A 203,161-nucleotide genomic window follows, 5' to 3' on the forward strand; every position below is an offset into this window, starting at 1 on the left:
GTCTCCAAGGCCTTGCTGGCTGTGCACCAGGGATTGCTCTCAACTCCAAAGGCAGCTCTCCATCCTCACACATGGCCCTCTCCACCTCCAACACCAGTAACAGTGCACTGAATCCTTCTCATGCTTCCAGTCTCTCCGATGCTTCCTTCTACCAGCTGCTGAAGACAATTCTGTGCTTTTAAAGGGCTCCTATGTTAGATTAGGCCCATCCAGGTGATCTGCCTTTTGTCATGATCACTGGAGTAACACCAGAGGGTGAAGATCATGGGAGCCATCTCAAAATTCTGCCTAGCTTGGTCATCATTGAAAAAGCAAAAATCCATATTTATTCTTGGGATTTGGGGTAGGTTCACCCTTCCCTGAATCATGATAAAGGCAAAAGGACTCCCAATCAAAACTGGGGCTCTACAGGCAAAAAAAACATAAAGAAAATAGGGACTTCGCTGGTGGTCCAGTGGCTAAGACTCAGCGCTCCCAATGCAGTTCAATGGTGTACAGGTTCAATCCCTGGTCAGGGAACTAGATCTCACATGGTACAACTAAGAGTTCACATGCCACAACTAAAGATCTGAGCTGTCATAACTAAGACCCGTGCAGCCAAATAAATAAATAAATAAATATTTCTTACAAAATGAAAGAAGAGAATGGCTGCTGGGTTTACAACCAAGTGTCTGATTTGATTAACTTTTTCTCTGTGAAACTGAGATATCCTGATTTAGTTACATAGTGGAATACTATCTAGCTGATGGACATTATTTTTTCTTTTTATGAGAACATGGTGTGTAAGAACCACTGACCAGGACAAGGATTCCTGTTTTAACTTCCCCCACCTCTCCAACACTCACAACCCCTCACCACCTGCTCCTCAGCCAACACTGTGCCCCCAACACAGACTCATGAAGAATGCTGACCAACAGGGAGTGTGATAGTTTCTTATGATAAAAAGAGTGTGGCTAGATGTCTCTAATGTCTCTTTTGAACTGGTTTGTTTCTATTAGGAAAAAGAGAAAGACAAGAGTTGATGGAACAAAGAGGCCCATCTCTCAGAATTCACATAGAGCAGGTTCCAACACTGCCTGTGGTGTTTGTAATGAGCCTTTGAAGACCTTTCCATGTCCTTCTAAAGAGAAATTGCTTGCCCTCTCTCCTACAGAAATGCTTCATTACAAGCTTTTTCAATGCATTGTTTTCTGTTTCACTGCCTTAAATCCAACTCAGGCTGCCTATGTTTTTTATTTCAATTAGTTTTCTCTGTTTTATGACATCTATTTGGATTTAATTTTTTTCCTCCACCGAAAAGCATAAAACCCCAAGTCAGATGTCTCCACAGAGAGGTTATATACACAAACACAAGGATATCATTAAGAACTGCCAATTATCAACTAGGAACAGCTCAATGACTTACAGAATGCTTTACTTTCATAGAGGCTTGTGTTTACCTTTTATTTTAAGTGCTTTCAAGCCCATTCTCTTGAAGTACCTTGCCTTACTAAGGGCCCTGCTCGTTTGTTCTCATCGCCTCCTTCATTCGGAAGAACCATCAATCAGTTTCTGAAACAAGGCAGCTTCTTTGTAGAATCAAAAGCCACCACATCACAGCTGGTGGCAAGAGAATGCAATGGGCATTGTTGTTTGTACACAGGCCTTCATCTCTTTGAGAAGCACCTCTGTTTGAAATGAATAAGGCAGACAAGAGTAGTGGCTTCAAAAGCAACTATCCTCTTCTGGGTTTTTCTTGTTGAAGGTTCTCTACAGCTCTATTACTAGGAAGAAATAGGACTAAAAGGCAAATCTAAGAAAGCTACAGGTTTCCTACAAAAGAGACAGTCACCTGGCCTCAGTCAGGCTGTGCATCTGGACACTTGCCTTTACTTTGTAGATTTCGGTTTGAAGGGTTAACATGAAAGAGGCTGTTTATTTTTCCTAGTGATTTGGCGTAAAAATAACATGAATTTCTCTTACCAGGAGCCTAGCCCCCAAATAGAACAGGCTCCTCTCTTTACTGGTGCCTCTTAAGGGTGTCATTGCTGATAGGAGTAGAGCAGCCATCACTAGCATTGCCATGGTGATGACTTTTGGACGAGGGGACTGGCTGATCCTTGGCCCAACTCTTTCATTTAGCTAACATCAATTCTACAGCAGGAGATTTCCTTATCCCCTGATTCATTTTATATTTGGCTGGGATATTGGAAAGCACTAGTTTTCTGTAATACTTCATGACTCTTATGTAGGTTCTTAATGATCCTGATATTAATTAGGACATAAAGTCTTAAGCTAGTGGAAAACTTAAAACAGTGTTCAAAGCTTATATAGACGATCATCCTAATAACTGGCTTGAGGATCATCCCTTCCATTTTCTGTCTGTAGAGGGTTTGCAATGACTGCTTAAGAGTTTAGCACAAATACCTGGCCCATGACCAGGAAGGGAAAAGAACAGTACAACATGTATTTGATGTGTAATTTCAATCATGAGCTCACCTTATTTTTCCCACCTTGTGTCTTAATTCTTTTGAAGAAAACTAAATATAAAGGAAATATAAATGTATTCTCCAGAAATCCATTGGATTTCTTGCTATTAGGATGGGAGAAAAAAGTACAAAGGTTTTTCTGGCCAGGAAGAGGAAATTGCCAATGTGAAGCACCTAGAACATATTCTGTGCAAAAATCAAATGGAATAATTTAAATGTATATTTTCTGTTGAAGGAAAAATATATGTACATATGCACATATACTAAAATTGGAATGATACAGAGAAGATTAGCATGGCCCTTGCTCAAGAATGCAGATTTGTGAAGCATTCATATTTTTAGATGTTGGTCAAAGGGTGCAAAAATCCTGGCTAAAGGATAAATAAGGTCTGGGGATCTAATGTACAGCATGGTGACTATATTGAAAGTTTTTAAGAAAGTAGATCTTAATGTTATCACCACACAAGGAAAAAATATATATCATAGTTATGTCAAGAGACAAAGATGTTGGGGCTTCCCAGGTGGCATAGTGGTAAAGACTCTGCCTGCCAATGAAAGAGATGTGGGTTCAATCCCTGGATCGGGAAAATCAGATCCCCCGGAGAAGGAAATGGCAACCCACTCTAGTTTTCTTGCCTGGAAAATCTAGCCTGGTGGGCTACAGTCCATTGGGTGGAAAGAGTTGGACACAACTAAAGAACTGAGCATGCACGCATGGAGACTAAACTTATTGTTGTCATTGTTTTGCAATGTGTGTGTGTTAGTTGCTCAGTCATATCCAACTCTTTGCCAACCCATGGACTATAACCCGCCAGGCTCCTCTGTCCATGGAATTCTCCCAGGAAGAATACTGGAGTGGGTTGCCATTCCCTATTCCAGGGGATCTTCCTGACCCAGGAATTGAACCTGGGTACCCTTTATTGCAGGCAGATTCTTTACCCTCTGAGTCACCAGGGTTTACAATGTATATATGTCTTTAATCATGACACTGTACACATTAGACATACTTATATCAATAATATTTCAGTAAAGCTGGGGCAAATTGCCTCAACTACAGAAAGAAATATATATGTATACACACATACACATGTGTGTATACATACACATACATGTATATATATATACACACATATATGATTGGATTCAAGAAAACTGGAATTTCTGGTACAATGGAGGGATAAGATCATGACACTCCTAAACACAGGGGACCCCTGAATAATTAGGAGCCTGCCACAGAAAAGTCACACACACACAAGAAATTTGGCAGTCCCTTCAAAAGCTGGGGGTGGGCTATGTTGACACATCATACTATCAAGAAGGTATTTAGTGGGTACTCGGAACCCCAGTTTCTTGAGCACAATAAAAGTTTTACACAGAGTTCCCTGGTGGTCCAGTGGTTAGAATTCAAGGCTTTCACTGATGTGACCCAGGTTCAATCCCTGGTCAGGGAACTGAGATCCTGCAAGCCGTGCAGTTCAGCCAATATATAAACAAAAGCTTTACAAGTATCTGATGAACAAATTGAAAAGATAAGTAAAATATGTATATATATACACAGTATATATAAATATATGTACATACACTATATATATGTACACACATACACACACACACACACATATATGCATATATATCAAACCACTGTGCTTTTTCACAATCTGCAAACTAACCCAAGAAGAAATGATTAAGCAGAATGTAGAAAAGTGGATACTATAAAGGGCTTAAGTTTCTTTAATCCTCTCAACAACTCTTCAAGGTGATGCTTTTATTTCCACTTTTTTTTTCAGATGAGATTAAGGAAGGTTAAGTAATTTGTGCAAGGCCACGTAACTAGGAAGTGAAAGATCTAGGATTTCAGCTCAGAGTTGTCTAAGAACAGACTATTCCCACTACTCTGATTTTTCCCAAGCTTTTCTCAAATAAAGAACACAAATCTGATGCACCATCCCAGAGGGACTGAATCAGAATCTCCCGGGAGGGACTTGGAAACTGTGTTTAAAAGAGATGAGATGATTATTATTATCAGAGGAGGTTAAGAAAATTGCTCTATTGTATCAGGTAGGAAGTGGATCCATATCTCCCTCTGACTGATCAAACAGAAGCCAGCAGAGACTTGAAGCTACTGAAACTAAAAATAGATTGAGGTTTTCTGGAGTTTATCAGTTTATAATATTATAGGATATTTATTTCTCAGTTTGGTAATACTGCATTGTCTGATTTAAGGTTATCTGGATCTGAAAATACCAAGACCATTTTGGAAAGTTAAAAATGGGCCATAGTTTAAACCTCAGACTTCCTTCACTTTTGTCCCTGTCCTTCTTTTATTCTTAGGAGCAGAAGTAAATAAGAATTCAGTTTCAGTCTCTAACAACTGTAACTGATGCAGAGGTTTCAGTTGCGCAGGGGTTGGAGCACAGCTAGAAGGAGAACCACAGGCTGAGAATCAGTCCTCATGCCTGGGTGCCCACCAGATGGCTTTCATTGGGCGTAGTACAAGTTACACGATCCAGGAAGTAGAAAACCCAGCCTGACTTGGTTCGTTTCTTTTCCTTAGTTTCAGTTTTCCCATGCCTGATGAAAACAGCCAGGCCAGTAAGCCTGCAGCTTCAATACCCATTATGGGAGCAAATAATGTATTTGTACAACCTAAACATTTGCTTAATTAAACGCAAAGCAAGGCAGTGGTTCCTGACAGGGCTGAACTTAAGTCAAGTTGTGAAACTCCACAGTGCAGCCAGAAGCAGAGACGGACAATTGAACTGAAAACTGGGAACCCGTCAGGGGCGCTGGACCACTGCTGCTCAGCCACTTCATTGTAAGTTACTCCTGTTATCTCAGAGAGAAGTTTGAGACATAGTTAGGGAAAAGGATGGAGCTGATTACTCCCATTCTGAACATAGATCTTTGTTTTAAGAACTTGCTTTATATGCTATTGCCAAGAAACTTGCTTTGAATGATATTTCCAGGCATGATGTCTATAATAGCAGATAATGACAACTACATTCTGCATATAATAATTTAATATGCTTTAATACATTTCTATTCCTGAATTTTCTTGATCTTATTTACTCTTTACAACAACTCCATGAGGTTAGCACTCTTAATTAACATAGTTTTACAGATAAGGAAACAGGTAGCTCCTCCCAGAATCATTAAGTAACTTGCAAAAGTCCACAGCTCATAGCTGCAAGCCCATCTCATATCAGTTACCTGCATCCCAGAGGACTCCATATAACTAGGCCATTCACTTCTCACTTCTCAAAAAAAAAAATTCCTATGGATTAAAACAAGACCCAACAATATGCTCGCTGTTTAAAGATGATATATAACAAAAAGATGCAGAATGCTAAAAATAAAAAAGTATTATCAAGGAAACTATATAACTAAAAGAAAACAATTGGTAAAGTTGATATCATACAAAAGAGATTTTGAAGCCAAAAAGGTAGAGGGAGGATGCTTGGAGGCTTCTGATTATAATAAAAAATATAAAACCCACAGTGAAGACATGGATTACCAAAGCTAGAAATGCAAAGAGAAGGGATAAATACTACACAATGAACATGTCAGAACAAATAGATTTATATTAAACTCAATAACAACATAGACTATATATTTTTTTCAATGTATTGGGCATTAGTAGATATATACTAACTCTCAAATAAGGCCCCAAAACTAAATCAAGAGAAAATTTATATAGAACATTTTTGTTATTGTTGTTTAGTCACTAAGTCACATCTGAATCTTTTACAACCTCATGGACTGTAGCCCACTGGGCTCCTCTGTCCATGGGATTTCTCCAGGCAAGAATACTAGGGTGGGTTGCATTTCCTCCTCCAGGGGATCGTCCTAAACCAGGGATTGAACCTACATCTCCTGCATTGGCAGGCAGATTCTTTACCCCTGAGCCACCAGGGAAGCCACAAGGAAAATTACATCAGTATATTTTCTCCCCACAATGCAATAAAACTCAGTGTTAATGATATAAGTAAAATCAAGAAAGGAGCTTTGGGCAAAATAGTGATCTACTCTATAGCCTTGGAGGCAAACAGTGCAGGATTTAGATTATAACTCCATCCCTTACTGCTGTGTGACCTAAGCAATTTATTGAACCTCTCTGAACCTTGGACTCTTCATCTGAAAATGTGGCTCTACTTTGCAAAGTTGTTATGAACATTAGCTATAAAGTATGTAAAATGATAAAATACAAAGGTTTATATGAAGACTAAAACTATACATCACACAATATGATACCATATTTTAATGTACTTATATTTTATTTAACAAGAAAAAAATCCAGAAATTTTGCTGATTGAAAGCACACGTCTAGAATATATACATCTAAATACTAATGATGGTTATCTCTAGGCTCTGAAATTTGAGTGATTGTTGTTATTTTGCATTATTTTTCTACTCTGAATAAATACTAACTTCATAATAAGACAGTAGTAATAAATATGAACTTCTTTAGATCATATTACAAGAAGAAAATAAATACTCATATATTAAGTGGCCTATCTGGAGCAGTTTCTGTAAGTATACAGCTACTTCAGTTGTTGCCACTATCACCTTCATTATTATCTCTCAATTTCTCTCTCTCTCTCTTTCTATATATATATATAAAATATATATTATATATAGCAAATAAAATAAATTATAAATTTAAATATAGATGATATACATTTGTTTCTATTTATTATTCATATTTTATATTATATGTAGTATTTCTATTTATTATAACTATAGTATATATAAAATACAACATTGTGATAACTGACAATTATGGACTACAGAATTAGAAAATCAAATTGTATCAATATGAAATTTTCCAATTTTCTTAACCATTAAATTTCCTTGGTTTTATAAGAGAAAATGTCTGCCCCAGGAAATAGACATTGAAGTATTTAGGTATATATATTACATCTGCAACTTATTCTCAAGTGGTTCAGAAAAAGAATTCATTTATAGAGAATGAATTATAAAGTGATCAGAACAAAATAGAAACAAGCAAAATATAAACAAATGGTCAGTTCAGTTCAGTCGCTCAGTAGTGTCAACTCTTTATGACCCCAGGAATCGCAGCACACCAGGCCTCCCTGTCCATCACAAACTCCCGGAGTTTACTCAGACTCATGTCCATCGAGTCGGTGATGCCATCTAGCCATCTCATCCTCTGTCGTCCCCTTCTCCTCCTGCTCCCAATCCCTCCCAGCATCAGGGTCTTTTCCAATGAGTCAACTCTTCACATGAGGTGGCCAAAGTATTGGAGTTTCAGCTTCAGCATCAGTCCTTCCAATGAATATTCAGGACTGATTTCCTTTAGGATAGACTGGTCGGATCTCCTTGCAGTCCAAGGGACTCTCAAGAGTCTTCTCCAACACCACAGTTCAAAAGCATCAATTCTCTCCGTCCAAACAAATGGTGAATCTAGCTAAAAGTTAATCTGGTTTTCAAAATTTCTGTAAGTTTAAAATTATATGCAAGCAAAAACTTATAATAACAATAAACAAATACATGGCTGACAACTTCTAGCAACAACAAAAAAAATTCTCCCAAGCAACAGGGTCAAGTTGAAAATTAAAAACATGATCATAATTTCTGAAGTACTATAAAAAGTGAAAACACCACCTATTAAAAGTGAGAGTGTGGATAAACCAAGGCTCAGAGGGAAAGGTATAGATCTATGTGATTTTTATTTTAGAAATCAGAAATAAGTGAACTAAGCACTTAATTTAAAATCTTATGAAGAATGTCAACGTAAGAGGAAATATAAAAAAATGACAGATATAAACTAAAAAATAGAAAATTTAAATGTTCATTCTCTGAAAAGAGTATAAGACATTAAAACCCTTGTAAATATAATAAATAAAATTTATTAGTCAATAAAATTAAAAGACTGGTGATTTTAAAACTGATATAATGTATTTTAAAATATAAATCATTGCAGTCACAACTTAGGATAATCAATTTGAATTGTTTAGCCAAACAGACAATATAAAATACAAAATAAAAAGTTGGCAAAACAAAATACAAGAAACATGAAAACACTGATGGAGAAGGAAATTGAGAAAGTTATTAAGAAATACCTCATTCACCAAAAGAAGTATGGCCTAAACAAATACTCTGAATAATATTTCTATGAGTCAACAAACATATTTTCCAAATCACAGAGAAACAAGACCTGATACTTAGTTCATTCTAAGAGATAAGTATCATCCTCATCCACGGATTTGTGAAAAATATCACACAAGCCCACTCACACATAAATACACAGGCTTAGGAAGGTAAACGTGCACAAGTACCAATTCCAATACAACTGGTTTGAAAAAATTAGGAGAGACTCAGGAAGATAGCAGGCACATAGCAGATTTTTCAACAATAGTTGTTGAATAAGTGAGTAAATGAATGCATGGGAACACACACGAATAAAGAAATTAATGTCATTTAGCATTACCTCAGTAATATCAATAACCTCAGATATGCAGATGATACCACCCTTAAGGCAGAAAGCAAAGAGGAACTAAAGAACCTCTTGATGAAAATGAAACAGGAAAGTGAAAAAGCAGGCTTAAAACTCAACATTCAAAAAACTAAGATCATGGCATTCAGTCCCATCACTTCATGGCAAATAGATGGAGAAACAATGGAAACAGTGACAGACTTTATTTTCTTGGGCTCCAAAATCACTGCAGATGGTGACTGCAGCCATGAAATTAAAAGATGCTTTCTCCTTGGAAGAAAAGCTGCAATGAACCTAAACAGCATATGAAAAAGCAAAGACATTACTTTGTCAACAAAGGTCTGTCTAGTCAAAGCTATGGTTTTTCGAGTAGTCATGTATGGATGTGAGAGTTGAACCATAAAGAAAGCTGAGCAGCAAAGAATCGATGCTTTAGAACTGTGGTGTTGGAGAAGACTTCTGAGAGTCCCTGGGCTCTCAAACCAGTCCATCCTAAAGGAAATCAATCCTGAATATTCATTGGAAGGACTGATGCTGAAGCTGAAGTTCCAATACTTTGGCTACTTGATGCGAAGAACTGACTCATTGGAAAAGACCCTGATGCTGCGAAAGATTGATGGCAGGAGGAGAAGGGGATGACAGAGGATGAGATGGTTGGATGGCATCACTGACTTTACGGACATGAGTTTGAGTAAGCTCTGGGAGTTGGTGATGGACAGAGAAGCCTGGTGTGCTGCAGTCCATGGGGTCGCAAAGAGTCAGACTCGACTGAGCAACTGAACTGAACTGATTTAGCATTACAAATTATGTCTACTAAGGGCATGCAAGGCAGGAATGTCTTGTGCATATCACTTGTCTGCTTTTACTGAACATCACGCCAGGGCCAATGAGCATAGGCAGAAAAATCATTTTTAGATGAACTTAGAGAATGCAGCTGTAGCAAGAACCCTTAGTGACCAATAAAATCAAATTCTAAGAATGTAAAAGATTGTGACAAATCACAGAATACCTTTGTATTGTTTTAAGCTACAGGCACTTGAAAAGCATCCTGTGAGAAGGACATTCTTATCACTCCCTTTCCTCCTAAAACAGGAGATAAAAATCCCCATGTGGAAGATGGCTTCCCAGTAACAGGAGAAAAAAAACACTTTTCAATGGGGAATCAAAACCAAGAGAATCCTGTAATAACAGACCCTGTCAAAATAATTTTTATCTTCCTTCAGCCTCTCTACATGACTTACTTTTCCACAATTGCCTCTCTTTGTTCAAGCCAGTATAAAAGCTTGTAAGTTTCATAATTTCTTTGGGTCTTATAAGGGCTCCCATTATCACATAATACTTGGATAAATTTGTATACTTTTCTCTTATTAGTCTGTCTTATATCAGTTTAACTCTCAGGCCCTGCCAAAATACCCTAAGAGTATAAAGGTAAAAATTTACCTCTTCTGCAGAATGTTCCTGAAGGACAACCCTGATGAATCTGACTACGTGAAAATTTTAAATTCTATTCAACAACAAGGTGCTATCACATAAGCAATATGAAAAGCCAATGCAAATGGGGAGAAGGTATTTTTCTTACTGAAAAACACTAATGAACTAATAGAAAGATGGATAAAAGATATGAACAAGCAATGTATAGCAGAGGAAATTTGAATGACCAACGGCACATATAAAAATACGTTCAACTTTAGCAGTAATCAGAAAGATAAAAATTAAAACAATGAGATACCATTTTATATCCATCAAACTGGTAGAGATTAAATAATCCATTATTATCAAGTACTGGTGATGATGTGGAAAAATCGGAGAAATATTCAATTTTGTTGATGATGTATTCATTGGAATAACCATTTTGGAGAATAAATTGTCAACATCTACCAACACTAAAGACACACATATCTCACAAGCCCTCAATTTCACTTCTAAGAGTAAACCGTGGAAGTTCACTTGTAGAAAATGAAAGTCCATTGCAACATTGTTTCTAACAGCAAAAAACAAGCACAAATTAAACCACACAAATATCTGTCAACAGAATGAACAAATTGTGATATACAATGTGACTATTTATAGCAATTTTATCAGCAGAGGTAAATCCCAAAAAGAAAAAGAAAAAACAAATTATAGATAGCATAATAATTTCTCAACATACAAAATAATGCTATATATTTATAACCATATACCTATGCTGCAAACATATACAAATAAAGATGAGAATTATAGGTACCAATTCAGGATGGAATTGCCTTTCAGAAGAAAATGAAATTAGGTTAGGGTAGAGAAGTATACAGGTATTCTATTTTTTAATAAAAATAAGAAGCATACACGGCAAAATATTAGGATTTGATGAATCTGGGTGCAAGGTGCTATTCACAAACATTCACTATTTGTCTAAAGTGGCTATCTCTGGATGGTGAAATTATGGATCCTTTTCACCATGTTTTTATTTTTGCTCTTAATGTCCTTATTTTTCAATAATCAACTTTTATTGATTTTTATAATAGAAAAAGTAATTAAAAATAAAACATTCACCAAAATAAGCTTTGGTTGATTGAAGATTTAAATATAAAACCTAATTACAGAACTTGCAGAAAATTGAAAAAAAAGTGTTTATCACCTCTCTTTGGAGAAGGAAATGGTAACTCACTTCAGTATTCTTGCCTGGGAAATCCCATGGACAGAGGAGCCTGGTGGGCTAAGGCCCATGGGGTCGCAAAGAGTCGGACACAACTAAGCAGCTAACACACACACCACCTCTCTGATGGAATTTTAACTTTCTCAGTTTTGAGGCTATTTAAATAATTGCACTATAAGAATTAGCATTACTGAAGATTTTTTTTAAACAGGGAAAATATTTTTATCAAACATTACAAAGAATTAAGATCTATCAAAGCCAGCTAATTCAAATTTGTAAGATAAATGTCAAGATTCCAAAAGACAAATAGGTAAAAGACAGGACCATTCTCATAAGGGAAATACAATTAGTAGACAAACAGTGGGAAAATGTTAGAGCTCACTAGAAATCAAAGAAATGTAAATGAAAGCATTCTGAAGATTACAATTTACATATTCTAAAAGAACCAAAAAAAAAAAGTTGAATGCTAATATTCAATGATGGTGAAGTTGCCCAGAAATCAATTCATACATTCATTTACAGACTATTGTTCCCACTCTTTAGCCAGAAATATTACCACTAAGAACTTGTTCTTAAGAAAGAATTCTGCAAAAGCAGAAAGGTCCCTCCCCACTCTCCTGACTTCTAAATTCTGAAACTCCCAGAGATTATCCCCTTGACATCTCTTTTCCATCCACATGCATTGCTCAGAGGATCTCACCTGTATACCCAGATCTCTCTCCTCATGGGTCTCCAGGGAGAAAGCAGAACCAAGCAGTAATTTTCCTGGGGAATGGGTTGAGGTGGGGAGGGTGGGTAGATGAAGGCAGCTTAGAACTCAGTTAAGAAGAGGGCAATGAAGATAGGAAGGGCCAGCAAAGAGAGTCCAGAGAGACAACTAAAGCAAGCTTCATTGCAATATTAATTCCTTACCATGTTAATAACTGGAGGAGGGCATGGTAACCCACTCCAGTATTCTTGTCTGGGAAATCTCATGGACAGAGGAGCCTGGTGGGCTACAGTCCATAGGGCCACAAAGAGTCAGGCACAACTGAAGCGATTTAGCATGCAGGCACCTGGTTAATAACTAAGTGTATCAGGCTTTATTCACTAAGGAGTAAGGGTGAGGTCCCCAGTACTTCCCTCATTGCAATAGCCCTCAGTTCTCCTGCAGTCCACTAGATCTCAGCTGCCCTTGACCCCCACCTCCTAAGTCTGCAGGAATTATTTTTGCAAGGTAGCCCATTCATATTTTGCCTTCCTCTCTGAAGCCCATGTAGGGGAGCAAAATTTGTCATTCCAAAACATCTCTTTGCCAGGCAGATTATTTTGAGCTCAAAACAATCAAAGCCCAAAAGACTCAGGAAGAAATTGTGACCTTATCCCTAACTACCTAAAAGAATTTAGATAGGTGCCCTGTTTCCAGAATAGAGCTATCACCAGAGATCTCTGCAAAGAATATGGGTTAGCACTGGTGGGAAAACTCAGCAGGAACTAGAGATCAGCGTCCACTCTGTGTCCATTGTCTCTATGGTCCAGCAAATAACTGTTTAACAAATGTTGCTTTTTTAATCTTCATGTGAATTGCATTCCTCTGCTTTGAAGCCCCAAACTACTATCCCAACATCCTCATGTGTCTTTAGCTGAAGATGGTATTTAAGGTAAGGGCTTTGGCCATTTTGGCAACTTACTCAGTTTTCCTGGATCTCTCCAGTGTTATTAAACTTGTGTTTCATTTTTCTCCTATTAATCTGCTTCATGTCATTTCAATTCTTAGACAAGCCCGAAGAACCTAGAAGGGTAGAGGAAAATTTCTTCCTCCTCAACACTCATAAACCACTTAGAGTGGGCATTTCAGCATTCCCTCTTTGCCTTCTAAGAGAGTTTTAACCTGCTAGGAACCAGACCTTTCCCTCTGCAGGTGGCTGCTGGCTGCCCTGGGTCCGTGTGGTAACGATAAGTATCCTGCTCTGAGGTCAGGAAGCAGAAACGCTTGGGCCCCTAAGTCTGCTAAAATCTCTATGTTCCACAAACACACTCACCTATTCAACATCCCAGCCTGGGGTCTCTACATGTGGGTTCTTTTATTGCTTAAGGATGTTTAGATATTTACCATCCTTCATTTCATGACCTTGTGAGGTTGGAATCACAGCTTTCATTATTCTCATTGTAGTAATGTCATAACTTAACCAAGGCAGAACTGGACTCAAACCCAGATCTTCTACCCTCAAATCCATGTCCCTCTCTGTGGCATATGACCAAAAGTGGGTATTGCTACACATAATGACAGGCTTTCCACTTTCTTCCTTGTTTATACATCGTGAAAAAAATGGACAAGGGAAGTTACTTTTCTATCAAGAGCTAAAACAAGCAGTTTTGCTCTATCAGAGATGATATGATAGGAAAAAAAAAAAAATAAAAGAATCCCTAGAGACAAGAAGCCCTGTGTAAATCTGACTGTGTTCTCCTAGCCCCGAGATTCCAATTACACACCGGCTGACCTCTGAGATCTAATCTTCACAGTTTCCTAAGGCATCGATATGATGGTTCTTTCTCCCAAAATCCCCACCCTCCACTCAGCCTGACAGTCAGATTAAATGATAGGAGTGGAATTGTAGAGTGAAAACTGGCTCTCTTGGGGATATCACTCCAGTAGCCTTGCATTCAAAGGAAGCTTAGACACAGCAGTATTTTCCTTCTTTCCTTGAAATTAACCTAGAGGTAAAATCCTAACCCAACCTGCTTCACTCATATCAAGCGCTTACTGGAGAGTCTTGTTTCCTGCAAATCTCAGGCTGCTAAGGAAAGGGGAGGATGCCTGTGGGCCTCACCTGAATAAACTGGCAGTTTCTCAGGGCATGCGAACTGAAATCGGGGCTGATGGCATTGGGACTTTCTTGTTGGGCCCATAATTGTTCTCCTGCCAGGTGTCATTCAAGCCAGTAGAAGGAGAGTGACTTTGGTTCAGAAGCAAAGAAAGGCGGAGGAGTAAGAGCTTCTGATGCAGAATCTGTGCTCTCCCCGACAAGCCTGAGCGGGGGCTGCTTTCTAGCCATCTCCTCAGCAAGGGGTGGGGCAAGGAGCTCGTGAGAGCGAGGATCTCGCGAGGCTGGCCCAGGGTGTGCAGCTCATCTCCCCAGGCGCAGATCTCTGCACACGGCCTACCACTGCCGCCATCTTGAATTGCCGTGCGGTGTGCAGCACCTCTGCACACACCCCCGAGCTGAGGTGTCAGGCACTGTAGTCATTTCACACTAAGGATTCTGGTCTGAAGGGCTGGGTTCTAGGCCTCTGTACATGACCCCCTTTGAGCAAGTAAAACTATACTAAGCACAGAGGAAAAGAAAAAAAAAAAAAAGTAGACTTTGTTACCCAGATTCTATTTTTATTAATCGGGACTTGTTAATGGGCTTTGCTGGTGACAATGGGGTCAAATCCACACAGGTATTCTGACCCAGAGACATCCAGGGGTTTGGAAAAAAGTCCCTTCTCTACCCAACCCAAGGGAAAAAATAAACTTCCAAAGGCAGGTTTGCACCACCTGTTCTGGGCAGAGCTGTGTGGTCGATTTTCTCCTTTGCTTGCAAGACGCTGTACCTCCCCCAAGGAAGACCCTCTGGCCCTCAGATGTGACCCCTGGGATCTGAAGAGTCAGGGAGAGACTCAACCACAGAGCTCCTAGTCCTGACTCCCATGAGTCAACCTCCAGGTGGTGGGTCCTGTCCTCGGTGCCCCTGGAAGGACCCCTCTGAAGGCCTTTCCCACTCTAGAACCTGCTTTCTCTGGCCATTAACCTGAGAAAAGGAGCCAACTGAAAAGGAGTTTTTCAATTTAAATTCAGGGTTAGCTGTTCTAAGACTGACGGTGGAAATCACTCAGAAAACAAATATTTTTTTGGAGAATGCCTTTTGTTTTTTTAAAAATACAAAGGAATACATAACAACTTATGTAGTTAATTATCAAAATCAAGACCAAGAAGCATAAACCCTATCTATACATTTTTCAAAACCACTGTAAATAGCTTTCCTATTCTTTATCATAGTTAAATGGGCAGAAAAAGAGAAAAGGAAAGAACATATAAGTGTAGGAGAAATAAAAAGCATGATGAAGGACTGTAATAATAAGGATGGTGGGCACTGTGCTAAACACTGTTCACAGACTATTCTCATTTGTTCATCCCCAATACTGTCCCTATTTTAGAGTAGAGAAGCTGAGGCACAAAGATTTTAAATAATTTGCTTGCTACTGAGGCTAAAAAAGTGGAGATGCCAGCAAGAAAATCCAGTTCTCTATTATAACAAAAGTGAAAATGATAGCTGCTCAGTCATGTCTGACTCTTTGCAACTCCATGGACTGTAGCCTGCCAGGCTTCTCTGTGCATGGGATTCTCCAGGCAAGGATATTGGAGTTGGTCGCCATTTCCTTCTCCAAGGGATCTTCCCCACCCAGGGATCAAACCTAGGTCTCCTTCATCGCAGGCAGATTCTTTACTGTCTGAGCCACCAGGGAAGCCTCTACTCAAAAAATAAATATCAAAAGAGGTAGACTTTCCTCCAGAAGGAGCACTAACCTATTATCTTAAAATTCTACAGCTAAATACTTCCTTTATCATTTCTTAACTTAGAAATTGTAAGAGAAAATTGTGCTTCAGTAGAAACCTATGCATTGTCCACACCCAGCGCAACCTTCCTAAGTTATCTGATTCTAGCATCCATTACCCTTGAGGCATTCTGCAACTGTGTACATCATAGGAAAGTAACAGAAGTACAAAACGCTGTCCTGTAGAAGTTCAATTAACTTTGGAAACTAGCTGCATTTCTATTCGCCCACATAAATTTTAGGAGATTTTAGCTTTTCCTTTGAACTAGTTATAACACCCTTACCAGCTTCCTCATTAATAAGTTGAATAAAATACTTACCATATGTTCAATTTTATATCTGAAAGTCATGATTTTACCTTTTAAAAAAATTTGTTGTAACAGAGTTATCAAAGCATGTCAGAGCACCTTGTTGTTCCATACTGGAGGACCCTTAGGCATGACCTGGCCCAGATGGTTTCAAAAATAACTGGATGACCATTGATGATGTGTAAATAGGTCTTTTGTAGCATAGTCTCACCCTAACAATTGCCTATCAAACACTTTGTTCTGTACTTGCCAAAGTTTATGAGCAAAGGTTCCAGTCCCCTCATCTTGGCTGGTCTTTTTTTACTGCCAATTGGGGAAAATTAATCTTTGTGTAAATTATATAAGTCTATCATAATGTCTCCATTACTTCTATCTTCTACTATGTTTCATGGACTGTTTCAGGCTACCTCCACTTAGAAAGAGCTTGAAAACATTTGTTTTTAAAATAATAATAATAAACACACAATCTATGTCTTTATCTGCAGTGCAACAGCACAACACAATCCCATTTTTTAAGTCTTAGATTCATACAGAGCTCATAGACAATTCCTACTACTTTTGGCAAAACTACTTTTTGTTGTGTATACTTTGAAGTTAAACACAATTCAGTTTTCATTCCACCACTTTACTAGAGTGTGGATATAGGCGACTGAGTAACCTCCCTAAGTCTCAGTTTTCCTCTCTGTACAAAGGGCATAATCATACACGCATCATCATAGGGTTATTTTTGAGGTTTCAACGAGATCACATAGAGAGTCTGGCATGTGGAAGCAGGCCCCTGAACTATTAACCCCTGACTTCTAGACCTGCCTAGGAATTGATTACTAACCTTGACAGTAAGACATCATGTGAAAAAATGATGAGTCATTGGCAGCCTTTGAATCAGATCACTGTTCCTGATTTCTTGCAGCCAAGAACTTTATTTGCTAAGCTCAGAAAACTTCTGTGAAATGATTGTTTGACATGCAGCAAGCACCAGCTGCTGTAGAGAGGCTTGGGCCATTTGGATCTAAGTGATACCCCAGAACTGCCTGCTACTCAGAATAAGGACAGTGCCCCTGGCAATCCCATTGTCAGAAGCACTGGTGTAACAGGAGAGAAAGGAGCAGGGCACAACTTTTGAAAGAATGACATAGCCTAAGGACACAACATTAACTGATTAGAATCAAATGGGACCCAAGATGGCAGACAAGACTATCCCTTGATCCTCAATCAGCAAGTGAAATGACACACCTAGAGGTATCATGACAGTTCCAAGTTCAGTCAGTTCAGTCGCTCAGTCGTGTCCGACTCTTGGCGACCCCATGAATCGCAGCATGCCAGGCCTCCCTGTCCATTACCAACTCCTGGAGTTTACTCAAACCCATGTCCATTGAGTCGGTGATGCCATCCAGCCATCTCACCCTCTGTCATTCCATTCTTCTCCTGCCCCCAATCCCTCTCAGCATCAGGGTCTTTTCCAATGAGTCAACTCTTCGCGTGAGGTGGCCAAAATATTGGAGTTTTCAGCTTCAGCATCAGTCCTTCCAATGAACACCCAGGACTGATCTCCTTTAGGATGGACTGGTTGGATCTCCTTGCAGTCCAAGGGACTCTCAAGAGTCTTCTCCAACACCACAGTTCAAAAGCATCAATTCTTCGGCGCTCAGCTTTCTTCACAGTCCAACTCTCACATCCACACATGACCACTGGAAAAACCATAGCCTTGACTAGATGGACCTTTGCTGGCAAAGTAATGTCTCTGCTTTTTAATATGCTATCTAGATTGGTCATAACTTTCCTTCCAAGGAGTAAGCATCTTTTAATTTCATGGCTGCAATCACCATCTGCAGTGATTTTGGAGCCCAAAAAAATGAAGTCTGACACTGTTTCCATAAGACCAAGGAGTGGGCGGTGGCCCAAATCCTGGAAATCTCCACCCCTTCCCAAAAATAGTTGGAATAATCCTCCCACTCATTAACATATGAAATTACCCAGCTTATAAAAACTAACCACGCCACATTTCACGGCTGCATTCACCCTCTGTGATGGCCCACACTCTTGTCTGTGGAGTGTTTCTCTCTGAATCTGAATAAATCCTTTCTTACTTATCACTTTGTCTCTCACTGAATTCTTTCTGTGATGAGGCAACAAGAACCTGAGCTTCATTAAGTCCTGAAACCAGATACCATAGGTTTTGGCTGGGTTTGAGTCCAAGCCACGTGGGTTCAAGTCCCAAGCAGGGTTTTGACTGGGTTTGAGTCCCAACCACATGGGTTCGAATCCCAAGCAGGGTTTTGACTGGTGTGAGTCCCAGCCATGTGGGTTCAAGTCGCTATCTGAGGTAAACAGTTTCACTGAGACCCAGAGAAAGGGAGCTGCCATGCTGATGGCCCAACTTCCCAACTTGTGCCCTTAGTTTACTGCAATCAGCCAATTCAGTTCATAGCTCGGTTGATCTCCCTTACGAGATCAGTGTGACAACCCTTCACCAAGCCCAATCAACACCCAAAGCAGCTGCAGGATGCAGGCAGAGTTTATTCTATGCTCACCCTCTTTCCCACGGGGAGAAAACCCTTGTCAAACTTGAAGGAGCCAGCAATGGTCTATGTCTACCTAGTTGCTCAAAACCAACTTAAATCTTTACTTCCTTTTGCTTCCAAGCACAATGCAAACAGAGGAAAGGGGGTTTTCCACTCCCTGGAACACTAAAATCATAAAGTGCTCTATTGGTTCCAGAGAATCCAGTCACAAAAAGACAGCTTCGGTTTCGTTCGCTATTGTTATTCTTTAATTGTTCCACAGACCAGCATCTGTAATTCTGATAGAATAAGTGGGTCAGCCCAGAGCAGGAAACATAAAAATAAGTGTAAAAGGAGATCTCAGTTCTTTGTTCCCTAGCTCTTCGGTTCAGGTTCTGGGATGAGAAAAGATCAGAGTTTACAGGGACCCAGAAGTCCTCAGATCCAATCTACACAGATTAGACGTGTGACCTCAGACAAGAACTCTCAGCTTCCTCACTTGTAAAATGGAGGAAGTAATTTCTGTCTCATTTGTTACAAATGAGCGCTGATTGTGCCAAGCACATTCCATGTGATAACATCTGACCCTCACACTTCCATTTTACAGATGAGAAAACTGAAGTGAAGAGAGGTTGCATTATTTGCATAAGGTCACACAACTAGCCAGAGGCGGACCTCATTCAGAGGTTAATCTTCAAATGTTAATGCAAACATGATGATCTTGAATGCATAAACACCTGCTTGAAATGCTTCAAACACTTCATTCTTTCAAACAGTCTAAAACAGCATCTGCAATCTTATGTTCATCTTTCATTTGTTTACATATCTTAAAAAGAAACAGATAAGGAAAAGGTTAGATTCCAGTTCAACCCCTTTTCAAATAAGGACATGTTCCAGGCCAACTCAAAGAAGTGCCCCTAAATTTGCTTAGGTCATGTTTCTGATGCCAAAAACTCGGCCTCTGTGTCGCTGAATTGAATCTCAGAGACAGAGTTTTGGGTGAAGTAGAAGAGAATAGCTTTATTGCTTTGCCTGACAAATGTGGACACAGAGGGCTCCTGCACTCAAAAACTATGTGTCCCCAACCCTGGAGGTTTTGGTGAGAAGTTTTATAGTTCAAGGATGATGCTGTTGATAAGATTAGAATGTGCACTCCTTTAAACTGCTCTCAGATGATCTCTTGATGAGCTTCTCTGGTTCCTTTAATCTGACTTCTCTGATGATCTTCTCTGAAGAAGAATGCTAAATCTTCCATTGGAGGTTTTAGTTCTATAAAGAGCTTAAAGATCCTGTTATATGTATCCACTGAGGTGCAACCAGGACCCTACTCCAAGGCTGCACTATTGTTTCTTGGTTGCTCCCTCTTTTTTTTTTTTCATTTATTTTTATTAGTTGGAGGCTAATTACTTTACAACATTGTAGTGGTTTTTGCCATACATTGACATGAATCAGCCATGGATTTACATGTGTTTCCCCATCCTGAACCCCCCTCCCACCTCCCTCCCCATCCCAGCCCTCTGGGTCATCCCAGTGCATCCAACCTGGACTGGCGATCTGTTTCACACTTGATAATATACATGTTTCGATGCTGTTCTCTCAGATCATCCCACCCTCGCCTTCTCCTATAGAGTCCAAAAGTCTGTTCTATACATCTGTGTCTCTTTTTCTGTCTTGCATATAGGGTTATCGTTACCATCTTTCTAAATTTCATATATATGTGTTAGTATACTGTATTGGTGTTTATCTTTCTGGCTTACTTCATTCTGTATAACAGGCTCCAGTTTTACCCATCTCATTAGAACTGATTCATATGTATTCTTTTTGGCTGCTCCCTCTTTTGTCTTTGCATCCCCTCCCTTCTTTTATTACTGTTCAAATCTGCCTTTTGCAACTCAGGGAAGGTCATGGAGGCTGAAGTCTGTTCCCTACAAATAAGGAATGGGGGACACAGAAAGTCTTCCATGCCCAGAAGCCCCACGGGGTCCTGCTCAGTTTCATTCTCTAATGGTACAAAAACGTCCATACAGATGAAGCTGTATCAATAAAAGCTTGAGCATTTTCCTGGTGGTAGTCTGGCTCTAAGCAGGTGTAAGAGAGATGGTCATTTTCCAATGACGTGATCCTACAGATTTCATAAATTTAATCTTGGAAGTGGAATAATGCTGAAGAAAGCTCAGTGCGGGGCTGAGAAAAGGCAGGGATTAAGGGCTTGTGGTTGAGAAAAGTGATCCTGGATTCAGGTGGCCTTGATTTCCCTGCTGTCAGCCTTTTACTGATAAAGTATGGTTTCATCCTAGTTCTTAATCTCTTAAATCTCAACTATGAAGTGACGAAAATAATAGCACCAATCCAAAACTTACTGTTTTGAATATTTTTCCCTATAATTCTACCAAAAGACTACCATTCTCAGGTATCCCAGTGTCTGATGATAAAAGCAAGAAAATCTGATTCAGCATAGAAAACCCTGCTTCTCTCATCAGAGATTTTTACCTGATACTGTGGTTTCTCTCTCCCCTTGCTCTCTTTATCTATGTAAAATATTTTTCCTTCTGAATAACTTTCTTATCACCATTACACTGAAAGGAAGGTTACATTCAGGTCATTAATACCCATCCTCTTGAAATCTCCATTTCTTCAAGAAGCTCTTCAAATTAAAAGAAAGCAAATACTGAGCAATTTTTAGGGATCTAACTATAAGATCATTATTATTTTAGACTGAGGCTTGCAAAACAAAGTAAGCACTGGGCTCTACCACTATGTACAATGCTGATAATTCTCTGGAGGCTTCAGGCTCCATGGGATCTAGCCTGCTCCCCTTTTCAGTTCATGGGAAGTGAAGGGTCCCCCATGGAGTGCTGGGCTTTCTGGGGTGCTCCCCAAAGCAGATAATATTTATCTGCTTATAAATTATATAGCACTAATAAATTACATGAGCTTCCCTGTGGCTCAGTGATAAAGAATCTACCTGCCAATGCAGGAAACCCAGGTTCGATCCCTGGGTCAAGAAGATACCCCTGGAGAAGGAGATGGCAACCCACTCCAGTATTCTTGTCTGGGAAATCCCATGGACAGAGAAGTCTGGGGGGCTACAGTCCATGGGGTCACAAAAAGTCGGACACAACTTAGCAACTAAACAATAACAATATATTATATAGTACTATATACAAATGATATAGTGTAAATATATAATAAGCATTATATTTACACAAACAAAATGTTCAAAGGTGATATGTTGGTCTGTTTGACTGCTATAATAGAATACCAGAGACTGGGTGGCTAATAAAAAACAGAAATGTATTTCTCGCAGCTTTGGAGGCTGGGAAGTCCAAGATCAAGGCACTAGCAGATGTGATGTCTGATGAGGGCCTCATAGATAGCCATATGCTCACACTGTAACTTCACGTGGAGGAAGGCTCATGGGATCTGTCTGGCATTCCTTTCATGTGAGCACTGATCCCATTCATGAGGGCTCTGCCATCAAGACCTAGTCACCTACCAAAGGCCCTATACATCTACCATCACCCTGGGGCTAGGTTTCATGTACTAATTTGTAGGGGACACAAGCATTCAGCCTATAGCAAGTGATATGAGAAAAATTAGAAAGATCTAGTATTTTCTTCTTCCTCCCCAACAGATCTCTCAAGCACACTCTGAGGCAATGGTTCTCAAACTTTGGGTGAGCAAGAACAATCTGAAGAACTTGTTTAAGATGGTTCAGGCCCCAGTCCTGGAAGTTCTTGTTTACTTTTTCATGGGAGGGGCCTGAAGTTTTTCCTTTTCCTGAGCTCTCAGGCTGACTCTGATTCTAAACCTCAATCATATTTTGGAATCACTGATCCAGACCCTTCTGTTTTCTTCCCCTTTTAATTTTCTGCTAAAATTTTAATCCTGTGATCTTACTGGTACCTACCTCCTGGACACCTTCATGACTCCCAACACAAATTAAAACAATAAAAATAACAATAGCTGCTATGTGTTATTTCCTGCTTGTCAAGACTGCCTAGGGTTTACCTCTCCTTTAATCTGATCAAGTAAATATGCTTAGTCCCACTACACAGATGGAAAAATCAAAATCTCGAAATGCTAATGTCTTGCCCTAGGTCACCCAGTTAGTGAGCAATAGGCCAGGGACCTTAACCTAGATCAGTCTGATTCCAATGCCTTGATTGCTTCCAAAACAAGCCACTGTAATTTATTGAACCTGTACTACGAACTGAGGCTTCCCAGGTGGCTCAGTAGTAAAACTCTGCCCACCAATGCAGGAGACGGAGGTTCAATCCCTGGGTTAAGAAGGTTCCCTGGAAAAGGAAATGGAAACCCACTCCAGTATTCTTGCCTGGGAAATCCCATGGAGAGAGGAGCCTAGCAGGTTACAGTCCCTGGGGACACAACAGTCAGACACAGTTGAGTGACTGAGCACACATACGCTACTATAAACTCGACACTTGGCTGGGCACTTCACATATAAATCTCTAATACTCATGACATACCTGTGCTTGCAGAGGTGTGAATCTCAGTCCACAGATTCTGATGTAGAAGAAATAGCTTTGCTTTCTGTAACCCACCCGAATTATAATTTCAAACTTCTATTTTTCAGGCCCTCCTGTATTCTTTCTCACCCCAATCCCATCTACCACCAGTTCTAGGTCAGACACAATACCAAGGCCTGGAGTTGGGGTGAGCACCTGGTCCTATCCCGTCAGTGCACATAGATGACCCCCCGTCCTCCCCATCTTCATGACCTGTTGTTACTAGTAGCTCACTGCTACTCCCAACCTATACCAAGAACAGGGGTATATTTTGCCCCGCCACTGACAAACTCACAGCCATTTCCTCTTTGAGTTTTACCACCTTCTGGAAGCAACGTACTGTCCCCTCTGCCCTCTAGACAAATCTCCCTTTCCCCAATCTACTTACAAAGTCCAAGACACTATCTAGTGATAGGAAGGTAGCAATATTCTTTCTCCCTTCACATCCCTTTAAAACATTCTTAGACTTTTGCTTGCCTTTGTTGCTTAGAATTCACTTATGTTAGGTCCTAAGCTTTAGGACTGGACATGGAACAACACACTGGTTCCAAATAGGAAAAGGAATATGTCAAGGCTGTATATCATCATCCTGCTTATTTAACTTATATGCAGAGTACATCATGAGAAATGCTGGGCTGGAGGAAGCACAAGCTGGAATCCAGATTGCCAGGAGAAACATCAATAACCTCAGATATGCAGATGACACCACCCTTATGGAAGAAAGTGAAGAAAAACTAAACAGCCTCCTGATGAAAGTGAAAGAGGAGAATGAAAAAGTTGACTTAAAGCTCAAATTCAGAAAACTAAGATCATGGCATCCGGTCCCATCACTTCATGGCAAATAGATGGGGAAACAGTGGCTGACTTTATTTTAGGGGGCTCAAAAATCACTGCAGATGGTGACTGCAGCTATGAAATTAAAAGACGCTTACTCCTTGGAAGAAAAGTTATGATCAATCTAGACAGCCTATTAAAAAACAGAGACATTACTTTGTCAACAAAGGTCCATCTAGTCAAAACTATGGTTTTTCTAGTAGTCATGAATGTATGTGAGTGTTGGACTATAAAGAAAGCTGAGCACTGAAGAACTGATGCTTTTGAACTGTGGTGTTGGAGAAGACTCTTGAGAGTCCCTTGGACTGCAAGGAGATCCAACTAGTCCATCCTAAAGGAGATCAGTCCTGAGTGTTCATTGGAAGGACTGATGTTGAAACTGAAACTCCAATACTTTGGCCACCTGATGCGAAGAGCTGACTCATTGGAAAAGACCCTGATGCTGGGAAGCATTGAGGGTGGGAGGAGAAGGGGACGACAGAGGGTGAGATGGTTGGATGGCATCACCGACTCAATGGACATGAGTTTGGGTAAACTCCAGGAGTTGGTGATGGACAGGGAGGCCTGGCGTGCTGCGGTTTATGGGGTCGCCAAGAGTCAAACACGACTGAACGACTGAACTGAAGCTTTAGGAAGACAAAAGATTTATAGACTTCTGTCTACTTTACTCTTCTTAGATGAGAGGGAGGGTGTGAGGGAGAGTTTGCGAGAAATATATTATTGATATCTCAAAATATTATCTCAGGCTCATGTTCTCTTATTTTACAGATGAAGAGACAGAACTCATGAAAGTTAAGTAACATTGTGCACAGCTAGTTGGTAGAAAACCCAGGATCTTGGAGGCAGATGGATTCACCAGTGTCTTGGTAAGTTATTCTGCAGGGTGAGGTTGGGAGGGGAGTTGGTTCCTGGCAGTACCGAGAAGACAAGAGATAAGGTAGGCCCTGGGGAGAGGAGCCAAGTAAATAGTCAGCTGTTTTAGGTTCCAGCTTTCTGGGATATTGGTAAAGTGGAACCTTCAGATCTTGCTTAATAGTGCAGGTAGGATGGAGCCAGCCAAGAAGCCAGCACAGAAGCCTCTGCTCAGGAATCATGCATCCAACTAGATGGTCTCCATGCCATAGACCTCCAGAAGGAAGTTCAGCCACCAGACAGCACAGTCTTAAGCTTTGCCCTGGAGTCAGTCTGTCTGAACTAATAGGACCAAATGAAGGTCCTGCCCAGTTCATTTCATCTAGGTAGTGATCATCAAGTTAGCTAAATGCCTGCCTAATATTTTAATTGGATGTCTAAGAAGCATCTTGGCCTCCACCTAGCCAAAACTGAATTTTTGATCCTCTACCACCAACTCTGCTCCACTCACAGCATTTCCTGTCTCAGCTAATATCAACACCACTGTCCCACTTGCTCAAACCAAAATCCTTGAAGTCATCTTCAACTCTTCTTTCTCTTCACCCAAGTAGTCAGGAAATCCTCTCGCATTTACCTTCAAAATACATCCACCGCCCATCCATCACTCCCCAGTTCCACTATGACCATGCTGAACTAAGGCACCATCACCTCTCGCTGGATCACTGCAATAGCCTCCTAGCAGATCTCACCACTTGCATCCTGGTTTGCTAGTAATCTGTTCCTAGTCTTGTAAACTAGAATGATCTTTTACAAATATTATATAAATTATATCACTCTTCTGCTCAGAGTGGGTCCCCACGTCTCACAGTATAAAAGCCAAAGTCCTTTTAATGATGTTTCCCTAGTCACCGGCCTCCATGCTGCTCCTGGAACATTCCAGGCATGCTCCTACTTCAGGGCCTTTGCACTGGCTGCACTGGCTATTCTAACTACCTGATGCTCTCCTCCTCAACATGTCCACAGGGGCAACTCCCTCAAACCCTTGCTCAGAATTCAACTTCCCAACAAGGCTCACCTAACCATTCTATTTAAAATGGTTAAAATCACTACCTTCCCCAACCCCCTTAACGCAGCTATACTTTTCCTTTTCCTGTCATTCAGATCGCATTCTACCCATCTACATAAATCTCTTATGTATTATACCTATTGTCTCTTATCTGATTCTTCCCATCTCCAATGGTACATAAATACCACAAGGACTGGAATCTTGGTCTGTTTTGTTCACTTGTTTATCCCAAGTACTAGAATAGTGCCTGGTATGTAATAGGTATTTTTTTAAAAGTTGAAAAAAATGAATAAAGTTTACCAAGGAATATTAATACGAGAAACGCATGGTAGCATTTCCCCTGTCTGGTCTCACCAAGTGACCTTACTTCTCAGTCCTCTACACAGAGCATCCATTAATACAAAGGAGGAAAGAGTGTGCTTACTCATTTTTCAAAGGGGCCCCCAGCAAAAGCATCCAGGTCTTCATCTTGGCTCCTTTACCAACTCCTTTTTACACTGACATTAGAGGTTTTCTGCCCCTTTCAGTTATAGAAATTTTGCCCATCACTCTTTGACGACAGAACCAGTAGTTTTGCTAAACTCAACAGAAAACAGACCCCATGGGGGCTCTCCTCATAGCAGAGCCCTTTCCTTTCTCTTTGAGTTTAGTCTGCATTTGAAATACCACTGCTTGTATTCCCTTTGCAGTGCTGGCAGAGAGAGACTTTGGCAATTCTGTGGAAGCTACCTACCCCTGACCTTTGACAGAATTTCCAAACATATTAACTTCAAACTGATGCATTTAGAACTGTGACCTCGGCCCTAGAAGGCAAGAATACATGACAAAATATTTTATTTTCAAAATGTATCAGGATAAAAAATACTTCTGTAAATCAACTTTCTTCTCTTTTTTTTGTATGAGGTAGATTTAGATTTGGGGGTAGGGTGTAGGAAGGAAAGAGTCTGAACACTAGAAAACTTGTTTAAAAGGTTAATTATTAATGGACAGTCTTCCCTAACAAAGTATCAATAGGCAATCTGGTCTCTTTAGCTTCAGAAATTAGCAAGAGGACCTCGGACCCCAGGTGAAACAGGAGAAATGGAAAATCCCCTGTGTGTCTCTATCTTCTTGTTTTTGTGCATCTTGATCCAATCAAGTGCCCATGGACAAAGCCTGGGAACAGGTAAGAGCCTGCCTTTTCTCCGGAGATGGGCATGGACTTTCTTCTTTCAATGTACATCGCAGTGAATCCAAGCGTTTTGACTATGTCAGACAGAGTTTGCTTCACAGCGTATTAGGTGATTCTATGATCGGCATCACAGGTCATAGGGACGTGTAGCTGTTTGTAGGCATTTCCTAAATTCTGAAATTTTAGGAAATTGCTCTAGGAGTAGATGTCTTCTCAAAGCAATGAAGTCTCTCTCATATCTGATTCAGAAATAGTCAGGCTAAGACTTCTTTGGTGGCAAATAATCTGAAAGAGTCTCAGATCTTCCTGAGAGTTAATTTGGCGTCTAATTTGCAGTTGAAGAGAACAGCTTGTAATGAAACCCTCCATCTTGCTGAGGTTGTCTAATTGCTGGCTCTCTCAGAAGAGAGGAATTTGTAGAATCTTCTTTCCAGTCAGGTTGAACAAGGAGCTATCATTGCACATTTTCTAAACCTCACTTTTTCTGTCAAAGTTTTACTCTGAGACTAAGCAGTCATACCTGTTTGTTCTGGAAATTCATAGGTTGATGGTCAAAGTGATCTAAATGTTTGATTAGGCAGGTGGATCACAGGTTCCTGGCTAAAGAGTGCATTGGATCAATAAATGATGGATCTGAAGTGAACTGAACACTTTGGCCAAATGAGACCAAGCTTTGAGACTTTGTTATTGTGTTGGTTACTGGTTTTTCTTTCCTCTAAGACTATGCTTGACGGGAGCGCCAAAAAGAATTAGAAGCTTACTACCCAAAGACATACCTGAAAACTCCAGAACATTTTTTTTGTCCTTTAGGAAAAAAAGGCTATTCTTTGTATTTAATTATTATTTTGTATATTAGGTCAGTTAATAACTTATTAGCAGTATTAATTATTATCATTCATTGAGCATTTTGTATGTCAATTACCAGGTTAGTTATTTTGCATACATCATCTCACTTACAAAACTGAGTCCAAAAATATTAATAATAACTTAGAGCCATGCAGGCAGAATTGTTCATGATTTTTCTTCCCTGTGTTCACAAGGATATTGGTGAAGGGCTTTTCCTGCCCTTTGGCCCAGAATGTTTTTAATTTCTTACTGAAGCATAACATATATCTCAAAAAATGCCTATATCATAAAGTGCTCAATGAATTTTCACAACCTAAGCCAGCATCCCAGGAGCCTCCCTTGCACACATATCCCTAGAGCCTTAACATAGATTATTTTGATTTTTTGGAGCTTTTCAGTAATGGTCGTATATAATATGTGCTCTTTTTGTTCCGGGCTTCTTTCACTCAACATTATGTTGGTAAGTCATCCATGCAGTTGCATGTAGTATGACACATTCACTCAGGTCACTGTAGCATCCTGCTGTATGAATATACCACCCTTGGTTTACTTGTTCTGCTTCTGATTGGACCAGATGTTTCAGTAGAGACTTGGGGGTTGGACGCCATTAGAGTCAAGGTGAAGGATGAAAGGCAGGACAGCCTCCCCCGGGGTTGCTTGGAATTAGCCACATTTCCCTCAGCAAAGCCTGTGCTGGTCAGCTACTGCTTCCCCAGGGTCCCGACTTGTCCAAACGCTGAGGGAAGTTTCCATTAGCAGGAAGGTTCTTCAGAGAAAAGGATCAGAGACAGGAAGCCTTTTGTTTCCTTGAGAGCAGAACATCTTGGTGGAATTTTTTCTGCAGGCAGTGAGTCAGATCTGCGTGCACTAGGCTGGTGTGACGTCTTCCTCTTCCTGGGGCAATGCAAGCAAGCAGGCACCCCACAACGGAGCCCTAGAAGGTTGAGTATCTATGCCTTGTAGGATAGTTTCCCAAACTGGCCCCCAGGGGATGTTTTTGGCTGTCAGAACCAGGGAAACAGTGCTATTGCCAAGTAGAGCTTAGAAGCCAGGGATGTTGCTAAACATGCTACAGTGGACAGGACAGCCCCCATGGCAATGAATTATTCAGGACCAAGTGTCGATATACCAGGAAGAACTCCCATGGGATCCTTCCTCCTTAACCCGAGACCTCCCAGCTTACTTCTTTTTATTATTATTGATGACATTGCTAATGGACCCACTAATGTGTTGTGTACCCAGTATATGCCAGACATTGCACAAACATTTTACCGCATCCTCACCTTGTGGTAGAGTCAGACAGCAGAAAAACGACTTGCCAGAGATTCCACAAGAGGAGCAAGAGGTCCCTAGACTGGATCTGTCTGCTCAACACTATAGGCTTCTGGCCATTGTGCTCTCACCTCATGGTTGAACTGCCATAGATCCCTAGAAATCCATTCTGCTTGGTTCCTCTCACAGGAAAGGAATATTGGGTAATTCCTGTCCACCAACACCAAGGGAAAGAAGATATGGTGAGCATCCCAAAGACCCTAGGACACAGAGCCTCCATTACCCTCATCCCCAGACCCCACTCCTGAGGCCAACACTGCTTAAATGGTAGCCAGTTCTCCTAGACCCTGGCAGCCCCCACTGCCCAGTGATATCCACCAGCACTGCCTCAGGAGCCTGGCCCCTCCTTGCAATTCCCGCAACAGCCTCCACATCCCAGAAGCAACTGAAGCCCATCCATCAGTCCCTCACTCATTTAACAAGTGTACATAGGCAGCTGTCATATCGAAGGCAGTGCTTTAGTACAGCAATTCTCAACTTCCCAAAAGGTCCCATTACACTCTCAAAAATTAGTCACAACTCCAAAGAGATCTTTTTTATGTGGAACACAGCTATCAGTATTTACTGTATTAGAGACTAAAATGGAGAACACTCTTTAATGTTTTGAATAATAACAACAAACTCATCACATGTTAGCATAGGAAACGATATTGTGAGGAATAATTGGTATTTGCCAAAGAACAATGAAAAATGAATCAGAAAAGTGACACCGGGTCACAAAGAAATTTTGCTACTTTTTTCACGTCTGGCTTAATAGAAAGGGCTGGGCTTTTTTTCATCTGTTTCTGTATTGAATCTGTTGTGAAATGTTCCGTGTCTGGACTACATAAAGAAAACCGGCCTCAGGTTTAGGGAAAGGGAGTTCAACCTTAGTGGTCCCGCCAAGGCCCTCACTCAGAACTGCTTTGTTTGTGAAGCAGACACTGTACAACGTGGACTGCACAGCCGCCCCTGCTCCCCACAAGCTTACTGACGAATCAGGCGGACCAGGGGCAGGAAGACAGGAGCTGCTTGCACTGCCAGAGGGCGATAAGGGGGCCATCATCCGTAGAGAACGTGACAGTAATAAAAACTTCTTCTCATCACCACGATTCCAAATAGTGCCAGTGATAAAAATTAACACCCCCTCCAAAATAGTTCTTTTGGTCAGAGTTGTAAACAACTGCTATGGTTACTATTGAGTTTTATTAATGTACACAAAAACTTCAAATGATCACAGTTCTATATTACTTCTCCTTGAATATATATTCTCTGTTAGTGTCAATTTAGAGACCTCCCAGTTACATAGTTGGTCCCTGATGTTCACTGACCATGACGTATGCTCATTGCAACTGTCTAATTGTTCAGTATCCTCCCAACTTACTTTGTCATCTCATGTCCCAAATTCCATAGTATTTATTGCTTGTTTTTGCCTTTAAATAGAAATAGTAGATTTAAAATTAAAAATGATATCATACTGATTAAAAAAACAAAGAAATAGAATCTGACTTCGATTCTGTTATCCTGTGTGACCACTTAGACTTTTGGGTTTAAAACATAAAGCAGTAAAACAGGTTTTACAGTGAACTGTAAGGTGTAATATTTTGTTTGGTAAGTAAAAATTTGGGTTCTTCCAGGAAATATCTTTAATGCGTTTGTGTATCTTTAAAGTGGAAATGTATTCTTTTTTAAATTGTTGTTCTAAAACTAAATAACAAATCAAGAAAATAGTAATTATTATTGATTTTTGCATGCATATAACTGAAAATAGCTCTTATAGAACAAATGGTATTAAAATGATCCGTTCTGGGTTTCAAATATATAAGGTATAACACAGTCTAATAAAGGAGATAAGATGTATATATAAGTTTTTTTCAACTGGATCATAAAATGTGATGAGTACCACTGGAGAGGAGTACAAAGGGGTGAGTCTTTGTGTCCCCCACAAAATTCGTATGTTAAGATCCTAACCCCCAATAGGATGGCATCTTAAGAGGTAGGGACTTTGGGAGGTGATTCAGTCGTGAGAGTGGAGTCCTTGTAAATGGGCTCCTTCTAAAAGAGACCTCAGAGAACCCACTGGCTCTCTCTCTACCATATGAGGAAAACTGGAAAAGAGTTTTTAACCAGAACCCCAACATGCTGGAACCTTGATCTCAGACTTTCAGCCTCCAGAATTGTGAGAAATAATTTTCTACTGGCTACAAGCCACCCACTCTATGGTAATTTGTTACAACAGCCTGAATTAACTAAAAATTCACAGGTAGAGATGAAGAAGTGTTCGCTTCTAAGTACAGGTAGAGGAAAGGCTCCTGGGAGGAATCAGCATTTGAGCAGAGTCTTGCAGGATAGAATCTGGACAAACAAGAAGGAGGCTTTCCTTGTGCATAAGCAAAGGCACAGAGACAATAAAGTACACATGTTTTCAAAGCCCAAACATCTTCCAAAAACAGACCTGCTGGGAAGGAGAAAAAAACTACAGGAAGGAGTTGACAGCAGCACTGCATCACAACTGTCAAAAACTAGAAACAATTTGAATGCCCAACAATAAACCATCAAGGAGGAAGCGGCCAGCTATTACTAAGTCCTCCTTTAAACAAGCATTGTGTTGAATACCTACTACTAGAAGTGCCAGGCAATTTGTGGAGCAATAATGATGGGAATCCGAAATAAAAGCCTTACTGCTAACACTTAGGCACTTATAGTGGCAAATTATCAAAGAGATCTGTGACCTCCAAAAGGTTACATAACAACTGGTCTTGTAGCTTTTAAAAACAAGTATGAGGAAATTTTATATGCAATACAGTGGGGGAGAAAACAGGACTAAATAAATTATATATTGAATCACAACTACGATAAAAATTCTTTATACTTGTATATCACTAGGGATTGAAAGTATATGTGAAGATCAATAAAGAGCTTTAAGGCCATGGAATCTGTATGTGTGTGTGTGTGTGTGTTTTAAGTATTTACATGTAACAGAAAAAAATTAAAAAACAACCTGATTAGCGGCAATTAGATCTGTCCTGGATTTGCTGTCCCTAGGGAAACCACCTCCACCCATCCCCACAGGCTTGGGAGGCCCAGAATTACAGCCCCAGTGTGGCCTGCAAATTCCTAACAGGCCTCCACAACTGCAGGAAAGGTCATTCAAGAGTAACATCCGAGGTGGGATCCAGAGATGGAACTCACCTAGGTGAGTGTGTGAAAAGTAGAATCAGCAGAAAGTCAGTCCATAGAACTCTTGTGAAATCCTGCCTGCCCTCTGCTAGAGCCCCTCCCACCACACTGCCAGACTTCCTGCCCTGTGGCTGAGCCAGGCTGGAGCCCTCCTGAGGGCATGGTGCCCAGAGAGGAGAAGTCTGGGGTGAGAGGACCGCAGGCCTTCTCCCACCCTGCTCATCTTTCACAAGGGGCTCAGGACTTGAAGCCATATTTAATTCTGGGCCCCCCAGAATTAAATCCCCCCACCACCTTCCCACTGCTGTGTTTTCCATACCAGCTGCCACACTGCTCTGAGGCATGCTGTGTCCCTGCCGGTGAGTCAGCAGGGGGAGGGGAAGGAGAGGCAGGGCTGGGCCAGAGGCTTGCCCGATTTTAGGCCTGGTGCACAAGACACGGCGGAGCAGTTCCAGTTACATTCTCCAAGGGCCCGTGACCACCTTGACCTCAGCCTGGGGTGTCTCTGACATCCCTGAGGTCCACGGAGGACATGAGGCACAGCATTTCTCATAGCTGTATGCTGGTTCTTAGAAGAGTGTTCGTTTTAGAGTGGGGCCCTATCAGCCAGGGACTGTGGTCCAGCCCACTGGGGCAGGGGGCTGGCCAGGAGCAGGTAAAACATCTGAACCCCTGCCAAATATGCTGAGCATCCTGGCCAGACTCTAGCCCCAGGGTTAAAACTAGAACGATAGGTCAGAGCCCAGCTAGTCCTGCCGAGAGTGGGGTGTCTCTGTTAAGGTAGACAGCAGGTGCACCCAGCTGGTGACACTCAGGCACCCAGCTCAGGGCCAGGAGACAACCTGGATTCAGGTCGGGGGGCAGCCGTACTTCTCAAGAGAAGGATGTCGCCAAAAGGTAGCGTGGCGACGTCTTGGCAGCTTCAGGGTTTCAGGAAAGGATTTAGGTAAGGGAAAACCTGTGTTTCTGGATACCTCTGGAAAACTCAGGGTTACTGACTGACATCACTTTCCTCTCTGCTTATGACTATTTCCAGAAACACTCATAGTTTCAATGTTTGTGTGGGATCTGGGGGGAGGGGCAGGAAGATGTACAGAGAAGGGGAGGCCTCCTCGTCTGTCCCAGCACTTTCTCCTCCATGTGTGCAAGTTCACCTTCAGGGTCCTGGCAAGGTATGCTTTGGCACAGCTTTTAGATAATGTATTGTGGAACTACTAAAAATAGTTCTTATGACCGGCGGTCCCCAACCTTTTATGTCACCAGGGACCAGTTTGGTGGAAGACAGCTTTTCACACAGACTGGGGTGGGAGGAGATGGTTTCAGGATGATTCGAGCATATTACATTTATTGTGCACTAATCTAATCTAATGTCGCCGCTGATCAGACAGGAGGTACCACTCTGCGGCCCAGAGGTTGAGGACCACTGCTTACGATGATATAAAAGTGGCAGCATTGAATAATATTTTCATTCCAAGGCTAAGTGGGACAAAAGTAGCATACCTAATTGTGTGTGTTTTCTGATTACAATTTCATGAAAACACATGTATTTGAGGAAAAAAAATTACTAGAAGAAAAGGAACAAACATGTTCATACTTCAGTTGAGTTTACACCTAAATTTCTGTCTTCCAAATTTTATGTGATGTTGTAGTTTGTATATACTATTTTGCTTGAATGATTTGAATAATTAAAACATTTATATCAAAATGATAAAGCAAAGGGATTTGACTAGTCAGACTCAAACTTTAGTGTGCACTAGAAGTCTATTAAAATATGATTTTATTAAATCTCATTTATTTATAAAATAAACGAATTCTATTAAATTTGTTAGCAAGTTCCTGACTCAGCGAGCCTGGGGTGGATCCATGAATTTGCATTTCTAAAGGACCCAGGTGTTGCTTCAGGTCTGGGGACTACACACTGAGAACCACTGAAAGGCAAGAATAGACAGTTAATGGCAAAACATTAATCTGACTTGAACCCAGGTCTCCTGACTTCCTGACTTAAAGTTCTTCCCTCAGAAACAATGCAAACCTGGGGCAAAACTGGTTTTCATTTCTCGGTATCCTGTAGCGGGTAAACGGAGGGATACCAGTGTTCATGATCCTGAATATTGACCTCCCTCAAGGGAGCGTAGGAGTGTCATTTGCTCAGTTGTGTCTGACTCTTTGTGAACTCATGGACTGTGGCCTGCCAGGCTCCTCTCTCCATGGAATTCTCCCGGCAAGAATATTGGAGTGGGTACCCATTCCCTTCTCCAGGGAATCTTCCCAATCCTGGGATTGAACCCGGGTCTCCCACTTTGTAGGCAGATTCTTTACCATCTGAGCCACCAGGGAAGCCCAAGAGTAGCCATATTCCAGATAATATAAAACCTCTAAATATTCATGACAAGTTAGCCCTCCAGAATAAAATATCTTCATGCCAAAAAGACAGCGGTTCTTTAATTGAAAAAAGAAATTCCCAAGTTGAGATTCAGTTGTAATTGGTAGAAAAATACTAGTTGCAATAATGAATTAACCATACACAGTAAAGCATGCCTTGGCAGGCCTGAAAATAGGATCAAGCAAATTCTTTTCCTATGAGTTGGGCATTACCATGAGCTGGGCAGAGTCTGTGATAATCCTAGCTGACTAGGACTGGCCTTTCCGTGACTGCGAAAAACTTTCCAGTGACAAATGTTCCAGCCTCCTTGTCCCAAGAGAGACCAAAAGAGTGAAAACAACATACTTCTTCTGAAATATAACAAGATCAACAACAACAAATTACAGCCTTTATTAACCCCCTACTGTGTACCAGGCCCCATGGTTTGTACAAAAAGGTGTTCCTGAGGATACAACAATGAAAAAGGAGCTTCCCAGTTGATGAAATCTGAAGTCCCCTACAACCATGTGTGTGTGTGTCTGTGTGTGTGTGTGTTAGAGATTGGAAGAGGTATAATTTCAACATGGTGTGCTAAGTGTACAATTAGATACAAAACATCACAAGGCAGGAAAGGTTAGCAGAGAAGGCTTTATAGAGGAAGTGATATTTGAGTTGAGCCTTGAAGGAGAAGTAGAAGGATGTAGCAAGCAGAAGGAAAAGCATGAGCCAGTCTTGGAGACTTGAAAACATGCAATGAAATTGGGAATCTCCGAGATGTTTGCTGGGCTTCCCTGGTAGCTCAGAGGTAAAGAATCTGCCTGTAATGCAGAGATGCAGCTTCAATCCTTGGGTCGGGAAGATCCCCTGGAGGAGGGCATGGCAACCCACTCCAGTATTCTTGCCTGGAGAACCCCATGGACAGAGGAGCCTGCAGGCTACAGTCTGTAGGGTCATAAAGAGTCCAACATGACTGAAGTGACTAAAGTGACTGAGCATACACACATTCTTAAATATAAATTAAGTACATGCACACAGACAGTTGCCATAGCTCAGGGTAGGGCACAAAAGAAGTGGTCAGAGGTGAAGGCCTCAGAGGCCACGCTAATGAGTTTGGCCCTCGCTCTGGAGGCAGTGGGGCTGCCACTGAAGCTGGTATTTGGAAAGGGGAGGGACTTGGTCATGGCTGCCTTTCCTGCTGGGTGGATGTCTCAGAGCCTGGCTGAAATTCTAGCCACTCCCTGATGGAAAGCCATGTTATCAGCAGGAAAAGACAGGGGTGGGGCTCAGAAGTTACAGGCTCCACAACCTCACCTGACTGAGGCCGACCAACACTCAGACTTACCCTCGGGCAAGTCTGTTTGAAGTTTACATGTTAATTGCTGTTCCTAAACACTAATGGTAGGAGAGATTTACACCAGTGAAACTGAGGCAGGTACATATAATAGAACCTTGAATAGGAACCTACAATTTAAGAAGTATAATATCTCCTTCTGAGTCTCAAAAGAGAACCATCTGCAAATTCCACATCACACTAGTTTATAGACCTATAGCAATTTCAACGTTAAAAGCTCACTCCTGGGACTTCCCTTTTGACCCAATGGCTAAGACTCCACATTCCCAACTCAGGAGACCCAGGTTCAATCCCTGATCAGCAAACTAGATCCCACAAGCCATAACTAAGACCCAGTGCAGCCAAATAAATAAGAAAATACTCATTTAAAAAAAAAAAATCTTGTTCCTACCTGCATGATATCACTTGATTCACACAATATCCTGGGCAGGTATCATTATGCCCATTTTACAGATGTAAAGATTCACCAGCCAAAGGCTACAGGGAACACACTTGGAATCAGATGAAAGTTAGGATTATTTGGCTTACTGCAGCTAGGGAAGATGCACTCCAGAGAAACTCGAGAGCATCCCTACATGAGGAGTTGAGAGGGGCTTCTTAGAAAATCTGGGCTGTGCTGGGTGAGACTACAGAAAGGTTGGGAAAGCTAGGGAATTCTAGAAGGCAGCTGTGCTCACCACTGTACCACCAACGCTGCATGGTAGTAGCCGTTCTCAATGGGATTCTGTCAAAATGGGAGGGGAGCATTCAGCTATCCGGTATCTTAATCTAATTAATTGTTGTGAAATCATTAGTGCTTAATTTAAGTAAAAACATTCCAGCAGGAGAGGCTAAAACTGGCATTGCTACAAGAGCAGCAGTCACTCCTTGTTAGCTGGAAGCAGGCAATGTCTGGTCACGTTTTTGGAGTCAGAGTGGCCTCCTTTCTGTCCTGTTGCAAACATAGATGCAGACGTTTTTTTAGCATGTTGCTTCTGTGTGGTGGGCATTGTCTATGTTCAGTTGGGAACATCGTGGTCTGGCTGCCAGCAAGGCTGATTTTTGTTGCTGTTGTGTTTTTTTCATTTTCTCACTTACCCAGTAACCCAGGTAATGTCATTGACATCTCTTGATACCTCCGCCCTAGCCAAACAGCCTTGGGTGGCTGCCTTCACCTCCTGAGTCTACAGTCCCTCACCAGTACTGGCCCTTCCAGCACTGACAGCCTGAGTGTCACCAGGGCTCATCAAGAGGCATCGTGGTGCCCTGAGACCTTCAACACCTACCTCATCAGCTGTCAGCTATTTAACCATTAACGGCAAAGAGAAATATAAACACGAAGTTCTATCCACTTTAAACATGAAACATTGACCCTGCCTTAACCCTAGTGCAACGCAGTTGCCTTGAGCCATTCAAAGATTCCCAAACACCAGGGGGACAAAGGTGCAGTTCTGTAAGAGCAAGCCAAGCAGTAAATAACCATTAGACCTTTCCATTCCCAAGGCTGTTTTATACTGGTCCAGACACGCATTCATTTTTGGTTTGAGTAATAACAATGAAAAATATACATTTGATGCTTACATTGTTTTGAGTAGAAACAAGGTCTATGAAATAATGTGTTTAGTTGCTCAGTCATGTCTGACTCTTTGCAACCCTATGGACCATAACCTTCCAGGATCCTCTGTCCATGGGATTCTCCAGGCAAAAATACTGGACTGGGTTGCCATTCCCTTCTCCAGGGGATCTTCCCGACCCAGGGATCAAACCCTGGTCTCCTACACTGCAGGCAGATTCTTTATCTCTGAGCCACCAGGTAAAGCCTATATGAAATAAGAGTAACTACTAATTTTGAGAACTTTTAAATGTGCCAAATACTTTGTCTATTTGTTTTCCTTTATCCATGCAACCTTCCTGGAGATAAGTATCATCGTCACTACTTTTCAGGGAAAACTGTGGTTCAGAGGCATGAAGCAGCAAGCACAGCTCCAGGATCCCTGGGATTCTCACTGGTGCTTATTTCTGGTGATGCTGGCTCCCTTCAGAGCCCACATGGGTACATTTACTTTCAGAGGTTTGCCACTTTGAATGTTACTCAATGTCAGGGGAGCCTCAGACATACTCTGAGCTTCTCTGGGCCTGGCCCCTTCTAACTAGAAGTTTGCACTCATCTTACCCATTGTGACTGATGTCTACCTCTCAATGGCCCAGGAGAAAACCCACCCCTGGACAAAGTCCTGTTCCCCTTGTATCTCAGCTTCCATCACAGCCACTGGTTCCCCAAAGTCAAGCTCAGAAACAAGGTGTAAGGACAAATCCAAGCAGACAAAAAAAAAGAAGAGGCCTCATGACATCAAACCTGAAAATTCTGGGCCAATTTAAGGCAACCAAGGATGCTGTGAAAAGGTTAAAATATTTTTTTTCTTCACCCAAGAATGCTCGAGGAACAGAGTTATTTTCACAAGCTGAGCGGGACCCTCCACAGAGAGCTTGGTGACATCAGCAAAACAGCACCTGAGAAGTCTCCTTCTGTGAGGTTTTGCCACTGTTCCATGACTACGTCCTCTTGGTGTGTGGTTGTCGTGGCCTGGCCACCTCCTTCAGCCACATAGAGGGGCTCCTGTCCCTGAGATTTATGATCAGAATAAGTGATGTCAAAGTGAAACCGTGTAACTCACATTTTGACTTGAACTCAGTCTCACACCTGGTCTCAGGAATTAATGAAACTCAGGTTCTTGATGTCTCATCACAGAAAGAATTCAGTGAGAGGCAAACTGATAGATAAGAAGTTGATTTATTTAAAGAGAAACACACTCCACAGAGTTTTGACTGTCTCAGAAAATGAGAGCAGCCTTGGAATAGGGTGTGTTTAGTTTTTATGGGCTGAGTTTCATAGGCTAATGAGTAGGAGGAGTATTCCAACTATTAATATTTCAGGGAAGGGGCAAGGATTCAAGGAACTGGGTGACCACCCACTTTTTGACCTTTGATGATTGGCCTCAGAACTGTCATGGCAATGATAAGTGTGCCACTTAGCTTGCTGATGTGTTTCAATGATCATATTTTTGTTGTTTACTTGCTAAGTCGTGTCTAACACTTTGCCACCCCATGGACTGCAGCACTCCAGGCTTCCCTGTTCTTCACTGTCTCCTGGAGTTTGCTCAAACTCATGTCCATTGAGTCAGTGATGTCATCCAACCATCTCATCCTCTGTCACCCTCTTCTCCTCCTGCCTTCAATCTTTCCCAGCATCAGCATCTTTTCCAGTGAGTCGGCTCTTCACATTAAGTGGCCAAAGTACTGGAGCTTCAGCATCAGTCCTTTCGATGAATATTCAGAGTTGATTTCCTTTAGGACTGACAGGTTGGATCTCCTTGCTGTCCAAGGGACTCTCAAGAGTCTTCTCCAGCACCACAGTTCAAAAGCATCAATTCTTTGGCGCTCAGCCTTCTTTATGGTTCAACTCTCACATCTGTACAAGACTACTGAGAAAACCATAGCTTTGACTTTACAGACCTTTGTTGGCAAAGTGATGTCTCTGTTTTATCATATGCTGTCTAGGTTTGTCATAGCTTTTCTTCCAAGGAGCAAGCATCTTTTAATTTCACTGGTGCCCTCACCATCCACAGTGATTTTGGAGCCCAAGAAAACACTGAGACTGAAACTCTAGTGAAAGTTGACTTGTCCACCATCTTGGACCTATTTTGTTCTAAGCAGTTTATGTCATGTCCTGGGGCGTCATTCTTTCAAAGTTTGTACCCTGCCTCCTTCCCTCCTGTTTCAAAAGCAGGAAGAGTTGGAGAGAAGACCCAGAAGGGAGGGTGCGGATCCACCTATCCACTCACACCTGGAGACATCCAGATGATCAATTCAAGCAGTGATGTCCACCCTCGGTGCCTGGGCCTGTATCTACTCACAGATGTAGCCACACACGAGCTCTGTGCGGATCTCGTGTTAGGACTCGACCACATCCAAAATTCTTCAGTATGTTCCTTTGCTGGGGCTGCCATAACACAAGACCACAGACTGGTGGTTCAAACAACAGAAATTTATTTTCTTGCAGTCCTGGATGTTAGAAGTCAGAGGTCAAGGTATCAGCAAGGCTAGTTTCTCCTGGGGTGTCTCTGCTTGGCTTGCAGATGGCGGTCTATTGTCACGTGATCTTCCCTCAGAACGTGTCTTGTTCTAATCTTTTAAGAACACGAGTCACACTGGAGTAGGGCCCTCTCTAAAGACCTCATTTTAACTTAATTACTTCTTTGAAGACCCTAGCTTCCTACCCCCATTCTGACATAGAGACGGTTAGGACATCCAGCAAGCACTTAGAACATCCTGCTCTGACCTAGGCCCTAGGCGAGGCATGGGGAACCCTGGGGCCATCATTGTTCTGTCTGAGCTTCAGCAATCCCCCGGGGGTGGTGGCACTTTAGGGTTAGAAAAAGAAGCTTATAAATACACCTGAGACTGGAAAGTAAGTGTAAGTCTATACCCTCCAAACCAGGCCCAAACAGGGGGCTTCTGCTACTGGTGGTGCAGAAAGCTACGGCTAGCTGAGGTGCACAGGAGCCAGCTGGCAGCTTGTGGGGGGAGGGGACTCCGCCCTTTCCAATGGCGTGATTAAGAGTTTCTGGCAGCAGGAGCAATAACTGGCTGGAGACCAAGAAGGAGCCGTTTATCTGGCTCCTGGTGGGAGTGAGTGATAAAATTCACCCTCTGGCTCGGCACCATCCTCAAGGGAGATGCTCGCTGTGAGTCCCCCTGGCCTCTCTCTGGCTTGGGGAGGCGATTTTCCCCACACAGGCAAACTGTCCCCAGTCAGGCCACTGCCTAGACTCACCCTGGCCTCAGTCAGGGATGGCTGCCATCCTCTCCCAGGTGTCTGCTTTCTCCCTTCAGGCCCCACAGACTCCGAAGGAGGAGAGGATGATCCCCAGCCAGAGGACAGAGCAGGATTGGGAAGATAAACACCACAGCTTCTCTTTGGGGAAATGAACCACAGATCGTGAGAGAGACTGGGTAAAAGAGACCTGGATCTGGAGTCTAAAAACCTCATCTCCGTCCTGGCTACATCACTTACTGCAGGTGGCCTCGAGCAAATCGCCATAGTCTCTAGGCCTCTGCTTTTCAATAGTGAGTGGGGTTGGTATTAGAGACCCAACAGGGTTCTGAGGATGAAATGGGTCATTTATGTATGTGAAACTATGTAATGCAACTCTGCATGGCTGGCCATAAAACAACATTTGTAAGAACATAACTCTTTACAAGTCGTCCTCCATTATAATGCTCATCTGATTCACTGAATACTCCCATTGCTTCCCCCACTTTTTATTACCAAAGTATCCCAGTATAGAAAAAATTGAAAGAAGAGCACAAAGAATGACTGTACTCCCTCCAGATAGATTCAATAACACATTAGCATATTTATTCTCTCTCTATGCATATTTATATGTGTGTGTGACACAGAACCATTTGATTTCTGTCTCTATCTCTCGCTATATGTATATATATGAAAATGAATATCTATAAGTCTCTGTTCTCTTTCTTTCCCACATATATATTTGAGCCCAGTCTCTCAGACCTCCAGTGACCCTCTCTTGTTCTTACATTACCTGCCTCATCTCTCTCTCCCTACTGGACTAGGAACACCTCAAAAGTGGGGACAAGGTATCCCCAGGACCCCATTGTATCCCCAGGACTCACAGAAGCTGGCATGGCGTAGGCATGTGACAAGTGACCTTTGAGTAAATCCCTCTTCAACAAAGAACTAACCAACATACACTTTTTTTTTTTTTTAAGTAAATGAGTTTTAAGTCATTTCATCTGGCAAATTCCAGATCCCTGCTGGTAATAACGGAAAAAACACCCAGAGGAGCAGGATGTCCAGGCCTTGCTCTACTTCCCCCTCTAAAAGCATGGGGACTCTGAAGTCACTTGGGACTCATGGGGAGAGGCTGTACTACGATGCAGCTATCCATTTGCTGTATGGAAATACTCTCCAGACCACAGTCTACTCTGGAAAACACACATGCACAGAGAAGCTGACTCTGTCCCCACAATGGATCTCACAGAAGTGATGTAAGTCCTTTAGGTTTTCAGGGAACCCACTTTCAGACCAGTAAGGGTGGGAAAAGGGTGTGTTGTTGTCTGGCCTATAAATTCCCTACAATGCTCACGAACTTCATAGGGGTTTTAAGCTTCCCTCAGCCTCAGATGTGGCTTCCGAAGTGGCACTAGTGGTAAAGAATCTGCCTGCCAATGCAGGATATGTAAGAGACATGGGTTTGATTCCTGGGTTGGGAAGACCCCCTGGAAGAGGAAATGGCAACCCATGCCAGTCTTCTTACCTCCAGAATCCCATGGACAGAGGAGCCTGGCAAGCTACAGTGTATTGGGTTGCAAAAAGTAAGACAGGAATGAAGTGACTTTGCATGCAGGCAACTTCAGATGGCACTTTTTAAAACAGAGTTTCTCAAACTTTAATGCGCACATGAATCACCTGAGGAGCCTGATAAAATGAATGCTTTGTTTCAGTACATCTGGGATGGGCTCCAAGATCTTGTGTTTCTAACAAGTGTTTGGGTCGTTCCAATGTGGCTGGTCCCCAAAACACACTTTGAGAAGCAAAGTTCTGAAGAACACAAAATAGCTCCTCTGTTACTTGATGAACTAGTAATTAGCACCTACTTCTACATGTAAGAGCTTCCCTGGTGGTTCAGAGGTAAAGAATCTGCCTGCCAAGCTTGAGACATGGATTCGATCCCTGGGTTGGGAAGATCCCCTGGAGAAGGAAATGGCAACCCACTCCAGTATTCTTGCCTGGAAAATCCCATGGACAGAGGAGTCTGGTGGACTACAGTCCATGGGATCACAAAAAGTCAGACACAACTTAGCGACTAAACAACAACTAGATATAAGGCAATGTGCCAGCACTGGTTGTACCAGAAAATGTGAAGAAATCAAAGATGGACAAAGGTGGACAAACTGAGGCAGTTCTTTGCCTCAAATCCAGCTGGATCTGCCTCATTACTACGTTTAGGCCTTAATTCTTACAACCTCTACTCTATACAGTGTATATTGTTGTTCTCATTTTGGTTGTGAAGAGACTGGGGTTCGTTCAGTCTGTCTTATCCAAGCCAGTGAAAGGATACTGTGAGATCTGAGCTGAGGTCTCCCTGACTCCAAGACCTGTGTTACACCTGGTCTTCACGCACTTCTCACTAAGTGCTCAGATAGAAGGGCAGGGAGTGCCCTTAAAGCATTGCTCGGTAGCCCCTGGGGAAAGAAAGTGTGGTGGCAGCAGGCAAGAGACACTAAGTGACCACCAGAGACGGGAGTTAGGACCCAGCGGGTGCCTCGAGGGTGCCTTGCCTTGGGTCTCTGTCTGTTTCAGGTAATATATTTCCTCATGCAGTGGATCAAATGCAGCCTACACTAGTAAACTTCAGCCATGAATTATAGCCTGAACTTTGGATAAATCACTGCCCTCACCTGGACTCAAAATTGGAAGCTCTTTAATTTCTTTTCTCTCTGACAAAAGGTCTTCTGGTCTTCCCTTCACCCTCAAGTCAGGGTGAATGTCTCTTTGGTATATCCCCACTTGGGGCCCCCCAACCGCAACTTCTTAGCTCAGGACTGGGAGTTTCTGGGGTTCACTCTGCAGTCTTCCTGCTTTCCTTCCTAATTTCACTGTGTTTATGAGCACAACTGCGCCAGATGCTGTGCTGAGGGCTGGGGATGCCAAGGTGATGAGATGACCACCCTCCACACAGCAGTGTGGTCCAGGGATGTGGAGGATAGCAACTAGTCAGCATGGGTGGGGACAGGCAGGCCTGAGTGGGCAGCTTCCCCACCTGCCAGGGCTTCATTCCCCAGCAGCCCTATGAGGTGAGAGCACATTTAAAATCATCCCCATTTTAAAGATGAAGAAACTGAGGCTTACAAAAAGTCATCACAGAATTATTAAGGCTCAAATGAAATAATATATGCAAAACCACTTAGCAGAGTGTCCAACAAGTAGGAAATAAATGGTAACTACAATGCCTTCTTTAGGGGGAAGAATTAGGGGAGGAGACATTTAGGGAGTTTGAAATCGACATGTACACACTGCTGTATTTGAAATGGATAACCAACCAGGGCCTACTGTACTGCCCAGGAAACTCTGCTCAATGTTATGCGGCAGGCTGGATAGGACAGGAGTTTGAGGGAGAATAGAAACATGTATATGTATGGCTCAGTCCCTTCCTTGTGCACCTGAAACTACTACAACCTTGTTGACCGGCTATACTCCAATGTAAAAAAATATTTTTAAATAATAATAAAAAATAAAATGCCTTCTTTAAACGGCAGAACAGAGAGTAGGAGCCAGTTAGCCTTGCTCTCAGTCACAAGAAACTGGAGAGTTGAGAAAAGGCCTCTTGACTCCCCCAGAGGACAGACGCCAGGCTTGGGACTGGCCACACATAATGAGAAAACCGCTGAGGAGCAAAGTAAAAGAAACATCGAGAAAGGGCCTTGCAGGGTCCAAAGTGCCCCAACGCACCGGTGAGGGCAGTGTGAGCTCTGATGGAGGGGTGGCAGTGATAAGTCACTCTGCGGGCGGCTCAGACAGCAGCGGCAGCCCCACGGCCCTTTGTCCTTCTTAGACGGCCGCTCACCCCAGGCTCAGCTGGTCCACATTTCAGCTGTCACACTCCCCATCTGGGTAATGGAGTGTTATGAAGCATGTTGGAGGCCATCAATTAGCGCTTAACTCCGTGTCTGTTGGGTAGTATTTCCAAGGATGCTCCACTCAGATTCACGGCAGAGGTAAATCTTGCTCCTTTTCATTCAATGACTTGGAGTTAAAATGCCGCCCAACAGTTTCTCCCAAAGAAATTGAGATTTATGGGTCACTGTCAATATCAACACATGTTGACCATTATTTGAAAGCCTCCTAGGTCCTCGGGACTGATTGCTATTTACTTTGAAAGATGACTATGGCTTTATAATCCACTCAGGTTGCTGCATTTGTTTCTTCCCTTGGAGACATTTTTATTCCGCTTCATGCTGTTTTGCCTGGTGGCATAAGCCCCATTCCCCCCACCCTCAACCCCATGGATACTCTCATGTATTTGAGACTCTGAGACAGACACAAGAGGGTGTCTCAGTCCAGATGCCAGTGTGACAATAGGGAGAAAGTACCTTAGTAACGAAGTGCCCCTACTTTATGGACCGAAGCCACTAGACACAATCTGAGGTTACCAAGGAGCTTGCTTGAGGGGCAATAGGAGGAGTCCCCTCGTTGACACGTCTGGCCTTTGGTGTGGCTGGGCAGGGTGTGGATACTGATACAGGAGCTGAGTCACTTAGATCAGTGATATTGACATTGGTTCTCAAACATGAGCCAGCATCAGAAAGGCCAGAAAGGTTTGTTAACAGAGATTTCTGGGCTCCACTCCAGAATTCTTGGTTCAGTAGGCCAAGGGTAGGGCCCAGAACTTTGCATTTCTAATGAGATTCCAGTTCAATTAAGTTGCTCAGTCGTATCCTATTCTTTGCGACCCCATGGACTGCAACACGCCAGGCTTCCCTGTCCATCACCAACTCCCAGACTTTACTCGAACTTATGTCCATTGAGTCGGTGATGCCATCCAACCATCTCATCCTCTGTCATCACCTTCTCCTCCTGCCTTCAATCTTTCGCAGCATCAGGGTCTTTTCCAATGAGTCAGCTCTTCGCATCAGGTGGCCAAAGTGTTGGAGTTTCAGCTTCAACATCAGTCCTTCCAACGAATATTCAGGACTGATTTCCTTTAGGACTGACTGGTTGGATCTCCTTGCAGTCCAAGGGAATCTCAAGAGTCTTCTCCAACACCACAGTTCAAAAGCATCGATTCCTCTGTGCTCAGCTTTCTTTATAGTTCAACTCTCACATATATACATGACTACTGGAAAAACCATAGCTTTGACTAGACGGACTTTTGTTGGCAAAGTAATATCTCTGCTTTGTAATGTGCTGTCTAGGCTGGTCATAACTTTTTTCCAAGGAGCAAGTGTCTTTTAATTTCATGGCTTTTAATTTCACCATCTGCAGTGATTTTGGAGCCCAAAAAAATAAAGTCAGCCACTGTTTCCACTGTTTTCCCATCTACTTGTTATGAAGTGATGGGACCGGATGCCATGATTTTTGTTTTCTGAATGTTGAGCTTTAAGCCAACTTTTTCTCTCTCCTCTTTCACTTTCATCAAGAGGCTCTTTAGTTCTTCACTGTCTGCCATAAGGGTGGTGTCATCTACATATCTGAGGTTATTGATGTTTCTCCCAGCAATCTTGATTCCAGCTTGTGCTTCATCCAGCCCAGCATTTCTCATGATGTACTCTGCATATAAGTTAAATAAGCAGGGTGACAATATACAGCCTTGATGTACTCCTTACCCAATGTGGAACCAGTCTGTTGTTCTATGTCCAATTCTAACTGTTACTTCTTGACCTGCATACAAATTTCTCAGGAGGCAGGTAAGGTGGTCTGATATTACCATCTCTTTAAGAAATGTCCACAGTTTGTTGTGATCCACACAGTCAAAGGCTTTGGCATAGTCAATAAAGCAGAAGTAGATGTTTTTCTTGAACTCTCTTGCTTTTTCGATGATCCCACGGATGCTGCAATTTGATCTCTGGTTCCTCTGCCTTTTCTAAGTCCAGCTTGAACATCTGGAAGTTCACGGTTCATGTACTGTTGAAGCCTGACTGAGAGAATTTTGAGCCTTACTTTGCTAGCGTGTGAGATGAATGCAATTGTGCAGTAGTTTTGAGCATTCTTTGGCATTGCCTTTCTTTGGGACTGGAATGAAAACTGGCCTTTTCCAGTCCTGTGGCCACTGCTGAGTTTTCCAAATTTGCTGACATATTGAGTGAAGTACTTTCTTCACAGCATCATCTTTTAGGATTTGAAATAGCTCAACTGGAATTTCATCACCTCCACTAGCTTTGTTCATAGTGATGCTTTCCAAGGCCCACTTGACTTCGAGTTCCAGGATGTCTGGCTCTAGGTGAGTGATTACACCATCGTGGTTATCTGGGTTGTGAAGATCTCTTTTGTAAAATAGTTCTCCCGTGTATTCTTGCCACCTCTTCTTAGTATCTTCTGCTTCTGCTAGGTCCATACCATTTCTGTCCTTTATTGAGCCCATCTTTGCATGAAATGTTCCCTTGGGATCTCTAATTGTCTTGAAGAGATCTCTAGTCTTTCCCATTCTATTGTTTTCTTCTATTTCTTTGCACTGATCACTGAGGAAGGTTTTCTTAGCACTCCTTACTATTCTTTGGAATTCTACATTCAAATGGATATATCTATTCTCCTTTGCCTTCAGCTTCTCTTCTTTTCTCAGCTATTTGTAAGGCCTCCTCAGACAACCATTTTGCCTTTTTGCATTTCTTTTTCTTGGGAATGGTTTTTATCACCACCTCCTGTACAATGTCGTGAACCTCCATCCATAGTTCTTCAGGCACTCTGTCTATCAGATCTAATAACTTGAATCTATTTATCACTTCTACTGTATAATGGTAAGGGATTTGATATAGGTCATACCTGAATGGTCTAGTGGTTTTCCCTCCTTTCTTCAATTTAAGTCTGAATTTGGCAATAAGGGGTTCATGATCTGAGCCACAGGCAGCTCCCAGCCTTGATTTTGCTGATTGTATAGAGCTTCTCCATCTTTGGCTGCAAAAGATATAATCAATCTGATTTCAGTGTTGGCCATCTGTTGATGTCCATATATAGAGTCTTCTCTTGTGTTGTTGGAAGAGGGTGTTTGCTATGACCAGTGCACTCTCCTGGCAGAACTCTATTAGCCTTTTCCCTGCTTCATTCTGTACTCCAAGGCCAAATGTGCCTGTTACTCCAGGTGTTTCTTGACTTCCTACTTTTGCATTCCAGTCCCCTATAATGAAAAAGACATCTTTTTTGGCTGTTAGTTCTAGAAGGTCTTGTAGGTCTTCATAGAACCATTCAACTTCAGCTTCTTCAGTGTTACTGATTGGGGCATAGACCTGGATTACTGTGATAATGGGTGGTTTGCCTTGGAAACAAACAGAGATCATTCTGTCATTTTTAAGACTGCATCCAAGTACTGCATTTCGGACTCTCTTGTTGACTATGATTGCTACTCCATTTCTTCTAAGGGATTCTTGCCCAGGGTAGTAGTTATAATGGTCATCTGAGTTAAATTCACCCATTCCAGTCCATTTTAGTTCACTGATTCCTAAAATGTCAGTGGTCACTCTTGCCATGTCCTGTTTGACCACTTCCAATTTGCCTTGATTCATGGACCTAACATTCTAGGTTCCTATGCAATATTGCTCTTCACAGAATTGGACCTTGCTTCTATCACCAGTCACATCCACAACTGGGTGTTGCTTTTGCTTTGGCTCCACCTCTTCATTCTTTCTGGAGTTATTTCTCCACTGATCTCCAGTAGCATAATGGGCACCTACTGACCTGGGGAGTTCATCTTTCAGTGTCCTATCCTTTTGCCTTTTCATACTGTTCATGGGGTTTTCAAAGCAAGAATACTGAAGTGGTTTGCCATTCCCTTCTCCAGTGGACCACATTCTGTCAGACCTCTCCACCATGACCCATCCGTTTTGTGTGGCCATACATGGCATGGCTCATAGTTTCATTGAGTTAGACAAGGCTTTGGTCCATATGATCAGATTGGTTAGTTTTCTGTGATTGTGGTTTTCATTCTGTATGCCCTCTGATGGAGAAGGATAAGAAGCCTATGGAAAGGCAAAACACTCTCTGACATAAATCACAGCAAGATCCTCTATGACCCACCTCCCAGAATATTGGAAATAAAAGCAAAACTAAACAAATGGGACCTAATGAAACTTAAAAGCTTTTGCACTACAAAGGAAACTATAAGTAAGGTGAAAAGACAGCCCTCAGATTGGGAGAAAATAATAGCAAATGAAGAAACAGACAAAGGATTAATCTCAAAAATATACAAGCAACTCCTGAAGCTCAATTCCAGAAAAATAAATGACCCAATTCAAAAATGGGCCAAAGAACTAAACAGACATTTCTCCAAAGAAGACATACAGATGGCTAACAAACACATGAAAAGATGCTCAACATCACTCATTATTAGAGAAATGCAAATCAAAACCACAATGAGGTACCATTACACACTAGTCAGGATGGCTGCTATCCAAAAGTCTACAAGCAATAAATGCTGGAGAGGGTGTGGAGAAAAGGGAACCCTCTTACACTGTTGGTGGGAATGCAAACTAGTACAGCCACTATGGAAAACAGTGTGGAGATTTCTTAAAAAACTGGAAATAGAACTGCCATATGACCCAGCAATCCCACTCCTGGGCATACACACTGAGGAAACCAGATCTGAAAGAGACACATGCACCCCAATGTTCATTGCAGCACTGTTTATAATAGCCAGGACATGGAAGCAACCTAGATGCCCATCAGCAGATGAATGGATAAGGAAGCTGTGGTACATATACACCATGGAATATTACTCAGCCATTAAAAAGAATTCATTTGAACCAGTCCTAATGAGATGGATGAAACTGGAGCCCCTTATACAGAGTGAAGTAAGCCAGAAAGATAAAGAACATTACAGCATACTAACGCATATATATGGAATTTAGAAAGATGGTAACGATAACCCTATATGCAAAACAGAAAAAGAGACACAGAAATACAGAACAGACTATTGAACTATGTGGGAGAATGTGAGGGTGGGATATTTCAAAAGAACAGCATGTATACTATCTATGGTGAAACAGATCCCCAGCCCAGGTGGGATGCATGAGACAAGTGCTCGGGCCTGGTGCACTGGGAAGACCCAGAGGAATCGGGTGGAGAGGGAGGTGGGAGGGGGAATCGGGATGGGGAATACGTGTAAATCTATGGCTGATTCATATCAATGTATGACAAAACCCACTGAAATGTTGTGAAGTAATCAGCCTCCAACTAATAAAAAATTTAAAAAAAAAAAAAAAAAAAGAAGCCTATGGAAGCTTCCTGATGGGAGAGACTGACTGAGGGGGAAACTGGGTCTTGTTCTGATGGGCGGGGCCCTGCTCAGTCAATCTTTAATCCAATTTTCTGTTGATGGGCGGGGCTGTGTTCCCTTCCTGTTGTTTGACCTGAGGCCAAACTATGGTGGAAGTAATGAAGATAATGGCGACCTCCTTCAAAAGGTTCCATGCACACACTGCTACACTCAGTGCCTACAGCCTGCAGCAGGCCACTGCTGACCCACACCTCTGCAAGAGACTCCTGGACACTCCTGTCAAGTCTGAGTCAGTCTCCTGTGGGGTCACTGCACCTTTCTTTTGGAGCAAGGTGATGCTGATGTTGACCCTGGAGCCAACCTAAAGAACTTCCTTAGAACAGAATGAGAAGCACTGCAGGACATGGGTGGGGCAGATGCACTGGCAATGTTGATCACTCTGTGGAAAGAATAACAACATCTGGAGAAGAAGTTTTATTAAGTTTTGCTGGGCAATGTAGAATTTAAATCCCTTTCTATGAAATCTTCAGTTGAAGGTCAATTTCCATTAATAAGCTATTGAAAAGGCAAAAAGATAGAACACTGAAAGAGGAATCAGTGAACTAAAATGGACTGGAATGACCATTATATCTACCACTGTGGGCAAGAATCCCTTGGAAGAAATGGAGTAGCCATCATGGTCAACAAAAGAGTCCAAAATGCAGTACTTGGATGCAATCTCTGCAATGAGAGAATGATCTCTGTTCGTTTCCAAGGCAAACCATTCAATATCATGGTAATCCAAGTCTGTGCCCTGACCAGTAATGCTGAAGAAGCTGAAGTTGAATGGTTCTATGAAGACCTATAAGACCTTTTAGAACTAACACCCAAAAAGATGTCCTTTTTATTATAGGGGACTGGTATGCAAAAGTAGGAAGTCAAGAAACACCTGGAGTAACAGGCAAATTTGGCCTTGGATTACAGAATGAAGCAGGGTAAAGGCTAATAGAGTTCTGCCAAGAGAGTGCACTGGTCATAGCAAACACTCTCTTCCAACAACACAAGAGAAGACTCTATATATGGACATCAACAGATGGCCAAATTGATTGAAATCAGATTGATTACATCTTTTGCAGCCAAAGATGGAGAAGCTCTTGACTATATTAGTTTGGACTTTTGGTCATAAGAACACAATCCAACTCAAATTAAGCAAAAAAGGGAATTTATTTACTCACATAAAAGGAATGGCCAAAATACAAGCTTCAAGCACAGTTGGATCTATGCCTATAATAAAAATACAGTGTCTATCAATTCTGTCTCTTTCTCCCTCTCTTTTTCTCACTTTCCCCCACTCCCTGATGGCACTTAAGAGTCCCATCACTCCTTAGTAGTATAGTGTTAGTCACTCACTTGTGTCTGATTCTATGTGATCCCATGGACTGTAGCCCGCTCCCCCCCCCTCCCCCCCGGATCCTCTGCCCATGAGATTCTCCAAGCAAGAATAGTGGAGTGGGTTGCCATTCCTTCTCCATGGGATCTTCCGACCCAGTGATCAAACCCAGGTCTCCTGCCTTGCAGGCAGATTCTTTATGTCTCAGCCACCAGAGAAACCCCCATCACGCCTTAGAGCTTAAAATTCCAGAGAGATTATACTATTTATCACATGCCTCTGGCAGACATTCCAGGAAGGAGTCTGCTTGTCTAGGGACTCACCTCTGAATAAACAACCATGGCCAGGAGGATGGGCTTGCCAATTGGTGTGGTTTAGGAAGCATGCCCACCCTTTGGGTGGGATCAGCTCTACCCATAACTTGGTCTTCCTAGGTGGCACTAGTGGTAAAGAACCCACCTGCCAATGCAGGGGACACAAGAGACATGGGGTCTATCGCTGAGTCAGAAACATTCCCCTGGAGGAGGACATGGCAACCCACTCCAGTCTTCTTGCCTGGAGGATCCCATGGACAGAGGAGCCTGGAGGGCTACAGTCCATGGGGTTGCAAAGAGTCGGACAGGACTGGAGCACTTAGCATGCACATCCCAGCTCTACCCAAACCTGACTGAGCGGCATTCACATGAGAGGGCGCGTCTTCTGATGGGGAGATGTCGGCCTGACCACAGAGGACTGGCTGTGAATCATGAGGATGTTGGGGGAGGCAAGGATGACTCCTGCTTCCTCAGGGGCAAGCAGAACGACTTCTCTGTTCCTCACTCACCCCTGACCATGCACATTGCGCCCCTGCTCAAAGTTGTGTTGTAGCAGCTCATCTCCATGGCAGAGCTGGTGCGTGAACATGGGCAAGATCCTGGATGACCTCACAGACTCAGCTGTTTGTGGAGCGATGGATTTTCAATTCATTCTTTCATACAATGGAGCCCTAATGCAACTGTCAAGCCTTGCTTCCTCCAGGGAAAGTAAATGGGTGAAATAAATAAAATCAACATTTTTATTGGCTTCTTCGGAAGTTCAGGAGCCTATTTTCAAAGCTGTGTTAAATACACACTTCAGTGATGCTCTAATCCATACCATAGTGATTCTCAGATTATAGTCCCAGACTAGTAACATTAACATCACCCAGGACCTTGCTAGAAATGCAAATTCTCAATCCCACCCCAGACCTACTAAATCAGAAACTGGGTGTGGAGTCAACTATTTTATCAAGCCCTCAGGCAATTCTGATGTGTGCTAAAGTTTAAGAATCAAAGCTCTATACATGTGTTTGATTCAATTCACCAAGTTCAAAGGGACCACCTACTATAAAAACTAAGGCTTTATGTTATAGATTTATTGTTCAGTCTGAATTTAGAGGAATACAAATGTGAAATGGTTTTATATTGCTCCCATACCTGCCTTTGACCATGTAAAGTCATACTTTTTCATTTCTTAGTAGCATCTTGAGTAGATTTCCTAACATTTGGTCAGTTCTATTATTAAGTCTGTTTTTTTGTCTCACTTTATTCTAAAGCCTCAATCTCATCATCTGATTTTTTTGACATTCTTCCTTTCTTCCTTTAGGAGTTAGATTCAGCAAGGAAGTGGGCTTTGCAGTGGGGAGGGGATAGTTGTATTCTTTCTATCATTTTCTCACTGGGGCAACATGGGGTGGGGTGGGGGAGCAGGCCTGGTACTGAAGTTGCTCCCCCCTCCCTTTGCAGGGCCTACCTTCTCTGGGGAAGCTTAATGAGGTACCAGTGGGGGACACAGAGATTCTAAGTGCTCATTGGCTGTCTGGCCTCACTCAGGTCCAGTCTGGGCCCATCTGCCGCTGGTGGCCTTGGCTTTGAGGATGTGTGTGTGGCTTTGAGGGTCCTGGCAGTGTGAGCCCAGCTGGTCTGTCACCAAGAAGGACAGCTACGGCCCCCTTTGGCTTCTCCAGTGGTCCATGCCCCTCCCACTCTATCCTCCCATACAGAGCCTCAGAAACTGCCAGCATCTTCTTACTTACCCTCTAAGTGCCAAAGGGAACCGAGCTTAGGATCCCCCTCAGACACACCACATTCCAGGTGCTTCCGTCCCTTGGCTGAACTGCCTGTCTTCAGATAGCTGAAGCAGGCATGATCTCTGTGTTGACACAGAGACCCCAAAACTCTCTCCATCCAATAGGGCCAAGGGTCTCAACACCCCAGCAAGCATCCGGCCTGAGCAGTGTGACTACTGCTGCCTCCTAAAGGCCCTGCACCCTGTCACCTCCAGACATGATTCTGATAGATGCCCCCAACTTGATCTTAAGGTGAAAGTCACAGTGCAAGGGGAAGAAGTAAATTATCCTCCCACAAACTCCTACCTCCCTTCTCCTGCCTATCTCCCTACATGGAGCCAGGGGAGGGCAGTAATGATAGGTGGGCCACTTCTTGGGAGCCCCCGAGTTAGGGAAAATCTGGCCTTAATTGCTGACTCTCTTTAGAGAATATGGGTTACTTAGCACCTGGTGTTTCCAGCAAGGTTCCATTGCTGGTCCTGTTCACTGTCCTCTTTGCTATTTGCTACGTGTTTGCACAAGTACTGGGCTTGCATGGTGGCTCAAATGGTAAAGAATTCGCCTGCAATGCTGGGGACTTGGGTTCCATCCCCGGGTTGGGAAGATCTCCTAGAGAAGGAAATGGCTGCCCATTCCAGTATTCTTGCCTGGAGAATTCCGGGGACAGAGGAGCCTAGCAGGCTACAGATCACAGGTATTATCTGAGTTGACCACACAGTGAGACTGTGAGGTATTTAACCTAAAAGAAGCTGGCTGGAGGGGTTAAGTCACAAGCCCAGCGTCACATGCCTGGTCACAACAGTGGAAGAAGAGCAGCCCTGCAGCTCCTAGACACCTGTCCCCTCCCTACTGTTTCATGCATATACCTCAGCAACACTTGTTTTGCAGCTCTAAACAAACTCAAAGCAACTAAGCAGAAAAATGCTTGCTTTCAAAGCCACTGAGCAGCTGACAGTAGAGAGTTTAGGGCATGCTGTTTCCTTAGAAAAAATACAAATGTTTCACATCAGTGAGTCCTAAGGGTTGTCTTCCCAGCCCAAGGCCACATAACCCCAGGGAACCTGTAGTTGGCTTTAGTCAGCCAGCCCCTCCTGCTTTTCTGGGGTTAGGAAGGGGGCAGGGAAGGGGATGTAAGTTGGGACTTCTAAAGTAAAAAGCTAGGCAGCAGCTGACAGCACTGACTGGCCAGACCCTATGCTCTGGCCTCATTGAACACCCAGCCCAGGTCATACAGGGTCAGGGTACCATCTGTCCTTCTGGATGGCCCTGTCCAAAATGACTCATCTCCTCACATGGTGGTTGGAGGTTCATGGCTAAACTCCTTGCAATGGCAGAGTGCATGGCAATTTTCTAATCAACAGATGGTGTTGGAGCCCCTACTACACACACAAGAGGCTCCTTTCATTCAAGTTTAAGTAAGTAATGACTTATGGTGAACATGAGACCCTCACATGCCCTCGTCTTGGGCACAACTTCCCCCAAGGCTGAGGTTCAGTGACGAGCCACCCAGATGGGCTGGGATCATATTTCCCCACCAAAGATCAAAGCCCTTACCCTCGATAGAAGCAGCTATTTTATTTTCAAGAATTCTGTGAGATTATTGCTAAGCACAGCCATTATTTTAATATTAAGTCATAAAACCTTAAATTATGTTAAGAACAACAGTAGTACTGAATCACTTTGATGTACAGTAAAGATAAATACAACATTATATATCAACTATGCTGCAAGAAAAATTTTTTTAAAAAAGAACAATAGTATATACTCACATTCCTCCGCTCTTAATTATTTTACTGCATTTTAATATTATCTCTGTTCTTAAGGTTATTGAGATTTATGATGGAAATATTATATAATGATGTGCTAAACTGTATGTCTTCTCAACTCATTAGTAACATCGCACTGGTAACTAAATAGAAACCGTGATGGCTGTATTCACACATGGGAACTGGCAAACACTACATATGTATTTTACGTAAATAAATACATAAACATAAGATGAATATAATTAATCAGGGTTTGGTTAATTGTTTTGCTGACTATGTACAGCAAAGGCCAGCAGACCTTTTCTGTTAGGGCCAGGTAGTAAATATTTTCCCCTTTGTAGGTAATGCAATCTCTATTGCAACTACACAATTCTGCTATTATAGCTTGAACACAGCTACAGACAATAAATCAATGAACATGGTTGTGTTCTAATAAAACTTTATTTACAAAAAATGTGGTGGGCTGGATTTGACAGGCCATAACTGCAGGTCCCTGGTCTAGACTTAAGAAAGGCACGGAGAAAATGTTTTTAACTATGTAGATTAAACTTAAAAGTATATTGTATCTGTCGTTGTTCAAATTGTAAATAGCACTAAAAATTGAGGAAATGTTCTTTCAGGATTCTAAAACAACTATCTGATACAGTATCTGATACAGCAAAGAAGTAGCCTATGTCATTGTTGAATACCTGAAGTTCTGAAACAGGTCTTCATTGTTTAATTTTTGTCCTACTCCATGTATGTGACAATATCAACTAACACTCATATCTGAATTATCCATGTTCATCATTTTCAACCATGGGTTTGCTAGCAATATAAAAGCTCAGTGAATATTGACAAGAACGTTCTGTAAGAATCAATTAATTATGCGAAGTTTACAATAAAGAGTATTGGATGTTTTACATTATATTATTTTCAAATTGTATAATGAGTATCTTTGATGATAAAAAATTATATAACAAATTATATATGTATATATACACATAAATTTTTTCCAGTGACTCAGTTGTTAGATATTTCCCATCACAATACTGGCTAAGGGGCATTCACATAAAAAGAGGTGTTACTGTTCAGAGTAGCACATGTGAAGGACCAGAGGCACAGTCCAAAGCCCAGGGAAGGGGAGGGGTATCAGGGATGGAGGAACATTCAGGGCCCTCCAGGGTGTCCTGGAAGGCTTCATGGAGAATATAGCACCCTAAAGAACTACAGGACTGAAAATGAATGGAGGGTGGCTACCTTTCATTCTATTGCATGAGCGAAAGAACGGAGATTGGAATGCCCTGACCTGGTCAGGACTACCAAGAGAAGAGGGTCAGCACTGGGGAGCAGTGGGAGATGAAGTAGGCCCAGATATACTTAATGACATGGAAACATGCCATGAGGTTGAGCAGAAAAAAAGCAGGCTACAAAATCTGTGCACTTGTGTTAAGGAAAAAAAAAAACATTTGAAGAAAAGGCACTTAATGCAAATAGCTCTGGGTGGCAGGATTATAGCTGATTTTGTTCTCATGCTTCTTAACACTTTTCTGTACCTTCCTACTCTTCTGAAGTGGTGTGTATTGCTTTGATAATCATGGGGAAAAAATGAGGTTTCCAGGCAGACGTGCAAGAAGCAGGCAGCCCTCCAGCACTGAGATAAACCTGAAGCCATAGCATGGACAGGGCACATTTGCCCTGAGGCAGCCCAGAGGTTCCCTGGAGGGAGGGGCTGGGGAGGGGTGCAGTAGAGCCTTGGAGCAATCCCCCTGTCCTGGGAAGACTGCAGGAGCACAAGCATCACAACCACGGATTCCCCCTACCCCCTGCCCCCACCCCACCCCACACACCCCCACCCCGCATACGCCCACACCCGCCTCACACCCCGGCTCCGTGGGCCTGAAGAACTGCTGTCCATGCAGGGGATCTGCCCCCACCTCTTAGCCTCAGAGGAGTGTCTTCTTTCTCTTTTCTCCCCCAAGCACTAGTTTGCAAAGTTTTCCCCTCCATGTTCACAAAAGCAGAACAAATTGAAAAAAACAAGAGATCCTCTGTTTTTTTAGGGCTTCACCATTGCAGTTTTCCCAACTGAAGGATACATTTTTTTTCAAGTACACCAGATTCATAAAATTGGAAAATTAGAAGGGATCCTGGAGAATATCTAGTTCAACTCACTCACTTTACTAATAAGGAAACAGAAACCAAGGAGGTCAAGTGGCACACCCAAGGGCACAGAGCTAGGTGGAAACGAGTCTCCAGCAGAGGTGACACCCAGGCGTGACACCTCTTTTCTCAGCATCTGAATCCTATCAAAGGACCCCAGAGGCTCATCACCAGATGCGCTGAGCAGCCTCGGGCTTCAGAGCGTGGCCAATTCTAATCCTTTTTCAGGCTTATCCATGGATAGCGGGAATGCCTACAAGGCAACCAGAGTTTTTTGTTTTGTTTTGTTTTAATTTTTATTGGAATATAGTTGCTTCACAACGCTGTGTTAGCCTCGGCTGTACTCAAAGTAAATCAGTTATGCATATACATATATCCCCTCTTTTTTGGATCTCCTTCCCATTTAGGTCTCCGGAGAGCACCAAGTAGATTTCCCTGTGTTACACAATAGGACCTCAGGTTCTCAGTTATTTTATGCATAGTATCAATAGTGTATATATGTCAATCCCAATCTCCCAATTTATCCCACCCCTTTTCCCCCCCTTGGTATCCAAAAATCTGTTCTCTATGTCTGGGTCTCTATCTCTGCTTTGCAAATAAGCTCGTATGTATCATTTTTCTAGATTCCACATACAAGCAATATTACAGGATATTTGAACACAACACAACCTAGAGGTGCACTGGACTATCCCCTTCCCACACGTGGTAGATGAGACCATCAAAGCTGTCTTCTCTTACCTTTCTTTGACTAAGGCCTTGTTATTTTGTGATCAGTCACCTTATTGTTATTATCTTTACTTACCAAACTAGCCAGATAATTTTGTTTGGTAATCAAAAGGTCTTAACACACTGGCTTGGTCATTTTCTCCACATAAATTTGACCAAACTGCGCATAAGATGGGGATTTTATCTTGCACCTAAACACCTATCTGCCTCCATAACTCACACAATTCCTTTTCCTCTCCTTCCTGGACCAAAGCCCATGTCTCCATCCTGCCACTGATGCTGGTTCTTTGGGTATTGTCTCCACATCTCTCTGTGTACATGCCATGTTGTTGCTCTTAAATTATACGCTACTAGAGCACAGGGAACTTATAAACTTATGCTTTTTCTGATCAGGAGCATCTGTAACTGGAGGACTAAGAAATACATTTTCATGAGCTAGTAACAAAAATTATCATGATAGTAACCAAAATTAAATGGCAAAAGTCCTTGCTGTTCCCAGTAGCTGGAGAGCTTTAAAAAATAATAATAATAATCACCTATTTCAGATTTTTAATACTACAGAGACAGGGAAAATTCTGGAGAAAAACTTGCACCTGTGTATCTCATGCCATGCCTCTTAAAAGAAGAATAAAATTTTAAATGGGGTTGTCAGGAAGAACTAAGTCAATGTAAAGTTCAAACACCGACCTTTGAAGTTTGGAAATGGACTTCTCTGGGCAAGACAGACATTTGCTATCTTTAAAACAACAGCTGAAGCTCTCTACCACATCCTCCACTTGGTGTGATTAAAGCATAACCTAGGCTAATGAAGGAAAACAATGAGAACCACTCCAACTGTCCTTTGTATTTTATATACACTAATCCATGTGTATGTCGTTGTTATCATATAGCAGAGATTGTCCTCATCCCGGGCTCTTTCCTCCAAGTTGTAACATCTGGGATGACATCTTTCAAAGAATAAGTCAAATGTGAGGTTTTTCCACCTAGTCTAAACCCTCTGTCTTAGATGCTTTCAGCTTTTAGACCAGCTTTCCATCAGAGCAAAAACTCAGAAACCAAAGATTCCCCATTTCCAAGCTCTTCCCAGTACAATCTGGGTCACACTTATGTCCCAGGAATTACACACAGAGAACCATCCTGTCCCTGTCCTTCACTCCAGTGCCTCAATAGAATGAGGAATAAAGGAGGTTCCAGCACCTTCTGAAAGGGGCCCCATGTCAACCCTCTCCCTGGTCTTTAGGAGATGGATTAAGTTATACATTAGCTCAACCCCAACGCCTGCTATCAGTAACATCACTCAGATCCTTACGTCCACGCTATATTATTTTTAAGAGGAAAGGTAATAGATTATAGAATGTTGAAAAGGCTATAAATCTCCCTTTGGCTATGAATGCAAAATGTTCTAAAAGGAGGGATGGGGGATTGCTTCATATTTTTCAGGTGAGATATGTATTTTCTTGTTTTGTTGGCAAAAAAAAAATAGCTTTTGATCACTAAAAGCTAATGGCCTAGTAGACATGAGGTGGGACAGGTCCCTCTTAGCACAAGAAGACTACTGGCAAGCTTTGTCACACTCTAGAGGCTGACCTTTGACCTATCCTAGTGAGCAGGAAGTGACAGAAAGTGTCTTCCTGGACCCAGATTTGGATGATACCCACTGAGGAGGCGAGTATTTCCTGGTGAGGTTGTATTTTAGTCCTTCACTAAGTTTCAGTAAAGCCACCTTCTCAAAGCTTTTAGAGAACTGGCTTCATTGTTTTTTTCCCTTTGAGGGCCTCTTTTAGAGATTTAACAATAAATACATGCACACATTAAACCAAATAAAAGATAAAAAGACATAACAAGTCCCAGGCATGGTCCACGTTTTCAGGAAAAAAAAGCAGTTTCTGCAGGAAGTCCCACCCATTCCTAAAAAATGGAAAAAATAAACATGGAGAGTCCATCAGCAAACAGGTGTTTCGTATCCCCTCAAGTCAGATAAATAGATTTTTTATTTATGAGAAAACAAATAAACATTCCCCCAAATTGGGCTTGGCCCATTTTGAGGTAGGAAACCAGCCTGTGTTCTGCACACAGAGTTCTGGCCGCGTCTACAGACGTCACAGGAAGGAATTGGAAAACCCACCCCTTTCCCAAGGATGCCTGAACTGGCCCAATTTCTTCTCCGTTTACTCACTGGGGAGGGACAGTTATTGTGGGGCCTTGCGGGTCCCCGTGCAAGCAGCATGCTTTCTCCTTTCCTTATAGGTCCCCGCAGCCCTGGACAAGCTCCTCTAAGATCAGAACAACAGTGAGGCATAGCCTCTCCCTTTTTCCTAAGAAGAGTTTCATCCTAAGGCCTCCCCTGCAGGGCCGTGGAGGTCCTGCCTCTCTGCTTCCAAGCTCACCAATAGGTATCTGAGTGCAGCCCCTTGAGGCCTGCTCCAAGAAGTCCTTCCAACTCCTAATGAGCACCACTTAAAGTAAAGTGTTAGTCGCTCAGTCATATCTGGTTCTTTGCAACCCCATGTTCTGTAGCCCCCCAGGCTCCTCTCTCCATGGAATTCTCCAGGCAAGAATACTGGAATGGGTTGCCATTCCCTTCTCCACGGGATCTTCCTGACCCAGTGATTAAACTTGCGTCTCCTGCACGGCAGGCAGTTTCTTAACCATCTTATCTACCAGGGAAGCCCAGAAGTCTGCTCTGGAAGTCTTCCCAACTCCTAATGAGCACCACTTAACTGGCTCTACAATAGCTGAAGACACTCAGCTCCCAGGACCTTGGCCCACAAACACTTAACTTCTGTCTCTAAGGACACGAAAACTACAAACTCAAAGTGACTGACAGCTGAGTACATCAGATTTATTTTCTGCCTTATCTCTGTGTCTCCCAGGGAGGGTCTGGAGAAGCTGTGGAGCTGAGAAATAATAGGGTCCCAGACTAGAGAGCTGGGGGAAACAGGACCATCATCTGAGAGAGGGAAGGAGTCAGACAAAGAATAGGAGGACCAAGCACCAAAAGGCTTGGAGAACAGCGGTCTCATCTAGCCTCTTGGGCCTTGCTTTTCTCATCTGTAAAAGGGCAATGGGCCAGATGGGTGCTTCTCTGAAACAGGGAGCATCAAAGCTCTTAAACAAAGGAGTGACTGCAGCATAATGCTTAAGGGAGCTGTGTTTGGGGCTGGTGCACAGGCTGGTTACAGTGGAAGCAAGCAAGCCAGCAAGACTTGCTTCACAGATGTGCAGACACCAGATGTGAGTGAAGGGGCAACACTCGGGTGCAGAGAATGAGGTGGTCCCTGCTGCCAAAGAGAGGTTACTTCCCGCTCCCTGTGCGCTGAAGTGAAGAGCTCCCCTCTCAGCTGAGCCTCCGCACTTCACTCACACTAACCGACCTTCTTAGGATGCCTCCTCCTCTCCCTGGTCCAAATTCCCTTTAAATTCCAGATTCTGCCTCTCCTTAAAACTTTCACACCCTGCTCCGTCCACCCATCCACACCTACCTGCCACTGTTTCCCCCTTAGTACCCAGGCCTGCTCCTGGGAGTCCCAGAAAGTACTATGCTGGCCTTGCATCCCCTCTCGTACCCAACTGACACCCACACCTCACCCAAGCTGCATGCCAAATCTCATCCTTCTGCCCCCAGAGATGGATTCCTCCGCCTCTTTGCTTCTATCATCTCTTTACCTATTTCTGGCATGTATCACACTGTATTTTATTACATATTTTTTGCCTACTTGCTAATGTTTCCACCTTCCCTATAAGAGTGTGAGCACTTCGAAGACAGGAAGAGGCTGGATCTTAGTCCAATCTGTGCATGTGTGCTGTGCTAAGTCGCTCAGTCATGTCTAACTCTTTGTGACCCCATGGACTGTGGCCCGCCAGGCTCCTCTGTCCCCGGGATTTTCCAGGCAAGAACTGTGGAGTGGGTTGCTATGCCCTCCTCCAGGGGATCTTCCCAATCCAGAGATTGAAACTGCATCTCGAATGTCTCCTGCATTGGCAGACAGGTTCTATACCACAAGCGCCACCTGGGAAGCCCTGATCTGTGCATGTGTGCTCAGGTGCTCAGTCGTGTCTGACTCTTTGCGACCCCATGAACTGTGGCCTGCCAGGCTCCTCTGTCCCTGGGATTTTTCAGGCAAAAATTGTGGAGTGGGTTGCCATTTCCTCCTCCATCTGTGCATAGTGCATGGTATATAGTTGGTGCTAGATAAATGCTGATGAGTGTTTTAACACGATTAAATAAGTGGATAAACATCTAGGTCCAAGAGAGGGGTCCTTCTGGCTCCAACCCATCCCACAAAACAAGATCACATTTCGTGTTTATCGTAAAGGCTTTTTGAGTTAGGATAAGAGTTTATCCTAAACTCTTTATGAGTTGTTATCACTGGTCCACTTTCTACATCATCTATAATCCATTCCATTGGTTCATACACACATGTGCACATACACATGCATTCACAATCACACACACACACACACATATGCACACATTTCTTCCCTGAGTGGATCCCAGACCAACACCAAAGAAAGAAATATCCCTCCCTGTTCTGTCCCCACTCAGACAAATCAATTCTAAGCACAAGAGGAGAGAGCCCAGGCCGTGCAGGAATTCACGGAATTCACGGCTTCAGATGAACCCAAGCCCGTGCCTTAGAAGTAAGGCTCTATGGAGCAGGGTAATCGCCAATTTGGTTTTCTCACCTGCCTGGCAGCTCTTGGCTTCCCCTCCTTTGTGAGAGGGGTGCAACCTGGCTCAGAGGCCTCCCACATTATCCTCCCCTCCCAGGCAATCTGAAGGAAGCCCACTGGCTAAGCTCTGGCCTCTGCAGGCCCAGGCAGAGGGACTGGGCCTACAGAACCACTTCAAGGACCAAGCTCTGCTCCTCTGCCGGGTCCTGCCTGCCAAGAGAGGTCCATGAAGTCATTCATGGTACTCAGCACTTGCACAGCTCTTCAATTATTCCCTTAGGCTCCTCCGTCCATGGGACTCTCCAGGCAAGAATATTGGAGTGGGTTGCCATTTCCTCCTCCAGGGGATCCTCCTGACCCAGGGATCGAACCCAGGTCTCCTGCATTGCAGGCAGATGCTTTAACCTCTGAGCCACCAGGGAAACCCCCAGAACACTGCAGGAGAATCCAAAAAGTTGATTCCAAGCCCTCCTTCCCAGCAGGGACTCCACTGGAGTAGCCCCAGGTTATGGAGGATGGAAACCAGGGACCATTTGTCCCCCAGGGATAGATGAGACCCACTGTGATAAAGGGCCTCCCTGTCTGCCTGCTTTGTTCTCATCTTCTGTGGATGACAGAGACGGGAGGGAAATCCCTTATCATTTACTCCAGGTCCTACAGCCGCTAGCTGAGTACAAAGAAGGCTGGCGGAGCCCGAGTCTGAGTGCCAGCGTCAGTGGGCTCCATGACTGGGGAAAGGGCTTAGTCCCTGCGAACACTGGTCTCTAGTCCCTGTCCTGCCTCCTGAGTGGTGAGGACTAATCACAGACATGAGTGGACTCTGAAGTATTAAGGGGCGTGTCAGTGTGACTCAGCGGGTCACAGAAAGCTGTCTGTGCTCTCCCTACAACCAGACAGTTCGGGGAGAGGGACAGAAGCCAGACCCTGGCTCCAAAGAGCTGGTTCCTCTCTACTGCTTGCCAACAAGGTAACCAGGGAAGACAGAGAGCAAAGGGCAGACTTCCAGACTGAGGTTCCCTGGGGGCCTGAGCAGGTGTCACCACTGGGTCAAGAGAGAAAGCGTTGAGTATGTTGGGTCAACACCTCTTCACAAGCCAAACAAGCAAAGCCAGAAGATCAAGGGCACACAACCCCCGAGACGCCTGGTTTTTAAATATATGTCTGAGCAGGCCCTGTGCTAGTCTGTTTTGTGTGTGTGAGAGAAGACAGAAAAGTAAGGAAAGTTGATAATTACAGTTTCTAACCCACCAAGAGCATGGCAGAACTCGTCTAGAAACATCACCCCTCACCCACACCATGCTCCTTCACATCTTTGATTATTATACACATGGACACACCTCCCAGCGTCCTTTACCCTTTCTCTCAGGATGCACAGAGACTTGTGGCAGGCTTGCAATGCCACCCTGGTCTTCCCAGGGAGGCAGGCAGACCGCTCCCCACTCCCCACCATCCTTGTTACACTATTTGACCTGAAAGTTTAAAGCAGGCAATCAACCAACCAACCAACCAACCTGCAAACACTAGCCTTTTTCCTACCTTACTGTTTCCTCCTCATCCGTTCTCCCCTTACTCCTTCATGACACACTCATGGCGGGCTCACCCCACTTTCCTCCTCTGAGCTTATTTCTGTCACGCCTCATCCCTTTGCTCAGGTCTGATTCAAGCCTCCCCTCCCCCATGGAGGCTTCTTGACACTCTCTCTTCTCTGAATACTGGGCTACTTGCAGCTAACCTGTTGTCGTTTTTTTAAATTTTTTTTGGAGTATAGTTGCTTTACAATGCTGTGTTAGTTTCTACTATATAGCAAAGTGAATCAGCTATATGCATACATATATCCCCTCTTTTTTGGATTTCCTTCCCATTTAGGTCACCACAGAGCACTGTGTAGAGTCCCCTGTGCTTTATATAGGTTCTTATAGTTATCTATTTTATACACAGAATCAATAGTCAGCTATGTGTTTTGAACACTTACCATGCCAGGCATTCATTGTGCTAAGCCCTATGAATGAATTTTTATTTCATCTTCCCTATAATCCTGACATCTTTATTCATCAGATGACGCAGCTAAGGCTCCAAAGATTACATAACTCACTCAGGTTCACACAGCTAGTAACTGGCAGAGCCGAGATTCAAGACCAAGGGTCCTAACTCTAAGCCAGTGTGGCCATGTGCAAAGAGAGTGGCTCTCCAGTCCACAGACCAGAGTTTGAACTCAAGCTCCAATACTGACAACCTTGGGGAAGTCTCAAAACTCTCTGAGAATGGGTCTCTTCATATAACTGCACCAGCCATGGTTAGCATGAAAGGAGCTCTCCCAATAAAGGCCACGCCCCTTTCCTGGTCTGTCCCATTGCTGTAACACTCCTTCTAATGCCTTGTTCACTCTGACCAATCATCTCACCAGGCAGACTGGGTGATCAGTCCTGTCTACGGCCATAACACCCTGAACGTGCCCAATCTGATATGATCTCAGAAACTAAGCAGGGTCAGGTCTGGTTAACACTTGGATGGCAGGGAGATCAGTCCCTTCGGTGGGACACCAAGGTTTATGCTCTGGGTTCCTACAACCTACATCGCTACTCCAAGGGAAAGTTCCATTAATGTTTAAATTGGTTAATCAAAGTCTTTAGAAGGATGCTTCATCAAAAACATTTTTGCCTCTGTAGGAGTCTATAACCCAGACCAAGTCAAGCTTTCAGAATCTGCTCAGCTCTCTCCCGTGTGCTCTCTCCCTCCCCTACAGCCCCTTCTTGCTGTGATGTATCCACACGAGACAGCCCAGGCTGACTCCGGCTTCCTGCCCACTGCTCACCTTCCAGCTATAGCACCCACCCTTTTGTCCCAACTTGTCTCCTCCATCTGAGCCCCTGCAACCAGCCAGGGCCAGCCATGCTCCTCCTCTCACCAGGAAAGAGAGAAAAATGCTCCAGGTCTCCTCTCTATGAGCTTGAGCACATATTTGTCTTATTCAGTCCTATCTCTCCAGCCTGTCTCCTGCTCTCTTCCTCAGCAGCCCAGCCTTGGGTACTTACCACCTTTTCCAGTTTCCCACACAATCCCTTAGGATTCTCGACTGTTGTGCTCATCTGGGGGAAGAAAACATCAAATAGAGGTACTCATTATTTTTGAACATTTGACTTCACAGTACATCTTGCATGACTCTCAAATATTGAGGTCAATACACAAAAAATCATTTAAATTGCCTGATATTAAACACTCTGACCCAGAGCGGAAAAAGCTTCTTGAATGATAGTTACATTGATACAAGAGATACAATGACAGGTTTCCAAGATGAAAGTAATGGATCAGAAAATAGAACAGTAGAGAAAACAGATGAAAGGCAAATAACCCCATTTGAAATCCAAAGCTTTCATTTTTGGGGAAAATATTGCCAAAAGCACTATTTTGTGTTAAATAGATCATGATGAAAGGAACACGCACTTGCCACCTTCTCAAGCTTTTATCCCCCAATATACATGTCCCTTTCTGCCTTTAAGTACCGTGGCCTTTGTTGTGACTATTTCCTGGACTGTGATGCTGGCAATGGAAGTGCTGTGGGCACCTGTGGTTGGGCAGTGCCACCTGAGTGACAGAGGCAGGCTCATCAGACCCCAGCTTCCCATCCACAGGGTTAGCTGAGCCGAATACCAGCCTGCTCTCCCCTACACCAAGAGTTCAACACTGCTTTTCAGTAAAAGAGTATAGTGACAAATACTTAACCAGTACAAAGAAAGCATTTTATTTAGCCTAAGATTTAAAGACATATGAGCATAAAGCCTCTGAACCACTGTTCCTTCATTGCTATTTATCACAGCCTAAGCCAAGAAAGGCAATCCCAAAGAATGCTCAAACTACCGCACAATTGCACTCATCTCACACGCTAGTAAAGTAATGCTCAAAATTCTCCAAGCCAGGATTCAGCAATATGTGAACCGAGAACTTCCAGATATTCAAGCTGGATTTAGAAAAGCCAGAGGAACCAGAGATCAAATTGCCAATATCCGCTGGATCATTGAAAAAGCAAGAGAGTTCCAGAAAAACATCTATTTCTGCTTTGTTGACTATGCCAAAGCCTTTGACTGTGTGGATCACAATAAACTGTGGAAAATTCTGAAGGAGATGGGAATACCAATACCAGACCACCTGACCTGCCTCTTGAGAAACCTGTATGCAGGTCAGCAAGCAACAGTTAGAACTGGACATGGAACAACAGACTGGTTCCAAATAGGAAAAGGAGTACGTCAAGGCTGTATATTGTCACCCTGCTTATTTAACTTATATGCATAGTACATCATGAGAAACGCTGGTCTGGAAGAAGCACAAGCTAGAATTAAGATTGCTGGGAGAAATATCAATAACCTCAGATATGCAGATGACACCACCCTCATGGCAGAAAGTGAAGAGGAACTAAAAAGCCTCTTGATGAAAGTGAAAGAGGAGAGTGAAAAAGTTGGCTTAAAGCTCAACATTCAGAAAACTAAGATCATGGCATCTGGTCCCATCACCTCATGGGAAATAGATGGGGAGACAGTGGAAACAGTGTCAGACTTTATTTTTTTGGGCTCCAAAATCACTGCAGATGGTGACTGCAGCCATGAAATTAAAAGACGCTTACTCCTTGGAAGGAAAGTTATGACCAACCTAGATAGCATTTTAAAAAGCAGAGACATTACTTTGCCAACAAAGGTCCGTCTGGTCAAGGCTATGGTTTTTCCAGTGGTCATGTATGGCTGTGAGAGTTGGACTGTGAAGAAAGCTGAGCGCTGAAAAATTGATGCTTTTGAACTGTGGCGTTGGAGAAGACTCTTGAGAGCCCCTTGGACTGCAAGGAGATCCAACCAGTCCATCCTGAAGGAGATAAGTCCTGGATGTTCATTGGAAGGACTGATGCTGAAGCTGAAACTTCAATACTTTGGCCACCTCATGTGAAGAGTTGACTCATTGGAAAAGACCCTGATGCTGGGAGGGATTGAGGGCAGAAGGAGAAGGGGACGACAGAGGATGAGATGGCTGAATGGCATCACCAACTCGATGGGCATGAGTTTGAGTAAACTCCAGGAGTTTGTGATGGTCAGGGAGGCCTGGCGTGCTGCGATTCATGGGGTCGCCAAGAGTCAGACACGACTGAGCGACTGAACTGAACTGAAGCCAGTCTTTGAGCTTCTCAGGTTTGAGCAGTAAAGCAATTTTCTTTCTTTCCTTTTTTTAATATTTATTCATTTATCTATTTATTTATTTGGCTGTATTAGGTCTTAGTTGCAGTATGTGGGATCTTCATTGCAGCTCATGGGCTTTTCTCTAGTTGCAGCTCAAGGGCTCTAGAGCTCAGGCTCAGTAGTTGAGGTGCACGGGCTTAGCTGCCCCATGGCATGTGGGATCTTAGTTCCTCAACCAGGCATCAAACCACTTCGTTTGCATTGGAAGGCGGATTCTTAACCACTGGTTGTTGCTCAAGTTCTAAGTCATATTTGACTTTTTGTGACCCCATGGATTGTAGCAGGCCAGGCTTCCTTGGCCTTCCTTCCTTCCCACTTTCTCCTGAGATTTTGCTCAAACTCATGTCCATTGAGTTGGTGATGCTACAGGCTCTTATGGGAGGGCTAATAATGACCTCCTCCAAGAGGACTTATGCCAATATGCCACACCTCCCAGGACTGCTGCTGCCAATGCCCCTGTCCTCACAGCAGACCACTACTAACCCATGTGTCTGCAGGAGACCCTTGCAGGAGACCCTCAGACACTCACAGGCAGGTCTGGCTCAGTCTCTTGTGGGGTCATTGCTCTTTTGCCTTGGGTCCTGGTGCACACAAGGTTGTGTTTGTGCCCTCCCAGAGTCTCTGGCGGGTATGGGATTTGATTTTAATGTGACTGCACCCCTCCTACTATCGCATTGCCGTCTCTCCTTTGTCCTTGGACATGGGGAATCTTTTTTTGGTAGGTTCCAACATCCTCCTGTCAATGGATGTTCAGCAGCCAGTTGCAATTTTGGTGTTACAGCAGCAGATTAGTGCATGTCCTTCTTCTCCACCATCTTGAAAATACATGTAACCAGTGGACCACCAAGGAAATCCCAGAATGCAATTTTCTAACTCACCTTCAATCTTCTTGGAGTTGGTCCTAGAACTTTCAGTGACATCACCAGGTATCAAAATAGTAGGGTCTTTCTTGTACTTTACCTTTAAAGTGCAATTAAAAGAATAGTACTGTTACTGCTTTGCTCTAGAGTAAATAAAAGCCCTATTATTTCAGCCCTATCACATCTCTGGGCCTTTGGAGTTTCTATATCTCATCACTTCAGAGACCAGAAGAGTCTTGGTCACACATGGCCCCCATGTGCCCATGTCACTCCTGTCCTTCCCGTCAGAAGAGGTCAACTTGCCTCACTTCACTGCCTTCCTAACCTCGACTCTTTGCCCTGTGGGGAGTGATGTGCTTACTGATTGACTAGGTGGCACCAGTGGTAAAGAACTCACCTCCAGTGCAAAAGGTGTAAGAGACATAGGTTCGATCCCTGGGTCAGGAGGATCTCCAGGAGGAGGACATGGCTCCTCCACTCTAGTATTCTTGCCTGTTGAATCCCATGGACAGAGGAGTTTGGCAGACTACAGTCTATAGGGTTGTAAAGAATTGGACATGACTGAAACAACTTAGCATGCACGCACAATTGCTACTTATTTGTTCCAAAGGTTTTCACACTGGCTTCTGACATAGCCTGCTCTTACACAGTCCTAATGAAGAGTTAAGGTTTTAAAAACCACATTTGGAAAGAATTCTGTGAAATTCCACAGGAAAATGCAGAAAGTTTTAAATGTGAAATTAAAGTAATTGAATAAATAAAGATAATAGGAAATTACCGAATGCAGGGCTGGGTTTGACAGAAGAGATAAAGACCAAATGTCCAACTGAGAGCAGAGCTGAGGTATGAGTCCAGATCTCTAGTGGTGGAGTTCAAAGATGATACAGTGAGCTGGAGAGAGCCAATGAAGAGCTTGATTCAGACATTCATGTGCCTGGGAAATCAGCTACAGCAGGAAGATTCAGACAAGTGTTGAGAGTCAAAAGCTGGAAGTTAAGTCACAGAGGGCAATCATCACCAATAACACATGCTAGAGTGCCAAGCTCTCTGTCCTCTGTCATCTACTTTGTGTGTGTGTGGTCAAACCAGGTACATGTAAGTACACATGAAACTAGAGACAGACCATAGCCCTGATGTCAGTTGCTTCTAATTAACACAGGGGCCAAGGAGTTAGATGTTCTGTTGTTTATCTAGAAATCCTCTGAAGTTCTATCAAGCCCCATCTCCTGATGGTTAAATGCCAGTTCCAAAATTGGGAGATTTACTCTCAAAACTAACAGATGTTTGGGCTGTCATCATTATGCTTGTTTTAAAGTCATTTGTGATTTCACTGTGAAGTCCTGTCTGTATGATTTATTAGAAATCACTTATATAAGATTATTTGGAAAATCATACTAGTCATGAGGTATCTATCTGTCCCAATGATTTGTCTTTTTACAGCAATGCAATCTGGCATTCTGTAGGAGCATTTGATCAACTTTCCATCTCATCAAACTAAAAATGTTCTAGAAATCTCCCACACTTTTTAAGGTGGCCTTAATCAGATACCTTAGTTTCATGAAAGGTAAGACTAATGTTTTCCATCTTAAATACAATGCATTCTCTAATTAGTTATGGGGTTAGCCACTTAGCTCTCTGGACCTCAGTTTCTCACATATAAAATTAATCAATAAACTACATTATTGCCATGGCTCCTAAGTTCTAAGGATCTAGTTATTTTAAGTACTTTGTTGTCTATCTTGACCAAACTCTCATCACAGGAGACAAACAGGCTGCAAAGACCAAAATTCTTCTCTGGTTTATACTGTCAGGGAGAAAGAAATTTTCCTATCCTTTTAGGTTCTTCTGGCTAGTCTAAGAATTAAATTGACAGGAGATACATTAACAGAAGAAAATCAAATGAAAGTTTAATAATGTGTACATGGTAGAGACCCAAGAAAACAGAGTAACTCACCAAAATAGCTAAAGTCCTCATTTTAAAAACTGTCTTTAATCAAAGACAAAAATGTATATTGGGTTTAGTGGTTTGGGACTTCAAAGGACAAGAAGGCCATTCACTTGAAAATGGAAAAGCAAATGTCGTAAATAAATGTTTGCTGGGCCACCACAGAGACAATGGATGGAGTGGACTCTGGTCTGTAAGCCCTGCTGTTTCCCCCACCACACCTAGCCAGGTCTCTGGTGTTAGCTCTATTTCAGGAATAGGTCCTCTATCTAAATCTTTTAGGCAGTTAGGGAGAAAGTTCAAGTTTCTTCCTGAGTCTTTGGGCATTGATTGTTTTCAGCTCAAAATAATCTGCCTGCCAGACTTTCGGGGGTGGGAAACTTTGCTCCCCTACAGTACCCATTAGGTCAGAGCCAACCAGTTCGTCTGTTGTTTGGGTTACTTGCTGCTAAACACCTCATGATCTTGTCCACCTCAAAGGTCATCTTCTATTTTTCTGCGTATTCACATGGCCCCATTTCATCATTACCAGAGGCTAAGCATCTTAACTCCTAAGATACATATGGATTCTTGCTTCTCTTACCAGATCAAATAAAACTCTTATAATTGTTGCAATTACTGAGTAAGGTCATTTTTCATAACTCTTCATTCAGAAAATGATCTGAATTTTTGTGATGCCTTTATTCCAATGAATAACAGTTACAGATTTCAAAGCACTTTTTAGGCATCCGTTGCCTTATCAGACCCCTCACACAATCCCATTTCCTTTTTATCATAAAGTAGTTTAGGTTTCCCTCGTGGTTCCAAGGTAAAGAATCTGCCTGCAATGAAGGAGACGTAGATCAGATCCCTGGGTCAGGAAGACACCCTGGAGAAGGACACGGCAACCCATTCCAGTATTCTTGCCTGGGAAATCCCATGGACAGAGGAGCCTGGCGGGCTACACTCCAGGGGTTCACAAAGAGTTGGACACGACTTAGCAGCTAAACAACAAGTTTGTTACACAATATTCCTGTGAAAAGTCAGAGTGTTAGTCACTCAGTCGTGCCCTTCTCTGCTACCCCATGGATTGCAGCCCACCAGGCTCCTCTGTCCATGGAAATCTCCATATGTAAATGACACAACATTCCTACCCATGTGTAAAAGTTATAACAAATTTTCTTCTAATAAAATTCAGCATGAAACGTTATCAAATTCTTTCTGATAATCAATTTTTTTTTCATTCATTGTACCCCTACCCAAACAACTGCTTGCCTGGGGAAAGAAATCTAGTAGACCTTTAAAGCATGGATCCAGCTTCAAGGTCACGCCTGGATCTAAGAGCTGCAATGATCAGGGATCACCTGTCCCACTCACTCAGCCATGAACATGGGGTCTTGTTCCCAGTGACCCAAAGACACTCATCTCTCCAGGGCTTCCTGGTTCGAGGTGCAGAACCTTTGATTATAGGCTCCTTAACTCTGCAAGTTCCCCTGAGTAGCACCTCAGCTCATGGTTTCTGATTTGCACATATTGGGTCCCACTGGATGACTTTTCCTGATGTCTCTCATAAGCATTTTTTTCTTGCTTCAAAGAGCCCTTTCCCCAAGATGGCTGCTTTGACTTTATGAATTGTTGCCAGCTTTTGTGATCTGCTGCCAGGTTCCCAGGAGGCAGCTTTCCTGGGCTTCAGTCAGCCTGTTACAGAGGCCTCTGGTCTTCCTGCCGGCTGTTTGTTCTGCTCCTTTTTCCCCCTAATTAATGCCTACGTCTTAACTGAGTGGCCCGTTCTCAAACAGAGTTACTGAGTGATTGATGTGTTTGGTTGTGTTTTCTCTTGGAACCCCTCCCGATCTGCCCAGACTTGAATTAATTGGGGTTTGCTCACTGTTGCAGAGTGATTCGCCCACCAGGTATCCCTTACATCAAGCCCTGCTCACCACTCAGAAAAACCACAGCTAGATACTGCTTGGCAGGTCTTAGTGCTTACAGGGTTTCCAACTGAGGGTTAAGGATAGCTCAGTGGTTGACAGCTTGAACTCTGAGGTTGGCCAGAACAGCCTCTGACTCAACACTCCTAACAAGGTACTGAAGCTGCCTAAACTTCATTCTCTGAGCCTATAAGAATAAGAGGACCTACTTCACAGAAATGTTGAGAAAAATAATCAAAAGTATGCATGGAGAACGTTCAGTTCAGTTCAGTCACTCAGTCGTGTCTGACTCTTTGCGACCCCATGAATTGCAGCACGCCAGGCCTCCCTGACCATCACAAACTCCTGGAGTTTATTCAAACTCATGCCCATCGAGTTGGTGATGCCATTCAGCCATCTCATCCTCTATCGTCCTCTTCTCCTCCTGACCCCAATCCCTCCCAGCATCAGGGTCTTTTCCAATGAGTCAACTCTTCACATGAGGTGGCCAAAGTATTGGAGTTTCAGCTTCAGCATCAGTCCTTCCAATGAATACCCAGGACTGATCTCCTTCGGGGTGGACTGGTTGGATCTCCTTGCAGTCCAAGGGGCTCTCAAGAGTCTTCTCCAACGCCACAGTTCAAAAGCATCAGTTTTTTAGCGCTCAGCTTTCTTCACAGTCCAACTCTCACAGCCATACATGACCACTGGAAAAACCATAGCCTTGACCAGACGGACCTTTGTTGGCAAAGTAATGTCTCTGCTTTTTAAAATGCTATCTAGGTTGGTCATAACTTTCCTTCCAAGGAGTAAGCGTCTTTTAATTTCATGGCTGCAGTCACCATCTGCAGTGATTTTGGAGCCCAAAAAAATAAAGTCTGACACTGTTTCCACTGTCTCCCCATCTATTTCCCATGAGGTGATGGGACCAGATGCCATGATCTTAGTTTTCTGAATGTTAAGCTTTAAGCCAACTTTTTCACTCTCCTCTTTCACTTTCATCAAGAGGCTTTTTAGTTCCTCTTCACTTTCTGCCATGAGGGTGGTGTCATCTACATATCTGAGGTTATTGATATTTCTCCCGGCAATCTTGATTCCAGCTTGTGCTTCTTCCAGACCAGCGTTTCTCATGATGTACTATGCATATAAGTTAAATAAGCAGGGTGACAATATACAGCCTTGACGTACTCCTTTTCCTATTTGGAACCAGTCTGTTGTTCCATGTCCAGTTCTAACTGTTGCTTGCTGACCTGCATACAGGTTTCTCAAGAGGCAGGTCAGGTGGTCTGGTATTGGTATTCCCATCTCCTTCAGAATTTTCCACAGTTTACTGTGATCCTTGGAGAACGTTCAGTACCTGGCAAATTCCAAATGAAATGTATTACTGATTATCCCACTCAAACCTTGAAGATAGGTAAATAGTCCATCTTACCCCCAGATAATGGACAAAAACACTGAGCTCAGAGAGGGCACATGCTCACCCGAGGCCACGGTCTGTGCATGAGTCATGGCAAAGCCAGGACCGGAATCCAGGTCCTCCACTTCCTGGACTCACACTCTTTCCACTTCACCAGCAATACCTCTCAGGGCCAAGACCTGTGTCCTCTACAACAGTGGTTCCCAAAGTGTGGCCCCCAGACCCATTGCATCAGCATCACCTGGGAACATGTAAGATGTGTCAGTTTGGGGGTCCCAGACCTAACGAATAAGAAACTCTCAGGATGAGGCTCAGTAATAGAGGCTTTAGCAAGGCCTCCAGGGGACCCATGCACACTCAAATTTGAGAACCCCTGCTTTGGAATAATAATGTCTCTCTTGATCTAACCCCTGAGATGGGGTGGTCCATAAACCCCAATATGATTCCCAACCTGAGTTATCCTTTCCAGCTCTGTGATATTATCCTCGCCAAGAGTTTGTGGTTAATACCTACTGACAATGTTCAACAGTGTTGTGGTTCTCAGGTCTGGACAAACATTAAAATCACTTAGGGAACTTTTAAAATAACACAAAGGCCCACTGCAGAGCAGTTAGAGTTTAGCTTAGATTGAGAACTCCAGCAAAAGAGCTGCCCTGTACAGACTCCATGGAACTGTGCTGGGCTTGAGACATTAAAGCCACGTTAAGGCTTGTGTGCTTTACAATCCACTTTCATTATATTGGTTTCTTTCCTTCCTGTGAACCTTGGCTCCTCTGCCTGCTCAAGCCCTCCACCTGGCACCTACTTATTTGCACAGCTGCTAGAATTCACACAGAGGTGTTGACTTAGTATATCTCAGCTGTGCTGCCCCTGTCCACACCCAGGGCTGTCCTGCTTGATCTAAAAGGTCATGACAAGGTATGATAAACATTAAGCATTGACTCACTATTGTTCCTATTTTTCTTCTAATAACTTAGAAAGGATCAGAGAAAACTGTTTTATGATCATGTTGGAGTATTAAGGATTCTAAGCTCATTTCCAGGCCAACCAGCGTCACAAGCATACACATAGTTACGGTTACAAAGAGCACAGTATAAGTCTTTTTGACCCTCTCATTGGATGGGAGCATCTGGCTTGGGCCCAAGGCCTTCTCTTCCAAAACTCTATGGATTGAAAATCAGTTGCTTTCTAAAAGGGCCAGCCCCATTGCCCACCTGGCTCAGATAAGGAGGCTGGGTAGCTTGGGGTTGCATCACTCACTGCAGGAGGCCTGGCCACCATCTTTACAGCCTAGAGCAGAGAAAGATGCTAGTCTTTACAGGAGCCTCTCCATAGAAGTGACCCACCCACTAGTAAAATTCTAGTTATTATCATAGAAGTGGATTCTAGTTATTAATGAATACGGCTTCTGGAGAAGAAACAAACCAAAAAAAAAAAAGAACAGGGAAAAAGGCAGATACTCCGTTCCCAGCACATCCCAAGGAGAATCAAGGAGTTGGTGACATTGAAGACTGTACAGACCAACGAGAAGAGCTTCTGTCTACCCATAGCAGAGCCAGGCTGTATGAGGCCAAAGCCCCAGATTGTTGGAGGCAGGGAGAAAAGGTTCACTTTAAGAAAAAATAAAACAAAATTACAAATATAAAATTAGACATGAAAGTACAAAAGACAGCTTGTAAGTGAGGGCCTAAGCTTAAACTTCATTTGCTGGGACTTCCCTGGTGGGGAGTGGCTTCCCAGTGGCTAAGACTCCAAGTCTCCAATGCAGGGGGCCCAGGTTCAATGCCTGGTCAGGGAACGAGATCCCACATGCCGCAATTTAGAATTCACCTGCTGCAACTAGAGATCCCGCATGTCGCAACGAAAAAAAGATCCCACCTGCCACAACTAAGACTGAGCACAGCCAAATAATATTTTTTTAAGTTTCATTTGCTGCAGAATAAATTCACCTCTACCTAGGCTTTATCTTTTAAATTGATCTGGACTTTTTTAAATCACAAAAGTGATTGAGAGTGCTCAAATAATGGAGTTTACACCATTTACATGCAAGGATCCTGCATATATCAAATACCCAGTATCATATCTTGATCACCTCTCAGTAAACATCTTTCCCAAATGCTAGATGACTTTCCACCTCCTCAGTATGTTCAAGGAATATGTTCTTTGACTTTTAAGAATAAAGGGTATTCAAAGGTACAAACACAAAGACAAGCTTTTAATTTATTGACTTTATTTTTATTAGGCAACATAGTCACACGGTTCACTGTTCAAAAGGTACAAAAGGGTATACAGTGATCAAGTCTGAGTAAGTAGAATGCATTTTTATGGACTTCCCTAGTGCTCCAATGGCTAAGAATCCACCTGCCAAGGCAGGAGACACAGGTTCAATCCTTGGTCTGGGACGAAACTAAATGCTGTAGGGTCACTAAGCCCACGCACCAAACTACTGAGTCCATGTGCCCTAGAGCCCGAATGCTGCAACAAAATACGCCACTGCAGTGAGAAGCCCATTCACTGCAGCTAGAGAAAGACAGCACGCAGCAATAAAGACCCAGTAGAGCTAAATAAAAGAAAAAAATGTACTTTTTCTATAAAAAAGTAAAATTAAAAAAAACAAAAATACAGAAAGAATCACATTTAACCCCATGATCCAAAGTCAAAACTTAAGATCTATCTAACACATTCCAACTACAAGTAGATAAAGGTGGAGGTTTATTCTTTTGTCTGCTTGCCTTTCAATTTCCTAACACCTAACACCTCTCTAGTCTTCTAAGCAAGGGGGGGAGAAATGGGCTTCCATAAAGAAAGGCAGAAATAATTGAAGCATGGCAGGATTTTGTGGGGAAAATCATAAACTTTTGAAATGCACAGAGGCCTCAGCACATATCCAGTGATCTAGGAGTCTAGGCCAAAGATATAAATGGCTTTCAGTTCAAGTACCAATTCCATTCCATCAGAGATGACTGCTGTATGGAGGATTGTAAGATGATACTAGGCGTGGTATAGAAGAATGACTAACAATCCATTAGCCATATCAGTTATGGATATGTGACTGATATATGTGACTGATTATGTGACCAGTCATGGTCACAGAAGGGCAAAGAAATGATCTGAATGCCGCACATATGTCATAGTGATGTAGTGGGTTAAACAGTGACTAAAGAAGTATTTAGAGTCAGTCCTCCAAAAGTTCAACTAAACGAATGAATTAAACCAAACAGAATGAAAGACTACCCAATCCTCAATGTGTAGAGAGGCTTAGGAAAGGCAGGCTGCCTAAGGGTGGGCCTCCAGCCTCCGCATCCCCTCACCCAATCCTATCTGTCCTTCTTGGTAACTCTCTCCCTGTAGCCCTTTCCCTCCTCAGTCTCCTTGGGCTCCCCTCCTTCTGCCTCTTGCCCATCTCCCCACTGAAGCTCCCTGGTGGCAGAGGCCCAGTTGTGTACATCTCATTAGCTTCCTTTATGCCTTGCACAGCATCCCTTGCAGACTATGAACTTTCCATATTTGCCCAATGCACTTAAGTTCTTTTTCATGGAGAAAGCAAGAGAATTCCAGAAAACATCTACTTCTGCTTCACTGACTATACTAAAGCCTTTGACTGTGTGAATCACAACAACTGGTGGGAAATTCTTAAAGAGATGGGAATACCAGACCAAGTTACCTGCCTCCCAAGAAACCTGTACACAGGTAAAGAAGCAACAGTTAGAACCTTACATTGAACAGTGGATCAATTCAAAATTGGGAAAGGAGTACAACAAGGCTGTATATTGTCACCCTGCTTATTTAACTTATATGCAAAGTATATCATGTGAAACGCCAGGCTGGATGAATTACAAGCTGGAATCAAGATTGCCAGGAGAAAGAGCAACAACCTCAGATATGCAGATTATACCACTCTAATGACAGAAAGTGAAGAGGAACTAAAGAGCATCTTGATGGAAATGAAAAAGCTGGCTTGAAGGTCAGCATTCAAAAAACTAAGATCATGGTATCCAGTCCCATTACTGCATGGAAAAAGTGGAAGCAGTGACAGATTTTATTTTCTTAGGCTCCAAAATCACTGTGGATGGTGACCACAGCCATGAAATTAAAAGACACTTGCTCCTTGGAAGGAAAGCTAGGGCAAACCTAGACAGCATATTAAAAAGCAGACACATCACTTTGCTGATAAAGGTCGGTATAGTCAAAGCTATGGTTTTTCCAGTAGTCATGTACAGATGTGAGAGTTGGACCATAAGGAAGGCTGAGCACCAAGAATTGATGCTTTTGAACTGTGGTGCTGGAGAAGACTCTGGAGAGTCCCTTGGACTGCAGAGAAATCAAACCAATCAATCCTAAAGAAAATTAACCCTGAATATTCATTGGAAGGTCTGATGCTGAAGCTCCAATATTTTGGCCATCTGATTCAAAGAGCCAACTCACCGGAAAAGACCCTGATGCTGGGAAAGATTGAGAGCAGGAAGAGAAGGGGGCAGCAGAGGATGAGATGGTTAGATAGCATCACTGACTCAATGGACATGAATCTGAGCAAACTCCAGGAGATAGTGGAGGACAGAGGAGCCTGGCATACTGCAGTCCATGAGGTCCCAAAGAGTCGGACCTGACTTAGTAACTGAACAACAACAGCAACACTTAAGCTCTCTGGGCTCCTAAAGCTGTTGGGCTACCCTCCTCAGCCCCTCAGACATTTGCTCGATACTTATTTTGCATTCAGAGTTGAAGAATATCTAGCTTCTTCCTTCAAGGGGCTCATAGTCTAAGAGGGGAATAAAGCACATATATAAATCATTACAAGTTAATATTAAATTATAAAACTATAAATGTTTGAAGTTTACAATGTAATTATAATTAAATCATTATACTCACTTAGACATAATAAGAGCAACTAAGTGCCAGGTATAGCTGCTAAGTATTTTCCCTACACACTGTGTTGCATATAATCTCTACAATGGCCCTGTGAGATTTGCTAATATTATCCTCATTTTCTAAATAAAGAAACTAAAGCTTAGAGTATTTAAGTCACTCACCAAGCTAGTCAATGAAGAAGCCAGGATTCAAACCCATGTATGTCTGTGTTGTTAATAAAAGGGGAAGGGGGTCATTTCAATTTGAGTTTGACTAAGAAAAAGCAGAAACATCATTTTTCCAACAAAGGTTTATATAGTAAAAGCTATGGTTTTTTCAGTAGTCATGTACAGATGTGAGAGTTGGACCATAAAGAAGGCTGAGTTCCAATAACTGATGCTTTTAAACTGTGGTGCTAGAGAAGACTCTTGAGAGTCCCTTGGATGGCAAGGATATCAAACCAGTCAATCCTAAAGGAAATCAACTCTGAATATTCATCAGAAGGACTGATGCTGACACTTTGGCTACCTGATTCAAAGAGCTGACTCATTGGAAAAGGCCTTGATGCTGGGAAAGATTGAGGGAAGGAGGAGAAGGCAGCAACAGAGGGTGATATGGTTGCATGGCATCATCAACTCAACGGACATGAGTTTGAGCAAGCTCCAGAAGATGGTGAAGGACAGGGAAGCCTGGCGTGCTGCTGTCCATGGGGTCACAAAGAGTTGGACACAACTAAGTGATTGAACAACAAACAACAACAAAGAAGGGTGAGTGTTTCTGGTAATTTTGAAACAACCACCACCCTCCAACTCTCCAACACTGGCACAGGGGAGCTGGACAACCAGCTGGAGGGACAGGGCAGCAGCTAAAAAAGTACCCACCGAAGTCCCAAGTACTCAGACCCAAGGCCTCAACCAAGGACAACCCAGCCCTGGCCTAGGGCCCCAGCCCCTGAGCACTGGGTATCAGCTCAGAGCAGAGAAGGCTGCTGGGAGCGTGCGGTTCCTGCATTTCCTGCACACACGCTCCTGAAGTGGGTTTTATGTGACCAGAGAGAGACAGAGAAAACTGACGAGAAATCAGAGATCTGCCAGCGAGTCAGAGATGAACCACAGGAAATGCTTTTGTCTAAAAATATGCCATTTCTGAAGGGAAAACAGTCATTAGAGGGTGTGAGAAGCCCCCGTGGTGAGGAAAGCAAAACAGTACGACTCACTGGGAGGCCAGTGGAACAACAGAGAAGCACATTACCCACCCACTTCCTGTGCGATTAGCAAGACTTCAGGAGGATGAAAGGCAAGCAGACAAAATGACAAGCCACAGACAAAACTCCAGGGGAAATGTCTGGGGACAGCCTGTGACGATGCAGCCGGGAGGTGGGAGGAGAAGAAACTGTTCCAGTTAATATTTTTCTCACATTAGCTGGTTCAGCTATGGATGTGGTGATAGTTTCCTGTGTCCTTACTGTACGCCAGGTGCAGTGAGGGGCTTTGCCTACATCATCTCTTGCCCTCCTTGAAACAACACAGAGGAGGAGGAATGTGAGTCTTAGAGGTTAGGTGACTTGTCCAAGGCCACAGAGCTCACAAGGGACAAAGACGGGCTTTCATGCCAGGTTCCCTGACCCCAAATCTCTTGCTCATTCCAGTGTACCATGCTGCCTCCCAGAGGATCAAGGGTCCTGATTATCTCCAACCTAGACAAGTCAGGTTGGCCTGACTATGGCCATTTACAGTCTCTACCTTATCTCACCGGCTTCCCCACTGGCTCAGCAGTAAGGAATCTGCCTGCAATGCAGGAGATGCAGGAGACATGGGTTCAATCCCGGGGTCAGAAAGATCCCCTGGAGGAAGGCATGGCAACCCACTCTAGTATTCTTGCCTGGAGAATCCCATGGACAGAGGAGCCTGGAGGACTACATAGTCCATGGGGTCACAAGGAGTTGGACAGGACTGAAGTGACTGAACACACATGCACGTATATTGTTTCACATTGAAGCAAATCTGGGTAAAAGGAAAGCTGTCCCCTTTTTGACTCACTGTCAGCTAAAACCGTGTTGCAGCCACACCAGATCCATCTACTCACCCAAAAGTGGTGTAGTCTTGTAGTGGGAGGGTAACCCTTGATCTGAAGCCCTTCTACATCCAGTATGAGGCAACCATCCCTCCTCCACTGAGAGCTCCAGGGACCGGGGCAGGGAGCATGGGAACTTCAGGAGGGAGAGGTGAGGACAGTTCTTCCAGGCACCTCCTGACCACCAGGGAGCACATCCTCTGTGCTGGGAGCAGGAAAGAGCACTTTACACATATTTCTCTTGACGTAGGCAATTGGTCACCATCTTGTAGAGAAAGAAACAAGTCTCATTTATGCTGAGCCCAGATTGAGCATCTCTGGGCTCTCTCTCACATATCGGAGCTTGGTGTTCAGGAGCACAAAGAGCTGTGTCTTCTCCACGAAGACACGAAGGGTCAGGGTGAGGGTAACGGCTTCTTCAGTCCCTCAACCCAAGCTAAACATCCTCAGGCCCCTCCACTCCCCTCTGTGTCACAGTCCTCATCCTGTCAAGGACACGAACCACTCCCAGGCTGGGGCAGCTGGAGCTGGCTGCTGGGTGTCCAGGTCCCCAAGGACTCAGGACCTCCGCCCAGGGGCCAAAGCAGAGAGGCTCCCATCTGTGCACCAAACTGCCCGTGCTGAGGGAACAAATGGTTTCTCAGATGCCCCCTCACACGGCCCCTTCTCATCCCTCCCTTGTCAGACCTTCCCAAGTCAGAGCACTGAAGTCACCTTGGGCAGCTCTCTCTCCCTCCCCGCACATCGGGCCAGTCATGAAGTCCACTGACCCTCATTCCACCACAGGTCTCACAGGCCTGCCTGCCCTGCACTCCCTGACTTCTGTGCTCTCCACACCCTGAACCCCCCGCCCTGCACTCCTGCTCTAGGCCCCCAGCAGCTCCCACTCTCCCATCCAACCATTCTCTGCAATCCCAGTGATGTTTCAAAGAGGCAGATTTAATCACATTTTCTTCCCAGCTTAAAATAACAGCTCCTCACAGCCTCCAGAGAAAATACAACTGAGCCTGGTCACCACGGCCCTCCACCCGCTCCCTCTGCCTGCTCACTGACCCTCTCCAGTGACCCAAAGCTTCCTGAATACGTCCTCTTTCCTCTCCTCTGCCCAACATACTCTTGCTCTTCCTTCAAGACCAATTCCAATGTCTTTTGTCCATCACCTCTTCCCTGTCCTTTCTGCCCTCACATCAGAGGTGACTGTCCCCTTCCTGTTTCCTACGACCACAGCTTCACACTCACCCCAGCTGAGGCACTCTGGAACTCCATTGCAACTGCTGATTTACTTGTCTGTCTCCACCAGGAAACCGCAAAACTGTGAGGAGGTGGCCTCTGTGCTCGGCCTTGAGCGATAAATGGATTTACAACAAAGGGAGACATTGAAGGACACATGAGCGAGGTCATGACATTCCGTCCCCATGAAACAGACAGCCCAGGACGAGGCCCAGACCTGGGCAGGTTTAACTATGCAAAACCTTAGGTTAACAACAGGTACCACCCGTAAGCACTCTCCTTATGCCAGGAACTAGGTGAAGCTCTTTACCTGTTTAATAGGATTGAGTGACTTAATTTACAGAAAGTGGTTAGCACAGTGCCTGACACACAGTGAGCACTGACCAAATGTTAGCAATAAACGTGACGTATCATTTAGTGGACACTTCTTTTAATTTTTAAAAATTATTTATGTGTTTTTTGTTTGCTGTTTGCTGCCTGGGTCTTTGTCACTATGCACAGGCTTTCTCTAGTTGCAGTGAGTGGGGGGCTACTCTTTGTTGTGGTTCCCAGGCTTCTCATTACGGTGGCTTCTCTTGTTGAGGAGCACAGGCTCTAGGGCATATGGGCTCAGAAGTTGCGGCTCGTGGGCTCTAGACTGTTGGCTCAGTAGTTGTGGCATACGGGCTTAGTTGCCCCTTGGCAGGTGAAATCTTCCCAGACCAGGGATTGAGCTCATGTGCCCTGCATTGGCAGGCAGATTCTTAACCACTGGACCACCAGGGAAGTCCAGGGGACACTCCTTACGCCAGAAAGAGTGCCAAGCATGGTCCATGCGTTGTCTCACCTCTCACAACAACCCTAGCCGGATGCTATTCTTATATGTCCCCATTTCACAGATGACGACTCTGAGTCTCAGCTGGGCTCAGTGATCAGTACAGAAATGATGAACTTGGGCTTCCAGCCCAGGTCCATCTGCTCTGGCACCCAAGCTCTCCGAGTCTCTGGTACATCTGAGAGGCAGGCAGCCCCTAGGGCTCATTTGGGAAGATAGCAGGACAGGTTCCCTCGGAGCACAGCCTATGCACTGTCCAGGGGAGACACAGGGTACTGGGAGGCTTCCTTTTTCATCCTATTTATTCTAATCTCGCATTTTGCATATCATCCTCCAAGAGAGACAGCCCCAGGAAGCGATGTAGACTGGTTCCTCTTGATTTCTTCTTTGTGTGCCAAGTAGTTATGCCTTCCTTCTGGGCTGGCAATAAGTTGGAGTCAGTCTCCTCCTTGATGCAGCTGGGTAAACTGAGGCCCCTACCATTACAGTGATTCACACTAAGAATAGAACACTTAGGGGGTCAGTCCATCGGCTGGCCTAGGCCCCATTCTGCTGGCTGCATAACAAATGAGTGGCATGGTGCCAGGAAAGGAGCATGGGGTTAGCCATTAGACCCTCTGAAGCACCAGTTCTGCCAGATGCTAGCTCTGTGGCATTTTGGACAAGCCTCTCTGAGCCTCACTTCCTCACCTATGAAACAAGGCAAAGACCTCCTTCCTCACAGGGCTGGGTCAGAATCAAATGGATGGCACGTGTCCCCAGTTTGGGAGGCTGTCAAATGGTCTGTAATTGCTGCCTGGTAACAGTTGACTCAAAGTTCATTTGGCCTTGAACTACATAGCCTCTGTTTCTGTTGGCTTGCATCGCGCCCAGGGTTCTGCCTGCAGTCCACCAATCCTCCAGCTCATTCTGACTCGTGTCAATCAAGAGCAGCGATGTCTCAGTATAGTCAGTCCTGCACCAAGGTGGCTGGGCTCCCCATCAGCCAGTGTTTGCCGAGCTGACTGAGAGCATCCCCATCAAGTTCCTTTAGGTTTTCGTTTTTAATTATTATTATTATCAATTTATTTAGTTAGTTATATTCTGGTTGCACTGGGTCTTCATTGCTGCACACGGGCTTTCTCTAATTGGAGCCAGTGGGGGCTACTCTTCATTGCGGGGCACGTGCTTCTCACTGTGGTGGCTTCTCTTGTTGCAGAGCACGAGATCTAGGTACACAAGCTTCAGTAGTTGCAGTGTGTGAGCTCAGTAGTTGTGGCACATGGGCTTTAGTTGCTCCTTGGCATGTGGAATCTTTCCAGACTGGGGATCGAACCCATATCCCCTGTATTGGCAGACAGACTCCCATCCACTGTACCTCCAAGGAGGTCCCATTTTCCCTTTAAAGATATTTTCCCTTCAGCTGAAGTCACAGGCACTGGATAAGGAAGCCAGAAGGTTGTCTGTACAGTTTCTTCCAGGGAAGAAAAGGAAATCTGCCATCTCTGATCTTCTAAAACAAAACCTGCCTTGGATTTCCTCTGCCAAGATGTATCTTAGGATGGGGTAAAGTGCTTCTGAGGCCCCATGAGCCCCATGATAGCTGAAGAAAGAAGTGAAAGAATGAAGCAGGGCTGAGACAACCACCTTAATTCAGAGGCTAGGCCCCAAGTTTCCAGAAATCCCACTTAGCAGCTCATCCACATGGACCAGCCCTTGGGGACAGAGCTGGAAAAGGCTGGGAGAGAGGAGATGAGAGTGGGGCCCACAGACATTTTACAGGCTTTTGAAATCTATTAATTTGGGGGAAATATTCTCTATGTCATCATAAAGGGCACAAAACTCCACAATGAGGAAAATAAAAGGTTTGACAATCATTGGTAATGTGTCCCCTTTAAGCTTGTAGAAGACTTATGTCTACCCTGACCGCCCCTGTTGGAAGTTCCCACAGAGTCTCAGAGATGGATGATGTAGAAGTTAAAAAACGCCTGTGTTTTCTGCCTTGCCTTAATTTATGGATTTTCCCAGGGAAGCAGTGATTGAATTTCATTTTGGGAATAAAATACTAGATCTCCAGGGAAGCCAGGCCTCAAGCAATAGATTTTCACTTCCCCTTCGCTTATGAGGACTGGCCTGATTCTCGGGGAAAATTTGAACAACTGCCAGTGTGCAGGGATCCACGAATCCCTCCATGACGAGCCTACTTCTCCAATCTCCTCTCACTTCTCCCACTCATGTCAGAGGGACCCACACCCTGTACCCAAACCCTATCCACCTGCCCAGGCTCTGGTTTTCAGCTCCTGCCTGCAAAAGGCCCATCTCCTCCACACAACTCAGCTTACCCAAGGCTCACCCATCAAAGTCCTCCCTGATAACCCCCACCACTACCTGCCTTGCTGTCAAGTTTGGGTGACTGATGCCTAAAATCTAAGAATAAACAGTAATTATAAAAGCTTGCATTTCCTGAGCTGAGTATCAGGTAGTTTTCTCCTCTAACAACCCCATCATGGCTGTGGTTTATCTCTATTTCATAGATGAGAAAACTAGGACCTAGAGAGGTTATGCAAATTGCCCAAGATCATATAGTTGGTTAAGAACTGACCTCAGAGTATGGTTCTAAACCTATCACCTGCCATCTCTCCCAAGAACAAAGCTTTCAGACCATAGACCACTTCTACCCTGCACTACCAGAATTAGTATGCATTTGTTTGGTAGCCTTTATAGGGTTATTGCTCAGTGGGCAAAGACAATGCATGATTCTTCAGACCCCCAACAGTAGAGCTCTCAGAAATGAATGAATGAATAAGAAAATGTGCATCAAACTGGAAAGCTAAAGCAACTTTTATAAACATTGAAAGGATGTCATGTCAATGAAGATCTTTTAAGCACCAAAATAACCTACATTCTGATGGGCTCTATGTCCCAGAGATGAAGCCGGAGTTTACTGGACTCTCAGATGTTCAGTGAATTTCCACCTTCCAATCTATAAGACCCAGTTATCTGTTGAGCACTGATTTCCAGTCTCCTAGCAGCTTCTCTGTTCATTATTGCTTGGCAAACAATGTGATTTATGCATGAGACACATACATTAAGATGCAATGTAGTTATTCCAACTGTCATAACGACTAAATTGGATTGAATGGCAATGCACTGATAGTTCAAGTTCTGCAGGAAAAAAGTCAGCCTGAAAATAATCAATTCAATGGTATTTTACAGCATTGCTAGAAACAACTGTACAAAGAGTGCAAAAGGCGATGTCTTGTCTGTCATTTATTAACACGTGGAGTTTGGGTATTCTGCACTGAGATGAAGCCCACTGAAATGTGAAGCTAACTTATCCCAACAAATTCTAATAAATACCTTTGATTGTTCCTTTGTCTCTATCCTTTACTAAAGACAGGCAATTAGCAGCGTTTGCAATATTGCAAGCAAATGAAATTGGGTCTCTGCCCAGCCCGCCTACAAAAGACTTCTACAGCAATAAAAATAATCAATTGGATTCTTCATTTTCTGCTGGGTCCATGTGATTTCCTTAATAATGTCAATGCAGATTGTAATTTGCAGGAAAAAATAAACACCACTTGCATGAGCTGTGAAATTTCAAACCACAAAAATGTCCTCTTTTCTTACAGATTGTTTTGTTATAAGGGTATGCAGCTTGGGCAACTGGAATAGACCTCAGGTCTGGTGCCTAAATTATCCTTCATAAACTGACCTATATTTTATCTCCCAAATGGGTTTTGTGCATTCTTCCTTCTGTACCTTTGCTTTCTAGCAGTTAGCAAGGGATAATAAGGACCAGACAATAAGGATCAGAAAACCAACATTAGGCTTCCAGCTTGGCCACTCACTAGCTGGGTGAACTTGGGCAAGTTATTTAACCTCCCTGGGCCTCAGTTTGCCTCTCTGTAAAATGAGACATACAAGTGTGAAAACGCCTAGAATCTAAGTTCCCCAGGCTCCCAGTAGGCATGCAGGACTTGCTACTTGAGCAAATTAATTAATGTCTTGCACAGGATCTGGCATGTATGTGTGTGTGTGTGTTCATTCAATTGCTCAGTCGTGTCCAATTCTTTGTGACCCCGTGGATTGTAGCCCGCCAGGCTTCTCTGTCCATGGGAATTTTCCAGGCAAGAATACTGGAGTGGGTTGCCATTTGCTACTCCTGGGGATCTTCCTGATCCAGGGATTGAACCCACATTTCTTTTGTCTCATGCATTGTGATCAGCACCAATTAACTGTTGTATAATAACTAAGAATCTGTTTCCCACTTCTAACACTCACCTTCTCCCTTTGGCCTAGCAAAATCTTACCCATTCTTCAAGGTTAGCATAGATTTTGCTTCCTCTAAGAAGGCTTCCCAAGGCCAAAAGTGATCCACTGCCCCCAGCCTCCAGAGACACTTATTGCTGGTAAACCTCACTTAGAACCCAGGCTTTCAGTCTTTTGTACTGTTGCTTCTCTTCTCATAAGGGATTTCTTAGCTGCCCAATTAGATCACAGGTTTCTTGGGGGCAAGTCCAGAGTCTGACTCCTGGTGATCCCTCCAGGTCCTAGTAAAGTACATGGCACACAGTGGATATTCCATAAATATCCATAGAATGACTAAGGAGGGAAACCCAGTCCCTGTGGAGATGGGCAAAGGCCCTGTGGGTATGGTTCTGCCCCTGCCGTGGAGAGGCCACGGAACCAGCCCTTACAGCCTTTGTACTGTGTCTTAAAGACTTCTCTTCCATAGAAAATTTGCTCCTCTTTGCAAAAACCTTCCCTGTGTGTGAAGAACCAACATCCTCATGCCTTGTGGTGGAAGGGTAATTGTACAACCTCTTCAGGAGACAATATGACAATATCTCTCAAATTTTAAGCTGCAAATATCATTTTTAAAAACAAAGACATGGGACTTCCCTGGTGGTCCAGTGGTTAAGACTTAACCTTCCAATGCAGCAGGTGCAGGTTTAATTCCTGGTCAGAGAGTTAGGATCAGGAAAAACCAGGGCATGGAACAGAGCACTATTGTAATGAATTCAATAAGGACTTAAAAATGGTCCACATCAAAAAAAATCTTAAAAAAAAATCAAAGACACACAAATATCCTTTGATCTTTTGATGTGCACCACTAAATGTTTATCTTACAGACTGACCTGCACAAGTGTGGAAAGACATAATAAGAATATTCACTGTTAGGTTTCTTATAGGAGCAAAGACTGGAGACAATTTAAATATCTATCAATAGAGAACTGGATAAATACATTTTAGTACATCCACATAGAGGAAACATCAGGCAGCCATTGAAATGAATGAAGTAAACCTGTGATGTGGAATAGTCAGTGAAAAAAACAAGCTACCACCCAATATGTACAATCTAATCTAACTTATGCTAAAGAGGACATGTGTACATGTGTGCACCAAGGGTCTTCAAAACGACAGCAATGGCTGATGGGGGCCATGGTGGTGGGGAGGAGGGGTAGCCAGAAGGACTGGGATCAACAGCAGAAGGACATTCACGGCTGTGTCCCACATTCTACTTGTACAGGCTAAATTCTGTAGCAAATGCATGCATTATCTTTCTCTTCTTTCCTCTTTTAAATTTAAATTTTATTTACCCTTAATAAGGTAACACATTCACATGTACAAAATTTTAAAAGGTACAAAATAAGTATATGGTAAAAAAAAAAAAAAAAAAAGTCCCTCCTATCCTAGCCCTAGCCTCCTGGTTTCTACTCCAGAGGCACCTAGTGGGAGGCTTTTCATTTGTCTGCTTTTAGAGGTAGTCCATGCACTTCAGGTGTTCTCTTTAAAAATAATCATAATAAAATGAACGGACGGAAAGCTTCCATCAACCTCATCTTCTCTCTCCAGCTAAGGCTCTGTGCCTCTCTTCTCTACACAGCTGACTCAACTTCTGGACAGTGTTGTCCATTAGTATGGTGTCTATTTAAATGGGAAGAGCTTCCTCAGGCTTCAGAGTCAGGCAGACCCGAGTCTTCAGTAGTTACCTAACCTCACCTCTCTAGAGGGCTTCCCAGATGGCTCAGTGGTAAAGAATCTGCCTGCCAAGCAGGAGACCTGGATTCAGTCCTTGGGTTGGGAAGATCCCCTGGAGAAAGAAATGGCAACTCACTTCCGTATTCTTGCCTGGAGAATCCCATGGACAGAGGAGCCTGGTGGGCTACAGTCCATGGAGCTCACAAAAGAGTTGGACACGACTCTGCAACTAAACAACAGCAAACCTCTCTGGGCCACATTGCTTCATCGATAAAATGGACAAGGAATACCTACCTACCTCTTAGTTTGTAAGAGTAAGAAACAGTTCAAGAAAAGCAGGTGGGTGGAGCTACTGTGGTCACTAGAGCTCTGGGCACCAACCCCTCCTCTGCTTGGGCCCACACACCCTGAGCAGCGTCCCTGGGGACAGCAGGAGAGCACAACACGATGGCCGTCCCCACCAAACCCCACGTTCTGGGTTGGCCAAAAAGTTTGTTCAGATTTTACTATAGACGGTACTGAAAACCTGAATGAACTTTTTGGCCAACCCAATACATTCTGTCTCTGGGATAACATTCTGTGGCAAACATCTGCAGTGAATTAGAAGCTTTGTGATGTGACGTTACACAAATGATCAACACCAGTTTTTCACCTTGGGTTTGGGGACCTCTGAAAGGGTTTTAGGGAAGTCAGGAAACTTATTTCTGAGACCTGACTCTACCACAAACTGGTCCTCCTTCAACAATTAACTTCTCACCCCAAGCCTTGCACAGAGTGGGTGGGTGTTTTCTCAGACTCTGGACAGCCTTGGACTCTCAAGTATGGAATGTATTAAGGGAGCCCTTCACTCAGAGAGAGGGTGGCTGGGGTGGAGTCTCCCAGAAGCAAGCATGATTTCCAACCTCAACTATGATGTCCCTACTTACAAATCAAATGATGTGGGTATAGAAGAAGCATTTATTAAATGCTTCAAAGCTAACTAACTAAATACATTCTTCAAAAAGGGGTTAAGTATGTGTAAACATTTTAAATTAACTTTAATTCATTTTTATCATTACTGAAATGCATTGCAAAGAATATGAACTGCTTAGAGCATCTCGCACTCCTTTGTTCAAATGTTAGGTTACTAAAGATTAAGAAGGGACCATGTGTAACAGACATTTTACAGCCCAGCAGCCGCATGGTACAGAATCTACCCGCCAATGCAAGAGATGTGCTGGGATCCCTGGATTCAATCCCTGGGTCAGGAAGAACCCCTGGAGTAGGAAATGGCAACCCACTCCAGTATTCTTGCCTGGAAAATTCCATAGCCAGGGGAGCCTGGTGGGCTACAATCCATGGGATTGCAAAGAGTTGGACAGGACTGAGGGGCTGAGCACACTGGCTCAAAATAGCAGTTAGAAAGAGCTAATCTAAAATTCCAACTCTAGGGGCCTCTGATTTGATACCTGACAAATAGGCAGTTGACACACTAGTACTGTGATTTAGTGACTCTGATGATATTGAAGGTAAAAGGAGATATTGCACCTGGCAGAATTTTCCCAGATACACAAACACACACGTGCACGCGCACACACACATGCACACACTACTAGAGACATAGTGGGGGTAGGAGGGGGGCCCGTGTACCCCAGCCATGCCTCTCTCACTGCTGTACCACCATTCAGCATACAGACTTCATTCCCCAAAATAAATCACACATATAAAGTAGAAAGATGGTTTTCCATCTATTCTTTAAGTAAATTTGGGGAGTTAAAGAGCACAGCTGTCTCCAATAATACCATGCTCATTGGGTAAAAATATCTCTTAGCAAGTTGTCCTAAATCAATTTTTTTAATGAGTCTTCTTTTTTTCCCCACTTAGTATTGGTAATTTAAAGCTCAGCAAAAGAGGCTATTGAAGCAAAAAAACTGACTAATTTTCTAATTTATTCTCTGGGACATTTATCTGTTAATCTAATATCTTAATTCCCTCCATACTTAAAAAGGGCATTTTAAAGTGACATTCCCAGCCATTCCAGATCACTCCTTGAGTTTTATTGTCTGTCTTTCAAAATGTATGCCCAGTGTGGGCTTTGTCCTTTAATACTGAGCTGTGTGAGAAAGTCTCTATGGAAATTTTGGGTGGATCTACCAGTGGTGTTGAATCTACCCTAGAGGGCAGGACACCAAAATAGGAGGATCTCCCCTTGGACCCTGTCTTTTGGCTTGTCATGCTAGTGGGCATGGGCAGAGTTAGGCATGCAGGCCTGCCTCTAGAATATGATTCTATTCTTAGCATTTCACCTCCTTCATCACATGTTATTCCTTTCCTGCACCATTTCTTGCTAACCTACTGTGCACTAAGCACTTTTCTGGGAATCAGCATACAGAGAATGCCTAAGCCATAGTCCCTGCCTTCAAAAGGACCTTAAGCTGAGGGAAGCAGGTCTGACTAAACACAGCATGATAGATGCCGTATGAACAAAATGCTTGGGAGCAAGTCATTTGATTTATGTAACGAATACTTATACAGTGACCTAATATGGGTGAGGCATAGCACTAGTAAGGGCTTTTCTAATATTAACTTGTTTAATCCTCACAACCCACTGAGATGGGTACTATTATTATCCCTTTGTGCTGATGGGGAAACGAAGGTGGGTAAATAATTTGCCCAAGGTCACAGCCAATGAGCATCAGTACTAGGTTCTGAGCCCATACTCCCTGGCTTCCCAAGCCCATAAGTCTACCACTTGGTTACACTGCCTCTCGAAACACCTCCTCCAAATGCAAAGATACTTAACTAAAATCAGATGCAAATGGAACATGCCGGCTGAGAATGCTACAGAGTACTGTGAGGAAGTAACATATATGCAAAAACTTGAATGATGAGCAGGAGTGAACTAGGCTAACGGGGAGGAAATGGGTTGAAAGTCAAGGTTCTGGGTGGGGAAGGAGTAAGACATGTTCTAGGAACTGAGCAGAGGCCCCCACGTGGCAGGAGAGCGTAGAGGAGGGAGCAGAGGAGCTCAAGCAGCAGCTAGAAAGTGGGCAGGGGCCACACCATTTGGCACTTTTGCTACACGTCAAGGGTTGTCTATGGGGGTTCCCCAAGAATTCTAGGAGCCTATCAAAGAGTGTTAGTTGGGTTTCCCAGATATCTCAGTTGGTAAAGAATCCACCTACAATGCAGGAGACCCTGGTTCAATTCCCTGGGTTGGGAAGATCCGCTGGAGAAGGGATAGGCCATCCACTCCAGTATTCTTGGGCTTCCCTGGTGACTCAGTTGGTAAAAATCCACCTGCAATACAGAAGACCTGGGTTCGAAAGATCCCCTGGGGAATGGAAAGGCTACCCACTCCAGTATTCTGGACTGGAGAATTCCATGGACTGTATAGGCCATGATATCGCAAAGAGTCGGACATGACTGAGCAACTAAGCCCACACAGGGAAATACCAGCATCAGTTTTCATGACCTGCTGGTGTGTAGACTGGACTGGAAGGAAGCAAAAGTGGAAGCAAGGACCTCCATGGAGAGTCAGTGATGAGGAGAGAGATGATATCTGTTGGATGGGGGTGAGTGAAAGTGGATTCAAGGGAGACTCAGGAGGTGACATCAACAGGAAATGGTGACTGATTATCAGGGATGAACACAGGAAAGTGTCCATGGTGGCTTTAAAGAGTCTAGGTATTCACAGGGTCGGGGAGCACTAGGGATGGGCAGGCTTAGGGTAGAGTTTGGGGAGAAGGTCCCACACAACAACCACATGCACTGTTCACCGCGCCCCTAGGTCACAGGCTGCTTCAGGGCTCCATGCCTTCATACATGTGGAACCAAGTTTTCTGAGTGTCCTCTCCCTCCTTCACCTGGAGAACTCCCCCTCTGAGTCAGCTTGCACGTCACTTCCTCCTCACACCTACACGTGCTGAGCGCTGGACCAGGTGCTGATGCAGTCATTCTCCTTCTTGAACCTCGCAGCATCCCTGCAAGGAAGCACTGCCATTCTCGTTTTACAGATTCCTGAGGATCACAGAAGGTCCCAGGTCAGCTGGTTAATCAGGTAGTAGGTGGGATATCCCACAGACACCCAGTGCTGCCTTCCCAGTGACACTGAGGGAAAGGTAAGCTGGGCCTGGGACCTCTTCTTCCCAAAGGCACTGAGGTTTCTCACCACACAGATTAGAGATGTGAACCTGGGGAACAATGAGAAGTTCTGAACCCCATGTTGAGGGCTGTGAGGGGAGGCAACAGCAAGGAACACATATGAGAACCACTGGACCCAAAGCAGGTATGCACCATACATCATGCTTCTCTCCATCCCCGGAATTCTAGCAAAGTGTCTCCCAAGCATAGGATACCCAGGGTTCTCTGTTCTTCCTAGAAATAAATTCCAATAAACAGACAACCCACAGCATAACAAAGCACAGATGTTGTGTCTTCTCTCCTACTCCCTCAACATTGACCCTTTGCTCCATCCATGTTGCTTTCTCTTGCCACTGTGGCTTTGCTCGCATCCATCCCTCTGCCTGGCCTCTCCTCTCTCTCCCTTTTGTGTGCCTGAGTGAAAGTGAAAGTGTTAATCCTAAGTTGTGTCTGACTCTTTGCGACTCCATGGACTGTAGCCCCTAGGCTCCTCTGTCCATGGAATTCTCTAGGCAAGAATACTGGAGCAGGTAGCCATTCCCTTCTCTAGGGGATCTTCCTGACCCAGGGATTGAACCCGGTTCTCCCACACTGAAGGCACATTCTTTACCATCTGAGGCACCAGGGAAGCCTGGCTCGGTCCTATTCTGGCTACGTCTCACAGAGCATCCTTTCTACTTTTCTGCTGAGTGTAGGGTAACCGGCTGTCCTGGTTCTCCAGGACTAAGGGATTTCCTAGGTCGTTGGACATCTGGTACTAAATCAGGGCAGTCCTATGGAAACCAGTGGGGTTAGGTGCTTAGATGCTTGGATTGTGTCAGTTTATTGCAAGCCTAACAAATGTCCAAGCTGTCTTGTATCCATTGGTTATATCTCCTCCTTTAAAGTAGACGTGATTTCTCAAGATAAGGTTCTGTGCCTTGCTCATGCTTTTTTTAAAATTACTGACTGATTGATTTTATTTTTTTGGCTGTGCTGAGTCTTTGTTGCTACAGGGCTTTTCTCTAGTTGCAGTGAATAGAGGCTACTCTCTAGTTGCACAGGCTTCTCATTGCAGTGGCTTTTCTTGTTGCAGATCATGGGTGTGTGGGCTACAGTAGTTGTGGCATGCGGGCTCAGTAGTTGCAGCTGCCAGGCTCTAAAGCACAGGCTCAACAGTTGTGGCACATGGGCTTTGCTGCTCTGCAGCATGTAGGATCTTCCTGGACCAGGGATCAAACCCATGTGTCCTGAATTGGCAAGCAGATTCTTTACCACTGATGAACAAGGGAAGTTCATCCTTGACGTGTGTAGTCAGTGCTTGTGGAATGAGTGTACAATGTGAGACCAACTCAGAGTGAGTGTTGTGAATGACTTAACCTTGCAGAATTCTGATCCCCTTCTTGTGAAAATGGGGCTAAAGGTAATCCCTTACCCCAGAGGCTTGCTGTGAGGATTAAATGAAAAGAAGGCATTTGCAATGCTCAGCAGAGTGCCTAGGGCATAATAATACTCAGTAGACAGTAAATAGTAAACAACAGCTATGATTTTTAGTAAGGGTAATATCGATAGCATTGCTTTTACTGGGCATTTACAACTTTTAAAAATTAAAAAACTGGTTAGTCAATCTGAGCATTCCACCATGTTGCTGAAGCAAAAGACAGTCCCTTAATAAATAACTTCTGGAAGATCTGTTATTTAAAACTGTGGCTCAGTGGTAAAGAATCTGCCTGCCAATGCAGGAGACTTGGGTTTGATCCCTGGATCAGGAAGCCCCCTGGAGAAGGAAATAGCAACCCACTCCAGTACTCTTGCCTAGGAAATCCCATGGACAGAAAAGCCTGGTGGGCTACAGTCCATGAAGTCGCAAAGAGGTGGACACAACTCAGCAACTAAACAACAAAATTGTCATTTAAAACAAAACAATTTTGTTTTTCAACTATCAGTCGAATTATTTCCCACCTGACGGTTCTTGCTTCAGAACAGTGTGGCCCAAGCTGGCTGACTAATTACAGCATTTCTAGAGCACATATGATCATTCAGAAGAAACTTTCTCAAGAGCTGGGACTGAAATAAATGGGCAATTAGCAGGTTTAACAGGATTTTCTTCCCCCACCCTACCCCCAGAACCCTTAACACATTAAGTTGATCCCAACAGTTATTTAAAGGAAATTCAGCTGAAGTATTCATGGGGTTTGAGGCAATCTTGTATCTAGCCTGGATTCATCATGAATCCTGTTGTCCAGAGCATCGTGAGGGTGTTGCAGGGAGGCTGGAGGTCAGGAAAGCCACACTCCATCCTCAAATAGCCTGGGGCCTGGGACAGGTTGCTCTGCAACCCAGAGTCTCTTTCCTCATCAGTAAAGTAAGAAAATAGTCTTACTTACTTTAGTCTTACTTAATTTCTAAGGCTCCCCCCAACTCAGGAATCACTCAGCTCTGACCTACCTACTCATCCTATGAAGAAAATTTATATGAATTGGGATCTCACCATGTCCCAGGCCCTTTGTGATACTTAATTTTTTTTTTCACCCCACACCAATAGGTGAGACAGGGCTTATTACTTAATACACTTTAAAATTTGGGAAATTGATCCTCAGAGAGTTTAGGAGACTTGCTTAAGGCCTACGTGAGTGATGGTCAGGACTTAAGTCTGGGTGGGGTTGGGAGGGTGGCAGGCCCAGGGTAACACACAGGGCAGCTGCCTGGGGAGGGAGATGTGCAGGAGAGGCACACACCAGCACCAGTGATGCTCAGCCAGTGTACAACTTCATCCAGCTCAGTGCCCCCAAATGACCAGGTCACATCCACAAAGACAATCCAGCATTTCTGCCAAAAAAGAAATAAAGGATGTTGATGCCGTTCATTTTCTGAAACAGCATATCCCCTCTGGCTAATCTGGAAATATTATTTACAGGGCTCTCGAACGCCCCTTTGTCACTGAGTGGGTGGATAGGCATCACGAATATTTGGCACCGCTGCTCCTCTAAGAGCCAGCACCATTCATTGGATAATTACCCTGTTGTCTTCTCACCTCAGGAGAAAATGCAAGACGCCCTCTTTCCAAATCTGGTCCATCATGCCAGCGGCACTTGTATTTTTAGAAGCTGTTTTTCCCCGATAGTTTCACAGCCTCTAATCTGCCACTCTCTAGATGAATATAAATGAAAACACAACAATGAAATATGGAGAAATACTTTTCCGATCATAATCTCCAGCTCTCTGAACCCCAGGGCCGGGAGTGGGTGGAGCCCTGACTTGTCTCCAAAGCTATGGGGAGAGGAAAGCAGTGAGGACAGGCATCACCCAGGGGCTTCTTGCTCTGATAAATGGCTGCCAACCAGCTATTAGGGAGGGCAGAAGCCCTTGCTAAAACTTCATGTCTCCAGGAGCCAGGAGCTGGGAAGCATAGAGGATTATAATTATACCCGGTGGAAGCCTGACCGCAGCTCACCTGCCAAGCAAAGAGTGACCCCGTTAAATAGCCAGGAAGGAATGGTGTTCACAGGGGATTGGATTTCTACACAGCAGCCTCGAAGTCATTTCTCAAACTTATCCTAGAATCTGGAGGTAAAGGAAAAAAATGTCCTTTAAGAACAGGTAAAGGGATCCCTGTCGAAAGAGAGAGCTGCCCAATCCTTAGCTCCTGACAGCCGAGGCCTCAGGGGGACAGACATCTTGTCTACCCAACCCCAAAGGAGGAAGCTCAGAAGCTAGCATTTCAAGAGATGCCAGTGCCCACCCCGACACAAGAGAAATAACAGTGGCTTAATGCAGCAAGGCAATGCCATAGAGTGGTTGTCGCCTAGGGGTTTAGCCAGACAGCCTCAGGTTCTAATCCTGAATCTACTTCTTACTTTAGGAAGGAAATGGCAACCCACTCTAGTATTCTTGCCTGGGAAATCTCATGGACAGAGGAGCCTGGCAGGCCACAGTCCATAGGGTTGCAAAGAGTCAGACATGACCAGGGGAGTAAACAGTAACAATGTCTTACTAGCTATCTCACTTTAGGCAAGTCTCTCGACTATTTTGAACCTCCATTTCCCAGACTGTAAAATGGGAATAATTATACTATTACCTTGGTTGTGAAGTTTAAGAGACAAAATGAACATGAAGTGCCCAGCAGACTATCTGGAATATATGAAATGCCAGGATATGTTTAATGTCCCTCTCAACCCCATCCCCATACACCAGAAAGCAAATTCCTGACGAATTACTAAGGGATATCTCTGCTAAATACTGATCACAGTTTTGCACCCAGCCGTCAGGCAGCAGTGACTCCACAGTCCTGCCCACTCTGCTCCATCTTTCAGCACCTGGCACAACTTCAGGGACCAGAAGCAGAGAACCGGGCTCGAGTGGGAACTGACCCTTGCCTGACCAGGGACATTGAGCACTGTCCCTCCCCTCATCCTGGGACTGACCACAGACTGTCCTAATAAGATGGTTGGAGCACCCGGACTGTTTATCCCTGTGAGAGCTGATGGTGCCCACAGGCCTGAAAACTGGGGCCCTCTCTGCCCACACTGTCACCCATGGCCTGGGGCCTGGAGCCCACGCTCCGTAGCTGCTTCTCTGACCAAGTTGGATACCTTGACACGGTCCCAGCAAGCAACAGAGCACCCATTGTTCAGCCCTCCCAGCCCCAGAGAAGCACTCTGCCTGCCAAGTCCAGAGGACCCACCCAGATTCTAGCAGCAGAGAGAGACTCCCCAACTTTCCACCCAGAAGCACAGCTACCCTCACCCACATGGCCAGTGGCCCACTTGGCCCTCAGTGCCCACAAGATCCTCAAGTCCGTCTGCTCTGCTATTTGTGAAGGGTAGGGAGGCAGGGTTGGGCAAGCAGATGAAACTTAAACTTACTCTCTGCTCATGGCCATGGAGACGTTATAGGCATTATCATTATTAATTAGCTGTAATATGGTAATATTACTATAACTAACTAATACTGGCTCCCCATTTGGCTCAGACAGTAAAGAATCCACCTGCAATGCAGGAAACCTGGGTTTGATGCCTGGGTTGGGAAGAATCCCTGGAGAAGGGAATAACCATCCACTCCAGTATTCTTGCCTGGGAAATCCCATGGACAGAGGAGCCTGGTGGGCTACAGTCCATGGGGTCACGAAGAATTGGACACAACTGAAACTTAAACTTACTCTCTGCTCATGGCCATGGGGATGTTATAGGCATTATTATTAAATAGCTACAATATAATAATATTCCTCTAATTAACTAATACAACTAGAATTAGTGTCACTATAATATATTCAATTATAATATAAACATATAATGTAGCTAAAATAGCTAACATTTACTCTTACAAATAAGAGTAAGAGTGGCAAGTTTGTGCCAAACATTATTTTAGCCTAAACTCCCTACATACAAGGTAGAAACTATTGTTCCATCCCATTTTAGAGATAAGGACAACCCAGAGAGGCTATACTATTTGCCCCAGACCACACAGTCCATAAGAGTCCGATTCTCACTCAGACAGACGAAACTCCATAAATGTGGGCACCCAAACCTACAGGCTGGTCCTGCTGGTGGCCGACTTCTCCAGACCAATCCAAGCACCTGGGAAATTAGGTCAGCCACACAAATGTCACTTGCTCCACCTTCACCTAGTGCCTGAAATTGCCCTATTTGTGTTCCTTTGTTTTAAAGCTTCATCTTCTTCTTAAACCCAAATACTCCTTTTGGGTTTAAAAAATATATATATTTATTTATTTATTTGGCTGTGTTGGGTCTTAGTTGTGGCACACAGCATCTTTCTCATTGCAGCATGTGAACTCCTAGTCATGGCATGAGAGATCTATTTCCCTGACTAGGGATCAAACCCAGAACCCCTGCACTGGGAGCACAGTGTCTTGGTCACTCGACCACCAGGGAAATCCCCAAAGATTCCTTTTAGACAGGATCAAAATCCACCATCAGATGTCTAAGTCAAACTAATGAATAAGGCCTTTTCTCCAAGCAGCTCACTAAGAGCAGGAGAGAGGCCCTGAGCAGACCTGAAACATCACATCAAAGCTTATTTTTCCCCCATATGCCTTTCATTTCTCATGTATTTCCATTCTCCCCATCATTTAGAAACTTCATTTTGTCAAAAACTGATTTCATAAATGAACTCATGCTGAGAAGTTCTACCCATCTCTACCTACCTCAATGACACCCCACATCCTCATCAGACCCAAAGCATACCCCAGACTCATCAGAGATTTTTTAGGAAAATTAATCCCATGTGATTAGGAAGTTCAGGTAAACAGCAAGTCATCAGAGCCAGGATCAGCACTCTAGCTTCTTGACACCTACCCAGTGCTCGAACCAGCACTTGGGAGTTCTAGAAAGAGGCATTTCCTAGTGAGAAAGTTCTCAGTGCCCTAAATGCCTGGAGTTAAACCATTTTGAAGCTCAACTTTATTTCCATTAGAACCATGTCACAAAATTGGAGGCATCATGGGGAACTAAGGAAAGCAGAGAAGCAATAAAGTCTCCAAGTACACTGGACCCATATTTGAGTCTTGCCCAATACACATATATTAGGCCCTATACTTCTCAATTAAAAAAAGGGGGGGGGGGCTACACTCCCTATAAAAATAAAACATTTTTAAAAAGGATGCTCCTTAAGTGGAAACTTCATCTCCCAGGGGTATTTTCCTTATAAGAGGCCTGTGAAGATGGCCATGGTTAACTGAAAGGGAGGTTTGCCACCTATGGTGGAGTTCTGTTCCCTGGAACAACCCAGGGTAGAAGAGGTTTTGAGAGATGAGGGTAGGGGCTCTGGCAGAGGTCATCTTACCTTCTAGCATAGAGGGTGTAAAAGTTGTCCACTGCCATGTAACAAATGATTTCCAAGCCTAGCAGCTTAAAACAAAACAAATGGGGAGGGAGGTTCAAGAGGGAGGGAACATATATATACCTATGGCTGATTCATGTTGATGTTTGGCAGAAACCAACACAATTCTGTAAAGTACTTATGCTTCAATTTAAAATAAATAAATCTATAAAAACAAAATCTATAATCTCACAGTTATCACAAATCAAACACCTGGGAACAGCTTAGTTGAGTGGTTCAGGCTCAGGGTCTTTGATGAGGTTGCAAGTCAGCAAGATTTGCAGACACCTCAAAGTTCCACTGGAGTTTGAAAACCACCACCAAGCCCTTTCAGGGAATTGTTGGCAGGCCTCAGTTCCCCACTGGTTGTCGAGCAGAGATTTCAGCTCCTTGCCATGGGGAACGTCCATACTCCTGACTGGATGGAGGCTTTCTCCAGAGTCAGAGATCACAGAGAGGAAGAGAGACTCCAAGACAGAAGGCTTGGTCCTCTACAATCTAATCCCAGAGACTGACACACCATCACACCTGCTCTATGTTCTTGGTCACACAGAGGAACCCTGGCAGCATGTGGGAAGAGGCCACACGAAGGTGTGGGGACAGGGGGTAGGGGCCTCTGGGGCCATCTCAGAGGCTGGCTGCCCCACGAGGGCACCGAGTATGGTCAAGTCCACAGCTGGAAGAATCTACACAGCAGGCCCTTGGGCAGGTGTGCCCGCTCAGCATCAGCTTGCACTTCTGTAAGATGCAGGTAACAGAGCTGTCAGGGATCAACACGTCTAGAAAAGGGCGTTGAGTAAAGTGTTGCATGAACAGAAGGCAAACAGTATTGTGATTGTTACCAGCAGTAGCAAGGGCGCACAGTTCTGGGGGTCCCTTCTCTGTTGTGCTCTCTGGCCTGACCTACCGGTATGAAACAGTGCATTTCAAATTGCCAATACCCCACGCCAGACAATGAAGTGTTACAAAACACAGCTTGGGCATGACCCCTTTAATGATCTGTTAGAGCTGATTTATAATTAGCCTTTCACCTGAATTCAAATAAGGCGCCCAAGTTCTTGCTGATTCCTGCTTGGAAATGATCTGTTCTCTTCATTTAAATGTCCTCCTTTCATCCCATTTACTTAGCAACCCTGGCTTTCCTATTTAATAAGCAGTTTGAAAGAAAGCATCAGCCCAGCCGTCTCTGAGTATTACAGGCTCCAACTCAGCCAGGTCTGATGTCAATGGTTCCAACTGAAACCCACCTGACTGTCCTTCCCTCCCAAATCCCTTGCCCTGTTACAGGGGCTCTCAAGACAAGATCTGGTTTAACTCTGGGCATTTAGGATTCTGAGAACTTCCTCACTAGGAAATGCCTCTTTCTAGAACTCCCACAGTGCTGGTCAGAGCACTGGATAGGTGTCAAGAAGCTAGAGTGCTGATCCTGGCTCTGATCCTTGTCCAAGTGTGGCCTTGAGCAGGTCACTTCACTACTCTGAGCGATTCAGATCTGCTTATCAAAGACACCAATACCACCGCTTAGAGTATTCACTGAGCACTTCTGAGCCTTTTCCAACAGCCCCATCAGCTGCCCTACAGCACCTCACTGAAAACAAAGTATATGCAACCTTCTAAGGTATTCCCCCTAGTTCTATTTCTCTCCCCGGGGGGTTTTCTTTCAACACTGGCAGGACTCACCTGTGAGTGTCAAGCACTGGGCACGGAACCTTTATAGCACTGACCTGGTAATTCAGCCTCATTTTCACAAGCATAGCAGACCCTTACTGAACACTCACTATGTGCCAGGCACTGTTTTACAACATTGAGCTTCACAACAGCCCTGAGGTTGTAACTACCAACATCTCCATTTTACGGATGAGGAACTGAAGTTCAGAGAAGACAAGCAACCAATTTGAAGTCACTCAGCCTGTTTGAGGGGAGAAGGCAATGGCAACCCACTCCAGTATTCTTGCCTGGAAAATCCCATGGATGGAGAAGCCTGGTAGGCTGCAGTCTATGGGATCGCTAAGAGCGATCTGAGCGACTTCACTTTGGAGGAGGAAATGGCAACCCACTCCAGTGTTCTTGCCTGGAGAATCCCAGGGATGGAGGAGCCTAGTGGGCTGCCGTCTATGGGGTTGCACAGAGTCAGACACGACTGAAACAACTTAGCAGCAGCAGCAGCCTATTTGAGGCAGAACCAGGATACAAACACAGGCTGTGGGGGACAAGGGTGGGCTCTCTTAAGGTAGACCTCTTCCTCCACAAAGAATCTGAACTTCTTGATCACAGGCCCTATTTCTTCTACACACAGTCAGAATTCATAACTATTTGTTGATTTATCACAAGCTTCCAGACCAGATACTTGCATCATAGTGCGTGCATGCTAAGTCACTTCAGTCATGTGCGACTCTTCGCAACCCGCAAGGCTCCTCTGCCCATGGTATTCTCCAAGCAAGAATACTGCAGTGGGTTGTCATGCCCTCCTCCAGGGGATCTTCCTACCCCAGGGATTGAAAGCACATCTCTCTCACATCTCCTGCATTAGCAAGTGGGTTCTTTACCACTAGCACCCTTTGAGGCATGGGGTGAAGCATAAACTCTGTTCCTTTCCAAAACATATGATCTAATATGTGATAACAGCCAAACCCAAGCTTTTCATAGACTCAGAGGATTTAGAAGAAGTGTTTTCCAAGCCCTCATATTACAAATAGAGAAAGGGAGTCTGAAGAGGTTAGGTGAGTGTCTTCCGACCACACAGCTCCCTGCGGCAGAGCCAGGGCATGAGCTCTGTCCCGCCAGGAGCTCAGGCTAGGGTGGCGGTTCTTAGCTGGTGTGACTTTGCACCCCAGGACATCTGGCACTGTCTGGGGACACTCCTGGTTGTCACAGCTGGGGAAGAAGATGCTACTGGCATCTACTGTGCCCGGGGTTGCTGCTCAACATCCTACAGGGCACAGCACAGTCCCCCCAACAAAGAACTATCTGGTCCAAACGTCTGAAGTTCTGACACTGAGAAACCCACTCTCTGGGACTCACCAGGTGCACATAAGGCTCTTTACTTCTGTCTATTACACATAGTCACCTACAGTTGACATCTTGTCTTAGTCATCTTTGGTTCCAGCCCAACAAAGTACTTGGTGTGGAATAAAAACTCACTGAATAAGAGAAGGGGGAAAAGGATAAGGGAAGAAGAGAGAGAAAAAGGAAGAATGAGAAAGAACATCATAAAAAGATATCAGGCTTTCCTGGTGGCAAGAAAGTCAAACTCTGTAAATCAAGACCTCTGTTCATAAAACAGAAGATTATTGATTGTTTGAAATCAATTCTTGCATATCTTTCAAGAGAGGGGACTAATTTGAACACCTTCTTAATTATGCTTCAGCATCATTTAGGCTAATACTAACAAAGTAAATTAAAGGGAGAAGCAACTCCTGCTCCAGAAATAGTCCCACTATGGAAGAAAGCCCTGACTGATGGGTATGATGGAGACAGTGAGGTGCAAATGCGATGCCCTTTTGAAAAATAACTCGTTCCTTAGAGGTGTCCACTGGGAAAATTGCAGTAGTCACAGACAATGCTGAGGAAGACAAAATAGACAGCTTTCATTCCAAGGCAGCCGAGCCTCCAAGGAGGGGAGGTCAGTGGGCTGTAAATCCACATATCCAAGTGCAGTTAATGCTTCAGCCCCTGACCAAGTGACAAACAGCTCCCCTGTCAGGCCTGGCAAGTGACACACCACTCCCCCCAGCCGACCCACTACGGTAGGACAACTAGTCAGCAGCCACTAATTCTCAGGATGGGTGGGGAAGAGATGGGACGTCAGCCTGTGGCTATTGGGCAAGGGGAAGGAGTCTCTGACACCTTGCAAAATTCAGCTCCTGCCCTATGCAGCCAGTAAACCTCCATGGTGAACCAGAGGAGAACAGTGTTTCTCTGTGTTCTCATCAAGGTGAGGTGAGCAACCCAGAGAAAACTTTGAAACCATCAGATCAGAAGTCCCTGTGTGGTCCTCTCTCCCTCTTTGATTCTCCCCTTACTCTCCATAGATGCACCTCTTCCAGAACCCCTATGACACCACCACAGGAGGCTTTGCCCAGGTTCCACATCAGGAAGAGCTCTCCTCACTCCATATCCCAACTGCACATACCCCAACTCCATCAGAGGTGCTTAGCACACTCCACCCCATACACACCCCAGCCGGCAGTAGCTCAGACCTGCCCAGCTGCCAGAGACTCTATTACCACCTGCTGGGTCCTCTGCTCCTGGCGTCCATGGAGCTTGGGTTTCAAGATCCCTCACTTGCCCAAGACCCTTTCAAAGATTCTGTGCTCTTTTCTTAAAGAGGCTCCCCCAGATGGTATCCACGATTCGGGGCCCATAGAATCTCTTCCCCACCCACAGTGATCTCCAGAACTCTGCATGCCTTACACATAATCAGTGTTTAAAAAGCACTGATGGTGGTTTAGTTGCTAAGTCATGTCTGACTCTTGTAACCCCATGGACTGTAGCCCGCCAGGCTCCTCTGTCCATGGGATTCTCCAGGCAAGAATACTGGAGTGGTTCGCCATTTCCTTCTCCAGGGGATCTTCCCAACCCAGGGATCGAACCTGGGTCTCCTGCACTATAGGCAAATTCTTTACCAACTGAGCTACCAGGGGAGCCCTAGGGGACTGAAAAGAATGGATCCTGGCTAGGATCACAACTGATTAGAAATCGGTATGTAACAAAAGAAGGAAGATGTGTGTGTCCCTCAAGTAGCCTTTAATCATTCTGTCATCAAGCCAAAAAGAACCGATGGTGTCCTCTAGCAGCTAGCCCAGTGGTTCTCAAACTCCAGTGTGTGGCAGAATCCCCTGGAGGCTGGGCTCACCCCACAGTACCTGTTTAGTAGGTCCCAGGTGGGACCAAGAATCTGCATTTCTCACAAGTCCCCAGGGGCTGCTGCTGCTGCCCCTTGGCGGAGGACTAGACCTTAAGAACCACTTTGAATCTGTACATTTTTAACAGGGAGGACATTGCCCTTAAAGAAGTGAAAAGTGGGTCTTGGGGGAGACAAAAGCTTATGCCTTTGTATAATAAAGCAGATAAACATACAGTACAAAAACAAATCTACAGAATATCCATGCACTGAAATCTCGTGGTTGAGAATCACTGATCTGACCCAGCTTCCCACTTGGTGCTGAGCCCCACCATCTGGTGACCCAGACCACACACCATACCAGATGCTGCGGAAGGAGCACTGGACTTGTAATCAAATCCCAACTAGCTCTGCCCAGGAGCAACTGTGAGATCTATCCCCCCACACACTGCTTGAGCTTCTACACTGAAACAGTATATACTGTCCTACCCTGGAAGGGAGTGCTGTGTGTGTGGATGAGAGAGAAACCTGTAAGTTATTACAAGGATGGAGTTTGCGAGCCCCCAGAGTACAAGGCTGAGTAAGAAGAGCAGCATCTTCCCAGGAGTAGCGCCTGTCCACCACCTTGCTTGGCTGAGCAACAGGAGCATGGGAATGCACATTTCAGGGCAGGACAGGACTCCTCCATCCTCTTGGATGTGTGGGGAAGGATGGAGAGAGACGGTGCTGGGGGCAGCCCAGGAGAGTCCTAAGTGTATTAAAACACACAAACCGATCCTGACATGGGCAGTCTCCTGAGTGGCAGCTATATAAACTCTGTCTTCATCACCCCCTGAGTTCTGAACAAAGTCTCCTGTCACTAAATAATGATCTTGGGACCAGGTGGTTATTTGGGGGTAGAGTCCAGAGGGGTTGAGAATACATTCATGTTGTGTTGGCTCAAAAACAAAGACTCGCATGTAGAACCTGTCACACCCCTGAGTCACACTTCTTAGTTTTGTTATCATCTGCCCGGTCTCCCGAGCCCCAAACTGGGTGTTGTCATCAACTTCCACTTCTCCTTCAGTCTCAACGTCCAACCAGCCACCAAACCCTGTGGATCTACCCCAGGCAGAACTGCTCTTCTGCTCCAGGCTCTCTGATGGCCTGGGACTTGATCCTCTATGTCTCTCCAGGGAGCTTCTGGAAACGTCTCATCTGGCCCCAAGCCCTGGCTCCCCAGCCCAGAAGCCACCTGGCCCCAGAGCGGTCTTCCTGCGGTACAGACTGGATTGTCACAGCTGCACAGCCCCGGCCCAAAGTGAGGAAGTGTAACAGAAGTTGTCCAAGTCAACATTGTCCTGGGAGATAAAGTTAAGTCATAGATAGGACTTGACCAAAAGTCTTCTAGGCAGCAGCCTTTACCAACTGAGGGGAAGGTCAGAGTCATCCATCAGGGAGGTCTGATTTGGCACAAAGATGCAGAAGTAGGATATAGCTGGAACAGAGAAAGGCGAGTATAACAGAAACAAAGTGATCAGATCCCAGGGAGAGGGTAGGGAGCTGACTAAAGCTTAGGGGTCCCCAGATCCCCAAGCAGACCCTTAGAGGGTAGGTTTGGGAGGCGGTGAGGAGTAAAAAGAGCGTGGGTTTTAGGTATCAATTCTCCCTTGTGCAAATTGTAGAACCAGGACAAACAGCATTAATCCCTGAGCCTCGGTTTCCTCCTATGTAAAATGGGAATGATAATGTCTGCTTTGTAGGGTGTGGTGAAGAATGAGCTGTAAAAACTAGCAGATGGTGGTGGTGATGACGGGAATGCAGAGTGGTGGGGGGTGGGGGGGATGTCTCTAGTCCCTTCACCATCATGCTGGCTCTCCTCTGAACATGCTCCAGTGGCTCCATGTGCTCTGAGACCAAGCACGATGCTCCCTTGTCACTTAACCAGCACAGAATCAAACAGCACTGTCATCTCCCTTTTCCAAAACACATGCATCTAACAATGCAGTCTACAATCACATGAGGGCTGGGGGTGGGGTGGGGGGACTCTGTACAGTAATTACTCTTGTTGAAAATAAAAATCAGAATCAAATAAACCCATGGATCTTCCCACAAATGCTGTTACTAGGCCACTGCTCACTGTCTTTTCCTAGCGTACTTGGGTTTAGCATCCAAGTTCAGTTCAGTTCAGTCGCTCAGTCGTGCCCAACTCTTTGCGACCCCATGGACTGCAGCACACCAGGCTTCCCTGTCCCTCACAAACTCCCCGAGCTTGCTCAAACCCATGTCCATCAAGTCAGTGAGGCCATCCAACCATCTCATCTTCTGTCATCCCCTTCTCCTCCTGCCTTCAATCCTTCCCAGCATCAGGGTCTTTGCAAATGAGTCAGCTCTTCGCATCAGGTGGCCAAAGTACTGGAGTTTCAGCTTCAACATCAGTCCTTCCAATGAATATTCAGGACTGATTTCCTTTAGGATGGGCTGATTTGATCTCCTTGCAGTCCAAGGGACTCTCAAGAGTCTTCTTCAACACCACAGTTTGAAAGCATCAATTCTTTGGCGCTCAGTTTTCTTTACAGTCCAACTCTCACATCCATACATGACCACTGGAAAACCACAGCTTTGACTAGACAGACCTTTGTTGGTAAAGTAATGTCTCTGCTTTCTAATATGCTGTCTAGGTTGGTCATAGCTTTTCTTCCAAGGAGCAAGTATCTTTTAATTTCATGGCTGCAGTCACCATCTGCAGTAATTTTGAAGCCAAAAAAAATAAAGTTTTTCACTGTTTCCATTGTTTCCCCATCTATTTGCCATGAAGTGATGGGACTGGATGCCATGATCTTAGTTTTCTGAATGTTGAGTTTTAAGCCAACTTTTTCACTCTCCTCTTTCACGTTCATCACAGCCTCTTTAGTTCCTCTGCACTTTCTGCCATAAGAGTGGTGTCATCTGTGTATCTGAGGTTATTAATATTTTTCCTGGCAATCTTTATTCCAGCTTGTGCTTCATCCAGCCCATCATTTTGCATGATGTACTCTGCATATAAGTTAAATAAGCAGGGTTACAATATACAGTCTTGACATGCAACCCTGTTAACTTTTCTCTTTCAGTTTTTCCTCTCTCTCTCTTTCTCTCTCTTGCTTACCTTGTAAAATTTTTGGATTTTGTTTCCGGTGTCATGTCCAGCTTCTTGACCTCAGAAATTTGATGTATTCAGATTCTATATTATTATCCAAATCAATGACAAAACTGCTAAGACAAAGGCAAGGATCAAACCCTGAGTCAAAGTACAGGAGCCCTTCCTTCAAGGGCACATGCATCTCTACATTGGTACTATGGGTACATTGGTCCAATTAGTTATCCATCAATCTAACCATTCTTGCAGCCAGTCCTTATTTCTCCCATCTTTCCACAAGGATATTGAGAAACCTTATCAAATATGCTGCTCGAGTCTTTTTTTTTTCCATCCTTCACCCCCCCCCTCATTTAGTAAGTCTCTGAGTCCTATTAATTCCACTTCAGAATGTCTCTCATAGATCTTCCTCTCCAACATCTCTGCAGTCAACACACCTCATCAGGGCCTTTACCATCTCCCCCTGGATCACTGCAGTAGCTCCCTCATTGGTCTTCTCACCTTTATACCTACACTTTCTGGAAAAGACTTGAGGCATGTATATAATTATGTATATTCAAACGCCTCCACTCTGTCAGAGTATAATCATTACCTGGAAGGCACTCTTACTATTTTGCATTCCTTAAGGTTTGTTTTTCTTTCCAATTCTATACTCTAGTATTTTGGGGGGTAATGGCAGATCTGCTCCCAAAGTGACAAAGAATTTAGAAACATTTTTCTATTTATTTTTAACATCTACGTCAGGGAACAAAGGAACCATAGTTGGTGACAGAGAGGGGAAGGAGGGAAAAAGGAAATTAAATAGCTTTTAGCTTTTACAGGAACTTGCATCAGTGCTGGTTACACTGGGATGTGATGTAGGATTAGGTCTAGCACAAGAAGTAGGGGTACATTAAATTGTCCTGAATATATTTACCAGTTTTTATCACACCACTTTTTAAACTCTCTGCAGAAGTCAATTTCCTCACGAGGAAATTACCTACCAAGATGTTTTAGAATAAGCAAACCCCAAACTTCTTCCTTGGGCTTCCCTTGTGGCTCAGCTAGTAAAGAATCCACCTGCAATGCAGGAGACCTGGGTTGGAAAGATCCCCTGGAGAAGGAGAAGGCTACCCACTCCAGTATTCTAGCCTGGAGAATTCCATAAACTGCATAGTCCATGGAGTCTCAAAGAGTCGGACACAACTGGGTGACTTTCACTTTCACTTTCTCTTTCAAACTTCTTAACATAACCTAGTCATCTGGATCTAACACCATGATTCTGAGAACAGACAATGGCGCAATCTTAGTGCCTCTGGCTCTCTACCCTTCAGAAATTTTCTGCAGCCTGAATTTAGGTAGGATGGAAAGAATAACTAGGTATCTGCCATGCATCTTGGTGTTAGAGGGTGGGTGTAAAATCCCAGCTTGGCCACACTCCTAGGCAGGCCAGAATTTAACAGGATTCTTGGGATGTCTGAGCTCAGAGAGAAGCAGTAGCTGAAGATGCTCAAGGCTAGACCCAAGCCCTGGCTAACTAAAGGGTGGTAAGTTGGAGCCTTACATGGGACTTAGTGACACCACAGCCCCTGGAATGCAGTGAGAAGAGACTGCCACACCAGGACATCTTTTCTTCCTCTCTTTCTCTGCTGTTCCTCTCATGCCCCATGCCCATTCAGGAGCCCATTAGCCCTTTCCCTCCTCTTAAGGTCCACAGTACTGTCTGCACCTCTTCCAAAGCACTCCTACACGCTCTTTATGTGCAGGACCCCTCTCCCCATAAGACAGTTTGCATCTAGACAACAGGCTTGTGCCTTACTTATCTACATATCCTGAACACTACCTGGTACATAGCAAGTGCTGAATGTACATTGTGTGTGCATGTTCAGTTGCTCAGTCATGTCCGACTCTTTGCAGCCCCATGGACTATTGCCTTCCAGGTTTCTTTGTCAATGGAATTTTCCAGGCTAGAATACTGGAGTGGGTTGCCATTCCCTACTCCAGAAGATCTTCACAACCCAGAGATTGAACCTGTTTCTCTTGTGTAGTGAACATTACATTGAAAGAAAAAAATGTTTGTGGTGCATCATTACTCAGCTTCTTCACTTGAGTTACATTTTGTGTTCAATTCCATGTAAAATTCTCCCTTTTTGGAAAACACATTATAATTTAGTTTGCCATTACTCTTGCTTTAGGGTCACAAATGTCAACATAGTTAGCTTCAAGGAACTAATCTTTGGGCATCAGGGTGTAATGTTCTAAAATCAGAAGTAAGTTTTTTAAAACTAAGACTTTCAATGCTGAAGAAAAGGTTTAAAATGAGTAGGGCATATTCATTCACTTATGTACCCCATAAACAACTCCTGGAGTGTTCCCAATGTACCAGACAACCACATTGGACTTGGGGATAAAGATCAGTAACATATTGTTACCACCACCCCAAGAAACTCTCAGGCCAGAGAGTTCCCTAATCTTTCAGCAAGCATTTTTTAAAATATTTATTTATTTAATTATTCATTTATTTGGCTGAGCCAGGTCTTAGTTGTAGCACATGGGATCTTTAATCGCAGCATGCGAATTCTTAGTTGCAGCATGCAGGATCTAGTTCCCTGACCAGGGATTAAACCCAGGCCCCCTGCACTGGGAGTCTGGAGCCTTAGCCACTGGACCACCAGGGAAGTCCCTCCTTCAGCAAGCATTTAATGAGCCTGAAAGGTACCCAGATACTTCTCTTGGCCTTTTTTCTTTTTTAAGCAAACACTTCCATCATATGTGCTAAGCATCATTGAAGATGGTATATTAACATAAATAATTTACACAGGCACTTTGTGAACATTAATTATTATCTTTATAACAACTCTATGAGGTTTGTACAATTAATTGCCTATATTATACACAAATCATCTCTTTTAATCCTTACAATTAAATAAGGACAACATTGCTAGTCCTGTAACAAAAGTGAAGGAACTGAAGCTCAGAAAGTTAACTATTAATAACCTTCCCAGAGTCACACGGCCTGTTAAGTGATAGAATCAGGATTTTTTTTTTCCTAAGAGAACTCAGTGTGTTCCTTAAACCCTGGTCAGAATCCTGGTTTTCCTGCTGGGTTTCCCAGCTGTCGATGCAGAGGCTGGAGGAAGAGGGCAGAGGCCAAGGTTAGAGGCCAGTCAGAATCATGCAGAGTGGTTTATGATATGATGTTAGGGGTATCATGGCCCTGAGGTGACTGGGATATGGGAACACCAGTAGGTGTCTTTGTCAGGACCCCAGGAAGTGAGGGCTTAGTTTGCATGGGCAGAACTTTGCATCTACTCCAGGAACCCACCATTATTCTACCTGCCATTCAAACACACAGCATCCCAATTCGGGTCTTGTTACCAGCAAGTCAGGTTTCCAATTCGCCTGCTCATCCCAGAGCAGGGCTCAGTCCCTGGGTGTCAACCAAGGGCAGAGTGCATATGAGCTGCTATTGATACGTGTCTCCATGAGACCCCACATCTGTCAGGGACCAAGCCACAGGGCAAGTATCTGAGAGCAAGTCACCTGAGCAGGCAAAAGGAGAAGGGGTCAGCAGAGGCTGAGATGGTTAGATAGCATCAACAATTCAATGGACACAAATCTGAGCAAACTCTGGGAGATAGTGAAGGACAGACACGGGAGCCTGGTGTGCTGCAGTCCATGGGGTCACAAAGAGTTGGACAGGACTTATCAACTGAACAGCAAGAACACTTGAGCAGAAAGAATACTGCAGAAGCTACAGAGAGGGGGGTCTCCTCAGCCCGTGGATTTCCAGGCATTGGGACCCATAGCACTCAGCTCCCAGGGCAAACACACACACATGCACACACACACGCACACACACATGCACACACACACACACGCTCCTCAGGTGGGCGTTTTCATAAGGAAACCAGAGAGGAGCACTCCTGAGTCCATGAACTGTCCCAAGAGCTGACATGACATAATTTCCAAATGGAAAGAAGAAAAGAAATGCTCAGAAAACCCTGTATACAATAGAGCTCCAAAACCTAGCTTGAAATCTTTTCCTGTCATACCAGGTCAGAGTGCAGGGCCCTGTGGCGTCCTAACTGGAATAAACGAGCTCTATCCTGCCTCCAGTGAAACCCCAGGCCTGCAACATAAACATGCCCACTATAGCTGGGTAATTCCTGCCCCATCCAGTGCTCTAAGCCTTCCAAGCAGAGGAGTATAAATGTGCCATTGTCAGGAACCCCGCAGCAGAAGTGAGGGCAGCTGTCCATTCTACAATGTTCTTTTATTACCTTGTGGCCACCTTTAGACCTTTCAGAAAAGAGATGGGTTCTGAGTTTCAAGCAGGCAATGCTTCAAGCCAAAGCTACAAAGAAATTCCTGTACTAGCCAAATCTGTCTCTAGAGGTCAACATCCCAACACACACATGTAGAAAGGACTCTGAGGTGGTCAGGGTGGCATTCGACAGGCTCAGGAAGATCCGAGCGTGGTCTGAGGACTGCACTGTCCTGTCCCTCGGCCTGAGTCTCCAGACCAGCCTGGTCTTCTTGACACTTTCAACAACACTTTTTTCTAGATTTTTTTATTGTTAAGGACAAATTTGGATCTCTTTTTTTCCTTCTCCCTGCAATCTCAAATGTGTCAAAAGAAAGAACATTTCTACCATTGTTGTCAGAAACAAGATGCAAATAACTTGCCACCATCAAACACCAGTGTTCTTTTTACCAGAGCGCAGCACACCAAGGGTAACAGATCGCTAAGTACCACCCAGTGCCCGGAAGTCCAAAGGCCCAATTATCTCCACCCTAGGAGAGCGGGGCAAGCTGTACTCTGTTTTATAAGGACTGTTGTGCTTCTGATGGCAAAAAAAAAAAAAAACAATCTCCTGGTTCTTAAGTGGCTTTGGGGACATCAAGAACCGCAGCCTTAGAAAGAATAGAACTCATGTGGTCAAATATTTTCATTCATGTCAGGCTTCAAAACCTGGGTCACAAAGAAATTGGAGTAACCACTGAAGCAAAGAGGATGGAAATTTCCTGGACACTGGGCATCAGAAAGTGACAATGAAAGTCGCTCAGTCATGTCTGACTCTTCGCGACCCCACGGACTAGTCCATGGGATTCTCCAGGCCAGAATACTGGAGTGGGTTGCCATTCCCTTCTCCAGGGGCTCTTCCCTATCTAGGGATCGAGCCCAGGTCTCCCGTATTGCAGGCAGGTTCTTTACCAACTGAGCCATCAGGTAAGGGGTCCCCACTCTTGGGAGGCATTGGAAACTTGATGTGACTAGAAGCACAGCACTAGAAGAGGCCAACCGTCCATGAACAGGCAGGAACCAAAGGGGTAGGGATGCTGCTGGAAAGCTACCCGGGAGCCAGGCCAGGGGTAGGACTGGTGGGAGCAGACTCAGGCCCACGTAATGATGGGAGGCTCTGCTACATATGGTTCCAGCCCCACCACTCACTAGCCATGTGGTCCCAGACAAGTTATAAATGATCCTTGAGCCTCAGTGTCCTCATCTGTAAAGGTGAAATAATAAAAGGTGAATGTACGTCATCGGGTTGTTGTGAGGACTGTTGTTGTTTGGTTGCTAAGTCATGTTCAACTCTTAGTGACCCATGGATTATAGCCTGCCAGGCTCCTCTGTCCATGGGATTTCCCAGGGAAGAATACTGGAGTGGGTAGCCATTCTTTTCTCCAGGGGATCTTCCCGAGTCAGGGATCAAATCCATGTCTCCTGAATTGGCAGGTGAATTCTTTACCATTGAGTCACTTGAGAAGTCCATTTGAGGATTAAATGATCTAATACACATAAAAGCACTTAGAACAAGGCTCAGCACCTAGTAAGTGCTCAATAGTTACTACTGTTGGACCATCAGGCCAGTGGGTAGTGAACCATATGAAGTAGAACATTTCATGAGTATAAAGATATGCTGTTCCAATGATCTGATCAATCACTGTGAGAATGTACCTCCCTTTATTGTATCTGTTTCCTTCATGTTCCACCCTGCCCTACCCTAGCCTTCTTCTTTGGCTAAATACCCCTTCAATTGGTCTTCAGAGGACATGATTTCCAGTCCCTTCTCTCTTAGGTCATTCTCCTTAGAACAAGTTCAAATTGCATTTCAAATGTCCATTTCTAAAGCCAGTTCACACTCAAACCTACATTCCAAGGACAAAATGAATCACCTCCACCGCTGACTTATCCACTTGCATTTCTGGGACTTCAGACTGCAATTCTCAGGTCTGCGGAGCCAGCACACATGGCCTCCTGAGCTCCCTGCTTGCAGGAGATGCCTGGCCCTCTCGTGCCTCTGATAGAGGAATCTAAGTGCTTGGAGCGTCCTCTTTGCCCAGCCAACCTGGAGGGGCTCCCGCAGAGGGGAGGGCAGCAGCCTCCACCGCCCCTGCCCTCGTGGGGTGTGCCCTGCCCAGGCTGCGCTTGGACCACTATGCGCCACCTGTCTGCTCTGCTCTGCTCACAGAAACCCCGGTGATGGGCTCCTTCCCCCAGCACCCGGGCCTTACAAATGGGCTCTTTAGCCCAGGAGAGGAGAGACCATCCAGGAAGGATATGGCTCTACTGCCCGTGGCATCACTGGGGACAAGGGTGTTGTTTTGCTGCCCATGTAGATCTTTAAAACCACAGCTACACTCAAGGCCAGAAATAGAAGACATGCCCAGCCTGCTCTGGCATTTCTTCTCCTGCCAGGACCGAAAGGGCACGCTTCCACAAGAGACACCCGGCCAGCTGTGCGAATGACAGCTCCAGGGAAGGGGCTGAGGAGAAGGTACAGCAGACGGGGCCCAGGCCCCCTTGCCTGTCCCTCTACATCCCCAGGCAATTCTGCCCACAAGTCCAAACCCAGACCCCCAGCTTCTGAGAAACCCTTGTGGGCAGACAGCAATATTTTCTTTCTCCAGATGATGCCAACTGCTAAGGGGCCCCTCCAATAAAGGGCTAGTGTTCTCCCTGGAAACACAGGCTACAATTGTGCTCTGCTTAAATCTGGCTCTGTTCCCTGATTCCCGAGCCCTGCTGGCTTCCCCCAGCCTCCACCCCGCCCAGGGAAGACACTACCGGAGCACGGGGGCAACCAGGAATGCATCAGCATATTTATGTGTACTTACTGGTTCAAAAATGAACATTGTTTTTACAATGGCTAGGCCACCTGAAATCCGCCACCTGAAAGTCTTTGTTTCTCTCATCCACTCAGATGTCTAACCAAAAGAGGAAAATACATATTTTCTTTTTCCTCTTTTTAACAAAAAGGAAATCAATATAAGCCAAAGTGATTTGACTTAGCTCAGTAGTAAACATACAAATGGGGAGCTTTGCTAGTGACTCAGTGGTAAAGAATCCGCCCGCCAATGCAGGAGACACAAGTTCAATCCTTGGTCCAGGAAGATCCCACATACCACAGAGCAACTAAGCCTGTGGGACACACCTACTGAGCCTGTGCTCTAGAACTGGGAAATTGCCAACTATCAAGCTCATGCACAGCAACTATTAAAGCTCATGCACCCTAGAGCCCATGCTCCGCAACAAGAGAAGCCACAACAATGAGAGGCCCACACACCGCAATGAAGAGCATCCCCGGATCGCCCTAACGAGAGAAAAGCTCATACAGCAATGCGCCCGTACAACACAGTGAAAAACACATAAAAATAGACAAAATTATTTTTAAAAACATACAAATGAGAGCATCCTTTTTCTTGGAATGTAATCTTTCACCTTCCTGCAGGTCATGTGACACATCTACCTTGAGGGGGTGCCTTGCTCCCCTCAAAAAGCACGAGTACTCACCTTACCTGGATAAACAAAAGAGTTCACTGAAGTGGTTGTCCCTGAAACAGAGAGTAGACCCTAGTACCAATTTCAGCCTCTGGAATTCTAGAAGGCAGAAAGAGCAACTTGCTAGTAATTTCAAAATCCAGACTCTACCAGGTATTTCCAAAAATTAAGCCAATCATCCCCAAAGCAATTAGTCCAGTCCAGTTCCTTTCGCTTTTTTTTTTTTTTTTCTTTTGCCTGATGGAGTCTTTACCTTGGCTTCCCAGGTAGCTCAGCTGGTAAAGAAATCGCCTGCAGTGCAGGAGATCCCGGTTCGATTCCTGAGTTGGGAAGTTCCCCTGGAGAAGGGATAGGCTAACCACTCCAGTATTCTTAGGTTTCCCTGGTGGCTCAGACAGTAAAGAATCCAAATGCTATGAGGGAGACCTGGGTTCAATCCCTGGGTTGGGAAGATCCCTGGAGGAGGGTATGGCAACCCACTCCAGTATTCTTGCCTGGAGAATCCCATGGACAGAGGAGCCTGGTGGGCTACAGTTCATGGGGTCACAAAGAGTCGGACATGACTGAGAGACAGCACACATACTATCAGTACATCAAGTAGTAACATGTTCTTGAATTCAATCATCTAGTAATTTTGATTAAGAGAAACTAAAAGCAGCCCAAACAATTATCCTAGTACCCATTGTTCCAATCTTTAGTCAGAAAGGACTATTTTAAAGCTGGCTGCTGCATCACATAGGTTACAAATTACTATTTACTATTTTCTCATGGATAAAGACAGTGACTTTCAAAAGATTTAGGGGAAAAATTAATCCCTTCCTTTCTTAAGAAAATTGGGGTTTTAAAAACTGTATCTAAGAAAGAAAAAGTCAGTACCGATATATATATGCTGCTTGAGCAAAAAGACAAGTGACCTGAACACAGGCCTCAGAGAGTTTTCCTATTGCACTGTGGTCACTATGGGGGTAAAGTGATCCTAAACTCTCACACTTTGGTGAAATACAAAATGCTTTTCCTAGGTCTGTGCCTGTCGTAAAGGCATTCTCTTTATTAGCAAATTCATTGATATGGGAAAGTTTGAGCATATCACCTTTGTTCAGGACCAAAGCTGTTTTCATCCCCAAATACAAAACTGAGGACTAGGCGGGGGGAGGGGGGAGTCTTTAGGCTGAAGCTGTTTCTGATGAAGTTCTCATTAGCCCAGCTCCTGGGACACCTTTTTCTCTCCATTCTTTCTTGCATCCTGTCCAATCCCATGTGTGAAGAACCAATCAACATGTCCTGACCTTGGTGGAAAAAACAGGATTTTTACCCTCCGCTCTTGCTACCTTCTCTCACCATAATTCTATGCATCTTTCTTTCCTCTCTCTTGGTACAAGCTGTGGCCAGTGCTCCTTCATTCACAGAAGTCCAGGACATTTGTGTCCAGTCCTGTATCAGAGCACACCTGCTACAGTAACTCTTCTAGGCTAATGCTACAAGGACTAGAGGACAAAACAAGCCACAAGAAGTACAATAAAGCAGATGTGTGGGGGAAGGTGAGGGACACGTTACTGGAATCTTTTCTTTGTTCAGTTCAGTTCAGTTCATTTCAGTCGCTCAGCCGTGTCCAACTCTCTGCGACCCCATGAACTGCAGCATGCCAGGCCTCCCTGTCCATCACCAACTCCTGGAGTTTACTCAAACTCATCTCCATCGAGGCAGTGATGCCATCCAGCCATCTCATCCTCTGTCATCCCCTTCTCCTCCTGCCTTCAATCTTTCCCAGCATCAGGGTCATTTCAAATGAGTCAGCTCTTCGCATCAGGTGGCCAAAGTATTGGAGTTTCAGCTTCAACATCGGTCCTTCCAATGAACACCCAGGACTGATCTCCTTTAGGATGGACTGGTTGGATCTCCTTGCAGTCCAAGGGAGTCTCAAGAGTCTTCTCCAACACCACAGTTCAAAAGCATCAATTCTTTGGTGCTCAGCCTTCTTTATAGTCCAACTCTCACATCCATATATGACCACTAGAAAAACCATAGCCTTGACTAGAAAGACCTTTGTTGACAAAGTAATGTCTCTGCTTTTTAATATGCTGTCTAGGTTGGTCATAACTTTCCTTCCAAGGAGTAAGCGTCTTTTAATTTCATGGCTGCAATCACCATCTGCAGTGATTTTAGAGCCCAAAAAAATAAAGTCAGCCACTGTTTTCTTTGTTACTATATCCAAACCCACAAGTTCTCCCCAGTGTCATCTGGGAGATATACCAGTCCACTTCCAATGCTTCAAATGAAATGGGCTTCAATAGAATCCACCAAATTCAATGCCCTGACTTGTCTCCACAGGATGGGCCACATTCTCTATCCTAATTCCAGTGCTGGCCCAAATATTCCTGAAGGTTCATTAACTCTTATTAGACATTCCACAAATCCCAGGCTTTCTGAGTTGGCATAGAGTAGTTGGGAAAGCAATGACTGCAGAATCAAGAAGACTCAGATTGGAATCCTTGAGAAGCTGCCCACTAGCTATGGGGCAGGTTCCTCTCCTGGAGTTTCCCCATTTGCAAATGAAGCAATATCAACTAATCCAAGGGTTTCTGTAAGGACTGCATGCTAGCCTACAAGTGTCAGGTAAATCTGTATTATCCTTCAGGATTCATTTCCCACCACCACTGGCACAGCCCTAATTCTTTTACAACTTTCTAAAGCATAACAGCCAAACTATGGCTTGCCAGTCCTCAACAAGCCAGGGCCCCTCCATGCATTCTGAGCGCTCTGCTACATCATTTACAGGAATGCAACTCTGTCTCCTCTCCTCTCCAACTTACACTTCTCAGTGATCAAGAATTACTTCTGTCACTATTCCCAGTGTTTGAAAACTGAACAGTTAAGAAAAAGTACATCATAATATGATAATGAGAATTCTATCAATGGGAGTCTACCCTTACACCCATGAGTTAAAATTTTACTTCTCATAATTGACATCAGTAATTAAATGAATTCAGAATAAAAGAGCTTTTTAAAAATAGCAATGCTATTTATATACTATTTTATTTCCATAAGACTTCAGTTAGTTTCACGGTTAACAAAAATGTTCAAATACAGAATCCTATTACTTCTTCCATTCATTTGACACATATTTATTGGATTCCTTCTATATGCCAACATTGTGCTAGGTGCTGGGCACTGGATGGTGGACACAACCAACAAGAACTCAGTTCCCTGGAAGAGGAAAGAGATAATTCATCAGTAAGAAGGCTCACCTTTCTTGCATGCTCAAAATACTTGTGAAATTGGAATTTATCTTATAAACGCCATGGGTTAGGCCATATTTGTGAGATTGATCAGATGTACCCATATTATCATCACTTCAATTGAGTTAAGTGCACTGTTGAGACTGCCTGGGCCCAGCTTAACTGCTGGTTAAAATGTTTTCAAAATGACTAAGCTTTGATTTTTTAGGCAAAAATGCATCAAGATGGTGGTAAGGCATAAATTTGATATTTATTATGGGAGAAATGACTGCCATCCCCTAATTTCTTACAAGATAACAAACAGATATTTTATGGAAAGATAATTACAATATATGAAGTCATGCTGTACTGATACATGTGGATTGTCCACACTCTAAGCAAAGCAACTGACAGGAGGAGAAACTGCCAAATCCTCAAAATAGATGAAAGAACTCTCAAAGCAATAAGAGGCTACTGTGAACAATTCATGCATGGCCCAGACAGGACTATCATTAAGGCATCCATGTCACAGTTTAATTTGTAGCTTTCTTTTTCCCTTTTTAGTGGTATATAAAACAATCATACTATCCATGGCATGTTATATTCAAGGAACCCAGGTCTCCTGCATTGCAGGCGGATTCTTTACCAGCTGAGCCACAAGGGAAGCCCAAGAATACTAGAGTGGGTAGCCTATCTCTTCTCCAGTGGATCATCCCGACCCAGGAATCAAACCGGGGTCTCCTGCATTGCAGGCAGATTCTTTACCAACTGAGTTATCAGGGAAGCCCTAGTGAAATACTGTAATAAACTCAAAAGCTTTTGCACAGCAACGGAAGTTATAAACAAAATGAAAAGACAACCCACAGAATAGGAGAAAATATTTGCAAACAATATGACCAACAAGGGATTAATCTCCAAAATTTACAAACAGCTCACGCAGCTTAATATAGTAAAAAAAAAAAAAAAAAAAAAAACAACCAAATAACTCAATTTTTTAAAATGAGCATAAGACCTAAATAGATATTTCTCCAAAGAAGACATACAGATGGCCAACAGGCACATGAAAAGAGGCTTAATATTGCTAATTATTAGAGAACTGCAAATCAAAACTATAATGAGATATCATTTCGCACCAGTCAGAATGGTCATCATCAAAAAGTCTACAAATAATAAATGCTGGACAGGGTGTGAAGAAAAAGGAACCCTCCTACACTGTTGGTGGAAATGTAAATTGGGATAGCTGGTATGGAGAAAAGTATGAAAGTTCCTTAGAAAACTAAAAGTAGAACTACTCTATGATCCAGAAATCCACTCCTGGGCATATATCTGTAGAAAACCATGACCTGAAAGGATTCATGCACCCCCATGTTCCTTGCAGCACTGTTTCTGAAGCCAAGACATGGAAACAACATAAATATCCATCAACAGAGGAATGTGTGGTATAAAGAAGATGGAATAAAGAAGATGTGGTACACATATACAATAGAATACTACTCGGACATTAAAAAGAAAAAAACAATGCCATTTACAGCAACACGGATGTAACTAGAGATTACCATTCTAAGTGAAGTAAGTCAGAAAGACAGATATCATGTGAATAGCACTTACATTTGGAATCTAAAATACGGCACAAATGAACCTATCTATAAAACAGAGACAGACTTGTAGACCTAGAGAACAGACGTGAAGTTGCCAAAAGGGGGAGGGAGGCAGAAAAGGGATGGATCAGAAGTTTGGGGCTGGTAGATGCAAACTATTATATATAGGATGGATAAATAACAAAGTCCTACTGTACAGCACAGGGAACTGTATTCAATATCCTATAATAAACCATAATGGAAAAGGATATAAAAAAAGAATGTAAAAAAAAAAAGAATGTATATATGTATATATCTGAGTCACTTTGCTATACAGTAGAGATTGGCACAACATGGTAAATCAACTGTAGTCCAATAGAAAATAAAAATTAAAAGCAAGCAAAAACAAGTAATCAGAACAAAATTTTTCCAGGTCTTGAAAATGTTATAGCCAGATGCTGCCATAGGGAATACCAGTACAACCTACTCTGTATAGACAGGCAGGAAAGGCCTCCCTGAGGAGCTGCAGTCCAAGAGAAGCCAGCCCTGCAGAGAGCCAGCAGAATATTCTAAGCAAAGGGAACCAGTAGTGCAAAGGTCCTGCAGGGGGAAAGAGGTTATATGTTCTGGGAGAATTTTATCACTGCATACAAAGCTCTGGCCTGCTCAGAAGCCCATGACAACATCATAAGGCCACAAACCAGCCCAACACATAGCAAACATTACACAGTGGTCCTCACCTGTGGTTTCACTTTCCTCAGTTTCAGTTAACTTCGGTCAATCACCATCTGTAAATATTAAAGGGAAATTCCAGAAACAGTTCATATGTTCTAAAGTGCACATTGTTTTGAGTAGCATGTTGAAATCTTGCACCCTCCCATCCCATCCCATCCATAATATGAATAGTTCCTTTGTCGAGCACATCCATACTACATATGCTATCTGCCCATTAGTATAGGAAAAAACAGTACATATAGGATTTGGAACTATCCAGTTTCAGGCATTCCCTGGGGTCTTGGAATGCATCCCTCATGGATAAGGGGTGGGGGACTACTATAATAAAAATAATTTGGAACTTCTATAAATATTTATTATACTTCACCCTGATAAATATGTGGAGTCTAACATAGTCTAATTCTTCTGGTAAAGGCAATGCCCATTGGCATCATCACCCACAAAGAAATTCAATAGCAAATAACCATAAGGGGAAAAAACGAAAAACCAGTTCAGATAAGGCAAATCTCACTTTTCTGCCTCTTTAGCTTGAGTGCTTTATTCTCTATTCACTTCTCTTGGTGTCCTTCACAACCCTACACTTTGCAGAAATGCCATAAATTCCTTCAAACCAGTAGATGGCTTAGTTTGGGATATTTACAAGAATTTAGAAGCAAATTAACCTCAAATTCACCAGAATATTGATAAATAAACTAGTTAATTTCCCATAGTAAATTGGCCTGCTCTGTTGGTTTGCTTACTTTCAGACACTTAGACTGATCTTCCAGGATTCCCTTTTAAGAGCTTTTCCTTTTTCAAGAGCTTAGAATCCTTTTCCAGACAGCAATAATAACCACTATTCACCTGAGGCACTACAGTTTCTGAAATAAGTTTCATACACACTATCCTGCATCATCTTCACACCCTCTCTATGATGCAGGTACTAAGTTCCATCGGCAGACAAGGAAACTGAAGCTGGGGCCAGGACAAGCAACTTTCAGAGCAAAGATGAAAGCCCAACTCAGGGCCCTTTCATGTCCTTAAGTAGGTCACATGACCTCACGAGGAGCCAAAATAGATGTTCAAGTGGGGTTGCTAGATAAAATATGAGACATCCAATAAATTTAAATTCAGAGAATGAACAATTTTTAGTATAACTATGTCCCAAGTATTGCATGGTGCATACTCATACTAAAAACTGTTCACTGCTTATCTGAAGTTCATATCTAATTGGGAGTCCTGTGCTTGGATTTGCTAAATCCTACCAGTCACATGGATGTGGGCACCTTTGGACCAGTCTGTATAGTTACCATTTCTTTCTTTTCCAACCAAATAAGGAATTTGATTTGTGTGTTTGTTTTGACCATAAGGGGAAAAAAGACACTGTCTTCATTGATGCATGCATGATTTCTCTAGTTGCAGTGAGTGGGGGCAACTTTCTATCTGCAGTGCATGGGCTTCTCATTGTGGTGGCTTCTCCTATTGCAGAGCCCAGGCTCCACGGCACACAGGCTCAGTAGTTATGGCTTGAGAGTTTTAGAGCACAGGCTCAGTAGTTGTGGCACTTGGGTTTAGTTGCTCTAAGCAAGTGGGACCTTCCTCAACCAGGGATTGAACCCATGACTCCTGCATTAGCAGGTAAATTCTTAACTACTGAACCACCAGAGAAGCCCTAAATAAGGAATTCTTTAACTTAAGAGTCCATAAACTCTCTGGGGATCTGTGGATAGAATTCAGGAACATTCATGAACTTGAGTGGGAAAAATTATCTCTTCACTAACCTTTAACTAGAATTGAACATTTCTTTTGATTATGAACATAGGCAACCAAGCAAAACAGATCACATTATGGTTGTTGCAAATATTTCCAAATATAATTTATGTTCACAACAACTTCAAAATTACGGTTGTTATTAGATTGGCTGCTGGATCTTATTTAATGCATGATGCAATTTGTATTCCCCTGGAAGCAGATAGAGAGACAGAATTCAGTGTTCAGAGGTTTATTAGGGAGGGCCTTTGGGATCCATGCTTACTAAGGGAGGAGAAAGAAGCAGAAGCAGGTAGGGGAGCAGTCGAGCCTCAGTAGAGACCCAGAAGCTTTGGTCAACAGCACAGTCAGCTCTGGATGTCAAGTGGGCTGTCAGAATCACCCCCATTAACCAAGATGGCCCGCCTTTAACTCTCACCTCCACCGTCACTGGCCATGTGGATGACCTTGGGTGAGGCTCTTCTCTGCAACTAAAGCAGACCCTGAAAGACCAGTAACTGAAGGCCACTTGCTGATCACACTGCCAGCATCCAGGGCAGCATGTCCTTCCTAGATGGGCATCTGGACAGTGCACTGCCAGGACCACTTAGATAAAGGAACTCTATAGGTATCATGGTATTTTATGTCCTACATTTGAAATCAGTTCCTAGGCTTCATCAGGCTGCCAAAGGGATTCACAGAACAAAATGGTTAAGAACCTCTTAGCTGTCATTTCTCTAAACCCCTTCTCCTCCCCCTTTCCTAGCCCATCACAGCACCACAGTTACCACAGTCACATATCCCCAAAACATTCCTCTTCAGTCCAATACCTCAAACCCATCAAGGCTGGAAGAGGCCTGAGAAGGTCATTTTCTTCTCCATCACTGTCTCCAAATTTTTCTCTTATTTTCAGGCTTTTATACATGTTTCCACCTTTTCCTCTCTTCCACCTATACCCACCCCATCCCCACCCCATTCCCTGCCTGTGCTGAACCTGGATGCAGACCTCACTGTGCTCCCTCCACTGAGCACTTCTCACGCTGCTGGCCTGCTGCCTCCTCTGCCTTCTCCACTGACCATCAGCCCCAGAGGACAGGACCATGGCCATGACGGGACAGCTCATCTCTGCTGCACCACTGGTGCCAAGCACAGTGTAGGCACGTCACGTGTCTTTACGGCAAGAGGAAGAGGGAGGGAGGGAAGGAAGGACTGTGGCCTGCTGTGTCAGTCTCAATCATATCTCACCATAAAACAGGGGACCCCAACCCCCAGGCCGTGGGTCAGTACCAGTCCTCAGTTAGGAATCAGACTGCACAGCGGGAGACGAGCAGTGGGCAAGCAAGCGAAGGTGCATCTGCCACTCCCTATAGCTCGTGTTATCGCCCGAGCCATCCTCCCCACCACTTCATCCATTAAAAAACTGTCTCCCACGAAACCGGCCCCTGGTGCCAAAAAGGCTGGGACTGCTACCTTAAAGGATTCTGGCCGTTCCACCCCTCTTTTCGGTCTGTGCACTGGCTTTTCCTCCCCATGCGTTAGCCCAGAGCTCTATGTTCCCTGTTTTCACCGATGCATGGCTTGCACTGGGCCATCCACCCCGTGTACTCTTCTTACCGGCATGTTTTATATAAAGGGACCCAGCCTCTGTGGTTGGTGATAACTAATAGTGCAAAGCCCAAAAAAGTGTAGGGAAGAAATAAGGAACTAATTTCCAGCTAATTCACCAACTTGGTCATCATCCCCAAACAGACTGACTCTGCTGTATTCCAAGGAATAGCATCCCCTCAGACCAAGGGGGCCCACACCTTGAAAGCTGGCTCCTCAGGCTTCTGCTGGAATCAAGCAGGCCTCTTCTCCCACAGACTGGTCACTGAGCCATCAGTGACCTGAGGGCCATCAGACTCTGAGCCTCCACTCCTCCACCTGCTCGAGTTAGGTGCCGATGCTGCCTGTGCAAGGCTCTTGGCTCTCGGGGACCGAATGGAATTATCTTCCCAAGTGCCTGGCTCTCAGTAGCCCTTATTAAATGGGTGCTTCATCATCTCTCTTTTCCAACCCAGCCACTCATCAGACAGCACAGACCTGCCATACGGAGGACAGGCACTTTCTCATTAGCTCACAACCTTCTGCAGCTTCCTAACCAGAAACCTTGCTGGCATCTCTAGTTTTTGTCCCAGCCAAGTAGCCCACCAGCAAAGCAGCACAAACAAGTGCCCATAGAGTGTGAGTACCAACCCAAACTGTGAGACACGCGGGCAGCAGAGCCAGAGGCTCTCTCTGAACCACGGATGCCCCCCACCCACACCTTATCTGCGGCCCAGGCAGCCTTTCCATAAGGGAGAGAACAGGTTTCTTAAGAAAAATCGTCTCTTTCCAAGCTGCATTCTCACAGAGAATGATAAATGCCCCACACATTCTCCTGGATCTCACTGTCCCAATGTGTGCAAAGACTCCTATTAGTTTATTTAATCTACAAGTATACCACCCTGAACACGCCTGAACTTGGCTGATCTTGGAACCTAAGCAGGGTTGGGCATGGTTAGCACTTTGATGGGAGACCTCCTGGAAATACCAGGTGCTGTAGGCTTTTGGGCATCCCTCATAGCTCAGTCAGTAAAGAATCTGCCTGCAATGCAAGAGACCCAGATTCGACTCCTAGGTCAGGAAGATCCTCTGGAGAAGGAAATGGCAACGCACTCCAGTATTCTTGCCTGGAGAATTCCATGGACAGAGGAGCCTGGCAGGCTACAGTCCATGGGATCGCAAGAGTGGGACATGACTTAGCGACTAAACCACCACTATACAAGTAATAGAAAGCTGAACCCTCCACATGCCAGGCAATGTGCTAAAGACTTTACAAAGTTATTATTCAATATAAAGTACTATTGTAATGGGATTCCCTGGTGGCTCAGAAGTAAGAGATCCACCTGCCAGTGTAGGAGATGTGGGTTCAATCTCTGGGTTGGGAAGATCCCCTGGAGAAGGAAATGGAAACACACTCCAATATTCTTGTCTGGGAAATCCCATGGACAGAGGAGCATAGCGGGCTACAACTCGTGGGGTTGCAAGAGAGTCAAACACAGCTTTGTGACTAAACAACGACTACTGTAAGGCTGTGAGCACTGTATCCACGTTATTTACTGGTTTATTCCTGGTATCTAACCTAGCACATAATTAATTAAGAAAGGAAGGAGGAAAGGAGAGAGGGAGAAAGAAAAAGGATCTATGTGTGTATGTGTGTATGAGTGAATGGATCATGAATGAAGGGAGATGATACTAATAAAATGCCTGGGACATTGTTGGCACTCAAGAAATAGTAGCTTTCTCACTGTTCTACTGTCTTCGTACTTGATCCAGCCTCAGCAGGACATCTAGACACATCCTACTGAATCAAGGCTCCTGTACACTTTGTTACTCTCACTCGCTTCATGGATGAGGGAGTTGAGGTTCTGAGGAGGTGGCTCAGATATGGCAAAGGCCACAAGGTCACTTTGTCTTGTGGCCAGGCCTGGGACTTTGTCTCCCTCACTAGAAACCTCAATGTCTTCAGAAATGACAGGAGCACCTGTAGGACAGATGGGTATCCTCATGTAGGCCCTTCAGTCTAGTTTCTGATGACCTGCACCAGGCTGGTCCGCAGGCAGCTGTCCTGAAACTCACACCACCAGTGATGTGGCCGATGGAGTCCATGAGGACGACAGTGCTTCCTTCTGGCTGTCACCTAATGGATACGCTAATGGACACACACAGAGTGCTGGCACACAGCATCTCACTGCAGCATCTCAATAACCATGCCTGGAAAGCGTCATTATTATGTGTCTTTTAGAGATGAGTCCGTTGGGGCTTAGGTAAGAGACTTTCCAGAGTCACTCAACTAATGCCTGGAAGAATCAAAACTAGAATCCAAGACTCCTGACTTCCCATCCTGGGTTTTCTCCTCTGCACTACAGAAAAAGGTACGAAAGATTAATTAAATAACCACCCACATTCATATGTAATTCTACCATGTTTCCAGCTGAGATGTTTCTAGCTGCTGATCCAACTCAAAGTTATCCTTCAGTTCTCTCCTGTGATTCCTTCTTAGTCCCTGGAAAGGGAGAGTGAGGAAAGGAGAGTAACTGAGTCCTCATTAAATGTGCGCCTTTAACTCAAAGAAACGCAGGCAATAACTTATCCCACTGCATCTGCCATGGGGCTCTCCAGTGATGATGGCAGATCCTTCAGGGACATGAACCACAAATACCCCATCCAAACGTTAGGCTCCAGAGTGGGGGAAGGGAGAACTATAAGTAGAGCAGACTTTAAGCAGGTGGGACCCACTGTGCCCACAGGATGCCCTCTCGTTGGTTTGCATGAATTAGTGCTAGATTGGAGCTAACAGACAACTGACAATACGTATTAGAAGTCTTTTAAAAGTTCAAGTCATTCAGCCTATAGTTTTACTTCCAGGAATTTATTCAAAAAGGTATGAATCTGGGTTATAGAAAGAGGTCCATAAATAGGAAGGACTGAATCACGTGTTGTTTATATTTGGGGGGAGGGGAATGGACACACCTTAAACAACAGCAGTAGAAGACTGGAAAAATAATTCTGACACAACTACACTTTGAAATTCTTTGTGGACATTAAAGCCAATTATTGATGCCATGAGAAATGTCCAAGACAAAACATCAAGTTGTAAAATCAGGACTCTACTTAAGAAATATGGATATATTTATATACACACAATTTTCCATATATATATACATGCAGCACATACCTCATTTTTAAAAACTAGACAGAAACCATAATCCAATGAGTATCTTTTATTGTAGGATTACAAATCATTTTAGATATTTTTCTTTGTACTTTTAGTGTGTCTATTTTTTAAGTTTTCTACAATGAACATTTATTCCTTTTTTAATAAAAAAAAAAAAACTGCAGTTTTTGGTTTGTTTTATTTTGTATTTTTAAGAGAGAAAAGCCCATTCAAGTCAGAGGCAGGGAGAGATATGAAAAATAAGGACAGAGGTCTTTGAGCCAGGAAGGTCCCAGGAAGGTGGATGGATAACCCAAGGAGGCTGAGCCAGCCAGGCTGCTTGGGCACACCACAGGGATCAAAGGCCATGGAGTGACTTCTCTAGATTCAGTAGTCTTTTCAGAAGGCAGATGGAGATTTGTGCCAATCCCACCCCATCTTAAAGTGGTCTGGCTGTGGAGTTGGAGCCTTAGCAGATGCACATGACTTGGGGTCAGGTACCAAACATGTGCTGAGCATCTGCTGCATGAGGTACAAGGTGGGAAGTGGGGATGAAATGTGAAACCATAGGCCCTCTCCTCAAGATGCTTGCAGTCAGCATGAGGAAGTGAGATGGTCATAAAAAGAGGAACTACCACAATGGGTCTGTATAGTCAAAGCTGTGGTTTTTCCAGTAGTCATGTACAAATGTGGGAGTTGGACCATAAAGATGGCTGAGAGCTGAAGAATTGATGCTTTCAAACTGTGGGGCTGAAAAAGGCTCTTGAGGGCCCCTTGGGCTACAAGGAGATCCAACCAGTCAAAAAGGAAATCAACCCTGAATATTCATTGGAAGGACTGTGCTAAAGCTGAAGCTCCAATACTTTACCCACCTGATGCAAAAAGCTGACTCACTGGAATAGATCCTGATGTTAGAAAAGACTGAAGGCAGGAGAAGGGGATGACAGAGGATGTGATATTTGGATGGCATCACCAACTCAATGGACATGAGTTTGAGCAAACTCTGGGAGATGGTGAAGGACAGGGAAGCCTGGCGTGCTTCAGTCGGTGGGGTTGCAGAGAGTCAGACACAACTGAGCGACTAAACCACCACCACCACCACAATGGGGCTCACTCAGCAAACATTCTCCAGACCTCAGGGCCAAAGTGCTTCCACCTCCATTAAACTAGGCAAAACAAAATACACTAACCCAAAAAAAGTCACCAGAAAAAGGTACTTAGCAAAGATGACACAGAGAAGCACACAGAAACAAAAAATCTCATCTTGTCCAAACTGATGACCATTTCATCCCAAAGAACAGTCCACATTTCTCGGGCCTCTTGCCCCCGAAGAAGTCTAGTTTTCACAGCCCGGGGCCCCAGATTCCACTCAGCACCACCGGGAATCAAGGAGTACATCTAATAGAAGCTTGGCAGATTCAGGTTTCTCGACAACTCCACATCCCTTTCTGACAAGGAGCCATTTTGAAAGATGACACTCCTTTGATGTGAATTTGCAGCCTGCCCCATTAAGGAGGCTTCCTTCAGAAAACATTTTTAGGGCAACCCTGTTCCAGACACTTGCTCCCAAGGACAAACTAGAACAAACTCTGCACCAGCTCAAACCTTTCAGAGCTCTTTGATGATCAGAATCAAGGGAAAATATTAGAACGCGTGTGAGTAATCCAAATATTCTCAACAGCCTTCAAAGCAAACCGTTCTTCTTTACTCTGGGAAGCACGGCTCAAGCAAAGCTGGCCCATTTGGCCCTAATTCCCATTAGCTAAGCCAACCCCTTAAAAAACAAACAGACCTGAGAACAATGGGAGGAAGTCAAAGGTAAGAGGAGGAAAAGGGAAGAGGAAATAGGTACATGAAAGAAGGGGCCGGAGGACTGGAAAACAGACTGCAATTAGCATGTGCCTCATTTTATTACAAAAAGGAATGAGGGCTCAAATCCCACAGCCCCCTCAAAGAAACTGCTTGAGCTCACGCCTGTGCAACCACGGAGTCTGAGGAGCCTGGAGGCAGCCGGTATCTGTGTCCTGTCTCCACTCACAAATGGCCAGGCACTGGCCTCACCACATGCAACCGCCTTTCTCTAGGGTGTGGAGAGAGGGGTGTTTCCACTTCCAAACCTCAAAGCCATTTGCTCTCAGATAAACAAACATCTCCTCTGCCTCTGCCAGCTTCGCCCAGCCGGAAAGTCGTACTGCTAAATTAGTAGCATTTCAATCACATCTGTGACAAGTTGGCGACAGGCTGGGGTATGATGAGTGGAGCAATCAGCTGTTGTTACAGGAAGGAGGCATGTGGACAGAATAATAACAGAGTGGTATAGTAATAATCATCATTGTAATGGTCCCCATTTACATAACATTTTTAATTGCCAGGATAACCAAATGCGCAAGAGCGCCCGTTTGCTGTCAGACAGACCTGAGACAGAAGGCCTGCGCGTCTGCTTTCTGGTGCTGTGGCCCGGAGCTACTTTCTTGACCTTTCTGAGCCTCGGTTTTCCATCTTTAAAAGGATAATGACCTCTGTTTTGTAAGGCCATTTGGAGGTTTGAATGAAATAATGTCTGTAAGGCATTTATACAACATTACAAGTATCCTAGTTGTAGTAATGTTGGTATTATAAGTAGTATTTTTATTATTTCAACCAGTCTTGAGTGCTGTTTCATTTTGCCCTTAATCTCACACAGGAGAGAAAGTTTTAACACTATTTGGCTGAAAGTAAAATAGAGACCCAGAAAGGTTAAATGTCTCTCCATGTAAAGATGAGTAGTTAATGGGGAAGAAAGGACTGTGTGTTACTTTCGTGTCTGCAACAAATTGCTACAAATTTAATGGCTTAAGATATTTTGCTGCTGTTGTCACTAAATCATGTCCCATTGTTTTGTGACCCCATGGACTATAGCCCGCCAGGCTCCTCTGTCCATGGGATTTCCCAGGCAAGAATACTGGAGCGGGTTGCCGTTTCCTTTTCCAGGGGATTTTCCAACCCAGAGATTGAACCCATGTCTCCTGCACTGACAGGCAGATTCTGTACCATCTGAGCCACCAGGGATACCCTAAGATATTTAGCAAAAGTTATTACCTGACAGCTAGACAAGTTGAAAGTCCTAAAATGATGGTGTCAGTGGGGCTGTGTTGTTTCTAAATACTCTGAAGAGAGAATCTATTCCCTTGTCTTTTTCAGTTTCTAGAGGCTGTCTGCATTCCTTGGTTCGTGGCCTCTTCCAATATGTTCAAAGCCAGCAGCCTAAGAAACCACGTGGCTACCTTGGGCCCGTCTAGATAATCCAGGGTCACTTCCTCATCTCAAGATTCTTAATTTAATCACATCAGCAAAGCCCCTTTTGCCATATAAGTTAACATACGCAGGTTCTGGAGATCAGGATGTGGACACCTCTGGGGAAGGGTCATTAGTCAGCCTACCACAGACCGAGTCCTGTTCTGCAGAATATAACCATTAGGATTTGGTTGGGGTTTTGTTTATTTCTGTTTTTGTTTTGCTTAAAACTATTTATTTATTTAGCAAACATTCTGTGCAGGGCACATTTATAATTTATAACCTGTTCCTCTCTAGGCATAACCACATCAGAATCAAGCTTCATTAGTGTGAAATAGAAGAGGTCTGTACATACATAACCTAAAACATCACTGAAACCCAGACTTTAAATGTGAAAAGAACTTTGAGAGATCATTAGCCAAAACTCATATTTTATACCGGGGCAAACTCAGACCCAGAGAAGTAATATGATGTCCCCAATGTCAAAGAGTGAGTTTATGAGATGTTTTGAGACCCTGAATTAGACCTGGAGGAATAAAAGCAAACTGAGAGACATCTTGGAGACAAATATCAACTGGCTGGAAATTAAGTTAAAGAGGTGTAGGAATCAGAGGTGCCTGAAGTTCATAGCATGGGAGTGTCATGAGCTCAGGATATATAGCAGAGGAAACATGTTTTCTAGGGACAGTAATGTATTTAATGTGTTCTGGAACTTGGACCTCTTTTTGTAGGACTGGCTAAGCATCACTGTGAAATTTCCAGTACTCTTTCTTGTTATGTACTCTCACAACTATGGGCATGAAACTGTAGTCTTCAACTGATAATCACTGATCACTGCCTTTTTTTTTTTTTTTTTTTTAGTGATATACTTTATTTTTTAGAGCACTTTTAGGTTACAACAAAATTGAGCAGAAAGTACAGAGTTCCAACATATCTCCTTTTCCCACACCCAACTTCCCCCACAGTCAACAGCCTGCATCTGAACAGCACACTCATTACATTTGGGGAACCTACACGACATACCGTCACCCAGAGCCCATAGTTGACATTAAGGTTCATTCTCGGTGTGTTACATCCTCTGAGTTTTGACAAAAGTTTAACGACATGTATCTACCATTGTTGTACCCTACAGAGTAGTTTCACTGCCCTAGAAATCCTCTTTGCACCACCTATTCACCCCTCCCTCCCCCTGCCCCCAGCCCCGGTTACCAATTAGGTTTTTACTGTGTCTATAGATTTGCAGGCAGTGCTTTTTCCTTCCTGCTATCACTGAGTTAGGCCTCGGGCTGCTTTTAAGATTTTCCTCTTAATCCCTGATTTTAAGCAATTTGATTGTGCTGTGCTTCAGCACAGTTTTGTTGTTGTTGTTGTTTGTTTGTTTTTCATGTTTGTTAACATCTATGTGCTTAAAGTTTTCATCAAATTTGGACACTTCTCTGCCATTATTTCGTCAAGCATTTTTTTATGTCCCCTCTTTCTTCTTTGGAATTTCCAGTTACATGAACGTGAGACCATCTTCAATTGTTCACAGCTCCCTACTGTGCTGTTCACTTATTTTCGGTCTTGTTTTCTGTGTTTCACTTTGGAAAGCTTCTACTGCCAGGCCTTCAAGTCCACTGACCCTCCCTTCTGCAATGTCTATTCTGTTATTAATCCCACCCAGTGTATTGTTCATCTCAGACATTATTTACAATCTCTAGAAGTTCAATCTGTATTTTTTTATATCTTCCACACTTCTTATCATGCTTACATGTCTTCCACCTTCTTGAATATATAAAACATAGTTACAACAACTGTTTTAATGTTGGGTTTTTCTCATTATAGGTTGTATTTTCCTACTTCTTTGCATGCCTGGTACTTTTAGCTTAGAGAAGACAGTATGAATTTTACCTTGTTAGTGCTACATATTCTTGTATTAAACATTCTCTAGCTTTGTTCTGGGATGCAGTTAAACTATTTTACAGCAATCTTTTTGAGGAGTGCTTTAAAACTTTATTGGATAGGACCAGTGCAACCTTAAGGGCTAATTTACTTTACTCTGGAAGTGATAGCCTTTTATTTTTTTTATTATCTGTTTATTTATTTGGTCATGTTGGGTCAGGTCTTAGTTGCAGCTTGCAGGATCTTTATTGCATGTGGGATCTTTCACTGTGGCACAGGCTTAGCTGTGAGCTTGGGATCCTAATTCCCCAACCAGGGATCAAACCCATGTACCCTGCATTGAAAAGTGGATTCTTAACCACTGAGCCACCAGGGGAATCCCAGGAAGTGATAACTGGGAAGTGAATAACTTAGTCAATGCCTTATGTTTACACGTTTTTTTCACCTCTGCTGGTGGAACACAACTCCTCCCAGCCTCTGTGAGTGCCAGGGGACTGTTCCCCTCGATCCTTTCTGCTCATTCTTTTCCAGCCTCACAAAGATTCCTCACATGCCTGTGCTAATCTCTGTCAGCTGAAGACTAAAGGGAGGCCCTCTGCAGCTCTCTAGAGCTCTCGCCTCCTAATACTCTTCTCCATAAGCTCAAACTGCCTCGGAATTGCCTCCCAGCTTTCTCTCCCCCTCCAGTGGAAGGGGCCTGTGAGATGAAAACTCTCCTTATGTTGCAAAATGGTCAAGCTCTCTGCATTCATCTCTCCTCTCTGTCATATGCTTAAAACAAGTATTTGAAAACTGCTTAATTATACTTTGCCCAGTTGTTATAAGGTGAGAAAATCAATCTGAATTCTTTTTTTTTTTTAATGCACATCATACATTAATGCTGGGTTTCCATGGTGGCTCAGACAGTAAAGTATCCAGGGAGACCCAGGTTTGATCTCTGGGTTGGGAAGATCCCCTGAAGAAGGGAATGACAACCCACTCCAGCATTCTTGCCTGGAGAATTTCATGGACAGAGGAGTCTGGCAGACTACCATCCATGGGGTCACAGAGTCAGACACAACTGAGTGGCTTTCACTTCACATATGTTAATAATCAAGACAATTCAGCTGTTTTTCTCAAGTATGTTTCAAAGTTAGCATATAACCCATATGTGACAATATTGCTGTGTTTTTAGTCATTTTATATTTAAGAGTCCAAAATATATTATAGTCATAAAATATTAATGTTTGTGAATGTCAACCAGTTTTTAATTTATATTCCTTCAGAAACACAATATCCTTGTCATACACACTAATCCATATCACTGAAAACAACCAAAGATGATAATTCACAAACAGTCTCACCTCCACATAAAAGTATAAATTGCCCTGAAAACCTGTAGGTCAAGTTCTCAACCTCTGAAAACAAGCAAAAATGTTCCAGAGCATGTCACCGCAGCCATGTATTTGAGCTTTGTACTTACACATTGTTTTATATATTTATATATATTTATAGCTTTAGATTTGAGACCTGAATTCTTATTCCATCCTGGTTGACAGGAGAAGTCCTTTGGTATACACTCATGAATACTAGAATTTGGGCTGGCTCTCTTAAAACCATTCAACCAATCTCAACCCTGTATTAACCCTGTATTAAGATTCTTAACAAGACTGCTGATGTTATTAACAATTACAAAATACCATGCCCCACACTATCCATTACCACACTAAAGTCTCCCTTCAGCACCATATTTAAGTAGAATTGTTCACTACCTCACCTCATCCTCTTAAAAAAGGAAAGTTCCCTGATGTTTTAATAAAGACCTAACATTTCTTTGGCACAAGCCCCAGGCCTCTTGCCTCTCGCTCTCTGAGGGTTGTACCCCTCTCTACATTACATGACACAACACTCAGCTGAACAATATTCCATCAAACCATTATTGTCACAACACTCCACATCCTCACCCAGAAGGGCCTATAGCCCTCAGCCTCTCCCGTGACAAAATCAAATCCAAGATTCAACCCTAAAAATACCTTTCTTTTCTGAAGCAAACCCCTTTGGAAGTCTCACAAGATTTTAAAAGAGACTCTGCAGACTGTAAGTTGCAGTTTGAGAACTGCAGCCTTAGAGAATGGCAGGGATGTTTGCAGCCCTGCCCACAGTTCCAGGAAACACCCTTTTTGTGTGAGCGCCTTTCCCACACAGATGTGAGAATGAGGCTATGACCTTGGAAACGGAACACAGGAAGACAGAAACCCTGCTGAGCATGTTCTCGCTCTGACATTAGACAAAAAAACATCCATAGGCTGGATCTGCTGTCACAGTCCAATAAAACAATAACATGTAAGCATTTCAAAGTGATTTCACTGACATCCTCACCTGACCCTGCAAAAAGTCTGTAAGCAAGAGAGGCTGGCAGAACAGTTCCCAGCAAAACATGAGGAAAGTGAGCCTCAGTGGTGTGAATGAGGTCAGATGGCTACTTGGCGACAGAGTAAGACCCTGAACTTCTAGGGTCTTCTAACTCTAGGTCAAGAACTCCTCCCATTACGCCCTGCTTCTTCTCTCCCTGTATTAGAAAGCAACCTCCGGATTTCGTGTGGATCCTAGGCCAGGGTTTCTCCACTGCAGCTCTACTGACATTCGGGGCTGGAGAATTCTTTTCAGATGTGAGGGTGGAGGGCACTAGCCTGTGCGCTGCAGGATATTCAGCAGCACCGCTGGCCCCCACTCACTAGATACCAGTAGCACCTCCACTCCGACTCTTGACAACTAACAATATCTCTAAATGCTACCATATCATCCAGTGTCCCCATCAGGGGAGAGAGAAAGGGAGACCAAAAAGAGTACCCCTCAGTTGAAAAGCACTGTCTTAAATGATGCCTAAGAATGCTGTGCCTGTGACTGAGGGGGTGTCGGGGACAAAGTTTGTTCTGTAAAAGGAGAGACAGAAAAGCAAAAGAGGGACTTGTGCTTATCCAATGAGTCTGGGGCCTGGAACCCAGCAGCGAGGTACAGAGAATTGTTCAGCACCTGGGAGTTAGCTAGAAGGTTCTCTTCTTAGCCATACCCTGAAGTTAAGCTCTTGTGTTCTCATTCCCCACCCCTTGAGGCTCAGCTAACTCTGAGTGGCCCAAACTACTTTCCAAGGAGACAGTTCCAGGAGGCAACACAGAATTAGTTAACCTGACCAGAGGCAGTATGACACAGTATTATAGTTATGATGCAGGTTCTGTTCAGGCAACACCATGGATGAACAACACATATTATTAAGTGAGTGAAGTTAGGCATAAAAAAAGCACATGCTAAAAAAAAAAAAAAAAAAAGCACATGCTATATGAACCCACTTACATGAAGTACAAGAACAGGCAACACTAATCTCTGGTGACAGAAGTCAGAGAGTGACTAAGTCTGCAGTGGTATTACCTGGAGACAGATTTCAGAGGACCATCTGGAAACAGAAATGTTCTGTCTTGCTCCAGGTGGCGGCTACAAGGTTGTAAACAGAGGTAGAAACTCAGAGGTCTACATTTAAAATTTGTGCACCTTACTGTGCATGAATTATACTTCAGATAAATAGATAAGCTTTATCACCTCCATAAAGAATGTCCACTCTGGAGCCAGGCTGCCCGGGTTTGGAGAGGACTCTCCTACCTCAGAGGATTTTGTGAGCGGTCAATAAACTGTGTGGGGTACAAGAAGTACACAGTGAGTATTAGCATCATTATAATTAAAGGGACCACACTTCTAACCAGCAGGCAAAGCTAAGGATTAGGAGAGGTGCTTCTGCATGGAACTAACTCCTCTCAAGGTTATGTGGCAGCCTGGATGGGAGGGGAGTTTGGAGGAAAGTGGATGCTCATATACATACATCTGAGTCCCTTTGCTGTTCACTTGAAAAAATCATAACAATGTTAATTGGCTATACTCCAATACAAAATTTAACAAATTATTAAATAAACTGAAAAATAAAAGGAGAGGCGCCTCTAGGCCCCTCTGTCATCCCCTCCTTCCACCCTGTCACTGCGTTGAAGACAGAGTGGTCCATGTGGTTGACGCACGACAACTCAATTAATCCCTTTCCTTTGTAGGTACCCCCCCCCACCCCCCCGTCATCAAGACAGACAGACACCTCTGCCATTATTCTGTCTTGCTTAGCTCCTCCGGAATTCTCTCAGGAGGCGTACTTAGGCTCTACAGAGCTGTCTACAGAGCTCTTCATCAATAGACTGAACATTTACAGAACACAGCATTTCTGATCAAATAGTTCATTCCGCTGAAGACGGGGGTATTGTACTGTGTCCCCTTACAAGTTATTTTTGGCAGAAGCAGCCCTGGCTCTTATCATCCATTTCTTCATGTTTTAAGGGCTTGCATTAGAGGAACTGCTGTGAAACAGATGAAATGAGGAGCAGATGGGATCTCTCTGTACCTTTCTCCCAGCTGTTTCTTGGTAGGTTTACTCCCAATATCCTTGTCACTATTTGCTCTTGCTATCTTTTATTCTTCTCTTTGAAAAGTGGTTCAGTCCATAGGAAATAAACACAAGACTATGTACAAAGAGCATTCAATGGTGTGTCAGGAAACTTGGATGCTGGATCCATTATCCAGATGTGTGAGTGATTTATATGTGTTTTAACCTTTCTGCACCACAGTTTTTGTTTTGTTTTAATCTGTTAGGTGAGTGACTATGGTTTATGAACATATATTAGCCGTGGAAGTCCTCCTAAAAACAAGACTCCCAGAAAAAAAAAAATATATTAAAACCTGAAAGCAGTGTTGTTTGGGTTAAAACAGAGGTGGACATCAGGAACCTACCCTCTCAAATTCTGCATCCCCTCCCCACACCCCACAGCAGCCCCCAAAGTACCTCCACAGGGCCCTTAGGCTTAGGATCCTAGGAACACAATTTAAAAACCATTACATTTGGTCTTGTTTTTTTAAGTCATTTCTCAGCCAGGTAAAATACTGGGTTTTCTAAAGGGTCTTTCTTTCTATTTATTCCACAATTTTAATTCACAGACCCTCTGGACATTAAGAAAACACATAAGTAAAATCCTATATGACATATCTGCATGGAAAAAGCTGGAAGGAAATACACCAAAAAATTAAGGATAGCCGTCATTTCTAAGTGATGAGAATATCATAGCAATGATCACAACAGATATTGTGTGGTTCTCACGTTCTAGCATCACAACCCATAACCAACGTCTGAGAAGACCGTTATACCTCTCTGTTGGGCTGTGTCCCGCAGGCCTGCAGGTCCTGGAACAATACCTACACTGCGTACAGCCCACAACAGACAAGACGAGGCAGCAATGTTTGCTACTCAGGAGAGAAGGAGGCTGAGCTTCCCTGGTCACTCAGCAGTAAACAATTCTCCTGCCAAGCAGGAGACCTGGGTTCAATCCCTGGGTCAGGAAGATCCCCTGGAGAAGGAAATGGCAACCACTCCAGTACTCCTGCCTGGGAAATCCATGGATAGAGGAGCCTGGCAGGCTACAGTCCATGGGGTCACAATAGAGACAGACAGGACTTAGCAACTCAACAGCCACAAGAAGAGGAGGTAGGGGAGTTGTAGGGGAGTTGACTTCAAGTGGGCTCACCAGTTACCAGGGACACCAGGACTTGGCCATGTCCCTCATAGAGCCTCAGGTTAACAACCATCACAAGGCAGGTATTTCCCTTGCCTTCACTAGAGTAGCTTGTGGTTGTCACTCACCCATGTCCAACCCTTTTGCAACCCCATGAACTATAGCCCACCAGATTCCTATGTCCATGGGATTTCCAGGCCAGAATACTGCAGTGCGTGGCCATTTCTTTCTCCAAGGGATCTTCCTAACCCAGGGATCAAACCTGGGTCTCCTGCATTGCAGGCAGAGTCTTTACTGCTGAGCCACCAGGGAAGCCAGAGCAGCTTCCAGACACAGATGAGTGTGCGTGCGGCTCTACAGGATACAGGCACGACGGAAAACACTTCTCAAATGGAATTTCCTCCAGCGTGTCCCATGAGATATCAGTCCCAGAAATGTTCAGCCACAAAAAGGTATGGGGGCAGGGGACAGGGACGACTTACCCCTACTCCAAAGCACAGTTGATGTTTAAACAACGCCGATCTGCATTAAATAGACTTAAACTGTGCAAGTCCACTTACATGTGATTTTTTTCCTGTACTTATTTTACAGATCTTTAAATTAACTAAGTATGGGGGGAAGTTTGTGTTCAGTTAGAGATCACAATATGGACTCAAAAGATCTAGGATTTGAGTCCTGATTCTATCTAAACTGCTTCAGCTTCCTGCCCCTGGGTGAGTCATTTATCTCCCTCTTTGTTTTTGAGGCAGAGATAGCAGGACACAGAGTTTCCACTGCATAGGGTGTTGGCACCCCAATCCCCACATTGTTCAAAGGTCAGCTCTAATCGAGTTTGAGAATCACAGCATACCATTTGTCCCTCCTAGAGATTAAATGCACAGGAAGTAGCATCTTAACGTCTCTGGCTAGCAGAAAGCCTGATTAATGTTGCTCAATACCACATCTCCCAAATTTATTTGACTACAGAACTCTTTCCCCCACAACCCCTATTAATATCTCAACAAATTTAATATGAGAACAGGCGTCACAAAGGCAGTTTTTAAAAACTGAATTGTGAGGCTTGAAATAAATGAGGAAGGGCAAAAGAGGAGAGGAGAGAGAAAGAGATGATTTGGGATCTGGAGGACTTTGAGTTGAAGACAGAACAAAGGACTGTTTATGATTCCAAAGAATGTCTGGAACTTTCTTCTTATCTACTAGTGCCTTTTTTCCCAGCTCATTCCTAGAGAGTAGACAGAGGTGAGGATGACTGTTAGTAGTTGAACAGCTCACAGTGTGGAGTCCCTGCCCTTACCTCCCTCTTTCTACCACAGTTGGCTGACTGTGACACATCTTTGCCTAGGAAGAGCAGAAAATTGAAATTATCCTGATAATTCAGTTCAGCAAATACCCTCCTCTGCAGCAGCCTTGTGAACACAGGTGCTTAGAGCATATAGATGCCTAAGACATGTACTGTTGTTGTTTAGTTGCTAAGTCATGTCCATCTCTTTCATGACCCTAGGGACTGAAGCCCATCAGCCTCCTCTGTCCATGGGATTTTCCAGACATGACTACTGGAGTAGGTTGCCATTTTTTTCTCTAGGGGGATCTTCCTGATCCAGGGATCGAACTCACATCTCCAGCTTGGCAGGTGGGTTCTTTTCCACTGAGCCACCTGGGAAGCCCAAGGCATGTACCACTCAAAGCCTAGTCAAAAAGTCAGCAAGAAGACAAAAAATCCCTTCCTCAAGGTCTGCAAAGGGGTCTGGGTAGCACAAAGAAGGGGCCCTTCTCCTGACCAGTTGTCAGATGTTTCTTGAAGCTTCAACCCTAAAGCATGCATTCTCATTCCTTCCAAGGTGAGGGCTGAAGTGTAAGAAGGGGAGCGAGAACTCCCAGCAGAGGGAACTGTGAGAGTGAAATCATGGAGGAAGGAGATGGCAGGGCTGCCGGGGGCTCCTGAGCAGCTGGGGCTGGGGGACAGAGAAGGATGGAAGTGCCGGGTAGAAGCTCATGGATTACTGCTGCGCTGAGCTGCAGTTGCTGATAACAAGAGGAGGAAAAAGAGGAGGGAGAAGGCGGAGATGACTCAGGGGGTAAGCAGGTGCCTGGAACAAGGGGCACACGAGAGCAGGATGAGGATGTCAGCAAAAGCTGGTTGGAGGTAGGCGGTGTAAAGTCAAATTCAGTCCTCGACAACTTGAGCAGGTTATATAAGAAGTCTAAGCATTGATGGTGATGATAATGGTGATGATGATGACAAAGATGACCGTGAACTCTACCTCCCTTCTCTTCTGGTTGTGGGAGTTGTGGGGGAAAGCAGAAGACAATAATCAGAAAAGAGCTGTCAGGTCTTCTCTGGAGAACACCTGTGGGTAGGTAGAGCTGAAACAAGCTTCCCCCATCCATCCCTGTTGCTTTCCCCACACCCCCCAGGTGTCCTTCTGCAGAAGACAGATAGGCCGGGCTGTTCTTGCATCACCACTCCCAGGACCCCACTGGTCCACATCCAAGACATCTTCTCCCTATTCTCCTTCCTCCTCAGGACCTGCCTAAGCCTAGCCCTACAGGCCTGATGGCAGCCCCTTATGGGGTGATCCCACCCTCCTTCTTCTGGCAGGTTATGGTCCTCAGTGGTCACCTCCTCAGCTTCCTCCACCCCTTGACTCCCCAAAAAGCCTGGGATGAGCCATCTCCCTGCAGAGGCAGAGAACCAGTAACACTACATACAAAACAAGGTCACACTGAAAACAGAATAGCAAGATACCCTCCTCTGAGAATGCATTATCTCCAGGGTAGATATGGAATTCTAGTAACACATTCCCTGGGAAGTTTTCAAATCCAGACACACTGGAGCCTTGTTTCAGCCTTGAGCTGGGCAAAGACCCCAAGCTCGCCTCCAGCCTCCAACAGGCCCGGGCTGCTGCCCCTGCTCGGTCCTGGAGGACGGCACTTCTTAGGCCAGTCTTGCAGCCCCAGTGCTGTGGGCAGCGAGCCTTACCAACTCCAACCCCAGGCCCGGCTTGTGCCCTTCTGTATCTTTATGCTTCTGCTCCTTCCTGCTGGCCTCTCTGAATGCCACTGCTTTCTGCCAAGACCACAGGCACTCACACATGCCAGCCCCATCCTCACTGATTTCGTGGTTCTGTGTCCACTTGAAGAGCCCACCTCATTTGCCACCCACATCCGAGATGGCAAGCAGAAGCTGCCTGCTTTAAAAACTTCCTAATTTCCTCCAGAGTTCAACTGCTTCCAAAAAGCCTGGCACATCTCAGCTGCCAGTGTGAAGTGCGAGTTCCCAGAGATGCCGATGGCACTTTCCAACATTCGTCACTTTTGACACATCTAAAATATCCTTGCTCCCAGCACTCCAAGAGCACCAGCCCAGATGGCCTGGCTGCTGGGGATGTGTCATTCTCTGAAAGGCCTCAGAGAGGCCCTGGGAAGAAGCTTCCTGACTGCGACGCAACTGCTTTCCTCTCACACCCCCTCCACCCACCCCTTCCAAAGCTGAGCCAGCTGAGTCCTCCGGGACTTCCTTCTCTGCCTGGCTTTCATGCTCTAGGTAGGCTTTTTCCCATAGAATTCCTCAAACTTGGGCTCCCCACGACGCCAAACAATTTGCCATTTGCTGAGTCCAGTCCTACCAGAGACGAAGCTGTCCACTTGGGAAGCTCCCTGTGGTACCACTTTTACTCTTTCAGACCACTGAAGACCCCACGGGAAGGAGCCTAATGCCCTGACTTGTTCAATAGCTGAAGTTCAGGGCCCCTGAACCCGAGGTCAGTAAAGGCATATATATATGTTAGTTTATCTCTGGGTTTTAAATTCTGTTCATTGGTCTGTGTATCTCCTTTTATGCCAACACCATACTGTTTTGATTACTATTGTTTTATAATATAGTTTGAAATCAGGATGCCTGACGCCTCAAGCTTCATTCCTTCACAAGATTGCTTTGGCTATTCAGGTTCTTTTGAGGTTCTATATGAGTTTTAAATGCTAAGAGCTGACTCACTGGGAAAGACCCTGATGCTGGGAAATACTGAAGGCAAAAGGAGAAGGGGGCAACAGAGGATGACATGGTTAGATAGCAACACTGACTCAATGGACATGAATCTGAGCAAACTCCAAGAAACAGGGGAAGACAGGAGCCTGGCATGCTGCAGTCCATGGGGTCGCAAAGAGCTGGACACAACTTAGTGACTGAAAAACAACATAAGCTCTAGAACCTTTTTTATTTCTGTGAAAAATGCCTTGGGTGTTTTGATAGGGATTGTATTGAACAACAAGATTGGTTTGCTTTTGTTTTCAGATAGTTCATTGTTAGTGTATACAAATGCAACTGATTTTTGTATGATGATTTTGTATCTTGAAACTCTACTGAATTCATTTATTAGTTTTTTGATGGAGTCTTTAGGATTTTCTGTCCCATGTGCTTCAGCTCACATTCCCCCACCCATGGTTCACTTTTGCCTTACAGAGTAACCCTGGGGCTGTTTGACCAAGTTAATGCTTAATGCTTTCCTCACGCTGCAAGTGTTTATCTTTGCAAAGCGTCAGGCTCAGATTCCAGAGCAGGAGAGGCCAGCATTCCTGTGAGAACAGATTCAGGTGTCCCCAGGTCACCCTGTTCTGACTCTCCCTTTTCTTTTTGCCTGATTAGCTCTGGTCTCAAAAACTCTGGCATCTTTTATTTACTGAAAGTCAAAGATAGGGTGGTCTTAGGAGTCACACATCTCAGAACCAGAGGGACCCTGAAAGCTTCTCCCAACCTTCCGGTTTTCCAGAGGTGGAAATTGAGGCCCAACTGGTTTTGGGGAAAAGCCAGGTCTAGAACCGTGGTCCAGCTGAACTCAAAATGCCAAGGATGTCTCACTGTACCACCATGGAGACCTCAGAGCTGGCTGGTCCTATGTCCTCATTTTCCAGATGAGGAAACCAAGGTCTAGAAAATTAAATGACTTGCTCAAGGTCAAGCAGGATGAGTTAATGAGAAACCAGGACCTAAGGAGATCTGCCAACACACATAGTCCACCAGTAGTTAAATATAAGTGAGATAGTTCTGGGTCTAAAGCCACATTGTCTATACAACAGATGGAGAGGTCCAAACAAGAACACATTCAGTTGCTTATCTCATGTGAAATAGCTTCACGTCAGACTCTGAGCTCTCTTCTGAGTCACCATAAACACAATTCAACACAGCCACACTCTAGACCATAGGAATGCAACTGTGAAGACTGATTCCAGGGACCTCGTGGCTGGCAAGCCTCCCATGGGGTGCTGAAAGGCCTAGCAAAGGAGATTTATGGGTCTGTCCCAGTGGGTAATTTAACTTCCTAGGGTGCAAGAGAGCCACTCTCTGGGGACTTCCCTGGTGGACCAGTGGTTGAGAGTCTACTTTGCAGTGCATGGGTTCAACCCCTGGTCAGGGGACTAAGACCCCACACGCCGCAGAGCAACTTAGCCTGTGCGCCACAACCAGACAGCCCAGGAGCTGCAACTAGAGAGTCTGTGTACCACAACAGAAGACCCCACGTGATACAACTAAGACCCGTCGCAGCCATATAAATAAAGGAGCCACTCTCAGAATGAGGCTCAACTCAACAACTTCCTGTGTGACCTTGGTCAAGATACTTATCTTCTCTGAGACCCAGTTTCATTGGAGATAGCATCTACTCACAGAGGTGTTATGAGGATGGGATAAAATATAGAACTCCAAGTTATCAGCAAAAAGTAGATGATAGCCGCATAAATAGCCCTTTCACCAGCCTTACCAATTCCTCCAGCACCCCATCACACCTTAATGAAAACTTTTGGGTTTTATGGATTCTCTGGGTGGGTAGTAATTAGTTACACCTGTGGGGGACTTGTAAGATTGCTTCAGCTCCACGTCAGCAAAATGATCCCACTATTTAACCAAGTAATCCTACACCAGGTAATTCATCCTCATGGGAATGACTATTTGAAAAGAAAAGCTCTCCGTGTGAAGTTTATTGCAGCTGTGTTACAAAGGTGAAAAGCTGAAAACACAATGCTCATCTCAGATTGAGAAATGGATACATAAATTACAAAGTACTCCCTCGGTGGAATATTACTCAGCCTTCAAAAATGATGAGTATGAATACTGTAGGGATATGGAAAGATGTTTATTACATAATGTGAAATTTTAAAAAGCAAAAAGCAGTTATATCTGCATGGTTACATTAAAAATGTTATTTGCTTCTGATTATAGAATAGAAACATGGGAAAATAAAAAGTCAGTTGATTAGGGTGATGAGAATGTGATTCTATAAAACTTGTTTTCTACTGTTACACCACTTCTGTGCAACAAATACGCTTTTTAAAGAATAGGAAAGAAAACTCAATACTCGCTCCAGAAACAATTTAGCTGAAGGCAAGTTTCATTTGTGGGGAAATGCCTGGCACAGAATAGGTACTGTGGAAGTGTTGGTAGAAAGAATGAACGAGTAAAGCGAAGAAGTGAATGAATAGAACACCAAAGCCATGCCATTGGAAAGCCAAATCAGATCAGGAAGAAGGATTTGTGTTCTCTTTTTCTATTTAAGCTACCGACCCAAGGTCTGTTTGGAAAAGCTATCCCAGGTTTACTCTTCCTGTGGAGCTGAGAATACAAGGGTAGATGCGGCACTGGCACACCTGAGCAGGTACAAAGGAAGATAAAGTATGCGCAAGGCTAGGAAAGTATCAGACACATAGCGAACATTCAGCAAACCTTGACCGCCTGCATGACCATCAGTAGTGGCCAGAGCAGAGGCAATCTATCAGAGATTACCTGGTCTCCTCTGAAGAGGAGTGTTATTGTGGGAAGAAGCTGGACTGGGGACAGAAGCCCTGTATTCAATCTCCTCTTTGTCCTTAACTAGCTCTATAATTTCAGACAGGTCAGTTTGTCTCTCTGAGTCTGAACATCTTCATCTTTATATATAAAACAATTTATTGAGATATTATTATTTTGAATTTATTTTCCTACCACCACCATTACTTAGTTTAGAGGGTTTTTTTTAATGTTTTTGGAGGGGGCATGCCTCGAGGTATGTGGGATCCTGGATCCCCGACCAGGGATCAAACCTATGCTCCCTACAGTGAAAGCTCAGAGTCGTAGCCACTGGACGGCCAGAGAAATTCCTAGAAGTATTTTCAGGACTGAGAGCATGAGCCACTTGAGTCTAATATATGTTCTTCTCTTTTGTAAAAATCTAAACTCATCAAAAAGATAACTCTAAGTATCCCCAAAAGATGAGAAAGTGAAAGGATGCTTAACTCCCTGACTGGGAGAGGATAAGGGCTGGTGTGTCCCCAGGCAGCAAGAACCCAACCAGAGATTTCATGACACTCTTAAGGGAGGAGGTGGCGTGGTGCCCCCTTCCTCACAGGGCTTCCCATCCCTAAAGTACAACCCCAAAAAGTGGAATTTCTGAAGGGACTGTGTGAAATGGGACTGTGTGAACTGGACCAGATATAAAAAATTACTAGTTCAGAGAGTCCTTTGCACAAAATTGGGATAAATGGACTCCACCCAAACCACACAGGATAGGGACTCAATGCCTCATTTAAGCTGATCAAAAGAAAATAAAGGAATGTGCTGCTTGCCACTCAAGCTCGGTGGACTAAGATCTCACCCAGTGGTGAGCTTGTTTTTTAACTGATGTTCTCTCAAAAACAAACACACACATGCCTTGAAATGTACCCAACTTCCATGGTGTAAATATTCCCATGTGGCCAATTTCAAACTACCAATATTAAGTCCCTGAACATGGAGAGTTGAGAAGAGTTGCACACACCTCTGGCACCAACACACCACTGGGATTCACACGTTATGAGCTTTCTGTGTCTAGAAAGTTCTCAAAGACCTTTCTCAGCATTAGGATTCATTCCAGGACAAAAGTCTGAGGCTAATTCATAATGGTTAAAGCCATTCACCTTTATCAAGTATAATCTGCTGATTCTATTTATGTTGAAATATGGCCTAGTAGAAGTGTTGATACTCCTACCTTTGAAAAACACCCCTCCACAAAAAAGAGCTGACCCCTTTGTCAGTAAGTCGATGTAAATTTTCCAAGCTGAATCTGTTCTTCCTTTGATCTTGTGGTCCTGTGGCTGAGAACAGACCATGCATCAACCCTTAGGGTTACTGAGAGGAAATCCATAAATCTTTCCTTCAAATTGTTTTAAAACGATATATTTAATCCATAACTCACAATAATCTTAAGGGTGAGATTAGGAGTAGAAGACTACTTCTGTGGTGGTGGTGGTGGTGGTGGTTTAGTCATTAAGTTGAAAAAGTTGAGTCCAACTCTTGTGACCCCATGGACTATAGCCCACCAGGCTCCTCTGTCGTGAGATAGGACTGACTACTGCTAGTCCCATTTTATAAGGGAGGTACAGAGAGGTTAAGTAAATAACCCAAGGCCATGCAGCTAGCAAACAGCAGAGCTGGGTCATCTGAGCCCAGAGCCCAGACTGCTAAACTCTTCATAATCTCTCACAGCATGACGTCTCTCTCTGCACTCACAAGCCACGTACAGGATGGGGTTCATCTTGGGTCTCTTCCATCCATGGGGCCAGATTAGAAAGGAGCCAGCAATCTCTCTTCTTTTCTCACCTGGATATAAGTTACCCAAAAGCAAAGATCAGGCTGTTACACAGAAACTCTCAGAATGATCATCAATAGGGAGAATAATTTTTTTCACCTTTTCTCTCTTCACTCAATTGCCCTTGAGCTAAATAAGGTGGCCAACTCATCCTGGTTTGACAGAATAATTGGCTACCCTACCTCAAACCAATCCGGAGTGGAATATACCCATGACTTTGGAACCACTTTAGGGAAGTAAGCCCCATTACCCCGAGAGGATTCCAGTACAAATGGACAGATTTTCTGAATGGCATACTCTTTCATAATCAGATTTCTTGAAAGAAAAAAAAAAAAAAATCTGATTCAAGCCAGAATTCCAAGGAAGTACAGGCTAAGAAGAAAGTTTGGAAAGGGGAAAAAAACCAACTTTCCAGCAAGAAAACACAGCCTCTATTTACTTTCTTTCCTGGAATCCACAAAAGGGGAAGCTGTAGTCTGAGACTACAGGATAGCCAGCAAAATCAGGCAGAGTAGACAAAGAAAACAGAATACATCAGACTTGTGACAACGGTTTTCCTTCCATCTCTCATCTCATCATCTTACATGACAACAAAATGGTGAAGAGTAGAAAGCAAAAACAAAGACTCAAAAAGAACAGGTGAAACAGGAATTCAAAAGAGGATGGGAAGATGGCAACCTCTAAAAGGTAATAACTTACCTCAGCAGCTCTAGATCTCAAAGCTTTTTTGAAGATCTGCTATAGAGTTAGCCAAAAAATTTGTTCAGATTTTTCCATATGATGTAACAGAAAAACTCTAACAACCTTTTTGGCCTACCCAATATAAAATAAATTCATTTGAGGCAAACTTAGGAATGTCTGCTGAGTTCAAAACAATATTCTATAGGGAAATATATTCAATATCCTGTGATAAGCCATAATGGAAAAGAATGTGAAAAAAATATATGTATAGCTGAGTCACTTTGCTGTACACCAGTAACACAACACTGTAATTTAACTACACTTCAATAAAAAATAAAATTTAAAAAAGTAAAATTAATAAATTAAAAAAAACAATAGTCTAATGACCTGAAAAGTTACCCCAGCCACTTCAAGTACCTCATAGGAGCAATTTATGTGTGGGGTCCTTTGGGTTCAATATTACAGTGCAGTAATGTGGGGGTGTCACATTAGCTGGGGGATACCACAAAGATTAGTAATTGTACTGTGCTATATAACTACTATACCAGTAACTAAACTGAGAAATTCAGGCACAGAAATATTTGTAAGATATTAAGTAAATGGGAACGTGGGATATTTGGGTCATTGCAAAATTCAGGATGGCAGGCGTGAGAGAAGCACTGCTCACACCTTGGGCAGAAGGAGAAGCCTTGGGCAGAACCTGCTTATCGTCAAAGATCAGCAACAGCAGCTGAATCTGGAAAGGCACAGCAGTGAAAACATTCTCATTCAGGTTTTTCCATCCTGCTGTTGTCCTAGAAATTCTGAAGTCAGTGTTGCCCATGTACAGATCACAGGTCTGACCACAGCATCCAGGGGCAGAGCTTTTGCTACATTCATCTCATAGGTTTGTTCCATCCTAAGCAGAGGATAAGGCCCAGAGGATGTTCAGAGTAATCATGAAGTCAAGGTCTTCCAGAGCCCGACAGTATTTTCAGTATGTTAACCAAGTGAAATCTCATGCACGTGCGCGCGTGCACACACACACACACACACACACACACACACACACACACACACAGATACAGAGTTAGTCATTTAAACAATGAATGTGAAGAAATTTCTGTGGCGGGGGAGGGGCATATTCATCCTTGCAGCTCCCGTCTTATGCACATGTGTCCTCAACACTAGCCAATATACACGAGGTGCTCGACAAACATGGAAGGGAGCAGAAGCACCCAGCTCAGGCATCACAGGCAGAAGACAGGTCCTGACTCCTACCAGGGCTTTTTACTGTAGAATCGTAGGTTCTGCCCTAAGCCAGCTCAGTTGCCTGCAGTCATCCACCTAACGATGTCCTTCCCCCCACCAAAAAAAAAGAATAATAATTAACTCTTATATGAAATTTTAGGAACGCTCAAACCTGGGGGCTGACTTAACAACAGAGAAATCACTTATTGTAAATAATATCAGAACTGTAGTGGCTGCACCCAGTTTCTCCTTCTGACTAATTCTGAAGCTGTTTTGCTGCTCTGGGAACCCACCGTTCCATGGAGACAACCCCAAGCCTCTCCAGCCCCTCAGCTTGCTTTGCGGGGTTACAGGGGCTGACTCCCTCGGAAGGCTTTGACTGTCGGCCTTAGTTAACATTCTCCCTCTCAAAACCATAACCTCATCCCCAGCTTATCACCGGTGTGTATTTATCTGTTCTAAAGACACGAGAAAATAACGATTTCAGAAGACATGCCTGAAGAAGGAAAAGTTCCTATCCAATATAATGAGGACCAATTTCCTCACACATAATGAAATCATTGAACTTCCTAACCATTTACTCATGAGTTGTGAGGCTGAAATGAGTTCATACAAATAAAACTGTCGGAAAAGTGCCTGGCACAGAGAAGGCACTCGATAAATATTAGCTTTAAAAAGTGCTGAATATCAATTTGGATGCATATGCCTATATAAAGAGATACAAATAAGATCACACCTAAGAAGCCAATGATTCTACTTTGGGGAATCTTTTTTTTCCCCTTTTTTAAATTTATTTGGCTGCTCCGGGTTTTAGTTGCAGCATGCTGGATCTTTAGTTGTAGCATGTGGGATCTTTAGCTGCAGCATATGAACTCTTAATTGCAGCATGTGGGATCTAGATGCCTGACCAGGGATTGAATCTGAGCCCCCAGCACTGGGAGTGCAGAATCTTAGCATTGGGAGTACAAGGAAGTCCCTTCATCAGGGAATCTTCACTAAAACAATACTCATAGATTCAGACAAAGATTTATGTATCAAGACGGTCATCAGAGCACTGTTAGTAACAGGAACCAAAAAAAAGTTAACTGGAAACAACCTAAATGTCCCACAATAATGAAGCAAACAATGCTACTTTCCAAGCATATTTCTAAAGAATTTTTAATGCTGTAAGAAAATTATCATGATGGGTAAAAAGGGGTATAAAACCATTCCCAGGACTTTCCTGGTAGTCCAGTGGTTAAGGGCCCACCTGCCAATGCAAGGGACATGAGTTCAATCCCTGGTAGGGGAAGATTCCACATGCCGCAGGACAACTAAGCCTGTGTGCCATGACGAATGAACCCCACACACACAGGGCCCAATAGCCACAATTACTGAAGCCCTCCTGCCCTAGAGCCCACACTCTGCAAGAGAGGCCGCTGCAATGAGAAGCCCACATACCACAATGAAGACCCAGCACAAGCAAAAAATTAATTAATTAATTTAAAAAAACCTTTCACATCATATGATCTCAGCTATAGACACTCCAAATAAACATCTATGGAACAAATACCTCTATAAGAAAAGGTTGAAAGGAAATATAATACTCCAAATATTACTTGTGTGTTTTTCTGAGTGAGGAGATTATTCATTTCAGCATTTTTCAGAGTGTTTATCTATAATGAACATGCATTAATACCACAAAAAAAAAAAACAAAATAAAAAATAGTTAAGAGTCTATTACAATGTCACAACTAATACAAAAACTACTGTGAGGGTTGACAGGAAGCAATCCTGACAAAATAATCCAGAGACTGCGTCCTCCGAATTTGGTGACCCTAATGGATCACCAAGGGGACAGAGGAGGCATTCCAGGACAGCTCTTAAACTTTCTAGTTTCAGCAGAAGCATGGACAACCAATGGTGTCATGAACCACAAAATGTAGAAAGGAAGGAAGAAGAACGAGTTGGAAGGAAAGAAAATAAATCCAGTTTGGCCTCACTCAGTCTGTAGTGTCAAAAGGTCTTCAGGCAAAGAAGCCCAGTCAAGAGCTGGTTATGTTCAGGGTCAATGCCTAGGAGAGAGATTTTTGGTATATACTTCTGGATTTGAGTCATAGTAGTGCATCCTCTCTTAGCTATTTGTAAGGCCTCATCAGACAACCATTTTGCCTTTTTGCATTTCTTTTTCTGAGAAAAAAAGAGAAGCTAAAGGCAAAGGAGCAAAGGAAAGATATACCCATTTGAATGCAGAGTTCCCAAGAATGGCAAGGAGAGATAAGAAAGCCTTCCTCAGTGATCAATGCAAAGAAATAGAGGAAAACAATAGAATGGGAAAGACTAGAGATCTCTTCAAGAAAATCAGAGATACCAAGGAAATGTTTCATGCAAAGATGAGCATGATAAAGGACAGAAATGGCATGGACCTAGTAGAAGCAGAAGATATTCAGAAGAGGTGGCAAGAATACACAGAAGAAATATACAAAAAAGGTTTTCATGACCCAGATAACCACGATGGTGTGATCACTCACCTAGAGCCAGACATCCTGGAATGCGAAGTCAAGTGGGTCTTTGGAAGCATCATTATGAACAAAGCATGTGGAGGTGACGGAATTCCAGTTGAGCTATTTCAAATCCTAAAAGATCATGCTGTCAAAGTGCTGTACTCAATATGCCAGCAAATTTGGAAAACTCAGCAGTGGCCACAGGACTGGAAACGGTCAGTTTTCATTCCAGTCCCTAAGAAAGGCAATGCCACAGAATGCTCAAACTACCGCACAATTGCACTCATCTCACAGGATAGTAAAGTAATGCTCAAAATTCTTCAAGCCAGACTTCGGCAGTACATGGAGCGTGAACTTCCAGATGTTCAAGCCAGTTCCAGAAAAGGCAGAGGAACCAGAGATCAAATTGCCAACATCCGCTGGATCATAGAAAAAGCAAGAGAGTTCCAGAAAAACATCTACTTTTGCCTTATTGACTACGCCAAAGCCTTTGACTGTGTGGATCATAAGCTGTGGAAAATTCTTAAAGAGATGGGCATACCAGACCACCTGACCTGCCTCCTGAGAAATCTGTATGCAGGTCAAGAAGTAACAGTTAGAACTGGACATGGAACAATAGACTGGTTCCAAATTGGCAAAGGAGTATGTCAAGGCTGTATATTGTCATCCTGCTTATTTCACTTATAAGCAGAGTACATCATGTGAAATGCCGGGCTGGATGAAGCACAAGCCGGAATCAAGATTGCTGGGAGAAACATCAATAACCTCAGATATGCAGATGATACCACCTTATGGTAGAAAGCAAATAAGAATTAAAGAGCCTCTTGATGAAAGTGAAAGGGGTGAATGAAAAAGTTGGCTTAAAACTCAACATTCAGAATACTAAGATCATGGCATCTGGGTCCCATCACTTCATGGCAAATAGATGGGAAAACAATGGAAACAGTGATAGATTTTATTTTGGGGGGGGCTCCAAAATCACTGCAGATGGTGACTCCAGCCATGAAATTAAAAGACGCTTGCTCCTTGGAACAAAAGCTATGACCAACCTAGACAGCATATTAAAAAGCAGAGACATTACTTGATCAACAAAGGTCTGTCTAGTCAAAGCCACGGTTTTTCCAGTAGTTATGTATGGATGTGAGAGTTAGACTATAAAGATAGCTGAGCACCGAAGAACTGATGCTTTTGAACTGTGGTGTTGGAGAAGACTCCTGAGAGTCCCTTGGACTGCAAGGAGATCCAACCAGTCAATCCTAAAGGAAATCAGTCCTGAATATTCATTGGAAGGACTGATGCTGAAGCTGAAACTCCAACACTTTGGCCAACTGATGGGAAGAACTAACTCATTGGAAAAGACCCTGATGCTGGGAAAGATTGAAAGCAGGAGGAGAAGGGGATGACAGAGGATGAGATGGTTGGATGGTATCACTGATGCAATGGACATGAGTTTGAGCAAGCTCTGGGAGTTGGTGATGGACAGGGAAGCCTGTTGTGCTGCAGTCCATGAGGTTGCAAAGAATCAGACACGACTGAACTGAACTGAACTGAACTAAACTGAGTGCATCCTTGAAGCTGTGGCTTGCCTGAGGTTGCTCCAGTATTCTATGTGTTCTATGAAGGGGTTGATCAGATTCTGCTTCCAAGGTGGCTCAGACGTTCAGGCACTGAAGCTCTACTCCTTCCACCCAAAATGTGACCTGAAGTAGCCCTTGCCTCCTTCAGTCATAGAACTGCTGCTGGGTTAGAGCAAAGAGCCTTACAGAGACTCACTGTGACTTATGCTACTTTTCATACTGTTGGTGCTGCTTCCATTGAAGATTGTTATGCATCTCAGAGTCAACTACATAAAGCTTGCTCCTGTATATTTCACAGGAATAGTATTCAAGACAATGACCCTGCCTCATGCAGTGGCCTCTTTATACAACAACCCACAGGAAAACCATCTCAGGCTTCAGGACCAAGAAAGTGTGAGAACTGGACAGCATGAATTCTATAATTGCTATTTCCATCTTTGATTTGGCCAATAGGAAGCTCAGAACAAAATCTGTGGCCCGTCTTCTGCAGTCTTGTACAAACACAGAGTGTGCAGTTTAGCTTGCTAATCTATTAACATTTCTGTTAGTTGTTTCGCCACCTTTCTCTTTGACCTAATTTCTTCAACCATGAATTTTCACAAGCCACTTAAAGGCAAAATTTTCCTTCCATGTCATGCCCACCCATTGACTCTGTTTCTGTCTCCTGGAGTTGCACAAAAGAATTCTAGGCCCTCTGCCCCACAGCAGCCCTTCAATACTCAGGTCACAGAGCCCCTCTTTCTTCAACAATTTCTCCTAGATGTGAGTGCCTAAAGAATCTTTCATCCTACCTATTTGCAGAGCAGGAATAGAGCAAATACACATAAGACAGGAATATACATAGAGAACAGACTTGTGGACACACGGGGAAAGGTAAGGGTGTGGCCAACTGAGAGAGTAGCACTGAAATGTATACATTACCATATGTAAAACAGATAACTAGTGATAACTTGCTATATAACACATGGAGCTCAACCCAGTGCTCTGTGATGACCTAGAGGAATGGGATGGCAGTGGGAGATGACCTAAGGGAAGGGGACATATGAATACTTACAGCTGACTCAAGTTGTTGTATGGCAGAAGCCAATACAACATTGTAAAGCAATCATCCTCCAATTAAAAATAAATTTTAAAAAAAGAATAGCAAAAAGGAAAAAAGAATCTTTCATCCTTCCAGACTCAACCGATGCCTCATTTTCTCTTGGCATCTTCCCTAGAACCCCTACGCAAGGTGTCCTTCCATTGCAGTACTCACAGCAACCACAAGCGATGGCTGATTCTCACTCTTGCTTTTCCCACTGGACTGGGGAGTCCTGAAACACAGACATCAGGCCCTGCTTGCCAAAAACTAGTACCTAGAGAGGGCCCAGGGCAGAATATAATAATACATGCTTAATAAGTATTTGTTGAGAAACTAAATGAATTAATATATATACAACTTCCTCACTCATACACATGCTGAAAGAGAGCCAAGCCCCAAGGAAGAAAAGGGAAAGACCAGCCCAGTCCAGGTGTTTATGAGCCTTTCCATCTAACAATTGCTTTTCCCTGGGACTCTCCTGAATAGCTCCAAAGTCCCAGGCACTGGGGCCAGAGCTGATTCTCCCAGCTAAATCCAGAGTAAATACACATAAGACAGAATTGGTCCTACGAGGGCAATTGGGATAAATTTTCATAGAAAGAATTTCATGGATCAAAAATAGAAGATGCTGGAGGCTCTGAGCCACATTTATTTTAGCAACATACCCTTACATGGGTGCTAATTGTGTGCCAGGCATTATTCTAAGGTCTTTACAAATATCACCTTTTTTAATCCTTGCAATGACTTCACAAGATGGGTATTATATCTATCCCCCGTTTATTTTATATAGTCTTTTTAGCATTCAAGTCACCTATCCTGAAATGAAGGAAGATAAAGCTATTCAATCACTGGATAAAAGAAAATTAGTTGCCTTGAGTCCCAGTGCATAAATGGCTGACAAATCAAATGATAGCCTTTAATCTGAGACCTGGACCCCACAGAATACCACATCACACACTAAGCAGTTACCAAGCATCCTCAGGTCTGTCCTCCATGAGTTCACAGCCCGGTGGTGAAAACAGCATGCCTGGAAACAAACAACTGACCCTAGGATCAGGGGCCCAGTAAGGTGCTGGCAGCAGCAGCAGTAATTACCTCTGGCTAGAGGGGAAGGCTTCCCGGAGGGGGTGACATTTGAGTACCATTGTAACGGATGGACCAGAGTTCACCAAGGAATAGCAGAGAGGGAAGTGAGAATGCAAAGGGGCAGGGAAGTGAGAATGCAAAGGGGCAGGGAAGTGAAATGGCAATGGGGGAACTGCAGGCAGTCTGGGACAGCAGGGGAGCGTAGAGAGGGGAGAATTTGAGGGATCAGGGTTGCCATTCAGGTGACGGCCTGGGCTGCAATACCAAGAATCTTAAAGTCACTGACGGGTATAATAGTCATTTCTGTTCTAGAAAGAGTCTTTGAGCAGCACTGTGAGGGAGGGAGGTGAGATTAACCAGAGAGAGACCATTTAGGAAGCTGTGGCAATAAACCAAGCAAGAAACAGTGTGCGCCTGAGCTAAGGCACTGGATTCTAGGGATATTTGGGAACCTGAAGCTTTGGACTGATTAAATAGCTGCTAAAATAGTGTAAGATGACACCCTGGCTTCTGACGTAGAGGCCAGGGGAGTAGTGCATGCAAAGAGATGGGAGCACCATCTGGGATTACGCTTGCATGAATGAGGATAAGCTCAGACAGTCTGGGAGCCTGGAAAAGCCACTCTCGGTGCCAGAAATTTTCTTCATTAGCTCAGAGAAGTTATTCAGATTCTCCCTCACTTCTCCTTTTAATAAAATATGATGCATTTCATTCTGTCATCATTGTGAAAAATCATTGCCCTTTGCTGGGAATTAATAACCTTTCAAATTAATAACCTTTGGGTAGGAAAATTGGTTTCATTAATACCTCTCCTTGCTCTTTGTCATTTCATCATCTTTCTGTCCTCCTGTCCCCAGAAACCAAAAGCCCAAGACTTATTGTTTGAGAAGCCTGAATGACTTTGTGCTCAGAAGGAATGATCAGGGTTCTCAGAAACTGGGCTGAACTGAGTTCACTGACCAAAACTGCTGGTATGGCCTTGTGTTCACCCCTCAGCCACAGGGGAGGCCCCCCTCGGCTGGCAGGGGCTGTGGGAGCATCCTCCCCGGCTCTCGGTCTGATTCCTGATCTTGGCAGAAGAGATGTCACCCTTCCTGGGGTGCCACACCTTGGGACCACAGCCCCTCCCTCAGGCTCCACTCCGCTCCTGATCACAGGGTTGTGTCTCTGACCAACACCATGATCTTGACAGATGTTGGGAGACTGCTCACCCTCCACAAAGTGGCTCAGAGTCAGGGTGAGGCTCCCCCAAAAGAGAAGCTAGAAGGCCTTTCAGGAAAACAACAGGAGGTATAATCTTAAAAACAGTCTTTTTCTCCCTACCTCACCCTCCCACAATCTTTGAAAGATTCCAAATGGATATTCATTTATCCTTTTCTACTGAAAAAATCTTTAGCAGCATCTTATCATCTAGAGCATAAAGCCTCAGCGTCCCAAGGGCCCATAAACTCTGGCTGCCCATTCTTCTGCCTCCTTATACCCACAAGGTCTCCTGGCTCTGAGCCCTTCCTCAGCTGTTGCCTCTCAGGAAGCTCCTTTCACCCACCCATACGGACACACAAGCCTTCATTCAACTCTCCAGGCCAGCATCAGCATCACTCCCCCTGAAAAGCGCTCCCTGAATGCCGCTCCCCCTCAGCACAATTCATCACTCTCTTTATAGTCCTCCCCACCCCCATCCTACCTGGTCCATGCAAGACTACGTGTGAGAACAGGTTGAGCCACATGACAGAATGCATGGTGTTGTCTAACTGAGATGCTCTATGTGCTATCTCCTTGGCATAGGGATGTGAGCAATTGGAGTCAGAGATACTGGGTCCAAAATCCCACCACTTAATTGGCATCATGATTTGGGGTGAAACACTTATCCTCTCTGACCTCAGTCCCAGTTGCTTCTCCCATCTTCCCACTGACCTAGAGTTAGTCTGGGTTCTGACTGGCCAATCCTATGGTCACTGGGATGGCAGGATGGAGGATTTGGACCTCTTCATCTCTGTGTGGGGTCCTCCTTGGTCACCCTCCATCATCTCCCAGGAAAGGAATGGCCATTCTGCTGGAAATAAAATGCTCCTTGGGTTCCCCAAAGCCACATCCCAGGCCTACTTCCAGCACCTTGCGGTAACCTTATTGCCTAGTGCTCTTACAAATGTTGGGGTTGTCCCGGGACTGGCAGAGGTGGAACAGATGCCAGGTGAAGCACTGTCCCCAATTTTATCTTCCAGAATCATTTGGAAGGAGATCTCGAGCTGCTGAAACAAACGAAACATTGAAGGAGACAAGAACCAGATTTCTGCTCTTTAGAGGAGAAACCGATAAGGGCTGTCAGATTCGGCTCACTCACTCAGACACGTTACAGCAGTGTGGCTTCAACTCCTCGCTGCCACTGGTGATGATAGTCCACGGGTGGTTGGTAGGAAGTGCTGACACGCCTTTTTTCTCTCTGCTTTTACTTTTTTTTTTTCCCCCTCAATAGTGTGTTCAATTTTAATAAAGAGATAGGGAGCTGGTGATAACAACTCCATGCATAATATTTGTAAAGTACATTCTAATTTTCCAAGTGCTTCCCCACGCATTATCTCATTGATTATCTCAATTTCATGAGTAAGCAGGGCAGGGGAAGTATAATTATCTCCACATTTCATATAATAAAATGTGACTCAAAGAGGTCACACAGCACATAAGCGCCCATAAGAGACTGCAGTTCATGAAGGTGAATCTGCATGTTTCCCAAGAGTTGAGAGGAAGCCAGAAGACACAGTCTCCCAATGAGATGTTCTATCTGTAAGGGTTAAACTCAGCTGCAGATAACAGAAACCCAAATTGGCAGTAGTTCAGATAAAACAGAAGCTTTTTTTCTTTTTCCATTTCATACAACAGTCCAGATGTACGTCACCCAAAACTAATAAAGAGCTTTAGTCAATGAAGTCCTCAATTACCTAGTTCATTCCCTGCTCACAATGGTGCCATCCTTGGAGTATGGGCCTCATCCTCATAATCCAAGATAGCAGCCAGAGCACTAGCTATCACATCTGCATCCCAGGTAGCACAAGGTAGTAAAAGGTATACACACAAAAAGTCAAAAAGTAGGATTGTTTAAAAACAACTGTATTGAGGTATTATTTGAAACCATAAAATTCGTCCACTGGCTTTTGGTATACAAGTGTGTTTTTTTAGGTTAGCTTCCCAGAAGCATCTCTGAAATGCTTCCAATTACATCCATTGGCCATACCTAGATGGAAAGGTGGCTGAGATATGTATCCTCTTAGAGAAAGTGTAGCTTTTCAGTGATGCTAAAATTCTATTACTGTGGAAGAAGGAGGAAAAGAATATTGTGGGCAATGATTGAAGTCAAACAAATGTTTCCAAGAAGAAATTCTGCCTAACTAGTTTCTAGGCCACCCACAATTTGAAGCATGGTTCACAATGTGAAACCTGCAGAGATTTGGGGTTTATTTCATGACTTGAAAACCCTTCCCTACCATCTCTCTGAAAACTACTCTTGAGACCCCCATCCATCCTACCTTAGAGAGAAAAATGAGCCCATCTGCCCACCACCAGTCTTTCAACATGTATTCACTCATACCCTTCACACGAACAAAACAGACCCCACACCTGGCCTCATGGGGTAGTGGGAACCACATGATGCCATGTGGGTGTGGCCACAAGATTGGGTGTCTACTATTGCCATCCCAGAAAAGCACAGGGCCTCTTGTAGGCTGCCAGCACCTTCCTCCTAGGATTTAAAGGAGCCCCATCCTAGGGCCTCCCAGGTGGCGCTAGTGGTAAAGAACCCACCTGCCAGCGCAGGAGACATAAGAGATGTGGGTTCAATTCCTGGGTCAAGAAGATCCCCTGGAGGAGGGAAAGGCAACCCACTCCAGTATTCTTGCCTGGAGAATCCCATGGACAGAGAAGCCTGGTGGGCTACAGTCCATTGGATCACAAAGAGTCAGACATGACTGAAGTGACTTAGCACACAAGCACGCATCCTAGGGAAAAGGGGCGGGGATTCCACCACAGCACAGGGCTGGCAGTGAGGGTGGTAAAGGCTCTCCTGCCCCTAGAGAAGAGACCTAATACAGATGCGGCCCTACAGGAGCTCGGCCCTTTACGTTAGTGGTCAGCTCATTTAATCCGCACACCTCCCTACATGGCCACTTGAGTTAGTCTCATCTCTTAGATGAGGAAACTGCAGCACAGAAGGGTCAAGCAGCAACCACAGTCACACAGGCCTCAGTGGACAGAAATCCAAAACCAGAACCCTCATGCTCCAAAGCCCACAAACCTTTGTCAAGGATGGGCTTGACAGGGGCCCCATCACATTGCAACCTCCTCACAGCAACCTCTCTCCAGCTGAGCTAGGGGCTCCGTCCCTATTCCTTTAAGGAAAGCATGGAATTGGATGCCTGACTTGAGGGGGGAACTTGAGCTGAGAGCTTCAAGGCAAGGCAGGTTGCACACAGCAGGGCAGGCACTCCCCCTCTGACGCTGCCCCACCACCACGCTCTCTGCCTCCCCCTCACCTCCGCTTGCAGCTCCTTCCACAGACCAGGTGATTTCTCTCCTTTTGGCCTCGACATAGGCTGCGCCTTCTGCCTACTGTGTCCCTTCTCTTATCTTCTGCTGGACAGGATCCATGCTGTTGAATGTATTAGGTGCTCTAAAAATATTTGTTAACTGAATTAATGGCTGACTAAATATTTTATTTTACAAACATGAAGACAGCAGGGTCCTCTCCCTGTGATCCTTTTACTAGAATGAGTTTTTTGTTTTCAAAATCTTGTGCAAACTGAAGTACATGTACTGTTGCTGGTAATAAAAATACCAACAACGGCTGTGGCAACCGCCATGCACTGAGTCCTCACTGTGTTCCAGGCACTGTTCTAGGTGCTGTATGTCTATTCATCCATCTCATCTTCACAACAATCCTGGAAGAAGGACACTATTATTATCCCCATCTTCCCAACAAGGAAACAGGGCCACTGACTAGTTATATAACTTGCCTAAGGTTACTCTGTTAGTAACTAGAAGAGTCTAGATTTGAACCCAAGATGCTACATCCACACAGAAGGTCCTAGATGGACATTTATTAAATGAATGCATCTTACTCACGAGCCAGACCATCAGTACTGCTGTCCAGCTTCACTTCTGTCTTCTCATCTTCGATCACACCCAACTTTTCCCCTATTCCCGGACAGACCACACTGCCCTTTTGTGATTCTACACCTCTGGACATGATTTCCTCTACCTGGAATCCCTTAGATACCCACTCTGCCCCCAACCACCTCCGCACTTACCTGCCCACCTTGATTCTTCCCTGCGAATTCCTATTTATCCTTCAAGAACCAACACAAACATGTTTGCTCTGTGAACCCTTCAGGCATGTCCTGCAAACTGGCTCTCAATCAGGTACATGGACAGAATGATTCTCCATAATCAATCAACTTGATCGTTATGAGTTCCTACTATGTTCCCGCTCACGGTGCTAGTCCCCCCAAGGCAAGCAGAACACAGTGGGTGGGGACAGAGCGAGCGAGCGAGGTGTGACTCAGAGGGGCAGCAGCACAGGCCTCGCAGAGGAGGCAACACTGGAGTCAACCCCCAAAGGACAGGTCGTCTTTCAGCGCCCCATCTACAAGCACTTACATTGTTTTAAGGCTTGCAAAGTCCTAAAATAGAGAATGTTAAGACAATGGTTCTCATTTGAGGGATGGGACATTTGGAATGTCCAGAGACATTTCTGGTTTTCACAGCTTGGGGTTTGGGGTGGGGGGTGATGGGGTGCCGCTGGCATCTCGTGGGTGGAGGCAGAGATGCTGCTCAATGTCCTACCATGCATAGGACAGCCCCCACAACAAAAAAATATCTGGCCCCAAATGACAGTGTGCTGAGAAGCCCCAGGTTAAGCCCTTTCTCTTGGAGAGGAAAGACCCAGAATGAGCCCAGAGTTGGAGAAGGGAAGAGGTGAGCAAGAAAAAAGAGGGAGCTTGTCCAGGGCTCCCTCCTCTCTCCACGGGAGGCTGATGATACTGCGGACCTACCCTCAGGTGGACGGCATACTGGAAGACTGGGTCTGGGAGATGGTAGCCGCACTGAAGTCTCACCTGGCCCAGCCAGTGAACGTGGGGCTGGCAGAATGGGTCACCCTGGCTCACAACCACTACACCACTGCCGTCCGCAACACTCGCCTCGTCGGCCAGGAGATCGCAGCTCTTCTTCAGTGGCTGCAGGTGAGACCTGCCCTGACCTCTCTTCTCTTCCCTCTTCTCCCTTCCCCTCCCTTCCTCCAAGACTGAGTGAATTAGGCTGGTCTCCTACAGCAGCCAAGACAAGACAACCACTTCTGCTAAGCTCACAGGAATAGGAAGGCACAAGACAGACCAGACCCCAGGGCTCTCTCGGATGCCTCCTTGAAGCCCTGTCTTGTAGAATCATCTATTCCTCTTATGCTCACCTCTTTGTATGCACTAGGGGGTCTAAACACACCCTGTAAACTATAAAACTCCCATAAGCATGGATGATATCACTCCTGCAAGGAATTCATGTCCATGTAAAGATGTGCAGGGGGCTTCCCTAGTAGCTCAGCAGTAAAGAACCCACCTGCAATGTAGGAGACACAGGTTCCATCCCTGGGTCAGAAAGATCCCCTGGAGAAAGAAATGGCAACCCACTCCAGTATTCTTGCCTGGAGACTCCCATGGACAGAGGAGCCTGACGGGCTACAGTCCATGGGGTCTCAGAGAGTCAGACACAATTGAGCGACTCAACAGCAAGAACAAAGATGGGCAGACAAGAGGTGGCATCACCAGGCAGGGGCCCAGGTAGCTGAGCCTGAGAGGAAACAGGACAGAGTCAGCAAGATGAGAAAACTGTTTGGGTCCTGAGTAGGAATTAAGCATCTCACTTGTGGTACAAAGAACAGAGAGCCAAGCAGGCTGGACCCACGAAAGGCTTTTATCCAGGCAGCTCTCCCCCTCCTGCCACCATCTCACCACTGTCTTCCAGGAATCTGTTCAATTTTCTCCAAGCCATGTTCATCTAATTGGGTACAGCCTGGGTGCACACGTCTCAGGATTCGCTGGCAGTTACATGAGCAGAAAGCACAAGATTGGGAGAATTACAGGTAACCATGCCTGATAACTAACAACTATAATCTCCACGACTGCATGGGGGCGTGGAGCAGGGACCTGCTTTTCCAACAGGCTCATAATTAACACACCCCCGGCTTCCTTCGAGCTGTATTAGAGTTCACAGGAGGACTTGTAGCACTATTTATTTCAAACATGACCGCTGCCATAGACTGCTGTTCTCCGAGAATTTAGAGCAAATCACCGCCTTTCCTCAAACAAATGCCTCTCACAGTCGTGCCAAATAGGACCTAAAAGGTACACTTTCTGTACACTTTTGTAATAGGAAAGAGTTTATTTTCCAACCTATAGTTTTAAAAGCCCAACGTGAATTAAAGAATGACAGCTATAACAATATCATATATTAGTGCATATACATGGAATCTAGAAAAATGGTACTAATGAACCTATCTGCAGGGCAGGAGCAGAGGCGCAGACAGAGAGAATGGACAGATGTGTGGACACAGTGGGGACAGTAAGGGTAGGACGAGCTGAGAGCAGCACTGACGGACACACACCAGCACGTGTAAGCGGCTATATCACGTAGTGAGCTCAGCCCGGTGCTCTGTGCTGATCTAGAGGGGTGGGATGGAGGGTGGGAGGGAGTCTTAAGGGGGAGGGGACATAGGCATACACACAGCTGATTCACTTCATTGTCCAGCAGAAACCAACACAACACTGTAAAGCAACTATCCTCCAATTAAAAATAAACTAAAAAAAAAAAAGAACGACAGCCTTACATTTCCTGTGACAGCCATGTTTGGACCTCTGTTTCCACTTTAGTGAAACACGTGGGTCCTACGCTGGGGCCCATCTGCACTGGGGGAGGGATCCCAGCACCAAAAACCCCAAGCTCCTTGCCAGCTCGGAAACACCCCGAGATACTTAGGAAGAGCTGACGACGCACAAGAAGGCCTTTCCTAGCAGGCTGCCCAGACACCCACTTCATCCCCCCCACCCATCCTCCCCCCTCCCCCCTGCTGACCCAGAGTCACATTCAGAGGAACAGGCCTGATGAGATGACTCCTCAGCCCAGTCTCGGAGGCCCACTGATTCCTACAGGGTGAAGCTTAGGAGGCCTAGACAAGGCCCTTCTCAGTGTAGCGTTCCCAAAGCTCTCCAGCGTCTCCTCCCCCTGGTCCCTTCTTGTGGCTCTAGGCTTTCATGACACTAGATTTTTCTCTACTCTACTACAAACACGCCATGGCCTCTTATCCTTTTGGGCCTTTGCAATCACTATTCCCTTTGCCTGGAATACCAAACCCTAGTCTACCTACCAAATGCCTACTCATCCTTCAAGACCCAGCAGCCTAAAATAATAATTCACAATCTAAAACAGTCTGAACAAAATTTAAGATGAATAGAGTTGCTGTGACCTTTTATTTTATCAAGAAAGAACACTTTTGGCAACTGCTATCTACTGTGACCATTCCTTCATAAAAGAAGAGATTTATTTTAGCATTAAAAAAAGATAAGGATGATGGCAGACATTTAAATGAAGCCAGTCTGTCATGATGAGAATTCATTTTCCATTTTTTTTTTCATCTCATTGGTGACTGGGGAGGCCTGACCATGGATCATCAGTACTTGGTGCCCTCCATGATTTAACCCTCAATAGGCTGGCAGTGAACAGACCTCCCACAAGAACTTATCACAGAAGGCCAGTGAGGCCCTTCACAGACAAACCAGGCCTAGAAGGAGAAGTCAGAACTGCAGAGAGGCAGCACTGGGCCTGGCACCCTCTCCACGCTGGCTGGTGTCACAGGTCACACCAGGCATTACTAGCCAGGCCCACACACATCAGAAGTGACAGGACAGCTAATTACTCTGTTGTCCTCTCATAGCCTGATGAACAAAGAAATATAAATCACAGCCTTCACATGTAACTACAGGTGAGGGTTGGAGAGCAGGGACTGTCATGGCCCCGTGTCAATTCCTTTATCCCCACCAAGGATGGAAGCCAGGCCTGATACGGGTCAACAAGGGGTCCTCCAGAAAAGGTAAAGCAAGAAAGACAGACAAAACTCCTAGACTGCATAAATACTCCCCAACTATAGTCTGCCAGAGACTGCCACTTGTCTCATGCAAACATATCTGTCACTTAAGGACCAGAGCTGTGAGCAGTCCTATTTGCTCAGGACATTTTCCCCAGAGAACAGTAATGTCCTAAGGCTGTTCTGAACATTCCAATGAAATGACATTAGTGTAGAGAGAAAGCCAGCTTGTTTAGGGAAATTATTGACAACATGCAGACAAATAAATTCTTTCTTTGATGGGTAGGTTAGAACTACTTACAATAACACAGTGGTTTTTTGTATGCAAACAGATGCTCTCGAAAGTAGCTTGAAAGGTACTTAAAACTGATTTGCTTAAATAAATCAAGCATTCCCTTATAACCTCATTTCTACCACTGGATAGTTCCTGCAAACCTCTTTTCCCCATAGATAATAACCAGCCTGTGTCCGATTTTAAGCACCATGAATTACTTTAATTTTAGTGCAAAAAAGTCATGGCAAGATTTTCTAGAGAAAGATTATGCCCTAGGATTTTCTTCTTCCTGCTAGCTCATGAATGTGCAATAACATCAGAAAGCTAAAAAGAGCCTTTCTCCCTGCCTCCTCTTGCTCCAATCTGATCCTCCCCTTGCTTTCCTCCTAGGGCTGGATGCCGCAGGCCCTTTGTTTGAAAAAGCCTCCCTCAGCGACCGGCTTTCACCGGATGATGCCAGTTTTGTGGACGCCATTCACACCTTTACCTGGGAGCACATGGGCCTGAGTGTGGGCATCAAACAGCCCATAGCACACTATGACTTCTACCCCAATGGGGGTTCCTACCAGCCCGGATGCCACTTCCTAGAGCTCTACAAACATTTCGCCAAGCATGGCTTAAACGGTGAGAAAGAGACACTAGCCTACAATGGCTTACACTCCCCACAGTTGGTGTGGCCTCTGGATCCAGGGGAATCCAATCTGCGAGATTCTGGGAGGAGTTTGGCAAGGATGGGGCTCAACACTTTGGTCACCTACTCCATGCAGAGAGGGCTTATGTGTGTGGGAAAGGGTGCTGTTCCCCAGGCAAGACCTTCCTCTTCACAGGCAGTGGTCGCTGGAGCTCAAACACGGAGGATGAGCTGAGGGCACATCCAGGAATTCCCACTTCTCATCTCCACTCATCATACCCAGACAAGTCTCTCCTGGGGTATCAGCCCTTCTGAAAATTGAGCCCTGCTGCCTGTGGTCATTCCTCTTTCTCCAGAAGCTTCCTCACTCAGGGGGCTGCCTCTATTCTGGCCCCAGGCTAATCCACTTAATAGATCACGGCTTCTTAGATCATGGTCTTCCAAGTATGAGCTGACCCCACGGGACATTCATTACTGAGATTCTTCCAATTCAAAGTTTAGCTCTAAATAGGTCCTTGTGACTTCCTTGGAACTTTGTCTCAGTGCAGAAAATGACTGTGGCATTATCTGGGTCATGATTTCCCCCTTCTCTCTCAAACCCTAAAACCAAAACATTAACATGAACCTTGATAACAGGCCCTGGATTAAAGAACAAAAATGTGAGCAAAAACCATACATTTCATAGGCATTCCAAGTTTCTCTTTATTAGAAAATAATATCCTGATAGACACCTGCCAACTCACTCTAAGCCAACTGGAGACCCCAGCCCACCCCCACTTACCACCTTCTCCCAATCATTTGAAAACTGAGCTAAGCACACACTATCTTGTGTTTCTTTAACCACCTTCATGTCTCCTGTATCAGAATGACCTTCACATTCGACATTATCTCATCTTGGCTGGACTCCCAGCCTTTCACCAGCCCACGCCTGAGAACTTTCTGGGAACTTCCCCTTATCATTCCTTAACATCTCTCTCCTATCATTGACCTCTGGTCACCAGCAGTCCCTGGTGATCAGCCAGCCCTCTTCCCAGATCTATACCCTCCCTAAGGTCAACAGAGACCCCTAGATGCTGTTCATTAGCTGATCACCTGGTGAATGCCTCTGCCCAATTACTACCATTTTCTATTTTGTGCTAAACGTCAGAATGATGGGACCAAGTATATTTATTTAGCTTGCCCACCTTAGGGTGGTTTTTCTCCATTTTCTTCACCCTTATGTTTGAAAGTGATCCCATTCTGGGGTGAACGTGTTGACATGGTCAGTTGATGACTGCTTTACCATCCTCACCACCTCCTGGCTCGGTGAGCTTGTGTGAGTTAGAGACTGTCTTTGAAGTTCAGTTTCCTCACTTGTAAGAGCTGCCTTGAGGAGCTGTGGTGAATATCCAGGGAAGGTACTCAGTAGTACCTGCCTCATAGTGGGTGCTCAACAAAAAGAGCCGCTCGTGACCAGGAACTGACATGACTAATCCTAGGGAAAATGATTTGGCTAAGCTACCTGGGGTCCACTTTCACAGGAAGTTCTTACCATACCTTGTGGTGGTTCCTCAACACTCCTAGAGAACACTAAACAACCTCCCCTCCCAAAATAAGGTCAAAACCCTTGGTATGGAAACCTCCTAAACTTGTTTTGGCTTAGGTCCATTTAGACCTGGTCACTGGAGCACATCCTTCTAAAAGCAAAACCCCATGCTGGTCATCCGGCCAGTTACTTCCGGCAGGCTGTGGCTGCTTTGGGACATGGTCGGGGAGGGCTCAGCCCTCACCAGACCAGTAGCCAAGTCCCAAGAGTGCTTGGGCACTGGCTTAGCCAGCTTTATTAAGAAAAGAGGCATTCCAGGGACTTCCCTGGCAGTCCGGTGGTTAAGACTCCCCGCTTCCACTGCAGGGAGAATGAGTTCCATCCCTGGTCCAGGAACTAAGACTCCATGCGATATGGGGCAACTGAGTCTGTGCACCACAACTGCTGAAGAAACCAACACACCCTAGATCCTCTGCTCCACAGTAAGAGAAGCCACCACAATGAGAAGCCTGTGCACCACAATGAGAAAGTAGACCCTGCTCTCTGAAACCAGAGAAAGGCTGCGTGCAGCAACGAAGACCCAGCACGGCCAAAAATAAAATAATTTTTTTAATTAAATAAATAAAAAGAGGCATTCCACACAAGCCTGTTCTGCCATCTCAGCCTTACAGTATCAGCAGTTGTGCATTTTTAACTGTTTGAGACTAAAATATTTCCAAAATGAATAGCTTAAAGAGAACTTTCTTGGTAGCTCAGATGGTGAAGAATCTGCCTGCAACACAGGAGAGCTGGGTTGGATCACTGGGTCAGGAAGATCTCCTGGAGGAGGGAATGGCAACCCACTCCGGTACTCTTGCCTGGAAAATTCCATGGACAGAGAAGCCTGGAAGGCTACAGCCCATGGGGTCACAGAGTCAGGCATGACTGAGCGATTAACACACACACACACTTGCTTAAAGAACTCAGTATTTTCTTAGTGACTCGGGGCTCCTATTAAAACACCTACCGTAACATACAGAGTGCCCTGGGCAGCCCTTCAGAGCCTGGGATTCTGCCCCTACACTAAGTACCTGCAAACGGTCTACTCTTTGTGGAGTTTTCCGCCAGCTATGCCAACCACTGTAGTCAGTGGGCTGACCTGTGACCTCAGCACTCCCATCCTCCTTCCTGAGATGGTGCTACTCTGCACTGAGAAGCAAGGCGATCCTCCGGATTACGGGATGATAACATCCCTCTTGCCCTGTGTTCCAGCCATCACCCAGACCGTTAAATGTGCCCACGAGCGGTCAGTGCACCTCTTCATCGACTCCCTGCTGCACGCTGACATGCAGAGCACAGCCTACCTGTGCAGGGACATGGACAGCTTCAGCCAAGGCCTGTGTCTGAGCTGCAAGAAGGGTCGCTGCAACACGCTAGGCTACCACACCCGCCAAGAGCGGCAAAGCAAGAAGAGCAAGAGCCTTTTCCTGGTGACTCGGGCCCAGTCCCCGTTCAAAGGTGAGTGCAGGGGAGCCGTCAGAAGGGCAGAACGCAGCCGCTTGTCTGAAGGTTCACAAGTTCCCCAGAGTCTTTTCCCGGAGCTACTGCCGGATCTGCTGTTTGCACAGACTCCAGACCTGGATGATAGCACACACCTCTCTCTTTCCCCAAGAATGTGGCCTCCTCGCTGAAAAGTGCTGGAGGAGAAAGCCTGATACTTTCTGGAACAATCCTTTGGTTGGCTGCTCTCTTCATCTATTTACATGGTCCCCTAGCATTGTTGCAGGAAGGGGGACCCCTTCCAGGACCAGAGAGTGGTCTCTTTTCTAACACTCAGAAATGAATTGTCTGAGCTGATAAAGCAAGAGACTTTATTGGAAAGGGGCATGGGGGCAGAGGGCAGGAGAGTAAGGGAACCCAGGAGGACTGCTCTTCCATATGGCTAGATGTCTCAGGTTTAAAGGTGACGGGATTAGTTTCCAGGTTTTCTGGCCAATCATTCTGACTCAGGGTCCTTCCTGGTGGCACATGCATCGCTCAGCCAAAATGGATGCCAGCAAGGAAGATTCTGGAAAGTGGTAGGACATGGGGTGTCTCCTTTTGACCTTTCCCGAACTCTTCCAGTTGGTGATGGCTTGTTAGTTCCACGTTCCTTACCAGGACCTCCTGTGGTAAAATAACTCTTGCAAGTGATTACTCTGGAGCCTGACCAGGATGGGCAGTTTCAGTCAGTGTGTTTCCCCTAACAGAATGTTAGATCCAGAAAGCCTGGAGCACCAGGTCTCATTGTACAGAGCCTTGGAAGCTTCTCCAAACCCAGGCTAGAACCCAGTACTTTCATCTCTCTTCATCACTGCCAAGAAAAACCTGGGCTCCAAACTACATTTGTGGTTCCCCATTTCTTCTAAAGTTTGAATCAGCTCATCTTACAAGAGATCATTGTCTTATTGAGGCCCTCCCTAGAAGTTCTGCTTCTCGGCCTCAGGGGAAAAAGCGAGCCCCTTCTGCTTGCTGGGTTGAACTAGAGGTCAGAAAAAGGGCTGTGGCCATGATTTGGGCAGAAGCCAGGAGAGAAATACTCCACTGAAACCTAAATCCTCCTGGAGGGAACTAGCCGACATCTGTTGCCATTAACATTTCTGCCTAATCCTTAAAACAGCTCGGGAGTGATTTAGCATCTTACTGTTCACAGCACTGGCTCACGGCCCTGGGAGGAGCCCAGTGCCGTTTGATTGTTACTCTGCAGATATCTGTAGCTACAGAAGGTGAACGCCCTCAGCACCGCTTTGCATTTGCACAGCGTTTTACACAAACACATTTGGTGCAGCCACAGACTCCTTATGGTGCCCACAACAGCAGCGAGGTCCGCAGGGTCGCTTAGCCTGGAAGGAGGCTTAGAACCCAGGTCCCTCTGACCCCCAGGCTGGCATTCCTATCATTACCACACTCCCAAGTTCAAGCTCCCACGGCACAGGAGTCTTTTGTTTATCTGAACTTTTGCTCTCCAGCCAGATTGCCCTTCTGTGCAGCCCAGGAATGACAGAAATCCATTTGAACAGCAGATAGCTTCTGAGAGCACGTGGAGTGAGGGCAGGATCTTTCTTGCCTGAGGGGCAGAGGGTCCCTTCAGCTGTCCTTCCTGGAGGGGTGGAGGAGCCTGAGGCACCCGGAGCAGGTGAGGGAATTTGGAAGGCCTCCAGCTTCAGGGAGATCCCCCCCTCCAGGCTGCCAATTAGACATTTACTTCTGTTAACCAGCTCCTCTTTCAAATGCCTGGAGTGATTAAGCCTCTCAGATAATCACATTTCACTGAATCTACTCTAATCCTGGAATGTTAGCATTTCAAGAAACTGTTCAATTCCACATTTCCCAGACAAGGAAACAAAGGCCCAGATAAGAGAAAATCATTTGCCCAGGGACTCGAAAAGAACTCTTAGCAGAGCCAGCATTTAGACCCAGGCTATCCCCTGGAGGCGGCTATGGCAACCCACTCCAGTATTCTTGCCTGGAAAATCCCAAGGACAGAGGAGCCTGGTGGGCTACAGTCCATGGGGTTGCAAAGAGTCAGACACAAGTGACTGAGCACTCCCAACAATCAGTCAAGTGGTTTTTATCTCAGTGACCTGCCCACGGTCTGTCTATGGGGTTGAGGGAGGGAGGAGAGGTGGGGAAGGGTCTTGCTTTCTCCTTGAGATCAGCTGGAAAGAGAGGGTCATTTTTCACCTTTCTGGGCAGGGCTGTGCATCTGAAGTGAGGGACTGGGTCCTGCCGGAGGACTTCTACTGGGGGCATGGAGATGGGGTCAGGAGGTGAGAGTCAAGAGAAGGAAGAGGGGAGGGGAGAGCCGCTGCCACAAGCAGGGCTGAGTTTTTCCACTGCCAGGGAGTCCAGATGCCTGATCACCACACACGGCTGCTATGAACTCACAGGAAACCTTTTCCTATAAAGGAGAACCAAGGAATCGCATTAGGGCAGCAGCAACTATCTCACGCAGCAGTTGCCAAAATCACTGTGCCAGGCCATCACTCCTTCTTCAAGTATAATCTGAGCCAGGGTAGGCAGAGGCCCTCCTTCAGCGGGGCTCAGGGGAGACCAACCCCCTCCTATACTCTGCACACAAGGTGCTATCCCAAGAAGACAGACGAGGAGTCCCCTGGAGGCAGCCCCTGGGTCTCGTTCTCACCAGCCGCTCATCTTGCTCCAGGGATATCCAGTGAAGATACAGGGTCGGGACTGTGAGATAAGATGGCCTGAACCAAACCCCCAGCCCCAGAGAGATTCCAGGGATGAGCTGCAGCCTGCACCGCACCCTCCCGCCCCCTGGGCCCTCCAAATTCCCCCCAGATCCACCTCAGCCCTTCCAGTCCTAATCTGCTCAGCCTAATTTCCCTCACTGGCAGGGAGCACAGCCCTTCAGCCACACCAGGTACCCTGGGTACAGCTGGAAATTATGCCCAGATGAGACTCCCACCCCTGTGAAAGCCGCTGCTCCTGGGGTGCTGCAGCCTGTATGTTGCTTTGCACTCGGGTGTGCTTAGTCGTATAGCCCACCAGGCTCCTCTGTCCAAGGGGTTTCTCAGGCAAGAATATTGGAGCGGGTTGCCATTTCCTACTCCAAGATATCTTCCCAACCCAGGGATTGAACCCATGTCTCCTGCATTGACAGGTGAATTCTTTACCACTGTGCCACCTTGGAAGCCCTATATAATGCTACACTAACCATATGTGCCTATTTAAATTACTTAAAGTTAAAACCTTGAATCCTCAGTCATACTAGCCGCCTTTCAAATGCTCAACTATGTGGCTGCCATATCAGAGAGTACAGAAATAGACCATTTCCATCATCTAGAAAGTTCTATTGATAGTGCTGACATCAAGTCTTTAATCTAGGCCCCATAACTGCTCCCCTCCTCAGCCACCATGCCACGATCATTGTGATTTGGACTCCCAAAGTCTATTTCAGTGACCACCTCCAGCCTTTGATGAGTACTTATAGATTCATAAAGGGACAAACTTACCCATCCCTGGTTACAGAACATCCACAAGCCACATTTTTCAAGGACATCTAATTGTACTATATATTTCAGTGCAGGATCTGGCTGGGCAAGATAAACATCGCCTCCTGATTGTAGTTGCAGAGAGGATGACTAACTTGGTCCTCATTCCTCTGGCTCCCAAGATATTTTGACAAAACCATCAAAGGATCTATTTTCTACAACCATACGCCAGAATTCGGGTAAACAAGGGAGAGGACAGCAGGAGCAGAAAGAGAATTGGGAAACAGTCACTGAGGGAAACCAGGCAATTTATCGCCCACTTCCAATCCCACCCTTTTGGAAGGAAATTTTGCTAGTTTGGGAGCCCTTTTTTTTTTTTTTTTTTAAGAGAAGGAGGCGGGAAACAAACCTGTATGTAGTCCTGCTAGCAAGCACCTTATCTAATTTAATCCTCACAGCAACTGGAGGCAGTAATGGGGTGGAAGAGAAGGAAGCAGCCCTCAGGGGAGCTTACTAGGTTCAGGCACTACGCTGGATGTGCTGCATCAATTATTTCATTTATCATTTAATCCTCACAACAACCTACAGACAGAGACAGAGATGGAAGGGGGGAGACTGATGTTGCCTAATTTTCCAACAGATAAATTGAGATTCAGTGAGGTTAAATCACCTCCCCAAAGTCACCCAGCTTATAAGGAGCAAACATTATGCTGAAAACTTGTACACTGGTGCTGAATCGAATCTCAGACAGAGTTTTGGGTGAAGTAGAAAAGAAGAGCTTTATTGCTTTGCCAGGCAAAGGGGGCCACAGCTGGCTAATGCCCTCAAAACCATGTGTCCCAACTTGGGGAAGATAGTGAGTTTTATAGTAATTGTTTAAAAAGGGTCTGATCAGCTCGTGGACATTCTTCTGATGGGCTGGTGGTGAGGTAAGTGGGAGTCAGCATCATCAACCAGTTGCTCTGGGGTCTACATGCTTGTGGGCAGCGTACCATTGTTATAACTTCTTCCACCTGCAGCGGGTTTCCAGTATCTGCAAAATGGGTAAAGGATACTGTGGTGTGTATCCCTTGATGGGGAAACAGGACCTTGCCCCCAAGGCTGCACTATGGTTTCTCGTGACTGTTAGTTTCTCCCTGGTCTCAAATCCCCTCCCTTCCCTAATTAGCAACTGCTTGAATCTGCCGGTTGGAACTCAAGGAAGTTCATGGAGGCTGAATGAAGGCTGTTTCCTATAATCAAAGAAATGGGGGACACAGAAGGACCTTGTGCCCAGGAGTCCCACAGGGCCCTGCACAGTATCAAACATAATGTTTGACCCCCAAGTCTCCCCCATTCCATGGCCTTTGCTCCTTTCACTGCACATGGCCTAAGCATTAGGACTGAGACCAGTTCACTCAGTATTAATAACAGCTCATTCCTGAGACACAGTAGTCCATCATCCCTCCTCTCTTCCCTGTCCTCCTCCTGCCTGTACTTTCTCCCTGCTCCTGGGCCCAGCCAGCCAGTGAGAATTCACACCTGCTGATGAGAGCACTCTTCTTTTCTGGACACATATATACCTATGGCTGATTCATGTTGATGTATGGCAGAAACTAACACAATATTGTCAAGCAATTATCCTTCAATTAAAAGAGGATAAATTGGGAAAAAAATGCTATCTTAAACTAAAATCAGAAAAACAAAAAAGTCCATTTCTCTTCTTCCCTTGATCCTGTTCTGAGTTCATTCAGCCAGCCCCTGCTAGTGCTGGCTACTCATACATTAATCCCCTGCTTAAGTCCATCGTATCAATTCCATGCTCTTCAGCCTCCCTCTCGGGTTAGAGGCATATGAGATCTAGGAACAAGACCTTAGTGCTGCAAGAGAACACAAGATCTCATTCTTACCATCTCCATGAGAGAAAAATCTATACTCTCAAAAAAAAAAAAGACCTCTCTGATGTTTGCAAAAAGAGTCATAATATCTCCCAAAGCCACTATCTAATGATTCAGAATATTTTCCGTGAGACCAAAAAAAAAAAAAAATTTCCTTTTTTTATAAATTTCCATCACCTGGTGCCCATAGTGGCTACCTTGTAAAAAGAAACTTATTTTTTTTGTTAAGTGGCACCAGTGGGGTCCACATGAAACTAGGATCCAGGGTTTCTAGGGTATCTGAACCCCAGGGGGGCAATCTGGTGAGGAGACTCTCCAGAGGCCTCATATCTCTGCCCCAGGTGGACTTTGCCTGATCCCGTCCAGGGTTAATGGGCTATTTCATGCTTTGCACCATTAAGACCTGAAATAACTTCTCCTGCCTGGACTGAGGAACACGTTGCACTCCCTGCAGTCACAGGATCAAAAGCATTTCCCTGAAATCATTTTTTAAAATCCTTTTTAAACATGCCATAAGGTAAAGTGAGCAAAAATTATTCATGCTTTTTTCCTCAATCTTTAGAATAGCATCATTGTCCTGGGGAGTGGTGGGAAATAAAAGGCAATGGTCTTCCTTTTTTTAAGGAAAAACACAAAACCCAAAATAAGAAAAAATAATTAGTTCTAAACATGAAAGTCTCTTACATATTTAAAAAAGATAATTTCAATATTTCTCCCCAAAAGTGGCTTTCCTAGTACAAGGCAAAAGGAATTCCTTGTGCTATCATTGTGTGATAGGTTTGGGCATCATGCTTCTGCAGACGTGGGTGCCCATGTTCCTGCACGTCTGTGACCTCCACGATTTACACACTCTTGATGGTTCTGACCTCCTGCATAGGTCCTGCCCCAGGGAGACACTGCAGGGCACAGATAATTCTCATCCATAGGATGTGAGAGCTAACAGGAACTTTGCAATCATCAAAGCCAATCCCTTCCTTCAGAATCGTGGGGAACCATGACATTTCATGATATGGAAATTGGTCTCTTCCTACTCACATTTTAAGACCAAAGGAAGACAAAAACTCATCTCTAGTGCAGGGACATGAAACATTTATCCCTGCCCCGGGGGCTGGACATTTAGCAGACCAGCAACTGGGAAGAAGCCGCAACAGCGATAGCCCAGGATGGATGTCAGTGGATCAGACCCGGCGGGCACTTTGTCTTGGTAGCTTCACAGGAGGCAGGTTTAGACTGCAGCTTTTCTTCAGGACTGTTGCAGTTTGCTTTCAAAGGGAAGATTCAGCTTGCCAGAACCAGAATCCCAGGACACAGTGGGAAGGGCCTTTTGGAATCAGACAGACAACCTGGGTTCAAAGTCGGCTCCACTTCTGACTATCTATCTGAGTCACCTTGGACTCCTTCAAATCTCTGCTTTTTTGTTATTGTTTAGTCACTAAGTCATGTCCATCTCTCTGCAACCCCCTGGACTGTAACTAGCCAGGCTCCTCTATCCATGGGATCTCCCAGGCAAGAATACTGAGGTGGGTTGTCATTTCCTTCTCCAGGGGATCTTCTCGACACAAGGATCGAACCTGCATCTCCTGCGTTATCAGGAGGATTCTTTACCAAGTGAGACACCAGGGAATTGCAAACCTCTGCTTCCTTATCTGTGATTCATCAGGATCACTGACACCCTATCTCTCTGGGTCTCAGCAGTAACAGGACTCTATGCACCTGAGTCAGCTAAAGAGAGCAGGCAGAACTCCTTAGACAGGGTGGGTGATATTAAGGAAAGCAACATGGGGTGTTGATGCACCTAAATCTAACAACAGGGTACTGGGAGAAGCGAAGAGAAGGAATAGCCTAAGAGAATGTAAGCTGTGAAGGAGAAGCTCCTGACAGCAGCTCATCAGGGATAGCAGTTACTACAGTCAGGCTTCAAAGCAGGAGGAAGCAGAGATATACCCTGACCTCACTCTGCTCTGCCCTGATCTCCTGCTGGTGCGTCCTCGGTGGGTCAGTATGAACCAGAAGCCATCCAATAAGGAAGCCGAGAGATGAGGCTCTGGGGGTCACATCCTGGGGTCCAGAACTGGGTAGAGAGTGGACCAAGACAGCAGGGGTAGGTATAGAAAATGCAGTCTCACCGTGTTATCCTCATTTAGTCTGGAGGACAAAAATAATGTATGTAAAGCACTTAGTATAGGGCTTCCCTGGTGGCTCAGTGGTCAAGAATCCACCTGCTAATGCAGGAGATGTGGGTTCGATCCCTGGGTAGGGAAGATCCCCTGGAGAAGGAAATGGCAACCCACTCCAGTATTCTTGCCTGGGAAATCCCATGGACAGAGGAGCCTGGTGGGTTACAGTCCAGGGCATTGCAAAGAGTCAGACACGACTTAGGGACTAAACAACAACAAAAAGCATTTAGTACGTAGCCTGATGTTTAGTGGGATCTCAACAAGTGGAAGCAATATTCCGATTAGTCCTGCTCACAATTAGACTCTTTAATGTAACATGTGTTCTGCCTTGTTTTCACACAAAAAGCCCCAGAAGCACTCCTTAGATTCCCAATGTGTGCTGTGAATTGTGGAGGTTCAAGTGTTAACATGACCCCAACACTGCCCTCAAGGAGAGAAGATCCTGGACACTGATGCCCATGAGACTGGATAGGAGGTGACAAGGGTCATAGAAGTGACTCTGCTTCCCAGCTGCAAGCACCTCTAAGGCCAGGACCACACCTTCTGGTTGTTATCTTTCTTAATACTTTTTAAAACTTTTCTTTTTCCAGGAAGAGTCTAATTAGAATACATGCTCATTGCAGAAAATGTGGAACTTGCAGAAAATCACAAAAAAGAGAATAAAAATTACTTCCCTCCCCAGAGATAATCACTTAATATTTTTGCAAATCTCCCTCTTTCTGTGCATTCAGTTTTATTAGAATTAGTCTCATGTTAGATGTTCAATGTGTATCCTGATGGCTGGTTGGGGTTTTTTCCCTACTTCTTTCATAAGCATTGAAACCATTCCAAAAATATCTTTTAATCACTTCATAAGAGTAAATGACATGTTTGGGAATATGAACTTGAAATCAGTAGACTAAACTCTAATTGCAGCTTCACTAGTTCATAGCTACACGACAATGGACAGGTTACTCAAATTTCCGGAGCTTCAGCGTCTTCATTTGTAAAATGAAGCAAAGCGAGGTTAAAGGAGGCATCTTATAAAGTTGTAGAAAAGAGAAATGAAATAATTTTGAGAAACAATAGTTCAGTGTCTGGAACAAAACAAAGAGCTAAATGGTAATTATAATAATTGTCATTATTAGTCCATAGTCATTTCTCTATTGGTGAATATTTAGGGTGTTTTAAATTTATTTTTAATTAAAAATTCTGTTACAAGGTCTTTGAACTTCAACCTCTTTCCACACATGAACATTTTCCTTAGGGTATATAAAACTATTGGTCCTGGGTATAAACATTTAAAAGTTCAAGTTCTGGAGTCAGGTGGCCTGGACTTCCGTCACAGCTATGCTACTTACTAGCTGTGTGATACTGGAAAAATCAACCTGTCTGTGCTTCAGTTTCCTCTTCTCTTAAATGAAATAATAATAGTATCACCTGTCATATGGATTAAATGAGATAAAAATACAAAGTGCCAGGCACAGGTAAACAAAATAAATGTTAGTCAATGTGTTACCATGTATACAGCCAATTACACTGTTTTATTCCTTTATACCCAACAGCTTTTAGCACTGGGCTGGGTAGTAGATTTCTCATGAATACATATTAAACTGGTTTCTATGAGTTCCTTGCATACTCTGGAAGATTCTCTGCCTCCTTGTTTGGGAATTAACTAGACACCAATTCGCTTATGTCATCCTGTCCACATTCTACCCCACACCCCCAATGCCTTGTTTCTTATCTTTTTGTCTCAGTTCAACTTACAAGACTATTTACTTGTTACAGAGTTCCCTAGACAGACCCCAAATAGCATAAGATCTCTCCAGAGGCTTCTGGGATGATAGACCAGAGGCTCTGTCTCTACCACTGTCACTCAAGGGTTTAGGGAACTTTCCTAGGGTCCCTCAGTTCTCCTCTTACTTCTCACCCACAGCCTCACAGTCTTGAGAGCATCTAATTATTTTATCCCAGGCTGGAGTACGTGACTACCTATTATGCAGAGGACTGCAGCCAATCCACTCCAAAACCCAAACGGGAAAATGGGCTTATGCCAAAGGTTAGAGTTGTGTAAATAACCCAGAAACCCAGCAATACAGGCACACCAGAACCCTGCAGCTGATGTGTTGGCAACGTGCCACTAGCCACTGCTGCTGCCAGGTCTGTGTATAGCTACCAACCTCCAGTGGAAACGTACCATTTGGGAGTAAGTAGATTGATTCATGAGGATGGTGAATTTCCATATGCTGGGTGCATGGAATGGATAATCAAGTGGTTAGTTCCATGATCTGTGCTTTCCAGGAGGAATTCTACAACAAAGCTTAGAACTCCAATTTTGAATTCTCTGGGGTGATTTCCATCTTCCTAATGTTCATACACATCCTGATATTCCCAAACAAATTGTCAGTTCATGCATCCCACACATGTTTATTAAGCAACTACTATGAACAGAAAAAGCAAATAACAAGTAATCATGTATCCCCTTTCCTTTGCCCAAGACAGACAGCAGTCCTCCTAAGAGCCTAGACATGGTCTCACAGCCCATCTCAACATGGGCCCCAGGCAGTCCTACCAATCAAGTTGACATGCCATATTAACCTGTTTAAGCTAAAGTGCCACAAGTACTTAGAGAATATGGAGACAGCAAGATAAAGAAGTCCAAGCAGCCATTAGTTATTTGGAAATGAGGTGGGATAATTTTGAAAACAGCCCCACTGATGGTTGATGTAACAGTGCAGGCTGAGCAAGGCAACTGCTCCAGGCCAAGAGCACAGACTCTGCTATGTGACCCTGAGCAGGTCACTTCACCTCTCCAGCCCTGGTTTTGTTCTTTATAAAATGAGGCGGATAGTACTTCCCTGATATTCAGTGGTAAAGCACCCGCCTGCAATGCAGGGGACAAGGGTTTGATCCCTGCTCCAGGAAGATTCCACATTCCTCAGAGCAACTAAACCCATGCACCACAACTCCTGAGCCTGTACACCTAGAGACTGTGCTCCTCAACAAGAAGAGCTAGTGAAATGAGAAACCATTCACGGCAACAGAGTGGCCCCCCACTGCCTGAAACTAGAGAAAGTCCATGTGCAGCAACAAAGACCCAGTGCAACCAAAAATAAAATAAAAAATTTTTAAATGAGGCTGATAATAGCAATACCCTCCTCATAGGGTCATTATGATGAGTAATTGAGATGATGCCATGTAAAATGTTTAATAACACCTGTCTGATAGTAAGTAATTTGTTTTTATTAGCTAAATATAGGCTATATTTAGGTAAAGAAGAATAAAATTAATTTCCCTATTCCAAACAACACAGAAGAAGGACATTCTGGACACTTGAAAAGATAGAACAATTTCAGGTACTAGAACTAGTTGTCTGATTTCTATCAGGAAATGTGCTGTTGAACCCCACAGAACCAGTTTCCAAGCCCCAGAAGGCAGGGCATATTTTGTGGCTGTTGCTCTGTCCCACCCTAAAACTAACACCATCAAATAGAGGCAAAAGTGAAAATAGCCGTGTGTTCTCTTGCTTTTGTCTGCTGCCTAAAAGGCAGTCTATCCTTTCATTTATAAATGGGGACCCTTGCTAAATACATGGAATAGAGCAACAGAATTTCATCTAGAAATTAGTGAGAATACCAACTATACTATAATCCTATTCTGCCTTTTTTTTTTTTTTTTTTGCTGGATAATACTTATTATATTACAAACATAAGTCCTCTTAGACATTTAAGAAATTCAGAAAAGGAAAAAGAGGAAAATAGCATTCAGAATTCCACCTCCCAGAAAACAAAATCAGGGTATCTATTCATCCATACTTTTCTCTCTGCTTTCTTAAATTTTAAAAAATACAAGATTTTTTATTTTTAAAATTTCTGCTTACATTGTCTTTCTCTCTCCCGCGCCATCCCATCCCCCTCTAGTTTACCATTACCAGTTCAAGATTCGGTTCATCAACCAAACTGAGAACTCTGTAGAACCAACTTTCACTGTGTCATTCCTCGGAACAAGAGGGGAGAGGCAGAAGATCCCCATCACTCTGTGAGTACGCAATACAGCCCCATCCATGGTGAGGACAGGCTTAGCTTTCTCACAGGGCCTGGATGCACTCTGCTTATCAAGGGTCGGGCCAGGCACAGCTTACTTTTCTCAGCTCAGTACGAGTGTCCCAAGCACCCCATCAGATGGGACATCCGCCCACGCTCGGCACCTTGTCACCCCTCCCTGGCCTCCCCCAGTCCCAGCCATTGCTTCATGTTGCTGCCACCTGCGTCTGTGATGGGCCCGAAGAGACAGGGGCTGAATGGAGAGGGGGACCAGGGGTGGCCAGTCTAGGAGGAGTGCCGAGAGCAGGAGCAGGACGCACTCCTGTCCACCCGGGAAGGCCCTGAGCACCTCTCCAGTGAGTTCTGAAAACCATAACCCGGAAATAAAACTGGTCTCATTCACCTTGGCACGAGTTTTCCATTCAGTCAGCCTGCACTGCCAGCCCTCCCCACCTGTCCTTCGCCCTGCTACACACCTGCTCACAACACAGGCAGTGGCCTCATGCCTCCTGCACAGGCTGGCCAGCTTCACCGGCCGCTTTATTTCAGCATCTCCACCCTCAGCATGGGCTCTCCTTGGGAAGTGACACCAGCCTTCACCCGCTCCAGGGACGGTTCTCAGCTTCCTGAAAATCACCCCTGGTTTTGAACCTCAGTCATCCCACTGATTCAGTCACTCGGCAAGGATGCGTCAGTGCTCTGCACTAGAGGTAGAGAGGACTCTATCCTTAGAGTGCTCCCATCCTCGTGGGGTGGGTGGATTCCTAAACGGTGCTTTGCAACATCCTGCAGGAAGAGCTAAAATGAGCTGAGCCAGGGAATCCTCCAGCCACCTGTCTCACCCTAAATCCAGTGCTAACTCTGCACCATCCCAAACCTCTCCCTGGGGGAGCACGGATTGTTCTAAGTAGTGGAAAGAGTGCCTGACTGCTCTGTCAGTATTGGGACATTTTAATGTCTTGGAGATTAGTGAGTAAAGCTGATAATGATACCTAAGGATCTGCATTTAAATTTTGCTCCAAACTTTTATATGTGGTTTTCTATTACTGCTATACTTGTTGTTTTAACGGAAGTTTCTATTTACATTGGGGAGGAAGAAAAGCACTGATCTGAAGAGAAGACTGTAGTGTGATGCTCATGTGTTGATCAAACCTACAGAGAGCTGTATGGCCCAGAGACACCTGCCTTTTTTGGAGGCAGTTCTCCTGATGTGTTAAGCTAGAGATTAGGAAGCCTTAGCTAAACAAAGTTAACTAGATTCATCACTGCAGAACACTTGCAACCTTTTAAATATGTTATCACAGAAAATAAGATGGTTTTCCCAGTATTACTATTCTAGAAAACCCTTTTTTATCCTGGCACATCTATTGCTATCTCTATTAATAGTCTGTCCAACACCACTTTGGGAAATGCAGCAGAAAAGACCATCACGAGTCATTCAGGCAAATCTAACACCTCCTGAAAGTCCCTAAGCCTCACTTTGCTGCTACAAATCAACTGACTATGTCTGGTTTCCTTTGTATCTTCAAGGAGCAAAGGAATTACTAGTAATGAAACCTATTCCTTTCTTATCACACTGGATGTGGATATTGGGGAACTGATCATGATCAAGTTCAAGTGGGAAAACAGCATGGTGTGGTCCAATGTCTGGAATACGGTCCAAACCATCATCCCCTGGGGAAGAGAGTCCCTTCACTCGGGCCTTGCTCTGAAGAGCATCAGAGTCAAAGTGGGAGAAACACAGCAAAGGTGAGTGCTATTTCAACCTCCTCCTAACATCTGTTGAGCATCTACCTACGTCAGCACTTTCACAATTTAATACTTGCATTTATCTTATGAAGTGGGCATTGTTATGTTCCAACGATGACATACAGATGCTCGGAAAGGTGCAATGACAATCCTGAGTTCCCAAAGCCACAGGTGGAAGGACCAAGATTTACACCCAGGTCTTCTGATTCCCAACTAGCCTCTTTCCTCTGCCCCCCAGTTACCAGCTACCTGCCTCCAGAGTCTGAGAACCACTCACTGGCCCAGTGCTTTTCAGATTTCACCAGGTGCTGGCCCAAGGACCACATTTTGAACAGCAAGGACCTAGAAGTGACATTTCTTCTTTGTTGTTTATCCAGAGAAAAGCTTTTAACAGATCACAATCTCAAAATCTCACACTGAAGCGGCACCTTTCAAATCTTAGAATGCCAAGGGATCACTGGGAAGCTTATGAAACATGCAGAATTCCCAGACCCACCTGAAGAGCTTCTGACCGGCTGTGGTCTATGGAGGACCACACATCTGGTAATAAGAGCCCTAGGAAGTTCTGTTGTGGACCAGCGGGTTGCCCTCAGGAGGTGCGGTTCTGTGACTGAATGTCTCCCTTGGCCCAGGGGCCCTGGGACATGCGGGGGCGGGTTGAGGGCAGGGAGTTAAGGCAAGAAAGGATGTCCAGCCGCTCCCTCGGTCCTCTCAGCAGAGCAAAGGGAGGCTCGGTATATTTTCCCGGGGCTGCCGTGCTTTCCTGTGGCTCTGCACTTCTGCAGACCTTCTCCTGTCTCCTCCCCACTGTCTTCAGGAAACGTGTCTCTCCTTTCCCACTGCCCTCTGTCGAGCAGCCCGCTTTCCCTCTGGAGCGCCGCCAGTGGAGCTGAAGAGCAGCGCGCCCCTCACCTCTGAACCGCTCTCCCCCCTCACCCCTGGGGTGCCGCTGCTAGCAGCCGCCCGTGGCAGATTTATGCCCCCTGAGTCCCTCACACAACCGCACTCCACTCCGAGATTTTATCTCCCTGGGATACAAAATCCTGGCAATTACTAAAAGCATACTCTGCAGTCAGCCAACAGATTTCTCCACATGATCAATTTGAGAAAATTAAACTGCTTCTCTCCTCTTCGGCACTTAGCTATTCTTGCATGACTTGCTGGCCCTTTAGAGCAGCTCAGCTTCTGAGCACCAACCCTCCCAGGATTCTCTCAGCTAGCGAGTAAATCCTCAGTTTTAGAGGCCGCTCGCCATGACGGTTCTAGGTGCCTCGACCTGAACGATAGTATAAAACACAGAGCTACCTTCTCCCCTGGTGCTGACCCACACAGCTCGGCAGAAGGAAAGAAGGGAGGGATGCGAGCGGCGCTTACAGAGCCCTTGCTGCACCATGGGCTTGAACTAGGGGCTCCGCAGCATTCACCTGATGGAAGCTTCCCAGTGACCCTCTGAAACCGGTAGTATTGCTGAGCAGCTTAGAAACCTGAGGCTCACGGGAGTTCCACTGCTTGGGGACATTGCTAATAATTGTCTGAGCCCAGGTCTGACTTAGTTTGTCTGAATCATTGCCCGTTCGTTGCCTCTGCACAGTTTTTAACAACTCCGCCTCCTTTAGTCGTGGTCCCATTGATCTGACTTTCTTTAATCTAGCAGTGTTGTAGAGCTGGAAATGCATATATATGCACATCACAGCTTTCCTCGGGGCTGTAAGAGGTACCTCATGCAAAGGAGGGAAGGGATCTGGGACCTATAGTTTTTTAAGTTTTTAACTCAGTGCTTCCTATGGGTCTTTGGAGTACCCAACGCCATTGGGAAGGATGCCAAAAAAGTCAGAGTTGTGGCTTTGGGCATTAAGAAACTCCAGGACCTAATTAGGAAAACAAGATGCGTTAATTTTACTAATGATCTGCTTCATCCCAGGGTTTCTCAAACTTTAATGTGCACATGAATCATCTGGGGATCATGTTAAAATGTAGGCTCTGCTTCAAGTAGGTAGAGCCTGAGAGTCTACATTTCTAACAAGCTCCCCGGTGCTGCTGATGCTGCTGGTCCACAGATCACACTCTGAATAGTGAGTCTAGTATTGCAGGGTCTAGAAGTCTAAGACTGGTTCAGGTTGGTTCTGTGGGTCACTGTTGCAGCAGGCTTCAGGGAGGCCAAAAGGCATTCCCAGAGAGACAGGCAGTGAGAAGAGCAACACGCAGACGGAATCCAATGACCTCTGCATCAGCTGGACCTAAAGTCAAACTTTGATTTCACTGCTTCCACCTATGTAGGCTCAGACAATAACTGTTCCTCTCTGAGACTCTGTTCTTTAGGAACAAATGGGAATTATAATATGTACCTCATGCGGCTAATAACAACTACCAATTTCTGAGTACCTTTTACAAACTAAAATCTCAGAGCTGAGATGCAAACATTAAACCTCATGCTCTTAATCTCTTTGCTAACAACAAGAGGAAAAAAAAAAAAAACGGTCAAGTGACTTGCTCTTTACCTCTGTGGAAGGAGTTGAATGAGAGGTGACTTTCTTCCCCCAAAGCACAAATTCAGGGGTGAGAGGGACTGTTGTAGGGTGAAGACGGAGAGCAGAGAAGATTGGTTCTATAGCAAGACATGAAAAGTGATTGGCTAAACAAAATGAGAAGATATTTGATTGCCTCAGTAATCATATAAATGCAGAACAAAAATCAATGAAATTATCATTGGTCACCCATTAGTTTTGCAGGAGTTAAAACACAGATAACATCCAGAGTTGGTAAAGGTGTGGGGAAATGGGCATTCTCATATACTATTTGTGGAAGTATAAATTACAGAGCCTCTGTAGGCGAATTTCATTCAACGACTAACATTTAGTGAACATATATCTTACGCTAGACACTGCTGGGGGCACCGGATATACAGTAGTAAACAGAGTAGATAAAGTCCTTGGTCTCATGGAGCTTATGTTATCAAAATTTGACATATGCAGAATCTTGACCCAGGATTTTATGCTAGGTGTCTACCCTGGAGAAATACCCAACATATCCACTAAGGATATCTATGCACTAAAATGTTTGTTGCAGTACTATTTGTAAACACTAACCCATTGGGGAAAATCCCAGTCTCCATTAATAGGAAAATGGCTAAATGCATTGTGATACATCTATACACTGGAATGTTATGTGGCAGGTGAGAAAGAATCAAATAGATTTTTTTAAATATAGTCGATTTATAGTATTTTGGGTGTACAGCAAAGTGATTCACCTATCCAGATTCTTTTTCATTATTACAAGATATTGAATATAGTTCTTTGTGCGAAGGTCCTTGATGTTCATCTACTTTATGTAGAGTAGTGTGTATCTGTTAATTCCGAATTCCCAATTTATCCTTCCCTTTCACTTCTCCCTTTGGTAAGCATAAGTTTGTTTTCTATGTCTGTGAGTCTATTTCTGTTTTGTAAACAAGTTCATTTGTATAATTTTTTAGATTCCACATATAAGTGATATCATATTTGTATTTGTCTTTCTCTGCCTGACTTACTTCACTTAGTATGATCATCTTTAGGTCCATCAGAGAATGAAATAGGTGTGTATATACTTACACAAACAGGTCTCCAAATATGTTATTTGATGATGAGGAAATTTTTCAGAAAAATTCATACAACAAATTTTATGTTTGTATATGAACATCCATACAAGTGTAGATGCATAGAAAGAAGTCTGGAAAGACAGAAGCCAAACCATGAAAACAGGGAGAGGGGTTATATTAGTGAAAGGTGATGGAGAAGACCTTTAATACTCAACTTTATATGTTTCTTTACTATTTGAATTTTTCAAATGCATCCATAATTATGATACTTTTTAATTTTAGAAGTTTGGTTTAGTAAATACTTGACCTTAGATACAATTTTTTTTAAAAAGAAGCTATAAACTACAATTCTCTGTGACTATTGCTATTTTTTTTTTCCCAAATAGATTCAACTGAAGTCAGTAACACAAAATAGCATCTCAGGCCAAACCAATGGTCAAAGTCATCAGCTGTTGGTCTCCAAGAGAGACCCAGAACCCATGGTGACGTCCTTTGTGGCTGGAAGATCAAATAAGAGGGAAGGGCAGGCTTATAGAGCTGAGCCAGGCAGATGCTGGTGACAGTGGCCTCGTGCCCGGGTACCTTTAAGAAGGCTATTGACAAACTGGAGTGTGTCCAAAGAAGGAAGGCTGGGAGCGAAGCCTGCCTGTGAGGAACAGCTGAAGAAAGTGCGAATGTTTGCCTTGGAGACAGGGTCATGTAGTGAAAGAAACAATTGTTACTCTCAAATCTTTGATGAGCTGTATAAGGCAGAACAAAGCAGGACTGCCCCAGGACTTTGAGTTCTTTACAGAAGTGAAATATCACACCATGAAGAGCTCCTGGAAGCCTTACACAGATTGCTTTAACTGATTTGGGTTTTGTTTTTCTCTGAAGTTATAAAAATATTTGCAGTCATAAAGACCTAGTTTTTTTTTTTTCTTTTAAAAAAATAGCATAAAGTTCATGTTACATGAATTGAGTATTTAACAAAGGACAAAACATTTCAATAAGCTCCATCCAAAACTTAGTGCTATGTTTGCTTGATGTTTCCTATGCAGAATGACATTTTGCTCAGAAAACATGAATGATCTACAACTTCACCCAGCCCAGGAGAAAACCTTTGTGAGATGTGAAGCAAACTCTGAAACACTGAAGCAAAAGATCAGATGAGCTTTAATGAAGACCCAGTGTGAAGAATAAATGACTTTATACCTTATCTGGAATGGTTGCTTTGTTTGGAAACCAAAGTTACATAAAGAATCTTGCATAAAGCTTTAATAGGGTTTAGATTTAAAAGGGAGCTCATTTCACTGTTATAAACTGAGATTTTCAAAACTGTTATGTAACTATATTCAAATATTAGTGTAACCAGAACTTTCCCAATTTTCTGACTAATTGGTAATATATGCAAATAAGTACAAGTTTAAGAGCCATCTGAGATTCACTGTTCTAATTTAAAATGTCTTTTACAATTAAGTCAAATTTCCCTTATTTCCTTGCTAGTTTGTTCTGATCAGTTTTTTGAAGCATGATGGGAAGATACTTCTTTACAATATAACTAGCACTTTCATAAAGTGAAATTCCAGTTAATCACAGTTGTGTGTCCCAAAGCACACACCCTTTAAGACCAAAGAAAAAAAATTCTACTTAAACTAAGAGTTTCCATCAAACAAATCATACAATTATTTCACTGAACCAAACCAAGAGTAGTAGAATTCTCCTAAAACTACTAACGATAACCATAAAAGCTGGGCAGTTGGTCACCGTAATGATTAAATTACTATTTAAGTACCATTTTCCTCTTTCACTAATGCCTGCCACAAAAGCTAATGGAAAACTTGGACTATCTCAAAGACTTAGATATCAAATCTCAAACTGCCCAATAAATGAAATAATGATGCTTTGACCAGCAAATTCCACCACAGAGCATGTGAAGGAAATATTAGATCTGGCAATTACTTGGATCTGTGTTTCAAGTAATTCAGAGAGGAGAATCTCACTATGCACGTCAAAGCCTCACCTGACCTTGGCATAGCCTCAACTCTACACAGCTCATCATTCACATGCTCTTCCCCCAAGCAGAACTCCCGCAGACAAAAGTCCTAAAGAGATGTCTGCCTCTGATGAAATCAACTGCATGATTCACTTTTATTTTTCTTGGAAAGACCCACAGAACTAAAGGATGTGGGGGAGGAAGGACAGCTGGGTTAAGGTTGTATATTATGTCCTGAATGCTACTCTTGACTGCAAAAGCATCTGACTGCCCTTTTAGCTATTGTGTGTATCTAGAAATATTAGATATTAAAATGAACAATATTTTCCATTATGTCAGAAATACTAAGATTTACAATAAGATAACCTCTGCATTAGATTGGCATGTTTTATCATTGACTCTCCAGAGAAAATTTTAAATATCACTTTTTGGGACTTCCTTGATGGTCCAGTAGTTAAGAATCCACCTGCCAATGCCTTCCCTGCTCTGGGAAGACCCCACATTACCTTGGAGCAACTAAGTCCATGCACTACAACTACTGAGTTTATGCTCTGGAGCCCACAAACCGCAACTACTAAAGCCCGCACACCCTAAAGCCCATGCTCCACAGTAAGAAGCCACCGGAATGAGTATCCAGGTCATCACAACTGGAGAAAGCCCACTCACAACAACGAAGATCCAACACAGTCAAAAATATAATAATTAAATTTAAAAAATGTTTAAACATCACTTTTTAAATATGTTCTTTGCTATATGCCCTGTAGAATCTATGCACACGTCAAAGGATACTCCTATCAGCCTTGAAAACATCACAAGCAAAACCAGTCCACATATTCACCCATGCAATGCAATGAACTGTGGTACATTCTTACTAATGGTTGTTAAAGAGCAGCAAAAAAGATGACCCAAAGCTACACATGTAACAAGATAGGGCTGAGTCCAGAATGAGAAAGAGAAGTATGGAGGCAGCAGAATTTAAGGAAGCACTTGTGGGCTTATGCATTTACACAAAGACACAAAATATATATGTAGTATGTTACAAGGAGAGCTAAACTGTACCATTAATGATAGATTAAATAGGTGGTAAAGGACTTGGTGGTTAAGAATCCACCTGCCAATGCAGGAGACATGGGTTCAATCCCGTGTCCAGTAAGATCCCAAATGCCGCAGGACAGCTAAGCCCTTGGGCTGAAACTCCTGAGCCCACGCACCCCAGAGCCTCTGCTCTGCAACAAGGGAAGCTGCTGCCACGAGAAGCCCCAGCCCCACAACTAGAGAGAGCAGCCCCCACTTGCCGCAACTAGAGAAAGCCCATGCACAGCAAAAGACCCAGCTCAGCCAAAAATTTAAAAATAAATAATAAGTTTTTCTAAGTAAGTTAAAAAATAAAACCAATTTTATGAAAAAAAAAAAAAAAAGGTGGTAAAATACTAAGTGAAATCAATAACACCCCTGGCACAAGAGTGAGGTTGTGGTAATCTGAAAAGAGGAAGTGCACATTAGAGTTCCGGGTACCAGCAACACTGCACGTGTCACTCCGGATGGTGGGTGCACAGGTGTTCATTTTTATCACCATTCTTTAGTGAATTTTTTCACGCACTATCAGTATGAATGTCACATTTCACAATACAAAGAAAAAATAAAGGGCAGAGTTAAAACCGTTTTTCTACTCTAGCATACTTTCCAATACTAATTAGTTTCACACAAAATATAATTAGAAATTATTTCAACTTCTGTAGGAAAACTTGAAGTGACACAGGACGTCATAACATTTTGGGCAGAGAAATCAATAAGCAACCGACATGACAAATGGCTCACAGGAACATTTGAGACTCCTCTTGGCATGGATTACTTTTCACTCGGGAAGATGTGTTCATCGACATCACATTTTCTGAAGAACATCTTAGGAGGGAAGTCAAATAGGGAAACTGAATAATGCAGCCACATCTGTTCATTGCACATGCAAAATGCTGGCTGGTTCGCTGATTATACTCACCTCTCCTTCAAAGAATCTGTATTTATGAGCCCACTCAGGAAAGATAACACTGGCATCTTGCCTTTCAGGCAAAAGCCTATTTGTGCTTTACTTGTAAGAAAGCTCAAGGAAAGAAATGGGGCGTCAATAACACTGCAGCTGGGCTCTTTGAGGTGCCCGGAGTCAGAGAGAGGGAAACAAGCATTTCATTCAACACTAAAATGAATGTACTGCCCTCCAAAGCAAAGCTGCCCATCCTCGGCATTCACCTTGATAATGTTGCCACAAACACTGAAAGTTTTGGTGGTTGTTACACATCTCTGGGGTGGCAAAGCAAGAAGTCAGACTGCCCAGGACAAGGCCAGCTCTCCCACAGAGCCTGGATGAGAGGGAGGTCAGATGGATGGGAAATAGATGGACAAGAAGAAGCCTGAGGGGACTTCCCTGGCAGTCCAGTGGTTAAGACTAAACCTTCCAATGCAGGGGGTTTGGGTTTGATCCCTGGTTGGGGAGCTAAGATCTCACATGCCTCGCAGCCAAAAATCAAAACATAAAAGGGAATCAGTATTGTAACAAATTCAATAAAGACTTTAAAAATGGTCCACATTGAAAAATATATGTTAAAAAAGAGGGAAACTGAAGTCAATCTACAGAGTCACCACCTACCTGCTTAAGTTCTAAGTTCAGTTGCTCAGTTGTGTCCGACTCTTTGTGACCCCATGAATTGCAGCACGCCAGGCCTCCCTATCCATCACCAACTCCCAGAGTCTACCCAAATCTATGTCCATTGAGTTGGTGATGCCATCCAGCCATCTCATCCTCTGTCGTCCCCTTCTCCTCCTGCCCCCAGTCCCTCCTAGCATCAGGGTCTTTTCCAGTGAGTCAATTCTTTGCATGAGGTGGCGAAGGTACTGGAGTTTCAGCTTCAACATCAGTCCTTCTAATGAACACCCAGGGCTCATCTCCTTTAGGATGGACTGGTTGGATCTCTTTGCAGTCCAAGGGACTCTCAAGAGTCTTCTCCAACAACCACAGTTCAAAAGCATCGATTCTTCGGTGCTCAGCTTTCTTCACCATCCAACTCTCACACCTACCTCCTCACCTTATCTCATACTACAAACTTCTTGAATTCCAATGATCTCTATGCGATGAATGGCCACCAGCAAACCTCATTCCTACCATTGGGGCTCCGGATAGGCTGCCCCCCAAAATGCCACAATGGCATATTGGTTATTTTGGATTAAAGTTACTTAGGAAATGGCCAGTGCAAGAGGGACACCCTTTTGTACCTCCCTAAAAGCAGGGAATAAATCTCTCCTGTGAAGGTGCCCTTTCTGATCTGAAGGTAGGACGGACACCCTTATCACCAGAGCCAAAGAACTGGGTCTGAGAAGCCTGTATAAACAAACCTCGTCACTTCTTTAATTTACTACCCCAAGACCAAACTCTGCTTATATTCTTTACTAATGGAACACCCAAAACCTAAGTTTCTTCATCCTGTCAATTCCTCACAAATGCATTGTCTCTTTGTCTAATCAGTATAAAAGTTGCCTGCTTTGGCCACGTCTTAGGTCCCATTTTATGAGGCTGCCGTGTGCATGAATTCAATGTTTCTTTTTCTCCTGTTAATCTGTCTTGTATCAACTTTATTATTAGTCCAGCCACAAGGGTTTCCCAGGTAGATAACGGTAAAGAACTTGCCTGCCAAATCAAGAGATGTAAGAGACGCAAGTTTGATCCCTGGACTGGGAAGATCCTCTGGAGAAGAAAATGGCAACCCACTCCAGTATTCTTGCCTGGAGAATCCCAAGTACAGAGGAGTCTGGCGGGGTACAGTCCACGGGATGTCACAGAGTCAGACACAACTGAAACGACTTAGCATGCACAGTCATAAGAACTCAAGAGGAGCAGAGGGGGAAACCTCCCCCTCCCGACACTTCTCATCTCTGCCTTTTCCCATGCCTCCTTCCTCTTCTTTCCTCCAGGATGTCCTCCTCCCTGCCTAACTGGACCTTAGTTATCCACCCAGGCACAGTCACTTCACCAGCTTCTTCCTAGCTCAGCCCAGCTGACAGGGATCTCTGTCCTCTGAATGCTCAGCTGTTATGTGAGTGATGCTCTCCCTGGGGCCTTAGGAACTGGTACCCTGCTGGCTTTCCCACACCTCTCCGTCTCCTCTCTGCTCCTTGTCCTCTATTCAGCCTGGCAAGGTTGGCACTCCTCCAGGTCGAGGCCTCCTTCTCTGCCCACTTGCTTCTCCTGCTTTAGGCCATTTTCCCACTTCTCTGGGTTCATTTTTGACCCATGCAGGCCAACCACTCCCACATTAGAGTTGCAGTGTGGGGTGCCCCCTGAGTGGAGGGCACTCCTGCATATGCAACTGCCACTCTGCTGTCTCACAAGTGCCAAAGTTTCAGAACCAAGCCCATGGTGTCCTCCCTGCACCCCTCCAAACCTGCTTCTCCCCAAACTGCAGGTTCTGTGGCTCAGTGTGTATCATTTACTACACCACTAGCTGCTGATTCCAGGCATGGGGGTGGGGAGGGGAGCATCTGTAATACTTCCTCCCCTTTGGCCCTTCACAATGGAGCAATCACCAAATCCTATGGATTCTACCAAAACTTCTTTTTAAAAAAATATTTAAATATTTCTTTGGCTATGCCAGGTCTTGCTTGCAGCATATGGGATCTCGTTCCCTGACCAAGGATTGAACCAGGGTCCCCTGCACTGGGAGCACGGAGTATTAGCCACTGGACCACCAGGGAAGTCCCCTACCCATACTTCTTGCGTTTACATCTCCCTGCTTCCGCCGCCATCATTCTAACCCAAGCTGACACTCTTACCTGGATGTGGGCGACAACTTTCCGCCTCTTCTCGCTGTACCCGATCCACTTTCAATCCATTCCCATTACAGCACCACGGTGTGTCTTCCTGCTTTGAGCCTTTCAAATGACTTCCCAATGCTCTTCGGAAAAAAATCCCAAATAAATTACCAAACGGTAGCTTCCCCTTTTCCCTCCAGTCTTGTCGCCCTCGCTCCGTACGTCATGGTCCACCTAGTCCCAACTCAGCCTGCACGTTAGAACTGCCTCGGGAGCTTTCAAAACCGCCTAGCTCTCAGCCCCACTCCTAGGGACTTCTATTAACTTGGTCTGGGTAAAGCCTGGGTATCGCGAGACTTGAACGCTTTCCTGGTGATTCTAATATGCGCTAATTTTGAGAACCTGGGTCTAGGCATGTGGGCCGTCTTTCAATTCCCTGAAAGGTGCAAAGCTCTCTATTGCTTCTCTGCCTTCCCCTCTCCTGTTCTCCCTGCTGCTTCCCATGTTTAAAGTCCCAGTTGAGGTGGTACTGCCCCAGGGGTAATTTAACAAAGCTTATCCCACACTACACAAATGTATCGGGTTGCCAAAAGTTTGTCCGGGTTTTTCTGTAACATCTTATGGGAAAATTCGAATGAATATTTTGGCCCCCACCCCACTATTCCCACCCACTCTTAACATCTTTTAATTCTTCCGGAAAAATTAAACATGACCATGCCATTTTGGAACAAAACAACAACAACAAAATCAGTGCTCCTGTCGTCATATAATATATGGTATTTCATTCATCATAGATTTTTGCATTAATTTTGATTTTTTTAAATACTGCACTAAAATATTGTTTCTCTTGATTAGCTGAGTTTTTGGAGCCGCCTTAAACTGTACACCAAAGGCAAGTGCCTCGGTCCCCTCACCCTGGTCCTGACAATGTGTGGGTCTGTTTGTTTAATGGCTTCTCCTCCCCCGTCAAGGACAAACATGTTTTGAAATCTACAAAATTTATATCAAGTTGTCTTTACATTTATATTGTTTGGTACACATAGTCTTAATTAATGCTAATTCTGCATATGTGCTTTACATGGTTAGATAAAATTTCTCTTATGTTGCTTTTAATGTTAAATTTCTTCTTGTCTACTCTTAAATTTGCTGTTTTTTTAAATTATATTTGCTTAGTATCTTTGTCCATCCCTTTCTTTATAATTTTTTCTTTAAAAATTTTAGACATTTTCCTTCTAAATGTTGTATAGCTGGTTGATTTATATTTCCAGCTCAATTTCAGTGTCTCTTTTAGTGGGAAAACACATTCCCTTCAAATTTAACATAATTGTACTCCTCTATCCTATTTTAGTTATTGGCTTACTTATTTCCTACTTTTTGTTGTATTTATTTTTGCAGACTGATCAAATTGGTATCTCCCCTTTCCATCTTGTTAACATGACTTGTGAATTTTCCTTGTATTTCCTGCTGGTGTCCCTTTCCTGTTGCTCACAATCAGATAACAATTACTTTACTTTACCATTATATGAAAACCAGACATACATTTCTCCCACCAAAATATTCTTTCACTGTTTTCACTCCAAACTTTAGAATACATCCACTTCCCCTACCAGTTCCACAGTTAACGCCCCAAAGGAGACCTTTGGGACATTTCCCTGCTTCCCATCCACCTGCAATGCCCAGACTTGCTGAGATTCTCTATTTTTACTTCCAGACTGTTTTTAGAGGAGTTGTCAAGGCAGATGGTGATGTGATCAATTCAGGAAAAGAACAGGCTTTCACAGAGTGGAGAGTCCAGCAGCACTCCTCAGAGAGATGAGCTTCTCCAGGCGTTGGGTCCGTCCAGGTACTAGTAATACACCCTGATTTGGGCTATGATCACTTCTACCATTCTAGGATTTTACGTTCTCCTGGCCCTTTCTCATTCTTATGGAGACTTTGACTCCGAGTTTATCTGGTCACTAAGTAAAAGAAACTGGTAATGTATTTCTTGAGTCATTTTGAAGCTTGAGTGAGCTAAAAGTTCACTCAATTTCCATAGAGTCCTTTTCTCTCATTGGTGGCAGCATTCAGCATTGTAGATAAGCAGTTCAGGACTAGGATGGCTCTTCCTCCTTTAGGAGTCACTTGTTCTTTGCTATGGAAACTCGTAAGATTTTTTTTCTATTCTTGTAGCTCAGAGATATAATATGCCTAGGAGTAGTTTTTATCATCAATCGTTCTTGGAACCCTGTGAGATTCAAAATCTCTTATCAGCTAAGAAACTTTCATTACTGATTGCCTCTTCTAGTGTATCCTCCACCCCCTTCTCGGTGTCTATCCAACTCCTGATTTATATCTGTGTTTTTACACTGTGCTTTGAGGTGTCTTTCTCTTATCTTCCAGGATACTAATTTAGACATCAACCGTGACCACTTTCTCCTTCATCTCTTGAAATTTTTATATCAAAATCTTTTTTGGTCTCAGAGAATCAGTGTGTGTGTGTGTGCACGCATGCGCACGTGTGCACGTTGCACTTATATCTCAAGTTTTCTTATTCTTTTGGTTCAAGGTATCTACGCCAACAGCTATTTCTGTTCTGAGGGTTCTGTTGTAATCCTTCTCCCTGGCTGCTGGGCCCCACATGGGAGCTTCTTTTCCCTTGTTTGTTCCTTCGGGCTCTGTCCCATGTATTGGGGTATCTTAAGTGGGAGCATTCCCAAAGTAGTGGAAGGAACAGTAGTCTCAACTTCCCCTGGCCACAGCTTAGCAGCAGACAGATTGCCGGTCCTTCAGTGAAGCACGAGAAGGAAGCCTTTCCTGGTCTTTTCACCTCTTCAACTCAGGGTTGAAAGCAACTCCACTCATCTGCTCAGCTCCTCAGGAACCAGGGAGACCAGGTACACTCCCAAGGACCTCCCCCAGCCCCAACATCCTCTGTCAGGATAGTGACACCTCATTCCAGGCACTGTCTGCCTCCTCGAGGCCCCAGCAGCTGCTCTGCTCAGGAGAGGCAGGTGGGTTAAGCTGCAAGTAGAAAACATGCACAATGCACTCAGGCTGCTAATCTTTCTAGAACCTCCTGTTCCTCATTCCTCATGTGTCAGAACTTCCTCACTTCTTGTTTATTCTCTCATTTCAAAGTGCTCAATGACTATCACTGAATAAATGCCACCACCCCTACCACAAATATTTTCTGGTACAGCTTTTATCATTATGCTTTTAGAAGCTAACTCAAACTGGCTTAAATAAAAAACGTTAAAAAAAAAAAATCTCAACAAACAGGAAGTCCCAAGATAGGGTGGGCTTCGGGGAAGGTTGATTCAGCAGCTCTTTAATATCATTAAGATGAAGTGGTTTTTTTTTTCCCTCTCTCTACCAACCTTGATGTTGGCTTCATCCTCAGGCTGATACAAGTTGGATGCTGCAGCCTCAGGCAGCACACTAAGACTTAACAACCAGAGAAAGTCAGAATCCCCGAATATCTTACTGGCCGGACTGGGTTGTATGCCCACACCTAAACTTGCGAGTGACGGCATCAACCAAAGACCAACCATCCCTAACCACGTGGCTGTTTGAGAAAATACTTAATCAGTGAACACGTGCTCACAAGCTAAATGTTCTCAGCTCGATAAGCAGTTTTTCACATGAAAATAAGGATAGCTGGCATTTGAGTGCTCACCATGTGCAGGGTGCCTTACAAACATTCTCATTTAATCCTCATCACAGTCCCCGAGGTAACTAATATTATCATCCTTGTTTCACAGATGAGGTACTTAAAGCTTAACTAATAAGTCACACAGTTAATGAACATCATTTTCCTCCTTACAGATTCTATATGTCTATGAATGCAGCCCAGCATTGCAGCTGGCAACAGAAAATACCCTTTATGTATCAATTCCCTTGGACCCTACCGTAAGAGTTGTCACTAGGTACTCTTATGTCTTTCATGTTACAGAGCCTGGTGACTAGCTCACAGTGCAAATCGTTCACAGCAAACCCTTAGCTGTCCTCTCCTGATGAAGCTGGGGAAGTGCAGAGCTGTCTGGCCATGCCTTGGAGTTTTACCTTTGTTTATTATCTATCGAGCTCAAGAATCCAAATATAAAACAAGCCTCAAGATCTTACTATGATACAGCTGAGCCCTACCCATTAAACACTCATGGCTTGTGCATTCATTCTGTATATTCCTTAAGTATGTGGGAAGTCAAACAAGTATTTTATACCCCTTAAAAGCAATACACACTCATGGAACCTAAGAACTTACGGGGAGAAGGTATCTGAAGCTCCGTTCCTCAGCTCTCTTCCTATTCCCAAGATGATCAATTACTATGTGGTGTATTTCTATAGACTCTTTTTGTGGTGGATTTATTTTTAATTTTTAATTTCCATTTATGGTAATATTCAAAGATACATAAAAGTAGAAACATAGTAAGGAAGCCAATGTTCCAATCACCCAACTTCAACCATCAACAGTGACAATGTGTTGCACTATATTTGACACCACACTATATGCAGTAATTTTTAATTATTTATTATAAAAAGAATATTTCATAAAAATTCAAACAATATGGAAGAAAAAAGTTAAAAAAAATGCTCTTCCTCTCCCAAGACCAGTGCTCAGAAATAATTTAATAGTTTCCAATGTATCAACTAGACATTTTCTATACATAAATTATGTATCTTTACAAACTTCAAAAATTTCACACATAAGAAATCATGCTACACATATTTATTAATACTTGCTTTTTCCATTTACTGTTTACTTTATCTTGGAGGCCTTCAGAAGTGAGCACCTAAGAGTGCCCAGCATTCCTCAACAGCTATGGTGTTCCATCGGAAAGCATACTTAACCCAGGAATGTGGGGAGGGTGAAAGCTACTTGACTGGAAAGATATGTAGATTCTGTCTCTAGAGCCAGAGGTTTACAAAGTGGGTTGGGTACACACCAAGGTGTGTGTGAAAAGACCTGTTGGAATGTGGGAAGAAATACTGTAGCTTCCATTAATCTTTTACTCATCCCTTTAAATTTTTGCTTATTTTAAAACATAGAAACATAACACTTGCATTATTTATAAATATTTCCATATTATGAATGTTTACTCAAGATTTTTCAAGATCAACAAAGTTGGCAACCACACTCACAGAAAGCAGAGATGCATGTAAGACTGAAAGAGCAGGCTGACAGCCTGACATCTGAACCTCTGTGATCCATGCTTCATCGGTGACAAGTGTAGTATCTGTGAAGCTCCAAACCTGTAAGAATTCCTTGGGTAAGAGAACCTGTCCCTGGTTGGGGATCTTACAAAGGCGTACACCTTCTACACAGCAATACACAATACAGAATCTAGACCCTCGGATGGAGGGGACAGAGGAGAACAGGAGTTTCCTAGTCTGGGAGCACTCTTATAAGGCCCTTTTAGAGAGCACAATCAGAGTTAATATACAGTATTAGATGCACTTAGAAGAACCTGACTTTTTAAAAAAATCAGTCAATAAACAAAAACTCATTTGACTTTTGCTCAGCATTTTCATCTGACCCTGGAATCCACATCCCCTCCCAACTTATTTTTTTGAATAGTTATTTTAAAACCTATGGAACTAATATTTTGTGAAATTTATAGAAAAATGTTGATCTGGACGTTTGCTGCAGGAAAAGAAAATGTTTAACTTCTACCTTTTATTATGAAATAATTAGACAAAAAAACTGTTGATGATTTAGCTAAAGAAAACACTTGTCCACACATACAAAGAAGCTAGGGCCTCCCCATTTAATTTCTAAATTGAGCTTTAGGAATCCATTTCTTGTGCCAGGAGTTATAATGTGTTGCTTATAGACTCCAAAGCTAAGCTGTGCTTTTCCCACTTGTGCAAAACATGGTGGGTATATTTTATATTCTAAAAATACAAATGCATATTAGATTTTGAAAGCAAACTTCTCTCTGGGGGTGAGAGGAGGAAGACATGCTGCCAAGGGACTTAGAGACGTTAAAAGTTACACGTATGGGTGTGGGTAACGTGATGACACTAACTTTTGCGTATTATTTCATGAAATTAGCCACACTGCCTACTGTGCAAAGCACACACCCGTGATTAAAATACAAATGTTTCTTGAATACTTACTATACACAAGTTCAAGAAAATGGAGATCAATAAAAGTCAGCGCTATAGAAGAACCGAGAGAGAAGGGCAATCCAGACAGAGCAAACTGGATTCCCACCGGCATCAAAGTATAACAGCATGAAACAGTCAAGAAACTGCCTTGCAGTTAAATTATATCTAAAAGTAAAAGTTTGGGCTAACTTTTGCCAAAACTTCAACATTCAGCTCAAGCATATATCCTCTGGGAAATCATCTTGGCTCACACAGGCGTCTCCTCTGAGTTTCTAGCTACACTGTATTCATAGTTTATGCACAGATACCATTGCATTATCATCGTTGGCTTTTTTCCTTTCCACTAGATTATGAGGTCCCTGAGAACTTGGATTACAGTCCCTGGGGGGCTGAGGACAAAATGCAGCAGGTTGATAAGCGAATAGGAACTGAAGTAGCCACTGAGAATAGACGATTCTTTCAAGAGCTTGGCTTGGGTGGGGCAGGATTATACCACAGTGTGATATGTGCTGTGAAATGACAGAGAATGCAGAGAATGCTGCGCCTGCATGTGCTCACTCAGTCGTGTCTGACTCATGACCCCATGGACTGTAGTCCACCAGGCTCCTCTGTCCACGGAATTCTCTCAGCAAGAATACTGGAGTGCCATTTCCTACTCCAGGGGATCTTCCCAACCCAGGGATGGAACCTGCGTGTCCTGCGTTGGCTGGCAGGTTCTTTACCACTGCGCCACCTGGGAAGCCCCAGACAGAATGCCACAATGCAGCAAATAAGGACACCTCACCCAGCATGGTAGGAGGTTAGAGGTCCTGATTCTCAGTTTATGGCAGTCAGGATACAGATATCAAGGTCTGCAAAGCCAAGGGCCTTTTACAACTCTCAAACTTTTGCCAACATCCTTAAGAACAGTAACCAAGTAAGACATCTGCCAAAGTACAAGCCAGCTCTTCAGTAAATGAATATGTTCTGTAAAAATGAAAAATCATTTAAAAAAATTACACAAAGGAATCCAAATAGCTGGGTTCACATATGATAAAATCAAGAGCAAAAAATATTACCTTTCCCCAAAGAGAAACTAGCTCTCAGTGCCCAATATATAACCATTCATTATTAATAAAAACCCTATTTGCCCTATCTAATCTCTCTTCATTCTTCAGATTTGGACTCAAGCATCACTTTCTGGGGATGCATGCCATGTCCTCCCTGACTAGGTCCCATCTCCTTCCTCAATCCCATCTCTGCATGACCAGCTCTTGGACCACCAAAGCCTCCCCTCACAGCATTTATCATGGTTGATATTGACATGTATTCACATGATTATTGCTCAAATGGTGGTTCAGACAGTAAAGAATCCACCTGCAATGCAGGAGACCTGGGTTCAAGCCCTGGATCAGAAAGATCCCCTGGAGAAGGAAATAGCTACCCATTGCAGTATTCTTGCCCAGGAAACCCCATGGACAGAGGAGGCTGGTGGGCTACAGTCCATGGGGTCCCAAAGAGTTGGACATGACTGAGCACTGGGCACATGATATAGGATTAGTATCTGTCTCACCCACCAGCCTTAAGTTTCTCGAGGGCAGGGACTATTAAGTTCACTACTGATTTCCTATCATCCAGCAGAGGTGATGGAGCAACCAAGAGCTTAACACAGATCTATCCATCCAGTGAATAACCGAGGCAACCAGTCCACACAAATCAACATGTGCAGACCACATAAGCCAAAGAATTCCAAACATGTTCTGATAAGGTTTCAAGGGAGAAGAAGAAACAATGGTTAATAGGTCAATTCAGTTAATCAGAGCTGCTACTAATAGGAACTACAAAAAGACTACGATCACAAATCCAAAATAATGAAAATTAATCATAACATTGACACTTTATAATCAAATTATTCTGATTTCTTTACACAGAAAACAATTTCAAGATATCTTTTTAAAGATATATTTCCACCTCCAGGGACGATTATCATTTTAAGGAGAAAGAGTAGAATCCAGCTTACTGTACTGAGCTACTTAACACACCCTAATATGGGACACACAGGTTAAATGTGGATAATCTGATCATACTCCCTGACATGTTTTAATAGAAAATATTTTCCTTAAATAGCTATTAAGCCCCACAAAATCTAGTGAGCAAGGAGGGATCTAATGGCCTGCTTGCTATGATTACTAAGTGACTGATAGCTTCAAGCACTCACCCTAGCAGTTGAAATCAATTAATCATTCATCACAACTGGAGCAGAATATAATTAATTATGCTTGCTTGACTGGTTCAAGTTTAATTCCACTAAAATCATTATTTAAAAAATCATTAAGAATATAGGCCATTATCGTGAATTGTTGCTAAAATAAAAACAGTAATGAGCTTCTATAAGAATTTAATCCACATTAAATTTTTTTTTAATTTTTATAGAAAATTTTGAATAGGAACACAGGTAGAGAAGACACTATAATGAATCCCCAAGTAGCCATCACCCAGGTTCAACAATTATCAACTCACGGTCAAAACTGTTTTCAACTTTACTCCCAGATATTACCCAATTGCAGCTCACAACTTTTTTTAAGCAAACACCGTATCATTTCACTTTTAGGTATTCAATATGCATCTCTAAAAGGGCTCCTTTTCAAAATGTAACCATGATACCATTTTCACACCTAAAAATAACTGCAAAAATCCTTAAAATCACCAAATATCCAGTTGTTTTCCTATTTTCCCAATGGTCTCCTTTTTCATTATTTCAATCAGGATCCAAATAAGTCCACAAATTGTACTGGCAGATATACTATCTGGCAGGTATAATATCTTAAATCTCTCTTAATCCATCTTTTTCTTTTTTCCTTGCAATTCAGTTGTTGAAGAAACAAGGTCATTTGTCCTGTAGTTTTCCAGTCTGGGTTTTGCTGATTAAATCTTTTCTGGTATCATTTGACATGTTCCTTTGCATGCATGCGTGCTAAGTCCCTTCAGTCATGTCTCTGTGACCCTGTGGACTGCTGCCCGCCAGGCTCCTCTGTCCATGGGATTTTTCAGGCGAGAATGCTGGAGTGGGTTGCCATGCCCTCCTCCAGGGAATCTTCCTAATCCAGGGATCGAACCCGAGTCTCCTGTGTCTCCTGCATTGCAGGTGGATTCTTTACCTGCTAAGCCATGGGTGTCATTTCTAGTAAAGAGGTGGTTAGATCCAGAGGCTTGATCAAGATCAGATCTGACTTTTGGCTGGCCTGCTTCATAAGTGGTATGTGTGTTTCCATTAAGAGGCACAAATTATTTGACCGCACTTTTGTGAGGTTAGTGGTCATTGTCTGGGTCCCTTAATCATTGTGGGATAAAAATGGTGATATTGTATCACTCCTCTTTATTAACTGGAATAGTTAAGTTCCAAAGGTAACTACAGTTTTGTAAACTATCATTATTAATTCATACAGTAAAACAGTTTTGGCCAATGAAAATTTCCTCAAGATGCTTCCTGAATCTTTTCTGATAGACCTCTAGTCTGATAGACCTCCTTACTTTCTGGTATGACAGTGCTTTTTCTCAGCTCTACATACACATTTCTTTCCCTATACCTGGAATTAGCCAGTTATCCAAGGAAGTCAGGTTTCTTTGAAGACAGTGATATTTAGAGACCAAATAAGGGCACTACTTTTGACTTTCATTTGGGTTTTGTCCAAAGCTAACAAAGTCAACTAAGCAGGAGTCCTACTATTGTTTCTAATAAGTCCACATGGCTACATGCATGTGAATGTTTAACCAGAGGGCTCTCAGATTTTAATAAATTATCTATATAATATGCTAATATATGTTAATGGCAGAAGTATAACTTGGTACATATTATCTGGAAGACAGCATCATTACTTTTATCAACCTTTAGAAAGTCTTTAACTCACTTTTAATTCCACTTTTAGGAATTTATTTCATTATTTGGCTTAGAATTTTCCTTAAAGGATTACTTAAAATAATGAACAATCTAAAAACCTCAATGTCCAAACAATAGGCTTTTTAAAATGTACAATACATCCATAGAATGAAATATTTACAGTCATTAAAATTATGTAGATACAATATCAATATATTGTTAAATAAGAAAGCTACATAGAATATCCCAAAATGTTAACAATATAAACTGGGCTATTCTCATGTTTCCAATGCTGGTTTAGGATTTGACTTCCCAGGATCTGCCAAGTCAGACACTACTTCTCCAAATGCTCTCCAGTCTCCAAAACGCTGTTCTTGTTATCTCCAGTATTCCTTATCCTTGTTGGATATGATCTTTTCTTTCCCCAATCACTGTGATTTTAGCAGAAATTTTAGGAAAAAACAGAGGCTGATAAGTATTTTGCTCTACCCTCCATTTTTACCTAGCATTGCACTGTTTTTCATAAGAGAGATCAAATACTCTGAAAAGCTTATCAATTATAAAACATAAATTTCTACTGAAAATAGTGCATACATGTTTGCATTAACAAACATGTTAACATACACAAATAATACAGTAGTGCAGAATACAAGGGTTCACTTGTATCCTAAAGGTTTGTATACAGACATGAGAGTGGAAAAACTAAACTGGTAATAAACAGAAAAAGATTTGAATGGAAGTTGTTTTTAAATGAGAACATAAAACCAGAAATGCTGAAACTGAAGCTGAGTTCTGTAAGGCAAACTGATTATCCTTTCTGCTACTTAGAAGTCAAAAGTGCTTTTTAGGAAACTACAATTTCTTGCAACTTTAGTGACTTCTCTGAAGAATAACTGTCCCTGGCAGCTGCTTTAAAGCTAAATCCAACTTGCTTTCTAGTTTTGGGAGACCCTGACTCTT

At 44.0% G+C, this 203,161-nt stretch overlaps 1 protein-coding gene, 2 long non-coding RNA genes and 1 pseudogene across 8 annotated transcripts; 3 read left to right on the forward strand and 1 right to left on the reverse strand.

Annotated features, from left to right (window-relative positions):
• The first annotated feature begins 2,714 nt into the window (after positions 1-2,714).
• On the forward strand, positions 2,715-2,809 carry LOC122706000 (annotated as a pseudogene).
• Positions 2,810-4,993: 2,184 nt separating this feature from the next.
• On the forward strand, positions 4,994-186,681 carry LIPC (lipase C, hepatic type). Of its 5 annotated transcripts, none has more exons than XM_043920419.1 (11): positions 4,996-5,283; positions 25,076-25,173; positions 27,264-27,390; positions 157,783-157,970; positions 161,608-161,790; positions 162,566-162,683; positions 165,346-165,579; positions 168,363-168,608; positions 180,041-180,158; positions 181,694-181,912; positions 186,524-186,681. In XM_043920419.1, exons 3-11 carry the CDS (start codon positions 27,306-27,308, stop codon positions 186,633-186,635), a joined length of 1,503 nt encoding a protein of 500 aa, XP_043776354.1. In that variant the 5' UTR covers positions 4,996-5,283; positions 25,076-25,173; positions 27,264-27,305; the 3' UTR covers positions 186,636-186,681. The 5 variants fall into 5 exon arrangements, with proteins under 5 accessions (XP_043776355.1, XP_043776356.1, XP_043776357.1 ...); XM_043920418.1 differs by having other exon boundaries at positions 4,997-5,283; positions 27,258-27,390; XM_043920420.1 differs by lacking the exon at positions 168,363-168,608 and having other exon boundaries at positions 4,994-5,283; positions 27,258-27,390.
• On the forward strand, positions 37,872-48,162 carry LOC122705189. Its single transcript, XR_006344053.1, has 3 exons — positions 37,872-39,244; positions 40,973-40,977; positions 48,151-48,162. It is a non-coding gene; the product is annotated as an uncharacterized LOC122705189 (long non-coding RNA).
• On the reverse strand, positions 93,034-135,327 carry LOC122705188. 2 transcript variants are annotated; one of them, XR_006344051.1, is made up of 4 exons: positions 121,644-121,692; positions 96,589-96,704; positions 93,881-93,989; positions 93,034-93,452 (listed from the first exon to the last, which is right to left on the reverse strand). It is a non-coding gene; the product is annotated as an uncharacterized LOC122705188 (long non-coding RNA). The 2 variants fall into 2 exon arrangements; XR_006344052.1 differs by lacking the exons at positions 93,034-93,452; positions 93,881-93,989; positions 96,589-96,704 and adding exons at positions 119,164-119,315; positions 135,271-135,327 and having other exon boundaries at positions 121,644-121,691.
• Positions 186,682-203,161: the final 16,480 nt, after the last annotated feature.

Source organism: Cervus elaphus, chromosome 12 (genome assembly GCF_910594005.1).
Source record: "Cervus elaphus chromosome 12, mCerEla1.1, whole genome shotgun sequence".
Classification (NCBI taxonomy): Eukaryota; Metazoa; Chordata; class Mammalia; order Artiodactyla; family Cervidae; genus Cervus; species Cervus elaphus.

Excerpts from the sequence above, each read along its gene's own strand:
- LIPC (XM_043920419.1), top strand. The coding sequence starts at position 27,306 with ATGGAAAATCCCCTGTGTGTCTCTATCTTCTTGTTTTTGTGCATCTTG. Across the intron at positions 180,159-181,693 it reads CAGAAGATCCCCATCACTCT|GAGCAAAGGAATTACTAGTA; the intron begins GTGAGTACGCAA and ends TGTATCTTCAAG. Across the intron at positions 181,913-186,523 it reads GTGGGAGAAACACAGCAAAG|AATGACATTTTGCTCAGAAA; the intron begins GTGAGTGCTATT and ends TTTCCTATGCAG.